Source organism: Megalobrama amblycephala, linkage group LG5 (genome assembly GCF_018812025.1).
Source record: "Megalobrama amblycephala isolate DHTTF-2021 linkage group LG5, ASM1881202v1, whole genome shotgun sequence".
Lineage (NCBI taxonomy): Eukaryota > Metazoa > Chordata > Actinopteri > Cypriniformes > Xenocyprididae > Megalobrama > Megalobrama amblycephala.
In genome coordinates, this window is record NC_063048.1 from 6632143 (window position 1) to 6920500 (window position 288358).

Below are 288358 nucleotides of genomic sequence, written 5' to 3' on the forward strand. Positions count from 1 at the left end.
ATCTATTTGTTTTATCCTTCATGGCCCTCATTTGTAGTCTGGATTCGAAAGAGCCTTCGAATTGGCCTCTGAATGCAGCCTTCGAAGGATGCAGCCTCTGAATTGATACAGTGATACACTCTCCCATGTGATGGAAAGAAAAAACTGAACTCCAGCATCTGATATCAAGTTCCCTGTAATTTTCCAAGTGATTTTATGTGCTTGGCTGAATTTGTGACATGTGGGTGTTTTTATTTTGTCATAAAGAAATTGCGTTTCACAATGCACACTTTTAATTTGCTTCTGTTTGAGTCGTTTTAATATATGAGTAGCACTGAAATGATAAAAAAACCATTTGTATTTGACCATATTCCTTTCAGGTCATTTCAAAGCATGTTTTCTTCTTGATAAAGGAAATATTGCAGCTCTTCGGTGCTGTGCTACAATCTTTGTGACTTTTATTTACATATAAGTGTGTAATGATTAGATGTTTTCTTATAGCCTACCTGGAAACATGGTCATGCATGAGTTCTTGCAGCTCAACTAGCATAACCCAGCTAACAAAATATGTTCTTAGAATGTTTTGCGAACATTACCATTGTTATGAAAACGTTATTTCTGAATGTTTTTTAAATGTTCAAAATGTTCAGTTTTTAAATAAGTTTTTTCTTGGTTTATGTGAAAGAGGAACATTCCAATCCATAATTTTGAAAATGTCATGAAAATATTATTTCTGGGATGTTTTTTTGAATGTTCTAAACATCCAGTTTTTTGTTTGTTTGTTTGTTTGTTTGTTTGTTTGTTTGATGTTTTAAGAACATTTTTTCTTGGTTATGCAAAAATCATCCAAACATTCCCTCGGGAATATTGCTTCTACTCATCCATCCATTCTCCACACCGCTCATCCTCATAGGGCCATGACTCATGAGGTTACTGGAGCCTATCCAAAATCTAAGCAATTAATTTCTTACAGCCGCAGGTTTGGATTTTAAATCAACAACAACAACAAAAATAATAATAAGTACCAAAAACTGTTTTAAAACACATTTTCCCATAGTATAAATGTTTCGGAACATTAATGAAAGTTATGGGAACGTTCCCTGTTACATGGGTATAAGCTGTAGCGAAGCAGAGGTCAAGAATTCAGTTTCCAGGGAATGCAGTAGTTGATAAAGTGTATAGTTTGAATATACTGTAAGTTGCTTTGGGAAAAAAACATGTTTGCCAGATAAATCATGTAAATGTTTTGGCTAACAGGCATCTCATGCCTGAAGTGAGTATGCCCATTGCACATTGTTTAAGTGTGTGTAAGTATGTGAGTGAGTTGTGACAGGATGAAGAACAAGTTTAATCCAGACTCTGCTGGCTTAAAGAGGAAAATACCAATGTTTACACATTGTGAGGATTAAAAGACTGCTGTCTAAACTACGTCATGACCTGTGCTGACACCATATTTAGGCCTAAATTTAGGATTTATGTATTCGAATTACACATAAAATGTCCATCTGTTTAAATTACTCAGTTTTAACATAAAGTCAATGTGATGCATATTTGTCAGTAATACATAAATAAAACAGGTAAGATTTTTTTACGCTGACGCAATAAAGTGCACAGTCACAAGGAATAGAGCAAGAAAAATCTTTAATTATAATCCAAAAATGAACCATGCAGGAGAAAACCACGGTATAACTCACAACAAAACGTTAAGGATGTGAAACACAGAACAGAGGAAACCAAGGATTTAAATACTTAAATACAGAGAAATCAAGGTAAAAGAGTACAGGTGTAGAGCTGAAACCAAGGGGACTAACAAGGAACACAGATGGGCAGGGAAACCCGAAACTCAATGACAATAAAACAGAACATGTTATATTAAATTATTATGATGGTGGAAGGAGCCAAGAGCAGGAGGAGCCAGGCAGGGACTGAGCAAGGGGAAGACTGATGGAGACGAGGCAGATGGAAGTGGAGCCCTAGGCGCAGATGAGGAGCCAGCAAGACCAGGCGACACCAATGGTCCTGTAGGCCGAGGTCGATGTGACTGAGAATCAAGGGGGTTCCGGGGGAAAGGCAGAGCCTGACAGAGCCGAAGGGGTGGAGGGACGAAGCGTAACTGAAGTCCCGTAAGTCCGTGACTTCTGATCAGGGTGGAGCTGGAGGCATGAGGGAGCACGGTGGAGTCATAAGGAAAATGGTCCCAGGTGGAGCCAAAGGAGGAAGGAGCCAAGACGGAGCCAACAATGGGCCAAGGTGGAGTGATGGAATCAATGGCTGGAGATGGAGCTCTTGACTGGGCGAAGCTGGAGATCCACACAATAGAGTGGTGTCGTACGCATGCGTCGTGCTGCTCGCGTGAACAGCGTTGGCCAATACTGAGCCGGTGTTCTGAAGTAAAACCCGGAAGCGCTGCACTGTTTTTGCAATGTCAACAGCGTAGCAGACTGACATGAAAGAGAAGAAACTGTTAAATAAAGTCGTTATTTTTGTTTTGTTTTTGCACACAAAAATTATTCTTGTCTTTGCATAACATTAAGCTTGAACCACTACAGTTACATTCACTGTTTTAACGATGTCTTTGCACTTTTCAAAGCCCAGAAAGGTAGTAATGACATTGCTGCCTATGTGTGGTTCAGAAACCTCTCGGATTTTATCAAAAAATATCTTAATTTGTGTTCCGAAGATGAAGGAAGATCCTACGGGTTTGAACGATATGAGGGTGAGAAATTAATGACAGAAATTTCATTTTTGGTTGAACTAACCTTTTAAAAGTCTCTCCTGGACAGTGTTATTTTAGTTTTATTAATATTTTGAATTATCTTTTATTTTTTAAATTTTTTAGTTTTCATGTTAATTTTATTTTATTTATTTTTTTGTCATTTTGTTATGTGCTTTTTCATTTTATTATTATCATTATTATTATTTTAAATATTTCGATTTAGGTTTAATTTATTTTTCACTTTATTTCTATTTTAGTTTTAGTTTTCATTTATTTCCAGTTAATAATTTAAATACTTCAACTTAAAATTATTTCAGTTTATTGCCAAGGCAACATTTCTAATTTTGGTTTAGTTTAAGTTTTTCAACTAATATTTATATTTTATTTTAGCTTTATTTTACAGAGATGCTTGTAATAGTTAACAATAATAAACCCTGCTCCTCTATCAGTGTGTGTGCGCGTGCGTTTTTGTGACATATCTGGACACAAATTTGTATAATGACATGGGTATGACATAGGTATTACAAGAAGAGGTGACTTATGAGGACATCACCCCATGTCCCCATTCTTCAAAAGGGTTATAAATCATACAGAATGAGTTTTCTGGAGAAAGTAAAAATGTGTACAGTTTCCTGTGATGGGTTTAGGGGTAGGAGTACCAAGGGGGGTAGAAAATACAGTTTGTACAGTATAAAAACCATTACGCCTATGGAATGTCCCCACAATTCACAAAAACAAACCTGTGTGTGTGTGTTTGTGTGTGAGTGACACACATAAAGTGTCTTAATGCTCTTAGGTCTGCTTCCATCACAGATGCTGCCTCTGAAAAACAGTCACCTGGTCAGTCTTGGTAAATACAGCAGGCTTATATGTGACATAGAAACCTCCTTTCTCTAATCACTGTCTCACTGTCATTATACATTATAGCTCTCAGAGAAAATGTACAAAAAATAGTACCTTTAGGGGCACAACAGTTTGTCTCTAACTATGTTTCCTTCTAAAGTTGCAAAATAAACAATTTGAGACCCATTTCCAGCTCATGTGTTCAAGAGAACAAAATATTCACTTCCTCAGAACTTGGAACAATATAGTAATAAAATAAAAAAAAATGTTGCAGCCACCAGGGAAGCCTGTGACTTTTTTATGTAATAACTGAAATGACATAATAACAAATGGCTTATACCAAATTACTCAGGCATTTCAGAAAGACTAAAACAACATTGAGATTCAATCACATGATCTTCTGAGGCAAAGTCACGTGAGTTTTTTTGTTACACAACCAAGAATATATTTGGTAAATGTGTTTCCATCGTAATTTATGCACATCTTCTTCTCATATAAAAATATCCTCCTCAACTGAACGCATCTGTTTTATATGCACATTTTAAGATTTTGTGCTCATCTCTGATTTTTTTTTTTTTTTGGTAACACTTTATTTTACAATTATTTTGTACAATTATGCATAATTACAATAACCCTAAAACAAAACCTAACCTTAACTGTAACTCTATAGTAAGTACATGTAGTTAGTATAGGAAGTAAAATGTAACTACAGCATTGTAAAATGAAGTGTAACCTTTTTTATGCGATATCCCAAAAATTGCATTAAAATATGTGGATGGAAACATCTTTGTACCTTACAGTATTATCTTTTATTACTACTGTAATTGTTTGGGGTTTTTTTGTTTGTTTTGTTTTTTTAGCTCTCTTGGGATGCTTTCTATCTGTGATTATTTCGATAAGTGAAACAAAAACTCATACCAATTATTTACCCAGCATGTTCTCAGTGTTTATGTCAAGTGCTTGGGTTTGATGAAATAAGGCACATCCTTCAAACTGCTTTGACTCAAAACTTCCCATGTTGCTAGAAATAAAGCTTTTGAGGTTGTTAGTTCAAGACTGTGTATACCGTACACAGAACAGCCTGTGTGTCGTGTTATCCTATTTCAGAAACAATGATATTGTGCACGTGCCATTTTTTCTCTGTCCAAATGAACACACAGCTGTAAACATCAGTGTATTACAAGAATTATCAACTGCACATCCAACATAAACCCAATATGAATACTTTAAACGTTCACTAAGGCCACAGGCAGACGTATATAGAGGGAAAGAACCATATTAAAACCTTATTCTTTCCATGATGTCTCTTCATTAACTTCCAAGGAAAATGCAAGATTGACAGATTAGAAAAACTGATTTAGAGCTCAACATCTTGATAAGGGTGGAAAATGTTGCCACATGAAAAGTGTTGCCTGAAAGCCTCAAGGGGGAAAAACTGACATAAGAAGCTTCTTTCCCATTAAATACAGTATTATTGCGTTCACGAGAAAGTGATGTGGTTTGTGGTGTTTGATGATAGCAATAAACAATGACCTCATGTTCTAGTTGACCTCTGAAGGAAAAATCACGGTTCTGTCTGGATTCTGGAAACACACCGACTGACGGCAAGACGATGAATTACAAAAGGTCTGGGCTCATTTGCATCTGGAAAACGTATTTCTGACCACAGCAATGTAGTCTTCATGGATCATAGAGTTTCTCAAGTTGAAAGGAGCAGTGCAAAAGCCACAGCGAGGATGTGAGGGTACAGATGGAAATACAGAGGCGTATGGCTTTTAACAGTAGTAATGATTTTTGAAGCATTTGTAAATAAATTTAAGTGCAATTCTGTCTGAATTCGCAAACGTGGTATGTGTATTTTTAGGGCCTGAGCACCAAAAGGCGTGAGACCCTCTTGGAATTGCTCCGTTTTGTATTATTATTATTCTTTTCCAAAATCAATCGCATTTTTGAGGGCCTAAACATGCTTGAAAACTCACAAAACTTTGCACACGTGTCAGAACTGGCGAAAATTTACATCTGATATGGGTTTCAGAATTGGGTGGGGCAAAATCGCTCGATAGTGCCACCTATAAAATTTCAACAAAACATGAAATTTGGTAGATATATGTAATGTCCCAATACCTACCAAAAAGTCTCTTAGAGCAAAGCTCTAAACGCAACAGGAAGTCAGCCATTTTGAAATTCCTCTGTGATTTTTGTGCAGTTTTGCCATTTTCAAGCCTCGTAATTTAGCAAACTCCTCCTACAGTTTTAATCCGATCATCTTCAAATTTGGTGAGTGTAATCATAAGACCTTATGATAAGAGTCCTGGCCTGAAGACATCTACATGTCAAAATTTAGTTATAGGCATAGCGCCATCAGCTGATAGCAGGAACAGTGGCAAATACAAATGACTTTGACATAGTCCTTCTATTTACCTACTTAAATGCATTTTGCCCACCATGCTCTGTTTTCCTAAAGCCACCGGGTGGTGGTGGCAATTGTGCGAGGGCCTTTCATCACTGTTTGCAGCTTTAATTTTTATTATTAATTAATTGAAGTGACTGACAGTAATTCAGGTTGGTCAGTGTTTGCAACAAATACAAAAATATAAATGCATTTATATTTATTTAGATGAATTTACATTTTGTTTCATGTGAACTTTCAAAAGATTCATATGAGACTTGCTTTTGCATATGTTCAGGTAATTGCCAATGTTATTGTCAATGCGAAGTTGTTTGACTACATGGTAATTGCGGTGATATGCAGTAGTAAAGATAATTCCAGTGGTCTGAAGACAATTGAAGGACCGATTCAAAGATAACAGTTGTCTGATAACCGGCTGTTAAGATCAAATCATTCAGCTTCTCTGTTATAAAGTTAGAATGTGATGGCAACAGACATGGCAAGTACCTACAAGGGCCTATATGGTGAACACTGTATGAAATACTGCACTTGTAATGCAGTCATATCTATGTTAAGATGCTCCTGAGCCTTAATGGAATTATCTTCTTAAGTATTGTATATTTTAAAAAGAAGAAGGGAAATTTTGTTTGTGCAGTGCCTTTCTGGTGCCAGGTGCACAGGATATAACCATGATTAGTCTACTCCTTTGATTATGGGTAGATTTAGGATTGATATATTTAGTGTTCACTCCTAATTTCACCACATCTGGCAGGATGATAACAAAATCTGCAGAACAAAGATAAAAGACGGAAGGAGGTGTTTGTGCAAAAGGTGAGGAAACATCCATTTTGGCATCTTCTGCAAGGTCTTGCAGCATGTTGACTGAAAGCTGCTGTCATGAAAGTGAGGTTTAACTGGAACCAGATGGCACAGTTACGAGGAAGGAAAAGTTACAAAGGCACAGAAACTCTCTTCCACATGACATCATCTGCACCGGCCCAATCCTGACACTCCAACTCAGAAAAAGAACTGCAAATCTAACAACTGTAATGCATTTATATTTAAAGGTTTAGTTCACCCAAAAATTTAATTTCTGTCATTAATTACTCACCCTCATGTCGTTCCACACCCGTAAGACCTTAATCTTCGGAACACAAATTAAGATCTTTTTGATGAAATCCGATGGCTCAGTGAGGCCTGCATTGCCAACAAGACAATTAACACTTTCAGATGCCCAGAAAGCTACTAAAGACATATTTAAAACAGTTCATGTGACTACAGTGGTTCAAACTTATATTATATTATAAAGTGTCAAGAATACTTTAAAGCTTCGAAGCTTTAGGAATCTATTGTTTCAATCAGTGAATCAGTGGTTCGGATCGCGTATCAAACTACCACGTGAACTACTGAAATTCTGAAACACTTATGATGTAATGAAGCCTCGTTTACTGAAATCATGTGACTTTGGCGCTCCGAACCACTGATTTGAAACAAAAGATTCATGAAGCAGTGTTTTGAAATAGATATTGTTGAAAAGTCGTTATTTTGGGGGGGTTTTGCTGCACAAAAAGTATTCTCGTCACTTCATAACATTAAGGTTGAACCACTGTAGTCACATGAACTGTTTTAAATATGTCTTTAGTAGCTTTCTGGACATTTGAGAGTGTTAATTATCTTGCTGTCAATGGAGGCCTCACAGAGCCATCAGATTTCATCAAAAATATCTTGGAACGACATGAAGGTGAATAATTAATGACAGAATTTTCATTTTTGGGTGAACTAACCCTTTAAAGTTAATAGAGGTATTTAACCAAAGTGACTTAAGTCAAATAGTTTAAAAGAATATATTAGCTTTTACCTTTATATTTTAAGTTTTAGTAATTTTATGTGCTTTTAAGTCGTTCATCTAATATTTCATATTCACAACTTCATATTTTACTTTCATCTTCATATCAGTCACAGAACATTTTTAATAGTTATAATTTTAGTTATCAATAATAACACTGATAGGCATAAATCATTCTTGTTTTACAATCCAAATTTTTCTTTGCCCACAGAGAGAATACTAAAATGGCTTTGTGTGAATATTCAAACTTCTCTACAAATATAAACTTTTCCAAAAAACAGTTCAATTGGGAGTTTGTGTTTAGGAAACCACAAGACCTTTCAAAAAAAAAAAAAAAAAGATTTCAGCTGTTATATAATAATTTAGCCCTTTGTTTTGTTTTATTTTAAGGGATTCTGTATCATTAACAGGTTTCAGTATTATAATTATTAATCGTTTACTAAATGAGAAAGTAACTTGGTTTCATTCGGATGCGGGAAGTCTGTAAGCAGCTCTTTATTCAGCTCTTCCATAAACTCACGCTTGAAGCCGCTAACAAGAACAAACCGGTTCGCTCTTTCGGAGGAAGCCGGTTTCAGCTAGTGCGTCACCTTGGTAACCACGTCACTATATATAGGGCTGAGCGCGAGCGCCGGCTTTTACTCCGACAGTGCGCGAGAACATCACCACATCCGTTAGTGTGCCAGGAGAACAACGTTTTTATTTCCAGCTGTCTGAACTAATGGGAAAACTCTTTGTAAATGCGTTTTAAGGTGAGTTATATGATATCACTGAGTGAAATTTAGCGTCATTATAACCGTGTAAACTTTCAGTATGGTACAGTCTAATCATAAATTAAGAAACTGTTCGACCTGTCGTCGGTTACATCGTTAAAATGTTTCCCGGACCAGTTTAATATCAATGATTGTGACTTGTGTCGTATGATGTTATGACATTATGGCCTTGGCTTGTGTAGTGTGAGTCAACGTGGCCGGTGTGTCACGCTTTCCTGCGTACTTTAACTTCTGTTTTAATAAATGATTTAACAAATATCTTTATTGTCGGAACCAGCTGTGTTAAAAAGGCGAAGTTGCTAAAATACTCCTAATAATTTGGTAAACGCTAACAGGTTATTCTCAAGATCAAGATCAATGAATGAAGTCCGTCAGGAGTATCACGCTGCAGAGCCTCACTAGCCTGTATGAGTGCATTCTATTGGCTGAGCTGGAATCGGAAGCCGGCTGGATTTGATCAGTGATTGGCTGAATGTAATGCCTGTTATAGTTTGTCCAAACAGAGCTTTTCCTTATTGGGTAACTGGTGTAGTCGCGCTCTTCGAAAGGGAGGGACTAATTTTTTACCCGTCTTTGCGTAAATGCCCAGCATCATATGTGTCCAAAAATGTGTGCAGCTTCCAGTTACGTTGAGAAACAATTTCCTAATCTCATGATAAACCACAAATTTCGTGTTGTAACTTTAATACATGCAGTGAAAGTTTCAAACACAATTTGACTTGGCAGAAACTTCAGAGTATATTGGACTGATTTGGTTTCATGCACTTTATGCTTTAAGAAACATGGTTGGGTGTAATAATTTTCTTGTCATTTTAATCCTTTCAGAATTCTTGCTTGAGAGAAGTACACACTGGCCCTGGCCTTGAGGCTTATCTGAAAGGATTCAACTTCACTGGTGAACCTCCGTGGCTGTCTGACATCTGTTAGCCACTTTATAATCCCATCTCTTCCATTCATCTGGTAAGTCATTATGACTTTAGGGAGCAATGACTCAAAAACTAAAGAAAAAGGAAATTAATAGAATCTTAAGTCATGGACGTTTTTAAAGGAACATTCCACTTTTTTTGAAAATAGGCTCATTTTCCAACTCCCCTGGAGTTAAACAGTTGAGTCTTACCATTTTTGAGCCTATTTTCCAAAAAAGTGGAGTGTTCCTTTTAAGTCATAGATGTTTTTGAATGTGAATACTTTTAGTAATATTTAGCTCTAAATTAGTAAAAATTAGTTGCTGTAACTACTATTACTAAATCTACATCCTGCATTAATGTTTTTCTCTAGATTTAAACTAATTTTCACATTAATTCAGTTGAAAAAAGTGTTACATTTGAAATGTGAACATCCTCAAAGCTTCAAAAATGTCATATATAAGTGCTTTCCTTAAACTTGTGGTTATTATAGTAACTAAAACCATTTCAAAATAAATTTAAATGCTAATAAAATTAACGCTAGTTGCCAAGAAAATAAAATAAATGTGACGCAATAAAATTTATAGAGATTTTAAAATTAAAACGACAATGGAAAATGTTAAAATAAAAACTAACTCGTACTATTGATAACTCGAATGGTATCTCAATGATATTAAAATACTTCTGATTAGTGAAGGCTGTAACTGCACAGTAGCCGTGGTTTCCTGTGATAGCTGTCAGAGCGCTGCCCTTGTACAGCGTCTAAGCTGTCATTGGAGCAAAGATAAGGTGCTTCATTGAGTGCACTGACAGTTTTTTCTTGTGTTCAACAGCCACTGAGTAAAGTCTGTTATCTTAGAGGTCACATTTTATAACACCGTTTTTTGTTTTTTTTTTTTTTTTTTAAGTTTCTTTTGCAATCAACTCTTGAATAAACACGATGACCACTTTGACTGGATCAGACTTTGACTTCGCCTTCCTGGAGGAGGGATTCTGTGCACGTGATATCGTGGAACAGAAGATCAACGAGTCATCCTTATCAGTAAGTTAACCCTCTGTTTATACCCGCATACCTACCTGTCCGCTTAAAAGAAAACGTACAAAGTACACTCTTAAGAGTTTTTGTTGCACTTCGTATATTTGTGTCTGTAGATTTATATTACAATATATGCCATTTTATCAAAATGAGTTTTTCTCCTGTGCTGAGCCAGAAGTCTCCATTTCAGTAGAACTTATGTACACCAAATTATATATATATATATATATATATATATATATATATATATATATATATATATATATATATATATATATATATATATATATATATATATATATATATATATATATATATATATATATATATATTCTGAAGGTTTTTGGCATTACACATCTTATATCTTATCAGATCTTTCATATTTTTTCATATCATTTACCTGATTTTATACAACATTTTATTCCTAAAAAACATGTTTTTTTTTTTTCTTTCTGGCTGTTGACAGCATTGTCTGATTTATGGAGTGATTTTGTCCAAAAAAAAAAAAAGAATTTTGAACCTTGCTTTAACTAATGTTCAGATTCCTGTTCTGGAACTGTATGCAAATTAGTGCATTTTTAATTAGATAATGCTCATTTGCATATTTAAAAAAAAAAATATTTCAGAAAACTTGTAATGCAAAGAATGTTTGCAATTCTTAATGTAATCAGTCAACTGGGAAGTATGGTGATTAGTTAAGTATTTTTCATTTTGATTTTTTTTTATTTGATTTTTGTTAAAAAAAAAAAAAAAAAAATGTAAATACAAAAATATGCTTCCTTTTCTTTATCCAAAAGGTTTTGACCTCTTTTGCCGTGTAAATAGCCATGATGCTAACATGGCGTAAAAACTTAATAAACAAACAAACAAACAAACAATCCAAAAGGTTTTTTATTTTGTGATAAAATGTGACGCGGTCATGTTTTCGTGAGATTTATGTATTCATTTTAATATAATTATACATGTGCATATACAGTCAACCATTCTGATCACATCTCTTCTTCCTTCAGGATGACAAAGATGCCTTCTACGTGGCTGACCTGGGTGACGTCCTGAAGAAGCACCTCCGTTGGTTGCGCGTTTTACCCCGCATCACACCGTTCTATGCAGTGAAGTGCAACGACAGCAGGGCTGTCGTCACGACGCTGGTGTCTCTGGGAGCTGGATTCGACTGTGCGAGCAAGGTATGTGGAAGATTCTTCAGTCAGGTTCCATAAATCGCAAATGTGACTTCTCCATGTGTCTCAATGAGCACATGACATCAGCAGCAAACTGTTAAGTATGTTTAACATCTTTAATCCTGTATTAACCCGACCTCTAATCCTCCTCTCCTCTGCTAGACTGAGATCCAGATCGTGCAGTCTGTGGGTGTGGATTCCAGCAGGATCATCTATGCCAACCCCTGTAAGCAGGTGTCTCAGATCAAATACGCCTCTGCTCATGGAGTGCAGATGATGACATTTGACAGTGAAGTGGAGCTCATGAAGGTGGCCCGATGCCATGATAGTGCCAAGTGAGTAACTTCACTAGAAAACCAGGTCTCACTTATTTAATTTATCAATAGTAAATAACACAAGCATAACAGTTACTGCAATTATAGTTGTTTATTTTACATAATATTTACTAAAATAGTCTTGACACTTATCTCCCAAACAGAAAGACTGATAATTAAAAAAAAATCCCATATATTGGTTGAACACTACAAAATAGGAAGATAATGGAAAAGAAAATGGAAGATTTTGTGCATCTTGACAAGATGCTCATGACAATTAACCGCATTTTCTGTGTCTGCAGACTGGTTCTCCGTATCGCCACTGACGACTCCAAGGCCGTGTGCAGGTTAAGTGTGAAGTTTGGTGCCACGTTAAAGAGCAGCCGTCTGTTGCTGGAGAGAGCAAAGGATCTTGGGCTGGATGTGATTGGAGTCAGTTTCCATGTGGGCAGCGGCTGCACTGATCCTGAGACGTACAGCCAGGCAATCTCAGATGCACGCTATGTTTTTGACATGGGGGTGAGTAGCCTTTTACTGAGAGAAAAAAAATCAAAGTACACTCATTTAGTATATACTCAATCTGAAAAATGCTTTGTCCACCAGGCGGAGCTGGGATATAACATGACCCTGCTTGATATTGGTGGAGGCTTTCCAGGCTCGGATGACACCAAACTGAAATTTGAAGAGGTATTTTTTTTAATTTATTAAATATAAATCAGAATCTTCGTTTTGGGTGATTTGAAGACATGTAGATGATTAACATTTCTTTGTTTTTGCTTGGCAGATCGCTGCTGTGATTAACCCTGCACTGGATAAATACTTCCCTGCTGACTCCGGAGTGAGGATAATTGCTGAACCTGGCCGCTATTACGTGGCGTCTGCATACACTCTGGCGGTCAACATCATTGCCAAAAAGGTCATCATGAAGGAGCAATCTGCCTCTGATGGTAAGGCAAACATCCAAAAACATCCATGATTGTTTCTAATGTACTCTTAAATTGTTTATTAACTGATTTGAGATGGGTTATGACACTAATTTGCAGCATCTACATTGTTATTGAACTGAACTGAATCAACATTGAAGTGCCGTATGAATAAATGTGACTTGACTGACTTGATTTAATTTTTCTCGACTTCAGAAGAAGAGGATGGGACCAATGACAGAACCTTGATGTACTATGTGAATGATGGCGTTTATGGTTCCTTCAACTGCATTCTGTACGACCATGCGCATGTCTTGCCCACTCTGCACAAGGTGTGGAAATGAGTTTTAGTCCACCATATTTTTCTTTACTGGTTTTTATTCACTAAGACTAACCTCTGACCAACAATCTCTTGTAGAAACCCAAGCCTGATGAGCGCATGTACCCATGCAGCATTTGGGGCCCAACCTGCGATGGGCTCGACCGCATTGTGGAGCAATGCAGCCTGCCTGACATGCAGGTGGGCGAATGGCTGCTTTTCGAGAACATGGGTGCCTACACTGTAGCTGCGTCCTCCACCTTCAATGGCTTCCAGAAACCAGATATTTATTACATCATGTCCCGAACAGCCTGGTAAGTAGGATTTGGGAACCCGTTTTCATGATGTTCAGCTTTGTTAAACGCTAAACACCAGACTAAATGCTCAGTATTATGCAAAATAACACTGACTTTCTTGAATATTTTATACATTTTAAAACGATACTAATATTTTACAAACACTCCCATCCAAACAAAAAGTATGATTCTTGTACTATAAGAATCGTTAATGGAAAAGGCTGCTTTTGACCAACTGAACTTTCATTGCAGGCAGTGCATGCAGCAGATCCGTGCCCAGGGGATTCCACTTCCTGCTGAGGAGCAATGCACTGGAAACATGCCATCGCACTGCGGACGCGAGAGCACCTTGGACGTGCCAGCCAAGCCATGCCCTACTCAAGTGTTGTAACGCTCTTTGACGCCGACTACCACAGCTAGAACCAGTTCTCATTCAGACAGAGTTTATCATGTAATTTACACACAAACCCTGTCTTGGTCCATCATATCCAAATCTGTGCAATTCAATAACTTCAATTAACTATTGTAAATGCAGCTCTTTTTGCCTCTTGTTTGTAAAAATTGCAAACGCTCAGATCTGAAAGACGCACAGTTTGTCTGACAGTCCTGTGGCTGTCTTTTTTTCTTTCTTTTTTTTTTACTTTTTTTTTTTTTTTTTTTATATATATATATATATATATACATATATATACTTGTAATTTCAGGCCAGATACTTGAGTGGAGGATACAAAGGAGGTTTAAATGTATGTACGATTTCCTGTGTTGGAGGAAGGTCTATTCCTGAACTGATTCCCCCTCTTAAACATCCAAATGGAAGACATGCTACTTTCCATGGAGGAGCATTAAGAGATTGTTGGGAGAACTTTTCATGAAATGGCTGCTGTTCAGTCTAATTTGAAACTGAGATCTCACCCTTCACAAAGACACATACAGATTTCCTCCTCCTCAGTGACCATTTCACTTTTTTACTTGATTAGTAACTTAATATTAATATTATTGACCAGAAATATGTATTATTGACCTGAAATGTATGCCACTGCATTTGAAGCGGAAATGAAAGAGATGGGATTGCATTTATATTGCTTTCCTATGGAAACTTTTTTTTTTTTTTTTTTTAAGTTTTGTATTTTTATATAAATAAAGGTAGCTGTAAAAATGCTGATTTGTTTTGCTTTTGATTTACATGCCCAATAACCTTTCAGTATTTTACAAATGTGAATATGTGCACAAAGAATCAGAGTTACAGACACTGAAACAAACCAGGAATAACTTTTTATGGAGCACAATGGGAAAAGCTTGTCAATTAGATAAGCTTCCTGGATGTTCTAAGATTATTCATGGTGCATGGGTGCAAAATTGTCATGAGTTAACATGAGTTTAGCGCCGTCTAGTGGTGAGGTTTGAGTATTTCATACCGTTACGCGTAATGGCAACCGTTTTAGGTTTGCTTCATTTTACTGCATTCTTTTGAACGGATATTTTAGTTTCAGTCTCAATTAAAGACATTTAAACACAACACCTCATAATGCAAAGAGTGTCCAGTTATTTATATAAATATAAATGGTAATTTACTTTTTGAGGCACATTAAAATGCCTCAAATTGACCATGTCTGTGTACTTTTGGCAAAAAAAATTATATGCAGTTTTTTGGCCGGGGAAGATTTGTTCTTCATATTTTACTCTTAATACAAAGTGACCCACATTAAGGTTTTGAGTAACTGAATATTTTACAGGCATATGTGCGTAGAACTTAAACTTGTACTTCAATAAAATATATTCTAAACAAATACAAATGAAATATAAAGGGTATTCTTAATCCTTTTGGAGTAATGCACTGATGTCAATGGCGTGAAATACAACATAAAAACTAAATAATAGGCCTATATGTAAAATTATGTTTTAACTTCTTGTTTCTATCGCCTAATGGCATCGACATCAGTTTGATAATTTTATAATTTATGAAATGTGCAATTTTGGTGAGAGATAACCTAATGTCCTGATTCAGTTAGTAGGCTGTATAATTTTGGGAGCGGCAACTGATCTCAGTAAAAAATAAATACAGTAGCCAATATTTGAAGTGGATCAAAAAAGTTCAAAGTTTTCTTAAGAACTAAGTTGTCCTAAGAAGAAGGTTTTCAAATGTTGACAACTGTAAATAAATAAAAAGTAACGCGTTCTTTAAATTATTTGCACAAGTTGTCAAGCTCGTTGTCAAGCTCGTTGCCAAACAGTTTCCGGGAACACATTGTGCTTGATGACGACAGTATTTCGCAAACTGACGGAACACCCAGTGAAAGAACATGAGGTAACATCTGGCATCATCACGGGTCTGTGCAAGCAAACTCACGGTTTAAATGGAAAGCACATGAGCTAAACCTTTCTACAATAAGCTAAGTGGCACATTAATTCAATCAGGGTTTGGGAGTAACGGAATAGACCTACATGTAACTTAATTACATGTTTAAAATACAAAATATGCGTGAGCCATTCCACCGAATGGGTGACATTTCTGTCCCCAGGACATTGTATGTATAAATATGCATGAAAATATACTCTAAAATACATTTTATTATTAAGCAAAGTGTCCTGGACATTAATCTAACTACAAATTTAAAGTATATGATTTAAAACATCAATAAAAACTACTGAGAATACAAAATAATAATAATAATTGTTACATTCCCTGCCATATTAGTTACCCTCACACATTTCCCCCTATAAAAAACTTGGAACATCCCACAAGACACATTTTCAACAGGAAGTTGCATCATCAGGATCTTCTGAAGGCCATGAGAAGACCAAAAGTAAGTCCTCTCATTTTAATTTCTATATATTTGATGAAACTGCAACTATGACTAAGAGGGTCAATCACAACGTACTGTCCTGTTACCTAAATTATTTCTTTGATGTTATTTGTTTATTTTAAAAATGTTAACTTTAGGTAAGTCACTAGAATTTGCCCAGTGTCCTCATGCTATTATCATGTACTCCATGTTGCAATTTGTCATGTATTTGATCATTTTTTGCTTAAAAACTCAATCCTGTTACTTTCATTCCTGTTACTTATATAAAAAATAACAGGAGTGAGTAGAGTCCTCTGTTTTGTTGATTTAATAGTGTGTATATTAGTTGATCTAATACTATTCACCTGTTTTATGAGTTTTAAAGTTGAAATTACTTAAACATTTAGGATTAGTTTTACGATGTGAATACCATACTTATACCATAAGGGAGCCAGTCTACCACGAAGTGACAAACTTTTTTGTCTTTGTCTTTCATATCGTTTGTAGAAGATGGAGAGAACCCATACTATTCAAGTGCCAGAAACACTTACCCATGGCATGCTGCAAGGGAAGGAGTGAAACACACCCACAACCCTCTCTTTTTCCCCCTTTTTGACTCTCCTTCCCTCTCTCTCCCTCCCTTTCTCTTCTCCTCTCTCTCCTTCTTTCTTTTTCCTCCTCCTTTGCTGTAAAGTACTACTAGCACATAGTACATTCCTTCAACACAGAAATCACATGCACACACGGCCATGTACACACTCTGTTTTTCACACACATATGGACACTCATTCCTGTTACCCAGTGTTCATTCCTGTTACTAAATATTATTTTATTTTTCTAAAAAAAAAAAAAAAAAATTAAACCACTGTTTTTATCAGTTTTTATTTGGTCCATCATTTATACAATTGCTTAATATGCTTAATAAATTAAATTATTAAAAATATATATATATAAACTTGAAGCTTCTGTGTTCTTTAAAATAAAAATATGGCTTTGTGTTTTTTATTAAAATAAATATTGCCTTAATATATAATGATTTTTTAGTCTCAAATATCAATTATTTGAACATATAACCAACAATGTCTTTAAAATAAACACTTTCTTGAGGGTAAAACAAAGAAATTAATTGACACGCTTTTAAACATGTCTTTTAAATGGCACATGAGTTTTGGTAACAGGACTGAGAAAACATGCATCCATCTTCTGCTTAGAAACCTTGTAAAAAAAAAAAAAAAAAAAAAAAAGTTACCTGAGATTGACCAGTATTAGATTCAGTGTTGAAAAAAGTTTAATTTTACAGTTACAGTTAAAATACAAAATATGAGTAACTATTTCATTATATTTTAATCAAATTACAGTTACATCTGAAAAGTATTTTAGATTTCCAAAGTGATTACTTTAATGTTTAAATGAAATAAATGACATTAAAATTCAGTGTAAACTGTGAAGGGAAATTAATGTAAATATAATGTAACTATCCTGAATAAGCTATTTTCACAGATGTTTACATATACTCCACAAGACCAAATGACTGAATTTATAAAAATTGCCCCATTCAAAAAAATTCCAAAGGCCTACCATTGAATCTTAACTGTCTGTCGTTACCTGAATGATCCACGACTGTTTTCATGTTTTTTCATGCTTGTCTGTTTTGTGATAGTTTGTAAGTCTCTTGTTTGTCCTGAGCAGTTAAACTGTCTGCTGTTCTTCAGAAAAATCCTCCAGGTCCTGCAGATTCTCAGGTTTTCCAGCATCTTTTGCATATTTCACACCTTTCCAGCAGTGACTCATACACAGCTATCATGAAAGGTGAACATTTACTGATGCTCAAGAAGGAAACAATGCATTAAGAGCAGTGGGTGTAAGCTTTGAACAGGATGATGATGATGATGTGTAAATTTTGTTTAATATTTTGTTCAAAGATCATATTTTTTCATTTAGTGTGCCCTTCAGAAGCTATACCTCCATGTTTCCCAGAAGACAAAATAATTACAATTCACCCTGTTCATGCAATTCAAAAAGTTTACATACTTCAGCTCTTAATGCTGAAGTTGTTGTTAAAAATAATATGCAGAGAAAAACCAAGTCCTATGTTTGATGGACTCTTTGTGTTACTTACCTTATTAGTATTCCAAAGTAAAGTATTTAGATTAAGTTACAAAACTTACTTTTTTAAACATGTATTTTGTAATCTTAAAATGTATTTCACTACAAAGTAACCTTCACAACCCTGAATTGAATTAGGTCATAACCATCATGAAGTGTAAAAAGCGAGGGCAGGGTTCGCAGTGATGCCATTAAAGAGCGATTTTTGGGGAAGGTGGAGGGTTTCTAAAATGCTAAGGCAAATACTAACCAAGTATTTGAAGGTTGAGCAGCGAGTTCATTTGCTACTGAGACATTAGGAACCAGGTGATACAGTAGGAATCAGCTGTGCCCTATAGAAAATGATGTGATTGCAAGCAGGTTGAGTTAAGGACCTATTAGCCTGCGCCATCTAGGGTTTCATGACAGAACTTTGTATTTTGTGTATTGCTGAATTGGGAGTTTATGACTATATGTACACAGGCACACATCAGGCATCATTGCTAAATGGTCATTTAGTTACAGTATCTCACAGAAGTGAGTACACCCCTCACATTTTTGTAAATATTTTATTATATCTTTTCATGTGACAACACTGAATGACACTTTGCTACAATGTAAAGTAGTGAGTGTACAGCTTGTATAACAGTGTAAATTTGCTGTCCCCTCAAAATAACTCAACACACAGCCATTAATGTCTAAACTGCTGGCCACAAAAGTGAGTACACCCCTAAGTGAAAATGTCCAAATTGGGCCCAAAGTGTCAATATTTTGTGTGGCCACCATTATTTTCTAGCACTGCCTTAACCCTCTTGGTCATAGAGTTCACCAGAGCTTCACAGGTTGCCACTGGAGTCCTCTTCCACTCCTCCATGACGCCATCACGGAGCTGGTGGATGTTAGAGAGCTTGCACTCCTCCACCTTCCATTTGAGGATGCCCCACAGATGCTCAATAGGGTTTAGGTCTGGAGACATGCTTGGCCAGTCCATCACCTTTACCCTCAGCTTCTTTATCAAGGCAGTGGTCCTCTTAGAGATGTGTTTGGGGTCGTTATCTTGTTGGAATACTGCCCTGCGGCCCAGTCTCAGAAGGGAGGGGATCATGCTCTGCTCATTCATGGTTCCCTCAATGAACTGTAGCTCCCCAGTGTCGGCAGCACTCATGCAGCCCCAGACCATGACACTCCCACCACCATGCTTGTCTGTAGGCAAGACACACCTGTCTTTGTACTCCTCACCTGGTTGCCACCACACACGCTTGACACCATCTGAATCAAATAGGTTTATCTTGGTCTCATCAGACCACAGGACATGGTTCCAGTAATCCATGTCCTTGGTCTGCTTGTATTCAACAATCTGTTTGCGGCTTTCTTGTGCATCATCTTTAGAAGAGGCTTCCTTCTGGGACAACAGTCATGCAGACCAATTTGATGCAGTTGTGCGGCGTATGGTCTGAGTACTGACAGGCTGAGCACTCCCCCACCCCTTCAACCTCTACAGCAATGCTGGCAGCAATAATACATCTGTTTCCCAAACACAACCTCTGGATACGATGCTGAGCACATGCACTCAACTTCTTTGGTCGACCATGGCGAGGCCTGTTCTGAGTGGAACCTGTCCTGTTAAACCGCTGTATGTTCTTGGCCACCGTGCTACAGCTCAGTTTCAGGGTCTTGGCAATCTTCTTATAGCCTACACCATCTTTATGTAGAGCAACAATTCTTTTTTTCAGATCCTCAGAGAGTTCTTTGTCATGAGGTGCCATGTTGAACTTCCAGTGACCAGTATGAGAGAGTGAGAGCGATAACACCAAATTTAACACACCTGCTCCCCATTCACACCTGAGACCTTGTAACACTAATGAGCCACATGACACCAGGGAGAGAAAATTGCTAATTGGGCCCAATTTGGACATTTTCACTTATGCATGTGTTGCTCACTTTTGTGGCCAGTGGTTTAGACATTAATGGCTGTATATTGAGTTATTTTGAGGGGACAGCAAATTTACACTTTTATAGCTGTACTGTACACTCACTACTTTACATTGTAGCAAAGTGTCATTTCTTCAGTGTTGTCACATGAAAAGATATAATAAAATATTTACAAAAATGTGAGGGGTGTACTCACTTCTGTGAGATACTGCATATGTTTAACCTTCAGTACCTAATAAAAAAGATTTTAAAGGGTTAGTTCACCCAAAAAAATGAAATTTCTATCATTAATTACTGACCCTCGTGTCATTCCAAACCTGTAAGACCTTAGTTCATCTTACTAACACAGATTTATATATTTTTGATCCAAGAGGGGTTTTTTTATCCCCAACTGAAAGCAACGTAATTACCACATTCAAGGTCCAGAAAAGTAGTAAAGACATAGTAAAATAGTCAACATGACAGTGGTTCAAACTTACTGTTATGAAGCAACGAAAATACTTTTTGTGCACAAAACAAAACAAAAATGATGACATTATTCAACCATTTCTTCTCTTCCCTGTCAGTCTCCTACGTTGTTTACATAGTATAGACAGTGCAGTGCTTCCGTGTTCTATGTCAGAAGTTACGCCGACTCAGTATTGGCCGGCCAATAATGAGCCGATGTTCTGACGTAGAACATGGAAGCGCTGCACTGTCTATACTACGAAAACAACATAGGAGAATAACAAAATTTTAATAACTAAAAATGAATAAGCCTCAGGCTGTGCAGCTCAAACAAACTTTTCAGCTGTGCTGCCATTCTGGATTGCAGAAGAATAGGACACAGGAGCAAGTGTGCCACACGTCCTGAAAAGCGAAGCCAAAGAATTTTGATCGCCTCCTAGTGGCTGATTGCAGTATAGCTCATAAACCCCACCCTCTCATGTAATCGAATGGGATGCAAACTAAACTAAAAAAAAAAAAACAATTACACTTCAAATCATTTGTTTTTCAAAGATGGTTTCTGTCATTCTAGGTAGTTCATATCACACAGACGTATGTTCAAGTGTTTGATTTTTCCATTAAGTTTTTAGTTGGTTGTTTGATGCTATGAAAGAGGTGTAACATCATGATTGACAGCTGTGCTTGCAATTGAGTCTGCTGGAGTGGGAGTGTGAAGCCATGGCTCCACTTCAGGATCACTCCAGATGACATAATTGGCAACGACTTTTTCTGGGATATTTTGGCTTCATTTTATTACAGTGGAAGGAACTGGAGACAGTATCTTTTTTTTTACAGTCTGCACAAGAGAAGAAAGTTCAATACTCAACTTTACCAATAAAAAAAAAAAAAGAAAAGAAAAAGAAACACAAATGTGATGTTCATCTATATTAATTTTTGCTTATTTATATGGGTGAACTGGATCATCAGTCAGCAGCAAAGACATTTGTTATAAAGAGATTAAATACATACAATTTTTATTATTTAACATTTAATTATTGCAGGTTTGTGTAATATTCTGAGTTTGCATTTCACAGTTTTTATTTATTTTGAGTAGTAATGAATCTGTTTTTGTGTAAGTGAGATGAGTAAATGCATGTTCACATTTAGTCTACACTATACAATAAGCATCATGTTCACACAGCGCACACAACACCCCCTGATTTCTCTCAACATGGGGATAGGAGAGCTGTCAGTACATTGTCAAATAAGTAACACAAGTTACTTTGTTTTAAAGTAACAGATATTTCATTGTAAATTTAAAAGTAATGTGTTACTTCACTAGTTTCTTGAAAAAAGTAATCTGACTATGTAGCTCACATTACTTGTAATGCGTTACCCCAACACTGCATATACATACAGTGGTGATCAGAATTATTGGCACCCTTGGTAAATATGATCAAAGATGACTGTAAAAATAAATCTGCATTGTTTATCCTTTTGATCTTTAATTCATAAAATTCAATGCAAAAGTCTAACCTTTCATTGAAGGAAAAGAATTGAAAAGTGGGGGAAAAATCACATTATGAAATAAATGTTTATATCCAAAACACGTTGGCCACATATTGGGACCATTTAATTCAATAGTTTTTGCAACCTCTTTTTCCCAAGATAACAGCTCTGAGTCTTCACCTATAATGCCTGATGAGTTTGGAGAACACCTGACAAGAGATCAGAGAACATTCCTTCATGCAGAATCTCTCCAGATCCTTCAGATTTCCAGCTCCATGTTGGTGCTTCTTTTCTTCAGTTCACTCCACTCATTTTCTTTAGGGTTCAGGTCAGGGAACTGGGATGGTCATGGCAGAAGCTTCATTTTGTGCTCAGTGACACATTTTTGTGTTGGTTTTAATGTTTGTTTTGGATCATTGTCCTGATGGAAGATCCAACCATGGCCCATTATTGGATTTCTAGCAGAAGTGGTCAGGTTTTGATTTTTTATCTGTTGGTATTTGATAGAATCCATGATACCATATATCTGAACAAGATGTCCAGACCTCCAGCAGAAAAATAGGTCCGCAACATTAAAGATCCAGCAGTATATTTACTTTATACTTTTTATCCATGTGTGCACCAAACCCATCTGGTGGGTTTGCTGCCAAAAAGCTATTTTTTTAGTTTCATCTGACCATAGAAGCCGGTCCCTTTTGAAGTTCCAATCTTGTCTGACAACTGGATATGCTGGAGATTGTTTCTGGATGACTCAACTAATCTCTGCAATTCTCCAGCTGTGATCCTTGGAGAGTCTTTGGCCACTCAAACTTTCCTCCTCACCGTGCAATAGGGCGATTTAGACACACGTCCTCTTCCAGGCAGATTTGTAACATCTTTAGTTGATTGGAACTTCTTAATTATTGCCCTGATGGCAGAAATAGAGATTTTCAATGCTTTAGCTTTTTTCTTACAGCCACTTTCTATTTTGTGAAGCTCAACAATCTTTTGCTGCACATCAGAACTATATTCTTTGTTTTTTCTCATTGTGACGAATGATTAAGTGAATTTGGCCTTTGTGTTTCCTCATGTTTATACTCCTGTGGAACAGGAAGTCATGGCTGGACAACTTCATGTTCATGATCACTCTGGTGTGTTAAAAAATGTAAATATGAATGGGAATATACTTCAGAGATATTTTACTCATAAAAAAAAATTCTAGGGGTGCCAATAATTGGTGCCAATAAAATAGCCAATAAAAGAGAAAAACATTTACATAACATTACATAATGTGATTTTCCCCCCACTTTCAATTTTTTTTTCTTCAATGAAAGATTAGATTTTTGCTCATTTTATGAATTAAAGATCAAAAGGATAAACAATGCAGATTTATTTTTACAGTCTTCTTTGATCATATTTACCAAGGGTGCCAATAATTCTGACCACCACTGTATATTTAAAATTATATTTTGTTATACTATTTTATTCGTTACTTATTAAAGAGATCATGCAACAAATGGGATACAAAACTACGGAAACCATGCATTTGTTTAACTGGACTTCTGACTCAAAAAGGTTTTTTCTTTTTTTTTTTTTTAAATAAACATTCAGTCCTTGCACATTGCTGTCATAATGACATTATATCCATTAGTCTCTGAAGCAAATCTCAAAATGCCTCAAAGCATGTGTCTAAAATGATGCGCGCCTCTGTGAAGTTCATTATTCGGCTCCAGTGTCGTTACAGACTGAAGAGCAACACATGCACACGCGCCTTCTGTGTCTTCTACCTCTGTTTGTCACCCACCCGCACGAGCCCGTCTCCCCCTCCTCCCTGAGAATGTGGGTATGGATGGATGGCGCACAGGCCCGTCTGAAAGGACAATAAAGCACAAAGACGCTGGTGAGTTCTTCTCCTTCTTCCTCTGCGAAATACCGCATTAGAATACGAGCGTTACAAGAGATGTGATGGGTTAAATGTGCTGCTGTGTGTTCCGATGAGGAGCTTTTGTGTCCGCATTACCTCCTGCGCACCGCGTCCTGAGCAGCATCCCTTTAAACCTCAAGTGTGTCCTTACTCTGAGACGCAAACGCAAATAATTGCTCTGATTTGGGGTATGAATTGATAATATTGGAGTCATTGCTAAAACAGGCTACAAGACTGTAATTTCTACCATGTTAAATGTCCAGTGTGTGCTGCGGTAATGAAATGAGGATGTAGGTAAATAAATATAAGACAGAAGTGTCTTTGGAGGAGATCTGGGTGCCTGGACCTCCGCTGAAAGTCGAGAGAGAGAGAGAGAGAGACATAGGGAAATTTGTAACTGGAGATGGTTTTCGACCAAAGCAAATGAACGGATACTGAACATGCGAAGGCATCATGATGTGCAAGTGACCACAATCTATGCGACATGTATAAATCTTTTGACATTTTATTTTAGACATTACATAACTGACATTACATTATGTGTAATAGCAATTTTTAAATGTGAAGTTATATTATTGCAGCCTAATTTGTGATATCTTATAACATTGTTTACAGTAGGCTATAACAATTTCTTTATAACCATTCAGTGTAGTTTGATCATTCCTACAGTCCATCCTTCCAATCTGTCAATTCCTTTGAAACACATAATGAATTTTTATTTATTTATTTATTTAATAATTTTTATTTATTTATTTTTTAATTTTTTCATCAATCAAGAGATATTATTGAAAACTGATAGAACAATCATATTTGGCTTATATATATATATATATATATATATATATATATATATATATATATATATATATATATATATATATATATTTAGCCTATATGCCAAATATGATTTTTATATTTGCTCATGTTATATATATATATATATATATATATATATATATATATATATATATATATATATATATATGGTAGGCTAATTGAGATGTCACTACATTTTGTAGACTATTTGACCAAAAAATTACAGTACAGCGAAATTGTAAGATTTCACTTGTAAAACATGACTTGCAAAGAATATTTAAGAATATTTAATAGCATTCTGTACATCTCATGTTTACTTTCTCAGATCCCAATGACTCGATGTCCCTGCTGAAAAGCATATGTCCAAATGTCTGGTTTTCTCACAGCCAGTCCCTGAAATCCAGTCAATGAAGTCTCCACAAACTCTCTCTCCCTGCTCTGAATGGAGCCATTCTAATAAGAGGTTAGGTTGCTTCACAAAACCCAGATTATTACATAATCATGTGGTTTTATCTTAATTAATATATTATAAAATTCATAATTTTCTAAAGATTTGACACCATTCTTAGAAAATCTAAAATAGTGTACATTATTTAATTTAATTTATTTGAGTTCATTTCTATAGTACATTAAGTACTATATGTAGGCTACACAATACTGATGATTTAATATCAAGGGATGCATGCATATTTTATCCATACAATATTGAATTTATTTGAAATTTTCTTATAATTTTGTAATTCCAATCTTTCCTTTCTTTTTGTTTAGTTGAAATGGAGGATGAAAATGGTACTTGTTTACTTGATGTTTTGTGGTAAGTGTTTATACATCCAGCAATTTGCATTTTCTCAGGTTGTATGTATTTTATTCAAAGCATTCACATCACATAAAAATACCATTCACATTGGAAGATTTGCAAGATATTTTGCTCATGTTAACTATTAAATCTTTTACTTTGAAATAGTGACCCTCAAGCCCTGAATGATTTTCTTCATGGGACAAATGAGGTATGAAGGGATTGTAATATTACTGTGTGGCTGTAAAGTTAGTAACAGTAGTAACTACCTGTTACAGTACTTTCTCCAAAACTTGTTTCAGTTGTTGTAATTGTGGAACCTTTCCACATTTATAAGGTTGTATGTCAGGAGATCTTACATGAAGGACCTTAACAGGAGAAACTCTTGTGTTTTTGTATACATTTTTGTGTGCAAATACAAAGTCTAAAAATTACCTCATGCAATTAACTGTCCCTCCCCCTTCTGTTCAACAGCTGCCAAGTGGAGACTTACTCATTAATTCATCCTCTGGAGAGCCATCACTCTTCACAGACTCTCCAGTAAGTCTAGACCTTTCTCCCTATGGAAGAGGGAGCATATAGATTTGTTTCAGCTGGGACCTGCCAGAACTCAGTATTACATGTCTGTCTGTCTAACAAACCCATTTTTATCATCAAAAGAATGGATATGTAAATATAAGCTTTAAAATATTGTGTTCATAACAAACTTTTAACATAATTGTTGTGACCCTTTGTTCTGCAGAGCCCTGCATCTCTGTTAGCAGACGATGCAAGTTCTCAGGACACTCCTGTCTCTGGCTGTGTCGATCTGTCCTTTCTGGAGGAGGCGCTGTTGGCATCACCGGTATCATCTTTAGGAAGTGGAGGTCCAGAGGAGGCACAAGAAAATCCCAATGTCCAATTAGTGGAACAGCAGAAAGAGTCAGAAGAGATATGTGACATTCTCCAGAAGAGTCTACAAGAGGCAGATATCACTGAGGACACTCTTGCATTAGAGGCAGGACTTGTCCAGACAGCAGAAACTCTCCAGCTTAGTTTATCAGATGCAACCCTTCCTTTGCCTGCAACACCGTATTTCTCCAAACCATTGACCATGCCTGGCTTGATCTCTTTACCAAAGTACACACAAACAGCAGTGGAGCCTCCTCAGCCATCTTTGTTAGCTGTTGGCCCAGGCTGCCCCTCGCTCAAGCCTCCAGGAACCCAGTTAATGAGTCTACTTCCTGGGAATGTCTTCCCCACACCTCCACTCGAGACATCCTTTTCTATTAATTCAGCACAAAGCACCAGCATGATTACCCAAAAGACCCTGGCAAGCCTCACAAGCTGCCAGATGTTGGCCTCCACCGTTAGAACAATTACTCCATCAGTGGTCATGTTACAAAAAACGCCTCTACCCATTCAGCCTAAGTTACCTGTCAACATCCAGCCCAGGCTTGTACAGATCAGTCCCAGGCCATCAGGACAGAAAATATTGCCAGGATTTGCCTTCATCTCAGCAAATACAACACAGAGTGTCTTGCTATCCCCTTCTGTTGGCTCAAAGCAGTCCTTGCAAGCACAGTCCACACCAAATGTTAGCAAACCTGTTAGCTTTAACTTGGTTGGTCAGGGAAACCCCATTGTCATTCAACCCCAAGATACTTTTCAGGGTCAGAGACAATTCTTTCTGCCCAGCCAAACACCTGCAACTATGACCCAGTCTACCAGCATTTCAAGATGTCTTCTTAGTACACCAAGCAATCAGGTGTCTAACAAACCCAATGTTGACAGTTCTCATATTGTGACTATACAGCCAAGACAAATTAACATAAGCCCTATTTTCACCTCCCCAACCGGACAACTCACCCTCAAACATGGGACTTTTCTATCAGGGTCTTTACCAATTCGGCCAACACCTCCAACAGTCTTCCAGATGCCAACACAGCTAGCAGGGACCTATGCACCTCAAGTGCAGGGGCAGAATAATACTGTTGTTCAAAACCCTGTCGGAAACCAGATAAGATTGATTAATAATGCTAATATGCTCATTCCTGATATGACCGCCATACCAATAGTGAATGGTCAGTCAGTAAAACAAAGTCTGCCTATGGCGCCTCCAGCACAAAGAGCTCTGGTTGGGGGACCTGAGGGAAAGGTGAGTCTTGCCCAGAATTCAACAACAGAAGATGAGGAGAAAGTCAACGAACCGCTTCAAGTGAGTTCTTTTGTGTCACTTTCTGTTGTAACAATGTTAAGAATGGTCTTTATGTTGTTGAACAGTAAATATTATGATTTAACAACCATTTAAATGTTATAATTACATTTTGAAATCATGGTTCTTTATTACAAAGATTACGATTTGGTGCTCAATACATTTGTTCACTGTTTTTATTGAACTTGATTTGGCAGGAGAGGAGATTGCTTCCTCAAGCTTCAGCGGAAGCACCCATTGTGGAGATTCACTTTCAGCCCTCTCCAGTATCAACTCTACTACAGTCTTTACCACCAGATGATAGTTGTACCCCTGAGCCAGTTTTGTCATTATCCCCAAAACTGATCACCCAAACAGAAGAGCGTAATCTATTGCATCACAATCAGGCATTAATACATCTGCCCCAACAGGTAAAATGTGCTCTGTTATAGGTTCTCAAGCATTTTGTTTCATTTCATTGAAAGACAGAAATGAAAATGCAACACCATATTAGGAAAGTATTTCATACCTTTTTAGTAAATACACAATACACCTCTTTCCCTGCAGCATCCACTTAAACTGTCAACTACCCAAGATACCTTAGCTGAAAATCTGCTTGGGCAAATGGACAACATCTCTACTGCCACAGGTGAAACTGAGGATTCACTTACACCTTTGACAGCATCTGAGGCTTTCTCTGTATCGTGTGAGAGTGAAGAGATTCCTATGCCAGCGTACCATGGCTCAGAACACAGTGACACTCTACTGCAATCTCCTATTGGCCAGTGCTCTGTAAAGACCACAAGCACAGGCTCCATGATTGCCTCAACACCCCCAGCCTCAGATGAGGTGGATTCCTCAATGTCGATTGCTCTTGGTGCTGAACCCAAGTGCCAGGAGGGGCTTGTAAAGAGTAAGAGATATTCCTTTTCCTCAAAAAAGTTGTTTATTTATCTGCAGCATTTTAACCAATTCAGGTGTTACCTGAGCTCAGAGGAACCCCAGAGTCTTTGTTTTGCAAGCGATGACCACAGAATCAACAGTCCCGTGAATGTGCACAAATGTTTAATTAAATCACGAACACATACACACACTCACGCATACACTGGTAAAATGGAAAGTGAATGAATGAAACTGAAACAGAAACAGGGGAATGAAGCTATGGAAACGTAAGAGTCAGTTAACCACCTGAACAAAACCATCAGTTTTTTAATTTAAAGCATCTTGTCAACAAGGGGTCTACAGCTTATACTTAAACCTCTGTTTAGTTAGTTAAATATTTTGCATTAGCCATTGAACGAGTGTGTGGATGCAGTTCGGATGAAAGTCTTGATGGTTCAATAGTTCGATGGTGGTGAAGTTGCAATCAGGTTCTTCCGGGTTGAGTAAAAAATGATGAACTTCAGCAATGTTAGTCTGAATCTGTTGTTATCTGGAGTGTCCTCTCTCTCAGGTTGAAAGTTACAGCATGGCTTGTCCCGTACAGTACATGAATATTGAATATATTACAATGAATACTATTACTGTAGCTGTAAAAGAAGAAATAAACAGCCGTTGTTAGAAACATTTTTGTTATAATCATCCTATCCTTCTTTTTGCCTTAAAATTGATACCTCTTCCTGATTAGTGCTCACAGTCCCTTATGCAAGGAACGACAGTGGGATAATCTCTTTGGACCAGCATGACTTACAGGAGATATTACACCTGGGACCCAGGCTGCATTCCCAGGACAAAGAGACCTACTCAGCACTTCAGAAGAAGGTGAAGGTGCATATATAATAAATAAAACATGGGAAGTCTTCAAGAGATCATTCAAGATTTCTGGGAGATGTGATATATTTTAAAGTAATTTGGGAAGTAATCTGTTACTAATATCCCTTTTGTGTGTCACAGACACCAACTGCATGCAGTTCAAAAGAGGAGAAACTGACACTAGCGAAGAGGCAACACATGTAAGTAAAAATACACTAGCTCAGAGGCAATCTAATTTTATGTAGACATCAGTATGGATATGATGCATTGGGTGTGAAAGACCATTGGGTCACCAAAGGCTTGCCTGTCAGAGGACAGACCAATCTCGGCAATCACAGGAGCCCTATGTGAACTGCTGTATTGCTATAATACATTCCAGAAATGCTCTTCACTATGTCAAATGCAAGAAGACATATACCTTACTCTGCTATCAGAAGACTAGGGTTATGCTAGTAACCTAAAGTTGTCTTTTAAACATTAATTTGGTATCTCACAATGTAAAGACACAGATACTGCATGCTTACTGAAGCTATAGTGTTTGAAGCTGTAGTGTCACTGTCATTGTGTCTGACCAGACAAAGTGAAACAACAGAAATTACCTCTTAAGGAACTGATAATGAGAACTGTGTGCCAGTGGAAGGTAATTACATACCATGGTGGACTGTGGTAAATAAGTTGCCATGCTGGTCACAGTGCAAGAACATCATGTACTGAAACACCCAAAGCTACCCAATTAGCTTTTCCTGTGGTGGAAAGAGTTCTATGGGGACTAGATATGGAATCTCTGGAACTCTGTAAGCCAGAACAACTGATTGGGGAATAAAAGACAGTAAGTTTCAAGGCAGCACACTTACCTCAGGTCAGGGATGCCCAATTCTGTTCCCAGAGAGCTACCTTCAGTAACACTTTATTTTAATATGACATAGTTACATGTTACTACATGTACTTACTCTAGTAATAACAGTAAATTATGCATAATTACAAGTAACTAACCTAAACCAAACCCTAACTGTAACTCTGTAGTAAGTACATGTAGTTAATATTAATATTACACAGTACTTACTTGACTACTACAGTGTAACTACATCACCTTAAAATAAAGTGTAACCCTACCTTCCTGCAGTGTTCAATTCCAACCCTGCTCCAATACACCTTTGTGTAATTATCAATTGTTCCTGAAGATCTTACTTAACTGGAGATCTTTAGGAACAGGAGTGAAGCCTTAGATAGAAAAGCAGGTTTTGCTTTCAATGTAAACCTTTTGCACCCAGTCATAGATGGTGAACCACAGTTAGGTTTGCCCACTTGTTGGCCACAGCAAAGAAAATGCCTCAAATGACAAAGGCACATTGATTTCTGCCGGGTAGGTGAGCAGTGAACAATGCATGTTTGTATATGAGACTTGGACAGGGGAGTCCAATCCTGGTACTGGAGGGCCAATGCTTCAACATGAAAATACCTGCCTGGAAGTTTCTAGTAATTCTGAAGGACTTTACTTTGGTTCAGGTGTTTAATTGAGGTTCGACATAAACTCTGCAGGTCAGTGGCCCTCCAGGAGCAGGATTAGACACCCCAGTTTTACCTCCCCCAAATCTGACTTGCCTTGTTTGAGTCTCCAATCCCTATACAGATTGTTTCCCCTAGAGCAGGGGTGCCAAATTCAGCTCCTGGAGGGCCACAGTCCTGCAGATTTTAGCTTCAACCCATATTAAGCACACTTGAGCTGACTAAACGATATCTTTTAGGATTACTTGAAAACTACAGGTATGTCTGTTGAAGCAGGGTAGGAGATATTGACTATGAACAACATAAATACTATAAAATAAAAATAAAAAAAAAATACAAAAAGATTTGGAGATTGGAGTAAAGTGGTTAAAGCTCAGGGCTGAAAACCCAAAGGTTGACGTTGCAATCCTTACAACATGGATTAGCCTTTGATGGCCAGAAGAACCTGATTTTGACTACACATGCAGACAGACAGTGAAGTTAGAAGCTACTTGCAAGGAGGCAGATTAGAACGTTTCCCAACTGTGTTCTTGGATGCACTCCAACAGTACATATTTTGTATCACTTTTCTGACCCATTAATTTTAGGCATTGAAATCTCTAATAATGAGCTGATGAGTTGAATCAGATGCATTTGATTTGGAAGAGTTCAGTGTGTTCGGTTGGTGTACCTATGAGAACAGGATTGAGAAACACCAGATTAGAGGGAGGTCACCAGTTTGAACGCTATTTGGGAAAGACTCTACATTCATCGGTCATCTACATCAGTAATGTTATGATGACCAATGAGTTCCCAACTTGTAAAAAGGTGAGAATTAACTAAGAGTGGAGTAAGATTGGCATTCTTTTGCCTTGTCCAAGACCCCATAGTGAGATACCCAACAAATGTTTGAAAGACAAAAAGAATAATGATGCAAATCATCCACAAAGTCACAATAACTAATTGTTACAATAGTAACAATACTTGTTAACATAGAAATACTTTGTGTGTGCATTTTGTTATTTTCAGGGTCAAACAGCAGCTAATTTTGGACCACAGTGCTGTTCTCAGTCCAAACACTTCGGCTCCATTTGTTTCAGTGGAGGATGCTGTCAGACATTTGTTACCCTACCATACTTGTGCTAGAGCTCTACCCAGCCAGGCTGACTTTATCTCAGGTTTGACTCCTATAAAGAAGTTTGAATTTGAGAAGATTTTATAAAATTGTTGTCCTATAATGGACCCCATTGTAAACAAAACCTAATGTATATGTCATTCTTTGTGCAGTGGACAAGGAGTTTGAGTGTTTTTCAGTTGTTCTGTTGAAACGAACCAAAGACATGATAAACAAGTACAGGCAACTACTTCTGGCTGAATCCCAGGTAGCAGATGGCTTTTTGAAACTCAGAATATCATTTTGGTTCTTTGGAATATAAGAGGTGGCAGGTCTGAGTTGTAATTGCTTTCTTCAGCAGGAGAGCCCATCAGCAGAGATGGTGATGCTAGAGCGCTTGTTTCTCCAGTCGGAGAGACTCTCACTGGGGGAGGATAGACGGCGAGCCAGAAGAGATCCAGGTATAAAGGCACAATTTTTTTGTGTGCCTGTTTCTTACTAGTTTATTTCATTGAGATGCTTATGCAATTCTATAAAGCAGGGTTCCTAAAATCTGGCCCTGGAGGGCCACTGCGCTGAAGAGTTTCGCTGATCAAACTCACCTACCTGTAATTCTGAAAACCTTGATTAGCTTGCTCAGGTTTTTTTTATTAGAATTGGAGCTAAACTCTGCAGGGCAGTGGCCCTCTAGGATCGGATTTGAGGAACTCTGCTATAAAGTGTACAGAAGTATTACAATTACAGCTAGAGTTTACCTGCACTCTGACCAAAAACTGTGAAATGTGAAAATTATTTTGGTGGTTCAGCAGATTCCTTCCTGATGTCACGGCCTAAGAACTCATCACAGCAGAGTCAAGTGTCATCTGTCCAGACTGGCCTTTCTGGTTGTCCTGCATCTCCACCATCGTGGACCTTGCAATCTGACAGACCTCCTGGCCTCAAGACATATCGCTCTAGCAGCAGAGGAGCACTACGTCTCACTATCAAACACGAGTCGGGATCCCGCAAAATCATCCACAACTCTGCATGTGATGCCTCGAATGCCATCTCTGGGTATAAACGAAACTACAGCGGGCAGTTAACTATGGGAGGAGCCATGCAGGGGAAAGATGACTCCCTCAAGCCTCCTTTGTCAAATGTCAATGAGAACAAAAATGAACTAAACAAGCTGAAATTGCACCCTGACATGAAAACAATTAGGACAGGTATCGATTCTCAAAACCACTCTGATTCTGTGGCCATGCCGGACTATGTAGCTTCAAGGGTGCAAGGCTTACTTCCAGAGCAATGCACTCCAGTGCTTAAAAGGAACAGGCTGGTTGCTTCGGCAGTGGAGTCTCCAAGTTTGCCTACACTAGTAGAGGATGGGGAACTGAGTGAACACCTGCAAAGTGCTATAGACAGCATTCTGGAGCTGCAAAGGTTGCAGGGTTCTACAGTAGGAGTCAAACCCAAGATTCAACAGCCTCACGCACTGGATCAGGCAGTCAGCAGCATGCTAGAAGGACAACTATGAGATGGAGAAGAAAGAAGTGCAAGATGAACAGAGAAGTCTTTTGCTAGAAATATAGCTTATACATCCTGCAATACACATCCAGCAGAGACTAATTTTATTCATTTTTCCTGAGGAAGAAAGACCTATTTATTATTATTTATTGTGTAAATAGAGTGAATAGAAGTTTTTGGAACCTTTTTGTGGAGACACATTACAGTAATTTATAGTCTTTATCAGTTTAAGACAAGATTAAAACAAAAGTGCAGTTTGGCTGTATGTATATGCCATTTTGATGTGAATGTGTCTATAAGACGACTATTTCTCTTTTGATGGGGACTTAGGTCTGTTTGATGTGGTTTGGTTATTTTGATAGCTCCTTACCAAACTCTGGGGCTCCCAAGGAACCAAACCAGAGTACACTTGTAAACGGCAGCTTGGTTTACAGTTCATGTAGAATTAAACTGGCCTTAACCTATGAAAACTGCATTGTACAGCAAATGTGAGAATGTATCAAGGCAAAATGCTTGGTCCGAACTGAAGTTCAGAAAACACCAGCCTAATGTACTGATGTCAAGTAGACTTTCACACTAGATTTCAGCACACCATGAACTCTAGCGTGAAAGCAGCCCATGTTTTGTATGCTCAGACAGTACACAGAATGATGTCTGTTCCAGCCTGTTTACCCCCAAAGAAAATATACCTTATTTATTCTGAAATCACCAGCAAAACTAATTAAAACAATGGTGAGATTTAAGAAATGCATTATCCTAATGCATGAAAATGTAAAGCATAACAGGACCTACACTGAGCAAATGGCGGATTTAATGTATGCCTTATTCCAGTGGTGTGCAAACCTGTTCCTGGAGGGCCACTGTCCTGCCACAAGTGACGGTGGCCCTCCAGGTGCAGGATTGGACTCCCTGCCTTACTCTGTCACTGCAATGAACTGTACTATTCCTATTGTGGTTTAAGTCAAGAAGATATATAGATGCAAAAGCAATAAGTAGCAGATGGTTGTTAAAATGTGGTTGTGCCTCAATCAAAATACTAAATCCTTTTGAATTTCATTGTTGTAGATCATTCAACTGTTTGAAAATTCAGATCACTACTGAAGTTCAACAACATGCACTCAATTTAGTTGGAATACAGACCTTGTATAATTGTTTTAACTGCAGTTCACCAAAGCCAAAAGCAGTAACTATATACATCCAAGCAGTGACAAATATTGTTATATTATTGAATTATTGCTTTTTTTTTTTTTTTTTGACAATCTACTTACAATGTCCTGCTCACATTATATCATTGATGAATACTTCATAATTGGATAACAGAGTAGTATAGTGAAGCATTTTAAAATAAGTGTTTGATTGTCATGTTAGTTGTGCCACTTGATATACATGTCAAATATTGTCCTCAAGTTGTATCTTCATGTCTTATGAGACAGGAACGTCTTTAAATGTTTATGTATTGCTTCCCTGACAAACACTATGCAGTACTCTTATAGAACACTTGGCCCTAAATGTGACAAGATGTTTGTAACATACCCCATTTTGTTTGATTCAAACTTTTGTGTACTATTACTGTGAAACGTAGCATATTTGACACTGATCCAAAACTGTCATTTGACAGATTGCTCTGATGCCACAATCAAAGAGGCCTTAAAGCTGCTCTACCAGAATCACTAGACTAGATTTTAAACCCCCAATTTTAGACCCAATATCACTGAAGTGACCAAAACAAAGTTTTTTTTTTTTTTTTAAACATTTCTACAGACTATTTATTAAATCTTGTTTTCTAAGCATTAAAACTATGAGTGTTGGATTGTTTTATGAACTGCAATCATTCAGGATGTGAAACAGAAGTATATTATACATCTACAAAAAAAAAAAAAACCTGACAACCACTACCAACTCATCCAGTCTAAAGATATGAAATTTAATCTTTTTATTGACATTAAGGAAACACAGCAGCTTTTAATAGGTTACATCTGGACAAATGTAAATAAAAAGGAAAGCTGTAGTGTTTCTTAAGTTAAATTACGAATGTTAGGCTCAGACGTCCTTGATTTGGCCATTTATATGTTACACCATCCATGGAGCTCAATCTCTCTGGCTGTAACTGCAAATACAACACAAACTGGCACTATCAAATCTTGATTTGTGAGAATAAGAATGTAGATCATTTCTTGCATCATTTTAGCCTATCTTCAATGTGTCAGGGGTATGTATGTGTACATATATATATATATATATATATATTACACACACACCGAAAGATGTTCTGGTATGTTTTGGAGGTGTCCTGACTCTGAGACGGATTATTGTACAGAGATGATGTGCCAAGCTGTGCTTAATTTGGTCCAGTCTTTCAAAGATAAATGGAGTTTTCCTCAAAACCCACTAAACAAAAACTTTTAAACTGAAACGATAAAGCTCCATTATGGGCATTTAAGTAAAAATGGCCATTTTGTATAGCCTCAAGACAAACGGATTTAACATTTAACAAAACATTTAATATGGCCTCAAACCTGCCTATGAATCTTGTATTGAATTCATGATTAAGAATTAAGAAGAGCAGGTTTAGGCTGGTTAAAATACAGTAGAATCTACTTTTCACAGGGAAATGAGAATGCTTTTCAACATTTTAAACATTAAAAAGTGTGCACATTATGCAGTTATTTTACCTATCACCATTTCTTTTCTTGCACCATCCTTGAGTTTAAGATTCTGCCGTTCACCACAGTGGCTTCCGATCCCCAAAGAGTCTGTTACCCAATCTCCATCTGGTCCCTTAGAGCCCGGTCAAACTGGGGCCACAGTTTAGTCTTGGGTTTTTTTTTTTTTTTTCTTTTCTCATTTGGAAGTTAACACCAGGGCTTTCCTGTGGCCAGGGAGAGTCTATCTCTGGTACATACTCAAACAACATAGGACAAGGACACCAAGGTGTTAAACACACAGTTGGAACCTTCCTATTCCAGCAGTTGTAGCACAAAGTCTCTTTTTGTTTGGGTGGCGAGGAGCTCAGTTGAGCTGGATTTGAAGGTCCTCACCGTACTTGCGCAGATATTTGTCATGGTTGTGGTTGACGGACCAGAGAGGGGGCAAATGGCGGGGCTGCATGCTGGTCAGGAAGTGTTGTCGCCAACAGCGCTCCAGTTCCATTAGGCCACGCAGACCGTGCTTGGCATACGCCTGCACTACCTTCAGTCCATGTGGCACATAACTCTCATTGAAGATCCTGCGAAGGTAGAAAAAGACGTCAACTTTCAGAACTCAATCTTCATATTCGTAAGTACATTAAATTATGAATGACAACACAAAGATCTGGTGTTCAGCAACTTGGCCCAACTAGTTGTATCTATTCCATTTCCACCACCTCAGGGGATTCGAGAATACCCCCAACCCCAAGTGTACTATTTTAACAGCTGCTTAATTTTTATGCAATTACTTTTGTGCTCGGATTGATATGGTAAAATCAATGCCACCGTTACCATCTTTACAGTGTGTACAATCGCTGAACATAAGGTAATGGGTGTTTGTTGCCGTCTGGCCAATCAAAGCAGAGCAGGCTTATGGAAAGGAGGGATTTAGAGAGACCTTGATAGAACAGTTTCAGACACTGCGAGAAAAGAGGTGAAGCTGCAAATGTATATTATGAGAAAATGAATGCTTGTAAACCTATTGTAGGAGACTCCAAAGCAAAATTAGGAACCTTTAAAAAAAGCATAATTTAAAAATAATTTTAGTTGTTTGTTTTAGTTTTGTCTGTCAGATGGCCAATTCCTGCCTTTTATGTGGGTGGTTTTTGGTCAAAATAAGCTAAGAGACTCGCAAACAAATCTAACCTGGTTTCCAATGCTGCAGCTTTCTGAAGCATCTCTTGCATGACCTCCTGCTGTCCGTTGCAGAAGAAGCTCTGGATGACTGACAGGAGCTCCTCCTTTCTGGATTCGGGCATCCCGTCGCTGGCGCTGAGGAGAGCCCGGGCGGCCGAGCGCACCCGTCGCCGGTCTGCGTCCTCGAGCAGCCGAATGCCCTCCTCACAGCCCTGTGGGGCCGAGTGTTCCTCTGCCAGCTGCTGCTTCAGGATCCCGTCATGGACGTTTGAAGCCGCGTGACAGGACGTGCACAGCAACAGGATGTCGTGCGAGTTGTGGTCCTTCATCTCAGCTGGGAAGTGGCGCCTGTACTCGTGTGGGACAATGTTCTTCCTAGTGTAAAAACAGAAGTTGAGATGACAAGTCCAACTTTCAAAACAAACTCAAGAAATCGCAGGAAACAGAAGACAAACCTGATGTAAGACTCTGCTTTTCCGCACACCACACAGAGATTTTCTTTGGCTGTGAGGTAGTAGTCTTTCTGGGAGTCCGGACGGCCTGACGGCTCAAATAGCAGCCGGACAATGAAGGGATCTTCACTGACCAATTCTGAGAATAAATTATGTACAGATCACATTTTACCCAATTATATTAGACATTAAACAAAGGATAATTTTGAACCTGACTGCTGAATGGTCAATACACCACTCTAATACAGCCATCTTCTCACTCTCTCTGACAAACAACAGGCTGGAAGTCTTACATTTGAGACCAATTTGGACTTTCTGACCTAAGAGAACAAGGTGGGAATTACCAATATTTTTGCACTTAAACGTAAACACTTTCTGTAAAATTTACAGCTATGAATAATTATATCTGAAAATTGTTTTTATAATTATTTAGGTTGATTAGTCCTGGAAAACCTACTATGCTTTTCTTCATTTGTTTTGTATGGACATATTAATTTAATAATTTTACCATGGTGAGTAAGATGGCTGCTTCACAACCAATTTTAAAGTTTTGTTTGAATGCTACTAGGGGGTAAATTGCGACAATCGTATGTCAAAAGTGGCAGCGGCCAACTATTCTTCTTAGCAATTAGTAAGATTACATGTCAGGGACTATATTTTCTGGTGCAAGGATAACACGCTTCAATGATAACTTCAACAATTTTATCCTCAATATTTTTTATAACATAGTAACCATCATAAAATCTTATGAAACTGGAAACAAAAATATACAATTTCTTGTAAACTTTCTTAAATAATAAACAAGAATGACAAAACCATTTTTTTGCACTGTAATAGTGTTATTTTAGTATTGATAAAAAAAAAAAAAAAAATTAACAAAACTATATTTGGTTTTTATTTTAGTTTAATTTTCTAGTGTGTCATTTTATTCGTTTTTGTTTTAAATGTCTATATAGGTCATATTAAGTTTTAGTTCTTACATTTAGTTTATTTAGTTGTTATTTTAAATTAAATGAAAATAAGTAGCCTTGGTAACTAGCTAAAAATAAATTATTTTATTTCAATGTTTATTTCAAGTAATGAAAATGTTATTTATGTTTCAGTTTTAGTTTTTACACCGCTCTGTTGGATACTTGATTCCAATCGCTCAATCCAGCTGTATTATGTCGCTTGCTAGCAAATGCTCTCTCTGCGGAAGCTTTGCGTTTAAAAGCTAATAAAATTTTGACTCGGATCAATATTTCATGTCTAATAATTTACTTATGTGGCCAGTACCATGTAATAAGCTGGTACATGTAGTTAATTAATATTACTCAGTACTTAATAGTATAATTACATTGTAACAAGGACACCACCTTAAAATAAAGGGTAACACTTTATTTTACAGTGTCATTGTTACATATGTTACATGCAATTACTAACTATAAATAGTAATAACTATAAATTATGCGTAATTACATGCAACCCCAAACCAAACCCTAATCCTAACCCTATAGTAAGTACATTACTTAATATTACTCAGTACTTAAATTGATAATTACAGTGTAACAAAGACACCTCAAAATAAAGGGTTACACTTTATTTTAAGGTGTCCGTGTTAGTGTAATTATACATTCAAGTAATGAGTAATAATAATTAACTACATGTACTTACTATAAGGTTAGGTTTAGGGGTTAGCTTAGGGTTAGTTGCGCGTAATTATGCATAATTTATAGTTATTAATACAGTAACTATATGTAACGTGTAACAATGACACTAAAATAAAGTGTAACCATTTTTTGAATCCTGGCTCACTTCAATATTATACCATCATAAATATAATAAACAGTTACACTTTATTTAAAGGTCTCCGTGTTATAGTGTAATTATACATTTAAGTACTGAGTAATATTAATTAAAAACATACTATAGGGTTAAGGTTTGGTTTAGCTGCATGAAATTATGCATATATGCCATTATTACTACAGTAAGTACATGTAACATGTAACAAGGGCACTGTAAAATAAAAATGTTACCAATACACTTAATTATCATAAGTAAACTCACATACTGCATTATTAACACTCATATAGCCTACTTTATTACTGTGCCACAAGGCGAGGGCAAAAATACATTTCATGCCATTTCTACTATGCATTTATAATTTCCACATTTATAACATTGTGTACCTCCTATACCCTTTTCCAGGTACCATTTTGCTTTCTTCTTGTCACATGTGCAGAGTGGCTGACCATCAGGAGCATGAAGGAAACAGTTATCATAAAGGGGTGATTTCCTGAATGAAGACAAAAAAAGCACATCAACAGTCATGTCCTAAAAATTAATCCAAATATAGAAAAAAAAAAAAAGAAAAAAAAAAAAGAGAATTTTAATAATTTGAGCGAGAGGTTTGTTCTAAATTGTATACTCAACTTCAACACCATTTTGAAAAATTAGTTTTACATTTCATTATGTTTAGTCAGATGCATTCCCATTACCAATTACAGGAAAATCTAGCAATTCCTTCATTACCTGGCCGAGTAACCAACTCCTAGTGGTTTGCGTTTGTTCCGCCGCGGGTCTGGAACTTGCTGGTCTCCAGACTCAGGACTCTCCACAGTAGACTTTCGGCTTCTCCGCCTTCTCTCCCCTTCTTCCCCCTCTCCGCCATAGCGTCCCCTAAAGGGCACATCCACCAGCCCCTGGCAATATGATGCCAGCTGGACAAATGCAGCTTCACCCTCAGCGGGCAGACGGGGCTCTTTGTTCATCCCCAGCAGGTGGAGGAACAGGGCAATAGAGATCTGGGCATCACGTGCTGCGTAGGTCATCTGGTGGATACAGTATGACAGTATGTTTAGTGTAATAAAAATAACTATAATATAAATAAGTTTAAATAAATAATATAAGTTTAAATTGTAATATTAGTAGAATAATGTCTAAATAATAAATGTATTACTTCTAAGCACAACATTGAGATTTCTTACACATCAAGCAGCTGCCATCTACTGGCCGTGATTGTCATAACATGACTTTGACCTGACATCATATTGTGATTATTATTTTTCTTTTGTCACCAGCAATCCGTCCCAAATTCTCATATTTTCTTCTATAGTTCTAACTGCCTAGAGTTTCAACTTGGAGAACTGTAGAAAAGCTTGTTAAATAAATAGTGTCAAATGGAAAGTTTCTGATATAATTGTGAAGACTGATACACTCTTCACCCTTGGTCTTCGACCCTGCTCCTGGGGACCCACTGTCCTGCAAAAAGCAGCACGATGCAACAGAGTTCTGGAATCGAATACTTAAGGTCAGGAATCGGATACTTGTTATAAAATTTAAATTTAGATTCCTCTTATCGATTCCTTTTTGTGCATTTTGATATGGCTAGACCTGCACATTGTTTTCTGTGCTGCACACACACACATCCAAAGCATGCTCACAGAACGAGTGATTTAATGTGACTTTAAACCATAGAATCAAGCACTGTTTTCACATCCAAAACAACATGCACACAGAAAGCCGCCTCTCATACTGAATAGTGCGCAATACTGAACTGAGTTCACTTCCATGTGTTTTTGCACTTGAATGGACAAATACACACACAAATGTGTCTAAATGAAAGGTTTTGCAAGAAGACTTAGATTTCATTCACATTTATTCTACTTTTTTTTTTTTTTTTTTTTTTTACCTTATTGGAATCTAAATTAGGAATCAATAAAAAAAAAAATTTTGAATCATTAAAATTTAAACTTGTAAAATTGTGGGGGGCTCCCACAAATTATAATTATCGGTTCGGTACGTACCTCTGTTTTGAAGTCACGGTTCGGTACAGCAGGGGGGAGAAAACTAAATGTAATTTTTTTTATTTTTTTTATTAAACAGTGGTTTACTGAACAAATTGTGTCTCGGTCTTTAAATGAATTCAATTATAATTAAAAGTTTCTTATGCATAGAAATAACCATTTCTGCTAATGCTGTAAACTATAGTCAAGTCAAGTCACCTTTATTTATATAGCGCTTTTTACAATGCAGATTGTGTCAAAGCAGCTTTACATTGATAACTGGTACATAATTTGGCTGCACAGCAGCTCTTAAATAATAGTGTCAATGCAGGCAGATCAGAAGCACTGTTGAATAAATGTCAAGAATACTATTGAATATCAAATGTCAAGTGTCCCCAACTAAGCAAGTCAAAGGCGGGTATATAGGGTACTTACACGTTACTATAATATTAAAGGTTAACAGAGCCCAAACTACTAGCCTAAACTCTATTTATTAAAGTAACAAATTGTATGCAAACTGCACATAAGGCAGTTTTTGCATTAACTTCTAAATCTAATTAAAAATAATGTTTTTAGTCCAAATCATTGAAATGATTATTTAATGTATGTTTAAATAAATGTGTCATGAAAATGACAGCCACTGTGTAAATGATTAAGACATTACTAGCAGGTTAAGTAAAATATAATGAATATATAGGCTAATATAGTGCATATATTTAGTCAAAGTTCATTTCTCCGGCGAACTAACAAGCTGTGGACACTGAATGACTTTTCTGAGGTAAATGTTATGCTACGTGACATTGTTTACAAGCTGTTTTATAGATGTCTTTCTGCTGTTTAAACACAGATCGATTACATGAGATATGATACGATTCAATAAGTGGGCTTTCAACATATCTTCAGATGTTCATTCATGGTCATTCTCTAACTAGAATTAAAGAGGAAGAGAGTACCGGGGTACATACCGTGGGTGGTGTATTGCAGTTTTTCGGTTTGGTTTGTATATTGTTACCCTCATTATCTAATAATAACAGCATGCAGAAGTATGTCATTGGAGATCTGAAGCATTGTGTGTGTGGAAATTGGAAAAAATAGCCTATAGACTCCGGAACGAGACAGAATCTAACCGGACCAGGACTGAAAAATCATCTTAGACCTCTTTCTACAGCCTTTTGTGGGCAGGAAAGGGACAAAACGTGAAAGTCTAACATATTTTTGGTGGGAGCAGGATTGAAAAATCCATCTGACGCAGACCTTTAGTTCCAACCCTAATCACACACACCTGAACCAGATAATAAAGCACTTCAGGGTCGCTTAAAATCACAGGTCAGGTGAGCTAAAGCAGGTTGGAAACAAACGTTGCAGGACAGTGGGTCCCCAGGAGAAGGGTTGAAGACCTAGGCTCTATTCCTCACCTGTTCCTGGGTCAAAACGTCAGCCTCCCAGTCACTGCAGCGCAGCTCCAGAGATTTGTCCAGTGTGACATTCAGCAGGTCTGCAGCCAGAGACTTCAGACTCAAGCCGTTATTCAGCACAGCTTGCCTTCAACACAGTCAACATCACATCATGTCACTCCGTAAGCAGCTTCAAGGGTTACTGAGTTATGAAATTATGACTTTTACAGACACCTGCCAACACTCAGCTTAAGCATTTGAACTGAGCTGAGATAACACTAACTCTGCAACACTGTTATTGAACTGAAAAATGACACTATTGTCTTCTGTAGACCTGCTTATAGCTGGATTCAATATGTTTCTTAACTGATGAATTCTATAACTGATGAATTAACACTGTTCATTTGTTATTTCACATAGTTATTTGTGGAAAATAAGAGTATTAAAAAATAATTTTGGAAACACTGAATCAAACTGCATGTAAATGAAAAAACAGTGCTGTGCTTCACTCTGAAACATGCAGTGCATACATTTAATTAAAATCACAGCCTTTGTCATTTAAAGGGTTCCTTTTTTCTATCCCTTCATAGATTGCCTTCACAACTGGAACTTTGACGCTTCAAAAAGATCATAAAAGAGATCGTAAAACAAATCCATATGAATTGAGAGGTTTAGTCCAAATTTTCTGAACAGACTCGATCACTTTTTATGATGAACAGATTTAATTTAGGCTTTATAAACCTTGAAAAGCTAACATATACAGAAGCTCAACCGAACCTGAATGACGTGCGAGAACAAACCTCTTCCGGAAGCTCAAATGTGCTGCGTAACCAATGAGGTTCATTCTCGTGTGTTACGCATCATTTGTAGTCTGGCTATCACCAGACGAAGCTCAATTTAAAATTGAACATTGGTCTGGGGAGTTTGCTATGTATTTCCTACTGCACAAGAGGCGTGATCAACGAGCATTAGTCACGCAATTGGATAGTCCTTCAACCAATCAGATCAACGATCCGGGTGACGTACTTTTGCAGAGCAATGCGAAAACTCCAGACAGGTTTACCGTGTGTCTCAATCAGCTCCCTAGTTCAGTAGTCAGGGCACTGATCAGGGAATCAGCCACATTCACAGTAGGAGTAAAATCTTTGCGTGGCAGGGGGAGCTGCCACTAAGACCTGCCACGGTTATGCGCGCCTGCCTCGGGACCTGCCACGGTTATGCGCGCCTGCCTCGGGACCTGCCACGGTTATGCGCGCCTGCCTCGGGACCTGCCACCGTTATATGCGCCTGCCTCGGGACCTGCCACGGTTATATGCGTCTGCCTCGGGACCTACCACGGCTATATGCGCCTACCTCGGGGCCTGCCACGGTTATGCGCGCCTGCCTCGGGACCTGCCACCGTTATATGCGTCTGCCTCGGGACCTGCCACGGCTATGCGCGCCTGCCTCGGGACCTGCCACGGCTATATGCGCCTCCCTCGGGACCTGCCACGGTTATATGCGCCTGCCTCGGGACCTGCCACAGATATGGCAAGCCACAGATATACGCGCCCCTGTCACTCGAACCGTCACAGCTGTATGCGCCTCTCACTCGTATAGCCTACCACCGTATACCTGTCACGTGACCCGTTACAGTTATATATTTTTTTTTAACTACTTCGTAATAAAAGATGACTAGGAAAACAAATTCTTATTTTAAAGGCCTATTTTGTTATTAAAATCTAACAATGTTTAGTCAAGCTTTGACAATACATTTCAATGTAAATTATGACACTGTTACCTATTTTGTGAGGCCAGGTTCATTAATCTGAAATACACAATGAATGTAGCTTTGCAACCAAGTTATACAACAGTAACCTATAATAATAATAATAATAATAATAATAATAAAATTACACAAAAATGCAGTACATGTATATAAAAATAATGTTTATTAGGGTTTCAGTATTTCACCAACAATTTGTTGTGATAAAACTTCCAAAAAGTGCCCTATTGCAATTTGCATGCATTTCTAAGATTAGAAATAAGTGTTATTTACATACATTTTATAAATATATTGCTATATATGTGTAAATATTTACAGTGCTGGTCAAAAGTTTAGACGAATTGCTATTTGTTATGTTTTTGAAATAAGTATTTTATGCCCATTAAGCCTGCATTTATTTAATCAAAAATTCAGAAAAATTGTCAAACATTATTACAACTTAAAATAATGGTTGGAGTAATAATGGGTATATATACATACATACATATATATATATATATATATATATATATATATATATATATATATATATATATATATATATATATATATATATATATATATATATATACACAGGTCCTTCTCAAAAAATTAGCATATTGTGATAAAGTTCATTATTTTCAATAATGTAATGATAAAAATTAAACTTTCATATATTTTAGATTCATTGCACACCAACTGAAATATTTCAGGTCTTTTATTGTTTTAATACTGATGATTTTGGCATACAGCTCAAAAAATTAGCATATCATGAAAAGGTTCTCTAAACGAGCTATTAACCTAATCATCTGAATCAACTAATTAACTCTAAACACCTGCAAAAGATTCCTGAGGCTTTTAAAAACTCCCAGCCTGGTTCATTACTCAAAACCGCAATCATGGGTAAGACTGCCGACCAGAAGGCCATCATTGACACCCTTAAGCGAGAGGGTAAGACACAGAAAGAAATTTCTGAACGAATGGGCTGTTCCCAGAGTGCTGTATCAAGGCACCTCAGTGGGAAGTCTGTGGGAAGGAAAAAGTGTGGCAAAAAACGCTGCACAACGAGAAGAGGTGACCAGACCCTGAGGAAGATTGTGGAGAAGGACCGATTCCAGACCTTGGGGGACCTGCGGAAGCAGTGGACTGAGTCTGGAGTAGAAACATCCAGAGCCACCGTGCACAGGCGTGTGCAGGAAATGGGCTACAGGTGCCGCATTCCCCAGGTCAAGCCACTTTTGAACCAGAAACAGCGGCAGAAGCGCCTGACCTGGGCTACAGAGAAGCAGCACTGGACTGTTGCTCAGTTTTGCATGTCATTCGGAAATCAAGGTGCCAGAGTCTGGAGGAAGACTGGGGAGAAGGAAATGCCAAAATGCCTGAAGTCCAGTGTCAAGTACCCACAGTCAGTGATGGTCTGGGGTGCCATGTCAGCTGCTGGTGTTGGTCCACTGTGTTTTATCAAGGACAGGGTCAATGCAGCTAGCTATCAGGAGATTTTGGAGCACTTCATGCTTCCATCTGCTGAAAAGCTTTATGGAGATGAAGATTTCGTTTTTCAGCACGACCTGGCACCTGCTCACAGTGCCAAAACCACTGGTAAATGGTTTACTGACCATGGTATTACTGTGCTCAATTGGCCTGCCAACTCTCCTGACCTGAACCCCATAGAGAATCTGTGGGATATTGTGAAGAGAAAGTTGAGAGACGCAAGACCCAACACTCTGGATGAGCTTAAGGCCGCTATCGAAGCATCCTGGGCCTCCATAACACCTCAGCAGTGCCACAGGCTGATTGCCTCCATGCCACGCCGCATTGAAGCAGTCATTTCTGCAAAAGGATTCCCGACCAAGTATTGAGTGCATAACTAAACATAATTATTTGAAGGTTGACTTTTTTTGTATTAAAAACACTTTTCTTTTATTGGTCGGATGAAATATGCTAATTTTTTGAGATAGGAATTTTGGTTTTTCATGAGCTGTATGCCAAAATCATCAGTTTTAAAACAATAAAAGACCTGAAATATTTCAGTTGGTGTGCAATAAATCTAAAATATATGAAAGTTTAATTTTTATTATTACATTATGGAAAATAATGAACTTTATCACAATATGCTAATTTTTTGAGAAGGACCTGTATATATATATATATATATATATATATATATATATATATATATATATATATATATATATATATATATATATATATACATACACACACTTTAAAATGTAATTTATTCCAGTGATCAAAGCTGAATTTCAGCATCATTACTCCAGTCTTCAGTGTCACATGATCCTTCAGAAATCAATATGCTGATTTATTAAGTTGGAAAATGTTGTGCTTCTTAATATTTGTTTTATAACCTGTGATACATTTTTCAGGATTCTTTTAATGAATAAAAAGTTAAAAATAACAGCATTTATTTAAAACAGAACTCTTTTGTAACTATATATACTACCGTTCAAAAGTTGGGTTCAGTCATTTTTCCTTTTTTTTTTTCAAAAGAAAGTAATTTTTTTCAGCAAAGATGTGTTACATTGAGGAAAAGTGACAGTTACACTTAAATTTAGGAAAAAAATTATATTTTGAATAAATGCTGTTCTTTTTTTAACTTTTTATTGATCATTGAATCCTGAAAAAGTATCACACAAAACAAATAATAATATTAAGCAGCACAACTGTTTCGAATACTGATAATCGCAACAAATCATCATAGAATGATTTCTGATGGATCTTGTGACACTGAAGACTGGAGTAATGGTTGGTGAAAATTAATAATGAAAAAATAATGATTAATAGAAAATAATAAAATAAAAGAGAAGACAAAACAATATTTTGCACTTGCCAGTTGTTATTTTGCCAGTTTTAAAATGTTAAGACAAACAAAACAAACAAATCGATGTAGTGAGGCATTTTCGTCTGATTATTTCCCTTCAGCATGTCAATCGCAGTGTCTGGTAGCTGTAAACAGTGAGAGATCTTGAGGCAGGCGCGACGCTAAGCTGTGGCAGGCGCGACGCTAGTAGGAGCCACGAGACGCGCTCTATTATGGACAAAAAGAGCAAATAAAATATGAGTTAAGATGACAAATAGTGCAATCCTGCTCTTATTTATGTATCCGTTTGCTTTCATGTGTCAATCGCAGTGTCTGGTAGCTGTAAACAGTGAGAGATCTTGAGGCAGGCGCGACGCTAAACTGTGGCAGGCGCGACGCTAGTAATAGCCACGAGACGCGCTCCATTATGGACAAAAAGAGCAAATAAAATATGAGTTTAGATGATAAATATTGCAATCCTGCGCTTATTTATGTATCCGTTTGCTTTCATGCATTAATCGGAGTGTCTGGTAGCTGTAAACAGTGAGAGATCTTGAGGCAGGCGCGACGCTAAGCTGTGGCAGGCGCGACGCTAGTAATAGCCACGAGACGCGCTCCATTATGGACAAAAAGAGCAAATAAAATATGAGTTTAGATGATAAATATTGCAATCCTGCGCTTATTTATGTATCCGTTTGCTTTCATGCATTAATCGGAGTGTCTGGTAGCTGTAAACAGTGAGAGATCTTGAGGCAGGCGCGACGCTAAGCTGTGGCAGGCGCGACGCTAGTAATAGCCACGAGACGCGCTCCATTATGGACAAAAAGAGCAAATAAAATATGAGTTTAGATGATAAATATTGCAATCCTGCGCTTATTTATGTAACGTTATCCGTTTGCTTTCATGCATTAATCGGAGTGTCTGGTAGCTGTAAACAGTGAGAGATCTTGAGGCAGGCGCGACGCTAGTAGGAGCCACGAGACGCGCTCCATTATGGACAAAAAGAGCAAATAAAATATGAGTTAAGATGACAAATAGTGCAATCCTGCTCTTATTTATGTATCCGTTTGCTTTCATGTGTCAATCGCAGTGTCTGGTAGCTGTAAACAGTGAGAGATCTTGAGGCAGGCGCGACGCTAAGCTGTGGCAGGCGCGACGCTAGTAGGAGCCACGAGACGCGCTCTATTATGGACAAAAAGAGCAAATAAAATATGAGTTAAGATGACAAATAGTGCAATCCTGCTCTTATTTATGTATCCGTTTGCTTTCATGTGTCAATCGGAGTGTCTGGTAGCTGTAAACAGTGAGAGATCTTGAGGCAGGCGCGACGCTTAGTAAGAGAAACGCGACGCACTCGGGCAAAAAGAGCAAATAAAATATAAGTTAAAATGATAAAGAGGGACAGGATTGTGCACTGTTTGCACGCCTGCATCAATCGGCATTTATCATATATGCATCATATAACAGTGGCAGGTCCCGAGGCAGGCGCGCATAACCGTGGCAGGTCCCGAGGCAGGCGCACATAACAGTGGCAGGTCCCGAGGCAGGCGCGCATAACCGTGGCAGGTCCCGAGGCAGGCGCACATAACTGTGGCAGGTCCCGAGGCAGGCGCGCATAACCGTGGCAGGTCCCGAGGCAGGCGCGCATAACTGTGGCAGGTCCCGAGGCAGGCGCGCATAACCGTGGCAGGTCCCGAGGCAGGCGCGCATAGCCGTGGCAGGTCCCGAGGCAGGCGCACATAACTGTGGCAGGTCCCGAGGCAGGCGCGCATAACTGTGGCAGGTCCCGAGGCAGGCGCGCATAACCGTGGCAGGTCCCGAGGCAGGCGCACATAACTGTGGCAGGTCCCGAGGCAGGCGCGCATAACTGTGGCAGGTCCCGAGGCAGGCGCGCATAGCCGTGGCAGGTCCCGAGGCAGGCGCACAAAACTGTGGCAGGTCCCGAGGCAGGCGCGCATAACTGTGGCAGGTCTTAGTGGCAGCTCCCCCTGCCACGCAAAGATTTTACTCCCTCTCCACATTCACTTTCATGATATACTGATTCACGACCTAGGGAACTAGGGAGCTGATTGAGACGCAGGTTTAGTTTTTTATTGATCATTGTGCTAGTAGGAGCCACGAGACGCGCTCCATTATGGACAAAAAGAGCAAATAAAATATGAGTTAAGATGACAAATAGTGCAATCCTGCTCTTATTTATGTATCCGTTTGCTTTCATGTGTCAATCGCAGTGTCTGGTAGCTGTAAACAGTGAGAGATCTTGAGGCAGGCGCGACGCTAAGCTGTGGCAGGCGCGACGCTAGTAGGAGCCACGAGACGCGCTCTATTATGGACAAAAAGAGCAAATAAAATATGAGTTAAGATGACAAATAGTGCAATCCTGCTCTTATTTATGTATCCGTTTGCTTTCATGTGTCAATCGGAGTGTCTGGTAGCTGTAAACAGTGAGAGATCTTGAGGCAGGCGCGACGCTTAGTAAGAGAAACGCGACGCACTCGGGCAAAAAGAGCAAATAAAATATAAGTTAAAATGATAAAGAGGGACAGGATTGTGCACTGTTTGCACGCCTGCATCAATCGGCATTTATCATATATGCATCATATAACAGTGGCAGGTCCCGAGGCAGGCGCGCATAACCGTGGCAGGTCCCGAGGCAGGCGCACATAACAGTGGCAGGTCCCGAGGCAGGCGCGCATAACCGTGGCAGGTCCCGAGGCAGGCGCACATAACTGTGGCAGGTCCCGAGGCAGGCGCGCATAACCGTGGCAGGTCCCGAGGCAGGCGCGCATAACTGTGGCAGGTCCCGAGGCAGGCGCGCATAACCGTGGCAGGTCCCGAGGCAGGCGCGCATAGCCGTGGCAGGTCCCGAGGCAGGCGCACATAACTGTGGCAGGTCCCGAGGCAGGCGCGCATAACTGTGGCAGGGCCCGAGGCAGGCGCGCATAACCGTGGCAGGTCCCGAGGCAGGCGCACATAACTGTGGCAGGTCCCGAGGCAGGCGCGCATAACTGTGGCAGGTCCCGAGGCAGGCGCGCATAGCCGTGGCAGGTCCCGAGGCAGGCGCACAAAACTGTGGCAGGTCCCGAGGCAGGCGCGCATAACTGTGGCAGGTCTTAGTGGCAGCTCCCCCTGCCACGCAAAGATTTTACTCCCTCTCCACATTCACTTTCATGATATACTGATTCACGACCTAGGGAACTAGGGAGCTGATTGAGACGCAGGTTTAGTTTGTATTGGTTTGTAGCATTGATCCGCGGTTTGAACAACTAGCGATTTTTGCAGGTTGTGCAAAAAACATGAAAGTGATCGGTATTTACACCCACCTGAGCGATTTGTTTGCTAACTAAAGAAAGTCATTCAGCATCGTCGAGAGTTTAAAAGGCGACTCTGATACTGTTCTGGTTCAGTGTAAATGAACGCGGAATATAGCCGCCCTAAACTACGTCATTGTCATGACAACCAAAAAGAATTCCAGTCAGCTCAGGCGGTGCGAGATTCAAGAAGCAGGGAGACAAAACATATAGAGCAAATAATAAAAATATTGTCTACCATCAAGGGGCATTGAAGTAAAAGAGTCCTGTACTCACATCGTAAAGCAAACCACCAAAACAACAGCAGAATCGTCGTGTGTCATCAATCGCGTTTGTAATCTTCCTTTGAAGAGACTGTCGGAGCAACGCTCTGCTACATTTCTCTCAGATAAGGTAAATGCTTAACACAATCGGTCCGTGTACGTTTTGATAGTTTGTTTTCCAATTTGAAATGAAATACGCATAAACGAGAAAACGGTCGTTTCCCGTTTTTTCGTTTGTTAAAAAAAACGGAAAAACGAGATTTTGACTCGATTTTCGTTTTTTCGGGTCACGGATAGAAAATGGAAACACGACTTCAAAACTCGTTTCCACATGTGGGCGGTCAGTACATGCCCCTTTCAGCCAATTGGTCAATCAAATCTGAGCCAGTGACGTCATCTTCAGTTCGTTCAACAAAATAACAGTCCTCTGCCGCTATATCAGTATGTCATAAATCGGCTTTCTTCTGTGCAACCTAACGCGTATTTCACAGAAATATTTATTTCAGAAATGTTAATCAGCACACAGACTGTTGTAATGCTGTTTGTAGTTTATGCATAGTGAAACTACCCACACAGAGGAGCGGATGAAAAGCACAGATTAAAAAAAAAAAAAAAAACTACAGGTTTTATTCTATTTTGAATAAATAGAATAAATCACAATAAATAAATAGCAATTTTGAAAAACGAACAATAGCTCATCTCTATTTATTTATTTATTTTATATAGCCTAATTGCCTGCTGAAATGTTAATAACCCTTTGGTTAAAAGATTGAGGGAATATGTAAAGATCAATCATTAAAGATCAAAATTACAGCTACATAGCTATTTTAGTTATGACAAAAATAATATATAAATGTTAAGCCAAAACGAATTAATTTAAAGCTGAACTGAAACAGAAACCGGCGTTATAACTACCTCTCTAATTTGACACAAATCCAAATGTTTCAATATTCACGATTTGGAGGCTAAACTATATTTATTATTTAAACGCTTTTATTGTAGCCTACACAGACTACTTAAAGTGAGCAGTAGGCCTATAACATTTTATATATTTGGTTGAATGTACATATTTTGACAGTTAACAGGCTGTGGTGTCAAGTTACTAAAACTGATGTTGTGCGCGTGAGGCGCCGACGCGTTCTCTTGAATTTTCTTATAAAAGCGGAAACAACTTAATACTTAGACATTTATGGTCAAATATATGTAACACCATTCGAATCTGTGAAGGGTTAAATAGGCCTATTATTTTTGTACACTCACAAACAAAACATTGCTCGTAAAATAAACAAAGAAATTTTCTGCCGTCTTGGTTTCCTTTCTGTGAACTTCTCAAAAATGAACCGACACTCATATTGTCGCATTTTTTCCCCTTTCATTTTGGTAATATTAATTACTTAAGTGAAATAAATTTCGCGCATAGACATAGGCTATTTATTCCTTTTATATAATTGAATCCTTTGTTCTCCGTTCACAGAAGCGCTGCAGGTGCGTGATGAAGATGAACCCTCATGTTCTGTTGTTTATTCTGCTATTTGTTTATGTAGGCTAAAATAAACCCCTGGAATTTTTTAATGATTCACAGACATTTATCAAATTTCGTTTAATTCTAATTTAATATAATCTTGTCGGTTAATGAAACGATGATCGCATCAGTTGAAAGTCAGGGGGAAAAAACAGAAATTATATTGACAAGGCAACAATAATTTTTGTTTAGTTTAAGTTTTTCAAAACATCCACAGAACTGCATACAGTAAATTTTCCCGCTGTTTAAGCCACGAATATTTACAAAATAAAATAATTACAAAGATGATAAAAGATAAAATAATTACAAAGATAATAAAACTTCTATGTTTAATATACGAGAGTTTTTGTTTTGCTGTTGTCCACTGAAGCAATTGACGCAGAATCGCCAATAGCCGTTAAATCGTAAAATGTTCAGGGCCATTTATAGCTAATTCATTCAAAAGCGAAGGAAAGACAGAAAAAGTGAGGATAGCAAGTAAACTGTGACATATAATAGTAATGTTCACTGTGTTAATAAAAGTGTTTAATTTAAGAGATAAAATCTGTATGGCCATTTATAAGCTAAGGAAAACTAAAAAGCCCCCCGATGGTGATACCGTTATTAGGTGTTGCCACCTAGTGGATAGCCTATTTTCTAATATGACTGCATAGTCTACTGCAAGGAATGCGTCTGCTAAATGATTGAATTTAAATGTATAAAATGTAAACAAAACATTGAAATAAGAAAAAAAATGAGTGCAGTAGCCACTGATCTATAATAGATAATAGTCTGTCATTATGTATAGCCTATTGATCGGTGGTAGTAGCCCAAAGGATGTCATGCGCTTTGTAACAGATGTAGAGGCATTTACATTTTAAAAACAGCTTAAAAACAGACTTAATTAAATTTACTGTAGGTTTTTTTTTTAACTTTTTTTTATCTGTGCAAACATATTTCTGTGAAATACGCGTTAGGTTGCACAGAAGAAAGCCGATTTATGACATCTACTGATATAGCGGCAGAGGACTATTATTTTGTTGAACGAACTGAAGATGACGTCACTGGCTCAGATTTGATTGACCAGTCGGCTGAAATGGGCGTGTAATGACCGCACACATGTGGAAAACGAGTTTTGAAGTCGTGTTTCCGTTTTCTATCCGTGACCCGAAAAAAACGAAATTCGAGTCAAAATATCGTTTTTCCGTTTTTTTTTAACAAACGAAAAAACGGGAAACGACCGTTTTCTCGTTTCTGCGTATTTCATTTCAAATTGGAAAACAAACTATCAAAACGTACACGGACCACAATCGGCGTCACTGTGATTGTGCATTGTTATTTTGGAGAAACGGGTAGATCATATCGTCATCGTGTTATACCCGCCAATAGCAAGCAAGGTGGAAAAGCCAGTCTGTGATTGGTTCCCGCAAAAATGTAACAGCGCAGCAGAAATGAATGCACGGGTTTCCAGACTGAGTTGCCGAGCGAAATCAAATCGTCGGCAGATCAGGCTGGGTTTACCCAGACTACATCATTTGAGCTTTCAGAAGAAGTTTGTTCTTGCGCGTCATTCAGGTTCGGGTGAGCTACTGTATATGTTCGCTGATGAAAGCGTCAATCACTTTTTGAAGCGTCAAAGTTCCAGTTGTGAAGGCAGTCTCTGGAGGGACAAATCTCTCAGATTTCATCAAAAAGATCTTCATTTGTGTTCTGAAGATGAATGAAAGTTGGGTTTGGAACAACATGAAGGTGAGTACTTAATGACAGAATTTTCATTTTTGGGTGAACTGACCCTTTAATAACTGCACTAAGCCATATCGTGATTTTTTTTTTTTCTAATAGATAAATGCAGAGGCAGAGTTCAAATCTAAACAAAACATTTGAATTGGCTTATAAATGGCTTTTTTTTTAAATTCTTGATTATTAACATATGGTCTATACATTATATGTATATATGTAAAGCTGCACAGTTCTGTTTTTTTTTGTTTAAAACAGAGATCATGAATCTCCCACGATATACTAGAGGTTCTGACAAAAAGTTAATTGCAGTTGAATTAAAAAATAAATAAATAAATAATTAAGCAAGTAATTAATTGAGGAAAAAAATGGGTTTTAAATGAATGATTCAATGACTCATTGTAAAGACTTTACTTGTTTCATTACTGGATGAATCAACATTTTTGAATGAATTTCTTGAAATGATGATTCAATGACAAATTTAACAGTCACTTGTCGCCACCTACTGGTGTAACGACATAACTGATACAAACTTTGAAGGGTCAAGTTACTTTCAAAGGTGATTTACTCATCAGTGTTTATATCCGAACTATAAACTTATCCCAGTACTTCTGTGATTATCTGAATTATTGAAAGACAGAAATAATGATACTGTGTGGTGGAAAAGTTTCATACCTATACATGACAACTGGCTCAGCGGCAGCGCCAGCGCAGATCTGAATATTCGGTGTGATCGTATTTGTCAAAGGTTTAATAGACAGTCGTATCGCTGTCATTTAGAAATGAGATCACATGGGTGTTTGAATCGAGATTGCGATTGCAATCTTTTAATTATCAATCGTGCAGCTCTAGTTTTATGTTTTGATGTTTTTATTAATGCATGTTTGATAATGATATACAGAACAATGGTCAGCTAGTGTTGTTTTAATTAGTGCTCCATAAATAAACTGATAGATAGACTATGACAGTAAAATGAATATATGATTGTAAAGTCTCAGATCAAATTGAGGCATTACCTCTGTCTGAGGGCCAGGTAACGCAGGTCCACGGTGCAACTCAGAGTCAGACCATGATCATGGGTCAGGCGTTTCCCATCCTCATAACATCCCACCCCGACCTTCAGCACACGGGGGTCAGACAGGACCCCCACGAGACCCTTAGGTAGAGGAAGCTGCGCATTACGAAACATCAGCAGTCTGACCAGCATACAGCGGCCGGAGAATGTCGCCAACTGGAGTAAGGAAACCGCAGAGGCCTTGCCTTTGACAGACACCTGTGGAAGCAGATATCTAGTGAAGGAGCTCACTGATGCTACAAAACAACATTAACATTTGGTCAGATACAGAGCCATGCTTACACGCATGCTTTTTACCCATTCACAGTCCAATCCCAAAACTGGATACACCGAAAGGTCCTTTTGAAATGCAGGCCAAAGCGCTTCCCACTCCTCTAGAGAACTCACGATCACAGGCGGCACCTCCAACATTGTTTGTGTGCGCAGAAGTTTCTGGGTTTGTGGCGGTGCTGACGGCTCTGGTGAGGGGGCGATTTCCGCTACTAGCTGGGCTTGTACAGGCTCAGCCAAAGCGGGGCCCTTCAGGGCCTTTCTCTTCTGAGTGCGGATGCTGCGCCAGAGGAAAAGACCACCGAGAGTGGCTCCTAACATAGTGGCCACAGCTGCGGTCAATGTGCTCTGCTTGGACATCGTTGCAGCTGCACCAACTCCCCACTAAAACTGAAAATGGTAACACCTTATTTTGATAGTCCACTTTAGACTTTCTACTAACTATAAGTAAGTTTGCAACTACATGTCAACTAACTCTCATTAGAGTATCAGTAGACTGTCTGCTTAATATCTGCTAACACTGTATTTTGATGCTCTCAAAAAACATTCTACTGACTATAAATAACTTTGCAAGTACATGTCAACTTATTCTACTAACCTTAACCTAACAGTCTACTAATACTACCAATAACGAGAGTTAAGGCCCGTTCACTCCAAGAACGATAACTATAATGATAACTATATTTGTCTCCACACAAATGAACTATAACGGTCTGTTTATTCTGAGCTCACGCGCTGCAGTTTCAAAGTGTGTACAACATGTTTTTGCTGTTCTTGTTGCATTTACATGGCTTTAACCAGCAGATGTCCTCAGCATGCTATGTTTCGAGTAGCTAGTGTAATCAATCTGATCTAACAATGAATTTAACAGAAGTAGTCAATATAGTGGAATAAAAACAACGCCTAGTCTTTTTCACTGCAACAAAGGAAGCAAGACAATGTTATTGAAACTAGCGCTGGATACCTGAGGTAATTTTATGTTACACGGTTTGCTAAATTGCTAGCCTGGCATAATGATCTCATCGTTAATACTTCTCACCATTTATTCCGAGGGTATGACTGATTGTTTTCCATATATCAGTTTAAAGTGTCCTTGAAAAGGAGGTTTGACTTGTCAAACAGTGGTGGCTTTTTCTGGACCTCTGCAATTAACTTGCCGCAATGTCGTCTGCTATTTTAAATATGCGAGCCCTTAAATTAGAATGGATCCTGATTGGCTGTAGTGCTTTATCGCACAGCAGCTGGAAAAAAATCATTCTGAAGGTGATTCCATCAATATAGTTTCTCTATATCATTATCGCTGATATGGACAGTGCTATTCTTTTAAATTTAGAACGATTTTTAGAACTATATCTTTATAGTTGTCATTCTTGGTGTGAACGGGCCTTTAGTAGACATGTAGTTGCAAAAGTTACTAATAGTAAGTAGAATGTCTAAAGAGGACTACCGAAATAAAGTGTAACCCTGAACATTAATACATGTTATAAGCAAGTCACATTCAAAAACATATCTATTCACTGTGACAAATTAACTTGTCCATTCACTTGTCCCCTCAAAGGTGCAGTATGTAAGAATTCTGTCCGCTAGAGGTCATTAGAGGCCTATTCAAAACAAAGGCGTAGCTTGATGACGCCAAGTTTGAGCGTGGAATCTTGGGACATGTGATCTCCACCTCAACGGATGGTGGAAAAGAATAGGGATTGGACTCAGGAAGAAATCATGTTCATGGATGCGTTTATTAATGTTATTATAGTATGAAGCAGAGCAGGATCAAGTGTTGTGGGAGCTGAACTTTTATTATGACACAGTCGCTGGCGCCGCTTCCGCTTTTCCGTCGTGAGTATGAGGTAACGCAGCTCTGTTTATCATATTAGATACATTTGAGAGTGTTGAAAATGATGTTACAACATTACTCTTTGCGTTCGCTCAGTGGCTGCTGTGAGACACTTGTTACACACTGCAGTAAGATAGATCGATTTTAGAATATCATATTAAACATTAATTTTAAAACATATTGTATGATGGAGAAAATGCTGTATTACTGTTCCTTAAAATAAAGCTGCATCTGATTATGCTATGTTAGCTATTTGACAAAATAGTGTTTTTCTCTGAGGCATGGTAAAGTATGGTACTCGCAAAAAAATCAATAAAATTAGTTTTAAAACAATAAGACTAAATGTGTTGAGCTATATAACAATAATTAGTTTTCTGTCTATAAATGTAACCAAACAGTTGTTTCCTTGTCTATTAAAACATGTAATATATTAAAGCGTCTTTGGTGTTTCCATGGTTTCTACAAAATAAAAAAATGGAGGGTAACGCGGGTATGACGCAATTGACAGGCGACTCCTCACACGTCCTGGAGCCTTGGTTAAAATTGCAATTTTCTCATGATTTACAAATAGTTGGAAACATTTGGGATATTGTAAGTACTCAAGTGAACAAAATATATAACACTGGCCTAGTGGTTTTTGGATATTTTACTGCAAAAATATTACATATTGCACCTTTAAATTGATTTTGAGGGGGAATTTTTACCTTTATGAGGGCACTTTTCTAATGTATCCATCATATTTTGTGACCAATTCTATAATTTTATCAAAATTCATTTAGAATAATAAGATGTAATCAATCAAGTGAAATCAGTATCAGATTTATTTTGTAATGAAACACCACAGTTTGTTGCTTGGAACTATTTTCATTCGTGAACTAGATCAACAGACAATATTGTGTCTAAAATTTAACTCCCTCACAATCAACTTTTTGCGATATTGATTTTATACACGTGTTAAATAAAAAATTGCAACTGTGCTATTAAGGAAAACACTTTTGCTTGTGTCTTAATTATGAATATAAAAAAACAGGAACTCAAAGAGGGGAAATTTCTCCTCCACATATCTTGAATTTCGGTAGCATTTTTGCTCCAAGCTCACATTTATATCATTTGATACTAAGAATGGCGAAGTGTCTTAATATGGGCCAGTGAATAAACCTAAGTAATATATTAGTCTACCATCATTTACTACAGTAAGTCTCTACTGATAAAGCATAAACTCAAAATCTTTGTCTTTTTACTATCTTTCTTTTTTCAAGAATTCTTTTGTTGTTGTTAACAGCACTGGTTAACAAAGTTACAGCAGTTTTGTTGTAATGAATGATTGATATTATTCATGGCTACTGGGTAAATTGTCCAGAACACAAATTGACAACGCTACTGTTATTTTGTGTAAAAACAATAATCCTTATCCAAACAACTATGACAAAGGACCTCCTCATTAATGATACTTGTATAATTGTTTTGTGTTGAAATAAATATATCACTCTTTAAAAACCTATTGTGCGTTTGTGAAAACAATTACGACTAGTATTAGTATTAGTAAAAGCAGATGCATTTCCACCACAACTGAAACAAAACCGCTTTGATGAAGAGTTCACAGTGCGTTCAGACAACGAATTAATGACTTTAATCTCAGTGTGTTTGTGTTTATGTCAAAGATGTAGTACTTTATTCTAGCGGATTGTTAGGGCTCGCACATCTAAATAACCCGCTATATAACATGTCATTCTCGTGTGAATGTTGCTGAGGATTTACGTACCTGAAGACTGAATAGATGTCAGCTTAAAGAGAGAAAACTACCATACACTGTCAAACACTCTTATGATGAACAGCTGCAGCGCTTCTTCTTCGGCGGTTTTATTCAATCAGCGCTTGCAGACATCATATGCGCCACAGCGCCATCAATGCAGGAGAAGCGCAACTGCACCAGTATAAAGTAAAATGCCAATGTCATCTCAAACGAAAATTAAAAAATAAATAAAGTTAAATTTTGCATAAAAGAAATGAATGCTGTTTTATCTTTTTTTTTTTTGGCATTTGCAGAATATTAAGCATTACTGTAATGTGTCTAAATGTTTTATTTGCATGCATTTTCATTTAAACAACTTTTGTGTATTTTGCCTTACATGAGGTGAAACATTCAAGACAAATGCAATGATTTCCTGAGGCATCTTCTGTGAAAGCTCTCAAAAAGGGGTTCGGAAAAGATCATGTGTTGAACATCTCACTTATTATTCAAACACCTGAAAAAATTAGACATTCAAAGTATTTGTCCTCCAGAAAGGCCAACACCAGTTAAGCCAAATTCAAATAGAATGACATTTGTTTGTCTTACTGAAGATGTTTGAATACTAGACAGTATTTTTGTACAAAGTAGATTAGTAGCAGTAGATATTTACCCAGCAATCTCTTTAAAATGATTTAAACATTATTTTAAAGTACCAGATACCACATGAGCATGTCTGCTTGGACAATAATTTACACCTGAATAATATGATAAGAATTTAATAGTCATTGAACTGAAAATACAGTGATACACAATAGAAAATAAGAGAATTATTCAGACTCGTCATACTTGACCAATTAGAGAAAATCATGCCATTAAGTCACACCCTTTACCCATTTCATACAAATTGGAAATGGGAGGGACTTGACTAACAGTCCCTTTCCCAAATGACGCACTTGATGTATGAAATAGAATAGCATAGAATAATTCATAAATCAGTATTTTTTTAAGGTGACACTGTCCAACTTTCGGATGAAGTTTCAGAAAGCGGCAGTATCTCTTTTGCGTCCCTTGAGCAAGAGCATGCAGGTCATGTGCCAAGCATCTTACGATGATGTTTATTTAGAAATCTCAGTTGCAAAACAATATTCACAGATACAAGAATACACAGCAAATCATCCAACTTGTGGAACAGAAGCACACAAAACCGCTTTCCTCTACCACCAACATTTTATTCAATCTTTTAGATTAAATTTTTCGTAAAGAATTGGAATAATACAATGCAATACTTACAAAATGGAATCAAAACCTAAAAACAGGACCAATCATCTTCATGTCTGATAAAACAAAAGGGTTGATGGGACTGCGTGAAAAGCAGAGAACAAAAAAAATTCACTGCAATCATTTTAGAGTTGGAACCACAGGTCATTTCAAGACCGTGAACATCATAGCTCACTAATGCCACAGACCGATGTCACATCGACCACAGGTGGCCAAATGATCAATTAGTACAGTGCTTGTGCTAAAATTAATGATATCTCTTCTTATTAAAAAAAAAATAAAAGATGACACTTTCAATAGTGTTAAAATTCATTAAAAATGTGCTAAAAAAATTATAATGATATGTAGGCAATAGAAATCAAAGTATTGATACTATAGTACAAAAAAATAAGGTTAAAATGACAGCATGAAAGACAGATAACATTGTCTGGGACCTGTTTGATTTAAAGGTCCTCAAACCCAGCCTGGGTCCATTTCGATTATCTACAACATCCAATCTGCATGGTGGCCAGAAGACTAAAACCGAATAAAGAAAGAGATGAAAACCATCCCTTCACGCCTATATATATATATATATATATATGCTCTTTTCCTGTATGCACACAAAATAAGCCTGCACCTTTGGAAAGATTATTTACAGCTCTTCAGTTAAATTTCAAAGCTATTTAAAATATACTTAATGCATAAAAATAAAGATTTTGGCATTCTCTTGCTTCTTCCTCTTCTGATTGCGAAGTTCTTCAAGAACCTCGTGAACCCGGAAGGTCTGTGAAGTGCCTCGTCCTTCTGGTAGGGAGCAGTCATCCAGCCTGCTAGGGGGCGCTGTGAGACGGGTTAGTCTGGGTAGAGGGAGTACTGAATAATATGGGGTCACATTAGAGCATCTAAAGAATCCTTTGACCATCATCTTGCCACTCTAATTCATTTTGGACACAAATGCGGCATTAACGCCTGACATTGTACTCGCTGTGTTTTTGGGGGCACCTTCATCAACCCCCTAGTCTCCATTTGTTCATGTCACAAGCAAAAACCAAACATGGACGAACAGACAAAGAAATTGAAAGACAGAGATATGGAGCTGAAGTGGTTTTCGGGGTCGTTCACTCTATAGTTGTCTCTCCATTTATGTCCATCGCGTTGCCCTTCAACGTCGCTTTGTGACTCTTGGCCACACCGTGTGTCTTTAGAGTTGGATCTCAAATGTCTTATGGAGCTCGCTGGAGAAGGGGTTTGTGGGCGAAGGAGCTGTGCGTTGCTGCGAGCGGCTCTCCAGAGCGGCCCACTGGGCCTCGAAGGCATCAGGCTGATGCTGCACTGCCATAGGCTGTGCAGGTGACGACACAGCAGCCCAGTTGTTAGCCCCGTTAAAAGCGGCATTGCCTTTGGGTGGCTGCAATGCTGTGGCGTTTGACACCGGAGGTAGGAATGGTTTGCCGAAGGGGCTGCACACGGCCTGGGTGTCAAACTGGCCTGCTGGCGGTGTAGAGAACGGTGAAGACTGAAGCTGCGTCTGGGGAACTGGAACAGGTACCGGGATGGGCTGAGTTTGCGTGGCGGAACCGAACACGTTGGCCACCATCTGTGAAGGTGTGATGCCGACCACCGGAAAGCCTGGTTGCACGAACGGGATCCCGTTGGACACTGGGAAGGATGCTGGTGCCTGAGCGTGGAATGCCGGCTGGCGTGGGGGTACGGCAGGGACCACAGGTGGAGGGATGAAGGGTGCAGAAGGGGCGGGTGCCATAGGGATGGGCACCGGGGCAGGGAAGGGCTGCTGAGCGGGAGGCGTGTTGGTTCTCACGCTGGCGGCGGGTTGGTGGGCACGGACAGATTTGGACACCTCCTCCAGCCAGCGATCGGCTTCTGATGGCGTACGTTTGTGAGAGGAGGCAGGTGAAGAAAGAGCTGCGCTGACTGCAGGTAGGGCTCCCACGGCATGTGCGGAATTTGGCCACTCGCTCCCTACAGGAAAAAAACAAGAAGAATTTTTGTTAAGCATGCTGTTAGGTTTTTACAGTTTAAAAGGTTCCACTCAATTCCAGAAATAATAAATTCTTCAATTCCTAGGCATTTGGAATCAAGAGCTGATTCCAAAGGTTGGAGTCAATTCCCTTCCAGGGAATCAAGTCCTCAAAAGAGCTTTGCTTAATGCAATGGCAGCTAACAAAGCAAAACTTAAGAAGCACATTCAAACATGGACACACAAGTAAATAGCTTGTAGCCGTGATACTGAACAAACATACCTTGACGTGACTTATTTACTAATTTTTATTTGAGGAATGTACTTACTGGTCCTGCAGTGCTTACTGATTTAAATTAATACGTCTACATTGGCTAACATTCATTAACTGAATGCTTAAGTTTAATGTACATTTATCATAATGCAAGCACAGTGCATGTATAAGACCTATATTTAATGGCATTCAGTATGGGATTTGACTCAAATTAAATGTTAATGAAATTAGTTTGTGGTGCACATCCCTAACCTGAACCAGCCAATTGACGATTTGCAAAGACCCGCCCCCCTTAGTTACTGTTGCTTTGTCTGACAACCCATGGCGCTGTCACGCCACACAGAGTGAAAAATACATTGTGGAGCAAAGAGGACACGTTGACAGACAAGACAGAGCAGGATACTTATGGAATTAAACAAAGTCCCAGCTTACAAATTGTGTAATTTTTTAAGAAATTCAAACAATAAAAACCGTTTTGTGGCTCTTTAATGTGTCGTGACAGATTGCACCTCAGCTCAAGCGGCTCATGAACCGATCATCTCTTCCTACTAGTTAATTTATAGCATCAAATGAACATGAATGAACATCAGAATGAATGTTGTTTCAAACGTGCAAAGACGTCTGTACACACCATTTTTCAAGTTCAAGTCCACGAGGTTAATCTTCTAACTCCTGACTGCTTTGTTGGACAAAATGGCAGATTCGGCATTATGATTGGTTAGATTGATTGTCAATCAAACTCCCAGCGAAGGGTCAATTAAGGGGTTCAGGATTACTTAAAAATAACAACAAGGTGTGTTGGAGCAGTTTTGGAACTGATGCATGTTCTATTTGATCATAAGCGCTTTGCGAAGTGGACTTCACGGGGGTATTCCGCCATCTTACTGAAGTCTGCAGCCCTCCTGGAGCAGGGTTGGCTACTGTTGTTTATCAACCCTTGCCCAGAAGGAACCCAACACTGCACATTTTGTATCGCTGTGTCCAAAATTTAATACTGTCTGAATAGGTACTACATTTGAATTTACTTTGCAACCCTTAAAAATTTGTCTATATAGTATGAATATGGGTATGAATATGGCCGTTCATAAATCCTCTTCTGTGGCCTCATGGGATAGTAAAGTGTCCTATGTATGCACACTTCAGAATCCCGGCTGAAGTGTAGGTCATCTGGGACTTTTAGCCAACTTTTTTTTCAAATACTTTGTATTCGGACATACTACTCTTTTGTTTGTTTTTTTGCATACTATACAGTAGGGAAGTATTTGATTTCAGACGCAGGGTTTGTCTCCCTTTTCCAACACACCTAATTCCAATTAACAGTTTTTTAGTATAGACTCCAAGACTGCAGTGGGTGTGTCAGAAAAAGGATTTATTCAAAATGTGCAGCCTTTAGCCTGGCAAGTCAGTTCACTCTATGTAGTCTGACTCTGGTGTTAACTAGCCAAATAAGTTTGTGATTTGAAAACCTGAAAAGCAGACAACCACATTATCTTGCCTTATTTATGTCTGTTTTCCACAGGTGATTGGCTGATTGTTGTGTGATTGGGAACTACTCTTCCTCTTGGTGGTCTGCTTTTGTCCTGTGTGGGATGAAATTTCCGCTCTCTAGTCATCGTGATGGGCTTAATATTGTTTCATTTTAAGCATGATTGTCAAATAAAGCTCAGATGTTTTTCGAAGTAAATGTACTCATCCTCTCTTTATTTGTTTCCAATCCTGCTCCTGGAGGGCAACCTTCCAGCAGTTTAACTCCAGCCCTAATTAAACACCAGCTAATCAGCTAACCTGAACTAGCTAATCAAGGTCTTCAGGATCACTAAACATTTCCAGATGTGTTGGAGCTAAACTCTGAACTAAATGTTAGCCATCCAAGAGCAGGGTTGGACCAAGCAACCAAGCACATATGGTATCATAGCATAAAAGTCTTATTTTTTCAACAATTCTGTAGTAACTTGACTGTTATTTGCTTAGTTAAGGTTATTATTGTTTATTATATCACAGCTCTCTGGAATACTTGATTCTGACTGTTCAGTCGCCAATCCAGGTCAAGCCTGAATCTTGAATCTTTCATGCCTCTCATTCGAACTGTGGACTCGCTCTCGCTTGTTTCACGCAAATGCGGAATTCAGTATTATGTAATGGTGCAATGAAAGACTGCCTCCGCAGAATCAAATCAACACCTACTTCTACATCATCATGTCTTTAGCCCTGCCCACTGGCAGCTTAGTGAGACTGACAGGAAAGAGGAGAAATTGTTGAATAAAGTCAAAAAGTATTTTCGTCGCTTCATAACATTTAGGTTGAACCACTGCAGTCACATTGACCATTTTAACAATGTCTTTACTACTTCTCTGGACCTTGAATGGGGTATTTTCTTTGCTTTCTGTGGGAGATAAAAAAACTCTCGGATTTCATCAAAAATATCTTAATTTGTGTTCCAATGATGAACGAAGGTCTTGCGGGTTTGAAACAATGACATTGCTGTCATTACTTACTCACAGGGTGAGTACGTAATGACAGAAATTTCATTTTTGGGTAAACTAACCCTTTACGACTGATTCAAGTCAAAAAGTCTAAAATACATTTAGGTGGTACTTTTTTAAACATTATTTACATTTAAAACTGTGCAGTCCAGTAAAATAGAGTAGAATCTCCGTGTTGTCATCTCTGAATTACAATTCCAATATGATGTCAACGCTACATAAATCTCTATATATTTCACCCTATATTCTGATATAATCAATCACACATTTTCAATTTCAGACTGTGACCATAACAGACTGCTCAATTGCAACTACAGTTAGCAGCTAAAATGAGGGCTGCAACAATAAATCGATGCTTCTCGATTCTTGGATCGATTCTGAGCTTAGTTTTTAACCGCATGCTCAAATGCTCATGAAGAAGAGCGCTCGTGCGTTCGGCTGAGTCTGAGAATGTACTTGCACCTCAGAATGCTTTTATTTTTATTTGATTTTCTAAAGCACACAGTGCCATATGCTGTTAAAAACCCAAAATCGATTGGAGAGAGAATCGTGATGCATTCGGAAAATCTCAGAATCGATTCAGAATCATTTCTCGATTCGCAATGCATCGATTTTTTTTCCCAGTCCCAGCTAAAATGATAAATTTTTTGATGTTTAGATGCATGCACACATTTCATTTCATGCAATTTTGAAATGAAAGTAAGCAACAGCAAATCACAGTACAACCTTACATTATAAACTAAAATGAGTTTCTCAGCACCTATTCCACATGGTCAGCACAGGAAGCCCAAATGTCTTACCTATATGTGCTGTGGTGGGGGCTGTGTTTGGGGTCTTGGCCCAGGGGTTAGTCTCTCGGACAGGCAGCGGGGGTGGCAGCACGGGGGAGTTAGCTGCAGCAGTTACAGTGACACTAGGCGGCGGGAAGGCAGGAACTGCACCGTTGACTACAGCAGCAGACAGGACGTGTAGATTAGAGACAGAGCCGGACAGAAGCAAGAGTGCTAACATTCAGCCACGTGCACACACACACATTAGGGGTTGAAAAGACTAGATTAGTTCCGCCACTAGTCAAGGTGTTGGGTCTGTATTGACTAGCCTTGGATTACATGAGCTTGTTGTATATATGGAGCAACAATTCCTCTGTCCTCAAACTGCTCAACATAAGCTTTGTATTAGTAATGGAGATGGCTGACTAATTTACTAGCTAGTATTAGGTGAGTTTATCCACACACACACGCACGCGCGCACACACACACACACACACGCACAAGGGTACTTTTATTCAGAAATGTATAATGTTACAAAAGATTTTGTAACAAAATGTTCTATTCTTCAAAGGATCCTGAAAAAAATGTATCATGGTTTCCACAAAAATATTAAACTGTTTTCAACATTAAGCAGCACATCAGCATTAGAATGAATTTTGAAGGATCATGTGACACTGAAGACTGGAGTCATGATGCTGAAAATTCAGCTTCGCATCACAGGAATAAATTACATTTTAAAAATATATTTAAAATGAAAACAGTTATTTTAAATTGTAATAATATATCTATATTGTTGTGTATTATTAACAAGAAGCTCTTTTTTTAAAAGTACAAGTTGCATGTTTAAATTTATTCCATTTATGCCCGGGACAGACTGCACGATTTTAGCAATCCTATAAGATCATTAGCCTACTTTATCACACTGTGTGACATGGATCTACTAAACTTGGGTACGACATGCATGTAGACTGTACGATGATGACACCCGTTGACTCGTAGGCTACGATGCAAGTTTCTATAGAAGAATAAAACGTCATCGGAATGTGCTAGTGGTTAACAAAAAGACCATGTTGAATCACACTTTGGCAGTGGAAGTTTTTATGTGTGCTGAAAAAAAAGGAAGTGGCGAAAGAAGAAGGAAAAAGAGCTTGAGGCAAGCAGTTTTAAGTTTTAGCGCCATGTCGTGTTGATTTCATGTCGCATTTTTATTGGATGGTCTGTAGATGTAGGTTGTAGCAGCAAACACACTCTGCGTTAATCATGCTGAATTTCTCTGACATAGGACCATCAATTAAGAGCCACAATCACAGAAATTGCCACGATTGTTTCACGATGGCAATCTTTCATCTGGGACAGCCAAAAATCGTGTAGTGTATCCCGGGCTTTAAACAGGCAGATAGATGCTACACAGTCATTTACATAAGGTAAACACTGACCAGCTGACTGGTTAATTGGAATAACTGGGAAGCCGTAACACAAAGATACACACGTTTCTAAAGTACTGAGAGAGTAAGAGTGGAGCTGACCTGGAGCAGAGGGCGACTGCGGTGAGGAAGTGGGTTTGGGCATCGGTGCTGAGGAGAACGGGTCCTCTGGAGGCCCACTGAAGGTGGATGTAATCTGTGTGCACAGAGAGCTGATGCTGTCGCCCTCACCCTCCACCTCCGGCACTGAAAAACACACAGGATTACATTCACTATCTACAAGTCCTGAAAGGAACTCCACTGCCTTGAAGGCAACAAAACTATATTGTTAGGGTTTTAGGAACAATGAGAGAAGGACGTCCAATATTGTAGCGATGGGCTGAAAATATTGATTTGTCAATTTTAATCAATTCTCATTTTGATGAAACAATATTAATTCTTAAATGCCAAGAATCAATCTTTTAGTCTACGCTTGCTGTTTCCAGTTGATGAATGGACAAATCTTCACTAAACATTATTTGTAGTGCGCCTACCATCCAATAATCGCAATAAGCTCTGCTCTGTTACTTTTGATATGAAACAAAGTCTCAGCTTTCAAATTCTGTCAATTTTATTATGAAAATCAAACACCATTTTGGTGCTGTTTACTGTGTCATGACAGATCGCTGTAGCTCCTCAGTTGAAGCGGTACGTGAACCAATTATCTCTTCCTCTTTACTTCTAGTTATAGCACAAAATGAACATGAATGAACATCAGAAGGTATACTGAAAGAAACAGTACAACTTACTAAAATGAATCCTGTCTTTATGTAATTATTTACCTCAGAAAAGCTATTTAAAGTCCATAAACTCATTAGTCAGCTGGAAAAAAATAACTCTAGAGAGGAGCTTTTTGCTAAATATATGCGCTATATTACATATTCATGATATTTTTACTTAACCTGTTCTTCAATATTTAATTTATGTTTGAATCTGTTATTATGGCAGCCACTGTTTAAATGTTTATATTTAAAAAACAAATTAGTAATTAAAAAGTTATTATAATAATGTTATTATTATAAAAACTGCCTTACATGCAATTTAAATGTTTGTATACAAATCAGTTGTTAAATGTGCTGTAGAACGTCTTTTCAAAAGATGTAATATAAGTCTAAGGTGTCCCCTGAATGTGTCTGTGAAGTTTCAGCTCAAAATACCCAATAGATTTTTTTTTTATTAATTTTTTTAACTGCCTATTTTGGGGCATCATTAACTATGCGCCGATTCAGGCTGCGGCCCCTTTAAATCTCTCGCTCCCTGCCCTCCCGAGCTCTCGACTATAAGTGCAGTTATACAGTGCATAAACAAAGTTCACACAGCTAATATAACCCTCAAATGGATCTTTACAAGATGTTCGTCATTCATGCTGCATGCATGCATCGATTCCTGTGAGTATAGTATTTATTTGGATGTTTACATTTGATTCTGAATGAGTTTGAGGCTATATGCTCTGTGGCTAACGGGCTAATGCTACACTGTTGGAGAGATTTATAAAGAATGAAGATGTGTTTATGAATTATACAGACTGCAAGTGTTTAAAAATGAAAATAGCGACGGCTCTCTTGTCTCCGTGAATACAGTAAGAAACGATGGTAACTTTAACCACATTTAACAGTACATTAGCAACATGCTAACGAAACATTTAGAAAGACAATTTACAAATATCACTAAAAATATCATGATATCATGGATCATGTCAGTTATTATTGCCCCATCTGCCATTTTTCGCTATTGTCCTTGCTTGCTTACCTAGTCTGATGATTCAGCTGTGCACAGATCCAGACGTTAATACTGCCTGCCCTTGTCTAATGCCTTGAACATGGGCTGGCATGTGCAAATATCGGGGTCATACATATTAATGATCCCGACTGTTACGTAACAGTCGGTGTTATGTTGAGATTCGCCTGTTTTCCGGAGGTCTTTTAAACAAATGAGATTTATATAAGAAGGAGGAAGCAATGGAGTTTGAAACGTATGTCTTTTCCATGTACTGAAGTCTTGTTATTCAACTATGCCGAGGTAAATTCAATTTTTGATTCTAGGGCACCTTTAATATTATAGTAATGTACCAACTGACAGGGTTCCCTATATAGTTTACATCATTAGTTGAGAGAGAATTTTTGCCCAGCTCTACAATATAGATATATAGAGATACAAGAAAGAGAAGACCCATCAATTCAATTTGCAAATCTGGAAAGGTGAAAATCAGAGCCTCACCAGTGTTTTTGATGGGGAAGTCAGACTTGCGCTGCATGGTGGACGGCAGCTCGTTCATGCGCAGTGACATCTGTCGTTTGAAGGGAGAGGTTTTCTGACTGAGCGCTGGGAAGCCCCGGAACGAGCCCTGACGAGCGAGTGCCTCCACGGGGGCGTGACGTCGAGGGATGGCGTGAGGATTGGCTTCCTGAGGGGCCAGTGTGGCCATGGGCAGAGGAGGGGAGGACGACGAGCCATTAGGTCCAGCGAGGGTGACCACAGGGTTGGATGCGCCGACAGAAGAGCTGCCCAACACACCCTCAGAGTCTGATGAGAGAGGAAGGGTTAGGTACCGATGACTCCGCTACACTACCGTTCAAAAGTTTGGGGTCAGTAAGATTTTTTCAATCTTTCTGAGAGATGTCTTCTGCTCACCAAGGCTGCATAAATTTTTTTCAGTACAATAAAAACAGAAGTATTGTGACATATTATTACACTATAACTGTTTTCTACTTATTGTAAAATGTAATTTATTCCTGTGATCAAAGCTGAATTTTCAGCATCATTACTCCAGTCTTCAGTGTCACATGATCCTTCAGAAATCAAATGATTTGATGCTCAAAAAATATAATACAAAATATAAAACAATTTTCCATTGTATTATATTTTAAAGTACATTTTAAAATATAATACAATAGAAAACAGTTCATTTTAAATAGTAATAATAATTCTCAATTTTTACTGTAATTTTGATTACATAAATGCAGCCTTGGTAAGCAGACAAAGCCTTCTATCCAAAACAAAAATAAAATCTTTTAACCCTCTGAGCCCCTTCATTTTTTGGTCATACTTGGTACCTTCATGGTCAAAATGTAACATTTTTTCAGGAACATTATTGTAATATATTTTTTGTTCAATAACATTTTTTGATTATTATTTAGACATTTGAGGGGATTTTATGATACTGTGCAATATTTAAACATTGAGCTTATGAGCTTTTTTTTTTTCGTTAAAAGTTTTAAAATTATTTTTCAATAAATGCAATATTTCAGTTTAAAATAGAGTGAAGGCCTTTAACATATCCGAATCATGTCCATGATTTTTCTGTGTTTACATAGCAAATGTGACAAAAGTCACCAAGTGTCATTCCATTCCGATTAAGCAAAAAAAAAAAAAAAAAAATAATAATTTTTTTTGGTCAGTTCTGACCGAAGAGGCCCAAAGGGTATGGTAGTGTATAAAAAAAATTCTTAAACATATGTACATCCCATCCCTGAACCCTCTCATACACACCTTTCTTTGCATCCTGCAGATGTCGCATCACCTCCTCTCGCTCCGCCTGCTCTGTGGCCGTGGTGACGCGGAAGGAGCCCTCCCGTGTGAAAGTGGTACGGTTGGCATCGAAAGTGGCCGTGACCCCGCACTCTTTCTCCCTCTTCTGTTTGCGCTCCAGACACGCGGCAAACGCACAGCCCACCGCATGGCTCAGACGCTCCCCCTGATAACAACAACAGTCATCAGAAGCAAACCACACAAAGGTCTGTCTTCATATGAAACGAAGGTTTGTGGGTTTAATCAAATGACATTATATTAGATTAGATTTATTGTTTTATATTAGAATTTATTATATTATAATATTATTAATCATAATTAATTAATTATACAAAGAGTAAAGACATTTATATTGTTAGAAAATATTTCTATTTCATGTAAATGCTGTTCTTTAGAACTCTCTATTAATCAAAGAATCTTGAAAAAGTTTCCCCAAAAATATTAATCAGCACTACTGATATTAATAATAAATGATAATAAGATTAGTAATAAGAAACTACTGAAAATTCAGCTTTGCATAACAGGGATAATTTATAAAATAATATAACAGTTATTTTAAATTGTAATAATATTTCACAATATTGCAGTTTTACTGTATTTTTGATCAAATAATTGCATCCTTGGTGAGCAGAAGTGACTTTATGGTATTATGTGATATAAATTAAGTAATGAGATCTGATCATTTTATTCCAGTTTTAATGTCGTATTCTAGTCTATATTGTTGTCACTGCAATTTCTTACACACATGGTGTGTTTATTCTTGTAACTGTGACTTATTTATTTAGTATTTACATTTAATTTCATTTTATTTGTACTTTGCATTTATGATATTCATAAAATTCTGATATTATACGTAGCCGTTTTGACACAAAATGTAATCTTTCTAAAAAATGACAACACAAAGACCATATTAGTTTATGATTCTCATGAAGTAAGATTATATGCAACAAGCAACAAGATTATGTGAGAACATTTATATTTTTACTTGCTAGTAGACAAGTTGCATTTGCAAGATTCAAACATGGAAGCTATCGTTCTTAGTATTCCAGGCACAATTTTACATGAAGAGGCAATTAAGAAAAAAATAAGGTCACAAGTCTGGGACTTCACAGGACCATAATCTGTCCATGAGATTCGGTCACTAGAGAGTGTTGACAGGTATGAGAGTGCTCACCGAGTCTTTGACGGCCATGAAACAGTGGCAGATCCAGCGGCGCGTGGTCCCATCTCTGCAGATGTAGGAGAAGGCGTGCTCAAAGTTACGGTCCGGCGCACAGAAGGAAACCTTCTCTATTGTCTGGTCTAGAATGAGATCCTGAGAACAAAACAGGCAAAATACATGTCATTACAAATGACATTTTTTCACAAAAGAACAGAGCGTTTTCACACCTGACTCGTTTGGAGCATTTGTTTCAGAACCTGGAGCGTTTTCTCCCTCAGGGTGTTTTCACACCTATAGATTGTTTGCTTTGTTCTGAAACAGGGACTTCATTTGTTATAATGTTGCATTTTCTTCTTGGTTTCTTTGCTTTCACAAGGCAACACTTCAAAGCGTACCAAAATGTTTCATGCAAATCTCATGCGAGGAAAACTGTCCTCTTATTGGCCAGAGTTTCCCCTGCATCATCCGTCAAGATGACTGAAAAGTTCACTCCATGAGCTTATTGTGGCTTTATCTGCAACTGTCGAGACACGCAAACACTATACAAATGTAGCCGTCTTTCCTGATGTTAAATGATATACTACCTTTGTATTAATGCTGCGGTAAATTCAAGCGTGCTCTCTCTGGATCTCCCAGCACTAGTAAGCGAGTGTCGAGACCATATATATAATCAAGGCTTCATCGGCAGCATTCTTGCATGGAGAAGCACGATTACACAATGTTTTAAGATGAAGTGGCGCTCTTTAATTTTCAACTGCAGTAACTAATGTGCTCACTCACATAATAAAATGAGGTGGTCTCGGCCCAACTGAAAACAAACTCTGGAGCGGTTCGGTTGACGTGAGAAAGCAATCCGACCCAACAGACCAACGAACCAAGTACTATCATAATTCATAACAGGAAATGTGTTATATAAAAAGCAGCAGTGTCTGATTCTGTGAGTTTTTGTGGTTGAAATCCAAAGAGCACCTCTTCATCTGACTGCATTATATATATATATATATATATATATATATATATATATATATATATATATATATATATATATATATATATATACTGTATATACATATATATGTATATATATATTTTAAATGTAATGAAATATATATCATTTATCAGTCAGAGTGGGAATCAAGTGATTTTATATATATATATATATATATATATATATATATATATATATATATATATATATATATATATATATATATATTTATATTTTTTTTTTTTTTTTTTAATGTAATTAAATATATATCATTTATCAGTCAGAGTGGGAATCAAGCAAGTGTTTGCATGTGTCATGACAGCTACAGATGAAGCCACAATAAGCCACGGAGCGAAAATGTCAATCCATCTGGTGAACTGTGTTATTCACATGTGACTAGAAAAAACACATTTTGGTACACTATGAAATGTTGCTTTGTGAAAACGAACCGAACCAAGAAGAAAATGCTACATTGTAACAAATTAAGCCACTGTTTTGGAACAAAGCAAATGATCTACAGGTCTGAAAATGCCCTCAGTTTATAGCCATATATCAATTTATATATATCAATCAGCGTCAGGGATGCAACACATCAGGGGAAAGAAGAGAAAAATGCATGAACAATATTTAAATAGCAACTTTAAAATGTTGATTTAAGTATTTTAATTTAATTAAATTATAAACTACTTACTACTGTACTGTAAAATAGCAGGGAGAGCTTCTCTTTTGTTGAAAAGAGATTTACAAACAATTATCATTACAAAACTTTGATTATTGAATTTCTCCTTTTGTAGGCATTTGCATCAGTAAAAGATTGTACATTTAAAAAGTCAGTTAGTGTCTTTATTTTCTTCATTGTGTCTGTGCAGTGACCATTGCTTGCTTTGGATGGACAGAAATTCTGATCAAAAAGTCACACATTTTCAGCTCATTTCTTTGGTCAGTATAACTGCTTGCGGAGACTGCTGTATTATTATTACAATGCATAAATATCACATAAAAACTGTGGTTATCCACTTTTCATGTTTGTCAGATGGACTCATACGCAGCAATATGGACCAGACTTTAAGCCAGAAGTCCAAAATCCAGCAGGCCTTCATGCACTGATGAGCAATGACTGGCTCTCACCAGCAGGTGGCAGAAAAACATGAATATGGTAAGTGTACATGAATCTAGGGCCCTGTCCCAAATGGAACACTACATATGCTCTTATGGTCTTGTGGACTTAATGGCTGCCATGTGCACGTCCATTAAGTGCATGAGACCGTAGGGAGTCCAATTAGTCATTTTAGGTTTCAGAAGGGTGCTTGCGGGCAGTCGATCAGTGCTCTCGATGCGTACTTTTGCCGAGCCCGTACTAAAGCAAGCTCTGCAGCAGACTTCTTCCAGACAGTCAAAGCAGCGTCACAAAAGTGCGGGCTCGTAGAAAGACCGCGAGTGTTTAGGGTGCCATTTGGGACAGGGCCTAGGAGTACTGTCATTCACCTAGTCCTTGTGTTGATCCAAATCTCTTTCATGGAACACACGCACACAGAAAAAAAGCATTCAAGGATGCAAGATCATTAATAAAAGTATCATTATCATTAGTCTTCTGAAGCCATACAGTACAATAGCTTTGTGTCGTCATTTATAAAAGATCTTGACATCTGCCCCCATTCTTTTTAGTATTATTGAGATACTATTATAGTTGGGTTTTTTTTTTATATATTTTGAATTAATTTTTTATTTTTATTTTTTCCATTTTCATTTTAGTTAAAAGTTTTTAGTATTTTAGCACAGCAAGTTAAACTAAATGAAAATGAGAAATTTACTAGCTGAATAAAAAAAAAAAAGTCAACTTAAAGGGATAGTTCACCCAAAAATGAAAATTTGATGTTTATCTGCTTACCCCCCGAGCATCCAAGATGTAGGTGACTTTGTTTCTTCAGTAGAGCACAAATGATGATTTTTAACTCCAACCGTTGCCGTCTGTCAGTCAAATAATGGGAGTGAATGGAAACTTCTACTATAAGAGTAAATAAAACTTGCTTAGACAAATTCAAATTAAACCCTGCGGCTTGTGACGACACATTGATGTCCTAAGACACGAAACGATCGGTTTGTGTGAGAAACCGAACAGTATTTATATCATTTTTCACCTCTAATACACCACTATGTCCAACTGCGTTCAGCATTCGCTTAGTGAGGTCTGATCGCGCTCTGACAACTGAAGTGATCTCTCGCGCTTATACTTCAATCAGTGCGAGACATCTCTTCTTTTGTTAGAGCCCCCATTGACACACATTATTCACTGACAGACGGCAGCGGTTGGAGTTAAAAATCATCATTTGTGTTCTACTGAAGAAACAAAGTCACCTACATCTTGGATGCGCTGGGGGTAAGCAGATAAACATCAAATTTTCATTTTTGGACAATCCCTTTAAGGTTGGAATAAACTACATGACTCTTACTCATATTTTTGCAGTCTGGACAAGTCGACAATAGTTGCCTAAAGTCTTCGTCAGTCTGGATTTTGGTAATTCGGAGTTGACAGAAATCAGAAATCCAGTCAGAGAATTTCAAAACATGTCTGATATTTTGAGCTGATTTTAGAACACATGTTGTTGTGTATGACGCATTGCTACTGAATACAGTACATTACAGTACAGTCATATACGCTGACCAGCCAATGGAAATCAAGGGCGCCAAGTCACAAAGCTTGAGAAGAAATGGAGACGGGCGGATCGCGTATCAAACTGCCAAACTCATGTGAACTATTGAAGTTTCAAAACACTTGTGACGTAACAAAGCCTCGTTTACTAAAATCATGTGATTTTTGCACTTTGAACCACTGATTCAGAACAAAAGATTCGTAAAGCTTCGAAGCTTCATGAAGCAGTCTTTTGAAATCACCCATCACTAGATATTGTGGAATAAAGTCGCTATTTTGTTATTTTTGGCTGTAGTAACATGAACTGTTTTAAAAAGGTTTTTAGTAGCTTTCTGGGCATTGAAAAAGGGAGTGTTATTCCTGGCGATGCAGGCCTCACTGAGCCATCGGATTTTATCAAAAATATCTTAATTTGTGTTCCGAAGATGAATGAAGGCAACATGAGGGTGAGTAATAAATTACATAATTTTCATTTTTGGGAGAACTAACCCTTTAATATTCATTATTATCCAGGGCTCAACATTTACGCTCTTCTGAGAACGTCAATAGCTTCAATCGTTTTTTAATCGATTCTTCGGTCATCCTAGCAACAAGACGCGTGTTTATGTGTGTGTTTGTTGTGTTCGGGATGATTTAGAAGTCTAGTAGTGTATGATCCTCAGTTTTTTAGTGTATGATACCCAGTTTTTCACTGTAACCATTTGCAAAGTCAGCAAGTGTATGATGCCTGGTGTTTTAAAATCCGTTCAGATTTTAAAAGTCGTGTAGTGTATTCCAGCCTTTGGTTAACTACATTAACCCTGATCTGCTCTAGCTCTCCTTGTTAAGTTCACACGAGTTAATGAACAAATCGTTCTTTTGAATTGTATCTTTTCATTTAATCGGCTGGTCTGATGAACCATGTTCACAATCACTAATCCTTAAAATGGTAAACATCTGACTGCAGTAAGCAACTCTGCTGAACAAACTCAGCAAGTGATAATCTGTACTGTGGTTATCTGGTGGATCATCTCAGGTCAGTTTGGAGTCCTTCAGTACCTTTGTCTTGTCATCTACGACCCTCAGGCCATCTGCAGACACCCAGAGCACCGCGCGCACAGCCTTCTTACCCGCCTGTGTGGACACACATAACACACAAACAGTGAGAGATGGAGGGAAAAGAGAGACACAAAAAGAGAAGAGAGTTGTTTTTCCCCACAAGTTTCCCCTGTTGAGGCCCTTCACCCTCCTCGACTTTCATACAAATGTACTTTCATCAACCAATAACACCTGAAAATAGAGAAAAGTTAAAAACATTGAGTTTTGAGAAGGTTACAGGAGTGTTAGGAGCAGGCATGTTGTATAACAAAAGAAAGAAAGAAAGAAAGAAAGAACAGAATTGAACTACTCAAACAAACAAACATCCTGATTCGGGGAGCTTGTGTGTTCACACTTACCTAAGTGCAGAAATTAGCTCTTTCTCTCTCTCACACACACACACACACACACACCCACACACATTTTCATTATAGAAAGGAAACAAAATGAGTTTTGTAACTCAGTTTGCCCCTTTGCATACTCTTCTATTGCTCCAGGCATGTTTTAGGAGCAAACTAATCTATCAGTGGGGAAAAAGTGTACACACATTCACACACGTTTGAGCCACAAACATACTCTATATGCAAGTACACAAACGCAGACCTGAATGCTTGGGCAATGCATTGCAATCTTGCAATGCTTGCACATGCTTAACGTGTTTCTTTGTTGCTGTAGCAGTAACAGACCTCAGTACTCGTAAGTTGCAAGTCTTTGGTTGTACACTAAAAATACTGGATTAAAAACAACCCAAGTTAGGTTGAAAGTGGACAAACCCAGTTGTTTTAACCCAGCAGTTGGGTTAAATGTTTGCCCAACATGCTGGGCAGTTTTATTCAACCCAACTATTATTTAAAAAATACTATATGGCTGGCTTAAAAGGAACTATATAATAATAATAATCAAAAGGTGAACATTTATTAATAAGCAAATTAATAAATGTTTATTGTTTAATTATTATTCATTAAATTTATTAATAAATGTTAATTTCCAACATACTTTGGGTTCATTTTAAGCAAGCAATACAGTAATTTTTAAACAATAGTTGGGTTAAATAAAACTACCCAGCAGGTTGGGCAAACATTTACCCAACTACTGGGTTAAACCAACCTAATTGCTGGGGATGTCCATTTTCAACCCAAGTTGAGTTGTTTTTAACCCAGCATTTTTTAGATTGTACAATATAACAGTGCCCACTAGAGGTGAAATAAACCAGTTGTTGTGACACGTTACCATGCTTTGTACATAAAGAAGTGGATTCAAAACGCAGCAGAGAAAAACCAAGGAATGTATACAGTATGTGTTATCATGATATAGTCATGGTACAATAAATCAACCATTTAAGACAATTAATTTGATAATAGAGTGCAGCAGGGATGACATTTTTATAGGCCAAAACCCGGAAACAAGCTTTTTAGCACTTCCGGTTCCACCGTCCTGAAGTCAATGTTTTTTTTAATGGGTTTTTGGTTAAATGTCTGAAATAAGGTCTGTGGTGAACACAAGCTCAAGATATTTTCACATTTTATTCTACAATATAAAATACATCATTAATGCCCTATTGTGATTTTTTTAAAGCTTTTACTTGCTAACAAGTGTCTAAATGGGACTAGAGAGGTTGTCGGTGACATTAATCATGATCACACTGAACAGGTAAACTCATCTACTCACTAGTCGCTTTCACAGCCTCATTGTGCAAACTATTCTAACTGTTCTCAAACTTTAAGTGAAATTGTTTTTAAATAAAGACTGAAAGAGTTGTTGAAGGCATGTGACCATGGTGTAGTTTGTTTATAGCCTACGTTTAGCTTTTTATTTCTGGCGACTGTATTCAGGCTTCAAAATTCTTAAGAGTTGAGTTCATTTGTGAAGATTACCAGTTTTTGCTGGGGGAGCCAGGGTGATGCGAACTTGCGGGTTGGCCTACAAAAATATGGCATCCCTGCAGCACTATATAAATTTTTTTTAATAACTAATTGCTGCTTTAAAGAATGGTATGTTTGCAGACAAGGTTAGACAGTAACCATTTAAATGGTTGCAAGTTAATCATTGCATACATTTTGTCTTAATTCTCCATGATTCATGCAGATCCAGTACGTTTTTATTTTCGGGGTTGAGGGCGATCCAATTGATTACAATAAGGATATAAACAAATGTGAGCGCTCTGAAGAAGATTTGTTGTAAAATTAAGTTGTTAAGGTAATCATACTTGCATATAAGTGTGCGGTTTTTGGTTTTGACCATCTGATTGATTGCTTCAGTAGCCAGTTTTCTGTTTTATAGGTTTCCAAACATATCTATGTTCTCACAAAATTAACTTTATGAAGTAGTTATGTGCAAAAAAACAAGGAAGAGCAAGTTAAAATATATACAACTAAAATGTGAGCATGGTATAACGTTCATGGGAGTATACATGTAAGATATACAATGCTATTCGAAAACACAAGTTGATTTTATTTCTATCCCTTTTTTCCTCTTCTTTTTTCCCATCATGCCTGTATAAGTAAACTGAAAGAGAAAACTCTTAATCTAATGGCCGCTATAGCGGCCTTGCAGCATGTACCTGAAATCTCAAACATTTCTGAGGCAACAACATACGAAATCAAGCTTGCATTGACGTACTTGCGTAGAGTATATTTGGGACGGTACGTAAATGCACACAGCAGAACTTACTTTTGCAAAGAAGCCCTTGAAGAACTTTCTGTCCTGGAATGGAGGGTTGGTAAGGGGATGTTGTGGGAGGAAAAGGCAGGAGAGTGTTACAAATGAACTGAGACACAATGTCCTGTGAGTGCGTGTCAGGGCGGACTTTGGTTTAAGGGCTTTCGATGGTTAAGAATGACAAAGTTGTGAAGTATGGAGAGGAGAGGAGGGGGAGATCACACCTCTAGCTCACCAATCAGGCATCAGACTCACCACGTGTGATGTTTAAGGTCGATGTTATTGGTGCTGTTACAGTTCTAGTGTTATTACACCACTATGTGAGTTTGATTATTTCAGTATTCTTGAAGGAATAGTAGACACACAACGAAAATTCGGTCATTTACTCACCCTCAGATGTTAGGCAAAATATTTACATTCTTTTCCATACAATGAAAGTGAATGTGGACGGATGCTGTTGAGCTACAAAAATAAGATATCATAAAAGGCTATCGAAATATCATAAGGGCTGTGACAGATTTCGATTCATCTATAGTTTTTTTATTTTTTTATTAGTCGATTAATCTAACAATTAGCGAATAATCTAACCTTTATTAGTAATTATAAGTGCAATAATTCTGATGAAATGTAAAAAGAAATTTCTCAAATGATTAATAATCACAATTACAATATATGAGCAAAATAATCATGATTAGTTTAACCATTATTGTGCAGCCCTACGAGTCACACCGATTACTTTTATGGTGTTGCTTCCGTTTTCTGGAGTTCAACAGCTTTTGTTTCCATTCAATTTCTTTGTACGGAAAAGAGCAGCATGAACACTCTAGTAAATATCTCCTTATGTGTTTCACATTAGAAAAAAGCAGGTTGAGTGAGAGTGAGTAAATCATGACAGAATTTTCATTTTTTCAGGTGAACTAATCCTCTAAAAGAAATCATGTTATGATGTTAGTGATGGCAGCAGCTTTGAGCAGTAGTTCATTAGGATTGCTTCTGATGCCTCAGCTTTAAGGAAGCTGTTTGAGGTAATCAGAAGTGCCACAGGGAGAGAAATTATCTTGGCTCCGGTGTTCACTAATCCCATACACACATCCCAGCTATGAGAGGATGAGCGAGAAGGTTTCAATATCACTCTTTGGCCACATACACACCAGAGTTATAACTGTTAACTTAAGATAAAAAAACATATATAGTAGGGATGAAACGGTTACCGTTTTGACGATAACATTTCTGATGGTTAGTATTACCATTTCATGTTTTAAGAATCATTAAAACTGCTATTTGAAAACCTTATGATAAACCATGTCCAGCATTAAACAAAGTAAAGTAACAGTATGCAGTGTAGGTTTCGTTTTGTGTAAAAACATGACGGAAGGCAGTGAAGTTTTACAACCTCTACAACCTTTTACAATTTTTACAACCATGCGCAAAGGGAAATTATATGAATGAATCACATGAATGCATTTCTGAAGGGAACTGACTGTCTTCAGGCATTTTCTTACCAGGGAAACAGCTCTATTTCTGCTGTTCCATAAGCGCCACCTACTGTTAGAGAGTGGGCATTTTTTATTCAGCCCCTGACAACTTGGCTGAATTTTTATGCAAATTTGTATATTTTAACCAGGTGATGGAAAATAATATAATATGCATTCTAAAATCTAAACAATTCATATAATAAGTTATCTAAAATTATTTACAGAGCAGCTAAAATACCTATAATCATTTATTATTTTGACTCATCCCTTTTCTAAAAATGGTTTAAAGGCTGAAATATGAGATTTATCATTTTATAAAACTTTAGTCAAAACTTTATTTGAACATGTAGTACATGTTGGTAGATAAACGCACATGTAAATGTTGTAACAACATTTTTTGTTCATTTAAAATAATTATTTTGATGTTTATGCAAACACAAAGTGAACAGTGCTGCTAATTGTATTTGTTGTTTGTTGGTTTTCAATTTAAAATGTGGCGAAATGATTTTAGATTTTTGTGTCGGTACTTTTTGAACATTTCCAACACATTTTAACCGCGATAACAGATATAACCATGATCATTTTGGTCGCTATAATGCCAAATTTTCATACCATTTAATCTCTACTTGAAATAAAATAAACTGAATGAAAAATTCTAAAAAGAAATGTCATTTGGTTTATTAACAAAATTAACTTACATTAACAAATAATAACTAATTATATACTACAAAATTAGTAAAACTTTAACTGAATTTTAATTTTATAATATTAAAAACTCAAACTGTAATAGATACTAAAATAACACTGATACACACTGCAGCTAAATTCCTGTTCTGTAGAAACAGAGTTTGGTTATTTATGGGTATGACGACAGCATCTACAACTGAATTCACAAACTGCTCGCATCATGTTTCTTGTTTACGGATACGTGACTCCAAAACGTTGCAGTGGTTATCATCGTGAGTGTGGGGAAGTAGGACTGACTGCTGTGTTTTGTATATACATGTGGAACGGTAACTGCATCAATGCATTCGTCATTCACTAAACTTTGCCGTGTGTATGTGGCCTTTGTAAAACAAGAAGTGCACCAATCGCCAAGCCTTAGATTCACTTCCTCATCTACACTGGCCTCATGTCCCTTAACTGAGGTTTGGGTTTCAGTTCAAATAATCATGACCACCATAACCATTATATACTGACCCACATCTTCAGTTAAGGGCACAGTGAGTTTCACAGAAAGAGGTAGAGGTTATATGTTACAGAAAGATCCAAGTTAAAGTTATGGTAACTGCATTTCACAAGATCATACACAGCCATAGAAGGAAAGCAATACTCATTGGGTTAGAAAAGAGGTTTAAGGGGTGAAAGAGGATCAAGATGCTCTTAATGGCTCATATGAACAAACCTGCTTAGAAAAAGAGAACATCATAATGCATTCACATCAGAACATATGCAAACAGATGGAGGAGGGCTGGAGTTTCATGGATAATAACTGCCACTGACGCTAGAGATATTGAGCAGAGAACATGCAGTAACTGAAGGACCGTGTAGACAGACATAAATACAAGATCTGGAAATAAATAGAAACAGGAAACACTAAAGGAAAGAAAAATTAAAATATGTCCCCTTTACTGAAATCTGCAGTCCTCTCTCAGAATCAGCCTGCATTTCCACGATTTTGAAAACAGTTGTCTTAACAGTTACTACATAATCACAGTGCATTGTGGTCTGTTTAACAGTATTTGTTTGTTCTGGGAATATATTGTAACTTTCCAAATAATAATTTCTTCATGCCATCACGAGCTAGCTGTGAAGGAACATTCAGAAATTAATAACAAATAAACATAATTCACAAACGATTTGTAAAATATTTTGTTTTAGAAGAATGGGGAGAATAAAATGGTTAAAGTAGTCGTGCAGCATGATAAAATAAAGCTGTGTACGTAAACTGAATGCATGTCATTGCCAGCACTGAATTTAGCATTTGATGTGTAGACAGATTTATTATGAATTTTTTGTCTAAGCCTTGTTTTTTTTCATTTTGAAAACTGATGATCCTTAAAGTCACAATATGTAAGATGATTTTTGGATTAAAATATCCAAAAACCACTAGAACAATGTTATATATTTTGGTGATTTGTGTACTTACATTACGCCCAAATGTTTCCAAGAACGTTTAAATACAGAGAAATAAGCAATATTAACCAGGACACAGACTGTGTCCGTGCGTCGCCTATCAATGACATCATACCTGCGTTACCTTCGATTTGTTTTATTTTGAAGAAACCATGGAAACACCAAAGACGCTTTAATATATGATGTGTTTTGTTAGACAGGTGAGCAACTGTTTGGTTAAATTCATCAACAGAAAACGAATCATTGTTATATAGCTCAACACAGTAAATCTTATTGTTTAAATCTCGTTTTCTTGATTTAACACGAGTACCATGACTTACCAGGACTAATATCGATCTAGCTTACTGCAGTGTGCAACAAGTGTCTTATAGCAGCCCGAACGCAGAGTAGCACTATAACAACTTTAACAGCGCTGCTTTACCCCACATACGCTTGACCATTAGAAACAAAAGCGGTCTAATAAAAGCATAATAAAAGCTCCGCTGCTCTCGAGCCGTGTGTCGTGCTTGTCTCTCATCAGCAATCGCTCCAGCGGCCTCGTTTCACTCCAATGGCTTTCAGCCACACCCTGCTTCATACTACAGTAATGTTAATAAAATCTTTACTACATTAGCTCATCAATGAATATGATTTCTGCCCGAGCCCCGTCATATTCTTTTTCACCGGCTGTAGACGTGAAGACAACAACTCCCATGATTCCACGAAATCAAGGTGTCATTAAACTACGCCTTTGTTTTGAATAAGCGACATCTAGTGGCAAAAATTGCATATTGTGCCTTTAACTTAAAAAGTTCACTTGCTTTTTAAAAATGCGAATGCTTGGAGCTTGTCTGATGTTAATGAGTAAAAGATTCTACATTTTCTAGATTATCATTTGCACCCTGTCTGCATAAAAAAGGAAGTAGGGTAGTTTGCTTACAAAAGAAAATGAGCGCCAACATGAATGGCTTAATCATTGATCAGAAAGAGGTCCAACTTTCAGAGGTCAAAGATCATGAGCAAACACAAACAGGGTGACTAGAAACAGTGCGGAAGTGTGTGTTTGCTCTCATTCTTCTAAAACCTGAAGGATAAACTTGAGATAAGAGCTCTGTACAAAGCCTAGCAAGATGGAGCCTCACGACAAGCCATCATCAACCCACAACTAGCACGAAAGAAAAATTTAAAGGACTTAATCGCTTATATCTTCATGAATACGCCATCCCAATATGTATTGTGATGAACACAGTAAGAGAATTTACTCAATATGGTGATAGGATTCGAGAGAAATGTTATAAAAATAGACCTGCTGCCAATGTGGGGCACTTAAAATCACACACTTTTGAGATTCCATTTTGTTTAGTATGCTGCCTAATAAGGCATCTAATAAGGAAGTAGACTATATAAGACTCTCCAAGGATCACAGATGGAGAATTGCAGAGATTAGTTGAGTCTTGGGGTCAGAAAGCCTTAAAAAAATCAAAAAAAAAAAAATCAAATAACCCCTACATCACCACAAGATGTTTGGGAGGGTTTGAAGAAAAATCCAGATGAAACTAAAAAAAGAGCTTTTTGCCAGCAAACCCACCAGATGGGTTTGGTGCACACATGGATAGAAAGTACCCCATGCCCACACTTAAATATACTGCTGGTTCTTTAATGTTGTGGGCCTATTTTTCTGCTGGAGGTCTGGACATCTTGTTCAGATACATGCTATCATGGATTCTATCAAATACCAACAGATAAAAAATAAAAACCTGACCGCTTCTGCTAAAAATCCTATGATGGGCCGTGGTTGGATCTTCCATCAGGACAATGATCCAAAACAAACATCAAAACCAACACAAAAACGTGTCACTGAGCACAAAATGAAGCTTCTGCCATGACCATCCCAGTCCCCTGACCTGAACCCTAAAGAAAATGAGTGGAGTGAACTGAAGAGAAGAAGCACCAACATGGATCTGGGAATCTGAAGGATCTGGAGAGATTCTGTATGAAGGAATGGTCTCTGATCTTTTGTCAGGTGTTCTCAAAACTCATCAGGCGTTATAGGTGAAGACTCAGAGCTGTTATCTTGGCAAAAGGAGGTTGCAAAAAGTATTGAATAAAAGGGTATCATTAATTGTGTTCAACATGTATTACAGAATAACATTTATTTTTTTATAATAAGATTGTTTAAATTCTTATACTTCAATGAAAGGTTCTAAAGGATTAACAATGCAGATTTATTTTCACAGGTTTTTTGTTCATGTTCAAGAGTACCAACCATTTTTTTCACATCTGAATGTGAAGCACGTTTATCATTATGAATCAGTGCGCCACCTGGAGGAAGTTGGGTGCAGATAACACATTAACGATAAACAATATCACAAGTGGATGACATTAATAAAGATGAGCCTCTGAAGAGAGACATGAACTTCCTGGACATGGGTGGCAGGCGTCCAGAGAGAGGAAATCTCATTACAGGTTACAGAACAGTCCTCACATCCACATCCTGCCACTTCTCCTTCTAAAGCCACTTGATTACGTGCTCCGGGTTACAGTGATGGTAACTTAATTACTGTTGATTAGTTCTGGAAATAATAAGGTTTGGATTATCTAAGCGAGGGTTTGAGTAGGTTATAGGGTCATGAGAGATTATTAATATGTTAAAGCTGCCTCTTATGTTCAGTGTTTGTGTCTTCCTGCAATAACACTCAGACTAGGGCTGTAAGATTATTTGAAATGAAACCAAAATGGCAATACGGTGCCCGCAAAGGCTGTGATTTAATTATATAAATATATGAGTTGAGTGTGTCACGGCGAAGCGCTGCACTGTGTTCATTTACACGTGAGCAGCTCATGATCCACCAGTGTTTTCAGTGTTTCAGAGCAGCTCGGTTCCACACTAACTCAATCTCTGCATCTGCTCTGAGTTTGAGTCTCTTTATCATGCATTTAAGAACAAAATGTGAACCAAATATCGTCACATACATGCAAGCACTTATTTACACTTCTTTATCCAGTGATATTCCTTTTAAGTTTTCTCTTTTGTAATGTCTCTCAGCCATCTCTTTCTACACTTTCTTCAAATGTCCCTTTTGCTCACTCCTTCACCATCATGAGTGGACACGCCCTCTACTGCTGATTGGCTATAAGTGTGTTGTGGTGCTGTGTTCGTTTAACTTTTTAACAGCATTTTTCAGAAATCGCTTACTGCACCTTTAATTTTGCAATTTTAGTCAGAACTAATTAAGACTAATTAAGTTTGGATGTAACAACTAGGGATGAAACAATATTGAAATTCTGGTAACATAAGCCGATAACAATTTCCATGCTATGGCCAATTACTGATAAATGATCAATATTATAAATCTAAACTGTGTTAAAAAAAAGAAAAGAAACAAAGACAATTAAAGCACACTAAAAAAATAGGGCTGGATAAAAAAATATTGATTTCTCAATTTTAAATCGATTCTCATTTTTACAAAACGATATTGATTCTTAAATCCCAAGAATCAATTAGTCTAGTCTGTTTTCAGTTGATGAATGAGCAGAATATGTAGCGCCTCCCATCCAATAAATAGCAATAATCTTTGTGCTTTGTTACTTTTGATATGAAGCAAAGTCTCAGATTTCAAATGACGTCCATCTTATTACGAGATTCAAAAAATAAATACCGTTTTGGCGCTGTTTAATGTGCCGTGACAGATCGCTTTAGCGCCTTGTGTGAACATCCTCTCCTCCACATTAATACCAGTTACAGCGTGAAATAAACATGAATAAACATCTGAAGGTATGTTAAAATATACAGTACAACTTACCGAAATCTGTATCATGTCTCGTGTAATAGCTTAATCAGTGTTTCAACCTCAGAAACACTCACATAACGTCACATTTAACTCAGAAAAACATATTCAGTGACCATAAACTCATTAGTCAGCTAGAAAAGTGTAAATATAGCTATGCACCATTAAATAGTCATTATAATTTTTAATGTTCTTCAATATTTAATGCATGTTTGAATAAATCACATTACTCATTATATCCGCGATTTAAATGTTTCTATTTCTACGAATTGTAGTAGAAATATGATTATGTAATTCTAAACTTTATTTATAATAAAAACATCATTGAGTGTAATTTAAGTGTTTGTATATAAATAAGTTAATTTAACCTTCAATATTATTATAGTAGTACCAACTGACTCCCATGTGTAGTTTACAGAATAAGTTGAGATTTTTTTCCTCTAGAAAATTTGCCATGTACTGTATCTGATATCCTACATCCAAAACAATCGATATCGAATCGAATCGAATCAAATCGAAATCATAATCTAATCTAATCTAAAGCAGGTGAATAGAAATTGAATCAAATCGTGAAAATCGTGTCAATACCCAGCCCTACTAAAAAACAAAATGTTTAAGCTGCTCCTTTGCACTATATTCCAAGACTTCTGAAATTGAAGTCTTTATTAACTGAAAAAAAGAGTAGAGTAAATGATGACACAATTTTCATTCATAGGTGAACTCTTCTTTTATTACTCCCTGTGAAAGCAGCCGTATGAGAGACTACACCAGCATTCCCAGACGAGTGGGAGTTTATTCACATAATGCAGACATCTGTGAACTCTGAACCTTTCATTTCTATTGACCAAACTGAGAAATAAACAAGGTCTTTTATTTGATTTTTTTTTTTTTTGTGGAATTGAATGTAAGAAAAAATTACATATTAAGGGTGAGAGAGACACTGGATCCATAGCCGCTTCCTCAATTAAACCTCACAAAAAAGGATGGCCTTATCCTCCGGCCTGAAGAACTAATGTGATTAAACAGAGTATTCTTTTCCAACAGAAGGTCAGACTGAGAAGATACGCAATAACTCAGAGCAAGCCGTCAGGTGTAAAGTGACAAACATCACGACTCTATTTTCCCCTGAGCTTAACCTGGGTGGAGGAGTCGGAGGCCTTGTCAATGCGGGAAATAGACAGCACAGTGGATTTCCTTTTCCCTGAAGAATGGAATGTCTTCCACTGGACGCTGGCGAGACAGGAAATTCACGCCTGTCCTTCTCCTCGTGGATTGCGTGCTTATGTGCTGCGGTTTGGGCAAATGATAAAGGTACCTGTTCTGCTAACCCGGTGCATTCGGGAATAATGTGTTCACTATGGCAAGTTTTCAAAACAACCACAACAGTCACAAAACTACATCACCGCCACTCTAATCAACAATGCTGTAGTGTACACTGGAAGGGACTTCCTATTTTTGTTGTGCTGGCAAGTTACCTTAGCCCTTTTTTTTTTTTTTTTTTCCAGTCAGTCTGAAATTAAATTATTTTATTTGCAAAATTTGACTCTCATGATGACACTAATGATAAATTGAAATGTTAATTATGTTATTAAAACTAGAAAAACCCGTAAACAAAGACTGTTGTGACACATTTGTTTGTAGGCAGGTTACGTAGTAACGTAACACCCTCGCTCAGCAGTCTAGCCAGTGGAAAAGCAGATGATTCTGAGAGAGGTTCACAGGTCCTCATGCCGAGCACTAGCTGAGATCCGGCTCTGGCACAAGAACCAGAACCATTAAAATGGAAATCAGGTGACAACGCAGAAGATGGTTTGGGAGAGCAACACAGGGCTCTACAGCTCAGAGGTGGTTAAAGGAATATTGAGATTGTTAACCAATAACTTGTATATACAGCACAGTCCAAAAGTTTGGAACCACTAAGATTTTTAATGTTTTTAAAAGAAGTTTTGTCTGCTCACCAAGGCTACATTTATTTAATTAAAAATACAGTAAAAAACAGTAATATTGTGAAATATTATTACAATTTAAAATAACTGTGTACTATTTAAATATATTTGACAAAGTAATTTATTCCTGTGATGCAAAGCTGAATTTTCAGCATCGTTACTCCAGTCTTCAGTGTCACATGATCCTTCAGAAATCATTCTAATATGCTGATTTGCTGCTCAATAAACATTTATGATTATTTTCAATGTTGAAAACAGTTGTGTACTTTTTTTTTCAGGATTCCTTGATGAATAGAAAGTTCAAAAGAACAGCATTTATCTGAAATACAAAGCTTCTGTAGCATTTTACACTACCGTTCAAAAGTTTGGGGTCAGTAAGAATTTGTATTTTTATTTTTTTGAAAAGAAATTAAAGAAATGAATACTTTTATTCAGCAAGGATGCATTAAATCAATCAAAAGTGGCAGTAAAGACATTTATAATGTTACAAAAGATTAGATTTCAGATAAACACTGTTCTTTTGAACTTTCTATTCATCAAATAATCCTGAAAAAAAATATTGTACACAAATATTTTGTACAATTGTACACATTAAATGTTTATTGAGCAGCAGATCAGCATATTAGAATGATTTCTGAAGGATCATGTGACACTGAAGACTGGAGTAATGATGCTGAAAATTCAGCTTTGCCATCACAGGAATAAATTACTTTGCGAAATATATTCAAGTAGAAAACAGTTATTTTAAATTGTAATAATATTTCACAATATTACTGTTTTTTACTGTATTTTTAATTAAATAAATGTAGCCTTGGTGAGCAGACGAAACTTCTTTTAAAAACATTAAAAATCTTAGTGGTTCCAAACTTTTGGACTGTACTGTACACAAAAGTCAGTAAGATGTTTTATGTTTTAAAGTCTCTTCTGCTCACAAAGGCTGCATTTATTTGATTAAAAAAATACAGTAAAAACAGAAACATTGTGAAATATTATTACAATTTAAAATAACTGTTTTCTATGGGAATATACTTTATACTTTTTATTTAATTATGTAAAAGTCTTTACTGTCACTTTCGATATATTTAATGCATCCTTACTGAAAAAATACTGACCTCAAACTTTTGAATAATTTAAAAGCTTAAAAGTAAGCAACTGTTTCACACTAGTAGGATAAAGGCACGATATGTAAGATTTTTGGAATAAAATATCCAAAAACCACTAGAACAGTATTATATATTTTGCTGACTTGTGTACTTACATTATCCCAAAGATTCCAAGAATGTTTAAATGGGTGGTTCATTGCGATTTCACTTTTTTAACTTTAGTTAGTGTGTAATGTTGCTGCTTGAGCATAAACAGAGCATAAACTTTGCAGATAGCAAAGTTACAGTGCTGAAAATTCAATGCAAACAGAGATATTGTCTTTTAAAGTTATGGAAGTTTAATGCCCCCAGGAACACGCAACAAAGTGGGTGAGACCATGTCGCACGGCATATGGAAGCGGAAGAGTTGTGTACACCGGACGCGAGCGGCGTGGCGTGACACGACACGTCAAAAGATAATAGAACCCATTATAATCTGTGATATTTTCTACACTGGATGCGGCGCTGAAGACAGAATCTACACGAGTTTAATGCTGGATTTGCACAAAGGCTTTTACTGAAAGATGTAGCAATTCCCACTTTAAAAGCAGAAGCTGCTGTTTATTGGCTTCAAACTGTAAGTACATTTTATTGTTTGTACATATCTTTTAAATGTATAGTTCTGTTGCTATTTTTGGTTGCATTGAGGACATATACAAAGAGCAACTTTTTTTTTGCTTCGCTAGCCAGTAAGCTAAAGTCTAGTGCATACTTCTCCAACAAACGTCTATGTTCATAGACAAACAGTTGTTCTTGCTATAAATTAAACGCTACTTTTACAAAAATGCTACTACTCAGTCATGTATTCGGCTACAGTAAAGCTTTAATCAGGATAAAACTGCATATTGAAAGCTATCAAACAGCAGTGACGGCATCTAAACACTTTGACACAAATAAAAAAAATGAAATACCATTCATAAACGGCCTTTAAAATCCACGACTGCAGAGGTTCTGCCTGACCCTCTTCATATGGGTCTGATTTGGGCTTAATTTTATACAGCATTATTTACATTTCCACTGAAGCACATGTAACAACGAATGGTAAGGGGCGTGGCATTTCCGGACACCTCAGCGAATCACGATACACTGGGCCCGCTAACCAATCTGAGCACATTGCGTATTTCGGAGGGAGTGGTATCATAGAACCAGGAAGCCGAACGAGCTGTTCATATGACAGTGGAAACAGAGGTGTAGAATAAAGGTAAAATATATGAAAAATACGGCTTTAAAAAAAAATAAATAAATGAAGCATTAAGACATGTTAAACTGTGCCCCAAAAACACAATCAAGCCTAGAAAAAAAAAAAGAGCACTGAACCACCCCTTTAAATCCAGAGAAATAAGCCATTTTAACCAGGACACGGACCATGTCCATGCATTGCCTATCAATGACATCATACCCACATTACCCTCGATTTCCAGTTTTATTTTGTTGAAACCATGGAAACACCAAAAACGTTTTAATATATTATGTGCTTTATTAGACAGGTGAGCTGTCTGTAACTGTTGATACATTTATAGACAGAAAACTAATCATGTTTTATAGCTCAACAATAAGTTTAGTCTTATTGTTTGAATCCAGTTCTTGATTTACAGTGAGTACCATGTTTTACCATGTCTAATATCGATCTACTGTAGCATAATGCAGTGTGCAACAAGTCTCTCATAGCAGCCACTGAGCGAACGCCATAACGTTCGTAACATCATTCAAATGTATTAATACACTCAAATGTATCTAATATGATAAACAGCGCTGCTTTACCCCACATACTCTTGACTGGAAGAAGCGGAAACAGCAACTGTGGCATAATAAAAGACGGGTGTCGCACTTGTATCTCATTAGCAATCGCTCCAGCGGCCTCGTTTCTGCTTCCAGAACACTCGCCCTGCTCTGCTTCCGACTACAGTAACGTTAATAATCTCATCCATGAACATGGAGTCCCATCCCGATTCTATTCCACCGGCTTTGAGGTGAAAACGACAGCTCCCACGAATCCACGCTCAATCTCGCCGTCATCAAGCTATGCCTTTGTTTTGAAAAGGTGACCTCTAGTGGCGAAAAACTACATAGTGTGCCTTTAGCATGAATGATATTTAATTCTTGCAGATATACTTGTGTCTTAAATTAATATTGTTTATTATCTGCTCCTACGTACAGTACAGTACTTTCATTAAAAGTGCCTATTGTATAGGTAGCATTTGTTAAAGGACGAGTTGAAAATTATTTTCCACATAATCGATATTGAACCACAAACGCAGCCAATTGAGCTCAACTTGTATTAAACCTGGAACATGTGACACATGAGCGAGACCAACGGATGGGAGAGAGAACAGCAGAACAAGACAGACACTCTTTAAATAGATCACTTGGTGTCAACTGCAGGAAAAGAGATGTGATGTGATTGGAGGAAGACAGACATGGACCGAGGAGACTGTTAAGGTGATGAACAGGAGATATGACAAATGAAGGAAGTCTTGTGTTTCTGACTGAAGATCTGTGTGTTTTTGTACACCTACCGTCTTCAATCTCTTGACGGCTTCTTCACAGATGTGCATGCCACGAGACTCCTCGACCTCCACATGCCCCAGATACTACGGAGACACACAGAGAAACAGTAGTTTAGCTTTGAAACCGTGTCAATCAGTCTTTCCTGTTCCAACAGGAAGAGGTCACGCAGTCCCATCTATTCCTGTTGGAACTACCGGACCGGTGGCTACTGACACTCAATGTGCGGAAACAGTGGCGCCCTCCCCTACCCACGACAGACCTCTCTCGTAGAAGACATCACTGTGTCTCGCCCAAAAGCCTCCTGGGGTCAGGCCAAGAGGCGGACAGCTATTGTACTGAGAGGAAGTCCTTCCCCTTCCCCTAGTAAAACACACAGGAGCTGCTTGGCTATTGTCAGCTTGTGACATCAGGCATATATAAGAGCAGCTAGATGTGTGCACCTGCTTATTAACTCTGCAAAGCCTGGCATATGAAAAAATAGTCAGTAATACAACAGCTTTTTGAACCTTTTTTTGGTGAGTATCATTATTTGATACATCAGGCATTTCATGTAGTGTGATACATGAATATGGAGAATATGGAGCTCATATCTAGGAGGAAAAAAACACCTCAGTTTTATTCAAAGACCCAAACTCAGCATAAATATGCAATTTAGTGCAGCTGCTGACCAAAAAGTAAGATGAAATTTTAATAGCTTGTAATGTCAATGAGATCTTTATAACAATATAGCAAATCCTTACATAAAATGTATATTAATCATATCTATCTGCCAATAATTTGTCTTAGTAAGATGATATTTAAATGCTTAGTTTTATGATCAAAGCTTTGTAGTTTTAAAACATTTAATGCAATGCAATACAGTGAGATGAACAAACTTTTTTCCATATATTAGGGAGCAAAAACTCAAACAACAACAAAGCTGGAGAATCTCACGCAGTCAAAATGAGGATTGTCATTAACGTGTTCAGCCTTACATTGTTCAAACCGGAGTCGACACTGATTGAGAGAATCAGGAAGAAGTTGTAACACTTGCCAATGTATTCAGTAAGTAGAGGGAAACAATGAGAGAGGGTAACCAAACAAGTTATTTTCTTAGCATAATTAAGAAGAAACATCAAATTAAAGAAATCAAAACAACAAATTCTTAAACAGAAAAACGTGGCATACATCATATTTCAATATACACCACAACAGTCTCTTTCCCTTTGAAAGGTCAGTGTCCCAGACCTTGGGACCTTGCTTTGTAGTCTATTGGCTAGGATGAAAAGCATATCAGTTGGTTAAACTGTTACAAAGTTACAACTTTTAGAATGCAACTGGATGTTTCTGAATGGATACATTTATGTAGTTGCTGTGGAGTTGATTCAACTCATCGACTAGCATGTGCCGTCATGTTAATCTTTGGTGCAAATTCAATGTTGAATTTACCTTAGTTTGTGAAGCAGTTCATCATAAAATGATGGCATGATAACACCACTCCACTACAACAACTCTTCCTCTTCTCTAAAGCAGCCCAACATGGCCTCACCATGAAAAGCATCCTTCTCGGTCTAAAATAAAAACACTTATAATGGGCTTACCATAGTGAATCAGGATAAGACAAAAACATGTTTTTTGGAAGAAAGACTGATGGTGTATTGTCTCCATATGTACATTTTGTTGTCAACAACAACAACAAAAAAAGTTAAAATAAAGTGCAACCAACTTTTTTTTATGTGGAGATATTTTCCAGATCTGGGTGTTTTTCATGTCAAAAGAAAATAACATAACAAATATTGTTAGACATTACTTCACACTGACTGCTTAAACATGTATGGTCACTTTAAAAAAAAACTGACTATTGGAATAGATCAGAAAATAGTTTAGATTTGGGAGTGTGGAGAGAGTTTGATTCAGTCTTTATGGGTCAGATTATTCTTTGATGCTCTGGAGTGAGACATGCTTTCAGAAAGATGGCAAATGATGTTTTAAGGTCTAGTCTTCATTTGACATGGCTTATAACCTGACTCTGAACCAGTTATTGAGCATGAATGAGAAAACCAGCTGCCTATAACCATGAGAGCAGCCGTTTTTCCATTGCCTGTAAAAGAACAGAGCAGTTATTTAGCTGGGAAATGGGCACAGAGTTATTCATAGAGCTACTCTTCTCGAACAGTCAGAACTGGTTACATAAGTGTGTCCTCAACAAATCTGAACCTTTATGTGAACTGGTCATCAGACACTTTTTAAAAAACGTATGTTAATAGCCAGGTATCAAAAACTTGATCCAGTCCACTTCAGAGTTAAGATTATTTTAGTACTTAAAATGTTGAATAATACAGGTTTAGACCTGAATGGCAAACGCAGAGTCAGTGTGAAGCTTACAAAAGCATTTAAAAGATATCCATATCATACAGAAATGAAAAGAAAATATTTTTCAAATAAAAACATTATAATTATATTTTATTTAAATTGTACAGTTTATTTGTACAGCAACTGCATTACAGTATTGTGAATGAGTATGCTTTATTTTCCATTTGCAAATTATAATATTATGAATAATATTCAATATATACATTAAATATTAGAATTTTGGATTTTATACTTTAAATTAATGGAATTCTTTGCAATGCTTTACAACACGTATCCTGGGGTTGTATTCGATTTCCAATGACATTTTCAGTGGCTTGTAAAACTGAGAAAAATGCGTCACAAATATATGCATGAGCTCAGAGCTGTATGACTGTTTTTCTTCAACTTTGCCTCCAACTGTTTGTGACAAGTGTTAAAAATATGAACTGATTAATGCCAAGGATGTGCAAAACTACACATTTTCATAATAAGCTAATCTGTGAATTACAAAGAAAGTCCTGTAGATGTTGAGCACCGTTCACTTGCATTAGATGGAGAAAAATCTTTTGTTTTCCTCCAAAACCTAATTTTCTCTTCAGCTAAAGAAAGATAGTAAATAATCATGACATTTGCATTTTTGGGTGAACTACTCCTTTAAAGGGTTAGTTCACCCAAAAATGAAATTTCTGTCATTAATTACATGCCCTCATGTCGTTAAAAAGACCTTCGTTCATCTTCAGAAGACAAATTAAGATATTTTTGATGAAATCCGAGAGGTATCTAACAGTGCAGCGCTTCCAGGTTCAACATCAGATCGCCGGCTCATTATTGGCCGGCTCCTGCGTCAGCATCACACGCATGCGTCATGCTGCTCACGTGGCCAATAATGAGTTGGCATTCAGACATAGAACCTGGAAGTACTGCACTGTGTTTACAACATAAACAGCGAAGGAGATTGACAGGGAAGAGAAGAAATTGTTGAAAAAACTCGTTGTTTTTGTGCACAAAAAGTATTCTCATTACTTCATAACATTAAGGTTGAACCACTGTAGTCACGTGGACTATTTTAACAATGTCTTTAATACCTTTCTGAGCCTTGAAACATACAATGACGTTGATGCCTATGTGTGGTTCAGAACCCCTTAATTTGTGTTCTGAAGATGAACGAAGGTCTTACGGGTTTGGAACGACATGAGGGTGAGTAATTATTGACAGAAATTTCATTTTTGTGCGACCTACCGCTTTAAGAATGACTCCAAAACAGACAAAAGAAGAAAAGAGAAGAGAATTTTTAGAAAAAGTTATTTTATGCACCAAAACAACCGATTCACTGGATGTCATTCTCCTGAAAAAGCACCTCATGTGAACAAAAGCGTAAACAAGCCATAAAAACACTCACTCACTGCTTCATACACACACACACACTGAGCTGTATGGAGTATATTTATGATCAGCAGGTGGAGAAATAAGAGCTCAGATGATGATACTGAATCTAGGACACAATAACAGAACACAAGCACACACACACACACTATTTCGCCAGAGGCCACTGATTTACTGTGACCTTACGGTACAATGATAAACCAGACTAAAAACAGAGGTGAAAAAGCACATCTACAGGAGAAAAAAAAAAAAAGAGGCGCTGATGGTCAGAATGTGGAGACATGTACTCGTCTTTGATTTCAGTCTGCTCTCTCTGTGGGATTGTGGGTAAATGTGGTAAATCAGAGACCCATCAAAAGCAGGTTGAGGACGGATATTCTAGTTGCAGAAAACAACAGACACACTCTTTCTCTCCATCCCATGAGAGAAAAGTGTCCCAAACATGGGCTGCGCAGCACCTCTAAAGGTCACAGCCAATCACAAAGCTGTAGGTCCAAAAACAAATAAAAGCTCTCAGAGAAGTAGGGCTTCCCCCTAATAGTCGACGAGAAGAGAGGGTTAGTTGACCAAAATTTTATTAGTCGCTTGCAGAAAAAAACCCCAGTGGCCACGCAGTCTGTGACGGACACATTAACAAGTGGTCTATGTGATAATTACAGTACATAGGACACCCAAACACTCATTCACTGACCTCAAATATGGCTTATCATTTGAAACATGTAAGTAGTAGCAACCTTACATGGCCGCTCGCTTTAATGTTAACCTAGAAAAATGTGGGTTTTTAAGTGTTTGTGCAGAGTGTGAAAGCTGAATAGTAGCATGCTTACTGCATGACAGCTAACATGGAGGCGCCGGTGCGATCACTTGCATTTAAAATACTTTGTCATTTCTGGTCATACAGATAAGATAATCTGTGAAGAGTCTACTTTTATTTGTGTGCACTCACAATAACAACAAAACCTTGTGCTTTTGTAAAATAATGAAAGCAATCTGGCTGTGCTTTCTGCCGTCTCAATCTGTGAACTTGAGTACTCCAAAAAAATTTTGTTTTTTTTAAATAACCAAACCTCCATGAAAACTTGCCTCACAGACATGAAATAACATGAAATAAACATGAAAATATATATAGAAAGCAAAATGTCTACTTTCAAATGAACCCATTCAAATCGAAAACAAATATTCTCCGGTTATGTAATCTGTATGAAACGAAGATGACGAGTCAGCATCGTCAACTTCATCACTGCAGTCGAAAACACAGAAAACTCTAGTTTATCAATCATTTTTTAAAATGTTAAAGCAATCTCCTTGCTGTTTTTACCCGACGCATTCATAATCATTACTTCTGCCAGTGCGCTGTGGCAAGCTTTATGCATGCGCTTGAACGCCGATTAGGCATTAAAGGCTCTTTATTATGATTTATATTGTTTATTAATAAACCTGCGATTAGTTGAGTAATTGCTTAAAATGAACGACTACTAGTCGACCAGAAAAATCTTTAGCCTAGGGCAGCCCTACAGAGAAGCTGCATATCAATTATATGATATGTGCATAGATAACAAACCCAAACAATCTCAAAATAAATCATGCATATTATTTTACTTATTATTTTTACAGAATGTCTTAGTAAATGTCAAATGTTTTTATATAAAACATTTAAAGCTAAGATTCTTCAAAAACAGGTCATATGTGACCTGTAAAGCCAGGCACACATTTAACGACTAGCTAAAACATTCTAAGACTAAGCTCAACACACAGCGATTGCTTCCTGCGACTGAAGCAGATTTAAATACTTACACACGGAATTTGAACACCGACTGTAATCACCGACTGAACACGTTTGAGCGCGATCAGTCATAAGTATCAATTTACATTCATAATCGGCCTTTAAGTGTGTCCCCAGCTTAAGGTCCACAGAAGAAAACTTACTTTGAAAAATGCTTTGCATTTGTTGAGCTATTTGTGTCTTAATGCCTGGTTAACATATCAAAAAAATATTGTGAAATACAGCATATTATTTTCCAAAAACAGGTCAGAGGCTAGTGTTCAGACAAGCACAATAGCAGACAACAAGTGCCTCAAAACTCTAGGAATCTATAGCATAAACAGCATGAAAATGATTGACAGCTCCAGGTGGTTCAGCACAGGTGTGTATGTCTATTACCTTCACAGCAAAGCTGCATTTGCCCCCGCGTACGGCCTCCTCGTCTGTCTGCCACTGGTGCGGCCGGCTGGACTCTGGCACATAAACGTCTTTCTTTCGCCGGAAGCTCTGCCGTAGCTTATTCATCGCTTAACCTCCTCCTGCAGACGGTACAGAGAGACGTTTCAGACAGATGTCAACAGAAGACTGAAACCAGCACGAAGACTAGTCTCACAGAGCCAGACATCTGATTATCAACTTCACATCTGGTCCATTAATCACTGAAAATTCCAAAATTAATGGGAAAAGCATGCAAAACAAAACAAAGAGAGAAATTCCTTTTACTTGCTATAAATATAATGGTTGTCATAGTACCAAAACTTCGGCAGTCATATAAAAGTACCAGTGAAAGTACAGTGATGACACTGACACCGAGTCATTATTAGTGATATACAGTAGAAAGACATTGTTACATTAAAGTTTCAGCATCCACTTGGTACTAAATTGTGGTACTGATATGTATATTTCGATGCTGATATCTCATGAATATTAATCATGTTGTCTGCGTTCACTCAAACTGATTTTCTGCAAGCGAATGGGTTTGCTACTTGTGCATTAGCGCTTGGTCTTTAAGATTTAGTTTTACACGAAAAGCTAAAATAGTGAATAATTTCTAAGTAAAATATCTAGCTTCCGCCAGACCGCCTTCCTTATTCAACTTATGAAGAAAGTGCATACGCTACGTTCTACGTGACGTCAGGCGGTCTTGGCAGAAGTTAGATATTTTGCTTTATAACTTGTTAAATATGGATATTTTTCATACACAAACACATCGCTTCGCTTCAGAAGGCCTTTATTAACCTCCCGGAGCCGTGTGGACTACATTTATGATACTGGTTGATCCCGTTCACTGCCATTATAAAGCTCAGATGCATCAAGATATTTATTGATATATCTCTGATTGTGTTCATCAGAAAGAAGAAAGTCATATACACCTAGGATGGCTTGAGGGTGAGTAAAGCTTGGGCTAATTTTCATTTTAAAGTGAACTAATCCTTTAAGATTTTAATAAGCATTTTTAGAATTTAGGAAACTCTTGGCATTTCCATCCAGTGGTTTTTTAATGCGATATCCCAAAATGCGCTATTGTAACTGCAAGGAATTTTAAACTGCTTTGCCTTCACATCACACACATAATATTTCTCTCTCACTAACACAAAACTTAACAAGATCTGAGCGATGTCACCCCTGAATGTACCAGCACACACATACGGGAAGAGTCACGCAGTGCTGAGTCACATCAGAGCTGCTGTGGATCAGTCACCTGCAGAGACAGACGGCAGACAGACTCACTCACACAGAAGATTCAATGCCTCTGAAACTTCTATAAAGAGCAACAGAGAAACATTTCACTTTACACTCCACAGAAGTTCAGATTTCAACAGCATAACGTGACACTCATTTGAATGAGCCAGGAGAGATGTGAACACACACACACACACACGTTCAGGCAGTAAGAATCAGCTTGTCTCGCGAGGAAAACACAACAGCACATTAGCATAAGAGACCAGTGCCAAGCCCCGCTTGTTTGTGATGTGTGAGCAATAGAAAAAAAAAACACACACAGGTTCGCAACTGTAAGCATTATTCTTTATTTTGTGTGTGTGTGTGTGTGTGTGTTGGTAAAGAGGTTTAGTGGGACTTGACACTTACTTTTTCCACAAGAAACACATACATGCTCCCAAGTTGAACAGTTTTGGAGAATATTCAAAAAAAAAACTTTAGAGGTGCAATGAAAATGTATCAAATAATAGATACAAAAAAAGATTAAATTTATTAGAATACAAAAAGTACACTTAGTTTTTAAATATTTCTGCTTCAAACTGTATTTAAATATTATGTAAATATTTATAGGCCCTCTTTAAACCGTGTGCAAATACATGTATGTAATAAACAGATTGTTGTGCTGATACTAGTAAAATTGAATACTGAATCATTCAAATTATGTTCTTAGGCCGTGTGTCCACCAGAGCGTTTTTAGCCAGCTGAAAACGATAGGCGCTCTGCTTAAAACGCCTATCTCATCTGTGAGCGCTTCTGCAGCGCAGCGTTTTTTTTCAGTTGAGACGCTTCGTTGCTATGATACGGAATCTGCTATGATCTGCGGCACTGTTACTTGTTATAACTGATTTTGCAGGTAATTTGTTTCAGACTAAAAATGTTGACATAATGTGGAATTACTTGCTATGTATGTTCAGAGACCAGCAATATTAATTTCTCATCCATTTTGTTTCTGTTTGTTGATGTCGCTGTACAGCAAGAATGTGACAGTTGGTCGGAGTTGAATTTGTCCCGCCCCTCCTCCACTCTGATTGGACGGCTGGCTAAAAAGTGACAGTGATGAGCGCAGCGTTTTACTCAAAGTTGAGAATTCTTCAACTCGAGGCGACCAGTAAAAAACAAAAACAAAATACCAATAACTACCAGGAGAAAAATATACATAATTAATTAATTATAAATAAGCCTGAAATACACCATTGCAAATGCAAGTGAAACGCTGGCATTGTCGAGTCCTGGTTAGTAGGATTAATTCTTTTATTCAGCAAGAATGCAATAAATTGATAAAAGTTACAATAAAGTCACAAAGATGTTCCAAAGGACTTTTTTTCCCCCAAATAACTGCTGACACTTTCTATTAATCAAAAAACTAAAAAAAAAAAAATATGAAGCAGCACAACTGTTTTCAACGTTGATAATAATACATGTTTCTTGAGCAGCAAAACAGCACATTAAAATGATTTCTGAAGGATCATGTGACATTAATCAAAAAAGAATTAAACCTACTAACCAGGACTCGACATCAAGACTGGAGTAATGATGCTGAAAATTCAGTTTTGATCACAGGAATAAATTACAATTTACAATATATTAAAGTGTAATTTATTCTACTTAAGGAAAAAAATGGAACTGCCACCGCGTTTGTTCCGTAAGTTGAAAAGGGAAGGCGTAGGACATACAGCGTAAGTTTTTTGAAGAATACAGAAAGCGGAAGCATGTGCAAGATGATCATTTGTGTTTATAAAGCATATACAGTTGTATTTTTTTCAAAAAATGACCAATCATTTCTCTAGATAAGGTATGGAGGTAATGTCTGGTATTGTTTAAAGCCCTTTGAAGCTGGCCTGAAACTGTAATTTTGACCTTCAACCGTTTGGAGTCCATTGAAGTCCACTATAAGGAGAATAATCATGGAATGTTTTCATCAAAAACCTTAATTTCTTTTCGACTGAAGAAAGACAGACATAAACATCTTGGATGACATGGGGGTGAATAAATTATCAGGAAAATTTTATTTGAAAGTGGACCAATCCTTTAAATAAATGCAGCCTTGGTGTGCAGAGGAGACTTCTTTCAAAGAAATCTTACAGACCCTGAACGTTTGAACGCTAGTGTGTGTAGAGCCACTTTTGAGTGAAAAAAAAGATGCTTCTTAGCAGAGGCATCTTATTGGTCAGTGAAATTTTATCACTATATAAAGAACGTCCTTCTGTCATCAGACAAATATTCTTTTCCAATGTGTACAGAGTAGCAGAAGAAAACGAAGAGAAAAATGTTAATAAGCAGAAGAGATTAGTGTGTGTGTGTGTGTGTGTGTGTGTGTGTGTGTGTGTGTGTGTGTGTGTGCGTGTGTGTGACATCAAACGCCCAGGCTGGTGCCAATGAGTTCATCTACTGTCAGAGGACAGAAACTGTGAGAAAAACAGCAGAAAGCAGCACAGAGGAAGAGAGGGAGAGAGAATCCTACATAACGCTGGCTCAACTTCAGCAGCTTTTCTCTGCTCGTCTGTATTTGGGTCAGATGGTTTGTGCATTCACTGCAGGCCGCGGGCGAAGCTCTGTCGCTGTAGAAGAAAGGATGCTGCGGAGGAGACATGATGAAAAACACCACTCTACAGATTTCTGCCACTACTCATCACCTAAAGCCTCCTCTCCACTGACATCACTCTCCCTCGTGATCTCCGTCCGTTCTGTTCCAGTCTTAAGCTCCATTCACACTGACAGTGATTTTATCTCTGGAGGTCGCAAGGTCGCTGTGCTGTTGGTCATAGGAGGTGTTCCTGATGTTATTGGTGGGCTGCGTAACGAAAACTTGATCACAAATGGGCTGTACTGTCAGTTTAAGTCAATCTATCCAAATAAGGAATCAGCTTTCTTGTTGCTAAAAAGCATTCTGCAGGGGAAAGCAGCAGAAGTAACGCACAATGAGTCATATAAATGGAGGTTTGGAAATGGATGGAATGAAAGATCAATGAATAAATCAAACGCCTTCAGAATGTTGACCATTTTTGATACGGTTTCCATGCATTACATAAGGCATAATGTGCAGTCAGCCCAATGGTAATGAGTGACTAACTTTACATTATCCCTGTATGTTGGCAGAGACAAATCAAATAGAACATAGGAGAATCAGTTTAATTTTTTTCTTAAAATTCCATATTTGTGGGGGAATTTTCTCTTTTGAATGCGCACGTGTACTCTGTGTAGGGAGCAGCTCTGACCGCACATTTTACAAGATATTTGCAAGCAGTGTTGGGGAAAGTTACTTTTAAAAGTAATGCAATACAATATTGCATCACTCCCTGAAAAAAAAGTAACTAATTGCATTACTTAGTTACTTTACTTTTGTGTTACTCTTTCTCATATAGGCTGGGCTGTCTGTTTGTTTGTTTTTATAACAACAAAAAAAGTTCTATTTTTGGAAAAATGTAAAGGCCCTTTCACACCAATGCCTCTGCACTCTTGATTTCTCCCAACATGTGGACAGGAGAGATGTTAGTCAATAAATGGGAAAACAAAGTAACTTGTGTTACTTATTTGAAAAAGTAACTCAGATATTTTGTTGTAATTTTAAAAGTAACGTGTTACTTTATTAGTTACTTGAAAAAAGTACTTGTAATGCATTACTCTCAACACCGTTTGCAAGATATTTACAAGATATTTGTCATTGACGGTCAGAATTTGCTGCGCACCAAATCCTCCGCCATCGCTCTGTCAGTCATCCTTACTCTCGTCATTTGATAAGTGAAATCTGACTTCTGCTTTGACTCTGCAGCTCGTGCTGTATGGAGCAGAGCAGACGATTTCAGTTTATAATTGTAGCATCCGTTGTCCACCTAAACTAAATGGTATTTATTTCTATAAAAAAGCAAAACTACAGTGGTTGCGGTGCAGCGGTGGGCAAGTCGTGCAATAAGTGTATGGTCGAAAACCGGTAACGCCGACTATCGTAGCAAGCCTAGTCCACAAAACTGCAAACTGCACATGAAGTGTGCCATTTTTTGCCAGGGCCAAAAAGAACTGGCCAATGGCCTGGGGCCAGCGTGAAAAACACTCAGGACACACTTGGGAAGCAACTGTCAATGGCCTGTGCTGCATCATTACAAAAGTTTACCATTTGCACGTTTTTTTAAGTCTTGCCAATTTAAACATTCAAGCGATTTTAAACCATTCTAGCATAAGACAACTCAGCTCTGTTTTGTGTGCGCTCAGACCCAAAGCGTGCCGAATTTCAGATAGCGTGAACACCGAATTCTCTTTCACGTCTTCTTGTGCTTGAACGGATAAATGCACACAAAATTGTCAAAATACCTATCTTAGCAAGTACCCTAGTAAACACAATCGGTTATGTCTTAAATGAACATAAACGTGAGATAAGATGTAACGGTACATTGGATCCGTGCAGCTCTTATGGTGTGTTCACACCAGACGCGAATGAAGCGTTAAGCGCGAATGCAAAGATGCGAATAGACATCCTGCGGCGTGAATCGAGCGTTTCGGGCGTTTGACGCACATAACGCGTGCGCCACGTTAACCAATCAGGAGTTTGCTCTAGTAGTGACGTAACAAGCTGTGAGGCAGAAATCCGAAACAACATGGAGGACAAAATCATCGTCGCTGTACATCTTCATACTTTTATAGAAACAGAAGCAAAAATATTGCTTGAAAGAAAGTGAGTGAGGAGGTCAGACAATCTGGTAAGTTGTAAAAGAAAAGGGTCTTTACTCAATTTGAGCTATATATTGAGACTACAAGCTAGCTAAAGCCAGCAAATTGATCTTATTCGCTGTAATTTACAACTACTTTCCCGCTGACGAGTTGTGTTTATTCAGAGGAAGAGTGCAGAAAGAAGTGGAAGTCTGGGACACATAAAGGAGCGGGAGAGCCCCTCTCGTGACGCGAATTTGCGTCTGTTGTGAATTGAATTTCACACGTGAATGAAACGAGTAAACTTTAAATGTTCAAGAGTCCAACTACGCGCGAATAGCGTGATTTATTCGAGCAAGTCGCGTCTGGTGTGGCAGCAGTCTAATATTCCTGCTGCTGTCCGTTTTTATGTTACTCAAAAAATTGCTCACTGCTCTTGACTGAATAACTTAAGGGTTAATCTATATTTATACAGTGAAGACTATGCAGTGATATTTTACATTTGATTCATACTATATGTATCTGAAAATCTAGTTTAAACCTACATCAAAAACCTGAAAAGAACTGTTTATTTAATTTGTATATGTTTGCTCTGTTGTAATTATTTGTGCAATTGCTCGTAATTGATTATTTGTTCTTATTTTATTACTGACTGTCTGTATAACAATACTTAAAATGTATATGAGTTAGGCTAGCAGTTGTTGGTGTCATTACCTTATTTATTGAGGTCACATTGATCAAAAACAACTAAAAGAATATTTATTTATTTTATTACTTTTTTTGTGGTGGGGCCAGTGAAAATTTTGGCAGGGCAAGTAAAAATTTGAACCACTGGCCAGACCGGGCCAGAACAAATGCTTAGCGTTGAGCCTGCAGAGATTCACATTTAAACAGCAGTCATTTTTATATTTTAATATTCACAGACACTAGTACATCTCGCGATTTGATGAACTGTACAGCCCTAATTTTGATTTATTCTATCAGAAACCTGCTTTTCCACAGCTTATTACATTTGAGCAGTTTAAAATTGCTTTAATGTTTAAACTGGCAAAGCTTAAAATGCATGAAAATGATAAACTTTCATGACGCCACAGCACTGCAACGCTACGTTAGCATAACCACGATAGACTGCGATATCTTACTTGTATGATACTTGTTGACAAATTTCTAACAGTTCATCGTAATTTAATTATTATTAAATTATTATTATCAGGTGATCAATTTAATAGTTTTACATTTTTTGGTCAGTTGATTGGTCAGTAGACAAGCTCACAATATCATAATTGGATGATGACTGAAGTTCCACTGCAAAGTGGCTGTCAGTGTGAACAGGCTTTATACTATTTACTCGCTTCATGACTGTCTCTCTTCCTGTCTGTGTCTTTCTGTCTCAGTGTGTGGGAGGGTGAGACTGATGTCAAGGGGGTGAAATAAAAGTGAATAAAATAAAAGAGAATATGTGAGTGCGTGTGAAAAGCAGTAGAGAGACGATGGGAAACAGAAACTCATGGTAGACCGAGTCATGTGAGCAGGCTTAGCTGCACAGTACAGCCACTAACCACTTTCACACATTTCGTGTTTAATTGCCGTTAAATTGATGGATTTATTTATTTATTTAAAAGCTACATCTGTTATTCACTAGCAACAGTGTATTTCATAAGCTGCTGCCATTCACACACCACCATCAATATGCTATTAAAACTCTCTGATGCTTTTTTTTTTTACTAGAAATTACGTTTCAACATCTTGCCCTGGATATATAGTAGGCCAGGGTTTTTCCTGCATTGAAAATATTTTAGCGGCCACCAACATAAGTCTTTGTCCCACCAAACATTAATTTAATCATTTAAAGTCCCCCTGCAATCAAATGATTTTTGGCTTTTAGTATGAATATGTTAGCCTTACTGTTATTTATATTTGCATTTAGAAGATATAAGCATTCAAAACTTACTCTCACTTCCGCCAAAATGGATCAATGATTTTGATGACATCACCCTGCACTTCAGCATCTTATCAGATTTTCTGTCCAATCAAATGCTCTCTAGAATCTAAAGCGTCCTGTCCCTGACATTATCAGTAGACGCTGAAGCTGAAATTGGTCACTTGTTACCATTTTATACATGGTGAATGGCACATAGTAAACTATATAGCTTTCAAATTCTGTCAATTTTATAACGAAATTCAAACAATAAATGCCACTTTGGCACTCTTTAATGTGTCATGACAGATCGCTGTAGCGCCTCAGTTCAACTAGTTATAGTACTAAATAAACATGAATGAACATCAGAAGGTATGTTGAAAGATACAGTACAACTTATTGAAATGAATCATGTCTGTCAGTGTTTCAACCACGGAAAGACATCAATAAAATAGCTTTTAAACAATGCCACTTATCATTACATTTACCTCAGGTGAGCTGTTCAATGACCATAATTTGTTAGTTAGCTAGACAAATGAACTGTAAAGAGGAGCATTTTGATAAATATATGCACTACATTACATATTTATGAGTGAATGTGAGGTGCAGTTTTGTCTACTACACAACTATTTTTTCTAAGGCTGCACAACGATTAATCGTGATTAATCGTTTGCAAAATAAAACACACACATATATTACGAACACACACATATATTACGGAAACACAGACTTTTATTTTGCAAACGATTAATCGCGTGAAAATGCCCATGAACTGAATAAATGAATAAAATAGTGAGTGAGTGAATGAAAACAAATGAGCAAATGAGTGAATAGACTAAATGAGTCAGTGATTGAATGAACACTTTGATTCAGAGGGGCCTCTCTTAGCCTGTTGTCTCTCTCTGTTGCGTTAATGAGGCCATTAGTGCACTAGAAGAGCATTAAGTTGAGCGCTGGCCAGACACAAGCCACTCGCTGCCTCAGTCACGCGGCTCAGAGACGAGGCATGAAAGCAGGAGAAGCGAGAGGAGACGAGGTAAAAAGCGGAATGAGCCGAGGAGGAGTGCTGGGCTGACAGAGAAGCTATTTAAATCATCTCTCCAGGAACGGAAAACACTTATTAATTCCTGCAAATAGAACCTGGAGAGGAAGACAAAAGACCTTTCAGACGGACAGAGAGAGAGAGAGAGAGAGAGAGCGCCAGCAAAGAAACACTCTCAAAAAAAAAAAAAAAAAGCTCTCATTCAATGCAACAAACACGTGGCTCTGCTCCATGTCAGACATCTTATGAATGAAACCTAAAATATGCACTTTGGATGGTAAAAAAGCTATTTCAGGCATCACTTGCAGCTTATGTAATGATGGAAAAATCATTACATAAAGCTTGAAATACTGAGAAAGCAAAATCAATCAGTACTGATTAGAGACAACTATAAGTAAGGTTGATTTCTCCAACAAGAGTAACGCCGTGTCTCTGTAGCAAAACATTGCTTTGTTTATTTGAGCATCCCAACCAGCTTGATATTAAAGGATTAGTTCACTTTCAAATAAAATGTTCCTGATAATTTACTCACCCCCATGTCATCCAAGATGTTCATGTCTTTCTTTCTTCAGTCAAAAAGAAATTAAGGTTTTTGATAAAAAACATTCCAGGATTATTCTCCTTATAGTGGACTTCAATGGCCTCCAGACGGTTGAAGGTCAAAATGACAGTTTCAGTGCAGCTTCAAAGGGCTTTAAACGATACCAGACGTGGAATAAGGGTCCTATCTAGCGAAACGATCGGTCATTTTCGAAAAAAATGTAAATGTATATGCTTTATACAGTATAAACAAATGATCGCCTTCCAAGTGGTTCTGCCAAAACCGCACTTTCGTATTCTTCAAAAAGTCCTACGCCTTCCCTATTCAACTTACGGAACGAACGCAGCACCAGCTCCATCTTTTCCGTAAGTAGAATAGGTAAGGCGTAGGACATACAGCGTAAGATTTTTGAAGAATACGAAAGTGCGGTTTTGGTGGAACCACTTGGAAGGCGATCATTTGTTTATATAAAGCATATACATTTACATTGTTTTCGAAAATGAGTGATGGTTTCACTAGATAAGACCCTTATTCCTCGTCTGGTATCATTTAAAGCCCTTTGAAGCTGCACTGAAACTGTAATTTTGATTACATTTAAAAAAATAATAATTTATTTGATTACCCAACATTTTTGATAATAAATATAATAAATGAAATCCCAAAAAAACAAGGACACACAAGGCCCTAAACAAAGGCACAGTAAATTACAGCATTACCAAATACTACAAACTACAAATAACGCAAACTAAAACGTAAAGTATCTTTTGATTATTATTTTTTTTATAAATGATAACTGGACGCCACTCACTGACAAAAAAAGCAATGTAATGAGGTCGTGATGCTTATTGCTGCATAACGCCTACTGTAGTGAGTCAATGATATTACGTAACAGGAAGCAGTTAAACAGGAAGTGAAAAGAGGGCTGGAAAGGAAGGGAACCCTCTTCTGGATCTAGAATATTGTGTAAGTGCTGGTCCGACTCTTCCCCAGCCTTGACAAACAGCCAGTTTTAGAAACCCTGACTGAAACACCCGATTACAGCCAAGCAAAGCAAATCTATTGAAACACACAGAGCGTATCACAGAGGAGCGGCCAACAGAATGGACAAAAGGGGTGTCACAGTATGATAACCTTCACTAAAAATATCACAGCCATTTACAAAACAAATAACAGAAGGAAATTCAATTTGGTATACACAGCCCTAATGTCCTTGATTCAAATGATATTACTGGTAATATTTGATCAGATTTTTACTTCTTATCACATACTGATCACACAGAATGACATGGACAAGACTTAGCATAGCATATTTCCAGCCAAAGCTGAAAATTTCAATAAACAATATTAAAATACATTTTCCATCCAAGTATGAAGTAATTAAACTGAACAAAGAACTTACAGTCTGAGTGCTTGAATAGCCCGGGGCACACAAGAGGTCTTCTTCTTGAGTCCAAAGATCTGTACCTGACCTAAACTGACCTGAATGACTTCTTACCCATTCTGAACCTGACATGCAGGGCTTGACATTAACACCCGCCAACCCGCCAAATGCAGGTGGGTTTCTGTGCAGCATCCATGCAGGTGGATGCTGTGGCATGTAATGCAGTCACTCCTACTAGCCACTTTGGCGGGCTGAAATTTATATATAATATATGCTAGGGCTGAACGATATATTTATCACAAATTTTACTGCACGTGATTTGGCAAAGACTGCGATTATTTTATGCGCAGCTTGTCAGTGCTGTACGGCTCTGTGATCAGCAGTGAATGATTTTCCATCTGAAAGCCAGAGGGCGCTCTTGAGCAGAAAGACCAAATATGCCCTGCCGCAGAAGTAGAAAACACCAGGAAATCCCTATGGGCATCATACTATCACTGTAGCTGAATAAACAAAAGACTGAAAAGCTTATATTGATTCAACATGGCTAATTAACACACGACTGCCTTATTCTGTGTAAGAAGCCACATCATCTCACAGAAGGATGCTCAACTATCATTATGAAGTGAGTTTGGAGTAAAAACGTGTTATTAAATGTTGTCTTTTGTTGGACAAGATGTTAATAAATCTTTCTCATGTCTGGAAAGATGTTTGACGCGTGTTGCTTTTTCAAATGTACATTATAAGCGACTCAAACTCGCAGTGCTTTCAGATGGATTAGTATTTGGAGCCATACTTCATTGACAATCTGCGTATAAAAATAAATAAATTAATTAATAATCGCACTAAGAATCGCGTTTAAGCGCAATTTAAACGTTATTTTTCGTATTGTGCAATAAATCGTGCAGCCCTAATATATAGATTTTTCAATTGTAGTCTTTTAAAAAGGCATCTGAAATAATAAACTAAGAACAATGTAGTGTTGTCAAAAATATAATTATTTTGATACATAATACTGAAATATCTAAACTGCTTCCAATACTCATTTTCCGCTGAACAGATGCACGATACCAGCTGTGACAAACCCACCTCCCCTCACTCACTCGTTTCATTTGTTTTCGATGAATTTTGTTGGTTTTACAGGGCTTGAATTTTGCCGTGGGATTGTGCATATTGCACAAGATTTTACCCATTCCAGCATATTTTGCTCACACCCAAAGTGCGCACCCAAAGCCGCCTCTCAGTACTAAATTGAGTTATTTTTCACCACTTATTGTGCTTAAACAGTCAAATACACTAAATAATGTCAAAATGCATTCATTCATTCATTCATTCATTCATTCATTCAGGTGTACCAAACTCACTCTCAAAATGCAGGTGTGAATCACAAAAATTTGAAGCGTCTCAAATTAAAATGTGGTTGTCAGTATCATTTATAACCAAACAGTTTTACCTCCTTTTACACCTGGGGGTATTCCAAAAAGCTGGTTATGCAATATTTATATAGATAGGTAAACAGGTAACCTCAACTTTCAGTTACAAAAACTGAGGGAACTTTCATGGTATGCAATAGCATAGCCATAGCAACTTAATTTTTTAATTACTCAAGAGCAGGTTACATTTTAGGGTTAATTTCATTTTATTTTCATCTCACATACTGTGACTCTGCATTCAAATTTGTGTCACTTTGCCACTATTTAAATTTCTTATGAAATTGTGATTGCATTTACATTAATCTGGATACATTTGAAAACAACGTTTTCATTTTAAAACGCTTTCAGTCCATACCAGTGTTAACATGCATTTTCCAAAAGTTTCTACACTGAAACATTGGAAAACGCTAAAATCATTTTACTGCGCCATGTGTAGAACATAATGAAAGCTCACTAAGATGATACTAAGAGACCAGACATAATAAAGCTCTCATGCTATTGTTCTGGCACAATCATTTTACTAGCAAAATGTCCCACTACTTAAAGTCGGCATGAGACGGAAGTTGTGATAGTCTTTTCTTCCCTATTGTGATGTATATCCGAGTGAAACGGCTTCTGGAATGAGAAAAATGTAGGGCGGGCTCTGATTTCATCCTTCGGGAATTGATTGGATCGTAGGAAGTTGGCCGTTGCTAAGTAAACAGAGGAAGATCTGAATGGCAGTTTGCAAGTTGTGGAGGATATATATGTTGCGACTGGGAATTATGCATTTCTATGGCAACATTATCAACACCTAAATTAATCTGCAGCATCAGGTGGTACAGCGGTCAAGTGGTACAAGTAAAAACTCTCAGAAAATTCCCAGCTTACAAATTTTAAGTACACTTGAATGCTTTTTCCATATTGAAATACCATGTCAAATCAAGCAGAGGTACCTGGCTAAAATTTTTAATTTTGATTTGACCACAGGGTATAACCATAGATATCTATGGGTGCATTACATGACCAAACGTGAGTCATAATTTTTAAATACCTGTTTTCACAGTCCACACTACAACGTGAAAACGATTTCAAAAATTTCAAATTGATCCACTTGATAAAGCATCTTCAAAAAGCCCAGTTTTCGATGGATGAAAACTGTCTCCATGCAGACAGAAGGCCAAAATTGAGAGAAAATGATGAATGTTAAATATATCTGGATTAATGCAGACACAGCCTGAAGCTGTCAGAAGTGACACAGACCACCCAGCAAATGCTGTCAGTCATGAGCAAAGTCTTAGCCAAGATCTATATCATAAACTCTGAGATACAACACTGTTGATGTTGTACAGTCTGGCTTGGCTTTTACCAAAGTCTCTTTAAGACAAGTCATTTCACTCGGCGGCCATCTTTGAAATGCCTCTTGGGCATCCAAGTGCAGCTCCTATCTCTTTGAATGGGGAAACATCAAATTCTCTAAAGCTGTTCACCAAGCTTTCGATTAAATTTCATATTTGAAATCACCAATGAAATCTGACAACAACTGTTTCTTAAATTTTGTTTCTAAGCTCGAATCATGACAAAAAAACTGTATTTTTCAGGCTGGATCGACCTAATGCGCATGCGCAGTCCTAAATGCGCGTCTCTCGTGCCTCATTTCGGAGGCGCGCGTCTGACTGTTTCTATAGAAACCGGAGCTTCTAACAGCCGTTGCAGTGACACGATGACTTTACCAATCGGCGACTGGCTCTTATTTAGAAGGCGGGACTTACTCCGCCATATTGCGCGTTGCACTTTCTCCGATTCAAAACAATACGAGTGACACGTCTTGTGTTATTCTATAGTCTTTGCTTTTACTCACTGGGGTCATAATATACACAATAATCTGATCACCTATAATTGTGCAAAAGAGAATAATTCCTAGAGTTCAGTAATGCCTCTGACCCAACATTTTCACCCTGAAAAACTTCATACCAGAGAAAGAAAAGGAGCAAATTAAAGAGCAAGAGGGATGGATAAAAAAGGGAGAGAAATGGAAAATGCAAGAGAAAAGAATCAGTGCGCTCTGAACATGGTACCTTAAATCAGAGTTTATTCCTCTAATGATAAAATGCAAAGAAACTGAGTGACATTTGAGCATCATTTGCGTGATTGAGATTTTGATTCACTTTGATACGGTATTGATTAATTTAAAGTCTTAAGTTAAATATACAGAATCATGCAGATGAACGGCATAATGGCTGAAAGTATCTCAGTAAATATCTCTGTGCTTCACAGATCACAACTCTAACAGGATTCGAGTCCTTTGGGCTGGCAGTCCAGACGCTTGACCACTGTGTGTCCACCATCAATGACCACTGTAAAATATACGGTTCCACAGATAAGCCATTTATGAGACCAGAGCAGAAAAGCACACAAAGGCACAAACATTTGCATGTCTAAATGAAACTAAGCACATGTTTATGGCCGTGCCTGGGTTCAGTGTTATCTGTGAAGGGCAGGCCTGCATACCTTCACTTGACAAAACCATCGGACAGACACGACGACTCCTCAGGATGTAAAATAATAGGAAATTGACTCAAAGGATTTGCAGTTTCTGTTCTACATCTCTATTTGAATGTAATAATATCTTGTTTTTTGCTCAGACTTCAGCTCAAAACAAAGGATATGTACAATATTATTAAAATCACATATATGCAAATTCCGCTGGAGATTGTAAATGCTTAGTACACAAATGCAAAGTTTGAAGAACAAGGCTGCAGGACATTCCTGCTCCAAGAAGCAAAACAATGCAGTTAATAATAAGTGATGTATTGGAGCGGCCGACCTAAAGTGTTTATATGATGAAAAGAGTACACTGAACTTTATCTCAAACGCGCAAAAGCCTCCTGTATCCAACAGTTCCTCAATGCCATTAGGAAAGACGTTCATGAAGAGAGGCAGAAAGAAGGAAACGGGAAGAGGAAGCATTTGGGATGGAAAGCAGACAGCCTCTAGTGATCTCAGGAAGTTAATGGAGTCTGAGCTAGTACACTCATTCATGCACACTTCCCTGGAAAAGAGACATATCTCCGACACAGTCTGCTGTCAGAAAGACATGAGTCATAGAAATTAGACTGTCACACAAACTAGTGTAAGGGTTTCTTTCAAAGGTCAACCATCCAGGCTTGGGCCAAGCATTTTGGGGGCCCTAACCACCCCCATCCCTCAATGTACACACTGTAAAGTTTTACGAAACTGTCTTACTTCGTATATGTTTCAAGATATTAGTGCTTCTCCCTAGTCGACGAGAGGAGGCTTAGTCGATCAAATTTTAATTTGTCGGTTAGTCGCAGAAATAAAAAAAAAACTGAAATTGGTCACTACTGAAAAGTCACACTGTCCATGATTGACAGATCGTTAACATGTCCCTGTGGTAATTGTGTCAGGAAATCCAAATGTTCACCCATCATTCACTGACATCAAACATCATTTGAAACATGTAAGTAGTAGTAGCAGCCTAACTTTAGTAGCCTAATTAGTAGCCCAACTTTAGCCGCAATTCGTTCAAAACGTTAATCTAGATAAATGTGCTATTATTAAGCACAAGGGGTGTGACGAGATCTCGTGCTGTGAGATTAAAACGTGACAACATATCTCTTCGAGGTGAAAAGCTGTCTCGTGATATTACCATCACGGAGTGTGAGGTTGAAATTAGGAAAGAATATGCCACCACTACGTTTACATACCTCCAGTGTCGTTTTTCTTTTTATAGAAATAAAAGCCATTTAATGCAGTTGATTAACGGTCGCTTCAATCCCATCCAGCTCATCCAACACGAGCTGCGGAGCCGTTTGTAGTACAGCAGGAATCAGAGTTTGCGGATCACGTGACAAGAGTAAGCGACGAGATGACTGACGAGACAATGGCGGTGGATTCGCTGGACAACAGAGCCTAAAGGCCTTTGCACACTGAGTCCTGACGAAGGTTTCGGAGGCAGTCTGTAAACGTGATTGACACAACGTGAGGTCGTATTTATTTTTTAACGTGCAAAAGTTTCGGACGCGAATTTCGGACTCAGTGTGCAAAGACCTTAAGCGTCTGACAAATGTCTTATCTTGTAGAATTCGTGCTCAGCACCGCCACTTCCCCCTTCACAGAGTATGTGCAACAGCGAAAGTAAAACACGAGCACACATTCAAATAGGGCTGCAACAAACGATTATTTTGATAATCTCCCACATTTCACGGGTTCGACTTCGTTTGCACTATGCTCTCCAAAGCGCTGACTTCTTTTATTGGATTGGATCCGGGAGGGCTGCATTACAGTATTGCGCTACAGCGCCCCACTGGTTACACCGCGTTATTGCAGGCCCTTCAAATAGGTCGTATGAGATCAAGAGACTATTCTACAACAAAAATATTTGTTGACAATTTTTTATTGTCGACGTTGTCGATAATGTCGACTAATCGTTTCAGCCCTACATTCAAATGCAAGTTCAATAGCCCGCATTTTGAAAACGGCTCCCTGATGCATGCAAATATCTCCCAATCTCACACCCTTATGAAGGCAAAATAGCCGCAATGCGTAGGTGTGCACTTGTCACCTGTTTTTAACTTATAGCCATGATGAAATAAAGGCTTTCTAAAGCAGAACTAAGTAACTTTTTTACCTTCATAAATAGTTTTCTATGTCCTTACGATGGTTAATTGACTTGTAGTGGTGAGTTTGAGGCGTGCACTAACCCCCTCTGGCAAGTCTACGCCATAAAACAGCACTTGCAAGTTGAGCTGCACCGACCCGACATAATCTCGCCTCATGTTCACGCGAGAATGACAAAATGCTTTACGATAATTCAAAAACAATGTATATATTATGACTTTATAAGACAATTTCGAAAATTACCCAAAATTACCCAGTATTTGCAAAACTACTGCGCTGGTGAGCATTGTAGTCGTTGTAGTCCAGAGCTGCGCTTGGAATGTTTACGACAGTGTGATTCACTGAAGGAACCTGTAGGGGGAGCTTCGCAAATCTTACTGAGTTCCGCTTTAAAACTTTTTCAATAAGATTTGTGAGCCTTGGACCATCATTAATTTTATGAAAGCGCCAGTATCTTAGGCTGGGCTGTGTAACCATGTCTAGCTCTGCATCATGCTTGAAGAAAAATTGGGTCTCTTTGATTATGGTTGCACTTATTGTTTACACTTAACAAGACTAAGAAAAAACTATGTTATTCATTTTTATTTATACTGTTTTTATTACTGTGATCAATTTGTGGAAAGGAGCTCAGTTATGAGGTCAAAAGTTGTAGAAGCTCATAAATCATGTACAGTTCTAAGTTCTGAAGAGACTCATATGAAATCAACATGAGTGTTTTTATCAGAACTATAAACTTTTATTCCAGTACTTCTGTGACAATCTGAATATTTGTAACATAGAAATAATGATATGTGTGGTTGATGAGACTGTTTGTGAAGCTGTTTCATACCTATGACAGCTGCTCTCTCTGGCTCAGCGGCAGCAGCAACGCAGAACTGAGTGTTTGCTGTGTTGTCAAAGGTGTAATAGACACAGGAGAATCGTTGTCACTTTGGAATAAGATCAAGTGGGTGTTTGAATCAAGATTGCGATCTTTTAACGATTAATCGTGCAGCTCTATTAGAGACAAATTCTGAATAAGTATTCCCAAAAAAAAAAATGCTTTGGTGGATCCCTATTCCTTCAGGGACATACGTGGAAAAGAAATTAATCACTGCTAAATTATGCACAATGACCCAGTTTCCTCACTCTCAATACTTTAAAAAGCTGAAACGGAGTCTAAGTGCCAAAAAAGAACTCAGGAATCAGCTTTCCACAATCACGGCTTAAACACACACACAAACTCAAGTGTCAACGGAGGCATTAAAGTTCAAAAGTTTTTGGTCTTATCAGATGATGGAATCTTCCTTCAAATTAATGATGAGTATCTCACATGACTCTGGGGCAACAGCAGCTGAGATTTGATATTACTGAATCATATCGCTGCCATTCACACATGTGTCACCAGCTACTACATTATACAACACACAGCAAGATACAAGTCATAATTCAAGATATATTTGGGTCACAACTGAGGCTATACACAAGACATACATACCAACACAGTGTGTATGATACATCACAAAAACCAGGGGTGTGTACTAGACTTTTTATATCCACTGTGTGTGTGTGTGTGTGTGTGTGTGTGTGTGTGTGTGTGTGTGTGTGTGTGTGTGTGTGTGTGTGTGTGTGTGTGTGTACACTTGTTTTGACTATACTTTTGAGGACCAAATGTCCTCACTTATATTGTAAAATGCTTTCACAGCCCAGTAGTGAGGACATTGACTGGTCCTCACTAGTTTTATCTCAGCCAAAAGAGGTTTTTATTTAAATCTAATAGGGCTGTCAAACGATTAATCACGATTAATCGCATACAAAATAAAAGTTTGAGTTTGCCTAATATATCTGTGAGTATTGTGTGTAATTATTATGTATATATAAATACAAACACATTCATGTATATATTTGAGAAATATTTACAAGTATATGTATTTATTTATATTTTTATATAATTTATATTATATATAAATAACAATATTTTGTTCATAAATAAGATATTTCTCTTAACTATATACATTAATTTGTTTGTAATTATATATACATAATAATTACACACAGTACTCACACATACATTAGGCAAACTCAAACTTTTATTTTGTATGCGATTAATCGCGATTAATCGTTTGACAGCCCTAAAATCTAATGATGTGCACATGTTTCTGTGATGGGTAGGTTTAGGAGTAGGGTAGTGTAGGGCAGTGGTGTGCGGTGGTGTTTTAAAATGAGGAGGCAAATAGGGGTGTAACAATACATCGATATACATCGATACATCGATCTAATGTCTAACGATCCGATGCATCGATGCAATGTGTAAAAAATCGATACCTGTGGGTTATTTATAGAGGCAACTTTGTTTTAACATTCTCCACATTTTCACACAATATCAGTCTATGCATTATCGCCAACGCATGAATTCTCATTTAAACTACCTTTCAGAACTTGTGAAAGACACTCGGGACAGTAGATGGAACTGTCACTGGCCGATCGGGCCAGTGCTGAATCTTCACTAAAGTTTATAATTTGCTTGTGTTTAAAGCCTTGCAAGCAGTGCGCACACATCTCAAACAGTGTCCGTTAGATCACAACGCTGGAGAATAGAGTGCTATGAATCGTTCTTCACAGACACAGTAACTGAAATTAAAACTGTTAAAAGAATATGGTCAATAAACTGCCGCATAAGAGCGCCACGCGCTGTTACTCTGTGTTGCTTCAAGCACATCATTCTGCACACGGGATGCGCATAAGTGCTTTGTGCCGCTCTGTATTGGAGCCTTTATAACAAATTTGCACAATGAAAGAATATTAATAGCCTATGTTGTTTTGTCCTACCTATAATATGTTGTTGCTTCATTAAAAATCTGCACTATACATTTAAAAGAAATGTCTTTTAATTATGCGTGCGTGTGTGTGTGTGTGTGTGTGTGTGTGTGTGTGTGTGTGTGTATTCCTTGTTTATCAGTTTTTTGACATTACACATTTTAGCACAGAACTAAAATACTTTCTTGACTGTTGTCATGCCATAAGGTGTCATTAAGTTACTGTGTGAATTTTTATTTGTGGATGTCCCAATCAGGGTTCAGGATGTGAAATTTTGAAATAAATGTTTGTTATATATTTTGGTTGAGTTAATAAAAATTTAACTGGTTGTGTAAAATAGGCTCAAAATATCGAAATATTAATCGAATCGAATCGTATCGTAATCGTATCGCAGGAATTTTTGACGAATCGGAAAATATCGAATCGCTGGCTATGAGAATCGATATTGTATCGAATCGTGATGAACTGTCCGATTTACACCCCTAGAGGCAAATGAGGAGGTAAAACCAAGAATAAATTATATCAAGTTAGTGTTTTTACACATTTTTATATTTATTCCAAAATAATAACTAATGCAGTAACAATTTAAACAATATATATTATTTATAAACTAATACTCAGCTTTACTTTTTAACAGTCAATTTATTTTCAGCAGTTATCAAGCTTGTATGCACTGGTCACTCACTCACAGACACAAAGATGTACCTTTAATTTCCCCACGCTGATTTTGACATGAAATAAAGTGATGATATCTAAGGGACAGTTGTTTATTTGCTTTTTAATTAGTCTTCCCATTAACGCCATGACTGTCTTCATTCAGGCCGATTCGACAAGAACACGCACAAAAACAAAAGGCGGGATTTACTGCACGAACCAATCATGTCCAATCGTAACCGATCATATCCAATCATAGCGCGATGGAGGCACTGCATCCTCTCATGTGACTTTCCCCCATTCATTCTCAATTACCCCCCACTAAACCCACCGCACACTTTGGAGGATCTGCTTGGTTTCTATGAGCTGAAGCGAGGCACGAAAGACGCGGACTCCCCGCTGTAACTTCACCTGCGGGTGTCGCTGTTTGACAGTGTTTCTTTAGAAAAACGTGTGACTTTTACACTTTTTAAATGTAAAACATCTGTAACATTTACGTTGTTTTATTGTTGTAATATTGATTATTTTCTTATCCAGTATTCTGAGGAAGCGCCCCTGGTGTAGGGTGATAGAACATATCATTGACCTAATATAAAAATCAATGGAAGTCTATGCAATGTCCTCACTAAGATAGCAAAACAAACCTAAAAAAAAAAAAATAATAATAATAATAATAATAATAATAATATATATATATATATATATATATATATATATATATATATATATATATATATATATATATATATATAGTTGAAAAAAGTCAGATGATTCCATGTGGACAATGAAAAGTAAAAAAAAAAAAAACTTGAATTTGAATGTTTTTAAGTGGCACCAATAAAAAATCCTTTTCTTAAATAACTTCAGATGAAGATTACTTTTTGTGAAGCCACTCGCATACATGCTGCGTTTAAAACCTCATTAAAACATTAAAAACCTCAAATGCCATTAAAGTCTATTATATATAATACCCAATACCCTCACTACTCTGACAGCGAAAGCAGCACCAAACTCTCTAGATATTTGAAGGTATAGAGTGGGTGCATGCTTGTTCAAAGATATCAACGGTCTTACTTCTAATAGTAACATACGAGCCCCATGTCTCCTATTAAAATAGCTGAGAAAGTCAGAGGCAGGACGTCTGGCCCTTCACCCACAGGTTGTTGATTATCTTAAGGGAGCTCAAGCAGGTCTTGTCAGAGTAAACTGCAGGTTTGTTAAATGCCCTACTGAAACCAGAGCCTCTCTGATGGCTGTACTCATGTTTTATTCAGGCTCTGCCAGTCCAGCAACAAATACATCTGAAACCTGTGACTAAAATCACATAAATAAGCCATTCTTGCTCCTGTACCTAATCCTTCCAAATGACAAAAGACCATTTAGCAGATTGAAAAGCCTAATATTCTAATTGTACATAGGTGAATGTCACAAAAATGATCATATTTCTCCAAATAACTTAGTAAATAAGTAAAGTAAATAAAGTAAATAAAGCATATATTTGTACCACTAGTGTGTATATATATATATATATATATATATATATATATATATATATATATATATATATATGATTTTATTTAATTAGATATGTTTTTAATAACTTAAATTTAATTTACACCAGAAGTAAAGTTTGCCCGTGCTTGTCTAGCTCTTAATTCACTTGCATTTTGCACTGTTTTGCACTATGCAGTTTATAAAATAAAATATTTTTGGTAGACTTTCTCCAGTCTGGATCTAATTCAGTGTGCGGTTAGCAATTCCTTTGTTTGTCTCAAATTTGATTTAACTGTTAAAATGAAACGTCGAAAAATTAAAATGGAAAAAGAGAAAACATTGTATTGTGTATATGTGTATTCAATCAATGCCACTGCTTATACATGATCAATTGTGTTAATGGCCTCAGATAACTACTAAGCAATGGCCCACTCTCTTTGTCATGCACTTGGTGAAAACTCAGAGATAATTTATTTTATGTCTTTCTCTCTTTCTCTCTCTTTCTCTCTCTCTCTCTCTCTCTCTCTCTCTCAATCTAATCTGTTGTGAGAGGCAACTTGGAAACAATGATTTCTTTCTGCAGTCAAGGTCAGTTGGGCCGGGTAGAGTTTTAAAGAGTTTAGATAAGATGTTTCCAATTAAAAATATTTACGCACATCAGGTGGGCATGACTATTATGGGATGTCGATGAATCGGAAAATGTACATATATAAAGGAAGTAAAAGGGCCTTATAATAATCTGTTCATTTGATTTTAAAAGTCTTTGCTGAAAAATTAATATGTATGACTTGACTGAATAAATACTCTGTTTTGCATGGAGCTTACTTTGTAGCTCTCTAAGATGTGTTTCGGTTTAATAGAGACTTAGAATTTCGATTTTCAGAAATGAATTTGGTTTGATCATTTTAAAATTGAGTGGCCTGACTTTTAATCTTTTAAAGGGATAGTTCACCCAAAAATGAAAATTTGATGTTTATCTGCTTACCCCCAGGGCATCCAAGATGTAGGTGACTTTTTTTCTTCAGTCGAACGCAAAATATGATTTTTAACTGCAACCGCTGCCGTCTGTCAGTCAAATAATAGGAGTGATTGGGAACTTGAACAATAAGAGTCGAAAAAACTTCCATAGACAAATCCAAATTAAACCCTGCGGCTCGTGACGACACATTGATGTCCTAAGACACGAAACGATCGGTTTGTGCAAGAAACCGAACAGTATTTATATCATTTTTTACCTCTAATACACCACTATGTCCAACTCCGTTCAGCTTCCGGTTAGTGAGGTCTGATCGCGCTCTGACAACGGAAGTGATGTCTCGCACTCATTGAAGTATATGGGCGAGACATCACTTCCGTCAGCAGAGCGGGTTTTTTGACCTCACTAACAGGATGCTGAACGAAGTTGGACATAGTGGTGTATTAGAGGTAAAAAATGATATAAATACTGTTCGTTTTCTTGCACAAACTGATCGTTTCGTGTCTTAGGACATCAATGTGTCGTCACGAGCCGCAGGGTTTCATTTGGATTTGTCTAAGCAAGTTTTATTTACTGTTACAGTAGAAGTTCCCATCCACTGCTATTATTTGACTGACAGACGGCAGCGGTTGCAGTTAAAAATCATAATTTGCGTTCGACTGAAGAAACAAATTCACCTACATCTTGGATGTACTGGGGGTAAGCAGATAAACATCAAATTTTCATTTTTGGGTGAACTATCCCTTTAATCATGTTTGGTGCAAACAACAATTGTTTATAAAAACTTCATTGCGTTCCACAAGGGCTTAGTGGATGAATCAAACTCAACCAAAGCAGATAAGAAACGCTCTGGTGCTCTGTGTGAAAGAGAACACTGAACCAACAGGTAACAGGAGCCGATGTGACTCATAGCATGCTGGCTCAAACCAGAGCAGGGAATTTCATCACACCCTGTCCGACCAGTCCGACCACTCAAGGAGGCTAAAGAGGCCTGTAGTATTTTACATTCTCCTTCTGGGTGACTGTGCCGCACCTGAGTGACACCTGAAGTGACCAATCGTCCATCTCTCTCCCTCTAGGCCCACAACTTCAGTTGAACAAACTGAAAGAACTCATTGTCTTTCGCCCAAGACAATGGAGACTGTATTGCATGGAGAGATCGCTGTTCCACGGACAAATGCGTGCAGTGGAGCAAAAGAAGTCCAAATAATGGAAAATTACCCCGTTGCACAGAGGTGCTTTGATTGCTTTGAAGCAATACGCTCTGCAAATAGTACGGCCCGGGACCTCAGCTGCTGAATGAAGCTCAAATCAGTCTCATTGGCGTCTCAAGGGGAGCAGAGCTGCAGCCTGACACCGATCGCTTACTGAGGGCAGGCGATTGCCACTGAAGCACAGCAAGTCAACTCTCCAGTCGACTGAAGAATGCAACAAGCTCACGAAGCCTCTATCAGATCCAGTACACCCTGTGTTACTGCTTTTCTCCCAACAGGGTGCCCAATCTGGCCCATTTGTACCAAATCAGGAGAAAGGATACTTTCCTAACTGAAATTGCTAAAAGCTTAAAAATGTAACCCAAAAAACTTAAACATGAACTAACTGAACTAAAATAAGTTTGTTGAAGTAATAAAATTACTAAAACTAAAATAAAAATAAAGCTAAATAGAAAAGAAAAGCTCATTCAAAATATGAATAAACACTATAATAGTACATACATAATATTATATAATACATGTGAATTTAATGCTATGATTTTTCTTCATTATGTTTAAAAGATTTGTTACACTTTATTTTACAGTGCCGTAGTTATACTGTAATTACTCAAATAAGTACTGAGTACTATTAATAAACTACAAGTACTCTAGAGTTCCAGTTAGGTTTAGGGTTTGGTTTAGGGTTAGTTGCTTAATTTACTGTTATTACTATAGTAAGTACATGTAGTAAGTTACGTGCAACTACGGCACTGTAAAATAAAGTGTTACCAAAAGATTTTTTATAAGGAAATAAAGCTTTTATTCAGCAAGTACACATTAAATTGATCAAAAGTGTCAGCAAAGACATGTATAATCTTACAAAATATTTCTATTTAAAATAAGTGCTGTTCTCTTTTGAACTTTCTATTCATCAAATAATCCTGAAAAAAATGTATCATGGTTTCCACAAAATATTGGTAACACTTTACAATAAGGTTCATTAGTTAACATGAACTAAGAATGAACAATAATTCTACATTTATTAATCTTAGTTAATTTCAACATTTACTAACACATTATTAAAATCAGTTATATTTGTTGACAATAGTTAATGCACTGTGAACCAACATGAACAAACAATGAACAACTTTAACAACATTAACAAAGATTAATAAATACTGTAACAAATGTTTTGCTCATGTTTGTTAATACATTAAAGGATTAGCTGACTTTAAAATGAACATTAGCTCAAGCTTTACTCACCCTCAAGTCATCCTACTGTAGGTGTATATGACTTTCTTCTTTCTGATGAACATAATTGAATTTATATTAATAAATATCCTGAAACATCCGAGCTTTATAATGGCAGTATGCATTAACAAACAAGTCTGAGCAGAAGAAAGTGCATCCATCCGTCATAAACATATTCCACACGGATCCGGGGGGGTTAATAAAGGCCTTCTGAAGCGAAGCAATGCATTTGTGTAAAAAAAAAAAAAAAAAATCCATATTTAACAAGTTATGAAGTCAAATATCTACCTTCCGCCATGTATTCTTCAAAAAGCTTACGCTGTACTTCCTACACCTTCCCTATTCAAATTATGGAAAAAAACGGAACTGGCGTCGCGTCAGTTCCGTAAGTTGAATAGGGAAGGCGTAGGACATACAGCGCAAGCTTTTTGAAGAATACATGGCGGAAGCTAGATAGTTTCATAACTTGTGTTCATCTACAATTGTGTTCATCAGAAAGAAGTCATACACCTAGGATGGATTGAGGGTGAGTAAAGCGTGGGCTAATTTTCATTTGAAAGTGAACTAATCCTTTAACTAATATTAACAAATCAGACCTCAATGTAAAGCGTTACCAAAATATTACACCGTTTTCAACATTGATAATCAGAAATGCTTCTTGACCATCAAATCAGCATATCAGAATGATTTCTGAAGGATCATGTGACACTGAAATCTGGAGTAATGATGCTTTTACTGTATTTTTGATCAAATAAATTCAGCTTTGGTGAGCAAAATACACTCATTTCAAAGACATAAAAAAAAATCCTACTGACCAGGGGTCTCATTTATAAAACTGTGCGTAGGATCCCTACTAAAGTTGTACATACGCGCAAAAGCTAGATTCTGCGTATACACACAAAAAAAATCAGATTTATAAAACCATGCGTACGCCAGAACCTGCGCACAAATCCCTTTATAAAACCCAGTCAGCGGAAGATTGTGCGTACGTGCATCTCCACCCTGTCTCCTCCCCGAAATCACCATATATGGAGTTTACGACGCCTAGTTTTACTATGCATAACCTCATCTGCATATCATTTACATACATATTCCCATCCACGTGACACCACGGTTAACACCGTCAAAGGTACAAGACATTGGAAAATATTAGATATGGACTATAAATGACATTTGTGCCACACATTATGTTGATAAAGATAATCCAATATCCTCTTTATGTTTTAGAATAAATATATCAAAATATCCATAAAAACAAAATTGTATAAAATACTTCAGATAAAGGTTTTAGAATAGAGTTGTTTCATTCATTTCCACTGGCCAGTTAGTATTTTAATAGTTTTAAACAATTCAAATCAAATTTATGCAGTTTTGCTGATAAGGTGAACATATCTTTTAGGAAGTTTATAGGCTATTTTTAGTGGAAACAGATCGGCCTACTTATTTATTGCAGTGTAAATAGGCTACAATCGTCTGACTCGGCGCGTCACTGACAAAGTATTTTAAAAAGAAAACATGCAAATCTTACAGTTTTCCTCAAATTATATCCTTCAAATAGTAATTGTTTGAAGATCCTTCACACGACTTCAACACCTCCTGCAGCTGTGGTTGTACAGTAAGATATTATTGGACCTATTCAAACTGGACAACGGACCGTTCGACCACCGAATCCAGCAGTGTCTTCCATAATATCGAAGTTAAGTGTGCATCACTGATCGTCATTCTCGAAAAAATATTTTGTCATAACATCTGCAGTTTAGTTTAAAGAGGAATTATTGTGCTCCCAGCGCTTTCATTAAAGCAGCGTGTCACTGGAAAAGTGATCGAAAGTAGCATATCTACTATCTCAATTCATATCACTTTTGTCTCCAGAATGTGCGTACGCACGGCGCAAAGTTTGCTTAAAGGTGCGCACATTCTCCCGTCAAGTTTGTTTTTATAGATCACAACCTTTGCGTGGGAACTGGCGTACGCACGTTTCCAGCCCCGTTTTATGCGTACGCACGCTTTATAAATGAGACCCCAGGTACATTTAAACTATGATAACAACCAGCTCATGATAACAGCCAGCTCTTGACATCATAAACACACTGAATTAAGTTACTTTGGATCAGTTGTGGTCAGTTCATATAGTAACAGTTTTAAGTTAGTGTAAAGGCCTGTTCACACCGGGACGAATATCGCACGCGATTTTCGCCGACGTTTAACGCCTCGTGACTAAACAACGGGCGCCAATGTGAGTGTGCACACCGACGCGAAAAACGCGAGGCGTAAAAGCGTCATTTTTTAAAAAACGCCTCGGGTTCGTTTTTTTGGTTTGACGCGCCGCGTTAAAAACTGGCCGACCAATGAGATTGGCGCTTTTGTTCACGTGCCTGGAGCTGCTGAAGTTACAGTAAAACACGACTTGGTGGCGCTCAAGCACAAAACGGTCTTGCCGAGCACACAAGACGACGAAGAGAAAGTAAGTAGACGAGGAAGATCCCTACAAACTATCCCTGCGTCTCAAACAGCTCCCTAGCTTCCTAGGTCGTGTATCAGTATACCATGTTAAATTAATGTGGCTGAATCCCTGATCAGTGCCCTGACTAGTGAAGTAGAGAGCTGATTGAGACGCACACTATGGGTGCTCTGCCACAGATGTGTATTATTTCTGTATTTTTCCTTTTTTTCCCTTTTACATTCAAGAAATATAGTTGAGAATGTCTTTTTCATAAATATGTTTATTTACACTACCGTTCACTTGCACTATACATATATGTATGTATGTATGCCATTTTATATATGCATTTTTTTTTTTATCTTCTTTAACTTTATTAATATCATGTGTTTATTTGCACTACCGTTAAGCACAAGCGCCACATACTGTCAGGGAGTGAATTTGCACTTTCACTCGGCGCATCGCCGGTGAAAATCGCTTGGGTGTGAACACAAAAAACGTCTCGAAAAACGCTGACGATAAACGCGTGCGATATTCGTCCCGGTGTGTACAGGCCTTAAATGTTCCTGAGAAAGCTTTGCACCATTACCTTTTCAATGGAAAAGGGTGTGAGAGATGCATACAGACACACAGACACAGACTGTATGATGTGACTCATCTCACAGGCCTGGATCTCTGATTAAAGCCTGAACGGCTGAGGGCCGTCCACTGATGCAAGACAGAGGAAACGCACTCCCCTTCAGTCCGCCATCCCCTCCACCTCCTCCTCCTCCTCCTCCTCCTCAGGAAAGGAATGCACATTCTTCCCACGTTACTCTCGTCTTATCTGAGGGAGGGAGCTCTTGGAAAGCACAATATGTGCTTGTGCTTGTGCTTATGTGCGCATTCACATTTGAATCATCAGTGTTGAATCAAACGTCTGCATCAGTAATCTTGAGCTGACAACACAGGGCTGCAGATTTATTCACGTTTACATCTGCATTTAGCAGATTCTTTTATCCAAAAGGATTTATAAAAGAGGAACAAAAGCAAATCTGTTAAAGAGCCAACAATATTTATAATATACAATGCCAGGTTTATTAGACAACTAAGAACCAAGGGTGTGACGAGATCTCGCGAGATTAAAATGTGAAGTGAAAAGCTGTCTCGTGATATTGCCATGACGGAAAGTGAGGGTGAAGTTAGGATAGAATATTGCCACCGCCTTCACTGTCGTTTTGTCATGTACGTTGTCACAGAAGCTTGCAAATAGAAGCGTCAGAGAAGCGGCAAATCGAAGTGGCAGAGAAGCGGAAAATAGGTAACGACTTTTGTTGCAGTATGACTGTATGTGTCCCCTGAAACAGAGCATTTTTCATTCCTATGGAAGTTGAAAGCGCTCGCTCTTCTCATATTGCTCCGCGCCAGTTTTTTGACCCGAGGGAGGGGTTCTAGCAGACCAATCACAGCGCTTGCGGTCCGCGTAGAATTGACGCGTTGTTACATTTTTGAAGAGGTGCACGTCAGGCTACGTTGTGTGGTACAAACAGCCTCAATGCAGAATAGGGATGGGCGATATATCGCATGCGATTCTCACGCGCATTTCGTCATTAAAGCCGGTTCCCTGATTACCGCTAAATCGCCATCACCTGCTTTCAAATGGAGCGGCATTTAATAGTTCACTGATAAGCCACGCAAATATCGCGTTCATTATCGAAGGCGATTCATCTGCGATATGAACGTGATATTGCGTGGCTTGTCAGTGAACTACGGCTCTGTCTGTTAAATGGCGCTCCATTTGAAAGCAGGTGATGGCGATTTAGCGGTAATCAGGGAACCGGCTTTACTGACAAAATGCGCGTGAGAATCGCATGCGATATCTCGCCCATCCCTAATGCAGAAGTATAAATCAGCCTTAAGTGACGAGATGACTGACACAAGCGCACATTCAAACGCGATTTCAATACCCCGCATTTTGAAAGCGGCTCCCTGATGCATGCAAATATCTCCTAATATGGAAACTATCTTAGGCTGTGCTGTGTAGATGTAACCATCTCTTAGCTCTGTATCATGCTTGAAGAAAAAATTTTATTATAGTTGCACCTTATTGTTAGGGGTGTAAAAAAATACTGTATCGATTCTCAAAGAACAATGTCTCGATATTTATCTATTTATTTGTTAACATGCAAGATTATGGTCAGTGGCTTTGTGTTCAATTTAAATTGACTGCTAGATGGCAGTGTTCTCAGAATGTAAAGCACTTGGGTGCATCGCTAGCATTAGCATTAGCAAACACAGCTCACATAGAATTATTCTGGCTTCGCTGCGGTGTGGCAACAAGAGTCATGTTGTTTGCAAAATATTTATGCTAAAATCGAATACTCGGGAAACACATCGAATCTGAGAGCTCACTTAACATCGCGACGCCATCCGCGCAGCATTTCGATAGAATATGTAAATATGTACAGCACGCTTTCCTCTCAGTCATGCAGTCATGGATTGGACTATGCACTCTCTGTTGATAAATACTTTAGCAATTAAAAAACTGCTATACTGTGAACCTTAAAACTATATATGAAGAGTTCAGATACAAAAGCCGGTTAAACGCCACCTTCGTCAAAAATGATATTGAGCGAATGGTCTCCACACACAATATGTGTTCATCAAATACTTTCACTTCAATCCACTAAATCCCAGCGTCAGCCCATTCCGGTTCATTTATTTTTATTTATACTGTTTTTATTTCTATGATCGATTTGTGAAAAGGAGTTCAGTTAGGAGGTAAAAAGTTGTAGAAGCTCATAAATCATGCACAGTTCTAAGGTCTGAAGGTCTGAGACTCGTGTGAAATCATACAGGAAAGAAGCCAATCAGTTGAGTTTGTAGCAAAACCTTTTGCAGTGCTTGAGTATTGTTGTCTTTCACTGCATATGATAATTCATACTCAAAGTAGAACTGCAATGACATTCATTACAAGATGATCAGTTAAAACATTTCAAATGCAGAATGCAGACTTTTTTTCTAGTCATGTATTTCGTCATTGAGGATTTCTTAATAATACTGTGCAAAAAATCTCATTCTCGTGAACTCAATCTTGTGTCTTGTCTCGTCACACCCCAGCTAGAGAAGAGGAGAAATGCTGAGAAATTGCAGAGAATAGAGAAATGTTATGTAAAAAAAAATTAAAAAAGATTTTTTGAACTTTGTAAATTAAAGTTTATTAGAGCATGTTTTCAAGAAAATATTTCAAAATTTAATGTTTCTTTAATTCAATGTGTTACTTGCTGTTTATTATTTGAGGAGCTGACTAGCAATTTCTGCAGTTTCAAAATAAATCCTACAAGTTTTTCCCCCCAAATTTGACAAAATAAAGAATGACTAAAGGCAGAAAAACACATGTCCAAATTAAGCTGAAGTGACATATGACAAAACCAATTTTATGAGTTCTTTAAATAGAAACACTCTGCCCACAAATAAACCACAGGAAACATCCTGACTTCACCTCAGTCACAAAAGCATTAACGACAACAGCAACAGTAGCGAACGCAGCATAGCACGACAGGACTTGCGTTACACAACCCATCCGGCGTTGAAGTTCCATGCAAACCATGATGCAGCAAACAGAACAGATTTTGTGTCAGCGAGGAGCCTTTAGTAAGCTCTCTGGCTCTGCCACGATCAAGCCTGTTTCTGACACCAAGCCAAAATTTGAGCGCATGCTCGGCCCGAAGAGGAGACCCTCTCTACCGCTGTGTGCATCCGTGCAGTCATATCCTGCGACTTCTGCTGTTACCAGGAAACCAGCATCAAAGCCACTGCTATTCTTGCGGTAACTCGCGCAGAGCCTTGCCACAGGATGTTACGTGTGCAGGTTATTGAGAAGATATCACAGAGTGCCACAGGTTGCAGATTAGCATGCGGCTGTCCTTGAGCGTGAGGGTGACGATAACCCAACAGAGAACAAAGCACCGCGCTCAATCACTGCCGCTGATCTACAGGTCCTGCGTTCTTATAACTGCAGAGGCTGTGTTAACTGCTGATTACAGCCTTATCCTGATAATTAGCTTTGCTATCAAGAAGCTTACAGCACTGAATCATCCATTTCACATTTGACACTTTCACAAAGGCCTCTTGTACGAGAACTTCACATTAAAGGGAGGGTTCACCCCAAAAATTAACCTTTCTTTCTTCAGTGTTTCTGCGAAACATAAAAGAAGGTGTTTGGTAGAATGTTCACGCTGCTCTTTTCTATAAGAAAGAAGAATTTTAGGGTGATTTTTGTCTATTTTGGAGCTGGTCACTAAATATTTGACAGTCTGTCCTTACTGTAACTGTAATTTTACTGTATAAAGTAAAATAATTAATGTACTTATTATGAAATATTCATTTCGGTAACACTATTTTAGGGTCTTTTAAAGAATTAGTTCACTTTCAAATAAAATGTTCCTGATAATTTACTCGCCCCCATGTCATCCAAGATGTCCATGTCCTTCTTTCTTCAGTCGAAAAGAAATGAAGGTTTTTGATGAAAACTTTAAGGATTATTCTCCATATAGTGGACTTCAATGGACTCCAGGTGGTTGAAATTACAGTTTCAGCGCAGCTTCAAAGGACTTTAAACGATACCAGACGATGAATAAGGGTCTTTTCTAGCAAAACAATTGGTCATTTTCGAAAAAAAAAATGTAAATGTATATGCTTTATATAAACAAATGATCGCCTTCCAAGTGGTTCTGCCAAAACCGCACTTTCGTATTCTTCAAATACGACGCTGTATGTCCTACGTATTCCCTATTCTACTTATGGAAAAAAATGGAACTGGCGCTGCGTTCGTTCCATGGAAGTCCACTATAAGGAGAATAATCCTGGAATGTTTTCATCAAAAACCTTTCACCAAAAATTTCTTTTCGACTGAAGAAAGGAGGACATCTTAGATGACATGGGGGTGAGTAACTTATCAGGAAAATTTTATTTGAAAGTAATTTGAACTAATCCTTTAACTAGTTGCTTTGCTTATTAGCATGCATATTACTAGAATATTGGCTGTTTATTAGTACTTATTAAGCACATATTAATTTCTTATTCTGTGTGACCTTATTCTACATTCTTAATCCTACCCAATACCTAAACTTAACTACTACCTTACTATTAATAAGCAGTAAATTAGGAGTTTATTGAGGGAAAAGTCGTAGTTAATAGTGAATACATGTTCCCTATACTAAAGTGTTACCTTCATTTTTCATTTATATTTATTTTACAGTGTTGTTGTATTGCAATAGTAATATATTATTACTTTATTCAACTTGTTTGGCATCCTAAAAACAGCAGTGTGGATGTAATGTGGACTGAGACACTATCACAACAAAAAAGAAGTTTGAGTCTGCTTTAAAGTCCAAGTACAAGTCAAGTCAAAGACTTTTTAATCTGGTCAAATTGTTCACTGAAAAGAGGTTGCATTTTTTTATCTCCATCCCTGATAAAAACTCACTTGCCTATAGCTTTCTACTAATCCTGAAGACCTTGTTTGGTGTGTTTGATTAGGTTTGGAGCTAAACTCTGCTGGGCAGTGGCCCTCCAGGACTGAAGTTGCCCATCCCTGCACTAGACGGACTGATGTTCACCCCCAGAGCCTCATAAAATCCTTTGGGAAACACTGAAAATATCTGCAGATGTATAACGTCAAGAGCTCAATGTAAAGCAGCAGGATTGCTGAAGTTTTAGACTTCAGGCGCAGTTTTAGTGACATTAACAGGTTAGTAATGATGTCAGCAATGACGAGCTTCACAGGAATGTCACAATGTCCCGAGTGGTTCATTCTTCCTCTTACGACATGCTGATGGGTGAAGCTGCTGGCAGGTTTCAAAACACTATTAAAGTTGAGTTCTCATTAACGCCAATATTGTGTTCCTCTAAAATGAGATCCAGGGTCTGAGTGCAGATGGTCTGCATAATTCCTTAAGATACAAATGTCTCTATTAGCATATATGATGCTTGAGACTTAATTATGATTAGCATTATTATTCATGTTCATAAGGTTCTCCACACGCAGTGGTGATGGTACATTTTAAAGCTAGATCATAAGTCCTTTCGAACGGAACTTCACAGTCATGCAACTAGGGAAAAACTCCAATCAGAGGACTAAAACAGCTTGATGAATTTTGTTTTTAAGTTATAGATAAATCAATGTTGGTATCTCTTTTTCACCAACACAGTGTCGGTCCATTTCTGCTATGTTGAAGTTTGTGGTTACCACTGTGCTGAAAGTAGTTTGTCAGTGCTACATGGCATTGATAGGGTCAGCGTAATATTTCACTTGTTCATTAAATTTACATGCTAAAACAAGTTACATTTTAGAGTTGTCAAAAGTACCGACTTCGGTACCTATCGGTACTGAAATTTTAAAAATGTGATGCTTTGAGCGGATCTGTAAAGACTTTTGATTGGCCATTGTGTTGACGCGATTATCGGATGTGTCTGTGATTGGCTACAATGATCAAGCAGCGGCGTTTAAAAGCAGTTTCGGAAGTGTTTGAATTTGAAAGCGCTTGGTGAAGAGCTTCATTGATGACTATTTACAATGTTTTTACAGCGTTGATCATTGAAGCCAATCACAGACATATCCGATGAGCCGTGGCCAATCAGAGGTGTTTACGAATCCGTTCAGCAGTGCTCAAAGTGTCACATTTTTTAAATTTCAGTACCGACTAGGTACCGAAGTCAGTACTTTTGACAACACTATTAGATTTAGCATGTGCTATGCTAGATGTTCATTTGAACTGAAATAGATAAGAACGACTAAAAATGCTGCATTCTGCTGCCAGGCCAGTAGTTGGTGATGTCACATTGTAAAGAAACACTACATGCCTATAGACTGAACACGTAATACACATACGCATGACGTCACTGTTTTCACAAATTCGCGTTTTTGTTGTTTACATGGAGACGATAATGGTATCGTTTTCAAAAACTTGCACTTTCAAACCCGGTTTTCATGCCCCCAAAACACCGTTGTCACATAGGCCTAAATAAATGGCCAAAATGCATAAAAAGCTTTCAGTTTTTAGTTAAAAACAGTGTCGGCCCCTCAATTTTATTGAGTAATCAACTTAAAAATTTGTGTTTATGCTACAAGTGATTAAGTTCACAAGTTGTCATAACTCAAAAAGATTGATGCAAACTGTTGTGTTATTTTTAGGGCAAAATATTTGTTTTTAGTGTATGAGATATACATTTAAAGAAGGGATGTGCAACAGTGATCGAGTACTCGACCGTAACAGCGACGATCGATGTAAACGATGATCGATTTTTTTCCCCCCTCCTGATTGGTTAGCAGCACTTTGGGTGGCGCCCTGAGTTCTGATTTTTTAGCTTGCCACAGCATGCATCAAAAGACGTGAGAGAGAATGGCCTCAAAGTCACGTAGTGATGTCTGGCTTCACTTTGACAAGATAGATGAAAATACAGTTCAATGTAAGCTGTGCAGCGTCAAGCTTTTATATTGCGCTGAAAATATCCTTATTAAATTCTATTCATAATTAATTAAGCAATAGTCATCAGTGATTTTTATACGGTAAAATATCATTTTGATTGTTCAGAAAGTGCAAATTGAATCCAAAATATTGCTGAAATATTAGAATAAATAAAAATTACAATAGTGACAGTAATGTAGCCTAATAGATTGTGAATTTGTTGTGCTTGCATTTCGTTGGCTGTGTTTTTCAAGCGCAATCGGAGACTTCGCAAACTTTTTGCAAATGAAAGTTGTAATAGCGACATCTGATTAATATAATACAGGATGCGTTAGGATATCAACATTTATTAACATGCTGAATGCACTACATATCAGTGTTTAGTTTCATGCTCAACTACAATGCCCGATATCTGAGTTATTTGAGACGGTCATATTGCTTTTAGATGTTTCTTTTAAAAATAACTGAATAAATAAAAACACTTTTGTTATAATAATGCAGCAGTGCTTTTTTCGTCATATTTGTTCAACGGCATAAGCTAATTCATATGGCTTCGAAAATGCGCAGGCGATTAATGGAATCACTTAATAATGTAGATGAAAATATAGCACAAATCTGCCATAACCATAGCATTATAATGAGAACTTTATAGAAATCTACAGTCAATTCTGTCCTGGCCTGTGTTTCATAGCACTGTCATGAAAGCGCATCACGGCGGGAGCTCTCTCACTCTCGCTATAGCGCCTAACTTAAAGTTCACTGGCATTTGCATCCTTTTGTGCAGATACCAGTTGTAATGTTAGCTCTATGTTATGTATCCAAGTTATCTGATTAATATCATAGGAGGTGTCATAGAACGGGCTTCAGTTTATTGGCATAAAGTCAGTCTTCATCTCAGGCAGCTATTCCTCTTAGATGCTTCTTTATTAATAACATTGCTGCATCATAATCATAATCCAACAGTGTTCTAATCACACGTTCATGTTTTCATAGACAAGTTTTCATGACATATTTTTTTTCATATTTTCATAACAGTCTTCTACGGTGGCCCAGTAGTGCACAACACAACGAAATTAAAAAAGCAAACATAAGTTCACAACACAACGGAAACAAGCCACAACACAATGGAAACAAGCCACAACACAACAAAATAAAGCCACAACACAACAAAATCAAGCCACAACACAACGAAATAAAGCCACAACACAACGGAAACAAGCCACAGCTAGGGCTGCACGATATATCGCATGAGATTGTCACGTGCAATTCGTCAGTAAAGCCGGTTCCCTGATTACCGCTAAATCGCCATCACCTGCTCTCAAATGGAGCGGAATTTAATAGACAGAGCCGTAGTTCACTGACAAGCTACGCAATATCGCGTTCATTATCGAAGTCGATTCTTCTGCGATATGAACGTGATATTGCGTGGCTTGTCAGTGAACTATAAAGCCACAATACAATGGAATAAAGCCACAACACAACAAAATAAAGCCCCAATGTTCTATAAAGTCGACAGTCTTATAAAGATATCAATACCATGATTAGTTTTAAGTATGTAAACGTTGTATATCGACATGAAATATTAATTCAAAATCACTTGAGTGCACAATAGCTTCATATTTATACCTGTGAATGATGTGACGCGCTACCACAGATGAAGGGAATGTCTGACAATTCCACCAAGTTGTTAAAACGTATAATTTGTATTCATTACAATGACTTTGTTTAACATTTAAAAACAGACATGTTCAACCCTAACCCTGACTCGATTTCGTTGTGTTGTGGCTTGATTCCATTGTGTTGTGACTCGATTTTGTTGTGTTGTGACTCGATTTCGCTGTGTTGTGGCTTTATTCCGTTGTGTTGTGGCTTTATTCCGTTGTGTTGTGACTCGATTTCGTTGTGTTCTGAACTTATGTTTGCTTTTTTAATTTCGTTGTGTTGTGCACTACTGGGCCACCATAGTCTTCAGATATTTTCATTATTTCCATGACGGCCACGCCTCGCCCCCCCCGAGTACTCGATTACTTTTTTGAAACCTTTCAATGATCGAAATGAAAAATTGCCAAAAATGCCCATCCCTAATTTAAAGATGCCATTAAATGACAATTAACCCTTTCTATTTTCTAAATGCATGGATGAATCACTCACGATAACATCAATAACATGACTCTTTGATTTTTTAAATATTTTTAATCAAAATGTCATAACTGGACCTTCCAGTGAAACGCCGGTCTTCTCTCTGTTGACGTAAGCTGGACTTCTCCAGTCATTTAGTCCACAAAAACCCCTTCACTTTCTAAAAATCGACTGCAAGCTCACATTCAGATCTGCCTCCATCCAATCAATCAATAGTCAGTTTCACTTGCAGGAGGTACATCATAAGATGGTAGAAAACGCTACTTCCGTTTTATCGCAACTTTAAATAACTTCCGACTTACATCAAACACACTGAATTAAATTACTTTTGTTCTCAAAAGTTGATGCAAGAGATCGCAAAAAGCGTGCTGGTTCTGAAAGAGATTCGAGGATCCCTGGCCAAACACCAGCTCCATTTTGGTGAAAAAGGGGTATGGCTGGATTCCCAGATAACATTTCATGAATGTGCTGTCATTGAATGTGATGTCAGCACTAAGCCAGAGAACTGGACACATACCAGGCCAAAGTCCATGTGCAGAAACAGCAGTAATATCTCGGTGCAACTCACGGCTCACATCACAGCCATTCATCCTGCACCGTGACCTCTCTTTACACGTGCCTATAAAACAGAGAACGTGAAACGGAGCAGACGCAGCCCTGATAAATTACGAGAACGGAGGGAAGTACGGTCTACTTCAAAATCTTTATAACGGAGTAAATTATTTGTATAGTCACATTTTAGTGGGCTTACACATGCAAAACTGTACAACCTCGAGCACAATCATATCAAAACATTGTCCAAATGAACCATACTGGTCAGAGTACAGAGTTTTGGATGTGATAATGATTAACCGCTGAGCAACGCAGGACAGCTGGAACCAAAGGTAGCTGAGTAAACAGATAAGGGCAGCCTCTCGATTTGTATCTTGGCAAAGCCTAGCCTCTATAAGGAAATGAGAAATGACTTCATCCCACAAGAAAACCCATCATAAGTGTGTAGTTTGACAGCAACTCCCATTCTGATGACTCATCAACTGGATGCACTCGTTTCCTGATGTCATCAAGCTTCTGAGAAAAGCCAAACCCTCATACCAGTCTAGGTGAACATGTAACCTGTTCGTTTTCAATGGAAATCCAACAATGTTTGGTTGGTATTTCTGTAGATTTCTCTATAAATTATATAGAAGAACTCTGTCAATATGTCACTGACTAAGCCTCGTGTAATTATCAGATCGGAAAGTTCCTGATATTCTACAAGCAGACGAGGGCATCACTAAAACCAGAGCTTTACACTAAAGCCTACTGTAACTGTACCATATTTGATACGTGAAATTCGAAGGCCTCTAAATGATCAACGTGATTAAACCCCTCGCACACAATCTACTACAGTCCTTCTGTCATCTGATTGATCATTTAGGCTTTTTTAGCAAAAGGTCTTTTAGTATAATTGTAAAAACTTCCCCCTTCAGCTTGCGGTTCATGTGTCTTTTTGCTGTTAAATCTTTACTGATTTTTAGGGCCCGAGCACCGATGGTGTGAGGACCCTATTGGAACTGCGCAGTTTCTTATTATTATCCTTCTGCTTCTGGCAAATGAATCGCTTTTTTGAGGGCCTAAACAAACTCATGAAACTTTGCACATGCATCAGAAGTGGTGAAAATTTACACGTCTGTTAGGGGTTTCAGAATTAGGTGTGGCAAAATAGCTCGATAGCGCCACCTACAAAATTTCAATGAAGTGCCCCTCGCACTAAGTTTCACGTACAAGTATGAAATTCGGTACACACATGTAACAGCCCATTACCTACAAAAAAGTGGAGCAAAATCTGAAAACCAACAGCAAGTGAGATATTTTGAATTTTCTCTGCAAAATTTGTGCAATTTTTGCCATTTCCACATGTTGTACTTTAACGAAGAGAGCTTTAATCAGATCAAGGTCATATTTGGTCAGTCTAATCTAAAGGCCTTAGTGATGTTAAATTGTGAAGATCTAGAGTTTTCACTGAAGGGTGTGTCCGTGGCGGCCTGACAAAGTTCGATGTTTCGCCATGTAACAGGATGTTGTTGTAACTCAGGCATACAATCGTATCTGCCCCAAACTTCACGTTTTATTAGAGTCCTGGCCTGAAGACATCTACATGGCAATATTCAATTACATTCATAGCGCCACCTATAGGAAAGAGGAAATGTCACGTTTTAGACTGTGATTAACTCCTCCTATGAAATTCGGTACACACATGTAACAGCCCAATACCTACAAAAAAGTGGAGCAAAATCTGAAAACCAACAGGAAGTGAGATATTCCAAATTTTCTCAGCAAAATTTGTGCAATTTTGGCCATTTCCAGACATTGTACTTTAACGAACTTCTCCTAGAGATTTAACCAGATCAACATCATATGTTGTCAGTCTAATCTTAAGACCTTAGCGATGATAAATATCAAAGATCTTGAGTTTTCGTTGAAGGGCGTGTCACATGTGTGATAGGAGTCCTGGTCCAAAGACATCTATATGCCAATATTTAGTTAGTCATAGTGCCACCTGCGTGGCACATCAAAATGACTTTGCCATAATTCTCCGGTATTTACTCGCTTACATGCATTTCGCCCACTGTTCACTGTTTTCCTAAGTCCAAAGGGTGGCGGTGAGCACAGGTGCAAGGGCCCTTTTCATCGCTTTAATTTCTCCATTATAAACGTAAGAATAACTTTTATATTGTTAATAGAATTTCTACTAGCTTAGCAGTAGCAACTTTATCCATAGATCTTTTTTTTTTCTTTTTTTTTTAGAAAAATCATGTTCAAATGTGAGTACCAAATATGATCCGTCAGGCTTTTGAGGAAGGTTTATTTGTTCATCTCTCAATCATCACTGTATTGCATTATATGTTTTAAAACTACAGAGATTTGATCATAAACCTAAGCATTTAAATATCATCTTACTAAGACATATTATTGGCAGATATAGAGTGATAGCTAATATTTATATGCATTTTATGTTTGTGTCTGCTATACAGTTATAAAGATCTCATTGATTTACATTACAAGCATCAGAATTTCATCTTATGTTTAGGCCATATAAATATCAGCAACTGCACCAAATTGCATATTTTTGCTCAGTTTTGGGCCTCTGAATAAAAGATGTTTATAATATAAAGATGTCTTTATAATAAAGATGTTTATAAGAGATGTTTTGCCTCCATATTCTCACTATATCATACTATATTATGAGCAATACAAGTCTGATCAATCAACATCAATCAATCAATATGATAACTCAAAAAAAAAAAAAAATTGTGCAAACTTTTCTAGATTTTCTATATATTTTGCCCTAAAGGATCAAACTGTTCCACTTTTCTGATATGTTTCATATGTCATATGTCAAGTTGACAGACACATGATGTCATTTTGTATTTTATGTGACTCATACTAATTAATTGTTATGTGACCTAGGATATAATCATTACTGGCCAGTCACTCTTACACCAAACCATCATTCTGCAGGGTGACAGCTACAAACAATGGTTGTTTTGAGTCACTAGATGTAACAGCAGACTGATGATTAAAAAGTGATAAAAAGACGTCAAGTTCCTGACTTATGTTAAACTATGTCGAATAACTCCAGCATTAACATGACCAGTACTAATCATGTCCAACCAGTGAAGGAATTACTGTCATGAATTACAGTTTAGTACATGTCAATAGCCTAATAATAACTCCTAACATAAGATATTCCTCTACTCTGGTGTTCATAATAACGGAGTACATGACAGGGGATCACGGTAATGGTGTATTTAGTGTTTAAGTGTTGTGAATCATTGGCAGGTGAGCTGCTAATCGGCTAGCTGAGCTAGCAACTCTTCAGCACACAGCCCAAACCCATAACCCGGTTAACCCAAAGCCAAACCCTCAACACGAAACACACAAGGCAGTCAGCACATTGTTTTTACACAGAAACAATCAGTTTGAGTCATTTTATCTCGCTAGTGGCTTGTTAGCAGCTGACTTAGCCGGATGCTACCTTATGAACTCAAAGACAAACAGTCAGTTAGCTCGTTAGCTGGCTAACAACAACATCATCAACCGTGGTTATTACAACCATTATTATTATTATTATAACATCATCAACCCGATCATCAGCGTCTCAGTTCAGACGGATAGGTAAAGGTGAATCGACTCACCTGTTCAGCAGCGGGTCAGATGAACTGCTCCTATCCACAGATGTATGTGAACCCGATCAGAGGGATTTAGAGATTTACACGACCAGTGAAATAAAATATTATATTCCCCAAATTATGGATCGATCCTACTGTATGTCTTCACCTGCCTCTCTCTCTCTCTCGACCCTGACTGACTGTTCGCCGGGTTCAGGCAGCCGTCAGCCGCCGATCTGTGCTGGGCGGGGTCACAGTCTGACACGAGCGCTCATTAATTATTCACAACATAAACAATCAGCCTGGGAGGAGCATTCATGACACCACCATACATACATATACATATATATATATATACTCACACACACACACACACACACACACACATACAACTAACACACTATCAAACATATAATATTGTCTCACTCTACATAGTATACTTCATAATATGCTTTCAAATATATATATATATATATATATATATATATATATATATATATATATATATATATATATATATACTGGAAAGCATATTATGAAGTATACTATGTAGAATACAGAAAATATATATATATATATATATATATATATATATATATATATATATATATGTATGTATGTATGTATTATATGTATATAATACATATTATATATAGAGAGAGCGAGAGATGCATATAGACAGACTGATAGGGATGAATGGCAAAAAGTGGTTAAATTAAATTGAAATCACCATCTCTTTCTCTATACACACACATACAAAACAAACAACAACCCCAGCAATACTGTATATTTACAATAGCCTGTTTCTGCTATAATTATGATAAAGTTGCTTTTTTTCAAACTTTTTTATTCATATATTGAATTAATTCATATGGTTAATTAATATATTAGATTAATTTACCATTTATTTAGCTATTTCAGAAGTTATGTGTGTGTGTGTGTGTGTGTGTGTGTGTGTGTGTATATATATATATTCCAGAACCCAGTGCTTTTCAATAATTGAGGGAAAATAAAACATGATTTTGGTTTACATCTAGCTTCTTTTTTAGCATTTTAATTTAAATTATACATATTATTTTAATATATTAATATTACTAGTACATTTTTCACAACTATTACTTCTTTCGGTTTTAAAACTGTTTACTTATTTTGAAACATTTATTGTATTTTGGTATGGTCAATAGCTAACATGTTGGCTGACATTATAAATCTATATTTTTTCTGTTTTTCTAGAATATTATATTCTGAACTCAAGCACAACATTATAACATACAGGAGTTCAGGTAGATAGATTAATACTTTGGTATATTTGTATAGAAAATGAATAGCTGCATTCAAATCAAATCATCTGGACTTTCAAGAAGTCTAGTAAAAACAATAAAGCAAAGTTTTCCAAAATTCATTACAAGGATTGGACTAAGCTCTTTAAAAAAAAAAAAAAGATGTGGCAACATACCCCAACTGTTCTTAAAAATAACAAGCGTTTTTAGAGGCATTGCATGGACAGCAGGCATAGCTGTGAGTGAGGAATGGGATTCACCGGAGCTCCCGGAGGAATGTGTGGAATGCTCATGGAGCGCAACAGAGTTGTCAAGCCTGTTGTGCCGTCAAGGCCCGGTTATCTCACTTCACTCACCTGTCTCTCACCCGAGGCCCTGATTGTGTGTTCTGAGGTCATTCACTGCCTTGAATCTTTCATGAAAAGACGAGGTAGAAGGAACACAATGCTAATTTGTCCATGACATCTTGCAAGTGTGCACATACATTCAGGTACATAATAGTGAGCTGCTGGTGAGGCACATTTGATCCATATGGGTCACATGCCCTTAGTGTTGACCTTTAAATACCAAACCAAGAACAACCAAGAGTCACCGACTGGAATAACTGTTGGGAAGGTTACCGTTTGTTTACTGGACTATAAGTAGCATAGATATACGAATACAAAAAGAGAATGAAACATTTGTTGACAGTGATGTTGTTATTAAGTTTTTGGTATTATAGAAAAAAATTCCTTTCACATATTTGTGAACATGCGAGCCGCTAGGCCTGTTTACCTTGAAATAGAACAGGTTTGTACAGCTATTAAAGATAATTCATATTTTAAAAATGTTTCCTGTCTGTTTTTTAGAGTAGTTTCCTAAAGTGTTTGTCATTTATTCTGTAAATGTCTGAACACGAAAGTTGAATCTGTTTATTTAACGCCTGTTTTGACTTTGAGACGAAGTGAAATGCGTATCTGTGATGATGGCCTGACACCTTGTGGCCGCTTAGTGAACCGCAGACTACCCTGTAAGTCCAGAAAGTGCTCCATGATAGCCTATGATGCCTATCACTTAGCCTATATCTTTACATTATTTTACAAAAATACTTTCACTACTGCCTTCTTCACAGTAGTAGTATTTTTAGCATTAAATAAATAGGCCTAAGCTGCAGTTTGTCAACATCAACAGAACATGCTGCTTTTGAAAACATACTTTTGTTCATCTAGTTAGCGCCAGGCAAGTAAAATGGGAAGCATGTTCAGCGAATAATCAGTCAAATTATTTCAGCAGCCCCTCACTGCAGAACACACGAGATTTAGGTTTAGGGATATGTAAAGTAGGAGGAGTTGGAAATAGACCCCGCCCATTCCGATCTCGCATCTTAATATAGTCAAAGTGAAGCAAATGTATGCATTCATTTTAGTTTTGTTTAGATAAGTCGTTTTGAGTGTTTCATAAATGTTGGTCCTAGCAAAAGGTTTATTTTAAATGCCTGTATAGCTGTTAATCTTACAGTATGTCCAGGAGTTTTTCAATCATAGTTTAATACACTATATTGACAAAAGTTTTGGGACGCCTGCCTTTACGTGCACATGAACTTGAATGACATCCCATTCTTAATCCGTAGGGTTTAATATGGAGTTGGCCCACCCTTTGCAGCGATAACAGCCTCAACTCTTCTGGGAAGGCTTTCCACAAGGTTTAGGAGTGTGTTTATGGGAATTTTTGACCGTTCTTCTAGAAGCACATTTGTGAGGTCAGGCAGTGATGTTGGCGAGAAGGCCTGGCTCACAGTCTCCGCTCTAATTCATCCCAAAGGTGTTCTATCGAGTTGAGGTCAGGACTGTGCAGGCCAGTCAAGTTCCTCCACACCAAACTCGCTCGTCCATGTCTTTATGGATCTTGCTTTGTGCACTGGTGCGCAGTCATGTTGGAACAGGAAGGGGCCATCCCCAAACTGTTCCCACAAAGTCGGGAGCATGAAATTGTCCAAAATGTCTTGGTATGCTGAAGCATTAAGAGTTCCTTTCACTGGAACTAAGGGGCCAAGCCCAACCCCTGAAAAACAACCCCACACCATAATCCTCCCTCCACCAAACTTTACACTTGGCACAATGCAGTCAGGCAAGTACCGTTCTCCTGGCAACCGCCAAACCCAGACTCATCCATCGGATTGCCAGACAGAGAAGCGTGATTGGTCACTCCAGAGAACACGTCTCCACTGCTCTAGAGTCCAGTGGCGGTGTGCTTTACACCACTGCATCCGACGCTTTGCATTGCACTTGATGATGTAAGGCTTGGATGCAGCTGCTCGGCCATGGAAACCCATTCCATGAAGCTCTCTACTCACTGTTCTTGAGCTAATCTGAAGGACGTGGCAAATTCATGGAGCTTATTTAGGGAGGTCAAAGGTTTCGATCCCCCATAATTTTCAACAAATATTCTGAGCACTACATGTAAATCTTGTGTAATACTACTATATCTGTATGTATAACTTCAGTAAACTGCTTGACTGTTGACATCCATGTACTACTTTTGTTACATTTCAATTACATATTGTATATTTTACAAAATGAGGTGTTTTAAATGTCTATCTCTGCGTTATGTTTTCAATATGCAGTAACAGTGTTGTGTATGTGTGTTGTTTTGTATGTGTGTGTGATTATTTCTACTGTAGCAAAACAAAGACAGACTCAAGATATTTTTTTTTTTTTTGGATTGTTGTCTTTTTTGGTGGTAGTCTTTATTTTTCAAACAACATAACTGCTTTCTAGCACATGTTCAAAATGAAAAATGCTTCAAGTAAATACAAAGTGTCAAAAGGCAAACAAATGCGACAGAGGAAAAACAGTCTTTGGGCTTTAGATGTTCGCAAATGCCTTTTCATTGTGCTGATGTACAGTACCATGCAGAATAATAGCTCATTAAAAGCGCGTTACACCTCATTTGAGTTGACATCTCGAAGCTTGTTTGATATAACATTTGGTTATTTCATTGTAATGTTAGCCTTGGGTTTAGTGGATCTTTCTGGAGCCATTTCTGTCCTTATTTTTCCAACATCTTCAACACGGGTCTAGTAAGCCAGCGTGGTACTGCTAATCTTTGACTGTTGTTTACGATAAACCTCTCAGAGTCTTAAAGCCTTTCTGTCGCTGAACGAGTTTCCATGGTATATGCAGATTCATCTCAAGGCATTGCACTTCATCCCAATCTAATACTGAACAAATCAACCGGAAAACCTTCCACAGTGATAAGGGAAAAAAAAAACAATTCAGACCTTCATGAGTACAGCTATTGAAGCCTATGCTGCAAAAGACACAGTCTTTGTGAGAATGAGGGAATATACAGGTCATGGGTCTGAAAGGTAGTAAAAGGCATTTATATACATATCTATTCTCTCGCGTTTGAGACCTTAACACAACATTCAGGAAAATAAGCCAAGATGTCACAACGCACTCCTGTCAACTGACAAAAAACCATGCTGTGTGAACTTCATGGCCATGTCTGAAAGAGTGACTGTATCTGAGAAAACCAGAACACTGGACAGTGAAAGCTCTGAGCGCAGCCATTCAGGCTTGGATTTGGCAGGCAAAATGTTGCTTTTCCCTCTCCAGCTATTCCACAATGAATATATGAGGTCAGATGTTTTGGACATGGTCATGTTGGATTCGTTTGAGAGCAGCACCTTCAACTAAAACAGTGTGCAAACGTTTTCCTCTGGCTCCTACAGCACCTCGAGCTCAGCAACCTCACTAAACTCCTCCCCTCTCCCCGCCTTCCCTGTGAGCTCTCCAAGTCAGGTGACCAGCTGCGGCTCCCAGGATTGGCTGGCCACCTGGGGGCGGCACTGTGCGATGACTGGTGGGCCTGAAGGGGGCTGGCTATCCAGACACAAGCCGCTGATCATATGCTGCAATGCCGGCCCTCGAGGCTTCCATTTCTACAGAAAAAAAAGTTTATTGTTATTATACTGAACCAGTAACACACACACATGCCACAGACGAAACCTTCCACAAATTAAGTACAGAACACCAGTGGCGGCTGGTGCAAAAAATATTTGGGGGGGCACAAAAAAAAAAAAAAAAAACAATTTAGAAATGCAGGAATGAATAGGCTAATTGTTAAATAACCATTTAACAAGTGATATAATAATGTATCTATCTAAAACATGGAAAATTCAGTATTTAAAGCATGCCATAGGGCTGAGATCTAAATAAATAAATAAATCTGTATTTAATTAAAAAAAAACAATTTTATTTAAGATCCTGCCCAATATTGTCCTAGAAACAATGTTCATATTGAAGGCTATAAAACAAACATGAATGTAATTGTGTAGTATATGCTATAAATTAGTGCAAAAAAAGGGGTCAAATCACATTAGGCCTAGGCTACATTCTAAAATTGTACCTTTACAATCTAAAAACAAAATGTTTTTTGAAGCAGAAATTAAATACAATAAACTAAAAATGAAAATAAATAAAAACAAAAGAACAGACTAATAATTATTATTATTTTGATTACCCTACAATAGTCACTTTACACAGTTACTGCTATCGTACAAATACACTTAGTTGTAGGTTCGAAATTCTACATAATTATGTTCGTCAACAAATATTTTGAGCAAAATGTATTTTACTCAGATTGAACTCCGTCTGTTCGGCGCGCGGCGGCGCTCGTTCACGGAAGTTTGTGCTTGCTGAAGGCTCGTCCACGCCTGACTGCAAAATGGAAATATTTTCTCGACTTTCTAACTTTTATAGATGGAGAATATGTCTGTGAAAGTCATGAGTCCGCCATTGTCACATAACATTAATTAAAAATCGCGCCACTACTGGCCAAGCCCTCATTTGAGCAGTATGGGGGCGACAAAAAAATCGCCCATTGCGGATAAGAATTGAGGACGCTGATTGGCTAAATTTTATGTCACATCTTGAATATATTTATATATTGAATAGGCATTTGACTAAATTCTACAAAGACCCACCTCCTTTGGGCGATTTCTCGATTGCCCCTCAGCTGAAATTGAGTGGTGCACACAGAGAGGACATATGGTGATTGTGAAAAAAAAATATTTTCCACAGATGATTTTCTAATATATTACATCATACAAATATACATTTAAATAATTTATATGATTATAATTTTGCGTGTGTGGTTCAGGGAGGGCGGCGCCCTAGCGCCCTCTATTGGCCAGCCGCCACTGCAGAACACACTCTTAAAAATAAAAGTTCATTATTGGCATCAATGGTTCCATGAAGAACCTTTAACGTCCGTGGAATCTTTCCATTCCACAAAAGCTTCTTTAAAATGGAAAAAGGTTCTTCAGATTATTAAGATGTTCTTCACACTAAGGGGGAAAATGGGCTAATTTTGAGCAACGGGCAAAACAAAAAAATGTCAATTTTGGTTGAATTTGAGGTTTTCACAAAAAGGAGTTCATTAAGATTCTTGTGTAGCGATCCCAATGCTCCAAATAGCAATTAAACATCTAAAAGTATCAACTGTTGGGGAAAAACATGTTTATATGGTAATGTATAATAATAAATGGCTGTCTGTTTCATTAATGTTATTCAGACAATTGTGGAATCATGGAAAAAATGTTGAATATATATATATATATATATATATATATATATATATATATATATATATATATATACACTGCTCAAAAAAATGAAAGGAACACTTTTTAATCAGATGATAGCATCAAGTCAGTTAAACTCCTGGGATATTGATCTGGGTAGCATTTCCCAAAAGCATCGTAAGCCTAAGTTGATCGTAGCTCCATTAGTTTCAATGGAGCTACGATCAACTTAAGCTTACAATGCTTTTGGGAAACGCAGCCCTGGGGTGCGTTTCCCAAAGCGAACTATGGTCGCAAGTTCCGTCGTTACCAATAGAGTTCAATGGGACTTACGACCATGGTTCACCAACAATGCTTTCGGGAAACGCACCCCTGGTCAGTTCAGTAGCAGAGGGGGTTGTTAATCAGTTTCAGCTGCTTTGGTGTTAATGAAATTAACAACAGGTGCACTAGATTGGCAACAATGAGACGACCCCCCAAAACAGGAATGGTTTTACAGGTGGAGGCCACTGACTTTTTTTTCCCTGCTCATCTTTTCTGACTGTTTTTACTTGTTTTGCCTTTGGCTAGGGTCAGTGTCACTACTGGTAGCATGAGGCGATACCTGGACCCTACAGAGGTTGCACAGGCAGTCCAACTCCTCCAGGATGGCACATCAATAAGTGCCATTGCCAGAAGGTTTGCTGTGTCTCCCAGCACAGTCTCAAGAGCATGGAGGAGATTCCAGGAGACAGGCAGTTACTCTAGGAGAGCTGGACAGGGCCGTAAAAGGTCCTTAACCCATCAGCAGGACCGGTATCTGCTCCTTTGTGCAAGGAGGAACAGGATGAGCACTGCCAGAGCCCTACAAAATGACCTCCAGCAGGCCACTGGTGTGAATGTCTCTGACCAAACAATCAGAAACAGACTTCATTAGGGTGGCCTAAGGGCCTAAAGTCCTCTAGTGTGCCCTGTGCTCACTGCCCAGCACTGTGGAGCTTGATTGGCATTTGCCATTGAACACCAGAATGGAAAGGTCCGCCACTGGCGCCCTGTGCTTTTCAGATGAGAGCAGGTTCACCCTGAGCACATGTGACAGACGTGAAAGGTCCTGGAGAAGCCGTGGAGAACATTAGGGATGCACAGACCTCTACAGGCTAGACAATGACACCCTGACTGCCATTAGGTATCGGAAAGAAATCCTTGGACCCATTGTCAGACCCTACACTGGTGCAGCGGGTCCTGGGTTCCTTCTGGTACATGACAATACACCTCAAACTGTCCAGGAGCTCAGTGATGCCCTGGTCCAGATCTGGGAGGAAATATCCCAGGACACCATCCGTCATCTCATTAAGAGCATGCCTTGACGTTATCAGCCATGCATACAAGCACGTGGGGGCCATACAAACTACTGAGTACCATTTTGAGTTGCTGCAATGAAATTTCAGCAAAATGGACTAGCCTGCTGCATCAATTTTTCACTTTGATTTTCGGGGTGTCTTTGAATTCAGTCCTCTGTAGGTTGATAATTTTCATTTCCATCAAACGATGTGGCATCCTTTCATTCCTAACACATTACCCAGTCCATATCAGTAAAGATATCCAGCATGATATTGTTTCCCCTTTGATGTGTTTTTAAAGTGTTCCTTTAATTTTTTGAGCAGTATGGTTTTGACTTAGTTTGTGCCAAATTTGGTGGTATTACCAGGGATTTTAAGGTATGGTTGCTAGGTGTTTTTTTTTTTTTTTGGAAAATTTTTCTCAAAATTGACTTTGCTGACTCTATCGACAGGTGTCGCTCAGTCATTTTTTGTCTGATTCCAACAAATCATACACCATTTTGAAGGTCTAAGAATATTTTTTTCTTCTTGTTTATGAAATAATCAATGAAAGGAGATTTCTTCAGAAACGGTTGACTGTTACCTCAGAAGGTCAAACTAATTTTTGCAACCCTGCTACCAAAATTTGGGACATGTCTGAATAGAGTTTAAAACCCTAATTTGGACCAAATTTTGGTTTACAGGTATTGATAAATGTATGTCTTACATAAAGGAAAACAAAGAGTTAAAAATTGCTTATAACATTCTTGTAATCCTATGCATGTTTATTATTTGTTGCACAAGGATGGAAGAATTGCTTATAAGTAATTATCTTATTACTTCTTTAGCATATAGTGCATCTGCTTTGCGCATTATGTAGATTTGCAGGATATAACCTGGAAAACCTACTATATTTATCAAAAAGCACACAACAGGAGATACTGCAATTGGCAATAAAATGAAACTTATGAACTGAAGGTAATATCAACTATGATTTTTAACATCTCCTTCGTCACTGTTTGTACATTTTTCCAAACCAGGAATAAAAATGCTAAATAACTATATTTCTTTCAGAATTAAGCATTAAATGTAGTGAGGCCACATGACATAAATGTAGCATAGATTACTACAGTTTGAAATTATTCTCCTTGTATAATATTTCACATACTATTTTCATATAATACTAGGTGGTATACTGTATATTATATGCAGAAATGTTGCATTCTGAACAGTGACAAATAATACAGGAAATAGCATGACTGTGAAATATCACATTTAAATAAACACAGAGAAACACAATATGAAACATATTTCTAACATTGCTGCAAAGCAACCTTGCAATGAAATGAAAGCAGCAAAATGTTTTAGCCAAGGGCATGTCACATTACGTGTCACTGGTTTAGAGTGAGGTCAGTGAGTTTGAATTCAGAAGGCATACTGTAATATCCTGTGTGTGTGTGTGTTTGCTAGCAGCATGGCAGGTTTCATTCAGGAGAGCAATGATCTCAGTGCAGAGAAGCTCTGTTCCAAACCCTAGTGATCCAGCTTTCTGACTACTGCCTATATAGGCTGCATCCTCTCTGAGATGAATCTTATGGGCCCTATTTAACAATCTAAGCGCATGGTCTGAAGCGCATGGTGCAGGTGCACTTAGGGCGTGTCCGAATCCACTTTTGCTAGTTTAACAACAAAAAAAATGGTCGGTGCGCCAGACACATGGTACCAAAAGGGTTGTCCCTATTCTCTTAATGAATCATGGGTGTGTTTTGGGCGTAACGTGCAATAAACCAATCAACCAATCAGTGTCATCTCCCATTCCCTTTAAAATTCAGTTGTGCTCGCACCATGGCGGATTTGCTATTTACCTGGAGGAACATAGACACCATCAACCTGACGAGTCAGTTTAAATACATGTGTGTATTGCCACGATTGGTCAAATAATTAGACGCATGTTCTGTTGTTAGCATTTCCCAAAACCATAGTTCCTATGAACATTCGCAAACAGCGTCGCAAACTTTAAGTGCTCAGCGTAAATGAGTACATCCCCTCTGAAAAGTAACATTTTAATCTCAATGAACACAAAAACAATTTCCAAAATGTTGACAAGACTAAGTTTAATATAACATCTGTTTAACTTATAACATGAAAGTAAGGTTAATAATATAACTTAGATTACACATTTTTCAGTTTTACTCAAATTAGGGTGATGCAAAAATGAGTACACCCCACAACAAAAACTTTGTATGGCCTTCATGATTTTAATGACAGCATTCTAGGCATGGAATGAACAAGTTGGTGACATTTTGCAACATCTATCTTTTTCCATTCTTCAAGAGTGACCTCTTTTAGAGACTGGATGCTGGATGGAGAGTGATGCTCAACTTGTCTCTTCCCCACAGGTGTTTGATTGGGTTCAGATCAGCAGCCACTGAATCACTTTCACCTTGTTCTTCTTCAGAAATCCAACAGGGGCCTTAGATGTGTGTTTAGGATCATTGTCATATTGGAAAAGTGCACAACGACCAAGGGCACGGAGTGATGGTAGCATCTTCTCTTTCAGTATAGAGCAGTACATCTGTGAATTCATGATGCCATCAATGAAATGCAGCTCCCCGACACCAGCAGCACTCATGCAGCCCCACATAAGGACACTGCCACCACCATGTTTCACTGTAGGCACCATGCATTTTTCTTTGTATTCCTCACCTTTGCGACGCCATACAGTTTTGAAGCCATCAGTTCCAAAACATTTATCTTGGTCTCATCACTCCAGAGTATAGAGTCCCAGTAGTCTTCATCTTTGTCAGCATGGGCCCTGGCAAACTCTAGGTGGGCTCTTTTTTGTGCCTGTGCTTTAGGAGAGGCTTCTTTTGTGGACGGCACCCATGCATGCCATTCCTCTGCAGTGTACGCCGTATTGGGTCATGGGAAATAGTCACCCCAGTTTGACTTTCTACTTCTTTAGATAACTGCAGTGAACTTGCATGCTGATTTTCTTCAACCCTTCTCATCATGAGATGCTCCTGTCGAGGTGTTAACTTCTGTGGACGACCTGGAGGTCTCTGTGAGATGGTTGCAGTTCCATGTTTTTTACATTTTTTGTACCACTTTTGCTACAGTATTCCGACTGATAAGTAAAGCTTTGCTGATCATCTTGTAGCCTTCACCTTTCTGGTGTAAAGAAATTATTTTCTTCCTCAGGTCTTGTGACATTTCTGTGGTGCCATTGCTGACAGCATGAAATGGGAAGGGGTTTTAACACCCTTTTATAGTCAACTGTCTGCTGGACACCTGTGTAATGAATAATTAGATTCACCTGTGGTTGAATTCTTGTTAAAGACATTTGTAGTCTAAAATTTAGCTTTGCTCCAGAGACTTTCAATGGGGTGTACTCATTTTTGCATCATCCTAATTTGAGTAAAACTGAAAATTGTTCTCTAAGCTATATTATTAACCTTACTTCCATGTTATAAGTTAAACAGATGTTACATAAAACTTATGTAACTGACGTCATATAGGACATAGGACATTTTGAACTGCGAAAGACAGTACACTTTCTTCCAATGTTCCCTCTAAGCTGCGCGCGTGCGCGGCCGCGCAGAAAGAATAATTGCCACGCAGAGAACAGACATGAAATCATGTGTGGGGAAATCCATTTGATTGTAGTTTAAATGAGAAATAATTGCAGTGCTCTGGTCAACCGTTATAGAGTTATTGTCGCTATAGAGTTGGAACCGGTGAATGCGGTTTACAGGTTTCATAGAAAGAGTGAGCGGGCCTGAGCCAAATCAGCGGTAAGAATACTATCATGTTTGCGGACTAAATACATCAATACGAGAGGCAACGCGAAACGAAAAGAAATGTGAAATAAAACGTCATGTTTTAATGAAAAGTGGCGGAAATAAAAGATGATGGGCACAGAATGCTAACAAAACTCTGAGACATTTACAATCACACACCCACCACAGGTGTAGCTTGCAAACTCAAAATACATCAGTGATATACCTCAGTTTAAATAGATTTTTATGTGTGGTGGTGGTGTGGGTTTCAGGGATGTTTAGATAACTATAAAAGAGTTAACATGTTCACTTTTCTTAAAAATATTTAGCTTTTTATCAGATCTGTTTAAATGCTTCAGTTTGTTTTCACTTTATAATATATTAAAACAAATAGAAGCATTTAAACTGATATAATACTGTATATCAGTTTAAATACTTAAATATTATATTATATTTTATTATATTATATTATAATGTAAGCCTAATAAAAAATTGATCTCACAAGGGGATTGTTTAGGGCTCCTTGCCACGAAAAATCCTGAAACCTCCTGGTATATAAAATCTGGGAAATTCATAAGCAAAAAACATGTAATTTTGATGGTTTAACACTGTCTGTTGCTAATAAATGACTGTACAAAAACACATTATGGTTGTCCCAAACCATCATTGTAACCGCTCATATTATATTATTATAAAGAATTAAACTGTCCTGCAGGAGGACAGAAATTAATAGAATTTCTTGGTAAAGACTGGTACAGTTAATACAGCAATGTGAAAAAATATCAAGTAACCTGAAATGTGCTTAATTTAGTGACTGAACTGCTTGTTTTCAAAAATATGATTAAATATATCACTAAGTTACATCAAGGGTCAAATAAAATAGAAACGGCCCATTAAAGTTAAATGTTACAGTTGCATGATAAAACCATTTTTTGTGTGTGTGTTTATGTTCCTTGTACAGGTCTGATATAGTATAAGTATGTTTTTGCTCAGGTGGCCAAAATGTGCGCTCAGCAGAGAAAAGTTTTGCTCAACGAGAAAAAAATTAGAGGGAACATTGCTTTCTTCGTAATTTGAATACGGAAGGCAGTCTGGCGGAAGCTAGATATTTTACTTTATAACTTGTTAAATATGGATATTTTTCTTACACAAACGCAAAGCTTCGCTTCAGAAGGCCTTTATTAACCCCCCGGAGCCGTGTGGAGTACATTTATGATGGATGGATGCACTTTCTTAAAGCTTGGATGCATCAGGATATTTATTAACATAACTCTGATTGTGTTCATCAGAACGAAGAAAGTCATATACACCTAGGATGACGCCAGTTGTTTCTGCAAATTGCAGCGATCGGCAGTCTGTAAAAAGGTAGCCCTGATTTCTTGTTGAATCTATACGTATAGTTAATGGTGAAGATCTTTTCCATTTTAGATGAGTTTTCGAGGCATTCAAGCTGAACACCAACGCTGCCACTCAGTTGGTGTAACCGCAGTGACTCCCGTCTACTGTGACGTCATGTGCACACTCTCTATAGAGAATAGGTGTGCTGGACTTGAAGTGGCGCTGCGCAGACCAATCGGTGTATGACACCAAAGTACAGAGAGAGCGATTTGAAAGCATACGGAGCCGTCAGCTCTCTAATCGCTCTCGCGGTACTTTGATTACCCACAACACCCATGTATTTCAAATACATGTCATGCACAATAATTTACTTTTTAAATATATAAATCATCTCTTAATGGTCTCATGATATGGAGAGACGCAAAGAGTACAGCAGCAAATCTTCTCTATATGGAATCTGATCTGTTTGCAAGGGATGTTCTGACTTCAGGAGACATCACAAATGAGTCGAGCATGAATGAGTGGACGGGAGCGGAGGTCAGGCTGATGAAAGATGGAAAAGAAAAAAGATAAAAGCCAAACCAGCTAAGCCAGCTAAGCTTTTAGTGGAACCATATGCCGTGAGCTTATGGGAAGATATTTGCTTGTGGCTGTAAGCCTGTCTGTTGTGTTTCAGATTGACGGCAGAAGATTTATATACAAAGAGCAAAAGAAAAAATGCAGCTATTTTGACTCAGAGAATGAGAGAGGGAGATATTATGACAAAGATGAATAGTGTTGAATATTCAATCTGAAATGGCAACAGAAAATCACTTAAATTTACATAACTTCCACAGAGAACACGAGTGCTGTCTGAATAGAGCATAATAGTCATGAAAAACACGCAGACATCAAACTTACATGTGATTCATTCTCAGAGGGTCATCAAAACTCTAACTGCCCATTTGTCAGTTACACATACACCCACCTGTCTGGACTCTTTGGCATTGCAGGGCTCCAGTCTGACCTTCGACCCTGCAGTGAAGGCTGTGATGGCCAAACACTGGTCATGCTGACGGATCTGTGGTTCAATCAGGGTCCACTTCTAAAAAAGAGACAGACAAATGATTGAGTGAGTAATGCAGGTAAAGTGTACATATTATAAAATGGAAAATAATGTGAACATGGAGCATGTGGCAATTACAATGCACATTATGCACAGTTATGTAATACATGAAACAGGTCTGTTGACATTATAACTGAAAAATGATCAAAACAAAGATCTTGGGAATCAGAATTAAATCAGGATATCGGTGCCAATGCCTAACCTTGTCAAGTTTTGACACTTCTCACTCTTACTTGCTGGAAAAACACTTAAAATTGTTACAGGAAAAGCTAGACCATTTTGACCAAAACTAAAAAATGACATGCTACTGATGTGGTTTAGTTACTGAAAATGTTTAGTAAATGCTACTTTCAGTCAGTTATCACACACTGTTAAAGCTTCACCTGTGAGGCAGGTATGCTCGGTGTGGTCTTACACTCAGCCAAACCCAGACTGTCTGTGCCGTGACTTTCCAGACACAATCCATCCTGTTTCAGAAGACTGTACACCACTTCCTGCTCTGGGATTCTGACAAACACAAGCAATGAAGACAAAATATACTCAGAATAGAGATCTGAGAGAGTTAAATGGCATTTCACTCTAAATACAAAAAGCCCATCAGAGCCCAGACACAGTCCAGTGAACACGACTCACTTGAGTTCAGGGTACACATTCTCAAGATACCAGCGGAAAGAGTTACAGTTCAACTTCCGTCTTAGTGCAAGCCGATCTGCAATACTGTGTAGAGAGACAGAAGCGGGTTAAAGGAATAGTTCACCAAAAAATGAAAAATTGTCATCTAACTCACCCTCATGTTGCTCCAGAAAGTTGTGAAAAAGAAGTACACTTAAGCATACTTTTAAAAAGAGTAATTATTAGGGAAATAATATACTTAAAGGGTTAGTTCACCCAAAAATGAAAATTATCCCATGATTTACTCACCCTCAAGCCATCCTAGGTGTATATGACTATCTTCTTTCAGATGAACACAATCAGAGTTATATTAAAAAAATTCCTCATCCAAGCTATATAATTGGTGTGAAGGGGGCGTGAGATTTTTTGAAGCCCAAAAATTAGCGGATTTACACGGAAGCGCAGAGGATTGAGCAAAACAAAACACCAGTCACAAATTAGACGTCTAAAACGAGAATTTTTAAATAGAAATGTTGGAGGATTTCGATATAAGAGGAGCTTGAGTTTGTTGCACAGCCCTATTTGTTTGACATCCTACGTCACGCCAGAGGTCACTCTTTTGTCATAAATCGATGCGTACGGCTGTCTGCCGGAAGCTAGTTATCATAGTTAAAGGATTAGTCCACTTTTAAATACACTTTTCCTGATAAATTTACTCATCCCCATGTCATCCAAGATGTTCATGTCTTTCTTTCGTCAGTCGAAAAGAAATGAAGGTTTTTGATGAAAACATTCCAGGATTTTTCTCCTTACAGTGGATTTCAATGGCTACCAACAGATTGAAGATCAAAATTACAGTTTCAGTGCAGCTTCAAGGGCTTTGAACGATCCCAGATGAGTAATAAGGGTCTTATCTAGCGAATCGATCGGTCATTTTCGAAAAAAATACAACCGTTTATGCTTTATAAACAAAATATCGCCTTGAACGTACTTTCCGCTTCCGCATTCTTCATACCGCTTACGCTGAATGTCCTACGCCTAAACATAATTTAAAAATAACTACAAGACATAAATAAAAAATAACTACAAGAAACATAATTTCTTACCGAGACAAGCTGAACAATGAATCAGAGGTGTTGCTTTATGAACACGGAGAGTGATCGCAACGAGCTGTTTTCGTACATTATTAATGGCGTGAGTCCTTACATATTCAAGTGGATCAGAAGTTATTAATCTGTAATAAATACAAATGACAAAGCCACAGTTTGTTCAAGTTTATTTTCATTGAGTTTTACTTTCACCATTGTGTCGTTTCTAAGCTGGAAGGCAGAAAATGAGGGACATTCTAACGCATAATGTGAAAATGCATAACGTGGCTTAATTTACTAAAACAGTGTTATTAACAAACTAAACTTAGTATTCTTTATTAGTTTGGTGTTTACTATGTACAGAAAAGCAGATAAGCCCAGAATATGAACGCAACACATTTAACACATAAGCATTTTCCTCCCATAAAGAAAACGCTTAATGGACAGTGACTTAACGTGTAATAAGACGCATATTCTGGGCTCATCTGCTTTGCTGTACATAGTTTCTATGGGAGGAAAGCGTTTAACGTGAATTTAAACGCGTTGCGTTACGCCACATTAAGCGTTTTAGAATGTCCCGAAAATGGGACAAAATGGCGCTTCATTTCACATCCGTTTTCCACGCTGGTCAGTATATGCAGATAGTTCATAACACAGCCAGCGTTCACCATTCTAATATGTTTTTAACTGTATAATATAAATTTTAACATCTTCCTCCACTATTTCCCAGTCTCTACTGTACTGATGGTGACCTAAAGTCCCAGAATGCAATGCGTCGCTGAAGTCATGTTCCAAGACTCTATACTCATTCTGCTTCCCCCCTCTCTAAATCCTGGTACTCTCTTTAAGTACATTTAAGTAGCCTTTGATTTCATTAATATTATATTATCTTCAAGTACAGCTTTTTGAAAATATACTTTTAAGATTTGAAGCACACTACAAGTGCACATTCAGTACAATTAAGCACACTTTTTCTCAAGGGAATTAATGTACTTAGGTTGATTCAGTGATGTTAAATAACATTTTTCACTTGAATAAAACTAGTTAATAAAGATGTTACCATCTGTGTTACACAGAGGAAAGAAAGTGATATAGGTTTGTCTGACTGACATGAGAGTGAGTAAACAATGTAACTATTACTTTAGAATCAGAGGTAAATATAATAATGACAATCTCATAAAAAGACCTTTCACCAGGTCACCATAACTAGATCTATGTATAAAAGTTATCAGAGATGTCTGACCTCCCAAAGGCCTTGCCCTGCGCTGAAGGTCTTGCAGCGTAGTAATACTGTTTATATTCATCCATCCAGACCTCAGCAGCTCTCCGCGTGTTCCTACAACACACACAGAAAATGTAATGGCACTTCATTCATACACTTCATTGTAAAGCATATGATTACAGTTTATAAAGGCCAATTTACTTGATGTAGGTGAGTGCATTGCCCTCTGGGAACTCATAGGGATGGCGTTTCCTGAAGACGTGGCCCACGCGACTGCAGGGCAGGATCTCAAGACTGCCACCACACATCCACACTCTGAATGAGAGCTCTATAACATCAGAAAAAGAAAAGAAAGATTATAGAAATAGAAATAATTACACTTATGCAAGAATTAAACATCAAAAATATGGTTATATGTATTTTGAAATAGGAAAAACAATGCAATAGAGTGATCAAAAGCAATACAGCTTTCCCTGAAAATCTACAAACAACAGGACATTTTGTCATTTCCATTTCTGTAGCATCACACACACAGTGAAATCTCATTTCTGTCATGACAACTCCAGGAGTGTTTGACATGGTAATGGGCATGACAGTGTTGATATATTTGGTCTTGGCAGAATAGATCTGCTACACTTCTGCTACTGCAGAGCAAGTATGGCACTTGCTACTACTAATACATACACGACACACTGCTGTGAGCAAGTAAGAAATGCTGCTGCTGCACAATATAGCATACATTAATAACCCGAAGCAGATCTATACAGGTGGAGCTGGGGAAGGTGGAGGGTTTCTGAAAGCGCGCTGCAACAGCAGTATTTGAAGGTTGAGCAGCGAGCTCATTGGCTACTAATACAGCAGGAATTAATCAGCTGTGCCCTATAGAGAATTATGTGATTGTAAGCAGACTGAGTATCAGCCTACGCCCTCTAGAGTTTCATGACAGAACTTTGTATTTGTCCAAAATTCCTCTCCTTATAACTGTATATTAAAGGTGCCATCGAACGTTTTTTTTTACAAGATGTAATTTAAGTCTAAGGTGTCCCCTGAATGTGTCTGTGAAGTTGCAGCTCAAATTTTTTTTTTATTAATTTTTTAACTGCCTATTTTGAGGCATAATTAGAAATGCGCCGATTCAGGCTGCGGCCCCTTTAATTACTCGCGCTCTCCAGCCCCACACAGCTAATATAACCCTCAAAATGGATCTTTACAAAGTGTTCGTCATGCAGCATGTCTAATCGCGCAAGTATTGTATTTATTTGGATGTTTACATTTGATGAACAGTGAACAGTGAACTTTAAGTTACGCGCTATAGCGAGAGTGAGAGAGCTCCCACCGTGATGCACTTTCATGACAGTGCGCTGTAACGCGTTGAATTTATTATAGATTTCTATAAAGTTCTCATTATAACTCTGTTTATGGCAGATTTGTGCTATATTTTCATCGACATTATTAAGTGATTCCATAAATCGCCTGCGCGTTTCCGAAGCCATATGAATTATACAAATTAGCCTATGTCATTATAAATATGATGAAAAAAGCACTGCTGCATTATTATAACATCATTATTTTTATTTATTTATTTATTTATTTTATTTTAAAGAAACATCTAAAAGCAATATGACCGTCTCAAATAACTCCGATATCGGGCATTGCATTTGAGCATGAAACTAAACACTGAAATGTAGTGCATTCAGCATGTTACTAAATGTAGATATCCCAACGCATCCTGTATTAGATTAATCAGATGTAGCTATTACAACTTTCATCTGCAAAAAGTTTGCGAATGCAAACGTGAGCTTGACGAAAGTGTAACTCCGATTGCACTTTAAAAACACAGCCAACGAAACGAAAGCACAACAAATTCACTATCTATTAGGCTACATTACTGTCACTATTGTAATTTTTTTATTTATTCTAATATTTCCACAATATTTTGGATTCAATTTGCACTTTCTGATCAACCAAAATGTTATTTTACAGTATGCAAATCATTGATGATTATTGCTAAATTAATTATGAATAGAATTTGAAGGATATTTTCAGCACAAGATGTGCGCTGCACATCTTGCATTGAACTGTATTTTCATCTATCTTGTCAAAGTGAAGCCTGACATCAATACGTGACTTCTTGAAGCCATTCTCTCTCACGTCTTTTGACGCATACTGTGGCAAGCTAAGCAATCAGAGCTCAGGGCGCCACCCAAAGTGCTGCTAACCAATCAGGAGAAGAAAAAAAACCCGTTTACATGATCGATCATCGCTGTCACAGTCGAGTACTCAATCGCTGTTGCACATCCCTATCTCCTGTATATTCTTGATTTCATATATGAGACCGTTTTAATGGTGGTTCAGGAGCAGGGTATTAACTATGTTACCCTCGGCGAGACATAAGGGTTACGTGCAGATGCATTCATACACTTTCTCTGTGGAAGACCCCGGCATTGCCTAGGGTCCCATTCTTGGGGGAGGTTGCCGTCGCAGGACTATAATGACAGATGCCTCCTTCACGTGCTGGGGTGTGGTCTGAGATGGAAATACTTTCACCCATATCTGAGGGTCTATTAGGTGTTGCTCAGGTAATGAATGACACATCGGTGGTCTCCCGGGTGGGCTGCGTTCGTGCCCCTATTCAGGTTGGCGCAACAGATCCATACCTTCTTTGAGAAGTATAAGATTGTGCCCTGTCAGTCTTGACAATTTCAGGTACCTGTGGGATGCGTGGTAGGCTTCATCCTTGGCTAACAGGGCCCACTCCACTTGGAGTGTATGTGTCTTGGGGCTTTTTCTGATTAATACACCTTTATATGTTTGTGCTGTGGCAGGCTGGCCCCAGGCTTTGACTCCTATGGGTTAATCTGTTCCATAGACCAAAGGGTTTGTTCTTGTGTATATTTCACTACGTCACCTGACCACGCTGTCAGCCAATCAAAGATTGGCGTTTTTCCACACATGCTTCAGACCCCGGTTCACGCAGGGGTGTTCCCATATCGTCATGAAGCAGACTCTCGCTCCCTCTCAGGGAACCGGATTAAAGGATTTCCTGATAATTTACTCACCACCATGTCATCCAAGATGTTCATGTCTTTCTTTCTTCAGTCGAAAAGAAATTAAGGTTTTTGATGAAAACATTCCAGGATTTTTTCCATATAGTGGACTTCAATGGAGCCCAAATGGTTGAAGCTCAAAATTACAGTTTACGGCGATCCCAGACGGGAAATAAGGGTCATATCTAGAGAAACCATTCGCTCAATTTCTAAAAAAAACCATAAAAATGTTATAAGTTTTAACCATAAATGCTCATCTTGAACTAGCTCTCTTCTTCTTTTCTATTTGAATTCCAGCAGTGTAGACACTGCTAAGTGTATTGCTGCCCTCCACAGGTCAAAGTTTGAACTAAATTTTCATATACAATATGCTAGTGCAAGTATATAACAATTATTTCAAACTTTAACCTGTGGAGGGCAGTAATACACTTAGCAGCATCTACACTGCCGGAATTCAAATAGAGGAGAAGAAGAAGAGAGCTAGTTCAAGATGAGCATTTATTGTTAAAACTATATATATATATATATATATATATATATATATATATATATATATATATATATATATATTTATTTATTTATTTATTTTTTAGAAAATGAGCAATGGTTTCTCTAGATAAGACCCTTATTCCTTGTCTGGGATCGTGTAGAACGCTTGTAAGCTGCAATGATACTGTAATTTTGACCTTCAACCGTTTGGGGTCCATTGAAGTCCACTATAAGGAGAATAATCCTGGAATGTTTTCATCAAAAACCTTAATTTCTTTTCAACTGAAGAAAGAAAGACATGAACATCTTGGATGACATGGGGTGAGTAAATTATCAGGAAATTTGAATTTGAAAGTGAACTAATCCTTTAAATATGTTTTCCTCATGGGGACCAAAAAATTTCAAAGATTTCTGGTATTGACATCCCTCTATAACATAGCAGGGTATACCCGAACCACACACACACACACACACACACATATTGATAAATATTGATTTATTAATATTTTGAATTAGTTATTTTAATAATCTTAAATTTAATTAAAGTTTAAGTTTTTGATTTGTGCTTTTGTCATTTTTATTATTTTATTTTAATATGTCTATATAGTTTTATTATTTTATTTCAGTTTTAGTTTTTTCAATACATCGAAAAAATGTAAAATGTTGCCTTAGCAACAAGCTGAAATAAAATAAGTTTAAGTTATTTATTTTTTATTTTGTTTCACTTAACTGTTAACAATAATATCCCTGAGGTTTGTTTGACTATATTAGTGAGGACATCTTTACCACACACTTTTCATTTCATCTCTGCGGTTTGTCTTGCTAAACTGTTCACAGGATGTTTGACACTTCACTACATTCACAGCAGAGGAGTGAAAGAATTTTTCAGTATAATGTCATACATTTGATCATTACTTACCAAAGTTCTCACCACCCCAAATATCCATGTGAGTGTCATACTGGCCCAGGTGATTAAACCAGCCTTTATCCATTACGAAGATTCCTCCAGCAATTACAGGGGTCCTGCATGAACAGCAGTTGGTATCAAGGGCATAGGATTTAGTAGGGATGCTAGGGACATATCCTTACCGATATTCAGTGATACTGAATTGCCACTAGCAATAATTAAAAAAAATAATTTTAATGAATATATATATATATATATATATATATATATATATATATATATATAGTTTTAATTTTGGACGTATCTGAAATGGGTCATACCATTGACATTAACTGAGAAGTCAAAGTAAATAAGTAAGAAAACTGCACTCTTTCAAGGACGTACATTAAATGGACAGAGTGAGGTAAAAGTTTGAATCATAGTCTATGAGCACATTTCAGTTGAATTATAAAGTTTATCCTCTTTAACTTTAACTTAATGAATGTTGTTAAACTGAATGTATGAAGCAAACTGTTAGCTCAAATATCCACAAAACGACAACAGTGAAATAAAAGCGTGCATTTTGTCTGTCAATCAGAAAGCTCAATATTGTCAGAAAAGAAAGAAAGTTCAAATCAACACTGGTTCAGTGCTTTTTTTATTAAAATAAAGTGATGTGCAGAGTCATCAAGAACGCTCTGACACTCCAAAAACACTGTAATTCACAGTAAGTGCTCTATGTATTATATAGAGTATTACATATACACTATATGTACTCTGATGCTTATGAGAGACGTTGACAAATGTACAATGGACAGTTAAAGTAAAGTTCTGTTAAACTGCCTCCTTCTCATCATTCTCACCCTTAATGTCAATTCCTGAATAAAGTTTTTGTTGTTGTTGTTGTTGCTTTTATGTCCCCACCAATGTCAAAACCAAACCTATGCCCTTAGTTGGTATATATACATACTATTTTTACACACAAAGTGGGGTTGAAAGGTCTGAGACCACTACAGTAATAAAAAAATGCTTCTAGTTTTCTAAAAGCTCTTGAATTTGTAGATCTTTTTTTACAAATTTGCTTCCAATTTGATTAGTAACTTAATTTTACACATCATATTTATTTTATGTCAAATCTTCAAATTTCTAAAACTTTGTTTATTTCTCAGGTGAAATAAAAATATTCTAGAGAGAGAGAGAGAGAGAGAGTGAGACCTGATTGGTTGTGTGGGGTCATTTCTTGCCATTTTCTGTTCTATAGGAATCTGCTCCCATTTGAAGTGTAAACTCCAGTCGAAACCTGATGTCAAAGGGGGGAAAAGTAAGGCAGTTATTTCTGGATCACTTGAATAAACATATGCAAGTATTTTTAATCCGTCAGCAATCAGACCAGTGGTCGACTGATATATATTTTCTGGTGGCCGATGAAGGGTGGCACCATGTTGGGGCAAAATTTTATGCTTTTGGGGAGTATAATGGGGCCTATATTGGCCTTGGAGATATATCGGTCCACCACTAAATCAGACATCTTCAAAATGTACTGATATTTTTGAGTTAACCAGATTATTCAGAGCACTGCATTGCTCAGAGGTTGCTCTTTCACAGCTCAGGAGACTTAATGTTCTCACTTATGCTTTAAGTATCACCTCTGTCTCAAATATTTGTCTCCTAATATTCCTTGAGAAAAATAAAAAATAGACATAAATCAAATTCTGGCAAAAAAAAATAGTATAATAGTAAAATAGAGCATAGAGCTATAAAATGAATGTGGATAGAAGCTCGGATCATTTGATTTTAGAAGAATTTGGTAAAATGTTTGGGTGTTGTTATTGTTAACTTAAATTAAAACTGTTAAAAAAATCAAACTGAAAGTAAATCAAATAAGACAAACTAAAATTAAAATGAAAACTGAAAATATATATATATATATATAAAAAAAAGCTAATGCAAAATATTAATAAATGCTATAATAGTATATAAATAATACCAATAATAACAGGTTCATACTGAGATCTTTGACTTTTGAATGCAGACTTTGGTATATTGGCAAATCTGAGCACAGATTTCTATGACTCTATAGAGGAGACACATGTGAGATTATTGGGATTATTCTCAGGAGAAACATCTAGGAACTTCTCCATTTACTCTCATTGCTTTCTGGCAGAAACAAATATTGAAGAGAATTAATTGACACATTAAAGAGATGTTTTCTGTGGTAAAGCTCTGATGAACGCATTACACACATACATGGCGTACGGTTCTCTCACCTCCTCTCAGGTCTGCAGAGGCGGCCAGATAGGCAAAGTTATCCAGACTGATAACATCAATGATGGGACTGACCACACGGGTGTGATCCTGCAAGAAAACGCAAATGACTCATTTCATTAATGTGTAAACATCTTTCCAAGCGTTATTGTTAAAGAAATATATTCAGTCATCGTTTCATTTCAGGCCAGCTAAATACAACATAAAGGATGCAAGCCATTTGTGTGCAATGCGTGACTCCATGATACCCATCTTAAAGTCAGCACACTGTAAAAGTGATATGATCAATAAGTCATGGCAACATATGTTTTTCCATTACTTGAACTTAGAATAATTTAACCAACTTTATTTTTTAAGTTATATGAGATTCGACTAGACAAGATTTTAAAAATGACTTGCACTGACAATGACATTGAAATGACATTTGATTATTCTTAAAAATTTAACACAGCAAAATTGAGCTTTTAAGTTGAAGTTTTTAAGTTGAATCAGGTGAATTTTTTTTTATAGTGCATGAAATGAAAATTAATCTATTTTCTAAATGCATGTTATAGATCTTATAATGATTGATTTTTTCCATGTAAACAGTACAGTCCAAAAGTTTGGAACCACTAAGATTTTTAATGTTTTAAAAAGAAGTTTTGTCTGCTCACCAAGGCTACATTTATTTAATTAAAAATACAGTAAAAAACAGTAATATTGTGAAATATTATTACAATTTAAAATAACTGTTTTCTATTTGAATATATTTCACAAAGTAATTTATTCCTGTGATGGCAAAGCTGAATTTTCAGCATCATTACTCCAGTCTTCAGTGTCACATGATCCTTCAGAAATCATTCTAATATGATGATCTGCTGCTCAAGAAACATTTAATGTGTACAATTGTACAAAATATTTGTGTACAATATTTTTTTTCAGGATTATTTGATGAATAGAAAGTTCAAAAGAACAGTGTTTATCTGAAATCTAATCTTTTGTAACATTATAAATGTCTTTACTGCCACTTTTGATTGATTTAATGCATCCTTGCTGAATAAAAGTATTCATTTCTTTAATTTCTATTCAAAAAAATAAAAATAAAAATTCTTACTGACCCCAAACTTTTGAACGGTAGTGTATAATGCTACAGAAGCTTTGTATTTCAGATAAATGCTGTTCTTTTGAACTTTCTATTCATCAAGGAATCCTGAAAAAAAAAGTACACAACTGTTTTCAACATTGAAAATAATCATAAATGTTTATTGAGCAGCAAATCAGCATATTAGAGTGATTTCTGAAGGATCATGTGACACTGAAGACTGGAGTAACATCACAGGAATAAATTACTTTGTCAAATATATTTAAATAGTACACAGTTATTTTAAATTGTAATAATATTTCACAATATTACTGTTTTTTACTGTATTTTTAATTAAATAAATGTAGCCTTGGTGAGCAGATGAAACTTCTTTTTAAAACATTAAAAATCTTAGTGGTTCCAAACTTTTGGACTGTACTGTATATTGTTAGTTTTTTTAATGTTTGACTTTTAATCGATTTTTAATCAAAATGTCATACTTGGATCTTCCAGTGAAAATGACAGACTCCTCTGTGGTGACATATGACATATCATTTAGTGCACTTAAACTCCACCCCTACAAGCTTACCTTAATCTGCCTTCATTTTTGCATGCCACCCCACATATTAACATCCAATCAACACCCAATGCATAGAACCAAGTCTCCGCTCTACATTTTTTCTTTTCTGATAATCCGTCACACTCAGGTGTAAATGTCACAACAATATGGAAGAAAAGATCTGTCGATACTCAATTTGCTTAGTCTTCTAGCCTGACCAACTGAGAAGTGGATTAAACCCCCACTAAAACCATCAAAACAGACCAGCCTAACCAGTATGGCCAGACTAGGAGACCAACTGCCACCTTAAAGGGTAAGTTCACCCAAAAATGAAAATTCTATCATTAATTACTGTTGATCCAAACCTGTAAGACCTTTGTTCATTTTCAGAACACGAATTAACATATTTTTGATGAAATCCGAGAGGTATATGACTCATCCATAGACAGCAATTTCACCACCACTTTCAAGGTTCAGAAAGGTACTAAAGACATCATTAAAACAGTCGACGTGACTGCAGTGGTTAAACCTTAATTTTATGAAGCGACAAGAATATATTTTGTGCGCAAAAACAAAACAAAAATAACGACTTTATTCAACAATATCTTCTCTTCTGTGTCATTCTCATATGCTGTTTACATTTAGTGCTTCCAGGTTCTACGTTTAACAATGTCTTTAGTACTGTAACGTACTGCTCCAAGACTCAAAGGCTGAGGATCCAAATGCAATTTTATTGAAAGGGTAATCTGCAATCGTAGTCAAAAACAGGCAAAAGGTCATACACCAGGTAAACAGTCCAACCAATAACAGGGCACAGGAACACAGCAGACAGGGTAATCCAAGAGACAAGCAAATGGGGATAATCAAGAAAACAGGCAAGAGGGTCAAGATTATAAAACAGATAAACAATGAGCGCTCAGAAATGCAGTGTTACACGTACATGACTTCACACGGAAAAAGTGAGTGAACCAGGATTATATAGGGTGAGGTAATGAGCTAACGAGATACAGCTGTAAACAATCATGATGATTAGACCGAGCAATGACCTATGGGAAATGAAGTCCTTGATGGTGTGGCAATAGAAGGTATGCACATGATGTCACCGTTATCACTGCGGTTACACCCACAGAGTGGCAAAAGACTGAGCGGCAACATTGGTTTTCAAAGTGAATGCTGCAAAAAACACTCAAAACACATCCAAAATGGGAAAGAGTTTTGAGATTGACTGTACAAATAGCTTTGACACAAAATCTGAGGTATATTTTTACAGACTGCCAAAAGATACAGAAAAAAGAAGCAAATAGGTTGCTGCAATTCACAGAAACAGCTGGACTCCAGGCAGAGAAAAATGTTTTGCAGTTCTCATTTTGTGTCAAAATGTTGGATTTTGGGGTAAAATCATACTGTATATATTGTATTGTTATATATTGTGTTGACAACTCATCAATTAAATATTTACCATCTCATATTCTGCATAATTGGGTGTTTTTAAATAAACACTGACAAAAACTACACAAGTTTTAGGGCTAGACGATATGACAACATATATAACATTGATATAAGCGATTTAGACCTACCTATATTGTAGTTATATAAAATATTCACAGGCCGATTTGCTTTATGTATTTCCCCGGCGTTGAAATCAGGCACATATAAATGGAAAAGGAAACACGATTCCTGGCTGCATGTCAATACCCATGGATTAGGTTTATTTGACATGTTATAAGGAACACTTTCGAGTCCAAACTTTGTTTGTTTTACACATGTTTTCACAGTTTCCCCTATTAAATCCAGTCATGCAGCAGGTTCTTTTGCCACTCAGTCCAGCTGAGTCTATGCATACCCTCTACAGTCCGGGGTGGAGTGCCCGTATTGCCACCAGAGGGATCGTGACAAGTACCTTTCTGGAACTTGAAAGTGGTGGTTAAATTGCTGTCTATGGAGGAGTCATATACCTCTCAGATCTCATCAAAAATATCTTAAAGGTGCTCTAGAATTAAAAATTGAATTTATCTTGGCATAGTTAAATAACAAGAGTTCAGTACATGGAAATGACATACAGTGAGTCTCAAACTCCTCCTCCTTATATAAATCTCATTTGTTTAAAAGACCTCCGAAGACGTAACAGTCGGGATCATTAATATGTATGACCCCAATATTTGCATATGCCAGCTCATGTTCCAGGCATTACACAAGGGCAGCCAGTATTAATGTCTGGATCTGTGCACAGCTGAATCATTAGACTAGGTAAGCAAGCAAGGACAATAGCGAAAAATGGCAGATGGAGCAATAATAACTGACATGATCCATGATATCATGATATTTTTAGTGATATTTGTAAATTGTCTTTCTAAATGTTTCGTTAGCATGTTGCTAATGTACTGTTAAATGTGGTTAAAGTTACCATCATTTATTACTGTATTCATGGAGACAAGAGCCGTCGCTATTTTCATTATTAAACACTTGCAGTCTGTATAATTCATAAACACAACTTTATAAACATTATAACATTCATAAACATTCTTTATAAATCTCTCCAACAGTGTAGCATTAGCCGTTAGCCACGGATCACAGCCTCAAACTCATTCAGAATCAAAAGTAAACATCTAAATAAATACCATACTTACGTGATTAGACATGCTGCATGACAAACACTTTGTAAAGATCCATTTTGAGGGTTATATTAGCTGTGTGAACTTTGTTTATGCAATGATAGAGTCGAGAGCTCGGGAGGGGGCGGAGAGCGTGAGCAATTAAAGGGGCCACAGCCTGAATTGGCGCATTTCTAATTATGCCCCAAAATAGGCAGTTAAAAAAATTAATTAAAAAAAATATATGGGGTATTTTGAGCTGAAACTTCACAGACACATTCAGGGGACACCTTAGACTTATATTACATCTTGTAAAAACATTCGATGGCACCTTTAATTTGCATTCTGAAGATGAACGGAGGTCTTATGGGTGTGGAACGACATGAAGGTGAGTAATTAATGACAGAATTTTAATTTTTGGGTGAACCCTCTAAGGCTGGTTGGAGCTGCACCACTCCCATTGAAAACAATGCACACTTTTCAGAGTATAGCAGGGCAAACTTAAACAGGAGACCATAGAAAATATTATTTCTCCATTTTCTCCAACAGCAACTTTCTATTGTGTTTTTCACAACTTTCCAAAAGAGGAAAAAAATATAGAGAGATGGATTGTGGCAGTCAGCGGAGAGAAAGATGTCAAATTTATAGTCACTCCCTCCCTCAGCAGCTGTATTAGAAACACCCTCACAGCAGTGTGAACTAGTAAATAACACATATATGACGTAAGTTTTATTAATGCACATTCAATTTTTTCAAAATGAAAAAATACAAAAATGTTGCTAGATTTACGATGTTAATTATTGCATTAATGTGTGTTATTTGCAAAGCTTGCTACTTTGAAACATTGCTTGCTGCTGTGCGAGTACACACGTGCATACACTTTTTACGAGCATGTAAGCGTGTGTCACATAAAAAAACTCGTGCTGGGAAGTTCATATTACAACTGCATAAGAAAATCAAGTGTTTTCAATTAGAGCTGGCGCTCTTAGCTGTGGTGCTCAGAGCTTCAGTATGTGTGGGGGGAACCCCAGAAATCCATCTGCAACATCCCATGTACAGAAGTTTCATAGATTCATACAGCATTCGACAATCATAAAGAACATCAGGACACTCCACTTAGAAGTTGTACATGGCTTGTCAATTTTTCCATCCATTTGGATTACACAGTTTTAACATAAACAAAATAAACTTAATGTAATGCATATTTGTCGGGCAAGAATTCTAAAAAAAAAAAAAAAAAAAAAATCATGGTGTTTTTAATCTTTCTGAAGTTCTGTGTTCTGAATCTTTTTGATTTTATTTAAATAATTTTTTTAAATGCAATTATTCAAAAGGTTAGAATCAGCATAAATCTGTTCGTAGTAAAATCAATTACATGTATTTATTTAAAAAGTATGAACATGGTTAAAATATGGCTAGCTGTGGAACAAGCAATGTTCAATTAGTTTCAACGTATGAGATTCAAACATTGGATTTCTTGATGATAAACAGAAAACTGGTTATTGTGTATTTAAAACCCATTCAGTTTATTAGTACTATTACAGAAATCGTACCTGACAAATATGCATCACATTAAGTTTATTAGTTTGTTAAAACTATGTAATCCAAATGGATTGAAATTTATACCTTGAGTGTATTGTGGGGTTAACATGTTACTGTAATGGCATGAAATGGTACTGGTACTGAATGACTACTCTGTTCTTGAACTTTAGTGTTTACATGGTACTTCAGAGAATACCATTGTATTACCATGATACATATAAAAAACATGGTATTACCATGGTACAGTGTCCAAACAAGGTGAGTGAATCTCATAAAAAGTATGTTTAAATGATGTTTTACTCTATAATAATGGTAATATTTTTCCCCTTTCAATATCAAATGGCCATTTACTGTCCTAAACCTTGGAGACAGAAAAAAGGCAAAAATAACTGAATTTGTTCTTAAAGGCCCACTGAAGTGTGTTGGAAGACGTAATTTCAACTGAAACAGGAAGACAGGGCGATATATCGAACCTTTTTTAAAATAGCCAATAGCGTTTCGTTTATATCACAGCTCGGCCAGAGCCGAGTAAAACCTGTGTTTCCTTCTAATATCTAACGGTTTATCCTCCTAATCTCCTCTATATCACTTTAAAATATAGCATTCTATGCAGAATTTAAATGGGTCCTATACCTTTCGTGGTCTGAGTCGACTCGCGGTGCTCTCGTGTCCCCGGGCCAGAGCAGACTGTGCTCGCGCTGCGGTGGTTCACATTATGCTAACGCGAAAACGGACTTCATTTGCATAGTTACACTGTCTGAACGGTTCCCTATTCTCTATATAGTGCACTATGTGCCATTCACCATACAGAAACTAGTAAATGTGCGAACAAATGACTGATTTCAGCCACAGCTTCAGTGTCTGTTGATAGTGTAGGAGGAGGCGGGACTTCAGATTCTAGAGAGCATTTGATTGGACAGATGATTTGATGAGAAACTGAAGTGCGATGTGATGTCATGAAAATCCGTGATCCATTTTAGCGGAAGTGAGAGACTGTAAGTTTTGAATGCTTATATCTCCTAAATGTGAATTTTGTCATTGTTTTGGAACACACCAGCAACCTTAAGGCTAACATATTCATACTAAAAGCTAAAAAACTTAAATTTTGATTTCAAGGGGACATAAAATCTGAAGTGTATAGAATTAAATTTTCTATACTGTATAGAATATAGAAAATTATTAAAATTGTTTTTGAGGCATATTCAATAGATAAGTATTTTTAAATATTTGTAATTTTCATCATTCAGATTATAAAATGACATAATTTTGATTTAGAATCCTGACTTTCTTCTTTAGCTACAAACTGTAATTTCATAATCTGAATACTTGCTAACTAATTTCACCAAATCTGCTGTTTATAAATACAGATCTAGCCACAAAAACTATTCTAAAATTCAAATGCAAATTGTTTTGCCATTTTTCTAGCTCCATATATTTCAAGCTGTTTATGTGTTTAAAGCTGAACAGTCTGACAGTGCCGCTCAAGGCTTCAGACACTGATTCTCTTTCAAAGTGTTGTTTGAAGAGAACAGACAGTGTGTGTTTCTTTCAGTACGTATCATTAGTTCTCTGGTTGTTCATCTTACAGCACACCAATTATTCAGACAAGTGTCAGTATGCCATTGCCAGCTCATAATGTTTGACTGGGAAAACCACAAAGATGTTTGGCTGCTTAATGAAGCGATCAATTTGTATAAAAAATAATGACGCTTGAGTCAAAAATGGAAAATAAATAGGAGCATTCATTGACTGTATTAAACAGATTCTAGTCAAATAAAATATATAAAAATATATATATATATATATATATTTTTTTTTTTTGATATGACAAAATGTTTATATTTACATCTGAAGAATAATTCTGTATCACTGTAGTACAAACAGTGTAAGATCAGTTACAGCTCTTATGCTGCAGAAAAGCAGCTGAGTAGATGATGATGATGATGATGATGATAATCACTCTTGATGATTTAGGACGAGAGAGGCTACATGGTGCAGCTGTGAGAAGACAAACTGCCTTTCTCTCGCTCTGATTCTGGGAAAATGTCCCTCTGAAGAAGACTGGATTCAGGCCATTTATGACTCACTACTGACTCTCAACACTCACAATGTTGAAGCACCGTCATTGCTGCAGAGGTCACGCACACAGAGAGTGTATTAAAACGTAACATCACACACAACTATCCACAACCAACACAAATTTTTTTTGTATGTCCTTTAATGCTCTCCGTTTACGAAATGGTCACAGACCCAAGTAAAAAATCGGATTATACTATAGTAATTTGGTGCAAACTCATGTGCAAACTGTAGTCAAATTACGTCGATGAGACATGGACAGGTTGCATGACATGCATCATCCTCTAAAATTGTGAACAAAACTGAATAAGATTAAAACACATTTTGATCTAGGCTGTTTTGTGCTGAGACCATCAAAATTTTAATGACATTTATAGTCAATTTCCCAAAACATCAATCATTTTGCATAGTTTATTGCCTGTTTCAGTGTTTCAGATTTAGGACGTTTGTGTTTAATTTTGTACAATAAACAACGGTATTACAGTTTGCGTCACCACTTGATGTCCAATGTAAAATATGAGTCCTGAAGCAAGCACTGCTCTAAATCAGACCTGATCAGAGCTCCTCATAAGCTGCATACACATCTGTGCACTTCTGATGTTCCCCCTACGCACAAAACACAGACTTTAAGATGTCTCGAAAATAGCTAGAGATTTCGCCAGTTCATGATGAAAAATCAAACATCTTGCCACTAAATGGAGTAACTTTGACATGTTTTATGTCAACAACAATCTACACTGCCAGTCAAAAAGTTTAGAATAATTCAGATTTTTTAATATTTTTAAAAGAAGTCTCTTCTGCTTACCGAGGCTGCATTTATTTGACAAAAATACAGTAAAAACTAGTTTTGTGAAATATTATTACAATTTAAAAGATTTTTTTTTTAATGTATTGTAGTTTCCACATGAAAAAAAAAAAAATTAAGCAGCAAAAACCATTTTCAACATTGATGATAAGAACTAGGGCTGCCCTCAACTAAAGATTTTTCTGGTTGACTAGCAGTCATTTATTTTAAGCAATTGTTCGACTAATCGCACGATTATTAATAAACCATATAAATCATAATAAAGAGCCTTTAATGCCTACACAGCCTAATCAGCACTAAAGCACACATAAATCTTGCGTCTGGGAAAAACAGCAAGGAGACTGCTTTAACATTTTAATAATTAATTGATAAACTAGTGTTTTCTGTATTTACGGCTGCAATGATGAAGTTGATGATGCTGACTCGTCATCTCCACAGTAGTGGATGCGCCTATATGCGCTTTTCATACGGATTACATAACTGGAGAATATTTGTTTTCCATTTGAATTGGTTAATTTAAAAGTAGACATTTTGCTTTCTATAGATACATTTTTCATGTCTGTGAGGCAAGTTTACATAGTGTTTCAGTTCTTTTCTCTTTTTTTTTTTTTTGGTGCGCTCAAGTTCACAGAGAGAGACGGCAAAAAGCGCACCCTGATTGCTTTCATTATTTTACAAAAGCACAACATTGTGTTGTTATTGTGAGTGCACACAAATAAAAGTAGACTCTTCACAGATTATCTTATCTGTATGACCAGAAATGACAAAGTATTTTAAATGCAAGTGATCGCACCGGCACCTCCATGTTAGCTGTTATGCAGTAAGCATGTTACTATTCCGCTTTCACACTCTGCACACTTGAATGGCCCACATTTTTCTAGGTTAACGTTAAAGCGAGCGGCCATGTAAGGTTGCTATTACTTACATGTTTGAGATTAGCTATATTTGCGTTTGAAAAAATGATAGGCACAGACTGTGTGACTTCACCACTTCCTGTGGATTTTTTTCCCCTGCGACTAAGCGACTAATAACATTTTTTGACTAACAGTTAGTCGACTATTAGGGGGCAGCCCTAATAAGAGTTATTAATAATTGAGAATAACTGATGATAACCGAGCAACAAATCATCACATTAGAATGATTTCTGAAGGATCATGTGACACTGTAGACTGGTGTAATGATGCTAATTTTGATCAAATAAATGCATTATCGTTCAAACAGTTTTCAATAAACAAAAGGTTTTTTAATAAAACAAACTCAGGTAATCCAAATGCAGGAAGGCAACGTAACAGCGTGTTTCTCACAAACACACAATCAATACCAGAAACCAACTGAATGTAAAGGAGGAATTTAAATACACAAGGTTATCAAACTCATTAATCAGAAACCATAATAGCAAACGAGGAGCAGGAAACTGGGACAAAGGAAAACTGATAGAAAAAAATAGTCCATGAAAACGAATATAAGAGATGTTAACATTTAAAAATAGTAGGCCTGATTATTCCAGCTTTTTGTCCAGTAGTGTATATGGGAAGCGTTTTCTCCTTTTTAAAAGATCCTAACAATAGACAAATATATGGTGAATTTCATTTAATTATTATTTAGCACTGTTTTATCCCCGTTTACACTATCAGAACATATCTGTGACTCAAAACTGGGTTGCTACCCACCATTTTTTATTAAATAACTATCACTCTGGAACAGTTATAGTATCATATTTTTTAAATACTTTGTAATTTTATATGTATTTGCGTGGTTTGAGTTACTGTACATAAATAAGGGAAGGCATTTATCATATTTGACCTTATAAAGAAATAAACTGTTATGCATTAGAAGGTTTTCCTTTATATAGAATTTCTTTGTAAATAACAGCACAGTGACGTTCTTTGGGGTGTTTGTGCTCAGGTGGCTGAGTGGACTGACCGATAGCAATAGGATTTTCATATCAAAAACAAAAAACAGAGGCATTATTAGTGATACCAAGTGTTATGTAAGCGTGTATAGCAGAGATGCAAGCAAACACACCTCTTTGACTCTCTGGATCATGGGCTGCAGCCAGTCTGTGTTGACCTCACAGTGACTGTCCAGGAAGGTGAGGATGGAGGCCGAAGCCGCAGACGCCCCTCTGACACGAGACCTGATCAGACCTGATCAACACCGACACATTTTCATTACAGGCAATGGCCCAATTTATAACACATTCATAGCAGCATCACAATTTTCCCATAACAATCAAGTGCGCAAATGACGCTCATCAGTTCACTCAGTAAATTACTGGGTTGTTTCCCATGTTAAAGATCATGTGAAATCTAAATGGGAGTTTTGTGGCATTTAATCCATGTCTGTCAGCTTTAAGCTCATCTATATGTACTCCTTAAAGCTGATTAAGCTTAAACATTAAGCAGATATACACTACAGTTCAAAAGTTTGAGGTCGGTGAGATCTTTTAATGTTTTTGAAAGAAGTCTCTTCTGCTCACCAAGGTTGTACTTATTTGATCAACAATACAGTAATATTGTGAAATATTATTTCAATTTAAAGCAACTGTTTTCTATTTTTTAATATATTTAATAAATTTCATTATCAATGTTAAAAGCAGTTGTGCTGCTTAATATTTTTTTGAAACTGTGATATATGTTTTCATGATTCTTTGATTAATAGAAAGTTCAAAGCAACTGCATTTATTTGAAACATTTTGTCACTTTTGATCAATTTAATGCATCCTTGCTGAATAAAAGTATTAATTTGTTTTTAAAAAATGACCCCAGCTTTTGAACAGTAGTGTGTGTCTTCTTCAAATGCACATATACAATTTAGCAAAACATGCAGTTTTTTTCCTAAACTAAAGGGTACTGGATTTTATTATTATTATTTATTTATTTTTACATTTTTATGTGAATTATTCCTGTCAAAAGCTGTAATTTTTATGTTTGTTAGTTAAGCACTATACACTGAAAAAAAAAAATGGTAAAATGAACTGGTTTTATTCTAGTGAAAAATATTGTTATATATATATTAGGGCTGTAACGATATGCGATATGAAACCGAAATCGCGATACGCAGGTCCACGAACCTGTATCGCGATGTGAGAAGGCAGAATCGCGACACACCCCTTCCAACTCCCAGAGTTATCCTTCCTGTCCAGATCCAATGCTACCACATTTTTAAATTACTATAAGTATTAGGGGTGTAACGATTTATCGTAGATGGTGTGTCTCAATCAGCTCTCTAGTTCAGTAAGTGTTTCGGGCACACATTGAATCTTGCAAGCAGGTTTAAACGTTTCTCATGTCAGTCTCTTGCATGGTCGCGTGAGAAAAGTCGTGGCTTTCTTTCACCGCAGTGCACAGGAACAGCTGTGCTCACAGAAAAGCAAAAGACGCTTGCGATGCTTTGCTTTAAGAAGTTCTGTGGGGCCGTTCACATATTGCGTCTTTTCCGCGTGCAAGTCAGTTATTATTTTCAAATGTAGCCGCGCGGCAGGCGCGCTCATAATGGGATCAACGCGGTCGCGACGCGCATGCAATTCTCAACTTCTCAGAATGCCGCAAGCGCACCGCAGGTCGTGTGACAAGAATCAACCGATCAGCTATGGCCTTTCCGTAACAAAACATCAAAAGCTCAGCCGAACAGCTGATCATAGCTGTACATGGTGGTTTCTTTATCTTATCTCCATCAATATATCTCGTAGTAAAACTAATGCAAGGGCTAGAAATCATTTATCCTTTGCAGAAACATCCTGATCCTCTTGGAGAGCTCAGTTCATGGTTGCATAGCAACGACCGACGCCACGGGAGCGCAAGCGCTTTGGAAAGAAGGAGAAGCGGTGCGGCCGCGCCTTCCACGCGTTTTTAGACGCGATATGTGAACGGCCCCTATTCATAATTCTAAGTTCATGTTAAATTTAACATTTTTTTTCAGTGACAGACAGCCCTATTCAGCTGTTAATTTGAATACAGAAGGTTTTTATTAAAATTTTATATTTATTTATTTTATTGAAATGTGATCTTGTATGTACAACAAGGAAAATTATTGAAATTTGTTCATGTTTTTTTAATAAATCTTGTTTGAATTTCAGTTTCATTTTGTTCAAAATATCGTGATACGTATCGTATCGTGAACTCCGTATCGAGATACGTATCGTATCGTGACCTGAGCGTATCGTTACACCCCTAATATATATATATATATCTTTTCATTTGTACGAACAAAACAAATTTTTATGGTGTAAATCAGGTAGAAATAATACTTTAAGGTAACAATTGCAGATAACTTTTTACAGTATATGAATAAAAAATAAATATGTGCAGGAGAGATCTGAATCCTGAATTATTTAAATATATCTTCAATAATTGTACAGGATTTATGCATTTATGACATAACATTCAACATGTTTTATCTCAGTATATGAGCATATCTCCATTCCACTAATTTCACATGTACCTTCCCGGCGTTCATTTCTCAGGCAGCGCACCTTTGGGATTTGAGAGAGCAGTCGGCAGTCTTCAGCTACAGAGAGAGAGAAAGAGGGACATCAGATTTCCCAGAATGCACCAGCAAACATCCCAAGGGAGTGTGCAGCACACGTGCATATTAACATTTCAACATGATTTGGTCATTTTAATGGACAGTTAAGAATGTAGCAGACAAGATACACGTAAACAATGTACATAAACGTACACACACACAAACACAACCTAAGCCGTGTCCGCGGCTGACTTTGGAGAGGAAGGATTAATTACAGCTTGATCACAAATCAGGTAAATCTAGACCTCTAGAGGAACTGCAGTGAGAGCCAGGAACCGAGAAGCTGAACTGGTTCAATGTTAATTAAATGATTTTCATTGTGTTCGGTTGCATTAATGGTTATTGAACATCTGCATTCCTTTACTGATATGGACAAAACACAGTGATAAAAATACCTAGAAAATGTACAGCAGGGCACAATGAATTGTGTTTTTGCTGAGTTTGCAGTGATATACTTTGTGTATAAAATACAGTAAAAATATTAATATTGTGAAATTTTTTTACAGTTGAAAATAAACGTTTTAAGAATGAACTAATTTCTGTGATGTCAAAGCTGAATATTCAGCATCATTACTCCAATCTTCAGTCTCACATGATCCTTCAGAAATCATTCTAATCATGAAACATTTCTTATTATGAATGTTGTAACACAGTTGTTCTGCTTCATATTTTTCAGGAAACTGTGATACACTGCTATTCAGAAGGTAGGGGTAAGTAAGATATTTTTGAAAAGAAGTCTTGTATATTCATCAAAGCTGTGATTATTCGATCAAAAATACAATAAAAATGTAATGTAAACAATATACAAACCGATGTGCTGCTTAATATATTTTATGATGGCAGCATTTTTTTGTTTTTTGTTTGAGAAAGCTCTAGTACAGGACCAATTCAGGGGGTCGTGGTGGTGCAAAATGACATTTAGTGTATCAATAAGGAAAGAATTTTTAAGAGGAATCAGAACCAGAATTCCCTACTCATTTAGAACTGCATCCCTACTGACAGTGTGTTTGTGTGTGTGTGTGTGTGTGTGTGTGTGTGTGTGTGTGTGTGTGTGTGTGTGTGTGTGTGTGTGTGTGTGTTGCATGTGTTAGAGAAAGAAGGTGAAGAGGAAGAGTGGCAGATGGTGATGGGGGAGGATAAATCACAGATTACTGTGAGGACAAAAGTCAAGTCACATTCACTCTAACACCAGATGTCATCATGATCTCACAGCCACATTCACACTGTGAAGTTGTGATGGAATGTTGGGTTGGCCGGGATCACAAGCAGCTCTGTTTACGCAAGGTTTAGTTGAAGGTGGTGGTCCTTCATCCAAAAAGAAATGTCTGTCAGGAAGGCTACGAGCAGCAGATACGAGCAGCTACCGTCGTATTATCTGGATGGAATTTAGCGTTGAGTTCCACTCGAAAAGGAACATTTATTTTGATGGGTTGTAGTGAAGACCTTTGAATTTGTGTATGTAAGATAGCATGTGTCTCAGAGGAGGAAATGGGATGTTTGGAATTTATATTCAGTGTGACGAATGTACAGCATCACAATAGATTTTCTGCTTAAATTGGTCCAATTCGTTATAATGCTAGGTGCTGTGGTAGACGCCAAGATTTTGCTATGCAATTGCTAAGGTGTTCTGAGCATTTTTAGCATGTTGCTTTTAAGGTTGCAAGCATCTTCTGGGTGGTTGCTAGGACGTTGCTAGGTGATTGCTTACATAGGGCCCTATGAAATCCGTTATTTTCCACAAATTCTGTGGAACAGTTTGGACTTTTGTTACCACCATGCTTTGGAAACAAGGTGGACAAGGTTTTGTTACAGTATTCAAAACCCACTGAGAGACATCGGACAGAAGTTACCACACTGCCACAAAGTCAGACAGAGGAATCATTTTATCGATAGAATTGATCTGTTTAGTGCCCTGAAGCAGTGTACTGGAAGGAAACACCCGAACTGACTGAAGGGAAGAATCCCTCATAAGCATAGATGGGGCAAATGACCTGTTGGATACTCCACCTCTCAAATCACCGGTGGTAGAAGTAGAAGCACCCGCTGAAAGCCCGGGGGAAAGTCGGGCACATGATATCGTGGTGTACACTGACCATACTCGAGGGGGGCCCCTCAGGGACTGAGGCCTGAAGGCGTCAGGACTCACAGAGTTCACTTCTCTTAGGCCGGATCTCCCCTCCGCAGCCTAATCTGAGCGGATCTCCCTGCCCTCTGTCCCTACAAAGGGGGGCTCGAGAGGCCACGCTCATCTTCTGCTCTTCTCTAAGAAAGCTGCGCCAGTCGAGCATGGCTGGTAGAGGCAGCCGGCTCTTGGACACAGTGAGGGATCATCTCCTTGAATGCTGCTGACTGGCGTTAACTGCGTCACCGAACAGACCTGAAGGTGAAATTGGAGTGCAGAGGAAAAGGCCTTGTCCTTTTCCTTGATGCCAGTTAAAATTTGGCAGAGTTCTTGAACCTTGTCAGGCCGTAATCCCTTGCCATGATCCCAAATTCTTAGCAGGTCTGCCTGGTACACCTGCAGAACCGCCATGGTGTGCAGGGACGTATCAGCCTGACCTGCTGTCGCATACGCAGATGTCACTCTACACGGCTTAGTGGGCAAAATAGGTTTCCTCCACAATGACAATGATGAAGGGGAGAGATAGCCCACAACCATCCCTGCCATCTTCGGCATCACCCCATGCCCCTGCTCTCACGTACCAAGAGTATGTTGATGATGCCTGTGTATCAACAAGTGCAGAGTATGGATTCTTCCACGATCTCGACACCTCAGTGTTGAGCTAGGGAAAGAACGGAAGATGGCGACAAGGAGTCTGTACTCCCATCTGGCCAATCCAGATTTAATTTAGCCACCGAGCGAGTAATAACCTCAAGCAGCTCCTCGAAAGTGGCAGACTGAGGAAGCTGCTCTACCGAAGCACTCGCCTCCTTTTCTACATCCAATCCCTCAGGATCAGATGTAGAACGCGTGGGTTCAGTCTGAGATCCAAAATGGGGACCTTTGAGTGAGCAGAGAGCGTGAGAGACAGAGCATTCTCACTCATCTCAAACTCAGCCTCTGCAAACTGCCTCAGCAATAGTGGGACTCATGGGCTCGATCCTCTTCCCTCGAGAAAAGTGGCCAAACAATATCAGAGCTTGTGGCATGTAAAACGATCGCAAGGCTCAAGTCAGCATGGTGTCACACATTTCCAGTAACTCAACCCTGCCATTGTACAGACTTACTCCTGACTTATTTGACTCAACAGCTTTTGAAGACAAAGAAGCTGTTGGCAAGTTGGCATCTATTTATGGACTTCCTGATGTAGCGTAATTCCAAATTGGTGTGTGTAGACACATGATTTACATTTAGTAATTTAGCAGACGCTTTTATCCAAAGCAACTTACAAATGAGGAAAGCAATAGAAGCAATCAAACTAACAATAGGTCAACAATTTGCTGTGACCAGTCCCAGTCAGTCCAGCACAGTACACGTAGCAAGGTTTTTTTTAAAAAGATATTGGCCTGGTTTCACAGACAGGGCTTAGCCTAAGCCAGGATTAGTCCTTAGTTCAATTAAGATATTTAAGTATCTTTTATAAATGTACACTAGAAAAAAATCAATACTGGTGTGCATCTTGAGACAAAACAATGACACTGACATATTTTAAGATATGTCAGTACAAGTTGCTTTCAGTTAAAACAGCTCAAACATGCATTTTAGTCTAGGACTAGCTTAAGCCTTGTCTTTGAAACCGGGGGATAGAATAGTAACTGTAAATATTAATGGGTGTTGCAGTTTCTTGAAAATGGCTAAAGACTCAGCAGCTCTGATTGAGTTAGGCAGGTCATTCCACCAGCAGCAAACAGTCCAGGTCTGTGAAAGTGATTTTGTGCCTCGTTGTGATGGCACCACAAGGCAGCAGAATGCAAGCATCTGGATGGCATGTAGGTCTGAAGTAATGAGTTCAGGTATAGGGGTGCCAAGCCAGTGGTTGTTCTGTAGGCAAACATCAGTGCCTTGAATTCAATTTGAGCGGTAAATGGCAACCAATGCAATTTTATGAGGAGAGGTGTGACGTGCGCTCTCTTCGGCTCGTTAAAGACCACTCCTGCTGCAGCATTATGGATCAGTTGCAGAGGTTTGACAGTGCATGCTGGAAGGTCTGCCAAGAAAGCATTACAATAGTCCAGTCTGGATAAAACAAGATCTGTGTAGCATGCTCTGATAGGAAGGGCTTAATCCTCCTAATGTTGTATAAGGCAAATCAGGTCCTGGCAGTAGTAGCAACGTGGCCTGTGAAGTTCAACTGATCATCAATCACACCTCCAAGGTTCCTGGCTGTCCTGAATGGAGTTGTGGTTGACAAACCAAGCTGAACAGAGAAGTTGTGATGGAATGCTGGGTTGGCCGGGATCACAAGCAGCTCTGTTTACGCAAGGTTTAGTTGGAGGTGGTGGTCCTTCATCCAACAAGAAATGTCTGTCAGGAAGGCCGAGATACGAGCAGCTACCGTCGTATTATCTGGATGGAATTTAGTGTTGAGTTCCACTCGAAAGGGAACATTTATTTTGATGGGTTGTAGTGAAGACCTTTGAATTTGTGTATATATGATATGATGATACACTCAAAAAAAATACTTACCGTAAAACTTCAAATAATAGCCGAGTCCCAAATAGACGCCTGTCTCTTTTAAACGCCTGGTGTGACGACAGGTTTGGGTAAATAAAAGCCGGTCTCAAATAGAGGCCTGGTCTGTTTTTTTAGTATCGGGTTGTATAAGGTATTGCGCGCGCGCGCGTGTGTGCGAGGGAGAAAGAGGAGATAATATATTTCATTAACTTCGGGATGTTATCCTTAGGTATGTGGCCTGACAGTAGCTTCTGATGGAAGTGAGGATCACCTTATCCATTGTTTCAAAGAGGGAGAGCCGTGCGCATCTGGGCGAGAGCTGTTAGTGCAAGCAAGGCAGGCAGAGTTAGCGGAGGCTGGAGAGGGAGAAGTGGAGGAGAGCGACGTGGAGGAGGAATTCGCCAATGAACTTGTAATTGAGGATCGCGGGGATGATGATAGTGATGAATAGAGTAATTTTCTATCACATGATTGCAGTTGTTTTACAGGGTAGCCTTCATTCTTTCTTGTTGATATGTTTCGGGCAACAAGTTCATATGCTCGATGGATTTTAGCGGTAACTTATATTGTTCTGCCCATTGCTGTCACATCGTTTCGTTTTTTTATGCTGCCAATAATCTTAGACATTTCTTACACTAAATTATTTGTTAAACACATTCGTTTAGGGGTAACTTGTATTGTTCTGCCCATTGCGGTCACATCGTTTCGTTTTTTATGTATTTTTTTTTTTATGCTGCCAATAGCCAAAGACATTTCTTACATTAAATGATTTGTTAAACACATTCAAATTAATTATAAATAAAACGTAATATAATGTGGTAACCTCCTACTGTCATGCTTGAACATCTCAACACTAAATTAAAGGCCTGTCTCTTATAGACGCCTGTCTCAAATACAAGCCGGTGAAGTTCGGCGATTTGGGTAAATAGAAGCCCGGGCTATTATTTGAAGTTTTACGGTAGTTAAAAATGACCAGTCCTGGGTAATTTTAAGGAGCTCAGTCCATCCAAGTTTTTGAGGTTTTCATAATTTTCCGCTTAACCAAAATGCCCACTTAAACAAAATGGTGTGCGCCATTGGACAAAGATGGCTGTTGTGGTTAAAACAAGTCCAATAAAAACAAAAAAACTGGTGGTTTTACAATAGCAATACACAGAGGTGATCATGCAAAAAAAGAAAAGAAAAAAATGGTCAAGTAATCCTCATTGAACTGCTTGAGATGGACTGACCCAGCAGTGAGAAATGAGTTTAGGCTAATCAAAAACAGCCCAATAATCATATTCCAAACATCAAAACTCAAAATATGCCATTTCCATACCTAAAATACATATTTTACAGTCACTGTTACGCAAATTGGAAAGTACTATATCGTTGTGATCATTAACACAGCTCAAAGGCTCCCTACCAGTGGCCCTCCTTCACAGCACAGTTTTATCAATGGTAGAATATAAAATATTTCAATGCAAGCATTTCAGTCAAATACAATTTATGCCATAATATGTCAAACCGTGGCAATAGTTAATAAATGTAGCTCAATTGTAGCCCACTGACTTGGCTACCCTGAATGAGTTGCACGCCTGAGTTTAATACTCTTAAATTTAGACATTTAAATCACTAACCCTAGGTATAAACAGTAGCAATAGTAATACTTGCCTTAACAAACAGCACTTAAAGGCAATGAGATATACAGAGTGATAAAACAAGAAATCTGCTAATTGTTTGTGATTATCTGCATGTGTCCAAACACTGAGATGTGAAGATCTGCCTGTCACATGGTCCTTCTGATGAAAGCAGAGATCAGGCATGTTAAGACTATAGCGTTAACAGGATTTAAAGGTGCGGTGAAAATCCTGCTTTACCCTTCAGAACACTGAAGTTCATTGGCAGGTTTACATGTCTGACTGTGCAAGCAGATTCTCCAGCCGGCAGCGCGGACAGAATGGAAGCTGTCAGAAAACGTTGCTGCTACAGCATGCAGCCTGGCAGCATTTCAAACTGGTGCACTGAACCCTGTCAGGACAGCTGCGAGCTGGCACATCTGAGGCTAATTTGTTAGAGGTAATTACAATGAATAAACATGGCCATTTGCAAATACACACAATAACCTGACCAGTATGGCTGGCTAAAAGTAAACCTCCAAGCTTCTCGCCACCATTATTAACACCTCCCATCTACATGTACATGGATCTGTTATTGGCAGGGCAGTTATGGTTTGGCTGGGTAGCTTCAGTTGGTAGATGCTGTAACGATATTATGTGGGGAAAGAGCATCTTACTTTATTGATAGCAATCCTAAAGTTGCTTTGGGGGTCAATGACTTGACGGGTCATTTTTTGTCCCTTAATAATAATAATAAAAAAAATAATAATAGATTTTTTAGGCCTTAATAATAATAAAAAACAAAGATATGACATCCAAAGTATGTAAGGTAGTACAACTAGATCTCTTTTATTGAATCCAAAAGGTTTTAATTAGATTTTGCTACATATAAAGGTATTTTAAAGATATTGAAGTGTCAAAAGCTCATTCGGTTTAACCGTCCAAAGGCCAATACAGCCGTTTCATTTGTGATTATAATATCTTAAAATTTAATAAATGTATATTTTTTTATTCTGGCATGATTTTACAACATCATATATCAACATAGTGCAAAATGGTATTAAAATTATGTGTAGAAGTAGTTGCTTTTTTATGAGAGAGAATGTCTGGAAAATGAATTTCATTGATGTCATTTGGAGTAACCAATAAAAAAGGACCATTTTGGATCAAGACATGCAGTCAATATCATGTGACAGGATGTGACATCATTCAGACAAGCAAAGTAACTAACTCTTTTTTAACTACTTGAAAAATTAATGTTTTCACTTGCTCATACGCATTTCCCGAAACATCAGGTCATTCGGTGACTAATATAAAACACGGGAAATGTTGTAATATTTTAAAAACTTGTACTAAATATAAAATGTTTGATTGTCCTTTTGTTAGCTAGCTAGCTAGATATCAGCCTGTTAGCATTGTTTGAAAATATCGTCATTCGGTATAACCAAAAGTGTCATTCGGTAATTAAAGCTGCTGTAGGGAGTTTTTAGAAAACATTGACTTAGCCTGAAAATTTGAACAAGCACAACTCACAGGTCACTCCCCCTTGCTCTATGCTGCGCTACAGCCCTCCCTCCACAGCTCCTCCCCCATCACAACGGAGCCTGCCGTGAACGCGCAGGCTAGTAAGGCGGATAAACAGTTATAGCACATTCACTGGTACAGACGAAACATCAACAATATGATTTACACTGACTATGGCCTGCCCATACTTTGACTACAAACTTGGTCCTCAAAACATTACGTATTTTGCAATACATGTAATGTAAATATATGACGTTGCAATATTTATATAAGTAATAAATAGCTAGTATGATAATATAACGGTAACTAACGTTACACTATGCAAGTAATTATTCTATCAATATGTAATGCTAAATAAGGTTTGCTAGTACATGCTAATGCTATACATTATTTCAGCAACATGACAAGCCAGTGAATTAGTAGGTTTCAATAGTTGCTTTGCACAGTGCGTGACATTTTATCTGTATGTTATGCGGCTAGAGTTTTGACACCGAGTCAATGGGCTCCGACGAGGAATTCACACCCACAGCGACTTCGAGGAGTCAACGGGCGGGGAGAAGAGGAAGCATCAGGCAGGGGACGAGCAGGCCTGTTTTGAAATTATCTTAGTTGTGTAGTTCTTAAAAAATGAAACAAATCAAGCAGGGATACTTACTTGTCAAGCAGAAATGTGGCTAACTCTGGATCGGTTTTTAATCCTTTCAGGACACGTAGCTCCCTCCATCTCGGAAAAGCCGCTCCGATATTTACCCTCGTTTTATTTCGGGCTCTATCTAATTCTTTCTTTTTGGCTTTTTTATCATTGTCATCTGTCTTTTTCCATTTACCCGTCTTTATTTTATGAGCAGGTGCCACTCGAGGAATTGGCAGTTTGGATTGTTTTTCCGCCATAAGCAAAGCTGCGGCACACCGGTAATCTTGAATTTGAACGCCTGTGTGCGCTGGCGCTGTGCATGGTTTCTTACCGGGAGCGGTGTATTTCTGCAAATGGCAAATAGGACCACTGGGAGGAGCCAGAGGAGTTTGATTTTTTCACAGATTATCAGTCTCATATTCTACTGTCAGGACATAATGACAGGTTTAACAAATATGTAAAAACTTGGACAAATTTTGTCCATCTTGTAAAAAATGACAAAAGCAGTGTTCATTGATTATAAAAACCACATTATCTCATTGTTAACACTTAATAAAACTTTAAAATTAATTACATCTCCATTATGTTTTTAAAAACTTTATTCGTCAGTGGCCTTTGTATGTACATTTCTTTCATATATATCACAATTATTTTGACAACACTTTATACTTTATTATTAGTTTATGCAGTTTTTCCTAAACTGAGGTTTGTGAGAGAATTGCAGGAACTGGTTTGTGAGTGGATGTAGCGTGTAGTTAATTAAATTATAAAAATGCAAAATTAAAATTACACTTTTTTAAAATAAAATCATCAAAAATCATCAAAGTAAAACACTGTTAAAAAAGATTAAATATTTTATTTGTTTACCTGCTTGAAATGTGACTATTAATCGATAACAGAGAACTGTGAAAAGAATACACTTAAAGGGATAGTTCACCCAAAAATGAAAATTTGATGTTTATCTGCTTACCCCCAGGGCATCCAAGATGTAGGTGACTTTGTTTCTTCAGTAGAAAACAAATGATGATTTTTAACTCCAACCGTTGCCGTCTGTCAGTCTTATAATGCACGTCAATGGTAACACAATTTATAAGAGTCAATAAACATGCACAGACAAATCCAAATGAAACCCTGCGGCTCGTGACGACACATTGATGTCCTAAGACACGAAATGATCGGTTTGTGCGAGAAAACAAACAGTATTTATATCATTTTATTTATACACCACTATAAATAAAAGTATTTATACACCACTATGTCCAACTGCGTTCAGCACTCGCTTAGTGAGGTCTGATTGCGCTCTGACAACGGCAGTAATGTCTCGCACTTATACTTCAATGAGTGCGAGACATCACTTCCACTGTCAGAGCACGATCAGACCTCACTAAGCGAATGCTGAACACAGCTGGACATAGTGGTGTATTAGAGGTAAAAAATTATATAAATACTGTTCGTTTTCTCGCACAAACCAATCGTTTTGTGTCTTAGGACATCAATGTGTCGTCACGAGCCGCAGGGCTTCATTTGGATTTGTCTGTGCATGTTTATTGACATATAAATTGTGTGACCATTGACACGCATTATACGAGTTTCGAGTAAAAATCATCATTTGTGTTCTACTGAAGAAACAAAGTCACCTACATCTTGTATGCCCTGGGGGTAAGCAGATAAACATAAAATTTTCATTTTTGGGTGAACTATCCCTTTAAGTGCAAACCGAACGTAATGTTTTCGGACACTTATGTTAATAGCAACTAAATGAAAATGTATTATAGTTTAATTAGTTGAACTTAAGAGTGTTTTTTGACCCACTTAAAGGGATAGTTCAACCAGAAATAAAAATGGTTAAAGTGTACTGCTAAATATACTGACAAGCAGCCTGACGGTTTGGAATGCAGGGTTATTTTATCAAACTTAAAAATGGGTTGAGACTGTTGGGTAAGGAAGCTGGGTTAATTTGACCCAATTTCAGTTGATAATCATTCATAATCAGTAACCCAATAGTGCAGGGTTGGGAATGCGGACGTCACAAGTTCAATCAGCAACTGTTCTCTGTCTGCTGATATCGCTTCGTTTATCTGTGCTCGCGGCACTTATTACAGGAATATTTTGTGGAAAATAGAAGAAAACTAAGTTAAGCAAAAAGGATATCCCTGCAGCAAGGAGCGTGTTCTTTTAAAACTGGAGATTTTTGTCGGAGTGTTTTCTCTCACAACCAGCTCACTCGAGCAGTGACCGAGAACTGAACAAGAAGGAATGGTGCTTGAGAGGAGTGAATAAAAATGCTTTAAATGGAGGGGGTAAAATCCTGTTGATTCACTATAAAACAGAGTTTATTCCCAACTTTCAATATTTATTACAGGCTTTGAGTTTGTCTGTGTTTCTTGGCAGCACTCAGCCTGAGAAACGCACATAGTTAGTAGCGTGTTCACTGGCAGGAGAAAAACAAAATAACTGGTCAAATTTGTTCTTAAATATTAGTATAATGAAATTAAGCAATTTCATTGAACAGTCCAAGCTGTGTAACTATTGAGTTGCCATTCTTTTCTGAACTTTTTCTCATACACATTTATGATTTCATGTTTGCCTATGTTTGTCCATTTCTGGGTGTTCTTGCTTAATAAATTTTCACCTTTTGATTATTACTGTTGCCTGTGTTGTTACTGTAGTCATTCTGTTTGTTATTTTAATTTCCAACCCATTTTGGGTTAATTCGAACCCAGCAGTATGGTCATTTTTAAACAATAATTGAGTTAAATAAAACAGCCCAGCATGTTAGGTCAAATATTTAACCCAAACCAACATTCGTCCTTTTTTGATCCAGCACTGGGTTGTCAAAATGATCCAAAATTTAGAGTGTATAGTAAAGTGAATATGTGATTGTGTAAATTATTGAAATATTTACTTATTTACTTAAAATATTTAATCTTAGTAGGTACTTCAAGTATTTATTTAAGATCAAAGCTGACAAAAAAATCCCATTAAATATCATAAATTACCAATGTTAAAATTTCAAGTTGTATAAAACAACAAATAATGTTTTATGACAATTATGAACAAAAATGAACAAGGGTAATTCACATGTTTTTATGACCTTTTCTTTTGTTCCAGGTAATTTTTTCATCAGTAACTAAATCATTCAGATCTACAATCTGGTCTTAAAATTAAAAATTATCACTCATAAATCCTGGTGTATATTGTAGTTTATTCAGCAACAAACGGAAAGCTCATTTAAATTACTGCGGAGCTTTCTGTTCTGCCAACAACCCCTGACAAACTCAGAGCTGCGCTTCTCCATCCAGATGTACGGAGCACCAAACATTTCACAGACTCTGATAACAAAGTCAAATATACAATTCAAGATACTTGACCATATTTGAGCCTGACTACATGTGGTTCTTGCAAAACTCAAAAAAATAGATACAATGCCATGAACTTAGCAAAAATCAGCCTGCAAACTTCTAAACAAATTTCCAGTGTTAGTTTAACATGCTTTGAAATAAACACACAACTTCTAGTATATTGAATTACATTGTAGACTAAGTACACTGTACTTATTATAATACTTATATGTAATATAAGGTATGACCAGTCAGTTTTTTGCAGTGTATTTACTGTATATGATTAGATTTATTACAATCATGAATGGATTCTGCCTTATTGGGACTTTACTTGTCCATATTCCTAAAGCCCATCTCTTCACTACATTCAACTTTAGATGCGGCTTCATTCGCAGTGTAAAGACTGCTCTAGATAGGCAAATCTAACCTGTAATTCATCAGACTTGAACTCTTGAAGCAATCAGTAGTGCAGTCTTATCTGATCAGCTTGCAAGTCTACATGTGTGTGTGTGTGTGTGTGTGTGTGTGTGTGTGTGTGTGTGTGTGTGTGTTTGTGAGGTGCATGTGGTTCCCATGCCAAGGACAAGAGAGCGTAAAGCACTGCATAAGCTCAACACATGATCTCTGTAAAGGGAAAAATTACATTTGCCAAATTCATGTCTCTCTTTAACGCTCCACAGCATTAATCACAGCAGAGCCACAATTCTGATTGTGCCGTTTGTTTCCTCACCATGACAACAGCAGGGCTGGGTTCAGTCTTGGCTCACTGATGTATAGAGAATGAGCAATATTTATAAAGAAATCCACAGCTAATGTGTCCTCAAAGGTCAAATATGAGCACACACAAACACAGGAAACACTTTGTCATTATTCAGAGTGTGTGTGTGTGTGTGTGTGTGTGTGTGTGTGTGTGTGTGTGTGTGTGTGTGTGTGTGTGTGTGTGTGTGTGTGTGTGTGTGTGTTCTGTGCTCTTGTGTTGCAATGAAATGAAGCTCTACTTACGGTCGGAGCTAAAGTCGTCCACGAGAATAATCTCCTGTATCAAATGAGGTGGGCTTCTCGTTAGTACACTGAAACAAAAGGAACAATATAATAAATGAACAAGATAAAAACCATATAAAAAGGATAATGTGTTGTACCTAATCCTAAATATTAAACTTCAGTGTGTAAATTGCCTGCACGTCGGTTTCTACAGACATTAATGATTCCTTAAAGGGATAGTTCACCCAAAAATGAAAATTATCCCATGATTTACTCACCCTCAAGGCATCCTGGGTGTATATGATCTTCTTTCAATCAAACACAATCAGAGTTATAATAAAAAAAATCCTGGCTCTTCTAAGCTTTATTAATGGGAGTGAATGGAACCCAAGATTTTGAAGCCCAAAAAAGGGCATCCATCCATCATAAAAGTAATCCATACGGCTTCAGGGGCTTAATAAAGTTTTTTTAAGAAAAATATCCATATTTATAATTTTATAAACTATAATCACTGGCTTCCCGGCTGTACGCGAGTCGAGTTCTGGCAGAAGACTCGAGCTCCTCTGGCATTTCTCTTTAAAAAAATCTCCTTTCAGACTTCTAATTTGTGACCAGTGTTTTGTTTTGTTTCGCTCTATCCTCTGTGCTTCCTCATTCGTCAATACGTTGTGTGTCGGGTGAAAGTTACCAGAAAAGCCAGTTATAAATATGGATATTTTTCAAACAAAAACGCATCGCTTCACTTCAGAAGGTCTTTATTAACCCCCTGGAGCCATATGGATTACTTTTATGATGGATTAATGCGCTTTTTTGGACTTTAAAATCTCAGTTACTATTCACTCCCATTATAAAGCTTGGAGGAGCCAGGATAATTTTTAATATAACTCTGAATGTATTTGGCTGAAAGAAGAAAGTCACATACAACTAGGATGGCTTGTGGGTGAGTAAATTATGGGATAATTTTCATTTTTGGGTGAAGTAACCCTTTAAATTATGCAGGTGTGCTGTTAATTCTTAAAGCAACTAAATTACAGTTTTTGTGGTTGGGTTCTTTTTACTTGAGCCAAAAAGCAGACACCTAGAAACTGCCCTAAACACCCTAACAGCTGCCTATAAAACCATGCTGATCGCATACCAACATGCCTTAGACCACCACTTGTGAAGAAGAAGTGCATTTTAGCATATGTTTTTAAAAGACTACTTGCTAGAATTGAATCTAATGTTTTCAGGCAATTAACTGCATGTTAATTGCAATTAAATGAAAATGTATTATAGTTTACATTTATTTCAAAGGCAATCAGTTGAACTATAGAGTGTGTTTTTTTAGACCCACTTAAGTAGTACATCTTTCATAATTACTTCTATTGTCTTTAAAATATGGTTAAAGTTTACTGCCGAATATAGGACAAGCATTTGTTGTAATCTAGAAGACTTTAATGCCATTTCTATTGAAACTTGTATGTCACGTATTCAAATATATTCATAATTATACATTTGTAATGATTAAATTTTAATATGGTACATTTAAGTTATATTAAAGTTATATAAAACTTTAATTTATATAAAACATTTAAGTTATATAAAAAACCTCTTGTACCCTTTTACAAAGTCTTGATTTTGGTTTTGGCTTCTACTAGAATAGGTTTCCATGCTAGAATGTTCAAAAACACCTTATTTTCCCATATTTATCATGGTTGCAGCTCCTCTCTTCCCAGTCTGTCAGTAACGCTCTGGGACGTGTTTCCCGAAGCGAACTATAGTCGCAAGTTCGGTCGTTACCAATAGAGTTCAATGGGAGTCACGACCATGGTTTACCAACGATGCTTTCGGGAAACGCACCCCTGTTTAGTTCCGGTCTCTATGAAGCCCCTCCTTCTGAAAACACAATGTGCTCTGATTGGTCAGCTGGACCCAGCTGGTGTGTTGTGATTGGTCAACCGTTTCGAGCGTGTTTAAGAAATGTCCCACCTCTTACCTTAAACTGCGAGTTTAACACACTACTAACTAACTCAACCAGGCCCCGCCCCTTTATTTTGCGTATGTGAGGAATGAGGAATGTCAGTGCTACAATGGAGGCGTTCAGGGAGTTCGAAAACAGTGACACTGATATAGAGAATAACTCTCGCTGGAGGGACTTTGTGCTTTGTGACTGCAGAGATTTTTCCTCTTTAACTTAAAATGTAATATCAAATAACATACTGCATTTAAAATTATAATCAAGTACTTTAAATGTACTTTAGTATATTAGTCAGTACATCAAATTAAGTTAACTTTAAAGTAAAACTTTTGACTTGACATTATTACAAAGAGCACTTTTTAAAAGTTAAGAAAGTCATTAAAGTGTGCTCTCTTTAAGTACACTTAAGTGGCCTTTTTATTTCATTATTATATTACATGCAAGTAAATTTTTTTAAAATATACTTTTAAGATTTTAGGTACACTACAGGTGCACATTCAATACAATTTAGTGCACTTCATTTTCCCAAGGGATTTTTGTAATCGCGTAGCAAACCACCCTCAACACAACACCTCAGCACTGTGGCAGCATCACTCGCATTTTCTACAGAAAACGATTTTAACCCTTTCATGCCTTTGCTTGACCTGTTTTAGATTTAAACTGATTTACTGAACTTTCACTCTCACCACACTAACAAACTGAACTGTAATTTCTGATGTAATGTATAGTCAGTTTGAGCCACACTGAAAAAAATGTCAACCTAACAATAGTAACATCTATGTTAAGATATAATTTAACATCACTGAATTTACCTAAATACATTAATTCATACCAACAAACAACATTTTTCTGGGTTAAATTAGGTAGAACTAGCTCTTAAAGGTAACAAGTGCAGGTTCTTCAGTGGTAACAGAAGGATTAACGCTGGATTATTCGCTTCATGTATGGAAGCGCTGCTGTAAAGCTGAATGTCAGTGTGTCTGGTACAGCTCTAGAAACTCTGTGTGTGTTCAATGCAGTGTAGGCTGTTACCTTTTAATAGTGCGCAGCAGGGTGGAGCGCGCCTCATTGTGAAAAGTGATGATGATGCTGGTGGGCGGCAGGTCAGGTTCAAAGGTCATAGAGGCACATCTGTGAATGCAGCAAACACACACAGGGGGAGGATCAGGGGTTTCATTGTCACGGCTGTGCGCACTATGTTAGAACAATGCTAAATGTGATAGATCACCACAAAGAAAATTGCATTGCCATAAGGAATGGATTTAAACATGGTCAAATATGTTAAACAGCTGAGAGTACTACACTCCTATAGACCTTAGGCAAAGACTATAGATATAGAAAGACTGTTCATTCCTATTACTTATGAATGGGAGAAATTGCAATGCACAATATGGGGGAATACGTCCTGCCTTCTAAGTAAAGGAGCCAATCGCTGATTGGTAATGTCATAGCGTCACTGCAGCTGCCGTTAGAAGCTCGGGTTCCCATAGAAAACTGAGACTCATGCTTAGGGCTGCACATGCGCATTAGCTCATCTAGCCTGAGAAATAAGCTTTTTTAACATTATTTGAGCATAAGAAACAACATTCATGGGACAGTTCATGTCAGATTTTGTTGCTGATTTGAAATATGTTATTTAATTGAGAGTTCACCAAGCAGTTATTGAGATTTCAGGATTCCTTCAATCAAATAGACAGGACTTGTTCTTAGATGCCTGAAATAGCTGCCTGGCTGGAGGCATTGCAAATATGGCCGCCGAGTGAACAGACTTTGCCTTAGGGTAGCGCCATATTTAATTTTTGACTGGAATGAAAACAAGGCTGTAGAATTGTGTGTGTTGTTCAGCTGATGAAACGTCTTTCCGGAAGAAAAAAAAGTACAGTACACAAAAACTCCATAAAACAGTTTTAGTGATGTGATTTGTGAACATTATGTGGTCTAGGACCTTTATAGAGTTCCATTGTAAAGACTACACGTCTATCCCTCAAAGCCTCATTTTCACCTGAATTAAAATTCAATATGGCTTCCAACCTGACTTAAGGTCTATTGGTAGCTGAATGCTAAATGCTAACAAGCAAAGTTTCAACACATAGATGTGTTTTGGAAAGGCTGTACAAATTTTGGTGACTACGACTGTGTTGGGGTCAAAAAAAATGCCAAAACTCAACATATATATCAACATATATATAGTGCCCTCCACAAATAATGGCACCCTTAGTAAATATGAGCAAAGGTGGCTGTGAAAATAAATCTGCATTGTTTGTACTTTTGATCTTTCATTCAAAAAATTCACAAAATTGTAACCTTTCACGGAAGGAAAAGAATTGAAAGTGGGGGGGGGGGATCACATTATGAAATAAATGTTTTTCTCCAAAACATGTTGGCCACAATTATTGGCACCCCTAGAAATTCTTATGAATAAAATATCTCTGAAGTATATTCCCAGTCATATTTACATTTTTTTTTTTTTTTAGCACACCAGGGTGATCATGAACATGAAATTGTCCAGCCATGACTTCCTGTTCCACAGGAGTATAAATGAGAAAAACCAAAGAATATAGTTCTGATGTGCAGCAAAAGATTGTTGAGCTTCACAAAATAGAAAGTGGCTGTAAGAAAATAGCTAAAGTATTGAAAATCCTCATTTCCACCATCAGGGCAATAATTAAGAAGTTCCAATCAACTAAAGATGTTACAAATCTGCCTGGAAGAGGACATGTGTCTAAATCGTCCTAATGCGAGGTGAGGAGGAACGTTTGAGTGAACAAAGACTCTCCAAGGATCACAGTTGGAGAATTGCAGAGATTAGTTGAGTCTTGAGTCTCAGAAAGCCTAAAAAAAATGATCAAACAGCACCTACATCCCCACAAGTTGTTTGGGAGGGTTTCAAGAAAAATCCGCTGCTCTCATCCAGAAACAATCTCCAGCATATTCAGTTGTCAGACAAGACTGGAACTTCAAAAGGGACCAGCTTCTATGGTCAGATGAAACTAAAAAAAAGAGCTTTTTGGCAGCAAACCCACCAGATGGGTTTGGTGTACACAGGGGTAAAAAATACCCCATGCCCATGGTTAAATATACTGCTGGATCTTTAATGTTGTGGACCTATTTTTCTGTTGGAGGTTCTGGACATCTTGTTCAGATACATGGTATCATGGAATCTATCAAATACCAACAGATAAAAAACTTCTTTTGCTAGAAATCTTATAATGGGCCGTGATTTGATCAAAACCAACACAAAAATGTGTCTCTGAGCACAAAATGAAGCTTCTGCCATGGCCGTCCCAGTCCCCTGACCTGAACCCTAAAGAAAATGAGTGGAGTGAACTGAAGAGAAGAAGCACCAACATGGATCTGGGAATCTGAAGGATCTGGAGAGATTCTGTATGAAGAAATGGTCTCTGTTATCTTGTCAGGTGTTCTCAAAACTCATCAGGCATTAAAGGTGAAGAGGTGAAGAGCTGTTATCTTGGGAAAAGGAGGTTGCAATAATAATGCATAATGTATAATAATGCCAATAATTGTGGCCAACGTGAACTAGAGAAAAACATTTATTTCATAATGAGCTTTCCCACCAATTTTCAATTGTTTTACTTCAATGAAAGGTTAGAATTTTGTGATTTTTTTTTTTTTTTTTGTATAAAAGATTAAAAGGATAAACAATGCAGATTTATTTTCATAGCCACATTTGCTCATATTTACCAAGGGTGCCAATATTAGTGGAGGGCACTATATATATATTATATTATATATATTGACCACTAAACAATAGAAATAAAACAATAGAAATTGGTGGGAATTATTAAATTTCTTACACATCTTATATTTTTTGTCTCTGACAAGCTACAGCAGAGGTTTTCTGTTTGTACATGAATATTTAGTGTTTTTCATAGTGTCGATTTTTAGCACATAAAAACATAAAAACAAATGTGGGTCTATTTGACCACCACAAAAGTTGTGCCCAGTCTTTGAACATAACAGAGGGTTCAAATAGCCAAAATAATTAACAAAAGAACATATTACCGATAGTGGCGTGTGTCTCTGATGGCGCGTTCGCTCCCCAGTCGGTCGCTCTCCTGCAGGTTGAATGCATGCTCTCTGTAAGGATCCTCACCTGCTTTCAGCTGCTTACTGGATAGAAAAGCCTTTTCATCAAACAAGCCCAAGAGCTGACCCTGCTGCTCGACCTTTGGTACATGAGTCACCTGACAGACAGACAGACACACAATTACACATGCTAGTTTAGTGTTATTAGTGTTTTATTAGGCAAGCATCACTGTTGCCATAGCTCAAACTTAGTGTTTGGGATTTGAACCAACCCCTAAAACCCTACACTGTAAAAATAAAGTCAACGGTTTACAAAGCTTTTTTGAGTTGAATTATTGTAAGTAAATGTCTTGACTGAATTGAAAATCTCAGGTTGCCATCATGGTAACAATGGCCTATTTTGACCAAGTAAAAACATTTATACGGAGTACAAAAAAAAAAAAAAAATTCCTCACTTGACACTATTGTGTGTAATGTCACATCATGACATTACAGCACAATAAGTTACTGAATGTGACAACAAAATCAAGAGCAAAAAAATATAAATAAAACTAGAAAATTGCCAAACATGCAACCATATTCATTACTCATGCAGGGAAGAGGCAAAATGGACCTTAACTACAGTGCACTGTAAAAAAAAATTCAGTCTAAAGGAGCGTAGTGATTCTTTACAAAGTGACATCACCAACTACTGGCCTGGCATGATAATGCAGCATTCTTTGTTGTTTTCCGTGTGAATGGGGATCGTTTTGACAGCACTGTCGTCTGTTTGTGAAAAACGCAAAAGGAAAAACTTTTTAATACATGATTGTCGTGTAAACGTACCATTTGTATCACTTTGTATCATCTTGTTTTTTCTGTGCTCACTCCCTGTTTTGTTTGTTCCCCATGTTCCTGCTCTTCATTTGTTGCCATGGTTACCAATTATGTTGCACACCTGTTTCTGGTTGAGTTTGTTGTTGTTTTGTGCATTTAAGCCCTGAGTTTAGTTCTGTTTATGTTTTTGTTCTCCTACAATTCCTGTTTTTTGTATTATCTTCTTTATTTTATTTATTAATAAAGTTAAACGGCTGATATGAAGATCTACCTCTCCCTGCTCCTTCATCTCTGTCTGCCTAATCCAAAGTGAAAAATATCTAATGTAATCTCTAGTAAATCTATCTTGATTAAGGAAGGTTAGGGTATTTTTACTGAAAAACAAGGCAAGAAATTTGAATAAGAAATCAATTTTTGCAGTGTGGCTTTTCACAGTTCAATATTTTCTCAGTCTAATAGTGCTTATATAACTTATGTTCTATGATTTATGCTTGCTGTTTAAACTATAGAGGCAAATCACATGGGTATTCATCACATGATACTCATGAGACAAAACAAAATAGATTAAAATTCCACACACAGACCTCAACACTGGATACGTGAAACATGATAAGGGTAACAATCAACTGAGCAGAAGAACAGATTATTTTGAGCAGAGGAGCGAACACATCAAGACATTACAGCACAATAAGTTACTGAATGTGACAACAAAATCAAGAGCAAAAAATGTAAATAAAACTAGAAAATTGCCAAACATGCAACCATAATCATTATTCATGCAGGGAAGAGGCGAAATGAACCTTAACCACAAAACCATTTTTTTTTTTTTCAGTGAAAAAAAAAACAAAAAACAATTCTTAGATCAAGTAACCAGTGCTGGAAAAAAATATGTATTTTTTGCCACTAGCCTGAAAGAAGACAAGTTATGGAAGCAAAATAGCTCAAAATTGACCAGTGCATGAAAACCAATGTGTTTGCCTTTAGTGACTTGCCTTAAGATCAACCATGCTTGACACTTAGAAATGCAGAAAAATGGAGCTAAAAGAAGAACAGAATCAAGCTGTGAGACTGAGATATGGTGTGGAAGCGTTCATGCGCTGTCGAGAGAGGCTTAGCCCAGAGCGACCTCACCTTCTATTTCTGAAGAAAGTGAAAATAGAGGTGACAATCCCTTTATCTACGTTCCATAAACACTTTCAGAAAGAGCAGCAGACACTTATGGATGCACTCAGACATCCAAAGACCTGATTTGTTCAAACCTGTTCATAAAGCTGCTGTGACTCTACTGTAATCACCTTGAACAGGCACTGTTAGCTTAGGTCTGCCAAATGTCCTCTATACAGAATCACATTTTGTATCATATTTTAGCATCTTACACAGATTTATTGCAGATTTTAGACAGTATTCATTGCAGTTTGATGGATGGACCATGTGTGTGTGTGTTGTGTGAGATTTGGCACTGGCTGTTGCATAATTTGTTTAGGTAGAAGCGAAATTGTTTTGTCTTTAATGTTCCACTTAAGATGCAATTTTATTTATTTTTTACCACAGATTAATTATTATTATTTTATAGCCATAGTGATATATAATTGCAGGATTTTGACCTCTCTGTGGTCTTCCATCCAAATATAAGTTTTGATGGTTTAATGTTTGAAAATTATGAAATTAATAAATATTAGTATTGTAATATTAAATAGAATTATTATTATTAGATTATTTTTTTATTTAGTTTTTTTATTTTTATTTAGCAATAAATAATAATCATTTTATTATTAATACTATATTTGTACAATATCAATAATGATATATAATCACAAAATTTTGGAACAGCAAACTATTAATCGCATTTTACAACGCAATCATAATTTGTATCAGAAAATTGTAATTTTATTTTTTCCCCTAAATCATGCATCCCAACAACAGATACTATGAAGTAACATGCCGACGAGCCACACATGCTGCAGACATACAATGTTATTGTGTAGAATTTCATTTTTGTTGGGTCACGTGTGCTTGTTTTCCTTTACTGAAGTTGTTCATAGTTCTCAGGTGTGAAAGTCAAGTGAAACGACATCATCTTACTAGACATTCTCTGCTAGAAAACTGCAGGTTGCTGTAAATGTGTCCTCATTCTCATCAGCAGGCCTGATCAGAGCTAATGAGATGCATATGCCACTGGCTATGACAGAACGCATCTGCAGTGTAACAGCCATATCACCACAGCTTGAACGAAGGCACCTTCACTGTTATTCAGGTAAGATTCACAGGAACTACTGCAGAACATTTTACTGGAACATTTGGTCTACTGTGTCACAGTCGGTGATGAGAATGGAATTAAAGTGTAAAGATTAATTTAAAGGTGCCCTAGAATTGAAAATTTAATTTACCTCGGCATAGTTAAATAATTAGAGTTCATTACATGGAAATGACATACAGTGAGTCTCAAACACCATTGTTTCCTCCTTCTTATGTAAATTTGATTTGTGCAAAAGACCTCTGAAGAACAGGTGAATCTCAACATAACACCGACTGTGACGCAACAGTCGGGATCATTAATATGTACGCCCCCAATATTTGCATATGCCAGCCCATGTTCAAGGCATTACACAAGGGCAGCCAGTATTAACGTCTGGATCTGTGCACAGCTGAATCATCAGACTAGGTAAGCAAGCAAAGACAAAAGCGAAAAATGGCAGATGGAGCAATAATAACTGACATGATCCATGATAACATGATATTTTTTAGTGATATTTGTAAATTGTCTTTCTAAATTTTTCGTTAGCATGTTGCTAATGTACTGTTAAATGTGGTTAAAGTTACCATTGTTTCTTACTGTATTCACGGAGACAAGAGCCGTCGCTATTTTCATTTTTAAACACTTGCAGACTGTATAATTCATAAACACAACTTCATTCTTTATAAATCTCTCCAATTTCCAGTGTGTAATGTTAGTTTTAGCCCGTTAGCCACAGAGCACTATGAAACTCATTCAGATCAAATGTAAACATCCAAATAAGTACTATACTTACATAATCGGGTATGCTGCATGACGAACACTTTGTAAAGATCCATTTTGAAGGTTATATTAGCTGTGTGAACTTTGTTTATGCAATGTATTATAGAGTTGCGAGCTTGGGGGCGGGGAGCGCGAGCATTTAAAGGGGAAGCAGCCTGAATCGGTGCATATTTAATGATGCCCCAAAATAGGCAGTTACAAAAATGAATAAAAAAAATCTATGGGGTATTTTGAGCTGAAACTTCACAGACACATTCAGGGGACACCTTAGACTTATATTACATCTTGTGAAAAAGTGTTCTAGGGCACCTTTAACAAAACTCAAAACAAAACACTCTAGGCAAAGAACATGAACAGAACAAAACACAGGGCTTAAATACTCAGAACCAAACCAATTAACACACAATGAATAACCATAGAAACATGAAAACCAAGGAAACTAAACTAAAACATGAACAAAACCAAAGCAAACACAGAAAGTTCAGAGGTGATATGTCAGATAAATAACTTTCTTTGAAATACCTTGAAGTATAGTTTAAATGCCATGGTAATCATTCAGTAACATAACAATACATAATAAAAGGGTCCAAGATCACTAGCAAAAAAAGTCAAGACACTACAGGCAAAATTCTTGTTTTTCATGTCAATTTGGAGATTCTGGACTTTTTGAGCTATTTGGGCTTTTTATAATGTGTTGTTTCCGCATTTAAGTGCTATAATCGGGTCCCAGATGCATCTACCAACCCAGAAAACGTGAAAAAGGACAACCCAGTAACTTTGTTTTGGCAAGCCTTTCTCTGCAAGCATATAAAAAAATTAGCCGCTCTGATTTCGCTCCCCTTGTGACGTAGGAAGGGCATCTTATTATAATATCACAGCCCCTTAATCTGCATTTAATTTCCACCCATGGCGCAGTCATTTTGTTTTCGCAAGCATCAACGTGTACCAGTTCTAACGCCATGACAAAAGTTTGAGCAAAGCATGCTAACTGTTCTGTTGTTGGCTGCACAGAGGAGCACTGAACACTATTTAGAGTCTTGTTAGCTTGGATAGCCTGCAAGTTGACCCTGGCAAGCTCGATTGCTAAAAAAGGAGCGTTTCTGTTCGAAAAAATTTATCCACTAACCATTTAGAAATGTCCAGTTTCACTCTAAAAGTTGTAACTTCTTCCTGAGTCTCTCCATCAGTGTCGATTCCGGTTTGAACAATGTAAGGCTGAACACCGTTACTGACAATCCTCATTTTGAGATTGCGTGAGATTCTCCAGCTTTGTTGTTGTTGAGCAACCGAAGCACGAGCTGTTAAAGCTCCGCCCTCTTATGGAAAGCGGCCGGGAGCAGCAGCTCATTTGCATTTAAAGGGACACACACAAAAACAGTTTTTGCTCACACCTAAATAATGGGAAATTTGACAAGCTATAATAAATGATCTGTGGGGTATTTTGAGCTGAAACTTCACAGACACATTCTGGAGACACCAGAGACTTATATTAGATCTTGTGAAAAGGAGCATGATAGGTCCCCTTTAAGTGTTTATTTTATCGCACTTTATCTATTTACATATGTAGATTTCAGTTACAATACATATCTTCAAAGGCTGTTTTCACAAAATGATTTTTTTTCAGTCAGAATTTCTTTTAAGTAGCACTTGCATACACATTTTATTCCTAAAAACATGAACATTTATGAAGTGGTAAATAGAGATATCCAAAATTCCCTCTAACTTTAATATGTCAACAATATGAAACAAGAATTCTGAACCTGGCTTTATCCAACGCTCTGGAAATTTTGTGCAAACTGGTGCATATTTAATTAGATAATGTATCTTTTGCATATTTAAACATTACATTTCAGAAAACTTTTAAACAAAAAATATTTAAAAATGCAATTCTTAATGTAATCAACAGGGGAAGTATGGCGATATCTATTCATTAAGTTTTTTTAAATGACAAATTATATTATTATAACATTTGAGTGAATTTTTTAAATGCACAATGTATTATTATTATAAATATAAATAAATATTATAATATTTATTATATTATATTTGCTTTTGTTTTTCAGCTTTTTGTTTTTTCTTTTTAGAACTGTCCAAAAGAGCATCTAGCGGTGTTACTGAAAGCTTAACTTTGTAGGCCATTTGTACAGAGGAGTTAATATGCTCCCTAATTTGCTTTATTGTATTGCTTTATTGCATAACAATCACTGATCAACCCCTTTAGTCGAGTAACAGCCCTGATATGAGACATCTGGTTTGTGTTGTGTGTGTCCAAGCTGTTTGGCTGTTTACATGATGCATCAAATGGACAAGTACAACAAAATCAAACCAGGCCATTAGCAGAACTGCACTAATATAATCAGTTTGTGCTTGGGAGTAACATGCAAATGAGGCTGGGAAAAGTTTGCGAAAGCAAATATTGCTCACTGCAACAAACGATCCGCTTTGCATAAAAGGCACATCTAATAAATTGACTGTGGAATGGGAAGTGCATCTGTTACTCTTCCTAAAGTGAACATGAGACAGATGCCTGCACTGATACTTCAGTATTTGTTCCCCTCATAAAGAAATATTAGCCGAGACTGATGCACTGCAAAAAGGCCTCGGCAAAGGGAGGATCTGCTATTGGCTCAGGACAAATAAATAAATGCATTGTGCAACAATGCTCTGGAGGCACTGTCCATATAAAATCAGCTTGAATTAGTGCTTATAACTGTGATAAAGCACCCAATTGATCTCCACGCATATAGGCTATCCTTTTCTTTCAGGACTTGTGAATGCACTTCTGTCATTAATAGAGTGAAAAGGCAGAATCATTTCATCTTATTTTATAGGCAGAGGCACAAAAATAGGGTAGATCAGATATCAAAGCAGGCTAATGGAGAGCGGGATTACTCTAGGTAAAGTAGAGAATTACTGTCACTTCATAGCGCTCAGCTAATGGGGTATTATGAGGACAAAGCCACTGCTGGTGAATTGTTATTAGTAACGGACTCATATCTGTATTATGAGTCGAGTAACAATAGCCAGGCTGATAAATCTTTTTAAAATGATCTGCACTAGAGTCTGTTTATAAAATATACAAACAGTATAGACTGAAAAAATAATTGGTGTAGAAATAATTGCTAGTGAATTCCACAGACAATTACAAAGAACAGCATGCAACACACTATATAGAGTGCTGGTTCCAGAAGTTTGTTTTTCATTCATTTCTCCCATAGGGATTTCAAAAAAGACTTTATTAAGGTGTTATAAGCCATGAACCAAACCAATCAGCTATGAGGAAAATCACAACATTACAATCTTTGATTTTAAGCAAAAAATAAGGCAAAGGTAAAAGACTGTGTGCTTAACGGCTTTAGTGAGGGAAAGAACTACAATCCCACGAAGCACTGAGAACAGCATAATTGAATTAAAAACTCTTACAACTTTAAAAATGTTGATTATATGTATCCAAACTGCCAAATAGATATTTTTAATATTATCTATTATCTTTGTCAGCAGGTTTATTAGGCTGCTGTCACTTTAAGAACTGGCGCATAAATCCATTATACTGTTACACATGCATTTTCATTCTCAACTGTTTATGTTCACTTAAAACATAACTGACTGTGTTTACATGAATACTGGCCAGGACAGGCATTTTGACATTACTTTGTATGTGTTTGACTGTTTAAGTGCAATAAGCAGCTAAAATGAACTCAATTTAGTACTGAGAGGCGACTTTATGTGCACGCATTTTGGGTGTGCACACAAAATCTGTGGGAATAAGAAAAATAATACGCAATCCGCGCAAACCCAGCTGAAATTCAAGCCCTGTAACACCAACAACATTCATCTGCATAATGAAACGAAGTGAGTGAGGGGCAAGGTTATTACAGTTTTGCATTTTTCATTAGTTTTTATTTTTATTTCGTTTTGACTTTTTGTTTTCAAATTCAGTTTAGTTTTAATTAGTTTTTAAAGTGGGTTTGCTAGTTTAGTTTAGTTTTTATTTTTTGAAAATGCTTAGTTTTAGTTTAGTTTTTATTAGTTTTAGTGTTAGTTTTAGTCTTTTTTGTAATTTGGGTTATTTGTCAGGGGCAAGATTCAAAAAGGTCAGAAAAAGTATTGTGTAATAATAACAAAAACATCATACAATTTTAGAAAATATTCATTCAAAAATAAAACCAGTCCATAAAATGTACATATGGGCACAAATATGTAAACAGTCTCAACACTCTGCAGTAAGTGCAAAATGTGTAAGTGACGTGTGCCAGTAAAAAACCTAAAGAGCCAACAGACTAAAGAAGACATACATAAACCGCATGTATTCAACCCATTTTTGAGCCACAACAAGACATTTCTGTCAGATTGTCAGGGAGCTCAATCTGAAAAGAACATGACAAATAACAAATAAAAAAATAAAATAAAATGCAGATTTCCATTTTTTTTTTTAGTGTGTGTGTGACACCTTCACAAAATATACACATTTAACACCCTATACAAAATTCACACCCCATTGAAATTCCTTTACCTCTTACAAAATCCACACACAGTACCAAAAATCTACACATCTTCTATACAGAATTCACACCCTATACAAATACCACAGCTGTACAGTTTCCACACCCTATACTAAATTTACCCTATACAATAGCCTACTCATCTGGATTGAAGCAGCAAACATTCAGTGTTAGATAGATGGATAGATAGATAGATAGATAGATAGATAGATAGATAGATAGATAGATAGTAGATAGATATTAGTTAGATGGATAGTTATTAGTTAGATATTAGTTAGATGGATAGATGGTTATTAGTTAGAAAGATATTAGTTAGATAGTTATTAGATAGATATTAGTTAGATGGATAGATAGTTATAGCAGTGTGAACAGTTTTCCAACAAACGGCAACCAACTCTGACTAGGCCCCATTTAATCACGGTTCAAGTGACCCAATTCCGATTTTTTCCTCCCATGTGGCACAGATCGGATATGAGTCACGACCGTGTAAGCAGGAAAAAAGCGCATGGATTGATTTTCCAGATGGTTTCAGGCCTCATTCATATGTGGTTATAAATCAGATATGAATCGGATACGTGCGTTTGCGCCTGCAGTGTAGCGGACAGATCGGATATTCCCCTGTAAATGCACTCCTGCGTCATTGAAAAGTGAGGGTTTTTTAACATTTCGGGTACAGACATACCTATAACAAACGGAACATTTGTTGATGGCGATTATTAATTTAATTTGTTTGTGTTAAATAAAAGGCGATCTGACGTTGAAATGTGTTGCTCTTCAAATCACACTGAGTGTTCGTTGTCACTGTTGTCAGTGACGCGGCTCGTGCACAGACGCGCGCTTCAGTCCCCATTCGTTCCATTGAAACAAAAATAAAAAGACACAAACTTGCAACTGCCCTTGATATACAATCACTGATGAATGCATTTGTTTTAATGACAAAAAAAAACCTAGTATAGATGGCGGATTCGACGAAGCTGAATATCACCCGTCCCGAGTATTCTTCAACTCACACGCTTCCAGCAGAGCTGCGTAGGTAACTGTCGTGAAAATTTGAATTTTTATGCAGGGATGTAACATTGCATTAAAAGGGTTTCAATGAATTCATGTCAATAAATTAAGCTCAATGTACATTGAAATTGATTTGTGATGTCGAATAGGCATTTTTGGTAGTTTCGCAATCAGTGTAAAAAGGACACATCCGTACAGGTCCTTTTAAAAGAAATTAAGCAGCGTCCAAAAAAATCGATATGCAAAAGATCGGATTGTGCATTAGACTTGAGGTAAATGCGGCCTTAATCTGACCTGGCTACGAACTGTTGCCATGACGATGAGGCAAGTCCCCTGCAAAGACGGCTTTTGACCGCCCGCGCCTCACGCACACACAACAAAGAGCAAAGCACCGGAAACGTGACATCGCAGCTTGTTCGTTATAAAAATAAATCACAGTAAAAAAATGAAAACTCAAAAGGTACAATAGTCCATAGTGCAATCCGTGCCATTCAGAAGAGCACGTTAAGAGAGGTAACGTTAACCAACATGAGCAACGCAGGTCCTTCAGTGACATAAAACTTGTAAACTTGATTTTTTCTCACATTTTTTTCATTTTGGGTGAACTATGCAGAACACATTTGGATTGAAGCAGCAAACATTCAGTGTAAGAGTAAACAAATTACATTATTTAATATTTGAATCACAGCTTATATAGTGTTTTGACATCGTTTTTAAACCACTTTTTAATGTGTGTTTGTGTAAAGGTGTTCACGAGATACCAACCTTTCGCGAACTTTCAACGGCGTCGAACACTCGTGGAGACGCTGTGTGCACGGAGGGGAGGGGATGTGTGTGTGTGTGTGTGTGTGCGCGCGCGCGCGCTGGTATGTGAGAGAGACGCAGGGAAAGGAAATGCAGCTGAACGTTATTTGCTCTATGAAAGACATTGACAAAAACGAAAACTAAGGACATTTCATCTATAATTTTATTTTATTTGAGTTAGTTTTGCCAAACACACATTACAGTTTTAGTTAGTTATCGTTTTTTTGTAATGCCTCGTTTTTATTTTATTTCAGTTAACGACAATGTTTTTTCCCACCTAGTTTTCGTTTTTTCGTTCGTTTTCGTTAACGATTATAACCTTGGTGAGGGGAGGCGGGTTTGTGTGTCAACTCACTGTCGGAGAGATGAGAGAGAGTGAAAGAGAAGCTTCATTATCGTTAAGTATCGAAAAGGCCCTCCACAATTATTGGCACCCTTAATAAATATGAGCAAAGGCGGCTGTGAAAATAAATTTGCATTGTTTACCCTTTCATTCAAAAAATTCACAAAATTCTAACCTATCATTGAAGTAAAACAATTGAAAATGGGGGGGAAAGCTCATTATGAAATAAATGTTTTTCTCTAGTTCATGTTGGCCACAATTATTGGCACCCAATTATTGCAACATCCTTTTCCAAAGATAACAGCTCTAAGTTTTCTCCTATAATGCCTGATGAGTTTGGAGAACACCTGACAAGAGATCAGAGATCGTTCCTTCATGCACAATCTCTCCAGATCCTTCAGATTCCCATCTCCATGTTGGTGCTTCTTCTCTTCAGTTCACTCCACTCATTTTCTTTAGGGTTCAGGTCAGAGGACTGGGATGGCCATGGCAGAAGCTTCATTTTGTGCTCAGTGACACATTTTTGTGTTGGTTTGTTTTGGATCATTGTCCCGATGGAAGATCCAACCACGGCCCATTATTGGATTTCTAGCAGAAGCAGTCAAGTTTTTATTTTTTATCTGTTGGTATTTGATAGAATCCATGATGCCATATATCTGAACAAGATGTCCAGGACCTCCAGCAGAAAAATAGGCCCACAACATTAAAGATCCAGCAGTATATTTAAGCGTGGGCATGGGGTACTTTTTATCCATGTGTGCACCAAACCCATCTGGTGGGTTTGCTGCCAAAAAGCTCTTTTTTTTAGTTTTATCTGACCATAGAAGCCGGTCCCGTTTAAAGTTTCAGTCTTGTCTGACAACTTAATATACTGGAGATTGTTTCTGGATGAGAGCAGAGGATTTTTCTTGAAACCCTCCCAAACAACTTGTGGGGATGTAGGTGCTGTTTGATCATTTTTTTTTAGGCTTTCTGAGACTCAAGACTCAACTAATCTCTGCAATTCTCCAACTGTGATCCTTGGAGAGTCTTTGGCCACTCAAACTTTCCTCCTCACCATGCGCTAGGACGATTTAGACACATGTCCTCTTCCAGGCAGATTTGTAACATCTTTAGTTGATTGGAACTTCTTAATTATTTCCCTGAAGGTTGGAAATGGGGATTTTCAATGCTTTAGCTATTTTCTTACAGCCACTTTCTATTTTGTGAAGCTCAACAATCTTTTGCTGCACATCAGAACTATATTCTTTGGTTTTACTCATTGTGACGAATGATTAGGCGAATTTGGTCTTTGTGTTTCCTCATGTTTATAATCCTGTGGAACAGGAAGTCATGGCTGGACAATATCATGTTCATGATCACACTGGTGTGCTAAAAAAATGTAAATATGAATGGGAATATACTTCAGAGATATTTTACTCATAAGAATTTCTAGGGGTGGCAATAATTGTGGCCAACATGTTTTGGAGGAAAACAATTATTTCATAATTATTTAAGTAAATATATATATTTAAGTATTAAATATATATATTTAGATATTTTGAGAGCATAGAGATCGACTTGATTATGTAATTTGCAGTGCTTCATAGGAGTGGGCGGGGCTAGATCTATTTTGCCAGTTTTTGCATGTGGCAACTCTCTGATTAGTGGAATTTTCCTTACAGCATCAAGGCTAATGTAGTTTTTCACCACAAATTCTGCTGTTAAACATGATTATTTAAAAAAATAAGTGAATAGTTTTATATATATAATTATATATACATATATATATATATATATATATATATATATATATATATATATATATAGTCAAATCAGAAATTATTCAGATATTTTTGATATATTTTTAGTGGGTGCAGGACACTATAGTTCATTTATGTAAGTGAGGATAGTAAAATAAAGTAAACTGTGACAAATTATACCAAAAAATTCTTCATACAGTGGACTACCAGTAAAACTGATAACAATCTGGAACCAAAAATTATTCAGACAATTTGACCTGACCATGTTTTGCTTAAGTGTTATCTGACATTATTAAGATATTTTTTTCTGACAAAGTTTAACTCTGAGAGCTTGTCATATTTTATTAACATTTTTTAAAAAGAGTTTATAGCGAATAAACTGTAATAATGAATGAAATGTTCAAGGTGTCTGAATAAATTTTGGTTTAACTGTATATTATATGTGTGTGTGTGTGTTGAAATATTGTATGAAAACATTTTAATTACATTTCAGCTAATATGTGTAGATCATAGTTGCTGTAATTATATCAGCACTATATTGGCCATCCCACCCACTGAATATTAGTTTTCTATAATGATCTTTAATATATAGAGAGCATAGAGCAATTAAACTGAATATTATGGAAGAATTATCTGTAACTATTATAAATGTTAAGATAAATGTATCATATTTTCCACAGAAAATCTTGTGTAGATCATAATCGCCACGGCCCTGGATAAAAGGTTTTAACAGAGATCATTCAGAACTCATTTTACCATCAGCATTTCCAGGTATTTGTGCAGGTAAACACATATATATCTGTTTTTCATGACACTCAACATTCATGGCCGGCGTCACACATGTGATGCTCTGTTGCCATGGAGCTACAGGACACAGTTCAGGGATGCAGGATTCTCTGATCTTGTTTAAAACATCTGCATTTTTCACATGCATGCAAATGATTGTTCATTAAACAATTTAAACATAAGATGTGATTAAATCCTTGATTCAGTGATCATTTCTAATCAAATCACGCATTCTTTCTGGAAGACAGCAGATACTGAGAAGTCAAATGTGAGCATTTGCCCTCGAGCTGATGAATGTGGCGTCAAACTGTGAGAAGAGCAAAACAAACAGCAAACAGCTGTCCTGGAGTACAGATGACTCAGATCGCCTGTCAATATCTAAAACCCCACATCATTTGACTGAATCATCACTGTTTTGTCATTCTCACTTCATGTCAGTTTGAATCTGAGTTTGAAAATGAATATATCAGAAACAGAAGCTTTCACAACAATATCAACACCGCTTGTTTGATCAGTCAGGTTTAGTACTATAAAAAAAAACAAGTTTAAAAATCCTATATTTTCTATAAAATTAAGTTTTAACATTTCCCCCCAATATTATTGGGACTACTATTACAGTACTATTATCTATTCTAAATTATCACATATTTGGAATGTCGGAATCACTCTTTAAAAATAAAGGTTCCAAAAAGATGCCATAGAAGAACCATTTCTGTGCCACCGAAGAACCTTTCAGAGAACACTTCTTAAAGGATTAGTTCACTCTCAAATTAATTTTTCCTGATAATTTACTCACCCCCATGTCATCCAAGATGTTCATGTCTTTCTTTCTGCAGTCGAAAAGAATTTAAGGTTTTTGATGAAAACATTCCAGGATTATTCTCCTTATAGTGGACTTCAATGACCTCCAGACGGTTGAAGGTCAAAATTACAGTTTCAGTGCAGCTTCAAAGCGTTCTACACGATCCCAGACGAGAAATAAGGGTCTTATCTAGAGAAACCATCACTCCTTTTCTAAAAAAATACTTAACCATAAATGCTAATCTTGAACTAGCTCTCTTCTTCTTCTCTATTAGAATTCCGGCAGTGTAGACACTGCTAAGTGTACTACTGCCCTCCACAGGTCAAAGTTTGAACTAACTGTTATATACTTGCACTAGCATATTGTATATGACAATTTAGTTCAAACTTTGACCTGTGGAGGGCAGTAATACACTTAGCAGTGTCTACACTGCTGGAATTCAAATAGAGAAGAAGAAGAGAGCTACTGCAAGACGAGCATTTATGGTTAAAACGTATACAATTTTTAATTGTTTTTTTAGAAAATGAGCGATGGTTTCTCTAGATTAGACCATTATTTCTCGTCTGGGATCGGTGTAAACTGTAATTTTGACCTTCAACCATTTGGGCTCCACTGAAGTCCACTATAAGGAGAACAATCCTGGAATGTTTTCATCAAAAACCTTAATTTCTTTTCGACTGAAGAAAGAAAGACATGAACATCTTGGATGACATGGGGGTGAGTAAATTATCAAGGAAAATTTAATTTGAAAGTGGACTAATCCTTTAAAAGAACTTTTTTTCTTAGTGTGAGGAACATTTTAATAACCTTTTTCCATTATAAAGAACCATTTGTGCATTTGAGAGTTTCCATGGATCTTAAAGGTTCTTCATGGAACCATCAATGGCCATAAAGAACCTTTATTTTTAAGAGTGTATAATAAAATTCTATTTAGGGCTAGAGCTAGTTCCAAATTATAATCCAAATCCAAATATGAATCCAGAACAAATGTCTAATTACATTCCTATTGGATTACTGAGAAATTACACGGTGTTATTGATAGCCTGCATAGTAGGTTAAATCCTAACAAAGGCAGCACATGGATCTGCAAAACACACACACACACACACACACACACACCTGCAGCTGGCTTAAGGAAAAGCCTCTTACATGCACCTGACATCACGCTGAGATCCACACATACACACACACACACACACACACACACTGGCTGCATATCAACATACATAAGCGCGTGCATTACAGCAGAGATGTGAAATGTGCAGTAAACATCATCAGTCACGAGCAGCAGTGATCAGCATACAGCCCACATCATCATCATCATCATCATCATTACTCACGATCAGAGGAAGAGTGCGCTCTTCCAGCCTCCCGGAGGAGGATTTCTGCCCGTGGTTCTTCAGCTGGGAGCCCGAGGAGGAGGAGGAGGAAGAAGAGGATGGTTTGCTGTCCTGCCACAGGTAATAGAAGGTGCCGAGGATCCAGGCCACGGTGAGGATGAGAATGGCGTTGGCCCGAATCCTGCGCATCATGAGCGGCTCCGAGCGCTTGGCGACCCGCTCCGTGTGTGTGTGATGTGTTGTCGGTGATGATGAGGATGATGATGAAGCCGTGCGCAGTGAACAGCCTCTCCAGACTAGAGCTGCGCTGATCGAGCGGATCTCTGGCGGGTTTCGCGCAGGTCCTAGAGCCCGCCTCACCTCACACATCTCATCACGTGTGCCAAATATGCAGTGACTTTCACATGATTCTATACATCATAGTTATTTAAAATAATTTATTTAAAAAAAAAAAAAGTTTTTTGTAATATGTAAGTATAGGCTTATAATAAAGTGGCCATCATTTAAACCTTTAAACAGTTTATTTGTTCATTCATTTTCTACAAATGATCTGTGAAAGGGTGATTCAGAAAATAGTGATTAACAACGATGGAGGTTAAAGGGTTAGTTCACCCAAAAATGAAAATTCTGCCATTAATTACTCACCCTCATGCCGTTTCACACCCGTAAGACCTTCGTTAATCTTCAGAACACAAATTAAGATATTTTAGTTGAAATCCGATGGCTCCGTGAGGCCTCCATAGGGAGCAATTTCCTCTCTCAAGATCCATTAATATCAATGAATTTAAATCAGTTCATGTCAGTTCAGTGGCTCAATATTAATATTATAAAGCGACGAGAATATTTTTGGTGCGCCAAAAAAACAAAATAACGACTTATAAAGTAATGGCCGATTTCAAAACACTGCTTCAGGAAGCTTCTGAGCGTAATGAATCAGTGTTTCGAATCATGATTCGGATCGCGTGTCAAACCGCCAAACTGCTGAAATCACGTGACTTTGGCGCTACAAACTGCAGATTCGACACGCTGATTCATAACGCTCCGAAGCTTCCTAAAGCAGTGTTTTGAAATCGGCCATCACTATATAAGTCATTATTTTGTTTTTTTGGCGCACCAAAATTATTCTCGTCGCTTTATAATATTAATATTGAACCACTGTACTCACATGAACTGATTTAAATATGTTTTTATACATTAATGGATCTTGAGAGAGGAAGTGTCATTGCTCTCAATGAAGGCCTCACGGAGACATCGGATTTCAACTAAAATATCTTAATTTGTGTTCTGAAGATTAACGAAGGTCTTACGGGTGTGAAACGGCATGAGGGTGAGTAATAAATGACAGAATGTTCATTTTGGGGTGAACTAACCCTTTAAAACCAACCACTTTTCACGTTAGGCTAATTTTCTGTTTATGTTTAACTTATCTAGTAGTTCTCATGACAAAATCTGTGCCTCTGCTGCTTTAAATCAGTGAAATGTCACTCAGGTGTGGAGTATGAACACACTGTTGCTATGGCAGCATCAGACAAACACAGGCACTGTTTAGTGCCAGGGAAAATGTAGTGTTTTGTAATGCAAGGACAGCTAACTTAAAGGTGATAAAGAGGATCTTTTCGTCGACTGAGAAACCAAAGACTGTTACTGAGTTTTTGAAATGAGCGCATGCATAAGAACAACCCCCCTCCTTCACAGCTCATTCGAGGGAACGCCTCCCAAAACTCGTGCACGAGTATTGGAACACGAGTGTTTACCACCGGCATTCGCTGTGTCGTGTTAGTGGATTCATTATGTCGGACTCACCGCAGGTAACTCATAATCTGCAGTTGTTACTCCTGTCTCCTGACAAAAACATTGCATGCGGCGCCTGTGGAGTGTGGAAAGTTATTGGAGCGCACAGCCGTGCTCGTCTCTCACAAGGAACGTCACGGCAGTGATTGACAAGCCAGAGGGCCAATCGCTTATGCGATGATTGCGTAAACGATTGGCTGATGTTTTTAAGGCCCTACCTCGTGCACAGATGATGTATATTCATTTTATTCCTTTCAGTGCACCTAATAAATAGTCTTTTATCAGTTAGTAAAGACAGTTTCAAGTACTATTGCAAAAATGTATAAAACAAAACATCCTCTTTAGCACCTTTAATAATATGAATATGTGATCCCTTATGTAAAAATGCATATTAATGACAACAAGAAACTATATAAAGCTCAGTAGATGAACTATTTACATTCATTCAGATTGCAATACTGTTCAAACGTTTGGTGTCTGTAAAATTTTTAATGTTTTTGAAAGAAGTCTCTTCTGCTGACCAAAGCTTTATTTGATAACAAATACAGAAAAACAGTAATATTGTGAAATATTATTACAATTTAAAAGAGCTTTGAATTTTCAGCATCATTACTCCAGTCTTCAGTGTCACATGATCTTTCAGAAATCACTCAAATATGCTGATTTGCTGCTCAAGAAACATTTCTGATTTTTATCAATGTTGAAAAATCAATATATTTGTTGAAACTGTGATTTGTTTCAGGATTCTTTGATGAATAGAAAGTTTTGATCAATGTAACACATTCTTTCTAAATAAAATAATTAATTTCTTTAAAAAAAAAAGAATGTTAGTCTAAATATATAAATATAGGTCTTCCACACATTACGTAACCACGTTGGAAAGGTCACGTGTGACGTAGGCGGAAGTACCGAGCAAGTGTTTACAATGTGAACGTGCAAAAACTACGTCAAATGTCCTTTACAAAAAAAGGTAAAACAACGATGCCGGACAATTTTGAAGTTGGAGGAGAAAATGAGAAGGAGTTTTTCTCCCTACCGCGGTACTTCCACCTACGTCATGTGTGGTGACCTTTCCAAAGTGATTACGTAATGTGTGGCGCATCACAGAGCAGTGCAAGATGAGCATTTGTGGTTAAAAAGTATATACATTTTAATTTCTTTTTAAAGAAAATGACCGATCGTTTCACTAGATAAGACCCTTATTCCTCATCTGGGATCGTGTAGAGCCCTTTGAAGCTGCACTGAAACTGACATTTGGACCTTCAACCCGTTGAACCCCAGTGAAGTCCACTATAAGGAGAATAATCCTGGAATGTTTTCCTCAAAAACCTTAATTTCTTTTCGACTGAAGCAAGAAAGACATCTTGGATGACATGGGGGTGAGTAAATTATCAGGAAATTTTAATTCTGAAGTGAACTGATCCTCTAAGAGAACGTTAGTTACAGTTCTTCTAAAATTTTAACAAGATGTTTTCTTGTATTGGACAGTTTGCAGACTAAACTTCATTGAACTGAAACTGCTAAAAGCAAATAATCCCTTCTTATGTTTACAGCTAAATCCACTACTTCCATCATGTGACAATAAAGATATTCTATTCTATTCTATTCTATTCTATTCTATTCTATTCTATTCCAACAGAACACATTTCAAAGTTCTTTCCACCATCAGCTCATTAGTATTTTTCCTCCAGACAGAACGCAGCGGTCGGTCCTCTAAAATCCTGATGGTTTCACCTCTGCAGGGTGGCAGTGCAGGTTACAGGCTGTTGCACATCAGCAGAACCTCCAAACAGCTGCTCTGGCAGTCAGAGAGGGGTTTCTTCTGCTGTTCTGTTCGGCTTGTTCTCATTTGAGATCATTCCAGCCCATCAACAGCTCTAATAATGAGCCACAGCTGTTCAAATCTCAGCATCAAAGTTTTCCAGACTGTTAAATTAACATAGCATAATACAAAAGAATAGCTGATGCGCATTAAAATTGCCTAATCTAATTCACTGATATCTGAGAGAAAACTGCCTTTTATAGATACAGACAGTAATGGCAAAAGTGATGTCTGGCCTATAGGAAAATTGAAAACTTTCAACCTTTATTATTCAACCTTTATTCAATTTATTCAAAATTTGAATATAAATTTGCTTAAGATTTTGTAAGCATGTTGCATAGATTGTCCTTGGAGTCAATTGTTTTATTTGTGATAACGCAATGAAACACGCCAAATTGTACCGACATAATTTTTGGCCTTTATTAATCCCCTGGAGCCATATGGATGATTTTTATGATGGATGGAGGCACTTTCTTGAGCTTCATGCTCGTTCACTGCCATTATAAAGCTCGGATGCGTCAGGATATTTATTAATATAACTCCGATTGTGTTCATCAGAAAGAAGAAAGTCATATACACCTAGGATGGCTTGAGGGTGAGTAAAGCTTGGGCTAATTTTCATTTTAAAGTGAACTAATCCTTTAATCAATCTTGTTGAATCATTAAAAACTCATATCCCCTCCAGACATCACTTTTGGGCACTGTATACTATACAATAATTATTCATCATTAAAAATGATTCAATGCTTTTTCAAATCAAAGACAATCAGCAAATGTTGATTTCATGTAATAGCTGTTATGTATGTATTTAAGCACAACTGGAATGCTTTTTTGACCAATCAGCATCTAGAACCATCTAGAATCTGTTTAAAGGGATAGTTCACCCAAAAATGAAAATTTGATGTTTATCTGCTTACCCCCAGCGCATCCAAGATGTAGGTGACTTTGTTTCTTCAGTAGAACACAAATTATGATTTTTAACTCCAACCGTTGTCTTATAATGCACGTCAATGGGAACTTCGTCTATAAGAGTAAAAAAAAAAATATGCACAGACAAATCCAAATTAAACCCTGCGTGACGACACATTGATGTCCTAAGACACGAAACGATCGGTTTGTGCGAGAAACCGAACAGCTCTGGCGCAGTTCAAAGGATTAGTTCACTTTCAAATTAAATTTTCCTCATAATTTACTCACCCCCATGTCAACCACGATGTTCATGTCTTTCTTTCGGTCATTTTCTAAAAAAATACAACTGTAAAAAACGGAACTGGCGCCACGTTCGTTCCGTAAGTAGAATAGGGAAGGTGTAGAACATACAGCTTAAGCTTTTTGAAGAATACGAAAGTGCAAGGCAATCATTTGTGTTTATAACGCATATACAGTTGTATTTTTTTAGAAATTGAGCGATGGTTTCGCTAGATAAGACCCTTATTCCTTGTCTGGGATTGTGTAGAACGCTTGTAAGCTGCACTGAAACTGTCATTTTGACCTTTTGGAGGCCATTGAAGTCCACTATAAGGAGAATAATCCTGGAATGTTTTCATCAAAAACCTTCATTTCTTTTCAGCTGAAGAAAGAAAGACATGAACATCTTGGATGACATGGGGGTGAGTAAATTATCTGGAAAATTTTATCTGAAAGTGGACTAATCCTTTAAACTATACGGAAGAGCGCGTTCAGACCTCACGCACTGGATGCCGTGCGCGAGGCAGTTGGACATAGTGGTGTATTAGAGGTAAAAAATGATATAAATACTGTTCGGTTTCTCACACAAACTGATCATTTCGTGTCTTAGGACATCAATGTGTCGTCACGAGCCGCAGGGTTTCATTTGGATTTGTCTGTGCATGTTTTTTTTACTCTTATAGATGGAGTTCCCATTGACATGCATTATAAGACTGACAGACCGCAACAGTTGGAGTTAAAAATCATCATTTGTGTTCTACTGAAGAAACAAAGTCACCTACATCTTGGATGCCCTGGGGGTAAGCAGATAAACATCAAATTTTCATTTTTGGGTGAATTATCCCTTTTAAATATTTTAGTATTTGCTGAATGAGATGTAATATTATTTCAGAGCAGATTATTATTGTGATTATTTATGTGATGTCGCTCAGCTCTATAGATTAAAAGGATCAACAACACCCACCTGATTCTGGAACAAGCTCCAAAATGAACCACGTGAACCTCCTAATCCTCTCCGTGCCACAGCTGGCATTTACAACGCTGCTGCCAAAGTCCTTGTTTCAGCCCACAAAGATCTCCTTTTCTTTCTTGGTTTCTCTTCTGCTGGCTCAAGCGTTGAAAATTCATATGTTGTTTTTTTTGTTTAGTTTTTTTTTTGAGAAAAAGACAGCCAAGCGATCACCTAGCAATCATATAGCAATGTGCTGAAAACAACTCAGAAGAACTTAGCATCAAAACAATGAGATTTGCAAGGCAAGCACCACTTACTTTCTTATTTACACTTAGTGTGTAAAATTTAACATGATATTAAATAATGTAAACTAATATTACATTAGATTCATCCACGCTGAGGAGCCGTGCCAAAGCACAAATCACATAAGATGATAATTCTGCAAATAACTGCAACTGCATGTTTCAACCAGAGATGGCGACAAAGAGGCAAAACTTGCGGACTGCAGCTTTAAAGAAGACCTGTTATGCTTTTTTTTACATTTTTAACTTTCTTTAGTGTGTAATGTTGCTGTTTAGGTATGAAAAATATCTGCAAAGCCCTCCAACGGGAGTTATTCTCTATATCAGTGTCACTGTTTCTGATCTCCCTGAAATGTCGCGTTTTCTTCTGAAAACGAACACGTCACAATATTCCTCATTTAAATAATTCCTGCCCAAGGCATATGCAGAATAAAGGGGCGGGGCCTGCTTGAGTTAGTTAGTAGTGTGTTGAAACTGGTGGTTATGGTAAGGGGCGGGACATTTCCCAAACACGCTCAAAACACTTGACCAATCACAACACACTTGTCCAGCTGACCAATCAGAGCACATTGTGTTTTCAGAAGGAGGGGCTTCATAGAGACAGGAACTAAACAATGCGTTACTGACAGATTGGGAAGAGAGGAGCTGCAACAATGATAAATATGGGTAAAATAACATTCAAGCATGAAACCCTCTTCTAGTAGAGCCCAAAAACAAAATCAAGACTTTGTGAAAGGGCATAATAGGTCCCCTTTAAATCACCATACAGAGAACACAAGGAAACAACATTTATCCTGGAGCACATCAGCACTGTGACGAACAGAAATTCGCCTTTGACTGTCTACAGTGTATTTACAGTTTTGGAATAAAGCTAACTAGCAGTATTATTATACCTGCTGGCAATGGACTCTTTTGATGCTGCTCTGCATTTGTAGCTTCCAAACACAATAAACAGTGAGAATTTGTTGGAATTAAAACTTCACTTTTAGTAGTTCAAATAAGCAACTATCTGCAGAGGTTGAATTTAAGAGGTTTGGCCTGAGATCATTGGCTCCTCCACAGCGTGACTCATAATGTAGCAGAATGTTGTGGGTTTAGCAGGATCTTTGAAGCACCAGAGACTCAATGTCATTGCATTTTGTAGCACGTGCTGGTTCTGCTGCTCAAGCTGACGTTTTGTTTCATTTGCTTGTTGGCTTAGAGTGTCTGTTTTTCTTAGATCACTTAATACATCTGAGATGATTTAACAGATGCCAGAACTTCTACTAATCATGATAACTGATCTCTGGCTAATGCCTGGGACACGCAAGATGATTTTCAAATCTTAACCGATTTTAAAACCGTGGGATACCACAGCTTCAACCGATGGACCCTTTTCACAGACTGTGATGACGTGTTTTAACGGTCATCAGCATTGTAAATCCTGCAAAGTTTTTTATATTTTCATTTTTTAGTAAATGTATGTACATTTATAACACTGTACTTAGTATTATTTTACCTCTGCATCAAATTGCAAAACACTTAACGCTGCTGTGAGGGTGTTTCTAATACAGCAGCTGTGGGAGAGGCGGTAAAATGTACATCTTTCTCTCTTCTGACCGCCATTATCAACCTCTTTCCAATTTTTTCCTTCTTTTGAAAGTTGTGAAAACACTATTGTGGAGTTTTTCTTTTGCTATTTGCGCACATGGAAAAACAAAAAAATATATTTAATGTAGTTTCTTATTCACCGCTATAAAAGTTTACCCAACTGTGACGTCTTCCGCTTCTGAGAAACCCGGAAATGTGAAAAGGGTCAATTCGGCCAGACTGTGAGACCAGTAACGATTTCACAGTGGTAATTCCACAGACACGAGATCTAGAAACTTGTGTGACCAAACATGACTTCAGAAGAAAAACACTTTACAAAGGCACTTGTACTTTTGCCATAGTTGTTCAAGTTGATCTTCTTTCTCAATACTCCACTTTTGTAACATATTTGTGCCAAGTTTCAGCTACAGAAGCACGCAACATCTGATTGATGAAGCTTGCTCACTCTTAAAGGGTTAGTTCACCCTAAAATGAAATTCAGTCATTAATTACTCACCCTCATGTCGTTCCACACCTGTAAGACCTTCGTTCATCTTCGGAACACAAATTAAGATATTTTTGAAAAAATCCAATGGCTCAGTGAGGCCTCTATTGCCAGCAAGATAATTAACACTTTCAATGCCCAGAAAGCTACTAAAGACATATTTAAAACAGTTCATTACAGTGGTTCAACCTTAATGTTATGAAGCGATGAATACTTTTTGTGCTGCAAAAAAACAAAATAACTTTATTCAACAATATCTAGTGATGAGCGATTTCAAAACACTGCTTCATGAAGGTTTGAATCTTTTGTTTTGAATCAGTGGTTTGGAGCAGTGGTCCCCCCAGTGGTGAACCAATGAAATTTCGAAACACATGACGTAATGAAGCTTCCTCTACTGAAATCATGCGACAGTTTGATTTCAGTTTCATACGTGCTCTGAACCACTGTTTCGAAACAAAAGATTTGTAAAGCTTCGAAGCTTCATGAAGCAGTGTTTTGAAATCACTAGATATTGGTGAATAAAGTCAGTATTTTGGGTTTTTTTGGAGCACAAAAAAGTATTCTCGTCGCTTTATAATATTAAGGTTGAATGTAGTCACATGAACTGTTCTAACCCTTTAAGCTTGCTCGCTCGTATTGGCTATTGCTGGTATCCCGTCAGAGGAGGCTCCAACTTGATTGGGAGCAGTAAAATAATCGTAATAACACCACACAATTGAGAATTTTTTGGACAAAAAAATGGTTGCAATGAGCCTCAAATCGGGCCACGCCCCCTCGATCGTTGGGGGGGGGCGGGGGGTGCAAATCGGGCCCAATATCTGGCTTAATATCTTCCAGTGTGTGTGGCCAACATAATTTGGTTATTATAATGAATTTCCAGGTTTGATTAAAATATCTGGATTAAGTTGTTCTTGTGTTGTGTTCATTGGAAAGGGCAGATATATCAATACTCAAAACCATGATCAGCAATGCAGCGATTGGCCAGCATCAAGACAGCAATGTAATGACATCATATAGCCTAATTAAAAAAAGTAAATAGCCAAGCATGCAAAATGACATAGAAGTTCTAATGGATGAATGAAAAGTGATTTCTAGTATTTGTACTGGCTTTGTACACTTTTTTCAGTATCAAGAGTAGCCTATTGTACAGTGGGTACGGAAAGTATTCAGACCCCCTTAAATTTTTCACTCTTTGTTATATTGCAGCCATTTGCTAAAATCATTTAAGTTAATTTTTTTCCTCAATGTACACACAGCACCCCATATTGACAGAAAAACACAGAATTGTTGACATTTTTGCAGATTTATTAAAAAAGAAAAACTGAAATATCACATGGTCCTAAGTATTCAGACCCTTTGCTGTGACACTCATATATTTAACTCAGGTGCTGTCCATTTCTTCTGATCATCCTTGAGATGGTTTTACACCTTCATTTGAGTCCAGCTGTGTTTGATTATACTGATTGGACTTGATTAGGAAAGCCACACCTGTCTATATGAGACCTTACAGCTCACAGTGCATGTCAGAGCAAATGAGAATCATGAGGTCAAAGGAACTGCCTGAAGAGCTCAGAGACAGAATTGTGGCAAGGCACAGATCTGGACAAGGTTACAAAAAAAAAATTCTGCTGCACTTAAGGTTCCTAAGAGCACAGTGGCCTACATAATCCTTAAATGGAAGATGTTTGGGATGACCAGAACCCTTCCTAGAGTTGGCCGTCTGGCCAAACTGAGCTATCGGGAGAGAAGAGCCTTGGTGAGAGAGGTAAAGAAGAACCCAAAGATCACTGTGGCTGAGCTCCAGAGATGCAGTCGGGAGATGGGAGAAAGTTGTAGAAAGTCAACCATCACTGCAGCCCTCCACCAGTCGGGGCTTTATGGCAGAGTGGCCCGACGGAAGCCTCTCCTCAGTGCAAGACACATGAAAGCCCACATGGAGCTTACTAAAAAACACCTGAAGGACTCCAAGATGGTGAGGAATAAGATTCTCTGGTCTGATGAGACCAAGATAGAACTTTTTGGCCTTAATTCTAAGCGGTATGTGTGGAAAAAACCAGGCACTGCTCATCACCTGTCCAATACAGTCCCAACAGTGAAGCATGGTGGTGGCAGCATCATGCTGTGGGGGTGTTTTTCAGCTGCAGGGACAGGACGACTGGTTGCAACCGAGGGAAAGATGAATGCGGCCAAGTACAGGGATATCCTTTACGAAAACCTTCTCCAGAGTGCTCAGGACCTCAGACTGGGCCGAAGGTTTACCTTCCAACAAGACAATGACCCTAAGCACACAGCTAAAATAACGAAGGAGTGGCTTCACAACAACTCCGTGACTGTTCTTGAATGGCCCGGCCAGAGCCCTGACTTAAACCCAATTGAGCATCTCTGGAGAGACCTAAAAATGGCTGTCCACCAACGTTTACCATCCAACCTGACAGAACTGGAGAGGATCTGCAAGGAGGAATGGCAGAGGATCCCCAAATCCAGGTGTGAAAAACTAGTTGCATCTTTCCCAAAAAGACTCATGGCTGTATTAGGTCAAAAGGGTGCTTCTACTAAATACTGAGCAAAGGGTCTGAATACTTAGGACCATGTGATTAGGACCAACAATTCTGTGTTTTTCTGTCAATATGGGGTGCTGTGTGTACATTAATGAGGAAAAAAATGAACTTAAATGAATTTAGCAAATGGCTGTAATAGAGTGAAAAATGTAAGGGGGTCTGAATGTTTTTGTACCTACTGTAATTAGCAATTCATTTCATTTTACACGTGAAACAGATAAAGCTTCTTAAGGGTCAATAACTTTTCTAATGGCACAGCAGACAGCATTTTTATGCATTCAATTTTAATTTATCTGCATCTCTATCAAGCCACCCGTATAATAGCTGTCACCATTCAAATGAATGCACAGTTCACACTAACTGTATGTAACGTGTGCTTACAGTTCAAACAAATGACACGGATGCGCATAAGAGAAGATACATGTTTATTAGATTCGTCTTCCACCTCAGATTCAATGTACAATCTACATACTCACATCCATTTCCACCGAAACATTTCAGGTCTGTCATAATGGTTTAATGTAAGTGAGCGTGCCTTTGTTTGAGCAACAGTCCAGGTCATGGTTTACAGTCAACTGAAAGCACAAGTGTTAATTGGACATGTATTAGGAAGCCAGAGAAATACTGGTGCCCATTTGGGGCGACACGACTGCACACATAGGCGTAACATTCCTGGACACGTTTAGACGGTGTGTTAATAATAAATTAAAGCCACTAGAGTAGCCAGACAAAAAAAGTGGCACGCTACTGTGATTGTAAAGCTCTCCATGCCACTAGAAAAACTTAAGACACAACACCAAGCTTTTTGGCATTGCTTAAAAACAAGCTACACATCCAGACTCCTAGCTGTAAGTTATCTCTGAACGTCCATGCAACTAGAGGAAGCATTCATCCTTCCGTCGGACGGCTCATAGCAGTAGGTGTGCAAGCGCTGCCCTTTCTGTACGGGGGGCCACATTAAGGTTTTTATCTGGTGTCTGATTTCATCTCAAGCTAACAGAGCGAAGCAGAGCAGCACCTACAAGCCCAGCTCAGAATGAGAGTCCTGTGAGCCTGGATGGTGCATACAAACACAGGCCTTTACTTTCCACTAAATGCGTCGGACAAAGTGTCATGTTGGATGAAAGAGTGCACTGTAAGTAAAGAAGAAAAGGTGGGATGTGAGGGAAAAGAGAAGATAAGCATTTCTCAGGGGAAAGAAGGACGTCAGTTTGTGTAAAAGCTTTTAGGGTAATGCACTTCATAAATCTGAATTAAGTCTCACTGTCCATAGTTTTGAGATGAACTACATCAGACAGATGTGTGGTCTTTGCCATTGCACTGGAAAGAGTGAGTGAGAGAGAAACACAAATAGAGAGCAGAATATCCAGACTGGCGTTTCCTTCTGCAGCGCGTCAGGCTGCTGTTTTCACACAGACGCTTCAAGTTTGCTGAGGTCTCTGTGTTCAGCTGAGGGAGCGTGTCCGCCATCTCCGGCCGTTCACTACTCTGCTGGACACATGCTGCGATCTTTACAGCAGAAGTAGTGAACCACCACACCGTTTGGATACCTGGCAAAGGCACTGGACACGTGAAGGACACAAAAAAAAATGTAAGTATTCATACAGTACATCCCCTCAAACAGTCATAATCATATTGAGCCCTAATAGAGCGCAACTGTAGTTTTCACAGCGACTTTTTTTTTCTCTACAGGTTTCATTAAAAATATCTTAATTTGTGTTTCGAAGGTTAACAAAATACTTATTTTTATTTTTGGGTGAAAACTACCCCTTTAACATACACGCACAACATTTGTTCTAAACAGTACGTGAGACTGAAATGAATACATCCACACGAATGAATACAACAGCCCACTGCAGCAATATGTCAGATTCTCCAGCAGGAAACTGCTGACAGTTTGATGTGATGCTCCAAAACCAGAAAACATTAAATAGAGACCCAGTATGGTGTCATGCAAATGTCTTTTAGTCTGTATAACATTTAATTTAATAGTTCAGAATTTAACTTAATATGAATGTCATCAGAGCAATTTTGGCTTGATTTATTTATTGTTGTCTGTTTTATGTAGGGCTGTGGATTTAACGTGTTAATTAGATTAAAGGTGCCCTAGAACCAGTTTTAACAAGATGTAATATAAGTCTAAGGTGTCCCCTGAACGTGTCTGTGAAGTTTCAGCTCAAAATACCCCATAGATTTTTTTTTTTTTTTTTAGATTTTTTTAACTTGCCTATTTTGAGCCATAATTATATATGCACCGATTCAGCGCGCAGCCCCTTTAAATCTTGCGCTCCCCCGCCCCCGAACTCTCGACTGCCTTAACCAGCATAAACAAAGTTCACACAGCTAATATAACCCTCAAAATGGATCTTTACAAAGTGTTCGTCATTCATGCTGCATGCATGCATCGATTCCTGTGAGTATAGTATTTATTTGGATGTTTACATTTGATTCTGAATGAGTTTGAGGCTGTGCTCCATGGCTAATGGGCTAAAGCTAACATTACACATTGCTGGAGAGATTTATAAAGAATGAAGTTGTGTTTATGAATTATACAGACTGCAAGTGTTTAATAATGAAAATAGCGACGGCTCTTGTCTCTGTGAATACAGTAAGAAACAATGGTAACTTTAACCATATTTAACAGTACATTAGCAACATGCTAATGAAACATTTAGAAAGACAATTTACAAATATCACTAAAAATATCATGTTATCATGGATCATGTCAGTTATTATTGCTCCATCTGCCATTTTTTGATATTGTCCTTGCTTGCTTACCTAGTCTGATGATTCAGCTGTGCACATCCAGATGTTTTGCCCTTGTCTAATGCCTTGAACATGAGCTGGCATATGCAAATATTGGGGGCGTACATATTAAAGATCCCGACTGTTACGTAACAGTCTGTGTTATGTTGAGATTTATATAAGAAGGAGGAAACAATGGTGCTTGAGACTCACTGTATGTCATTTCCATGTATTGAACTCGTTATTCAACGATTCCAAGGTAAATTCAATTTTTCATTCGATGGCACCTTTAAATAAATGTGTTAATCATTTTAATGCATTAACACACTTGCCCCGCCCCAGACCTACAGACCTACACTTGCCCAGACTACAGAGACCGTGTTTTTTTACAGTGTGTTCAGGGGACAGGCAGCTAGCGGATAGTGAGGAGATGTTTGCTGTATGTGACAAAAAATGTTTTTCCCTAAAAATGCGTGACATCGCTTAGAGCACCTTTAAATGTATAGTTCACCCAAAAATGAAAATTCAGTCATCATTTACTCAACCTCATGGTCCAAAAGTTTGTGTAATACATTTTATGTTGAATCAAATAAAATATTTCTTTCTGAAGCTACTTTTTGTTATGTCTATTTAATGCTTTACACAACAATGACTTTAAATTATCTTTGGGGGGTAATTTCTCAGCCAAATCTGATGTGCGATTAATTAGCGATTAATTAGATTAAAAAAAATGTATTCGCTTGACAGCCCTAGTTTTATGTAATCACAACTACGCAAATGTGTCTGCAGAGCACCAAAAATCAGAGAACTAGATTAACTGTGCCAGATTAACCGAGAGGCTGGTTTTGCATGTTACGTCTGTGGTATCAAAAAGAAATATTATGATATGCTAGTATGTCCCAGTCCCATTACTTATAAATTATTTTGCTACACTATCAAATATAAACTTTTGCATAAAAAAAAAAAAAAAATGCTTAGCGCATGGTGTAACTAGGCAAATGTATTATTTAAATGAAATGCAATAATGCTAGGCACACCTATTTCCGATCTTCTTCTTGCACACTCTGCAGGTCTTTTCATCTGTGATGACACACTTCACCTGTTGGTGAAAGATACGTTCCTCCTGCACCTGCACCCAGACAAAAAAAATGGATTAAAATATTATTACAGGGGACCTATTATGCCAGTTTACAAAGTCTTGATTTGGTTTTGGGCTCTATTAGAATAGTTTTCCCTGCTTGAATGTTCAAAATCACTGTATTTTCCATGCATTTATCACTGTTGCAGCTCCTCTCTTCCCAGTCTGTCAGTAACGCTCTGTTTAATTCCTGTCTCTATGAAGCCCCTCCTTCTGAAAAGCACAGTGTGCTCCGATTGGTCAGCTGGACCAGTGTGTTGTGATTGGTCAAGCGCTTCGAGTGTGTTTGGGGAAATGTCCCGCCTCTTAACATAACCGCAAGTTTCTAACACTACTAACTAACTCAACCAGGCCTTGCCCCTTTATTTTGAGTATGCCTTGGGAGGGAATTATTTAAATGAGGAATATTGTGACATGTTCGTTCCCGGAAAAAAAAAAACCTCCAGACTACAATGGAGGCATTTCAGGGAGTTCTGACACTGTTATAGAGAATAACTCCCTCTGGAGGGACTTTGTGCTTTGGAACTTTTTTATGCTCAGACAGCAACATTACACACTAAAGAAAGACGAACATGTAAAGCATAATAGGTCCTTATATATATATATATATATATATATATATATATATATATATATATATATATATATATATATATATATATATATATATATATATATATATATATATATATATATATATGGGACATGTTGGAGAGTAATTGGAATAAGTGATGCCATTAATTTAACTTTTTTTCAGTAGCATCAGCTATTTAAGTGCTGTATCTTTTCCGGTAACAAGCTAGATGTTTCGGCAAGTAACTGTGTAATCTGAAAAAAGAAAAACAAAATAGAGATGCACCAATACTGCATTTTAGAGCACAGAATTTAATTACACAGCTTCAAAAGAAACTCAATCAATTATTTAAGCAGCAGACCAAACCATTGTTCACGAGTAAACATACCCGCAGGAACTCAGCCTGTAGGAGGCTCTTCAGGATCTGGTCAAAGCGCTTCCTTCCAGCCTTCTCCTCCAACACATTCTCCAGGAAGACCTGGATCTCGCGGATCTGTGTGTTGGCTGGCAGCAGGTTTATGGCCTTATGAAAGACAGAGAGAAACACCATGAGCGTCGCCATGTGGTTTGGAGAGTTCTGATCAGGAATTGTGTCTCTCTGAATTTGAAAATGTTTTGCTTTCTGACAAGATGAATCTACAATGGAAAGAGAAACTGAACTACAGCAACATGAACGGCAAGTTTCCACAGATGTTTCCCACAAAGTAATGTGAAAGTTCAGAGCTCAGCGACAGCAGAAAGGGTGGCATCTGACAACATGTTAACACGGTGTCTCATTTCCTCTGCCGGCATCAGCAGGATTGAATTGTGTAGCACTTCAACACACGCTCACTCACTCACTCTCTCCATGTCTACAGGACATGTTTCACTCTCTCAGTCTTATTTAATTGGGGCAGTCAACACATACTTAAGGTCTGTTCACTCCAAGAAGGATAACTATAAAAGCCATAGCGATAACTATATTTCGCATTCACACCAGTGGATGATTTCGTTCAGTTTATTCTGCAGTTTTGTCGAGCTCAAGCTCTTTAAAGGTGCCCAAGAATGCTTTTTCACAAGATGTAATATAAGTCTAAGGTGTCTCCTGAATGTGTCTGTGAAGTTTAAGCTCAAAATACCCCATGGATTTTTTAAAATTAATTTTTTAACTGCCTATTTTGGGGCATCAATAACTATACACTGATTTTTTCAGTCGCCGCCCCTTTAAATCGCGTGCTCCCTGCCTCACGAGCTCTCGACTATATTACAGCGCATTTACAAAGTTCACACAGCTAATATAACCCTCAAATGGATCTTTACAAGATGTTCGTCATGCATGCTGTGTGCATACATCGAATCATGTGAGTAAAGTATTTATTTTGATGTTCACATTTGATTCTGAATGAGTTTGAGGCTATGCTCTGTGGCTAAAGCTAACATTACACAATGTTGGAGAGATTTATAAAGAATGAAGATGTGTTTATGAATTATACAGACTGCAAGTGTTTAAAAATGAAAATAGCGACGCTCTCTTGTCTCCGTGAATACAGTAATAAACGATGGTAACTTTAACCTCATTTAACAGTACATTAGCAACATGCTAACAAAACATTTAGAAAGACAGTTTACAAATATCACTAAAAATATCATGCTATCATGGATCATGTCAGTTATTATTGCTCCATCTGCCATTTTTCGCTGTTGTTCTTGCTTGCTTACCTTGTCTGTGCACAGATCCAGACGTTAATACTGCCTTTCCTTGTCTAATGCTTGAACATGGGCTGGCATATATGCAAATATTGGGGGCGTACACCCCGACTGTTACGTAACAGTCGGTGTTATGTTGAGATCCGCGTGTTTTCCGGAAGTCTTTTAAACAAATGAGATTTACATAAGAAAGAGGAAGCAATGGGGTTTGAAACTCAATGTATGTCTTTTCCATGTACTGAACTCTTGTTATTCAACTATGCCGAGGTAAATTCAATTTTTCATTCGAAGGCACCTTTAAAGCAGGATGGATTCTGATTGGCTGTCAATGTTTTTATCGTTCATCAGCTTGAAAAAAAAAAAAACATTCTGAAAGATATTCCAAAGTTATAGCTGTGATGTGAACTCTGCTTTTATTTTATATTTAGAACTATATTGTTTTGCCATAGTTATAGTCCTTGGTGTGAACGGGCCTTTGTTCAATTTGACTGTATATTTGCATATATTCTTAAAACTGAGAAAACTGACACAGAACCACACAAGTATGGAAAATCACCCAAATTAGGACACTTTTACATCCCGGGGTTGATTTTTATTGAAACTAACCAATTTCAGCTTTTTTCTTTTTGTCACATTAAAACTGTTATGGAAATGTTTAAGTGTTGATTTGATCAATAATTCTAGATTTCAATATTAAAATTAATAAATTCATCATAAAAATATAATTATTACATTTTTAAACCTTGTGATAACCTATACAAAGAATGACCATAAACCAATATTCATTGTATCAATTTTTGCAAAAAAATATGCATGATTTTCACCACAGCTAATTATAATTATCAAAACTTAAGGTGCAGTCACATTTACTGTTGTTGTTTGACGAATTTTAATTAGCGAAATGATTTTAAGAGCAAAAGATTTCCCCATGCAGACTTATTGGTTTGAAAGTGACTTCTGTGTGCTTCATTTATCGCTACAATATTGAGAATAGACAACATTTAGCCCAAATTTTGCCAACGTGACTGCAAATTTAGTCAGCAAAGAGCACTGCTACCCAAATGATTTTGTTTTCTTTCATTAAAAACGAAGATTATGAGATTTATCAGTAATATTTAAAACACCTGACAGCCCTACTTTTAATTGATGCTTCACTCTGAGGCAGTGCCAGGAGAAAACGCAAGCAAAGCATAAAAATTAGGAGTTTTTGTTTGTTTGTTTGTTTGTTAAATGCAAAAACAACCATTATTAAATTTCATCTTAGGTTTATGGGCCACAGTCAGTCTCACTGGTTCAAAACAGCTATTTTAATCTCTAAAACATCAAATATGACTGCCGGTGTTTGTGTCACAACATGCAGTGTTTCAGTATTTCACCCTCTTACAGATGAGAAAAAGAAAACGGTCATGGTTCCAGACTCAAATGTATATTTGTTGTGTTTTAGCCCATGCAAATCTTATGATGCTCGTATGTTTGGCATTCTTGAAAAAAAAAGGTTCAGTGGGGTTCAATATAGAACCCTAGGGTTCTTATGGAAGCTTATTTCTGCCACTAAATAAAATAAAAAAGGAAATTGACTATTTCTCTCACAATTCTGACTTTTTTTCTAGCAATTGCGAGTTTGCATCTCACAATTATGACTTTTTTTCCTCACAATTGCGAGTTATCATCACGCAATACTCTCTTTATAACTCGCAATTCTGATTTTTTGTCTTAGAATTGAGATATAAACTCACAATTGTGAGTTGTAAAGTAAGACTTGCATGATATAAACTCGCAATTCTGAGAAGAAAGGTCAGTTTTTTTCCTCTCACAATTGGACATTATAACATATTCCAATTCATAGTTCATATCACACAATTCTGACTTTATAACTCACAATTGTGAGTTTAAATCTCAATTCTAAGAAAAAAAAAAGAGTCAGAATTGTGAGATAAAAAGCCGCAATTACCTTTTATATTTTTATTTCATGGCGGAAACAATCTTACATAGGTTCTTAAAAATCTTAAAAAACGTTTTATGCCAAAAGGTTCTATATAAGGAGAAATGTCTTAAATGACTGCATAATACTTTCATGTTTACCAGGTTATTTCATTTTTTTTCTACTGATAAAGTATGTTTACAAGTGGTTTAATTTAAAAAAATAAAAACTAAATCCATAAAATGATCCCAAAAGGTTCTATACAGAAGCGCCTGACAGAACCCTTTATGGTTCCATATAGAACCTTTTCTTTAAAAGGCCCACTGAAGAGTGTCGGAACGCGCAGCATTATTCAGTGTGTTGACATAATTTCAACTGAAACAGGGAAACAGGAATACAGGGCGATATATCGAACAGCCCCGCCCTTTTTTTAAATAGCCAATAGCATTTAGTTTATGTTACAGCTCGGCAAGAGCCATTAGACTCTGTAAAACTTCAGTTTCCTTCTAATCTCGAACCGTTTCTCTTCATAATGTCCTTTATATCACTTATATACAGCATTCTGTGCAGAATTCAAATGGGTCCGATACCTTTTGTGGTCTGTGCCGGCATATGGTCCGCTCTGTGCTCTCTTGTCTCTGGACCAAAGCAGACTGCTCGTGTTGCTGTGGTTCATGTGACACTAACACGAAAACGGACTTCATTTACGTCAATGGAAAGCACTGTCTGAACCGTTCCCTATTCTCTATATAGTGCACTATGTGCCATTCACCATGTGTGAACAAATGACTGATGTCAGCGGCAGCTTTAGCGTCTGTAAGAGTGTAGGAGGAGGTGGGACTTCAGATTCTAGAGAGCATTTGATTGGACCGAAGATTTGACGAGAAACAGAAGTGCAATGTGATGTCATGAAAATCCGTGATTCATTTTAGCGACTAAGTTTTGAATGCTTATATCTCCTCAATACGAATTTTGTCATTGTTTTGGAACACACCAGCTTATTCATAACCTTAAGGCTAACATATTCATACAAAAGCTAAAAAAACTTAAATTTTGATTTCAGGGGGACTTTAAGTGTGTGGGTGGTTTTCTAGGGTTCTGCTATGATACTGTTAGTGTTTAGTGGAATGCTCACTTTGGTGGTGTTCAGTTTGCTGTGGTGGAGCTGAAGAACTTTCAGGGCTGCCTGGAGGTTCGCTTGTGGCTCACATAACTCCATCTTAATGGGCCCGAGGAAGTGCACATCTGGAGGAGACAGATACATGCGCAGGAGGGACAGATACACCTACAGAGAGAAGGCACCCCTGTTAATATTTAGACAAGGTGTGTTGTAACAAGAGCGATGGTTTCACATTTCCATTTGGCTACATCCACACAGATCTCAAAACAACAGCCTACAGAAGCCGCTCGAATACTGAATAAATAACTCAGTCAAGCATCTGCGAGAGCAAGTACTGTAGTAAATATTAAATATGGCAAATTCAACCGAAAAGTCTTGTCACAACTGACAAAATGTTACTTGAGTTCAACTGAGGTGTGAGTCTTTGCATGATTTTGAAATTGCTTGCTTTTCTTTATAACTTATTTCCACAATTTTTTTATATTTTCAAATCATTCATTCACAACCTAGACTTTTGTAATTTCAACCTGTTCGCTTCCAAAACCACATACCGCTTTTATATTTACACGTTAAGCATGTGTGACAAAATGAATGATTCCAGTGGTTTAATGATAGTATTAAACTATAATACTGATGAATATAATGTAAACTATGGTGAATATTTTCTAAGTGCTCATAACATCAGATTTATCTAGTAGATTACAATTAAATAAGTATATTATTTTACTAGATATGCACTTTTTTAATATTTCAAGAAAATGCAATCACTGATCTTCAATTATAAATTGTAAAACAAATGCAACAAAAATATTACAACAATAAGGTACATACGATAAATGATAACTATTAAACTGTAAAATATGAATTATTAAAAACATGTACAGCATATAATCAGTATATAAATGCATAATGTACTGATTTAGTGACAGTGGACAAGCTATTGTGTTCTGTATTTTTAGCAAAGCAAATTACAAGTATTTCTATGCTGATGTCACCACTGGGACCAGGACTCCAATTTCAGTATTGCACAAAATATTTAGAGGTAATTGTACTCTTACTGTCACTAACACTACACTAACACTACATTACTGTTGAGTTTTCACTGCAAAACAACACAAAAACATGCCAAAAATATTGTTGCAATATTTGAGACCAGCCATAAAAATGAAAGCGGTTGAAATAACACTGGTGAACAGTTGCCGAGTAGCACTCACATCTTTATTGCCATTTGCTGTTGGATCATAATGACTGTGGCAGTACCTGAGAAAATCACAACACACAGAAAACACAGTCTAAATGCAGGAACATTAGAGAAGGTTATGAGTGATGGCAGCTTGTGTTTACAGTCAGATTCCTTATCATGGAACAGTCAACATGAAATGCAATGCATTTTACTTTATAATGCGAGTGTGATATACTATATACAGTAACAGGATATTCAACACGAACTGGTATCAACTGGTAGGTTGGAATTAATTGAAAGTGGGCATTTAGTATCAGAATGGAGCTGAAGGTCTAGAGCATCTGCACGTGTCCTAATGACCCCGATGTTAATAGCCTACATTTATACTATCGATCAAAAGTTTGAATATATTAAGATTTTTGATGTTGAAAATATCAAGGATGCATTAAACTCATCAAATTATAACAGTAAAGACATTTATAATGCTACAAAAGATTTCTATGCAGAATAAATGATGTTCTTTTGAGCTTTCTATTCATTTAAGAATCCTGAAAAAAAAAGTATAATGGTTTCCACAAATATATGATGCAGCACAACTGTTTTCAACATTGATAATAATAAGAGAAGTTTCTTTAGCAGCAAATCATCATATTAGAGTAATGATGCTGAAAATTCAGCTTATCACAGGAATAAATGACATTTTAAAATCGAAAACAGTTATTTTAAATTGCAATATTATTTCAAATATTACTGTTTTTACTGTGTTTTTGATCAAATAAATGCAGCACTGGTGAGCATAAGAGACTTGAAAAAAATAATCTGAATTGTTCCAAACTTTTCAAGGCAATGTAAACTACGCAGCATTATATTACTGCATTACCTACAAAAGCAGCCTAAAACAATGTCTAAATATCTTTTTGGCAACATCATAACCAATAGTGCAGCCTAGGGAGCATCAGACAAAAACACATTACTTAATACAGAGGTGGAGGAAATTATTCAACTTTGATAGTAGATTACAAATGACAAATCGATCTTTTATAATAATAGTGTGCACTGATGAATAGGGGCAGGAACGTCTATTAAAAAAGTAAATAGTGTCCATAAATTGATTTCATGTTGACTTCATGATGTAGAACAGGGCTGGGGGTCATTAAAGAACGATACTCACTCTTCAGCCATACGCGTGTCTTTCAGAATGTGAACATAGATGAAGAGAGCCTGCTCATGTTTCCCCATACGACCCAAGAGCAGAGCCCTCTCCTCCAACAGACCTAGGGAGGAAAGAAGAACAGTAAGTGTGTGATCCAGCTTTATTTCTAGATTTTATATTATAATGTCTGTGACCTCTGGACTCACCGTCAAAAGGGAAATCACTGATGAGTCTCTCTGGCTCATAGCTGCTGGAAACTTCCAGAAATGTCAGAAGCTTGTTCCTGAATTCTCCAAGCTCTCCCGCCTCCTTTCCTGCAGCTACAGCTGAAACACCTGGACACAGTCAACAGTACAGGAAATGCTAACAGAGTATTTGAAGGTTGAGCAGCAAACTCATTGGCTACTGATACAGCAGGAACTAAATCAGCTGTACCCTATATGATGATTTACATTGGACAATTTTCATTTTTGGGTAAACTATCCCTTTATTATATCATCATTAGCAATAGCAGCCCTAGAGCGGCCCTGTGGTTGTACTGATAAAGCGGTGTATGACAGCTGCATGTCTGACCTTCAGGCAGTGAGTTGAGGTACACCTTCATGAGGCCTTGCACCTTCTCCAGGTACAGCTGGATCAGAACATTGTGGAACTCGGGCCGTGTCTCTTCCCACATGTAAATGATGTGTTCCAGGTATGGGATGGCCAGCTCCTTGAACCCCTCCTTCAGGAAGTTCAACACCTTATCCCTGGGTAGAGTCTCCACCTCCGTCAGGTCCTCAGTGAAGATCTGACAGCAGCAAAATCAAACTCAAGCTCTTCAAAATGACCACAGAAGACATAGAGATACACCCAGACCATGTATATACTGTATCTCACCTTCAGTCCATCCTCAGGACAAATCTTCAGAACCCATGGTGAAAACTCAAATATGATGCCCAGGTTCTCCACACCTGTGCAGAAAGATACCAATGGTGAGCTGGAGCATTTGTCTTAAAAATAACATATTGTTGATCTAGTCAGAATGGAAGAATGTTACTTATCAATCATCTCAGTGTTTCTAATAAGCAGAATCTGTAGGCTGTTTTTGCATTTCTACACAGTATTTTTTGAAAAAATCTGTGAAATAGATTTTAACATTACAAAATGTATTAAATGAAGCTGAGAGTACTATACTCTTAATGGTAGCTGAAATAATCAAATTAGTGAAAATATTTAATAAAAATGAAAGGGGTGGGAGTAGGGCTGCACAAATTGAGGAACTAAAATAATTACTATTATTACTAAATAAAAATATAACAACAATTACTACTATTGCAATATTTCACCGTAAAATAAAACAGTATTTAATAGAATAATAATCATTTAATTTTACATTTCAACTGTACAATTATAATACTAATATTTATGGCTGTCTTAATTTCTTCATTTTCAAATGCTAAACCAAACTTGTATCTCTGATCAAGTCTAATCGAGTCTAATGCATTCAGCTGATATCACAGTTTCTGTTTGATTTCAATTAATCGTGCAGCCCTAGGTTGGAGACTCCAAAAATCTAATGAAATTCTGCAGTTGCAAAATCCATGTGAGATTGAGAGTATGTTTAAGATTCTGGCTCACTAAATGTAGACTTCTTGACCTTCAGAAATAAGTGGGCATCCAAACAAGTACATCTGTGTAAATAAATACTAAGCTTTAAAGGAATACTCCACTTTTTTTGAAAATAGGCTCATTTTCCAACATTTTCAAACAGTTGAGTTTTACCGTTTTCGATTGCGTTCAGCCGATCTCCGGGTCTAGCGGTACCACTTTTAGCATAGCTTAGCATAGTTCATTGAATCTGATTAGACCGTTAGCATCTCGTTCAAAAATGACCAAAGAGTTTCAATATTTTTCCTATTTAAAACTTGACTCTTCTGTAGTTACAGCATGCACTAAGACCGACGGAAAATGAAAAGTTGTGATTTTCTAGGCCGATATGGCTAGGAATTATACTCTCATTCCGGCGTAATAGTCAAGGAACTTTGCTGCCGTACCATGGGTGCAGCAGGTGCAATGATATTACGCGGCGCCTGTGACACCCTGCTTGCACAGGGAGCGTGCCTTGCAACCTCAATGCTTGCAACCATGGAGACATTTGTGAGAGACGCTGCGTAATATCATTGCGCCTGCTGCACCCATGGTACGGCTGAAGTTCCTTGATTATTACGCCGGTATGAGAGTATAATTCCTAGCCATATCGGCTTAGAAAATTGCAACTTTTACCGCCAGACCCGGAGATCGGCTGAATGGAATCGAAAACGGTAAAACTCAACTGTTTAACTCTAGGGGAGTTGTAAAATGAGCCTATTTTCAAAACAAGTGGAGTGTTCCTTTAAGGCCCCGATATACTTCAAACGAATCTGAAGAACAAACTTATGTGATATAATTTAGAACAAAATCAGGCAAAAACAAAGTTAGTTTCGGGAGTTCAAAACAGCTTGCCAAAGCAAACTTTCCAGACTGTCCTGTTTTTTCACGTTTAATACTGTAAAGCTGTTTGGTTTAAAGGAATCTATTGTATAAATGCTATATAAATAACCGTGACGTGAGTTTACTTGACTGGAGTGTCAAAATGCAGAGCTCATGCAAACATCCACAGCACTATTATCAGATGCTTTCTTAACTGCTGTTTTCTCATTGCTGTCATTTTTGTGTGTTTATTGAGACGAAAGCGCGCAGCACATATATACATTATCATCTATTCTAAACCTCGCTCTCAGCAGTGTGGATGGCATCGGGATGTTTGCAAACAGTATATCACTACAAAGGTATTTTGAACTTCTTTTTACCCCTAAATGAAGAACAAAAAAGAACTTTGCTCTGAGTATATAGGGGCCTTTGACTACAGCACTTAACTTGTTCATTAACTATATTAAACTACAGCCAGGTAAAGTGCAGTAAATGAGTGTGGTAAACTCACCCAGCCTCTGAAGATACTGTACAGTCCTCTCATGACCCTTCAGGGGAGAGTTGGCTTTAGTGGACTGATCCAGCAGAACCTGCAGAGCTGGACAATCACACTGCTGTAAGTCAATTGAACTGAATGAGGAAGATGGCAAGATGGCGACACACAATCTGCAGCATGGATATGGATTTTTTTTTAAGTGACTTCTGAATTGCATGTCACAAGAGAGAGACTGGTGTCGCAAAATCATATATTGACAGTAAATAGTCAACAGACACACTATTGCAGAACATACAGTGCAATACATCATCCAATTCAGTTTGAATGGACTTCCTCAGACCTCTAAAAAAATCAATCAATCACATAAACAGACACAGAATGCGAATAAAAACAAAAGGAAACAACTGCATGAGAATGACTGAGCCAAACAGAAAGAGTGTATATTCATGAAACAGTTTGTGACAGTGATGTTTATATAAGGAAGTTTTCTTGGCTGCACTGAGGGTTTATTAGGCAGTATGGATCTTCCCGGCCTGGTCCTCATCAGTATTCTCTTCTGTAGGGCATGACATCAACAAAACATGATTAGAGCCATCTCTATAAACAAGAGCTGATCTGAGCCCTCCAAATGATGTTCAGATGCTTGGGATTTTCTGAGGGATGAGCAACATGTCGGACACCCGCAGACGTTATACTCCTAATGGAGATTCCTCAGGCTCACATAAACATTCATATGACAATCTAAGGAGTTGATAAGACTGTACGCACCTTTCTGGTGAAGGCCTTTCTTCTCGTAGAGGATGATGAGTTCGCTGTATTTATGAGCTTTCTTTAACACATACTCGCTCTCCTCTATGTGACAGTGGTTGTTCTCTAGGCGCAGGAGAGGCGACACCAAGGCAACATTGGTCTGCAGATTAAAAAACAAAACAAAAACTATGCTCTCAATTCACACAGAATCCATTACCGTGTGTCGAGATAAACTAGCTTTGACTGTAGTGAGCCGTCTACTAAGGCAAGAACTTTAGGCTTTATATAGACAAGTATTTATTATTCATCATACTTGTCATACTGACTTATTAAAGTAATGACAGTTTTATAGTTATGAGCATCTACTGAGAATAATTTTTGAAAAAGTTTTGAAAAAAATTCTTAACAGTTTGAAGGAAAATATTTGAGGTATACTGTATTACTGAGTTTATGGCACAATTATCTAAAGAACTAATCACACAATATTTTCGTGAGCTTATCATAATACTCAATGTCAACTTTGGCTTATTGTAGTACGTACCAATAAATAATGATAACTAAGATTGTAAAAAAAAAAAAAAAAAAAAAAGGTCACAAAACTCCTTTAAAAAAGTATTAATAGCAGCAGCCACAAATTACCTTGCAGCATCCAATTTATCGAAGATAAAGTTTGAAATTTTTAATGGTCTAAAAAATCATTTTCTTTTTACATTATTACAACATTATTACAACTTAAAAATAACACTTTTCTGTTTGAATATTTTAAAATGTAATTTATTTCTGTGTTGCAAAGCTGAATTTCCAGCAGTCTTTGGTGTCACATGATCCTTCAGAAATCACTCCATTGTTTTTCATTAATTATCTAGATTCTGGCAGTTTCATAGAGAACTGAAAATATTTTTAAACTTTCATAACATTGCGTTTTATATGTTTTTCCGGGTTTTATGAAGTCACAATGTTACTCATTTAAATAATCCCCACCCTCGGAATAAGCAAAAAAGGGGGCGAGGCCTGGTTGAGCTGTGCTAGAGAAGACAGTGTTGTCACCATGTCAAAGAAATGCTGTTTTTTCCACCCCGTTTCCAAAACTCATTTGTTTAACCTAAGGCTAACTAACTTAGAGTGGTTAAAAAGTCATAATACGTCATAATGCAACAGGAAGCTCACGCTACAGACTGTCATGAATGCATTAGGACTGTGTATTAGTTATTAAAGGGTTAGTTCACCCAAAAATGAAAAAAAAAAAAAAAAAAAAGTTAGTTCACCCTCATGTCGTTCCACACCCGTAAGACTTTCGTTCATCCTCAGAACACAAATTAATATATTTTTGATGAAATCTGAGAGGTATATGACTCGTCCATAGACAGCAATTTAATTACCACTTTCAAGGCCCAGAAAGGTCAGAAGTACACTGCCCTCCAAAAGTTTGGAAACACCCCTGGCAAAGTGTGGTTTTGGACGATATCAGCATAAATCCTTATAATTTTTTGGTGCAAATACATTAAAGTAACTTGACATTATCATTGAAGACCAGCAATAATAATTTTCATTTTGATTACATAATAATGGCAATATATACATGTCAAAGTCAGACATGCCCCTTTGCCAGCTGTTTCGTAGTTTGTGTTGTCCCTTATCAGTGCAAAATTATCACAAATTAAAAAGGATTCATGCCAGTATTGTCCAAAATCCCTAGCCTGGATGCCAGCCGAACTTAGCCCCGCCCACAACATTTTGAGGTTGGGGAGTTCGGTCTGGACCAAGCGGCAACCTCCCCCTTTCTCTCGTGAAGCCAATACGGAAGTAACTTAAACTGCGATTCATCGACTGGCCGCTAGGGACAGGCTCCAAAAGAGAGCAGAATCTCATAGAGTCCCATGTTAAATTGGCCAAGTTTATAGCAGAAAAAAACATGTTTACAAGTTGGTTCAAATTGTGGTTTTGGTCTATACTGCTATTTTTGCCCTTCATGACAACTCTGAGGGGGGTGAATTTTTTTATAACTTATCCGTTTAAATTATATTAAGCCTTAAAGTTCTGCATAATTAAGGGCGTGGTCACTTGAGTGACAGGTAGATTGCGCTGCTGTCTGTGAGCCGTCATGTTACCTCAGCTGCCGCTGAATTTGGCATCTCAGCCGTATTTGTGCTCGATTATTTTATACAATTATAAAATATGGCTTGCTGCATAATATTTGAGACTGATGTGTGTCTGTGTAGATGTGCATGCATGGGGAAGAGACACAGAACACACGTTGTTGGATCGTGGCATTGGCTGAAAGTTTTGGTTGTGAGATTTACTACAATGACAATACCGGGAGGATATCAAAATCCGACAGCACTGCTTGGATATTATAACTAAAACTGCTGCACTATTTTGAAAAAAATATATACTTTGGACACAGGCTCATTTGTTTGTTAGATACGATCGTATACAGTTTTACAACATAAACGCTGCTCAGATTGCATCCTTTCTTGAAGAACGATGACAGAGAGCAGATCATTCAGAAGAAATGTGACGTTTTTTTGTTTTGCAATGGACACTCATATTTTACCCAAGTGCCACAGAATGGATTCATCTCGCGATCTCTATTATAAAGGTATGAAGTCCCATTTGATTTTCCATGTTGTTATTTGCACAACCAACACTACTGGTGTTGGAGGATCTATATCTTAAAAAACACCGTAGATTGACAGTAAACCTTTAGAACGTTCTGATGATAAAACTTATCTTCATTAATATTTTAGATCGTATCTAAGATAGATAGCTCCTTTGCTTGCTAACATGGTCACGTCGAGCTAGGCGGGCGTGGTTTCAGTAACCAGTCATATCAGCTCAAACCACCTCCCCACATTAACCTCGGTGGATTAACCTCGGTGGAGTTAAACTTGAAAAATTGTGCATATTGACGTCTTTCCGCGTTTGAAACAACATTCATTCTCATGTTCATTCATGTTTATTTGATGCTATAAATGGACTAGAAGGAAGAGATGATCGGTTCACGAGCCTCTTGAGCTGAGGAGCTACAGCAATCTGTCACGATCATGGTCACAACCCATTAAAGAGCCACAAAACGGTTTTTATTGTTTGAATTTTTTTAATAACTACACAGTTTGAAAGCTGGGACTTTGTTTAATATCATAAGTAACCTGCTCTGTCTCGTCTGTTGATGTGTTGTCAGTTTCCTCTTTGCTCCGCAATGTATTTTCCACTCTGTGTGGCGTGACAGCGCCACGACTTGTCGGACAAAGCAACAGTAACTAAGGGGGGCGAGTCTTTGCGAAAGGTCAATTAGTTTACAACAATGATGGCTGTTGAAGAACTGAGATGTGTAGATTCCGCCATCGCGTCCGTTATAGAAGATATCGACAGCGCATTAATTTTAAAAAAGGAACAGAGGACCGCGATCAAGGCATTTGTCGATGGGAAAGATGTCTTTGCCGTCCTTCCTACGGGATTCGACAAAAGTCTGATTTATCAGCTGGCCCCGATGGTCGCTAAGAAGAGTTCTGTTGACAACTATGCGTCGCTCAACATACGTCACTTACTCTGTAGCTCTGATTGGTTGTAGGTCTATCCAATTGAGGTCTTTCCTGGATCGGTTGAAATACGCCCCCATAATCAAAGCCCAATGGAGCAGTATCAGACTCATATTCGAACTAGAATTGAGTATGACCACGTCAGGCTACAAAATCCCACTTTTCTAGAGCGTTTCCAAACTTTTGGAGGGCAGTGTATGTTAGAACGCCAGCTCAGTATTGGCTGACGCTGTACACGTGAGCAGCATGAACCCGGAAGCGCTGCACTATGTCTACAACATAATCTGCGTAGGAGACTGACATGGAAGAGAAAAAATTGTTGCCGTTATTTTTGTTTTGGTGCACAAAAGGTATTTTCCTCGCTTCTATTAAATGAAGGTTGAACCACTGTAGTCACATGGACTATTTTAACAATGTCTTTACTACCTTTTTGGGCATTGAAAAGGTGCAATGACGTTACTGCCTCTTTTAGAAACCTCCTGTATTTCATCCAAAATATCTTAATTTGTGTTCTGAAGATTAACGAAGGTCTTACAGGTGTGGAATGACATGAGGGTGAGTAATTAATGACAGGATTTTCATCTTTGGGTGAACTAACCCTAATAATGTTCAGCTTCTTGCACAGACCAGTAGTTTCACTTCCTAACACCTTAATGTATCATCCGGAGCCTCAGGTATTAATTTTGTTTTGCCTGTAAATGTAAATTAAAAACAAATTTTCATTTTTGGGTGTACTATCCCTTTAAGCTTAGTGAGATGCAATCACCAGACTCTAATTTCAACATCTGTTGGAATCAACTGTGAGCATTAATCAAAACTCCATTTCAGTTAATATGCTGTCAATGCAGCGAGGCGGCTCACGACGGCTCAGAACAGAGCTGTTGAGAACAATGTGAAGGTCTTACATGGAGGTAACATTTGAGCAGGGTGGTATCGATGATCTGAAGGAGTTTCTTGCGGCTCTTGATGGTGGGGGTTCCCTCCATGAGAGGGGAGGTGGTAGAAGGGTCTGAGTCATTCAGCTGCTTCACTAAATGACTGCGTTTCTATCAGAAACACAAAGAGAATGCTGTAACCAGATGAAAAACATTAGCAAAACACGCAAAACAAGTTTGCAAAATCATGAATACCTGTGTCAGGTAATCTATAAGGGCTAGGTGGGCTTTCTCCAGCTCGGCTCCAGACAGTGCGGGCAGAGGGTTGGGGTAGTGCAGCTGTTTGCGGTAGTCAGAGGGAAGGAGGTCTGGATACAGTCCTATAACATGAGTGGGATCTATACAAGAGAAGAATAAATCAGCTTTTACCCATTATATAGGGTGCTGCAGCATTTTCGAAGGCCAAAATTAGTTGCATTTTGCACTTCCTGTTCCACTATCCTGAATTCAATGGGTTTGAAATAAGGTCTGTGGTGAACACAAGCTCAAAATATTTTCATGTTTTATTCAATGATATAAAATATATCAAGTAATAACCCCTTGTGATTTTTATAAAGATTTTGTTTCTAGTTAGTGTATAAATGGACCTAGAGAGGTTGTCGGGGACATTAAACATATCACCGAAAAACATCAAATAAACACACATCTATTCACTAGTTTCTACTACTACTTCTCATTTACGTTGAATGGGTGACGTCATGTGTTGCCAAACTGAATTGTGGGTACCGTTGCGTCACTTCACTCACGTTGCTCACAGCAGAAGTTGAAAACTTTAAGCACCACCAGAGGCATCAGCTGATCAAATCGCCTTATGTAAATACCTTAGCCCAGATGCTAGCCAATTGCATTCATGCAACACTGGAAAGTAATGTGATTGGCTGTTGTTACTATGACGGTCACGTCAATGCCAAGCTTCAGACACAGCCCCCATCAAGCGTTGATGCTGACGCCCCGTGTGAATGCAGCGTAATGGTGATGACGTTGAAGTCATGTGAAGTTTATTTATAGCCTAAAATTGTATTTGGGCTTCAAAACTTAATTTATGAAGATTACCATGATGAACAAAACGTGTATGCATCATAAATTTTTTCTGGTCACAGAGTTTATTTTCTGCAATAATCCAAGAGCCAATGGAAAAATCCTATTGGGTTTTTGTTGAGGGAACCAGAGTGATGCTAGCTTATGGTTTGACTTACAAAACTACATCATCACTGTAGAACTATATTATTCATACATCTTATTTTCCTGGTGCAATGGCACTCTCTAGTGGACAATACAAAGCAACTCAGCCTTAGTCAGCAAGACTTCAGATAATCTGAGGTTTATCTGACACAAAAATGAAAAAAAATCCAAAACTCCAATCTGACCGGTTAAACAGCTGTTGGTATTTTTTTAAACTTTTTTTTTTTAATCAGTCTACCAGAAAGTTTCTCATGAATACTTGAATGTGCTGGTCAAGGAAATCAATTACAACTTAAATCAATTTATTCTTTTCTCATGTGTGGTGCATCATCACTACTGTAACTCAACACACCTGTGCCTAACTTAGCAAACCCCTGCATGGAGTCGTCAAAGCGCTTCTGACAGAATAGGTTGAAAGCATACAGGTTCTGAATGTGATGGATCTGTTGTCTCTTGTCTGCATCTGAATCATCCTTCATTTTCTAAGGAAAGAGGAGACAAAACCCAGGTCAACACATACACATTGTGTACTTTGCATACAGTATTTACTGGATGTTAAAATCAGAGTTTCTCACCGCTAGCTGAAGCGCCAGTTCAAACTGTTTGTCCTGTAGCAGCTGCCGTATCTGGCTGGCTATAGAGACCGGCACCAGACGCCAAACAAAATGATTGCTAGCGACATAGACAACATTTGATCTGTGAAATCAAAGAGGGAAAGAAAGCAGACTCGATTTAAAAATAGACAGATTCAAGCTTTTAAGTGCTTAATTTTTTTTCCTGCTGATGGGGTCACTTCCGGTCTACACCACCCCTTTCAATCCGAACAAGCTCAATCACATCGACTGAGGTGTCTATATGAAGGCTTTTCAGTCTATTTAGGTGCATGTTATTATTTGGGTGCATTTAAACATGGTTAATGTAAAATAGACCTTCAGTCACAATGAAAAATGTTCCACCATGTTTTCCTCTAAACTGAGACTGTGTGCAGGACTCACCCAGCGGAGGTGATGAAACGTGGTCTCTGCAGTTCTACGCTCTGCACCAGCAGTCTGGGTTCGAGGGTGCGGATCTCCACATACCGTGGCAACACTGCAATGATGTATGGTGGCTGGTGCTCTAATGAAAGACATGATGAAACAGACATAATCAGACTCAGAAATGGAAGATGAATGGATTTAAAAATGGTAAAATGCGTTGAAAAGAGCTGACAGTACTACGCCATCACTGATAGTTTAAAATAGATTCAAAGGAGCATAAATATTTAAAAAGCAGCCACGCAAAGAGCAGGGGATTTGTTGAATTGTGGGTGTTCCTAGATTTTTCTGCAGGCACAGATTCTGTGTGGAACGGCTCATAAGCCAATATTAACACAACTCTCACATTCATTTTTTCCATGAATCAGTTCTAATTCATTTTTAATAACTCAATTTGTTTGCATCATCACTCAAAAAAGATTGATTCCATGGAAACTTGTTTCCAGAATTGCTTGATGTAAACTCACAATTGAGAGTTATAAAGTCAGAATTGCGTGATATAAAGTCAGAATTGTGAGATATAAAGTCAGAATTGAGTTATAAAGTCAGAATTGTGAGATATAAAGTCAGAATTGTGAGTTATAAAGTCAGAATTGTGAGATATAAAGTCAGAACTGTGAGTTATAAATTCACAAGTGAGTTATAAAGTCAGAATTGAGATATAAAGTCTGAATAGCTTGATATAAAATCAGAATTGAGTTATAAAGTCAAAATTGTGAGTTATAAAGTCAGAATTGCTTGATATAAAGTCAGAATTGAGTTATAGTCAAAATTCTGAGTTATAAAGTCAAAATTGTGAGATATAAAGTCCGAATTGTGAGTTATAAAGTCCGAATTGTGAGTTATAAAGTCCGAATTGCTTGATATAAAGTCAGAATTGAGTTATAAAGTCAAAATTGTGAGATATAAAGTCAGAATTGTGAGACATAAAGTCAGAATTGTGAGTTATAAAGTCCGAATTGATATAAAGTCAGAATTGAGTTATAAAGTCAAAATTGTGAGATATAAAGTCAGAATTGTGAGATAAAGTAAAGTTGATATAAAGTCAGAATTGTTATAAAGAAAATTGATATAAAGTCAGAATTGTGAGTAAAGTATAGTTAAGTCCGAATTGTGAGTTATAAAGTCCGAATAAAGTGTGCTTGATATAAAGTCAGAATATAAAGTCAAAATTGAATTGCTTGATATAAAGTCAGAATTGATATAAAGTCAGAATATAAAGTCAAATTGTGAGATTGTGAATTGTGAGTTATAAAGTCCGAATTGTGAGTTATAAAGTCAGAATTGCTTGATATAAAGTCAGAATTGAGTTATAAAGTCAAAATTGTGAGTTATAAAGTCAGAATTGTGAGATATAAAGTCAGAATTGTGAGATATAAAGTCCGAATTGTGAGTTATAAAGTCAGAACTGTGAGATATAAAGTCATTTTTTTTTATATCTCACAATTCTGACTTTATTATTTGAAATTCTGACTTTCTATCTCACAATCGTGAGATATTTCATGGCACAAACAAGCTTCCATATGATTCTCATTAGTCAGTTGCAGCATTCAGGGGTGAAATATATCTGAATAAGGACTTGTTCAGGGCACTAGTGCATAACTGAAAGTGTTGTTGCTGTAGTGTTTGTTGCTATGCTGTTCTTCCACATTGTAATGAACTTTTTTCTTAGCGGAAGCTTAAAGATAATGTACAAGTACGATCAATAAAGATATATAATTATCTTTCTAGTCATACAATAAAATCAGTAGGGTACTACAATAATTTAAAAAAACGCCCATGTAGTTTTTTGTATATATCATGACATTGTTATTTTTGCTGGAAACAAGGTTGCTAAGAAACCAAAATTTTAGTTTAGTTAGGTAAATTCCACAATTCTTGAATCCAATTTCGATACCACAGAAAAAAGACAAATGTAAGTAAAAAGTGTAAGGTATCCTATTTTTTCAGTTATTAAAAAAGCAAACAAATGTAAATACAAAAAAAACAAAAAATCAATGTAATTATGTTCAGTTATGCTTTCAGTTTGTTTTATTAAGCTATGTACAGTAAGCTAGTGGAGATTCGATCGTTTATGACATTGGAAGCAATACGATTTTCAACTGCATTTTACTCATTACTCATTTTCCTTGACGATCAGTTGTTGACTTAACCTATTTGATGTAACATGTCTGATAAGTTGCTTTTGAGAACCTGAGAAGCATGTTTGTTAAGACTGACATCATCATACCCATCGCAACAGGAATGTCCGTCCAGTTAAGGGCACATTTCTGAGTGCAGACGCCTTCTTCGTTCAAAACAACTGTGAGGTCATCCTGACCCACCGCTACCTTCCCATCAGCCAAAGGGGCCACCAATGGTTCCAGCTGTTTCCCCGTGGGGAACAGTTCCTTGACTGTGCCACGTCCGTCCATCTGAAGAGAAAAGTCACATGATTGTGTGCACATAGACCATTCACTATACATTTGATAATATTGTACACAAAACTGGAAAGCAGAAAGCTCCAATCAGGTTATCTTTTAGTTCAAGAGGAAACAAAGTGTGCTTAAAAGGTAACAGACTGATGTTGACACTTGTGAGGAAAAGCCAAATATTGGTTTTACAATTTAAGTTGCCAAGGGGCCAGCATGGGGTGTTGACGAAATGATCACTTGCCCTGTTGGGCCACTGTTGTATTGTCGCTGGCTAACGTAAATGAACTTTCATCAGTATTGCAAAGCAAACTAAATATAAGCAGAGCTGCATTTTTTTTTCTTTTTTTTTTTTTTCTCACTTACCCGGATCAGATAGTAGTCTCTTTTGAAACCCACGCATATAGAGTTCTCACACCAAGCCATGGACTTGGGAATGTCTGGAGCAGCGAAATCTCCCTGCAGTAGTGACCAAACAAGATTTAGACTACTGTTACGATTCATCAAATATATTTTGTTTCTGTGTTTCCAAGCCTCAAGCAACCTGTAATTCATGGAATTCTCTGTCCTTCCAGTAATACAGCTGAATCTTCCTCTTGACTGCAACACACATGCGCAGTTTGGCCTCACCTGAGCTGGACTTCTGAAGAGAGAGAAATCAGAAATCAGATGTGATTCAAAAGGGGGACCTGGAGGACAGAGCATTAACAGGCAATGATATTCACTTAAAGTGGTCCCAAAAGTATTCAGGGTATCTGCAGGGGTTTTAAAATCATTTTTTTAAGACCTGCACAAATATAATTACTTCCATTTGAGCAGGGTAGGACAATGTCTAAGGCAACATACTAAAATGTAAAATGACTATAAAAAACACAATTTATCTATACAGTTAAAATTAGGGATGCATTTTTTTTTGGCTGATTCCGATACCAATATTTTGTCACGCAGGATAAAAAAAAAGAAAAAAAGTTTGCTTATTTGAACTTCTGTCATTAAAATAGATTACTGTTTTGATCATGTTTTAAATTAGCAAGCAAAGTTTAAAAACACATGCATTAAGGTATACTAGCTAGCTTATGCTGCATCATCATCAAATCACTTTCATTAAAGGCCAACATTATAAGAGAGGCACAAAGTAGGAAAAAAAATAAATACATTTTTGCTATCAAATATTTCTTATTAACAACATTACTTATTTTACCCAGACAAAAACAGTGGATTATGCAACAGACAGTTCTTTATATCAGCCTTTTTCATGATATTTCTGATATTCTAAAATTTTAAATTGATCAAAAATTGATTTTTTTTTTGACAAAAACAAAAATTTTTTTTCAACATTTAAAACATTTTTAAGACTTTTTTTATGTTTTTACTTTCACGGGGTCATGACATGGATTTTTTTTTTTAATTCTTTTAATATGTTTGTTGAGGTTCACTTAAAGGTTCACTTTTCGAGCTTGATTAAATGCTTTGTTTATAATGAGGAGGATGTTTTAAGCTCTGAAACTTGCAGGATGTTTTAATTGTACAAAGACTTCTAATATGTCAAAAGATCAAGGCAAATTTGATTTCTAATTCATGTCCCCTTTAACACAGGCAGGACTCAAATTTACTTAAATCATCACTTTTTGAAATTTAATAATCACATTATGCCATATCATGATTCCTGTTTTTCCATCCCCAAATTTAAGACCTCATGAAATTTTAATTCTGAATTTTCTTATTTCATTTAAGATATTTAAAACTTTTAAGGAGTATTTGGACCCCTTAAGTCACACTAAGAAGTGAATGAATTTCATTGCATTTCATAACAGAATATCAAAGCAACGTTTCATGTTTAAAACAATGCTGCTTAAGTTTGTCACAGAATTAACTTCACTATTCTGATACTTCTTTTGCAATGACTTTTAATCAACTGCGGCTGCGATTTTAAGAAGATATATGAAGTCAGTTCTATGAAATTTACACATGTCCTCGCAGAGTAATCACTCGCATGGTTCATCGCATTAAATATCTACATCAACATTTCACAAACACAGTCACAATACTTTTTGGGATCACTGTATGCATGGAAAAAAAATCAACAGGCAAGAGGCATTCTTTAACCTACCTGCAGGTCACAGGCAAACAGTGTGGCCCCTCTGGCTTTGGACACCACAGTTATCTGCTGGAACGTCAGCAAGTCATGAACGTGGATGTTATTTTCTGAAATGAAAGAGGGCAATGACACTGCTGACACCAAAACTACACACTTCCATAGTATACACAACACCACATCAATTTGGTCTTTAAACCAAGTTTCTCATATGCAACCAACAAAGAAAGTATATATGATTACACATCATATGACAGTGATACTCACCCAAAAGACTAACCAAAATCTTGTACTGCGAAACCACAAACAGCTGAAAGAGGAAACAGATTATAAGAGATGCCCAGAAGTAAATTCTTTTCTTTAAACATAGTCTACCACTGTCAATTTGTCATTATTTTCTCACCCTCATGCTGCAATTTTTCAATGTAAAAAAAAAAAAAAAAAAGACATTTTTGAAGAATCTTAATGCAGCTTGCTCATAAATATCACAGTTTAAAGTGACCACAGATGACACAAGTCATATGATAGCTGAGAAACAGACCAAAAATTAAGTACTATTCATCTATAACATAACGGAACAACTAGGGCTCTTGATTTAACATGTTAATTTAATGAATTAGTTATGGAAAATAAAGCGATTAAAATGATTTAACGCATTAACGCACACACCCCACCCGAGACCTACATAGGTCATCTTACATTTCACACAGTTGATTGGTGATGAACATGATGCAGGGCAACAACTTACTGTATGATGAAGCCAATTGAATGCAGTTATATGCCCCTAAAATTTAAGGTATAGGGCAAAAATGCCCCTGTATGAGCTTTTGTCTCATATTTATATAAAAGGATACAGTTAAGCAATATCACGAGTGCTGTTTTTTTCCCCAAATAGCACGAGTGCAAATGTGATATTGATTTACAACAGTTCAATAAATAAGACTGTCAGACAGTTCAATAAAACAATATTGTCGGTTTTTACTAAATTTTGTCAACAAAAATTGATTATCTATAATGCCACAGCAGAACTGTTGTGTGTCTTAGAGCAACACAATGTTTCGTTTATGAATGAATCTGCGTTTTGAGCGAATCAATCTGGTGAACCAATGATTCAAAGGCCCATATACTTCATTCCTGAATGAATCAGCCGTTTGAATGAATCGAATGAATAAATGACTCTGTGTCTTCCTCATTTGCCAGTTACTGGCACATTTAGTTTATTTAGATTATCACTTGATAAATAAATTTTGGGAATAGTTTGCCCAAAAATAAAAACAAATCTGTTTATTTACATTTACTCACCCTCATGTCATTTCAAAACCTTTATGACTTTCTTTCTTTTGCAGAACATAAAAGAAGATATTTTGAAGAGTGTTGGTAACCAAACTGTTTTGGTTTGTAAATACATCTAAATACCAATTCAGATGCAGCTTCTGAAAAAAAATCATGGCCGTTGCAGCCTAAAAGTTTGTGTAATAAATTCTATTTTGAATCAAATAAAATATTTCTTTCTAAAGCTACTTTTTTGCTTTTCTCATTTAACACAATAATGACTTTAAATTATCTTTTGGGGGTCATTTCTCAGCCAAATTTGATGTTATTTTGCATTTAGATTAATTCATCAGCACATCATGTTATTAGATTTTAAATCACTTGACAGCCCTAGGAACAACTTAACGGTGCGTAAATAATGACAAAATCTGGGTGAAATCACCCTTTAATGGATGGACTTCTCTATCGGTGCATACCTGCTGAATCTTCTTTGAGAAGTTCTTATTGGATTTCTCTAATGTAACTTCAAACCTATTTGTGCCTGTAATGAAACATAATATCAATTAAACTAAAAATAAATCCCACAAATAATCAATGCTAAATATAAGCACAGCAGCAAACAAAAACTCCGCACCTGCATCTTTCTTGATCCTGTACTGAAGGAGATGACCCGGTTTGGTCCCGACAAGGAGCCAATCATCTGCAATCACAGTATGATTATCATACTAAAAGACACATGGCAAAGCTTTACAAACGAGTTCATGGAATTAAGATGCTCAGTCCATCTCAAGTGGTCTAAAAACTGTAAAGTTGCTTGGCCATTTATTTATTTTTTTTACCTACTGCAGTTGCTTATATTTATATGGCCAAAAAGTAAGATGAAATTCTGATGCTTGTAATGTAAATCAATCTTTATAACAGTATAGCACACTACTGACATAAAATGCATATAAATATTAGCTGTCACTCTATATCTGCCAATAATATGTCTTAGTAAGATGATATTTAAATGCTTAGTTTTATGACCAAATCTCTGTAGTTTTAAAACATATAATGCAATGCAATACAATGATGATTGAGAGATGAACAAATAAACCTTCCTCAAAGCCTAATGATCATATTTGAGACTCACATATGAACATGATTTTTCTGAAAAAATTATGTATGGATAATCAAGTAAACATAAGTTGCTTCAGTCCAGTAAGTGTTCATCTTGACATATTACCAACAATATAAAAGTTGTAGATTGTGTACAACAGATTTTTCTGCAGTTTTGATCATGTTGATTATTTAGAGGCCTTAAAAATTGCATATTTAATATCATACAGTAGGCTTATAGGGTTAACATACCCCTTTGTAGACGACATTGATTGACATGGCTCTAAAAATCAATGCACCCTTCAACATGGAGGTTGTGATACTCTTTCAGTTCAGTGATGTTTTTCCTTTATACATGCTTGCTGGAATCAAATCTCAAATCACGTACAATGACACTACATTTTCAAAACCTTGAGAGCTGCCCAGCTAATAAAATACCTTGTAGTTCAAATAGTGTAATAGTTGTTCTTTTTTCTTGCTGTGACTCAAAACCTGGTGATCTGCCTAACTAGACAGAGGTTTTGGACATCAATGGCTTGTTTCTGAGTCAGCTGACCAGCTCATAAGGTTCTGAGACATAACTGGGAAAAGACAACTGTTCCACTATTTGATAAACAAATACTTTTCATGTTCAGAAATCTGTCTAGGTAGAAATACTAACTAGATGTCCATATACGTTGTCTATGTAAGCAGCTAAAATGATTTTGAGAAACTACTTTACAACTCATTGCGAAAATGTTACAGTATGTCGACCAGATACAAGGTTTTTGAGACACAGTCATTATCGACGAATGAAAACACGTTATCAATGATACCCCATATGAGTGTTAAAGGTGTTTAAGGAAATGGAAATGATGGAAAGGGAAGCAGAACTCACCCCATGCCGCCAGACAGTCAATCTGCAGAGGTAATTTCTCCAAAATAGGAACCGGTTCATATGCGTCATGCATACTGGAGCTCTTATTACTACCAAACACACGTAGATAAATAACCAAAAATTGTAAAATAGAAAATAAAAAGGCCGACCACTGTAGAATCTGCTGCCAGCTGACCAAACAATAGTAAACAAACAGAATATAGCAAATCCACTACTACACAGCAGTCATGTCGTTAACTTCTTTGTTAATCAGCTTGACTTTTGTCAAATGTCCCAGAATTGTCCCACTCCATCCTTCTTGAGTCCTCTGTCGGTCCAATGTCTAAAACTAAGCGAGAAATCACTGAAACGCTTTTGTTTTTGTTTTGTTGTTAATGTGTCATGAGCATTTGGCTAGTTAGCTTCCATATTTTACCCTTTAAACTCGCTAAAACGCAGATCCTCGAATTACAAATGTGTTTCATCCCATTGTTCTGCGAGACGCTGTGGTTTGTTTCAGTTTTAACCGTTTAATTGTCCGTTAACCTGAACTGATATCGGACAGGATTCAGTGTTTGACAGCTAGCAACGAGCTCTCCGTGCTGCGGGAACTTCCTGGAACTGTGACGAGCACGTGACTGTGAGAGCTCGTGAGAGTTATATTAAAACATCACACGTGAAGCGCGTGCACCCTGCAGCCCCAGATGATTGAAATTCCACACATAAATCCCTTACAAAACCTAAATTATATTATTTATTTCCTGTAATGTAATGATGCTTATGTATGAATATATTTATGTATTTTAAAATAGTGATTAAAATTATTATTTTAATATTATCTCCCTTTTTTCCAGTTACAAAACAATTTGACGTTCACACAATGAGTCAGTGTGTTTGGGACGAACATGTGATTCCCAAACTATCCTGTTCTCAGCAGCTTAAATGTATAGGTGTGTCCAAATATACATAATTTCATACTATACAATAGGCGAAAACACCACATGAAAAGTATTTTTTAAATAACCGTTAAATTTCTTCTCTTCTCCAATGACGTGTTTACTGGCGCGAGGGCGGGACAACCTGTCACTCACATGAGATCCACCAATAGCAAACCACAACCATTAAAATTAATTCCCCATGGACAAAAACAAGTTCCAATACCTTTTTATTTCTTGCCATTTTGGATTTTGATTCTCACATATTTTGTTTATCATGATAATCTTCACAAATGAACACAACTTTTATGAAAACAATTTGAAGCCTAAATACAATCAACAGAAGTGAAAAGCTAAACATAGGGTATAATACACTATGGTCACATGACTTCAGTGTCACCACCATTACCATTGACAGATCTTTCAGTCTTTATTTAAAAAAAAAAAAAAAAAACTTTCCCTGAAAGTTAGAATTTGCAAGAGCGCAATTATAAACACAGTGAAGCTGTGAAACCGTCTAGTGAGTAGATGAGTTTAAAGGTGCCCTAGAATTAAAAATTTAATTTACCTTGGCATAGTTGAATAACAAGAGTTCAGTACATGGAAATGACATACAGTGAGTCTCAAACACCATTGTTTCCTCCTTCTTGTGTAAATTTGATTTGTTTAAAAGATCTCCGTAGAACAGGCGAATCTCAACATAACACCGACTGTTACGTAACAGTCGGGATCATTAATATGTACGCCCCCAATATTTGCATATGCCAGCTCATGTTCAAGGCATTAGACAAGGGCAGCCAGTATTAACGTCTGGATCTGTGCACAGCTGAATCATCAGACTAGGTAAGCAAGCAAGGACAATAGCGAAAAATAGCAGATGGAGCAATAATAACTGACATGATCCATGATATCATGATATTTTTAGTGATATTTGTAAATTGTCTTTCTAAATGTTTTGTTAGCATGTTGCTAAAGTACTTTTAAATGTGGTTAAAGTTACCATCGTTTATTACTGTATTCATGGAGACAAGAGCCGTCGCTATTTTCATTTTTAAACACTTGCAGTCTGTATAATTCATAAACAACTTCATTCTTTATAAATCTCTCCAACAGTGTAATGTTAGCTTTAGCCACGGAGCACTATCAAACTCATTCAGAATCAAATGTAAACATCAAAATAAACACTGTACTTACGCGATTCGACATGCTGCATGATGAACACTTTGTAAAGATCCATTTTGAGGGTTATATTAGCTGTGTGAACTTTGTTTATGCTGTTTAAGGCAAGCACGAGCTCCAGGGGCGGGGGAGCAAGAGAAGGGGCCGCAGCCTAAATCGGCTCATATTTAATGATGCCCCAAAATAGGCAATTAAAAAAATGACAAAAAAAAAATCTATGGGGTATTTTGAGCTGAAACTTCACAGACACATTCAGGGGGCACCTTAGACTTATATTACATCTTTTGAAAAGACGTTCTACGGCACCTTTAACGTTTAATGTCCTCAACAACCTCTCTGGTCCCATTTAGACACTTGTTAGCAACAACCTTTTTCAAGTAAGCTGTAAAAAGAAATCACAAGTTGGTCTTACTGATGTATTTTATGTTGTAGAATAAAACGTGAAAATATCTTGAGCTTGTGTTCACCACAGACCTCATTTCAGGCATTTAACCAAAAACCCATTTAAACAAACTCATTTCTGTCATCCCTGTCATCCCTGCAAAGTGTTCATTACTCAAAGCTTTTCAACATTGTGTACATTATGGCCATCTGGTGGTCAAAAGGAGGAATAGGACCTACTGTACCAAACTATTGTCTAACTTTAAAGGGTTAGTTCACCCAAAAATGAAAATAATGCAATTTATCACTCACCATCATGTCATTCTACACCCGTAAGACCTTCGTTCTTCTTCGGAACACAAATTAAGATATTTTTGATGAAATCCGATGGCTCTGTGAGGCCTCCATAGCCAGCAATGACATTTCCTCTCTCAAGATCCATTAATGTATAAAAACATATTTAAATCAGTTCATGTGAGTACAGTGGTTCAATATTAATATTATAAAGTGATGAGAATAATTTTTGTGCGCCAAAAAACCCCCAGAATAATGACTTTTTAACAATATCTAGTGAAGGGCGATTTCAGTGCACTGCTCCGGAGCATTATGAATCTTGATTTGGATCGCGTATCAAACCACCAAACTGCTGAAATCACGTGACTTTGGCGTTCCAAACCGCTGATTTGATTCCTAAAGCTCTGAAGCAGTGTTTTGAAATCGGCCATTAGATATTGTTAAAAAGTCGTTATTTTGTTTTTTTGGCGCACAAAAATTTATAATATTAATATTGAACTACTGTACTTACATGAACTGATTTAAATATGTTTTTAGTACCTTTATGGATCTTGAGAGAGGAAATGTCATTGCTCCCTATGCAGGCCTCACTGAGCCATCGGATTTCATCAAAAATATCTTAATTTGTGTTCTGAAGATGAATGAAGGTCTCACGGGTGTAGAACGACATGAGGGTGAGTAATAAATGACATTATTTTCATTTTTGGGTGAACTAACCCATTAACTAAGTTTAAATAGCTAACAATATAGAAAACAAGTCAAGTCAAGTCAGCTTTATTTAATTAGCACTTTATACAATACAGAATGTTTCAAAGCAGCTTTACAGTGATAAACAGAAAAATAACGATTCAATGATGCAAACAGAATTCAGCTCTGCTGTAAAGCAGCTCTAAAAAAGACAATAGCACACAGTCATTATTCAGTTGAAATCAGATTAATTTTTTGAAATTATGAAATGAGTTCAATTCATCTATACAGCAGCTCTGCAGAAAACAGTGATTCTCATCCAATAGTGTCAGTGCAGTCAAATCAGTAATATTGCTGAATATGAAGTGTCCCCAACTAGAGGCAACAGCTGCAAGGAACCCAAACTTCATCAGCTGACAGAAATGGAGAAAAAAAAGAAAAGAAAAAAAAAACCTTGGGAGAAACCAGGCTCAGTCGGAGGGCCAGTTCAAAATATTTCATCCAGTTCCTTCTGCTTGAAGATCGGATTCATCACAGTGGTATGGAGATGAAGGAATGGAATACCTTTGTCATTGAGAGCATATGTCATAATTTTACAGATGCTAGAAATGTGGCTTTCAAATGAAAGATTGGTATCAAAGAGCACACCCAGGTTCCTAACTGATGACGAAGACTTGACAGAGCAGCCATCAAGTGTTAGACAGTATTCTAAGTTATTACGTGAAGAAGTTTTTGGTCCAGTAATTATTTTTTTATATTCATATACATTTTTTATATCTATGTTTTATTTCATTAAATTTGTGAATTGGTATGTTTCATCAGGGTGCGAAGAAATATAGAGCTGAGTATCATCAGCGTAACAGTGAAAACTAATGCCACGCTTCCTAATGATATCTCCCAAGGGTAGCATGTAGCCTTGCGGTACTCCATACTAAACTTGTGATCAATCTGACACCTTTTCATTTACTGCTACAAATTGAAAACAGTCAGATAATGATTTGAACCATGCCAATGCAACTGAGTACCTCAGAGATGACGTGTTTTTGTAGGCCAATCCGGAAGTTAGCGGCACACGGGTTCCCTCGATCGAAAGCCTATGCATTTTTCCCTTAGGCTTTTGGAAAATCGCAAAAAATAAGCTCTGTGTTTAACAAAGGGTTATGACACTTATACGTTTTGTCTATCAAGATAATCTTTACAAGTTAACAACATTTTGAAGCCTAAATAAAGTCGTCAGATATAAAAAGCTAACAGTAGGCTATAAACGGACTACAGCACACCATGGTCGCAGATCAACGTCGTCACCACCAAGCTTCCTCAAACTTTATTTAAAAAACAACTTTATTTATAAACATGCTCGCTGATTATGATCTGCGCTGTGTATGAATACTTATCCACTTTTTCATGAGAAATGCTGTCCAAATGTTCTGTTTGTCATGATGACGTCTAAAGTCCCCGCCAAAGGAAGTAGTCCCTTTTAGCAACTTGTTAGCAACCGTTGTTTTTAAGACACAATAAAGGTTTAAAAAATCACAAGCGGGTTATAACTGGTGTGTTTTATGTCATAGATCAAAACGTGAACATATTTAGAGGCTTTGTTAACCACAGACCTTATTTCAGGCGATTTAGCAAAAACCCATTCAAAAAACCCATTGACTTCGGGGCGATGGAACCGGAAGTCCTAAAATGCTAACTCGCTTCCGGGTTTTGCATACAAAAACACGTCATGCCTGAGGTACTCTATTCCACTAATGCCAACATAATTTTCGAGTCTATTCAAAAGAGTATTGTGGTTGATAGTGTCAAATGCATCACTAAGATCCAGTAACACTAATAGAGAGATACATCCACGATCTGATGATAAGAGCAAATCATTAGTAACTCTAATGAAAGCAGTCTCAGTACTATGGTACGGTCTAAATCCTGACTGGAAATCCTCACAGATACCATTTCTTTCCAAGAAGGAACATAGATGCGATGATACTGCCTTTTCTAGTATTTTTGACAGAAAAGGTAGATTCGAGATCGGCCTGTAATTGACTAATTCTCTAGGATCAAGTTGTGTTTTTTTAATAAGAGCTTTAATAAAGTTTTTTGGTACGGATGATAATGATAATGATGAATTAATCATATTAAGATGAGGATCTATGACCTCTGGAAGCATCTCTTTCAATAGCTTAGTCGGTGTTACATGTTGGTTTTGATTACTTAACAAGTTTAGACAATTCTTCATCTCCTATAGCAAAGAAAGAATGAATGTTCCTTATGGGGTCTATAACATGACATCTGATGCGATCCTGTAGACGGTTGCATGGTTATAATTTTCTCTCTAATAGTATCAATCTTGCAAGTAAAGAAGTTCATAAAGTCATTTCTGCTGTGGTGTTTGGAAATGTCAGAAGATGAAGCATTGTTTCTCGTTAATTTAGTAATAATTAGGGTTGTGTTTATTCTCTTTTAAAAGCTAGTCGAGAAATAATTAAAAAGTATTTTGGTTAACCTGGAGGCCTTCCAAACTTTGTTTTACTTTCTTTGTCAAGCCATCATTAAAGGTACACTTTGATACTCTCTTCTTAAACTTAAAGCTTTACTGTAAAATGGACAGAAGATATTAGATATTTGTGATACTGCAAAGCAACAGGATAGTTGCTGCTCTCAGCTGAATCCATAAGGACAAATTCTACATTTGTTCAGAAGTCATGTCTTGTCACAGCCGTTCCTGGACTGCATGTGGGTGGAGTAACAGGCCTGATCGTTCTCTGATGTGAGAATCGGAAGGCTCAGCTGTCACTTTTGAGAGACTAATGTCACTCTCACACCCTAATGGCTACAACTGAGTAAGCGAAGAGGATAAATATAGCTCAGCAGCGCGGTGGAGCTGCACACAATCACTGATAGAGGAAGCATGTGCACCTCTTGTCCCTGGAATAGAATAACAGCTTCACTGTTTGTGACTCATTGATTTTACAGCCCTCCTAACGACTTGCATTCAGTCATGCTTTCTTTCACTTGTTGGCTCATGGTTTGAAGCACCTGCTTCACAGTACAGCACTATCTTACAGAGGAAAGACCTTTGGATAATGGGTACTGCTTTTAGAAGAATCATCTAACCTGGAGTACATAGGAATATATACTAGCTTGAGGCTTAGGGACCATTGTGGGTAAGTGTTTCATTCATGTTTCATTCAGAGAGCAGTGTGTTCTTGTGCTACGGATTGCACCAACTTCTGCCACCATTTAATTAATAATTTACAAAAGATTTCCACATGAGAGTGGCATATTGTGCAGTGGTGTAGACATTCACACACATTTCAGGCAATTGTAATATAAGCATGTTTGAATTTGGTGAGTTGTAAATCGCAATGTAAAAGCTATATGTCATGTGACTGCACGGACGAAGCGCATTTCCAGTCAAAATAGTTTAGGCATAAATGAACATATTGTGTACATTTTTAGAAGTATGTCCTGCAGCTGTATATTCTGAAGAAAAAATGATACTTTGGACCAACTTACTATAACATTCTAATTTGTTACAGCCAAATTTATTAATTTTTCTCAAATTATATATTTTTTTATAAAATATATCATTATATTAACCAAAAACATGAAAATTATATATTATAATGACCATATCATACTTAATGTTTTTAAGTATACACATAAGTCAAAATGTTACTTAATGTATGTCATTAATATATGTTTTTGGCTTTTTACAACTTAATTTTACTATAAACAAATTGCTTTGTGTGACGGCATCAAAAAGTGTTCAGCAAATCTCAACAGCAGTGGACTTCTGCTTATTAATAGGTCTGATTGGAAAGTTAAGGAACTTTTTGCCCTGTTTTTAGAAAATTATGATTTGGAGATTTTAGGTGATGTAGGTTCTTGGTGTCTGGATTGCTGAGATTCTGGAGGGTTCAAGCACGTTTGTCTCTAGACATGTTCATAGATTGGTGGCCCATTGACTCAGTATTTTATCACCATCTCATCCAGGTGTCGTTTACGGCTCCTATTAATACTACGGCTTGCACTTGAACTTCAAAATCACCCCCTTGGAATGGCTTTTTAAAGAGCTATCCAATGATGTCACGTAACCAGAGGTCTTGGTTTTGATTTACCGATGATGTTACAGTAGAATGTAACCTGTTAGAAAGGTATTCATGGGTATCATGTGTAGCAATGTAGGCACATATATATGTATATATATACACAGTATATCACAGAAATGAGTTCACCCCTCACATTTTTGTAAATATTTTATTATATCTTTTCATGTGACAACACTGAAGAAAAGTAGTGAGTGTACAGCTTGTATAACAGTGTAAATTTGCTGTCCCCTCAAAATAACTCAACACACAGACAACTGCTGCCCACAAAAGTGAGTACACCCCTAAGTGAAAATGTCCAAATTGGGCCCAATTAGCCATTTTCTCTCCCCGGTGTCATGTGACTCGTTAGTGTTACAAGGTCTCAGGTGTGAATGGGGAGCAGGTGTGTTTAATTTGGTGTTATCGCTCTCACTCTCTCATACTGGTCACTGGAAGTTCAACATGACACCTCATGACAAAGAACTCTCTGAGGATCTGAAAAAAAGAATTGTTGCTCTACATAAAGATGGTGTAGGCTATAAGAAGATTGCCAAGACCCTGAAACTGAGCTGCAGCACGATGGCCAAGACCATACAGCGGTTTAACAGGACAGGTTCCACTCAGAACCTCGCTATGGGAAGCAAAGAAGTTGAGTGCATGTGCTCAGCGTCATATCCAGAGGCTGTGTTTTGGAAATAGATGTATTATTGCTGCCAGCATTGCTGTAGAGGTTGAAAGGGTGGGGGGTCAGCCTGTCAGTACTCAGACCATACGCCGCACACTGCATCAAATTGTTCTGCATGACTGTCGTCCCAGAAAGAAGCCTCTTCTAAAGATGATGCACAAGAAAGGTGCAAACAGATTGTTGAATACAAGCAGACCAAGGACATGGATTACTGGAACCATGTCCTGTGGTCTGATGAGACCAAGATAAACTTATTTGGTTCAGATGGTGTCAAGTGTGTGTGGCGGCAACCAGGTGAGGAGTACAAAGACAAGTGTGTCTTGCCTACAGACAAACATGGTGGTGGGAGTGTCATGGTCTGGGGCTGCATGAGTGCTGCCGACACTGGGGAGCTACAGTTCATTGAGGGAACCATGAATGAGCAGAGCATGATCCCCTCCTTTTGGAGATTGGGCCGCAGGGCAGTATTCCAACATGATAATGACCCCAAACACACCTCCACTGCCTTGCTAAAGAAGCTGAGGGTAAAGGTGATGGACTGACCAAGCACGTCTCCAGACCTAAACCCTATTGAGCATCTGTGGGGCATCCTCAAACAGAAGGTGGAGGAGTGCAAGGTCTCTAACATCCACCAGCTCCGTGATGTCATCATGGAGAAGTGGAAGAGGACTCCAGTGGAAACCTGTGAAGCTCTGGTGAACTCCATGCCCAAGAGGGTTGAGGCAGTGCTGGAAAATAATGGTGGCCACACAAAATATTGACACTTCGGGCCCAATTTGGACATTTTCACTTAGGGGTGTACTCACTTTTGTGGCCAGTGGTTTAGACATTAATGGCTGTGTGTTGAGTTATTTTGAGGGGACAGCAAATTTACACTGTTATATAAGCTGTACACTCACTACTTTACATTGTAGCAAAGTGTAATTTCTTCAGTGTTGTCACATGAAAAGATATAATAAAATATTTACTTAAATGTGAGGGATGTACTCACTTCTGTGAGATACTATATATATGCTGCCATTTCTGTTCCTTTTGTGTTCCCAAGATCACATACCTTAAATGTTTGAGGCGCAGGGCATGTAAACATTTTAAATTCTACCTTATTTATTAACGTAATGGAGATGTGGAATAATTAATATATATATATATATATATATATATATATATATATATATATTTTTTTTTTTTTTTATTTATTTTTTTTTTTTTTTTTTTTTTTTTGTCTGTTCTGCTCACCAAGGCTCCATTTATTTAAATCCAAAATACAGTAAAAACAGTAATATTGTGAAATATTTTTACAATTTAAAATAATGTTTTTTTTTATTTGAATACATTTTAAAATGCATTTTATTCCTGTGATCAAAGCTGAATATTCAGCATAATTACTCCAGTCTTCAGTGTCAAATGATCCTTCAGAAATCATTCTAATATGCTGATTTGCTGCTCATTAAACTTTATTATAATGTTGAAAACAGTTGTGCTGCTCAGTATTTTTGTGGACATTGTGATGTACTACCGTTCAAAAATAAATAAATAAAAATACATGAATACTTTTTTTTACAGCAAAGACACATTAATTTGATCAAAAGTGACAGTAAAGACATTTATAATGTTACAAAAGATTCTATTTCATATAAATGTTGTTCTTTTGAACTTTCTATTCATCAAAGAATACTGAAAGTTGCAACAAATGTATCACAGTTTCAACAAAAATATTAATCAGCAAGCATTGATAATAACAAGAACCATTATTAATTATTGAGTACCAATATTAATTTATAATAACTGAGCAGCAAATCAACATATTAGAATGATTTCTGAAGGATCATGTGACACTAAAGACTGGAATAATGATGCTATTTTTATTTTCTTTTGTTGCAATTGAATTTATAGGGAAAAAAATATCAGCCATTTTACATGTCCGTATTCATCACATTTACATTTAGGTTTATAAAATCTACATAAATGTAGCTTTTATTAAAACAGAACATTAAATTTGATTATGTAGTGATTTTTTAACTGATCTTAACATTCAAACAAACACATATTGAATGTATTGGTTGTTGAATGACCTTTGCACAAAATGTATTTGAAAGAAAGAAATCATGTTATTTTTCCCAATGATTTTTTCTTGATAAGATCAGTTCAGCTGCATGACATTTCCCCCATCAAAACTGCTGTGCACTTTGCCTGGAGTCCGAGTATTTATGAGCAACATACTACAAGCTGAAATCCAAGACAACTGCTCCGACTGAACATAAGTTATGGATGGCTGATATAAATAGAAGCTGATGACTGTATACAGTAAGATGAACTGGGTAAAATTTACTCATACAGTAATAGATACTGATCGCAAATTATAAAAATATATCAAAGAGAATCATAAAACGCACATGACATTGTGTGCTCGTAATGTTTGTCTCTGTTTTAATACTGCTGCAGTTGATAGACTTTGACCTTCTTCCCTCCTCTCTAAACAAGTGTCCATCAACCAGGTCATGTGTATTGTGTTACCTGCAAAGCTCTGACTGCACACTTCATCAAAGGTTGCACATTTTTTACTTTTCTATTTTATATTTTAGATTGGTATTATAGATTATGTTTATATAGTCTTTACATGGACACCTTCTAAACTGATTCAGGCACGCATATGTGAAACTTCAGTGTGAGGCAGAGTTCTGACTTTAGTGTGCAGACTCCATGCCTTGCCAAAGCCACAATCGCAAATGCCATGACTCTCCTAGCCCTTATTTAGACACATTGGACCCATCATGTCCACTAAAACCTTTCATTTCTTCATTGGCAGCACAGGAATGTGGACTTTGGACAGCTGCTGGTACCAGCTGCGTGTCTCTTGGTTATCTTCAAAAGCACACCAAATTAGGAGCCAATAACGCCACCAGCTCAGCAAAAAATCAGGGATGTTCCCATGGGCACATTTGTTCCTTTAAAATCTGCAGTCATCTGCAAACTATGTGGTTTCTCCCTAGTTTTTGAGTTTTTTTCTCACAAAAGAAAATCACTTTATTTGCATCTACATGCGTGCACACAAAACGTAATAAGCATAATACATAATATAAGGATATATACCTTTATATTTTAGTCTTCCAATTTAATGCATCCTGCCCAGTCCTCTGTATTAGAAGAAAACGCCCAACGTAGTACAAATGTCTAAAGCAACTGTCAGACATGCTTTATAAATAGCACTTTACTATGAGTGCTGCACCTCTCAAAGACATGAAATCAAAGTATTGGTTCATCTTTTCACATGCTGGCAGGGCCTGAATCTAACTTTTTGCCACACTTGCCAATGGCCGCTGACTTATGAAAATTTACTGGCCGTAAATATTAAAGTTCAATGCAAAGGGAGATATTTTCTTTTACAGAAATCACTTTTTAAGGACTACAACAAGCTTCTTCCCAGGTTGGTGTCATCACAAACCCATAAATTTACATAAACCCCGCTCCCGAGAACACACAACAAAGGGGGTGAGGACATGTTGGGCTGCTTTAGAGAAGAGGAAGAGTTGTAGTATGGTGTTGTTATCATGCCGTCATTTTACGCCGGACTGCTTCACAAACAAAGGTCAATTCAATGCTGGATTTGCACAAAAGATTAACATGATGGCACATGCTAGTGGATGAGTTGAATAAACTCCACAGCAACTACATAAATTTATGCACTAACCATTCAGAAACATCCAGTTTCATTCTAAAAGTTGTAACTTCTTCCTGAGTCTCTCCATCAGTGTCCGACTCCGGTTTGAATAATGTAAAGGCCTGTACACACCGGGACGAATACCGCGCGCGATTATCGGCGACGTTTAACGCCTCATGACTAAACCAAGGGCACCAATGTGAGTGTGCACACTGACACGAAAAACGTCAGGCGTAAAAGCGTCATTTAAAAAAAAAAAAACGCCTCGGGTTAGTTTTTTTGGTTTGATGCGCCGCGTTAAAAACTTGCAGACCAATGAGATTGGCACTTTTGTTCACATGCCTGGAGATGCTGAAGTTACAGTAAGACAACTTGGTGGCGCTCAAGCACAAAACAGTCTTGCCGAGCACACATTGATACCAAGACGATGAAGAGGAAGTAAGTATACGAGGAAGACCCCTACAAACTATCCCTGCGTCTCAAACAGCTTCCTAGCTTAGGTGGCCGACTCCTTGAACAGTGCCCTGACTGAACTAGGGAGCTGATTGAGATGCACGCTATGGGTGCTCTGCCAGTTCTTGGCCACACCAATAGATGTGTATTATTTCTGTATTTTTACTATTTGTTTAAGGCTGAACACCGTTACTGACAATCCTCATTTTGGTTGCGTGAGATTCTCCAGCTTTGTTGTTGTTGAGCAACCAACGCGTGAGCTGTTAAAGCTCCGCCCTCTTCTGGAAAGGGGGCCAAGAGCAGCAGCTCATTTACATTTAAAGGGACACACACAAAAATGGCATGTTTTGCTCACACCCAAATAGGGGCAAATTTGACAAGCTGTAATAAATGATCTGTGGGGTATTTTGAGCTGAAACTTCACAGACACATTCTGGGGACACCAGAGACTTATTTTACATCTTGTGAAAAGGGACATAATAGGTCCTCTTTCACGAGTTCATTTCCTCATAGAATCTTTAAGCTAATAAGGTTAAGCGTATTTGGCTTGCTGTCCGCTGTGGAGGGGCTTGAGGAAGCAGCTTCAACTCGAGCTTGGATATACCCCCCAGGGACTACTAGTGCCTGGAAGAGGAGTACGATAGATGAGATGCCTAAATTATGTGGTGGAGTTGGGGAGGTGGAGGGATATCGAAACAACTGATGCCAGAGCCGGGTGAGTAGCTGCTTATATGCTCTGGACGTAATTGAAAGATTAGGGTTCCCTCCTCTTGAGAGTTTGAATTTCTCTAATTGAAAGATTAGATGGTGTGACGAGCAGGGTGGGCGAGAGCCGTGAGGGAACGGCGCGAGGCCGGTGACGCGAGTGTTAATGATCTTCACCTGTGAGGCACACTGGCCTTGAGTCTCTCACGGAGGAGCTCCGGGAGCATAAAAGGAGGAGCGACGACAGTGAAGGACGAGAGAGGACCAGGCCTGGACTTTATTTTATGTTTTATTATGTTTGTGTGGCCGGCAGACGTCCGCGAGGGTCTGCCGGCATTACTTTCGTTTTGTTCTTTGTTTATTTTATTAAAGTTTTGTTGAATGTTCGCTGGTTCCCGCCTCCTTCTTCCCATATTTATGAACTACATTACAGATGGGTTCACTCCTCCCGAAATTACGTTGTGAACTTCACTTAAAGTTACAATAGTTATTCAGTCAAGTGATTTTTTCTTTGTCTTTTGTTGTGTGATTAACATTATAAGGACACAGACAGCAGCATTAGGCTGCTGTCACTTTAAAAGCTGCACTGATCCCATATACTGATACATATGTATTTTCTTTCTCAAATGTTCACTTAAGACATAACTCACAGTGTTTACAAGGATACTCACCAATATGGGCAATTAAACTGCAGTAGTCATGACAATCAATCACATATCTACAGAAAGAGCGCTCCCTTTATAATCACTGGAACTGTCAGTCATTTCAGTTCAGCACAATCTCACTGCAGTCTCTCTTGCCAAACCCCTGTTATAATCAATGATGCTGTCCACACTGCACTGCGTGTGCAGAAGTCAGTGAGATCATTGCATTGGCTATATTGCTCAGTGCTGCAACCGTTCATGCAATATGAGTAGATCAATACAAGTAGATCTAAATATAATGCTGTAACCAACACTTTTCACGATTAGTTAATTGTTGCAGATGTAATCATAAAAACATTGCTCAAAAGAGTTCCACATGTAATGCTTATTTGCAAAAATGTTACCCAATCACAGCAGTGCACTGTAAAAACGACAACTCAAAATTGTTCACCTTACTAAGATTTTTGCATTCACTGACAATAAAATTGCTAGTTGGAACTTGAACTATCTGTTGTAAGCCACTTGAACTCACTTTCAGACGTTTCTGAGGAAAAGTTCATCTTATTTTATAAATTGAGTTGATTTTATTTTGAAGTTGTAGTTGACACCCAGTTAGAGTGAGTTCAACTTATCTGCGCATGCTCATTTGAAATTTGTCGTGGAAACCGGCTGCGATGGTGTTTCCAAGGATTTTCCCAGGAGCTCCCTGCGAAAGCTTGAAAGTTTGCGTCCGCCATCTTGTCACGATGCCAGCGGTAACTTTCCCTGACGTCTTTGTCGAAGAGAAACATTCCTAATTTCAAAGTTCAGAAAGTTCAGATAATTTGGCTTTTTCAGCTGGGGATTTACATATTTCTGTTCTTAGGCACTATACAACTGTTTATCGGTAATCTTTGTCAATCTTGCATTATTTGTAAGGTCTCAACAAGAGTCGGAAAGTAAAAAATAAAACTGCCCATATTATAGTACTGAAACCTGATATATTTGCTTTGGGTATAAGATTACTTGTTTACATTGTGGAATTGTAAAGCTGTTTGTGCCAAAGTCGTTCAAATAAACATGCATAAATTAACTGGTTTACTGTCAGTAGATGATTTAATGTGGGGGGGGGGGGGGGGGGGGGGTAATTTAAACTCAAAATAGTAAGTTATTATAGGGGATGGTAATCTGAACTCAAAATAGTAAGCTTTTACAGACTTGAAAGTTCCAGTAACTTGAATTTAAAAAACTTAGTTGTCAGAACTTGAAAAACTTAGCTGACGCAACTTAATAATTGTAGTTCTTCAAAACTTAAAAAATTAAGTTGATATCTTCAACTCAAAAATTCTGTGCAGTCGGTTGCCTTAAAAATTTGAGTTGAACTAACTTTTTTTTTTTTTAAACTCTTTTTTACAGTGTGGGCGTTTACATTGAAGTCTTAAAGGGACACGCCTCATTAAACAGTGTTTAAAACAGAGGGATAACATGTCAGGAAATATTATAAAATAATAATTTAAAAAAATTGCATTACCCATTTGAGCCAAGAAATAACAGTATCACACAAGTATACTGTGAAAACAGTTTTCTTCTCAACAAAACATAACTAAAATACTGATGATAGATTGGTTCTTTTCAGTTAGACTTTTAGAAACACAAGCAGATTGAATTTCTGAACGAATTGTTCATAAATCAATTCTTACATAATTTGTTCCATTGGATTGAATTCAAAACTTACACAAGAGACATTTTATAAGAGAAATTCGCTCTGCTTGTGCTTCATGAACACACCCTGGTGTGGATTAAAAACTATGGAAATGACATAAAACGGCTTGAATAGTTACTTTTAAACCATTTTTAAAATACATTTCACACTAGAAATGACATGAACATTGGTTTGAGAAGCATTTTGCTAGTCCTCTGCTGTCGTGACTTTGGAGGTTGGTCCAGATATTTAATACACCAGCATTGTATAAACACCACAGTTATTCCCAGCCTTGTCTTGCCAGTTCCCAAAAGGATCTAAACAAATCCATGGAAAAGAGCACCAAAGCAGCATTTCGTACAACACTAGAGTGTGTTTTTTCACTTACAGTCCAGAACATGCAGAATTAACCACAATGGAGAGATAGACCAGTTGTCACATGGGGAATTTATCACAAGGGTTATACTACTATCAGATCTACTATCAGGATTTGAGTCAAAAGTTCAATTGCACCCATATATGTTGATTTCAAACACTTACTATAGTTTAAAACAGCTCAAAACACAGTCAACGTACGGTAGTATACATCCAGGTAAGAGTTAACTAAACAGAATGTTGAAAGGGTGAAACAAAATTTAAAAATCAAGATGTTGCAAAACATCCCAATGAATTAGTTTTTAATTCAAAACTTGTTATAAACTAATGTCACTAGTTTCAGATGTCACTGCTTGATGATGTTGGGCATGTTCTGTGAGTCTTAACCCTGAAGCTACTGTATTCAATTTAACACATGAATCAACATGATAAAAACTTTTCTGAAAAACCTGTCGCACATAATCTACTACGTCTTCTGTCGTCTGATTGATTTTTTTCTCCTCAACCTTGAGTTTGAGCTACATATTCTCACTATATCAGACTATAATCCTGATCGATCAAATATCAACAAAAAACACACGCACAAAAAATAGATTTTTCTGACTATTATTTCATATCAGACTTTACAGGGTTAAAATGTAATATAGGCTGCTCGATAATTTCTTTATTTTGTACTTTCAGGAGGAAAATGAGGTCCAAAGACAAAACAGTGGACAGCACAGTTAATGAAGTTCTGGTTGTCACGCAGACTTCACATGATGTCCAAGAAGAAGATGAGGGAAAAATACTGGAGACAGAAGAGACTATCAAGGTTAAACATGTGGACGATGAAGAGAAAACGGGGCCTGATAATGATGATAAATCAGCTCAGAAAGACGACCAAACATTTGGGCTGAGAGATCTGTCCAAAGACAACCTACTGAAACTGCTTGGAATCATGGAAGGAGAGATTCAGGTAAAATGTGAAAATTAAAGATGATCATCTATCATCACAACCTGTCTGTGTTTATCTGTGCAACTTTGAATGTACCACAGCTGCAGATACTTATTTTAGATTTTAATGTGTTAATACATATAAAACTGTTGCATATGTGTTAATGTAATGTTTTGGCTCTCTTATTGCTTCCTCATCATCCCACAATACCTGCCACTGAGCAAGTCATGCGTAATGTTATTTTCATAATTACACAGTTTTTACAGTTGTTGTTAAACAAAAGAGGAAGAGGATTATTGGTCACTTGGTCTCAGGATGCGATTTAGCACACTTCCTGATTTTCATGTAGCTTTTTCAAACAAGCTATTCGTACATTTTAAATGTTTATATACATTTTGTTTCATTTTGCAAAAAGACAATAGTGTTCAGTTTTGAGTTGGTCTATCCAGTCTGACGTTTATGAGTGTCTGGCGCCATCTGGTGTGAGTTTATATTTATTGAGTGCCATTCTCGCCTCTGTCTGAGTCTAACATTAAAGGGTTAGTTCAGCCAAAAATGAAAATAATGTCATTTATTACTCACCCTCATGCCGTTCCACACCTGTAAGACCTTCATTCATCTCCAGAACACAAATTAAGATATTTTAGATTAAATCCGATGGCCCAGTGAGGCCTGCATTAAAAGCAATGACATTTCCTCTCTAAGGATCCATAAAGGTACTAAAAACATATCGTTAGCCTCATAGCATAATTGCAGTTCGTGTGAGTTCAGTGGTTCTACCTTAATATCGACCAAAACAAAATATCGACTTTTCAACAATATAGTTATGGGCCGATTTCAAAACACTGCTTCGGAGCTTTACGAATCGAATCGATGATTCGGATCTCCTATCAAATGGCTAAACTGCTGAAATCACGTGACTTTGGCGCTCCGAGTCACTAATTCGATTCGTAAAGCTCCGAAGCGTTTGAAATCGCCCATAACTATATTGTTGAAAAGTCGATTTTTTTTTTTTTTTTTTTTTTGGCGCACAAAAAGTATTCTCGTCACTTTATAATATTAAGGGAGAACCACTGAACTCACACAAACTGTTTTAAATCGTCTTTAGTACCTTTATGGATCTTGAAGTGTCATTGCTTTGAATGCAGGCCTCACTGGATTTAATCAAAAATATCTTAAAGGTCCCGTTTTTCGTGGTTTTTTGAAGCTTTGATTGTGTTTATAGTGTGCAATATAACATGTGTTCATGTTTCGCGTGTAAAAAAACACAGTATTTTTCACATAATTTACTTATCTGTATACCGCTGTTTCCACTGTCATAAAAACGGGCTGATGACTTCCTTGTTCTATGAAGTCCCTCCTTCAGAAATACGTAACGAGTTCTGATTGTGCCAGCGGTTCCTGTGTTGTGATTCGACAGCAGCTTAGCGCTCCTTGCCCGGAAAGGTCACGCCTCTTACCATAACGTGGAGATGCACGCGCTCAGTGTTATTGTAAACATGTCTTTAATTTTACCCTATCAATTTGAGCCGGAATCAGACCCGGTGATTGGACTGCGGGATGAAAACAACAGCGTTTCGACGACATGGCGACAAACACACTCTACAAACGCAACTCTTGTGTATTCCTGTGGGCGGAGGTTAGTCAAAAAACTGTTTTAGTGACGTCATTAAAGAAGGAAGTAGAGGGATGTAGTCCAAACTGGCCGTTCGATGTAGGCGACTTCTGTTAAATAAAATATCTCGCTTGGCATTGAACTTTGAGCTTTAAAATTTTACAGATTTTATTTATACTCTAACAACAACATTACACACTAACTAAAGTTTGAAACATGGGATCACGAAGAACGGGACCTTTAATTTGTGTTCCGAAGATGAACGAAGGTCTTACGGGTGTAGAACGACATGAGGGTGAGTAATAAATGACATTATTTTCATTTTTTGGGTGAACTAACCCTTTAAGAAAGAAGGAACCCAGCTAACAGGGAACATTCTCAGCTAACGATTTGACAATGTTCAATCAAATTTATGAACAAACTTTATCTAGTAATGTTAATAGAACGTCAAATGGTCTTTAATAATGTTTTCAAAACACTAGCACAGATACATTATTTATACATCATTCATGGAACATTTTCCTGAAACGTGTTCATATAATGTTTTTTCAAATGCTATTTGTTAGAGAATGTTCAAAGAACATTCCAAAGTAACATTCCAATAATGTCTGCAAAATGATGAAATAGAATGTTCCCTGTTAGCATAACAGGGAAATAGAACATTTTAAAAATGGGACATAGCTTAATGGTAACATTAGCAAAACATTCGTAGAACATTTCTGTTAGCTGGGATATAGGTAAGAGGAGGGTTTTGAACAGCATAAATCAATGAACAGATTTATGCTGATTCTAAACCATTTGAAGAAAAGCATTTTGAGAATGTGATAAGTAAATTTAGGCGGGGCAGACCCTCCCCTGTAATTCGCACACTGAATATAGGCCTATAAATCAAAGCATTTATGATTTTTACTTGCTACCCAGGCACGAGAAGATGTGATCCATCTACTGAGGTCTACGCTATTGAGTCGACCAGAGGCACTGGAGTCCCGTTATGGCTCTTCAGGGCCGGCCAGACCCCTGCAAGCCTTGCAGAGAGACCGGACACTCAGCAACAACCACACACAACACGAGAATGTGTATGATAAGCCAATGGCAGAGGTATACATACAGAGAAAAGAATAACAGTGACTAGTTCACCCAATAAAAGAAAATTCTGTCATGGTTTGGATTGAACAAGGGTGAGTAAAGGATGACAGAATATTCATTTTTGGATGAACTATTTAAATTAATCAATTAGTCTAAAAACATGCAAACCTTTCTCTCTGTTAGCCAGTCTTATAATTGAGTTTTCACTCTCTGTGTCTCAGCTGGACAGATTGCGGGAAAAGCACAAGGACTCATACCGCCGTATGCTGGAACAGCTCCTGCTGGCAGAGAAAAGCCACCGGCGCACTGTCTATGAGCTGGATACTGAGAAACGCAAACATGTGGACTATATGAACAAGAGCGATGACTTCACCAACCTCCTGGAGCAGGAACGAGAGAGGTGAGAGAGGAGAGAGGCTGGGAACAAAACTGATGGTTGAATTGCACATTTCTTGCATGTAACTCCAAAGAACAAATTATATTCCACAATCCTTACTTACTACAGATTAAACAAGAACAAACAATGTGACCAAAGCAAACTGAATATATTTCTGCCATATTTCATATTTCAAAGAAATATGACAGTTGGATGTGACAGATTGTTTGAGGTAGATATGATCATTTAAAGGGTAAGTTCACCCAAAAATGAAAATTCTGTCATTAATTACTCACCCTCATGTCGTTCTACACCTGTAAGACCTTCGTTCATCTTCGGAACACAAATTAAGATATTTTTGATGAAATCCGAGAGGTATATGACTCCATAGATAGCAATTTAACCATCACTTTCAAGGTCCAAAAAGGTACTAAAGACATTGTCAAAAAAGTCGACCTGTTCTCGCAATTCTGAGAAAAAACTTCAGTCTTTTTTCCCTTACAATTGGACATAACACGCAAGTTTATATCTCATAATTCTGACTTTATAACATGCAATTGCGAGTTATAAAGACAGAACTGTGAGAAAAAAGTATAAATGCACAATTCTGACTTAGTTTATATCATCCAATTCTGACTTTATAACTTGCAATTCTGACTTTAAAAAGCAATTGTGAGTTTATATCTCATAATTCTGAGAGAAAAAGTCAGAATTGTGGGATAAAAAGTCGAAATTACCTTTTTTATTTTTTTATTTCATGGCAGAAACAAGCTTCCACACTGTAAAAAAAATCCCATAAAATTTACAGTAAAAAACGGTTGCTGCGGTTGCCAGAACTTTACTGTAAAAAATACGGTATCGACGTAAAAAAAAAAAAATATATAATGCTAATTTACCAACCTAATGAAGTACTAATATCTGTTTTGTTCATTTGTAATACACTGTCAACCACCAATAACACAGTGGTGATGAGAGTCACATGATGAATCAAAGTTCATTACAAGCAGCTTTTCCACAAGCTGAGAAGGACAATACTAATATATAGAAGGTCCACACCATGTCATTCACACAAACACTAAACACCATCATGGTAACACATGAAATTTTAAAAATGCAATAAACATTAATTTAACAACATTAGATGTAACATAAAACCCTAATGTACATAACTGATTAGAAAAAACTAATAAAAAAACTGTTATTTCAACAAAAATGTTTCAAATGTGAAGTGTCACGCAGGGAACTGTGGGAATGTCAATTTATGTTTTTTCACTGTAAATTTTACAATGACTTGTTATTTTTCACTTCCAAAAACTGTAAATTTAATGGTATTTTACTGTAATATTACATTAATAGTACCATTAGATCTATTACAGTTATTCACCACATATAGTACAGAAACTTTCCGAAAACCAATTAACTGTTTTTCACTGTAGTATTTTTACAGTCTTTTACCATTAAAATCACGGTCAGTTTTTACAGTGCATATTTTAGAGTGGAAAAGGGTTCCAACAACAACAACAACAAACAAATTGATGTACATATAGAATCAAATAGGCCTATTTACAGTATACATCACATTTAATTTTTCCATTTTAGGACAGTGAAGCATTTAGCTTAATTTTAGCTTCTTAACTTTATGTTTGTTTAAACATAATGTTGTATTTTTGTTTAATGCATATACAGTTGTTGTCACAAGCCTTGCATTTTTTATTTAGTACTGCCTTAAATAATAAATAATGACTGAATTTACACTAATGAATCAGTTCTAAAGTATACATTCGCTTAAATTTTAATACTGTGTTGTTACCTTGATGATCAATAACTGTTTGTTTTGTAATAATTGATAACATGCCATATACAACCCTGACCTTTTATATTAACGTAAATACAATATTGATAGACATTTAGTTTTTAATGAGCAACCTACTACGATGTGCGACCAATGAAGTTCAATATAATTATTTTGCAGAATAATTATTTGTTGAATTAAATTATTTAGAATCTTAAATGTTATTCTTTCTTTTGATTGTCAAGACATGTTGTATAAAATAATGCAATTAAGTCAATCATACTTATTATTTAATTTTCACTAGGTTAAAGCGGTTGCTGAAACAAGAAAAAGCATATCAAATACGGAAGGAAAAAGAATTTTCTAAACGTATGCAAAGAACATCAGGAGAGCTGGTTAAGCTGAAGTCCTTCGCACTGATGATGGTTGATGAGCGAGAACTTCACTTGGAGAAAATTGACAAACAGAGCCACAAAATACAAGATCTTCTTCAAAAACTTCAGGAAAAGGAGAAGAAACTAAATGAGACAGAGAGAAAAGCAAAGGAAGACAACCAAAGGATCATGGATCTTGAGGTTGAGCTGGAGCTGAGAACTTCTAAGTTTGCAAAAGAGCAAGAGGAAATGTCTGCGAAACTGTCCAACCAAGAATCTCAACATCAGCAGCTGTCCCAGAAACAAATGGAATTGTTGCACAAACTCAAGGAGCTTGAAGAGATGAATGAAGCTCTTGAGAAATCAGCAGAGGAGCTCCAGGCATTGAGGGACAAGATCAGAAAGGGTGAGTGTGGCAACTCAAATTTGATCGCAGAACTTGAGACTTTGCGCAAAAGAATTCTGGAAATGGAGGGTAAAGATGAAGAGATCACCAAAACTGAGAACAAGTGCAATGAGTTGAAGAAGATGCTTCTGGCTGAGGAGACTCACAATAAAGACCTGAGGCTAGAGGTGGAAAAACTGCAACTGAGAATGACACAGTTAGAAAAACTAGAGATGACCTTCAATATGGGCAGGATGGAATGTGCCCAGTTGCAGGTAGCTTTGGAAAAAGAGAAAAGCCTGACGAAAGACCTAACAGATGAACTGGTGAGCGTTAAAATCCGTATGAAGGAGCTTGAGTCGTCCGAGCTGAAATTGGAAAAGGATGAATTGGATTTAAAAGAGGATCTTTTGAAACTCAAATCAGTTACTGTAATAATGGTTAATGAGCACAAGAACATGGCAGACAGAATTAGGTCTGAGGAAAGGCTGAAAGATGAACTGAACCAACTCTACAAGGCAGAGCAGGAGAAAGTCATGGAGGTTACGGAGAGGTTAATAGAGGAGAGCAAGAAGCGTCTGAAACTAAAATCAGAGATGGAGTTGAAGATAGCTGCTCTTGTAAAGGAGAGAGATGACATAAAGGGAAAGCTTACCAAAGCAGAAGAAAAATTAAAAGATATGAGCTCCAAACATGGTATTATGAAGCATGGTACCATGAACGAAGAAGAAAGGGAATCTGCTCAAAAGGTGAAAGAACTGCAGAGTGTCTCAAACGCACATGGAAAAGATGAGAATAAAGTTAAGGAGTTGACTTTGGAGATTGAACGGTTGAAGAACCGTCTTCAGCAGCTTGAAGCTATTGAGGGAGACCTGATCAAACCAGAGTACAATCTGTTAGCAACTGAGAAAGAAAGGGCTCAATTTCTCCCACAGCAGGTACATGACATAAGAAGTCAAACTGCTTTGAGTAAGGCAAACGGGCGAGGAGAGGTATGCTGTCCGGAGGCTGAACTGAGACATCGGTTCATGATGGAGGAGGCCAAAACCAGAGACCTTCAAGCAGACGTGCAAGCCCTAAAGGAGAAAATTCATGAGCTCATGAACAAAGAAGATGAGCTTTCCCAGCTACAGGTGGATTACTCTGTTCTGCAACAGAGGTTTCTGGAAGAGGAGGACAAGAAAAAGAGCATAAGCACTGAAGTTTTAAACCTCACCAAAGAACTTGAGGTCACCAAGCGCTACAGCCGCACTCTGCGGCCCAGCACCAAAGGCAGCCGAATGATGGATGTTCCAATGACATCAACTGGAATACAAACCGAAAATAGGACAGCTGACACTGACACTCCTGCTGCATTCATCAAGAAGTCTGTCCAAGAAGAGAACCGAATCATGAGTAGTCTTCAACAGAGGAGCTTAAAGAAGCCGGCGCAGAGACTGACAGTGCGTGAACTCTACCCTCCAACAGTCAGTGACGTTACTGTGAAGAAGTCCTGGATTCCTTGGATGAGGAAGAAGGACAGCAGCACTTCCGAAATATCTTTGGATACCAGTGGGGAGGTTGCACCTTCTGAAGTCGACATGCCCCAAAATCATGACCATCCATTGCACGCTCAGGTGATCCCAGGTATTCAGAACAACGAGGTAGCCTTACAGACGTGCATTGCACCCTCAGAGGACTTGACCAAACAAGCTTCTGCCAAACCATCACAAGAAATTCAGAACCCTCAGACAACAATCATTCCTACAAATGAACGAACCAAAGAGCCAAAGAACGCAGAAAGAGTTCGATCTCCAATGTCCTTTGCAAACATGTCAAGAGTAAAGAGTGCAGAGATCATGAGGTCTCCCTCTACGGACAAATCACCTGTATCCACTGCATCCAACAGCAGCTCCCAAGAGCATGTGGACATGATAACAGGCAGAGCTGTGTTTAAGGAGACTCCTGAGAAACGAATGGTCCCCACGCCCATCAAGAAGTCAAATGCTAATGTCATTACCACAGAAGACAGTAAGATTCACATTCATTTAGGATCACAGTTCAAGAAGACCAATGATCATGGCTCAGCTGTCATGGTCAAATCTATTTCCGTATCATCCGAGAGTAAGGAGGTTTCTACTGGAACTGTGTTACGCTCTCCACATAATGTGACAGCCAGCAAATCAACATCTAACAAAGCGATAAGTAGCATCACCATTACGCAGGTCACTAAAGCACCAGCCAGACCTACACTCTCAGTGGTAAGTGTCTAATCCAGGGGTGTCCAGTCCTACTCCTGGAAGGCCACCATTCTGCAGAGTTCAGCTCCAACCCCAATTAAACACACCTGAAACAGCTAATCTAGGTTTCCTAGGCATACTAGAAATTTTCAGTCAGGTGTGTTGAGGCAAGTTGGAGAAAAACTCTGCAGGACAGTGGCCCTCCAGGACTGAGTTTGGACACCCCTGGCCCCTATATGCAGGAATATGTCAAATCAATAAGCCAAGAAAGACTTTATTACATTAAATCATGTTCCTTCTGTCTCTGTTACTCAACAGCAGCCTGTCATGGATGTCCCATCAGCGCGGTCAGGGTTCAGTCGTATTCCAATGTCTCGGGGGATGAAAACAGGAAAAGCTGTGCTTGGAGCTTTGGGAATCACCACAGGAGTTAATGCAGAAAGCCAGGCCATGAACATTGACCTGAAAAAATCAACTGTCAGTAATGGAGCATTACAGGGTGGAGGGAAGGGCTGAGAGCACTGAACAAATAATAACAAAGTTTACATTTAAGTCTACTGCATAAGAAAGTGAATTATCTTCGATTTCCACTTTCTGCGATTGGTACATGTTGCAGAGATGCAAAGGAGGACACTGATTTTTCTTGCCCTCCAACTAGTGAAGGAGCCAGGTTTGGACAATAGAGCGCTGCAGTGGTGACGTATTTCCATAGGCCAACCTACAAAAACTAAAGAGGACTCCATTGGCTTTTGGATTACTACAGAAAATAAGTTCTGTGACCAACAAAACTTTATGATACTTACACGTTTTGTGTAGTGAAAGGATGAATTTACTTGTTTGGCATGGCAACCTCTATAGTCCCATTTAGACACTTGATAGCAACCGCCTATTAAAGTAAAAGTATAAGCGTTGAAAAAATCGCAATCACAAGGTGGTATTACTGATGTTTATATTGTAGATAATATATTGAGTTATACATGAATATATCTTGAGCTTGTGTTCACCACAGATCAGGCATTTAACCAAAAACCCATTCAAAAAATCCATCGACGTTAGGACGATGGAACCGGAAGTGATATAATGCTAATTTGTTTCTGGGTTTTGGCCCACAAAAATATGTTATCCCTGCAGCACTCTATGTACTGTAGAGGAAGGGGTCAGTGTTGGGTCTTTTAATGAAAATAATTTTTTGCAAGCTAATTACTGTATAAAATGCTAAATTTCATTAGGCTATAGTAATTGTTTTACCAGTGTCTTTTTTTTTTTTTTTTTTTTTGGAGGCTCACTTTGAAAGCTCATAAAATTAAGTATGCATTGATAGTCACTAATGTTTGGGACTTTACACAGTCAGCCAATAAGTGTTCAGAACTAATTCAAGTCCTCCTGGGAAGTTAGTATTTTCAAGTTTGAAAGTCGTGTTTACAACGTCAGGTGTGTTCAAGTCACTTATTATGCCAGAGCAAGATGGCGGTGTACTTTTTCTTAATTAACTACACAAACATACAGCAAGGTTTTTTACCTCTACTTCAGAAAATGAAGAACAAAATGCATCAGGTGTGTTTTTTATGTTTTTAATTAATTAATGAAGCCACTGTACATTTTATTGTTACATATTGCTATCATATTGTGTGCAGACAATTAGCTTATTTTGTTGTAAATAAAAAAGCCTATATATGTTGCTATTGCGATTCCATCATGTATTCCACCACGCCCCCAACGCGGGTCTTAAAGATAATCCCTAGTTTCCCACTGGTACTTACGACTTTGTGGTGGTGTTCATCATGTGCCTCGTATACGATCTTATCGACATGACAGAGCAAATGAGCAAAAATGGCAACATGGAGGTCATGTATGCTAACAGACAAGCTATCGGTTTCTTCAGGTATTAAAGACCTCTTTGTTCGCAACAGATTGAAAGAATATTTATCAAACAAATAGTCTATCAAATGAAAACGTTTATTTACAATGATATCTGCTAAACTATGTGTTTTAATAGGGTTGTTTCTGTTTTATAATTTTAGCATTCTGTGGAATGTACATATCAGACCAAGCATTTTCTGTAATTCTGTGTTGTGAATTGAAATGCATTGATAAGAGTCTCACTAATAACGATCTGTAATGGAAGACATTTTTATTATTGTTTCTAAGTAAAAATGTTTTGCTTTCAGATATGTGATATATTATTTCTTTCCACAGTTTGTAAGTGTTAATACTTATGCAGCCAAGGTCAATTTTTAAAAAAAATAATATACACTAATCTTATATATCACACTTTTGAAGACCCAAACAAACAAAGATAGATGGATTTTTTGAATATTTTGGATTGTAGAATTTTTTTTATCCTCCCGATTGTAAAAAACAAAAAAACTCCCTTTCTGATTATTATAATGTTAGTGCTGATCAAAACATTGTATCTGGATAAGACAATTGTTATTAATGTTTTTTAGTAATGGGAATGAGATTGTTTTACGATGCAGAAATGATAAACTGAGGGATGTGTTTTAATGACGTCACGATGATACTTTCCGTCTATTGGCTGCTGTACTTCCTTGTTTACCGTGTTGCTCATGTTCAATAAGCGCTACGGGAAAAACATCATTGCTGTTAATGGAGCGTTTATTGTGCGACAAACACAAGATAGTAGCGATATAATACAAACAACTGTCAACCAAGCCAACATATCTAAGGTTGTCGTGTAGTGCGCTCGCTGTCCGCTCGTCTTTAGAGGATTAAAGAGCGATGATGGCGTCCAGCTATAACGCGAAGGATGAGGATGGTCACCATCCGGGATCGGTGAGTTCCGGTGGCCCGGGCTCGGTCAAGAGCAAGAAGCCCGATAACACGGCCTTTAAACAGCAGCGTCTGCCCGCCTGGCAGCCCATTCTGACCGCGGGCACCGTCCTGCCAGCCTTCTTCATGATCGGACTCATCTTCATCCCCATCGGCATCGGACTCTTCGTCACCTCTAACAACATCAAAGAGTTTGAGGTGCGTAACGTCACCATAGCAACATTATGTCAAGTGAAGGAGTCATGTAACGTTATAGTTAATGTCGTCAGGTTTCAGAGTTGTTTTGTGTTGGTTCTGTTGTAGATCGACTACACTGGTGTTGACATGTCCAGTCCGTGTTTCAACTGCGCGCAGAACTACAGCTGGAACAGCACCAGCGTGTGTACCTGCTCTGTGCCCTTCACCCTAGACCAGCCTTTCGAGGTAAACACCATCTTCATCTTTCTCACACTAGAAAGTTTTCTGCATAGCCTTAAACACTTTCTGCACAACATTGGGTACCTTAAGACCAGATCCCAGTAGAAGCTTGTTTCCACCCCGGAATAAAAAAGAAAAAAGTTTTTGCTCATTTCATCTCACAATTCATTTTTTTCTTTCTTACAATTATTTTTTATATCCTTTTTGACTTTTGACTCTGATAGGTATAAATTGTGAGATGTTAAAGGGTTAGTTCACCCAAAAATAAAAATAAAATAATTAATTACTCACCCTCATGTCGTTCCACACCCGTAAGACCTTCGTTAATCTTCGGAACACAAATTAAGATATTTTTGATGAAATCTGATGGCTCAGTGAGGCCTTCATAGGGAGCAATGACACTTCCTCTCTCAAGATCCATAAAGGTACTAAAAACATATTTAAATCAGTTCATGTGAGTACAGTGGTTCAATATTAATATTATAAAGCGACAAGAATATTTTTGGTGTGCCAAAAAAACAAAATAACGACTTCTATAGTGATGGCCGATTTCAAAACACTGCTTTAGGAAGCTTCGGAGCGTTGCTTCTGCACATGCAGCTCAAACAGCAATGCACAACATTAATATTATGATTGGTCATATTACATAACATTATAAAGATGATCACAATCCAATCATATTCAAGCAATTCAAAACCATCAGTGTGAATCTGAAGTGTCTCAGCTGAAGGAAATAATCCATTATTCATCAGCATTAATATATTGGCCAAAGTTTCTTATCAGGCTGATAATAACAATAACATTAGAAATGAACATACTGTATATCAGCCGATATTATATTGTGCATCCCTAATAAACTCACAATAGACCCTTTTCACAGACTGTGATGACGCGTTTTAACTGTCATCAATATTGTAAATCCTGCAAAGTTTTATATATTTTAATTTTTTATACATTACATTTATAAGACTATACTTAGTTTTATATTACCTTTGCATCAAATTACAAAAGCGTTTTTAATACAGCGGCTATGGGAGTGACATCTTTCTCTCTTCTGAAGAGACAAGCTTCCATACATCTTAGTGCAAGAGCTTTAACTAGATGAAGAATTCAATTTTACAAATAACACAAAAATCGAGAGTGTCTTTGCCAGTATCTGGTGTGACCAACTTATACCAACAATAACTACAACCAAACGCTTCCTGTGACTGTGGATCAGTCCAGCTCTGCTTGGAGACATTTTAGCTCATTTCTGTGTGCCAAAATTTCTATTACGTTAGGGTCGGACTAAGCACTTTGCCTTGCCCATTCCAAAACATTACATTTCTGCTAATTTTATTGATGGTAAGCCATCCAAGCCATCCTGTTTCATATATACCAAGGCCGCAGCATTTATACTTCCACCACTGTGCTTTACAGTTAGGATGAGGTTCCTATTTTTTGTAACGGAAGAGTGTGGGTTTTGCTTGTCATGTAAACTTGTACTACCATTTAAAAATTTGGGGTGAGTAATATTTTTAAAAGTAGTCTCTTATGCTCACCAAGGCTGCATTTGTTTTAAAGTATTATTAGAAAATATTTTATATGATATATCAAACCAAATTAAATTTGCCGCATACCTAAAGTCCATACTGTTGGAACAGAGGCAAATATAGTTGGATATATTTATCTGTAGATCCATTAAGTTGCATTATTTACTTGGTCAGTGAACTGTTTAGTGGTGAAATCAATCGCCTAGAGTGGCATTAGTTTTCATATATTATGCATTAGCATTTTAGAGGACATTTCATTGATTGTACCTTTGAATAGTTTAAAATAGAATAGTTTCCCACTCATCAATTATATATAAACTGCCTGTGAACGTATGTCTATAACTAAGATTAAAATAGCCCCAGGACAAAGGTTTGTGGTTTGTCACTGGATGGTTTTTAATCCTCTGACATCTTTTCTTTTGTAGAGTAATGTTTTCATGTACTACGGACTCTCCAACTTCTATCAAAACCATAGACGTTATGTCAAGTCAAGAGATGACAGTCAGCTGAATGGAGATAAAAGCTCTTTACTGGTAAGTGCTTCAAGGCAGTGCCTTTCAGTGTCTTTTTGATGACTGACTAAAACATGAGTAAAGTATTCCTGGCATTTAGCTTTAAATGCACTTAATTTTGTTGTGCATTAAACATACAGTTCTGCTGAAATATGCTTTTTATGAAAAGTCCAATATGTAATGTCTTTATTTGCTTTTAGTTCCAATTTTCATTTTTTCCTTGAGTCATGACAAGCGTATGGCTAATAATTTGTGAGAAACTGTCATGGAATGAAAGCACAGTATGTCAGGTTTATACTATGCTTCAAATTTCAAGACATTGTTTTTAAGTCTTCATTTGTTCATTGTTCTGCAGAGCCCAAGTAAAGAGTGTGAACCGTATCGAACAAGCGAGAAGAAGCCCATTGCTCCCTGTGGTGCCATTGCTAACAGTCTCTTCAATGGTAAGACAAATATGTGCGAGTTCAGTGACAAGCTTATGGCTTAAACAAACAAACTGCTGTTTATTTTACAACATGAATACTAATGTACTGATAACACAAATGATCCACTGTGTACAAATGTGCAAACTTTCAAAGTGTTGATATTAAAAATAAATTTTGCTTGAGATTTGATATGTATTGCATTTTATTTTTAAATGAATACATTTTGCATTTTATGCATATCGGCTCTTAATGACCATGATGCTGATTTTATGTTTAAAATATTTTGGTCTAAATATTTGATCTGTGCATTAAGTCTTGCAGTGTAAACGCAGCCTTGCACCATGTGAATTTGTGAATATGAGCATCAAAATAAATCTTCACTGCTTGCACAAGCTGCATGAAACAGTCTTTCTGACTGCTTTCTGTAATTCATTTCCTATTTGTAGATACTTTGGAGCTGTTTTACATCCATCCAAACGGAAGCAGAATAGCTATTCATCTGGTAAAGACGGGCATTGCTTGGTGGACTGACAAGCATGTGAAGTTCAGAAACCCAGGAGGAAGCAACAACAACCTTTCCGTTGTGTTCCAAGGTACATAAAGCATAACCCTTTAAAGCCTGCAACCTGATCAAAACTTTGCTGAAAACCTGTTGTACACAATCTACTACATTGATAGTTTAGACTTTTTTAGCAAATAAACGGTCTTTTAGTATAATTGTACAAACGTCCCCCTTCAGCTTGTGGTTCACGTGTCTTTTTGCCATGAAATCATTACTGATTTTTGTGAAGTAAACGTAAGAACTTTTATATTGTTAGTAATATTTTAACATGAGCACTTACTGGACTGATTCAATATAGGGGAAAAACATTACAGTGATCAGAGCAATATGACCATGATTATAACCAGGGCCTAAAACTAACTTTTTTTCCACACCTGCCAGTATCAGGTGACTGAAAATGTATTGGCCATAAATATTTTTTACTGGCCATGAAACTATATTTGCAAAAACAGGCAGTTATGACACCAAAATTTTTAGATAGCAGTGAAAATTAACAATTCTCTATTCCAATTTCAATATCACAGCTATAACTACAACGTTAACTAATATCAATTTCATACATTATTGAAGTCAAGTAAACGGTCAGTAATAAAATAAGAACAAATAATCAAATTACAAGCAAAAGCACAAATAAATACAATGTAACAAAGAAACAAATGAATAAACAGTGATTTTCATGTTTTTCAGGTAGGTCTGTCAGTGGTTTTCAGGTACAGAAATTTAAAGGTGCCGTAGAATGAAAAATTGAATTTACCTCGGCATAGTTGAATAACAAGAGTTCAGTATATGGAAATGACATACAGTGAGTCTCAAACATCATTGTTTCCTCCTCCTTATGTAAATTTGATTTGTTTAAAAGACCTCTGAAGAACAGGCGAATCTCAACATAACACCGCAACAGTTGGGATTATTAATATGTACGCCCCCAATATTTGCATATGCCAGCCCATGTTCAAGGCATTACACAAGGGCAGCCAGTATTAACGTCTGGATCTGTGCACAGCTGAATCATCAGACTAGGTAAGCAAGCAAGAACAATAGTGAAAAATGGCAGATGGAGCAATAATAACTGACATGATCCATGATATCATGATATTTTTAGTGATATTTGTAAATTGTCTTTCTAAATGTTTCGTTAGCATGTTGCTAATGTACTGTTAAATGTGGTTAATAAAGTTACCATCGTTTCTTACTGTATTCACGGAGACAAGAGAGCCGTCACTATTTTCATTATTAAACTCTTGCAGTCTGTATAATTCATAAACAACTTAATTCTTTATAAATCTCTCCAACAGTGTAGCTTTAGCCAGTTAGCCACAGAGCACAGCCTCAAACTCATTCAGAATCAAATGTAAACATCCAAATAAATACCATACTTACGCGATTAGACATGCTGCATGACGAACACTTTGTAAAGATAAATTTTGAGGGTTATATTAGCTGTGTGAACTTTGTTTATGCTGTTTAAGGCAGTTGCGAGCTCGGGGGCGGGGGAGCACAAGAATTTAAAGGGGCCGCAGCCTGAATCAGCGCATATTTAATGATGCCCCAAAATAGGGGCACCCCTGAATGTGTCTTCAGACACATTCAGGGGACACCTTAGACTTATATTACATCTTTTGAAAACGCGTTCTATGGCACCTTTTAATAAAGTAAGCAAATGTAAAATAACTCTGCATAGACTTCACTGTGTAAATTCAACATCCTTATTAATTAATCCTTATTAAAGATACAAATGCGCTTTTCTCACACCCAAAGCGCTAACAGAGTAAAAGACAAGTAAATAATACAGTAAATAATACAATATACAACAACAATGTAAAACAAATCAAGTAGTTTGATTAACATTAAAAACACAGACAGCAGCAGGAATATTAGGCTGCTGTCACTTTAAGATTGAATGGACGGATCTAATATATTGATACTGTTACAAATCCATTTACTTTCTCAACTGTTTACATTCACTTAAGACATAACAAACTAAGTTTACTAGGATACTCCCTATGTTTGAACATAATTTTGTGTAAATTTGTGCAAGAAGACGTGAAAGAGTTCAGTTTAGTATTCACACTCTTTAAGACGTGGCGTTTTTGTGAGTAATGAAATGAGCTCCCTTTTGTATTTAAATATTTAAATTGTCAAGGCTTAAACTTTCATGAAGATGCAGCGCTGGCCCATCAACTGTCCCGAGCGTCGTTCACGTTCATGCATTGTTAGAATTCATAAAAATGTTCCTGGCCAACTGCCAATTGACACTGGCGAGTGTTAATTTTAGGCCCTGATTATAGCTTACATCAGTGCACGATTTTGGAATAAGTGGTACAAAGTTACTGCATTTTAAAATAGCCTATCTCTAAGTTTTTAAAGTTTCGCTGTCACTGTGTATTATTGCTAACCAGCATTATTTTTCATCACAGATACAAGCAAACCTGTAAACTGGGGCAAAGCCGTTTATGAGCTGGACCCGACTGATTCTGAGAACAACGGTTTCATCAATGAGGATTTCATTGTGTGGATGAGAACCGCCGCTCTCCCCACCTTCAGAAAACTGTACCGCATCATTCAGAAGAAGAAGGACAACCTGACCCCAACATTACCGCCTGGAAACTACAGTCTCGAAGTCATCTACAGTATCCTTCAGAATTTTGGATAATGCTTAGTAAATAGAAGACCCAAATAAAAATGCCCGGGTTTGCTGTATTTTATTCAAGGTATTGCACCTATAAAAACAGCTTTCTGTCAAATTAATAAATCATCACAGGGCTCCAGACTGCAACTAAATGGTCGCATTGTGTGACCTTTTTTTCTGCCAGCGCGACTAAATTTTGTTAGAGGTGATACTGGTAACTACTGATAAGAGCTGCCATTTCTGTATTATACGAGAAACATCAAATGGCAAACGGAATAAAACTGAAACGAAACAGCGCTACTCGTTTGAGCTGTGCAGCGCGGACCATTTATCAGCTTGCAGCAATAATAGGCAGTGCAGCGTGAGCTCAGAACAGGTACTTGGTGCACTCCTTCTCGATTACATGACACTGCTTACTACACACTGCTGGGTGATCCAATGAGAAAGCGATTGAATTCACTGAAAAATTAATAACATCTCTGCGAGATCTCATTCAAATTCAGCGCAGAATTCTCTGCTTTAAACCACAGATATCTGATCAAACAGCGCTGATGTGGAAACCAGGAGAAACATTGTGCCACGAACAAGTTAAGGAAAATCACTGTGGATTTAATGTAGTAACACTTACTGAAACTCTGTTATCGTGGCAGAGATAGTCGAATGCTTTTACGTTCATGCAAACTTTTGAGAGTGAAATTCAAGCACTTTTCAAGGACTTTTTAAAGTGCTTCACACTTTTTCCAGCACTTAAAAGCTCTAAATATTATCCAATTTTAATGTTATTTTTAATGTGATGATTTGTAAAACTAAAAGCTTAAAGATGAAGGAAAACTAACACTTCTAGGCAAATTGACTCCTTTAAAAAAAATCGGAAAAGTCTCATGAAAAACAAAAACTACTTCCAATTTTGACTGAATTACATAGAAAGCATAGCCTGAAGTGGTCATACTCAATTCTAGTTCGAATATGAGTCTGATACTGCTCCATTGGGCTTTGATTATGGGGGCGTATTTCAACCGATCCAGGAAAGACCTCAATTGCTCAATTGGATAGACCTACAACCAATCAGAGCTACAGAGTAAGTGACGTATGTTGAGCGACGCATAGTTGTCAACAGAACTCTTCTTAGCGACCATCGGGGCCAGCTGATAAATCAAACTTTTGCAGAATCCCGTAGGAAGGACGGCAAAGACATCTTTCCCATCGACAATGCCTTGATCGCGGTCCTCTGTTCCTTTTTTAAAATGAATGCGCTGTCGATATCTTCTATAACGGACGCGATGGCGGAATCTACACATCTCAGTTCTTCAACAGCCATCATTGTTGTAAACTAATTGACCTTTCGCAAAGACTCGCCCCCCTTAGTTACTGTTGCTTTGTCCGACAAGTCGTAGCGCTGTCACGCCACACAGAGTGGAAATACATCGCGGAGCAAAGAGGAAACTGACAACACATCGACAGACGAGACAGAGCAGGTTACTTATGATATTAAACAAAGTCCCAGCTTTCAAACTGTGTAGTTATTAAAAAAATTCAAACAATAAAAACCGTTTTGTGGCTCTTTAATGGGTTGTGACCATGATCGTGACAGATTTCTGTAGCGCCTCAGCTCAAGAGGCTCGTTAACCGATCATCTCTTCCTACTAGTCCATTTATAGCATCAAATAAACATGAATGAACATGAGAATGAATGTTGTTTCAAACGCGGAAAGACGTCAATATGCACAATTTTTCAAGTTTAACTTCACCGAGGTTAATCTTCTAACCCCTGACTGCTTTGTCGGACAAAATGGCGGATGACGTGGCTGATTACGTTTCTGGTGATAATCTGTCAATCATCGCCCTGACAATGTGATTGGTCCGAACAGTTTCTGTTCGGGCATAATTACTCCTCTACGGATCGAGTCCAGACCGAACTCCCCGACCTCAAAATGTTGTGGGCGGGGCTAAGTTCGGCTGGCATCCAGGCTATAGAAAGCAAGTAAAGAGCACTCCTTTTATAATCACTGAAGCTGTCGGTCAGTTCAGTATGGTTCATTTAATTAGAGTAGAATGTTTACATTTTTCCATATAAAAATGTTTTTGCATGTTACTGATAATAAGTTCATTTTATCTGCATCTCAATTCAAACTCGGTGCATTAGTGTCAAATTTCAAATGAATAAACGTAATATTATTAGTAACTGCACTTATTAATACAAAACAATAGTAATATGATTAAATTACCTTTATGATTAAAAAAAAACAAAAACCCAATCAGGTGCTGGCGCCACCTTCTGTAGAACTTAGTGCTCTCAAATGTTAGTCAGGAGTCCTGATTTCAGTACAATGTTTAAAAAAAAAAATTTAAATAAAGCAAAGGTTATTGAAGTATGTTTCACAAGAAAATACAATTTCAGTCTTTCTACTTACAAATTTCACGTTTAATTCAATGTTACTTGCCATTTCTTTGCCACTACTGACGTCATCATATGACATGTAAAAAAGGCCATGATATACTTCAAGAGAAACTGAGGAGGTGGTGTGACATCATTTCGAACATAATCAGGTCAAAACGAGTTTGTTTCAGGAGTTCGAAACAGCTTGCCAAAGTGAACTTTTCTGGTAAACAGGCTGGTAAACATCTTCAAACTACCATTGGTCCGTAGCGATGATATAATAGGTGGGTGTGGCTCTGGGGCTCCGCCTTCTTTGACGTGGAGATCTTTTCCAGTTCATTTCTCCTGTTCAGTCTGTCGAGGTCAGACACGAGTAAAAACATTAACAATCTGCAGAGCCGCCTTACAGTAGAAAATGAAGTTATAATTGTAATTCTGCAGCACACGTTTGCAAACTCACCTAAGCACCGCTCTCAGCAGTGTGGGTGGCGTCGAGATGTTCAGATATTTCAAACTTCTTTTTACCCCAAAGGAGTGAGGAATGAAAAAGAAAAACTTCACCATGAGTATATCGGGGTCTTTAAAGTGTCTTCTAAATATGAGCAAATGTATGTTGACTTGAAATACGATAACATTCTTTAATAATGTGAACTCAGATTACCCAGTGCGCAGCTTTGACGGCCGCAAGCGTATGATCCTCAGCACCATCTCCTGGATGGGAGGGAAGAACCCTTTCCTGGGCATTGCCTACATCACCGTGGGATCTGTGTGTTTCTTCCTGGGAGTGGTCCTACTGATCATCCACCATAAATATGGCAACCGCAACAACAATGCTGACATTCCCAATTAAATGCGAGTCAGCACACGGTGGTCTGTACACTGAAACAAGATGGCGTGAGTTATCTGTCATATCTCATGCAGGAAGATGCTCCTGTACACACTGGTGGCCAGAAGGACTGCTTGCAAAATTATTGTGTATGCACTGGCTGTTTTTAATGATCTGTTTTAAGCATTTCTTTCATCCACACCAAAGCTTTATATTGGAAATATGAGCAGTATCTTGATTGGTTTTGACACAGTTGATCTTTCTACATTAAGTATTTTGTGGTGAGGACAGTATGACGGCACTACGGAGTAACTGAATGATGTGTAGTCAT

General features: G+C 37.4%; 8 protein-coding genes across 18 annotated transcripts in view; 4 read left to right on the forward strand and 4 right to left on the reverse strand.

The window, feature by feature from the left end:
* Positions 1-8367: 8367 nt before the first annotated feature.
* Positions 8368-14675, forward strand: odc1 (ornithine decarboxylase 1). The gene is made up of 11 exons (XM_048190521.1): positions 8368-8525; positions 9372-9506; positions 10360-10493; positions 11498-11671; positions 11828-12000; positions 12282-12498; positions 12583-12666; positions 12764-12926; positions 13119-13234; positions 13321-13535; positions 13770-14675. The coding sequence occupies exons 3-11, from the start codon at positions 10392-10394 to the stop codon at positions 13906-13908; spliced, it is 1383 nt and encodes a 460-aa protein (XP_048046478.1). The 5' UTR covers positions 8368-8525; positions 9372-9506; positions 10360-10391; the 3' UTR covers positions 13909-14675.
* Positions 14676-14817: 142 nt separating this feature from the next.
* Positions 14818-35580, forward strand: si:ch211-168d23.3 (BRD4-interacting chromatin-remodeling complex-associated protein). Of its 6 annotated transcripts, XM_048190507.1 has the most exons (17): positions 14818-15822; positions 16213-16321; positions 16808-18109; positions 23965-24131; positions 25297-25434; positions 25740-25785; positions 25936-25978; positions 26242-26307; positions 26510-27964; positions 28159-28371; positions 28508-28853; positions 29568-29707; positions 29834-29892; positions 32207-32355; positions 32465-32559; positions 32650-32752; positions 33098-35579. In XM_048190507.1, exons 6-17 carry the CDS (start codon positions 25745-25747, stop codon positions 33805-33807), a joined length of 3420 nt encoding a protein of 1139 aa, XP_048046464.1. In that variant the 5' UTR covers positions 14818-15822; positions 16213-16321; positions 16808-18109; positions 23965-24131; positions 25297-25434; positions 25740-25744; the 3' UTR covers positions 33808-35579. The 6 variants fall into 6 exon arrangements, with proteins under 6 accessions (XP_048046464.1, XP_048046466.1, XP_048046463.1 ...); XM_048190509.1 differs by having other exon boundaries at positions 14818-16321; positions 32653-32752; positions 33098-35580; XM_048190506.1 differs by having other exon boundaries at positions 14818-16321.
* Positions 35581-35700: 120 nt separating this feature from the next.
* On the reverse strand, positions 35701-59698 carry exd2 (exonuclease 3'-5' domain containing 2). Of its 2 annotated transcripts, none has more exons than XM_048190519.1 (9): positions 59547-59698; positions 55978-56340; positions 55622-55878; positions 43253-43379; positions 40585-40883; positions 40242-40348; positions 38077-38212; positions 37631-37996; positions 35701-37023 (listed from the first exon to the last, which is right to left on the reverse strand). In XM_048190519.1, exons 2-9 carry the CDS (start codon positions 56308-56310, stop codon positions 36807-36809), a joined length of 1842 nt encoding a protein of 613 aa, XP_048046476.1. In that variant the 5' UTR covers positions 56311-56340; positions 59547-59698; the 3' UTR covers positions 35701-36806. The 2 variants fall into 2 exon arrangements, with proteins under 2 accessions (XP_048046476.1, XP_048046475.1); XM_048190518.1 differs by having other exon boundaries at positions 55963-56340.
* A 905-nt stretch (positions 59699-60603) lies between these two features.
* Positions 60604-140364, reverse strand: numb (NUMB endocytic adaptor protein). Of its 5 annotated transcripts, XM_048190514.1 has the most exons (12): positions 140122-140364; positions 123929-123970; positions 98657-98796; positions 92790-92864; positions 79820-79852; positions 77111-77185; positions 72447-72587; positions 71234-71438; positions 69962-70267; positions 67808-67951; positions 66312-66458; positions 60604-62756 (listed from the first exon to the last, which is right to left on the reverse strand). In XM_048190514.1, the coding sequence occupies exons 3-12, from the start codon at positions 98780-98782 to the stop codon at positions 61978-61980; spliced, it is 2031 nt and encodes a 676-aa protein (XP_048046471.1). In that variant the 5' UTR covers positions 98783-98796; positions 123929-123970; positions 140122-140364; the 3' UTR covers positions 60604-61977. The 5 variants fall into 5 exon arrangements, with proteins under 5 accessions (XP_048046471.1, XP_048046470.1, XP_048046472.1 ...); XM_048190513.1 differs by lacking the exon at positions 123929-123970; XM_048190515.1 differs by lacking the exons at positions 79820-79852; positions 123929-123970.
* Positions 140365-144045: 3681 nt separating this feature from the next.
* Positions 144046-211433, reverse strand: galnt16 (UDP-N-acetyl-alpha-D-galactosamine:polypeptide N-acetylgalactosaminyltransferase 16). Its single transcript, XM_048190522.1, has 15 exons — positions 211086-211433; positions 195903-196084; positions 192912-193010; positions 189944-190011; positions 177146-177211; positions 174728-174849; positions 164072-164159; positions 163020-163104; positions 161838-161941; positions 157584-157710; positions 157404-157496; positions 155094-155177; positions 154844-154967; positions 154323-154439; positions 144046-145296 (listed from the first exon to the last, which is right to left on the reverse strand). The coding sequence occupies exons 1-15, from the start codon at positions 211275-211277 to the stop codon at positions 145153-145155; spliced, it is 1695 nt and encodes a 564-aa protein (XP_048046479.1). The 5' UTR covers positions 211278-211433; the 3' UTR covers positions 144046-145152.
* A 10747-nt stretch (positions 211434-222180) lies between these two features.
* Positions 222181-252058, reverse strand: vps39 (VPS39 subunit of HOPS complex). The gene is made up of 24 exons (XM_048190523.1): positions 251433-252058; positions 250092-250157; positions 249934-249998; positions 248453-248495; positions 248201-248295; positions 246635-246733; positions 246457-246549; positions 245910-246093; positions 243641-243761; positions 243221-243341; positions 242998-243127; positions 241659-241801; positions 241434-241574; positions 237008-237149; positions 236255-236341; positions 234172-234245; positions 233866-234082; positions 233499-233627; positions 233311-233413; positions 232171-232216; positions 230972-231121; positions 226618-226752; positions 225555-225646; positions 222181-223334 (listed from the first exon to the last, which is right to left on the reverse strand). Exons 1-24 carry the CDS (start codon positions 251503-251505, stop codon positions 223256-223258), a joined length of 2628 nt encoding a protein of 875 aa, XP_048046480.1. The 5' UTR covers positions 251506-252058; the 3' UTR covers positions 222181-223255.
* Positions 252059-256555: 4497 nt separating this feature from the next.
* LOC125268373 (filamin-A-interacting protein 1) lies at positions 256556-278124 on the forward strand. Its single transcript, XM_048190524.1, has 6 exons — positions 256556-258048; positions 267858-268131; positions 270647-270823; positions 271033-271211; positions 273284-275978; positions 276276-278124. The coding sequence occupies exons 2-6, from the start codon at positions 267865-267867 to the stop codon at positions 276471-276473; spliced, it is 3516 nt and encodes a 1171-aa protein (XP_048046481.1). The 5' UTR covers positions 256556-258048; positions 267858-267864; the 3' UTR covers positions 276474-278124.
* A 334-nt stretch (positions 278125-278458) lies between these two features.
* Positions 278459-288358, forward strand: part of tmem30aa (transmembrane protein 30Aa) — an 11240-nt gene continuing 1340 nt past the window's right edge. Inside the window, exons 1-7 of the mRNA XM_048190525.1 lie at positions 278459-278945; positions 279051-279170; positions 281122-281229; positions 281564-281651; positions 282080-282226; positions 284613-284825; positions 287858-288358. The exon at positions 287858-288358 is cut by the window's right edge and continues 1340 nt beyond it. Coding sequence (XP_048046482.1) covers positions 278697-278945; positions 279051-279170; positions 281122-281229; positions 281564-281651; positions 282080-282226; positions 284613-284825; positions 287858-288051 — 1119 coding nt within the window. The 5' untranslated portion in view covers positions 278459-278696 and the 3' untranslated portion in view covers positions 288052-288358. The remainder of the gene's footprint in view (positions 278946-279050; positions 279171-281121; positions 281230-281563; positions 281652-282079; positions 282227-284612; positions 284826-287857) is intronic.

Coding starts and splice junctions, on each gene's coding strand:
- exd2 (XM_048190518.1), bottom strand. CDS start 56,310: ATGTCCAAGCAGAGCACATTGACCGCAGCTGTGGCCACTATGTTAGGA. Junction 55,879..55,962: donor AATGGGTAAAAAGCATGCGT/GTAAGCATGGCT, acceptor CTGCTTCCACAG/GTGTCTGTCAAAGGCAAGGC. Junction 40,349..40,584: donor GGAGTTGGTTACTCGGCCAG/GTAATGAAGGAA, acceptor GTCTTCATTCAG/GAAATCACCCCTTTATGATA.
- numb (XM_048190513.1), bottom strand. CDS start 98,782: ATGAATAAGCTACGGCAGAGCTTCCGGCGAAAGAAAGACGTTTATGTG. Junction 71,439..72,446: donor TCATGGCCGTCAAAGACTCG/GTGAGCACTCTC, acceptor TGTTGTTATCAG/GGGGAGCGTCTGAGCCATGC. Junction 70,268..71,233: donor TCTGCAGGATGCAAAGAAAG/GTGTGTATGAGA, acceptor CTCTCTCATCAG/ACTCTGAGGGTGTGTTGGGC.
- galnt16 (XM_048190522.1), bottom strand. CDS start 211,277: ATGATGCGCAGGATTCGGGCCAACGCCATTCTCATCCTCACCGTGGCC. Junction 190,012..192,911: donor CTGCTGCGCACTATTAAAAG/GTAACAGCCTAC, acceptor CTTTTGTTTCAG/TGTACTAACGAGAAGCCCAC. Junction 154,968..155,093: donor AATGTGTACCCTGAACTCAA/GTGAGTCGTGTT, acceptor TGTGTTTGTCAG/AATCCCAGAGCAGGAAGTGG.
- vps39 (XM_048190523.1), bottom strand. CDS start 251,505: ATGCATGACGCATATGAACCGGTTCCTATTTTGGAGAAATTACCTCTG. Junction 231,122..232,170: donor CAGCAAATGGCAATAAAGAT/GTGAGTGCTACT, acceptor TTCTCTCTGTAG/GTGTATCTGTCCCTCCTGCG. Junction 225,647..226,617: donor TACAGGCTGAGTTCCTGCGG/GTATGTTTACTC, acceptor GTCTGGGTGCAG/GTGCAGGAGGAACGTATCTT.
- odc1 (XM_048190521.1), top strand. CDS start 10,392: ATGACCACTTTGACTGGATCAGACTTTGACTTCGCCTTCCTGGAGGAG. Junction 11,672..11,827: donor GATTCGACTGTGCGAGCAAG/GTATGTGGAAGA, acceptor CTCCTCTGCTAG/ACTGAGATCCAGATCGTGCA. Junction 13,235..13,320: donor TCTTGCCCACTCTGCACAAG/GTGTGGAAATGA, acceptor AATCTCTTGTAG/AAACCCAAGCCTGATGAGCG.
- LOC125268373 (XM_048190524.1), top strand. CDS start 267,865: ATGAGGTCCAAAGACAAAACAGTGGACAGCACAGTTAATGAAGTTCTG. Junction 268,132..270,646: donor TCATGGAAGGAGAGATTCAG/GTAAAATGTGAA, acceptor CTTGCTACCCAG/GCACGAGAAGATGTGATCCA. Junction 271,212..273,283: donor CTGGAGCAGGAACGAGAGAG/GTGAGAGAGGAG, acceptor AATTTTCACTAG/GTTAAAGCGGTTGCTGAAAC.
- si:ch211-168d23.3 (XM_048190506.1), top strand. CDS start 25,745: ATGGAGGATGAAAATGGTACTTGTTTACTTGATGTTTTGTG. Junction 27,965..28,158: donor AAGTCAACGAACCGCTTCAA/GTGAGTTCTTTT, acceptor TTGATTTGGCAG/GAGAGGAGATTGCTTCCTCA. Junction 28,372..28,507: donor TAATACATCTGCCCCAACAG/GTAAAATGTGCT, acceptor CTTTCCCTGCAG/CATCCACTTAAACTGTCAAC.